Source organism: Eretmochelys imbricata, chromosome 4, assembly GCF_965152235.1.
Source record: "Eretmochelys imbricata isolate rEreImb1 chromosome 4, rEreImb1.hap1, whole genome shotgun sequence".
In the NCBI taxonomy this organism is placed as follows: domain Eukaryota; kingdom Metazoa; phylum Chordata; order Testudines; family Cheloniidae; genus Eretmochelys; species Eretmochelys imbricata.
Genome location: NC_135575.1, coordinates 58155222 through 58443579, shown reverse-complemented (window position 1 = coordinate 58443579; position 288358 = coordinate 58155222). Strand labels below are relative to the sequence as shown.

Genomic DNA, 288358 nt, shown 5'->3' with positions numbered 1-288358 from the left:
TCCTAGGCTCTGCTGCATACTTCCTTTGTGGTGTTGGGCAAGTTAGTTTACTTCTCTGTACTTCATTTTCACCACCTAGAAAGTGGACATGAGACATATTAAGGTGTCCTGTTCTTCAGAATTCAATAATTCACAGTAAAATCACTGCTCTGCACTAGAGGTAATCAGAATTTTTTTTCCAATGGGAATTTTTGGTGAAAAATCAAAAGTTGAAAACTTTTGATGAAAACAAACAAACAAATTAACAAAAAAAGTGTCTGTATTTTTTTTTTTTTTTTTGGCCAAAAACTTCCAGTTTAGCACAGAACATTTTGATTTAGAAATTTTGCCATGATGTCTCATGGGCATTGTAGTTTGGATGCTTCTTACCTCCATTCGCCTCCCAGGGCCAGGCTGACTAGCGGGGCTACATCTCCCATGATGCACCATGGTCTCCCATCTTGCCTAGTCACCATGCTGCATTGTGGGAGTACAGGGTCATGGTGTATCACAGAAGATGTAGTCCAGCTAGGGAATACAGTCCACTGAAATAGAGGTTTTTCAGGTATTCTCTTTTTTAATGAAAATTCAAAATTTCCCAGTTATTTTGCAGACATATTTGCAAAAATCTTCATTGTGTTGAAAGCCTAGTTTACTATTAAAAAAAACCTTAAGACCAGCTTTTTTTTAACCAGCTGTATTTTACACCTCTTGGTGTTCAGCTGGAAGCTTGAGTGTCCAGCAATTCTCAGGACAAGACCTTGTTTCCCTAAGGGCCTGTTACTGATCCCATTAAAGCTAATGGAAGGTTTGCCATTGACTTCAATGGGAGGAGTCTCAGTCCTAATATTTGTAAAGTTATTTGAGATACTTGGATGAAAAGCACTATAGTAGGGCAATATATTAATTAATTAATATTTATTATTGTATTTTATTCACAAAATTACTGATCTGGAAGTCATTACAATTTATTTTGTTGATCTGGCTGTCGCACATGCACACTAAGATACCAGTCCTGCAAAAGATGCACGCTGAAGGACCTATCATTGCAGGATTGGGACCTATACGCACGAATCTGATCTCAAATAAATAGGTTCATGATCCTTTAAAATGAATCTTCACCGTATGCTGTCTTGTTCCTTTACTGGTGCACACATATAAACATCTGTTTTAAAGTGTTTCCCCACGATATATGGTGATAGGCACCTGCATATTTGAAATTTTAAGCTAATCATAAAAATACTCATATTTCCTTTGTATTCCCTTACTGGTTTTCAACATTCTACCTTTGGATACAAAAGCCAAATCAAAGCAAATCACTGCATGCAATGAGTGTGTGCAGATCTCCTCATATGTTCTACTCATTCTTTTTATGAATGAAATATTAAGGTTTGAAGAATGTTAAAGTAATGAAATCAAAGCAGGAAATAACTAAGTCATGCAAACATTCCATAACAGAAAAAGCTGAAGGTTATTGTTAGTATACAGGCCTGTTTGTCAGCCTGAGACGGAAGTTTGGGTTTAATTTTTGATACTTTTACATCCTTACTAATATGTGTGAACAAAGACACAGTGTGTTGCATTTCCCACAACCAGATGGGGCTTTTAAACAATGAGAAAAGATAAGGAATAGAGCTAACGTGTTTCTGTGTATAGTGGGAATGTAATATACGAGTGTACACTTAAAGACTGCCTGACTCCTATCTCACGGCAAGGTCAAGCAACCAGTCAGGAGGGGAATGGGGGGGAGGGTATAAAAAATACTAAAAGCCAAAGAAAAGCCTGGCCTTGGCCAGTACATAACCTCACTCCTTACCCATCCCATGGGAGCTACCAAGCTCCCAGACTCAAGACCCTCCAAAATAGAACATGACCATAAGTTGTAAGGATTATGACCAGGGTGTGCACTGCAGATATATTTGGGCCTGCTAAAAAGGAGGAGGTGGGAACAGGAACACTGGGAAAAAGGTTCTGTGGCATCACAGCTATGGATATGCTTGCTTGAAACTAACCCCAATAAACATCGCATTGCCTGCACTTCAGACTTCCGGCCTTCCGCTTTCTATCTATGTGATAAGAACCAGCAGAGGGGTGAAAGGAAAGCCCCTAAGAGTCATTATACCTTATTACAATTATATTATGTGTTTATAACATTGTTTTGTAAAGCAAACACCTGATGCAGACAAATTTGTATCTTGAAGTCAATCACATAAAAGTGTCAATGGGAGTTTTGCCTATAGGCTCAGGCATGATGAAATGGTTTGTAGGGAGCTAGGGTGGCTCCCCTCCGAACTAGAGGGTAAAGAGCCACCCTCTGAGCCTGAGTGGGCGGGGTCAGGCCAAGCTTCCCCCAATCCCCGGAAGGGGAAGGGTGGGACAGGAAGTACAAAGGGCGGGGTCCTCTGCCCACTGAGGAGAGTACCAGGGAGGGAGACAGACACAGGCTTCTCCCTCGCGATCCTGCTGCTGACCCAGGCGAAGCCCTGGGCAAGGAGGAGCCTGACCGGGGGGAAGGCCTGTGGCAACCAGGGCTGCTAGCTGCTGAATACCCAGAGGACCTGGAGGGGCCTGACTGCAGCCCGGGCCAGCATGAGTCCGATACCGAGGGGGAGCGGGACTGGCCCGCAGCGGAATACCCGGAGGAACCGGAGCTGCCCGCAGCAGATTACCCGGAGGAGATGGAGGATCCGGAGCGACCCGCCTGAGAGAGACCGGGTAGGAAGTAGCCCAGGGGCCCAACTGCACCATGGGGTGGGTGTGTTTGGTCAGCGGGTGCGGATTGCCCCGCTGACCCAGCGGCGGGACCTTCGCCTCCCGCCACTGTCAGGGCCCTGGGCTGGAACGCAGTGGAGTTGGGTGGGCCTACGTTCCCTTACCCCGGCACTCCCCTGCGTGAGGGGCGCGCTACTGACTGCGGCCGGCATACCTTCCCGCTAATTCCCCAACGCCCGGGAGGTGGGGCCGAGGCCTGCCACGGAGACCATTGCTCTCCATCGCCCCAGGGGCTCGGAGGACCGACCGACGCCTGTCACATGGTTCAATGATTAAAATAGAAAAAATTCTGAAAAAATTCAGTCCAGACAACAAATCAGAAAACCAGAAACACAAAGAAAACAAAGAAGAAATAATAAAAGGGAGACCAAAGATTAACTGATGGTTCTGAGTTTGTTAGCCAGCTGACACACAGCAAACTCATTCTGAACAAAAAAGATTTGCATGGAGGCCCTGATTCAGAAAAGCACTTAAACACATTTAATTTTACATGCTGTGCTGAACAAAGATAGACTCAAGCATATGCTTCTTGAATCAGGACCAAAGGGATTTGTCATTGCAGGTATGTCTAGACTAGGTTATGCTTTTAATTTGAGTTAGTTTGAGGTACACCATTTCAGACATTACTTAGCTCCAAAATCTTTTTTAAATGTTAACACTTTAAATTAATTTAATCTGGTAGGGGTTGATCCTATAGACTGCCTTGATATAGCTAACTTGAATAAATAAAACCCTTTTCCCCCAGTCTAGGCTTGAAAGAGCTACCAAATGTGCACTTATTGAACATGTTAGTGCAAACTGGTGGTGCTGAGGTAACATTTTCAAATGTGCCTAAGTGCCATTGACTTTCAAAAGGACTTAGTTTTCTAAATCACTTAAGCATCTTTGAAAATATTACCCATGAGTCTATAGGGCCTTCTCCAGGACAAGATGCTTTAAAAATTAAGTTAGCTAACAGCTTTGAATTCAGCATCTGACCTTGACCAGCTAACATGTTTTAAAGGCGTTAAAACCTGTCTGTATTAAGTGTTAACACATTTTTAACAAGTCTTAATTAAAACACATTCGCTAACACATTTTTTTAAAAAATAATTTTTTTCCTAGTCTAGACAAGATCCATCTGAGTTAATCCCGCTCATGGTACTAGAAATGGCTAGTTGCCTTAGCACTGTTGTGAGGGGAAGTGAGGTTTTGCATCTTCCTGGAAATAACAGGAGGTTCAATCCATGGAATCTGTACATTCCCAATGATCTACCTGGATCCCATAGATTCCCTGGCTCATAGCTGCTCATGCAATCTTCTCTCAGGTAGATTTCAGAGTGAAGGAGAATATACCTAAATTAATGCTGACCCATCACTGTTAATTTGGGCAGGAATCCTGTTTCTAACACAGATACATATTATTAAGGGATTGGACTATAATGAAGACTGAAAGCATGATAAATTCTATTTTCTAGAAGAAAGCCATTTTTGAATTATAGGGGTGATAAAACATCTGGAACCAAGGGTGAGTATACTCTCTATCTGGATCTTGAAGGACACTGGGCCTAGGGCCAGCTGCAAATGGTCATACTCAAAAAACCTTCCTTTCCCTCACACTTGTTTCCAAGACTCAGAGACCAGGCACATAAGGGTTAAGCATCTGGGAGGTTAAGTCAGCTGGAGCTCATCAGCAAACCGGGCCCAGCTGCTTTATGTACTAAAAGGCAAGAGAAAATGGTGGGGGGAGAGGAAGAAGGTTATTCTGTGTACATGTGAAGCAGGTTGTGGTCTAATGTTATGAGGTTTCTGTTTATTTCAGGATTGTGTTAATATATTGAAAAGAGATAATTTTATTTTGTGTAATATTGGAGAGGAAAGGGAAAGAGGTCTGGCTGCCCTGTATCTTTGGATGTGTAACAAAATATGGATAAGATATTTTTTCTGTAGAACTTGGTGCTTAGTATTCATGTGGTCAATTTCTAGCAGAGATGGGCTATCTACATATGGTTTTCCTCTTCACTATGTTGAAAGTAAGGCTGTGTTAGCATATCCATTATAAACCCATCTTTTCAAAGGTTTATGACATAACCATAAAAATTCACTCTGGGCTGATGTGTGCCATACAGTGCCTTAGTTAGGGAGCACATTTTCAAAAGCAGCTTTGATTTTTAAAACTGAGCTACATGACAAAGAATTAATCCATAATGCGACCTAATAAAAATGGATGATATTTTGAGGATTGCAGATTAACTCCCACACCTATACAATATCTTTTTAGTTAACACTAGATAGAGATTTTTAGTGTGCATGGGCAATGTGAATGACATGATAGATGGTAATAGTATTTCAGGAAACATTAGGGTCTATTATGTCAACTTTAATCTAATCAAAATTACTTCATATGTACAAAAAAAATCCAAGCTAGGTAACGGGTGTGGAGATGTTAATTCAAATAAAGATGCGTGGCCACTTTCTGCTCTTAAGCCATTTTAAAGCTGGAGCAACTCATTTGAAGTGCACTGGCTCAATAGAGAATCTGACCCAGACATTTAAATGTTCTTGTTAAACAAAAAAGACAGCTGGGACTGTGTTGGTGTTCTTCTTCCCTTTGAAAGTTTAGATAAGTGGTTTTCTAACCCTATGGTGGTATCCATTATAAAGATTTTTGAATATTATATGTTTTGAAAACACAGCACACAAATGTATCCAATATTTGATATTGGCAGGGCAATATTACAGGTTCTCAATCAAGTTTAATTAAGTATATCAGTAACATTCTCTTTTGAACACTTTGAAGTCACTCTGGGGGGAAATAACCTTCCAAATATATAAGAACAATTTAATTTTTATTAAAAAGTGAGGAAAATTCAGACCCAAAATTACATGTAATATTAAGTGTATGTCAAAAACCAAGCAAAAGCCAGTAAATTGGAAACTGTGGGCTTGACACAGAACTTTAAGAGCAGTTACACAATGAGAGTTTTGCCTGACTGACGAAGGCAGAACTTGTTTTGAAGTGTGGCAGTCCCTGGGTGTAAATTAATAATAATAATAATAATAATTAATTTTGTTTTGTAGATCATAACAAAAAGTAAACAACCCCCACATTATGAAAAAATAGAATGTGTTTGTGATATGTAGATATATATACACACACAAGTATGCACTTTAAAAAAGTCATCCTGCCTTCTTTTCTCCCTTGTATATGACTATACATTCATATATCAATTCTTCTCTAATATGTTAAACTCATATACATATGTATCAATACTTGAATAATATATTAGTGTGTGTTCAGGTATCAATATTTCAATAATATTTTGGCAGCTACAGTCAAAAATAAATGTGGAGTTCAACATTAGTTCATTCAAACCCAAGTACACCTTACAGTAAAAATTTAATATAAGGGAGCTACAAATGAATGAAAATTTGATTTTAAATATTGTGTTCTCATTACCAGCTCTTCTGAAATCAAAGCAGAATTTGTTCTTGCTGGACCCAATGAGAAGATGAGTCTTGTAAGTAAAGGCAAGCAATGGGGACAATATTTTATTTTGGATAAAACTCCACAAAACTTCTAAACCTTTCATTTTTTTTTCTTTTATTCTTCGCCTGACCAGCATTTGGATCTCTCTGGGTGTATGCCTTCAAAGACACACTAATACAAGTTAAACAGTCAGATGATCTAGCTCAGGCAACAGAGCATCAGACTTTTAATCTCAGGGCTGTGAGACCCATGCTGAGCAAATTGCCTGTCATTTTTGCTGCAGCTGATTCTCTGACTGCCTCCCCTACCCCAAGTGGAGGGGAGGGCTCTCGGCCAGGAGGCAAGCCAGAGTAGCCGGGGTCAGAGCTGTACAACAGCTATGTAAACAGCATGAGGAGGGGAGGGGCATTTATGTGAAAGCACATGAGTACCTGGAAAAGGGCTGCTCAGCTACCTCAGGTCTGCCGCCTTCTTATTGGCTGGAGGTGGGGGAATGGACTAGCCATATTCTCGTGGCTCCAGCCTCACAATATATTTAAATTACCCCCAAGCTTTTCAAAAACCTCTTGCACCTGCTAGCTACCCCACACTCCCTTCCCATAGTTGTAGGGTCAATATTGTGTATGTGGGGGGTGGGATTGAATGCTATGGACCTGAACAATTGTCTCTTTCAGGATCAGGAAGGAATATTTCCTGTTGGACCAAACTGACAAGAAATCTGGTGGACTTTTTCACCTTCCTCGCCACATCGTGGCAGGCACAGTTAAGTTATAACGAGTAAGACTTTAAAAATGTAATATTGGGAAAGGTCTGACTATTCAACTTGTGGTCAATGTCCAGTGTGGATAAGGCTGAAAGCCAGAAACCAGCTCCCAGGTAGGGTTGCCAAGTGTCTGGTTTTTGACTGGAACAGCCGGTTGAAAAAGGACCCTGGCGGCTCTGGTCAGCACCTCTGACCGGGCTGTTAAAAGTCCATTTGGCATGGGGTTGCCAGGTTCCTTACCCAGCTCCTCACAGCTCTCTGGAAGCAGCGACATGTCTCTCCAGCTCCTAGATGTAGGGGTGGCCACAGGGGCTTTGCATGCTGCCCCCTGCCCTGAGCGCTGGCTCTGCAGTTCCCATTGGCCAGAAACTGTGGCCAATGGGAGCTTTGGGGGTGGCACCTGATACGGAGACAGCACACAGTCTCCATGGCTGACCCTATGCCTAGGAGCCGGAGGGACATGTCTGCCGCTTCCCAGGAGTCCTCTGAGGTAAGCGCCACCCAGAATCTGCACCCCTTATCCCCTCCTGCACCCCTGCCCCAGCCCTGAGCCCCCTCCTGCACCCCTGCCCCAGCCCAGAGCCCCCTCCTACAGCCCGAACCCCTCATCCTCAGCCCCATTCCAGACTTTGCAACACCAGCCAGAGCCCTCACCCCCCTGCACTGCAAACCCCTTGGTCCAGCCTGGAACCCCCTCCTGCTCCTCAAACCCCTCATCCCTGGCCCCACTCCAGACCCCACACCCCCAGCCAGAACCCTCACCCCTCCTGCACCCCAAACCGCTGCTCCAGCCCAGAGCCCCCTCCCACACTTTGAATCCCTCGGCCCCACCCCACAGCCTGGAGCCCCTGCCGCCACACCAAATCCCTCATCCCCAGCCCCACCCTAGATTCTGCATCCCCAGATGGAGCCTTCACCCCCTCTTTCACCCCAACCCCCTGCCCCAGCCCAGAGGCCCCTCCTGCACTCTGAACCCCTCATTTCAGGCCCTATCCTAGAGCCTGCACCTCCAGCCAGAGCCCTCACCCTCTCCTGCACCCCAACCCACTTCCCCAGCCCAGTGAAAATAAGTGAGTGAGGGTGGAGGAGAGTGAGTGGGGTGGGGGGTGGAGTGAGTGAAGGCAGGGACTTGGAAGGGGCAGGGGCTTCAGGGAAGGGGCAGGATCTCAGGGAAGGGGTGGGGCAGGGACCAGGCAAGGGTGTTTGGTTTTCTGCGATAAGAAAGTTGGCAACCCTATTTCCAGAATAGAAGAGACCCAGGATTTTGCTGGTGGCCCTTCTGCCTATGGAAAAAATGGGGATGGATCACTTGATGATTACTTGTTCTGTTCATTCCCTCTGAAGCACCTGGCATTGGCCACTGTCAGAAGACAGGATACTGGGCTAGATGGACCATTGGTTTTATCCAGTATGGATGTTCTTATGTTCCTCACAGACTGAGGTCCCTCTTTGGGAACCTCTTGTACACACACAAATTCCACCCCACCCTCCACTCCCAATTTTTCTTAAATAAAGTCACTTTCATTCCATAATAGAATACAGCGGGGAGTTATGCTAGCATAACTATAGCAGACAAATTATTCCTCTTAGCTATGCTGGTTAATTTCCCTGGGTAGACCACACTTCACTGTTACACCTTGTCTCAGTTTAGGCCTTATGCATGTGGGTAACAAAATGGGACTACTCATGTGCATATAGTTACTTACACTTTAAAGGGCTTGCAGCTGGTTTGGTGCAGTGGACTCTTGTGTCTGTGTGGAGCCCTGCGACGTCAGTGAAGCTGTATGTGGGTAGAGGGGGTTGCACAAATTACAGAAATAGGTGCATTCAGAGGAGGGGCTGTGTCTTACTATGTGTTTGTATAGTGCTGAGCACAACTGGGTCCTGATTCTGACTAGGGCCTCAAGGTACAGCTGTAATACAAAGAAGACTTCATTACATTTTTTTTCTATTTTTAAAAAAGGAAACTTTCTCTTTTAAGAATCTTATTTTACACACACCTGATTAGTCAATGCTACTAGTCACTGCAGGTTAGTTTAGTGTACACACCTACCCTTTTCAGGGGTCTATAGTTCAGTGACTGTAAAACTGCTTTAGGGAGTGGGGAGGTAAGAGTGGGAAGACGTACAAGTAGAGGTGCTGAGCCTTTGAAGAGGTGTATACATAATTAGCAACGTTTTGTATGGTTTCTTTCATCAAAATATCCCAGCAGGCTTGGAAATTTGTCAAAACATGAAAATGCACAAAGACTTCTAGTTTTACATTTACTCTAACTCTGTCTAAGGTAACTATGTTTAAACTTGAAAATGTGCAGTATTTTAGAAGCTATTTTAGGTAACAGTTCTGCATGGCCAAGCTCTCTTTGCTTCTGGCATGTTTTCTTTAGAACCTAACATTTCTTCAAGATTCTTTAGACTCTTGTAGCATTAGAACCTTGTGTATTTTGCAATCCTGCAAGATGACTCTAACCCAGATGAGAACATGAAACAGCTCTTTCTAAAATAAGACACAGTCTGCAGTGAGTGAATTCTAGGCTATTTAACTTTAGAAGAGAGAGAAATTAGCTGAGAAAATAAGAAACATGTTGAGTGTTAGACCTGCTGAAATGTGAGTGCTATGCGCACAAACAGACAAGTACTTTTATGCCACTGTAAATGGAGATGGGTCTTTCTGCAATGTCTGTAGCTGAGAGGCTCAGATAAAGCATTTCTTCTGTAACCTTCAGATGTAAGTGAGGGAGAGTTCATTTTTATCTATAAATTAATTGCTTTAGTCCTCGAAGGAAATGTAATATACCTTAATGTGATCAAAACAACTTCAGCATCTTCTATACCAAGCAGATAGTTGATGAAATGCATATATTTAGCCCAGTCCACTTTCCTATTAATAATAATAATAATTAAATAATAATAAAATTAATAATGGTTTTGGAGGGTAAACATGTCAATATGGTCAAAATTTTCATATTGTGACTTACAGACTTGATCATATTCTGCCTTTTGGTTTACCATATGTCTCCAGTTCTTTGTGTTGCTTATAGAAAAATGTGATGTAAAAATGGTGGTTTGTTTCTGACATACTGATGTTCTCCCACCCCTAAATATTCACAGTCAGCTCTGTGGAAATGCCTAACTTTAATTCTTACTCTGCAGTCCTTTATTCATTCCTTATTCAGGTAAAATTTCTGTGGATGTCAATGAGAGCTTTTCCTGAGTAAGAATCTGTTCCTGATCCCACTTAAAACAGTGGCAGTCAATTGACTTGGGGCAGAATTGGGTCCCAAGCAGTGAGTACAGAATGCTGAATAAAGCATAGTGAAGGGCATATCCAGTGACCATGGTCAGAGCCACATAATCTCACTTGGTCTCTTCTTTCTTATCTGTAAAATGTTGATAATGATGCTAACTCTCCTTTGTATGGTGCTTTGAGATCTTCTAATGAAACATGCTAGGTATTACAGATTTTTTTAAAGTGGCATGGCTGATGAACTCAGGCAAACTTTTCAAGTTCTCACCTTTAAAAACAAAACTAAGCAAACAATGCATATGCAAGGCATGATTGTATCAGCTCGCTGCATTTTCAAACAATGCAGTTTTTACAGCCAATAAAATTCTAACCATGTTCAATAATATGAAATATAAGTTCAAAGTTTTAGAACTGCTTGAAGTGCAAACTTAATAATGAAAAGAGATTCTTTTATTGCAATTTAGAAAACCATATAAGATGCAGCATCAGTTATTTTTCCTCCCTTGTATTTTTTTCTCTATTCTTCTCTTACTACTTCTAGATGTAAAATTTTTCATGTTCGCTTTTGTTACCTTCCCTCTAGGTCTCTAAGAATATGTCTACACTGCAAAAAAAGATGTGTTCTTAATAGGGCTATCAAGCGATTAAAAAAACTAATCGTGTGATTAATCATTCTGTTAAACAATAAGAGAATACCATTTATTTAAATAAAATCTGGATGTTTTCTACATTTTCAAATATATTGCTTTCGATTACAACACAGAAAACAGTGTAAAGTGCTCACTTTATATTTTTATTACAAATATTTGCACTGTAAAAAACAAAAGAAATAGTATTTTTCAATTCACCTAATAAAGCAATTGCATTACAGTACTTGTATCATGAAAGTTGAACTTACAAATGTATAATTAAGTACAAAAAAACTGCATTAAAAATAAAACAGAGTAAAACAAATATTTAGCACATTGCCACGTAAATATCTTGCAATGCCGGCTACAAAAGTGATGTGCAAAAGCCTGTTCTCACTTTCAGGTGACATTGTAAATAAGAAGCAGGCAGCATTATATCCTGCAAATGTAAACAAACTTGTTTGTCTTAGTGATTGGCTGAACAAAAAGTAGGACTGAGTGGACTTGTAGGCTCTAAAGTTTTACATTGTTTTGTGTTTGAGTGCAGTTATGTAACAAAAAAACTACATTTGTAATTTACTTTCACGATAAAGAGATTGCACTACAGTACTTGTATGAGGTGAATTGAAAAATACTACTTCTTTTGTGTTTTACAGCGCAAATATTTGTAATAAAAATAATAAAGTGAGCACTGTACACTTTGTATTCTGTTGTAATTGAAATCAATATATTTGAAAATGTAGAAAAACATGCAAAAATACTTAATTTCAATTGGTATTCTATTGTTTAACAGTGCGATTAATTGCAATTAATGTATTTAATTGCAATGAATTTTTTTAGTTAATTGCATGTTAACTGTGATTAATGGACAGCCCTAGTTCTTAACTCTAGTTAAAATAGCAGTGGAGACACACAGCAACTATGCTTCTAACTTGGGTAAGCAGCCCCAGGCTCCTCAATAGGTTTTACTCAAGCTGCCAACCAAAGATTTTCTCTGGAATGTGCTGCTATCTGAAAATCTGAGTGAAATTCTGACCCCACTGAAGATAATGGGAATTTGCTGTTGATTTCAATAGGGCCAGGATTTCACCTGTAAACTTTCACTACTTACACTTTCTATAAGGCCTTCAAGTCTACAATAAGAGATGAACTAACTTCACCATACCTCCTTCAGTGTTGATGCTGATCATGATCTTCTTTTGCAATCTTCATATGGATAAAAGGCTAATATAACAAACCATTTAATTGCTGATCATGGGCTAAATTAATCTGTGAACCAGCATGCATTTGATTCTCTATATATACCTTAGCAGGTACATGATATGATGATGATCTAATCATTTTTTTTCTCCATCTGATTCTATTATGTGACTAAAAACCAGCTCTTATGCTTATCCTGGGAATAATAATGCACCTTCCCTGGTCTCTTCATTCATTGGAAAGATCACTGCAAAATAATAAGCCTGCAAGTATTTTGAATAGATAAATATTTTATCAGTAACAAATGAGGCTGCTCCATTGTATGTAGTTGATTCAGGATGTAGTTGCACAGTTACTTATTTATTTGATTTCAGGTGAGCATGTTATGCCCATCAAGCATTCTTTACATATGTTGTCCATAAACTTGTAGATTGACTTTAAATTGGCAGTTCTGATTTTTAAAGTCCTAAATAGTGGTGGTACTACATTTATATTGACAGTTATCTGTGCATCAGTTACCCCTGTTGGCCAAATTTTCCCCGGTGCGAGCCCACTGACTTCCATGGGGGTATGCCAGGGATGAATTTGATTTGTTGTGTCTGACGTTTGCAGGCAATTACCACCTGGAACTCACTAATCCCCCAAAACAGTCTTATTTCATCCTTCTTGACTTCTTAAAATCTTTTTTCTTTTTCTTTTTTCAAAGGTGATTTTAGAATAGCCACTGTTGGGCCCCCTCAATTATCTGTAGGTGTTTGCATTTTAAGAAAGTAGAATATAATTGATTTCATTTTGTATATGTTCTTGGTATCTCATCCAGTGCTCTGGCAGGGGGAGTGATATAAAAATAAAATTGTTCTATGTTGTAACCCAGGGAATTCCCAATAGGATTTAAAGCTAAGTAGACCCCCTTCTTCCCACCTCCACGAGTAGAAAAATTGCTGTTTCCCCCTAGATTTAAGGAGCTAGACTGGTGATCTGTAAGGATGTCATATAGGCTACCTCTGCATTGCACACCACTTGCAGCGGCATGTAGTGTATGTGTAGCTACATGCTGCAGTGAAAAGCCTGTTGTGTCTGTATTGTGGTGTAGCTACACGTGTCAGTGAAAGGCTCTGGCAGGGGTGTGGTAGCGGGGAGCCCTTTCCTGCTGCCGGAGTCTTTTCCTGCAGTGGGGAAAGGCTCCAGTAGCTCCTTACGGCAGGGAAAGGCTCTGGCAGCTCCCTGCTGCAGGGAAAGATTCCAGCAGTGGGGAGGCAGTGGGACATTATACTGCTAGAAATAGTAGTGTAGACATAGAAGGCACAGCTTGGGCATGTTTAGAGAGCTGTTTAGGGTACATACCCGCAGAGTTCAGGCATGTCTTTTCTCTATTAGCCTAAGCAGTGCCTCACCATCTACACTGGTATTTATACTCATGCTGGGGCTGTGGTGTAGTGTATGTATTCTACATGCTGCCGAAAGGAGTGTGCAGTAAAGATGTACCTGTAGAGACAAGACACTTAGTAAAAACTAACAATGGCTCTGAGCATCCTAGTGACTCACAGGTAGAGTGAACCATTAGCTGTGTGAGCTGCTTCTTCCTTATGGACTGATCCAAATTCTAAGGAAGTCATTGAAAGGATTTACGTTGACTTCAGTGGGGTTTGGATCAGGCCCTTGGAGAAGTCTGAAATCCGGGTCCACCAGAACCCAGACCAATGAAATGGATCCTAATGGAGGTGATGACAAGACCCTGCCAAAAATGTCATTCGCACCTCTTCCCCAGTCCAAAAAATACATGCCGAGTAGAATCAGTTATGAGTGCAATAGTCCCATGCTTGTCCTGGCATCCAGGAAACCCTGAATTAATCCAGAATCATTCACCTGTGTGTGGGCTTGAAGTTACCCAGGACAATAAGCCTCTGTGATTCTATCACCAAAATTGCCAGGAATTCATTAAATGGTGTGACGTTGCACTCCATGTTTTATGGAAATACTTTTATAAGTTTCAGAGTAGCAGCTGTGTTAGTCTGTATCTGCAAAAAGAAAAGGAGTACTTGTGGCACCTTAGAGACTAACAAATTTATTTGAGCATAAGCTTTCGTGAGCTACAGCTCACTTAGTTCATGAAAGATATCATTACAAAGATTTTAATCTACTGAGTGTGTTCATCCTATTTGTATGAATATATCATTCTTCTAACTGAAGCTAGAAATATAAAGTATTACTCTGAAGTCCTATTGTAACTATGCAAATTATGGGCCACTAATGGTGGCTTGAAATCTTGATTGTGCCCATTAACTAGAACAATTGGTTGTGAATAGCTCTGTTTCCTTGTAAGCTTTCCTGTGTATGTGGGTGCCAGCCAGTGGGTAATGAAGTCTCAGAGGACATGTGAACATGCCACATGATACTGGAAGCCATCTTAAATCTGGTCTTTTTCCATTAAGAAGGAAGGGTGGGAACTTAGAGAGAGACTAAGGATTCCCGCCCTGGGCCAAAGATATAAAAGGGGATGGAACAGAACAAAGAGGGCAACCAGTCATGAGAAATCCCTGAGTTACCACTTGAGCTGGAACTAACAAGAACTGTACCAGGGGAAAGGATTGGGCCCAAACTAGAAAGGAGTCTAGTCTGTGAAAGAAGCTTATTGGAACGTCTCTGAGGGTGAGATTTACCTGTAAACAATTTCTTAATGTATTAGGCATAGAGTTGCATGTTTTGTTTTATTTTGCTTGGTAACATACATTGTTCTGTCTATTATTACTTGAAACCACTTAAATCCTACTTTTTATACTTATTAAAATCACTTTTGTTTATTAGTAAACCCAGAATAAGTGATTAATACCTCAGGGAGCAAACAGTTGTGCTTATCTCTCTGTCAGTGTTATAGAGGGCGGACAATTTGAGTTTACCCTGTATAAGCTTTATACAGAGTAAAACAGATTTATTTGGGGTTTGGATCCCATTGGGAACTGGAGATAGGTGACTTGCTGAGCAGTTTTTGGTTTAAAGTCTGCAGATTTGGGGGCATGGACCAGACCTGGGTCTGTGTTGCAGCAGGCTAGCGTGTCTGGCTCAACAAGGCAGGGTTCTGGAGTCCCAAGCTGGCAGAGAAAATGGGCTCAGAGGTAATTCCAGCATGTCAGGTGACAGTCCCAAGGGGGGGGAGGGGTGTCTCTGTGACCAAACCCATCACAAACAGGTTAGAAAATTAGAGCTGCAGTTAGGTGACCTGTCCCCCTCATGTATATGTAACAGATTCATACTGTGTGGTGACATCCAGTTTGTGCTCCACTATTACCTTTCTCACAATATTAATGCTTTCTTAGCAACCATGTCCAATTTCATACTTTTGCCTCCACTAAAATGGCAGTTATTAGCCTGAAAATAAATTACCAGCCAAATTAATGTCAGCCACTGCTCCTCCACAAAAAAGGGTTTTTATTTCCCCCCTTTTCATCTGTAGCTGAAAGGATAGGGGCAGATTCTTTTCTTACACTGATGTAAATCAGGAGAAAATCTATAGAAATCAGTGGAGTTACACGAGGGTATGTGAGAACAAAATCAGGCCCAGATTGTATTTTGCTTACTGTACCGCTCTTACAGTATCTGTTTAGAATGAATGACAAACAGGCTCTGTGATGCCCCAACTTTTTAGGCCCTCTTACTTGACATCCATCTTTACTCCAATTGTCTTATTTTTCCTTTGGTGTATAGCTGGTAATGCATGTTTTCCATCTGACAACTTAACAGCAAGGGGAAAAGTGTGGCACTATGCTATTACTGTATCTATCTTTTAATATTCCAGGATGTGAAGTGAGCCTTTTAAGTGCCAGGCTTGTGGGTGGTCATCATTATTCTGTCAAGATAGTTCTTTATTGCTATTTTCCATAAACATATTTAATACAGCAACCTCAACTCAAGTTGTTTTCCTAAGCAGTACATCTTGTCTCTTGGAAAGAGACCTCTTGAAAACAAGCTGTTTTTACTATGTTTAAATGTGAGCAGTTTCTTCAGCAGGAATTTTGTGTAACAAGCATGAACAACAAAAAATTAGCTCTCTCGCTAATATATAATGTGTATATATAAACAAAGATTCTGTCTAAAAAAGGAGCATATTTGACTCGTTTGAGGTAGACTACACAACAGCATACCAAGGGGACATTATATTTTCCAAGATACCAGGAAAGCGAAAATATATTATTGAAGATAATGAAAGCAAATTTACAGCTCTGTTCTGTGTGTGAATTAAAAGTTCCTATTGCACATAATGCATAGTTGCAAGAAAATATAACAATGAAAAAACCATATAACAGATCATTAACATAATTCTAGATATAGCTAGTCCTTTCAAACCTAAGCAAATCTTGCTGCACACTTTACCACAACAATAGTCTGCCCAATCTAATATAGCCAAATTGGTTCACATTTCATTCTCTCATACTAAGATATGAAATGGAAATCCCCCAAAACCCACTGGGATTTCAAAACTGATTTGAAGTTTTATGTTTCACCTTAAAAGAAAAATTAGTGTCCACCGGTAGACTCGGGCTTCCAAATTATAAGGTGATTTGGGAAACTTAGAACAACGTTCTGCCATGAATGAAAAAGTAAATGGCTATCTTAAGCCACCAATGCAATTAAAAATCCTTAAAAAAAAATATGTACTGATTAGTTGTTGTTTTAATTGCTTTATAATAAGGCTTAATCATTTTGTTATGTATAGAGTTCTTCAGAATTTGGGTACCTTCACAGGAAATGAGTTTTTTAATAATCAAAATATCTTTAGGTAGTGGGAATTTTATATTAAAATACATATTTTAAGTGTGGGTTGTACTTTCCTGAACAATATCAGGGTGAAATCTTGGCCTTATTGCAGGCAATGGCCAGGATTTTACACTTGCTCCGATGAATATTATGAAAATATTTTTAAAATAGGTAGACTTGAGATTCCATTTTAATGTGCATGTGGCCCTCTGCTCTGAATTTTCTTCCTGTTTTGTATTTTTCATATTTAGCCCTCTTACTGGAACTAAAGATATTGGAGATGCTCATGTACATAGAATTTTGCAGGAACTAACTCTTTTTAAGGACCCAGTCCTGCAAACACGCATTCATGTGACCAGTTCCATTGCCTTCCATTGATTTCAATATGAGTACTCAAGTGAATGAGGAGTACTGTTTGCATGAAAAGAAATTTACAGAGTTGAGCCCTAATGAATAGGACTGTATGCAAGGCTAAGGAATGGGATTATGCTATAAAAAGCCTGACTCTGCAGACTTTTTTGTGAAGTATTTATTACTCATCTGAATATGCTCATGTGCCTTTAATAGCAGCAAGGGCTACTCACTTGAATAAGGTCTACAGCAGGAGTGGGCAAACTTTTTGGCCCTAGGGCCACATTGGTTACAGAAATTGTATGGAGGGCTAGGTAGGGAAGGCTGGGGGAGTCTATGCCTCCCCAAACAGTGGGGCATGGCCTGGCCCCCCACCCCCATTCCAGCCCCCCAGAACTCCTGCATCCTATCCAAACACCCCTGCTCTCTGCCCCTGACCATCCTCCCGGGACACCCGTCCCCTATCTAATCTCCCATTCCCCACCCCAACTGTCCCCCAGGGTGCCCCCACCCCTTATCCAACCCTCCCTGCTTTCCCTGCCCCACATTACCTATGGGGTGGAGGAAAGGGGGGATCAGTCTTTTCCCTATGCGTTTTTCCTGCTCGTTTGGCTGCTCTCCCTGGCAGTCAGGCAGGGCTTGCTCCCTGTCTGGGCTTGGCTGCTGGGGCAGGGGCCAAACATGCTGGAGGGGGCCCTGGTTTGCTCTGCCCCTGTTCCGGGTGGCAGGGCCCAGAGTCCTTGGCCACGCCCCTGCAGCCCCCCCTGTTCCTCACCTCCCTTCCCCTCCCCCAGAACTCCCCCTGACTGCGCCACCCTGGAGCACCAGGTCTGGCCACACTATAGCCGTGCCACCCAGCCAGAGCTGTAGCCACGCTACCCAGGTGCTGGGGGAACTGTGACTGTGAGGGAGGGAGGGGAGCAGAAGGCAGGGAGCCAGGGGCTAGCCTCCACCCCGCTCACCAAGCTGCTGGGGAGTTGGGCTGGCTCCTCTGCAAGCCTGTCCTGACCCCACTCCCTGGCAGGAGCTCAGGGGCCAGAGGGAAGGGTCCTGTGGGTCAGATGTGGTCTACAGGCTCAGGGTCAACATGTATGATTTCAAGGTGTATTTATCTCTGCAATATTAAATTGTTGCTTTTGACATACTGAAATGCCAGATGCTGATATGTTAAAAAAAAAAAAAGTCCATGGAAAGAGTATCACTCCTTTCCGATCAAAATAAATTCTCTCAGACTCTTTATATGTTAATAACAAAGCAGTCTACAATTTTTCCATCCAGAGATTTGTGGGGGCGGGGGTATGGAAGGGGGGAATTTTTTTTAAAGAAAACCTCCTTTTTTCAAAAGTAGAAAAATGTGAAAAACTGACTCTTTGAAAATTTCCACAAAATATTTTCCCCATTTTTACTGAAATCATCCATTTTTTCATTTATCAAAAATTGTGGTTTTGGGAAACAAAAGAATTTAAATAGCTGTTAACATTTTCATACAAGTTTTGATTATTTTTTTCTGGTTTAAGAAGAAAGTCTGTTTCAAACTATGAAAAACAATTTTGAAACTTCAAATTTGTTTTTATTTTTAGCTAGTTCTAGCTAATGCATCCCTTAAATAATTCTGTTGATGGTTCAGAAAAAATTTATGACAAGAACATCACAACACTTACTATATATTAGCTTTATTAAAATTGCTGGGTAATGAATTGGTTCCTGCTATTACAAGGAAAAAGAGAAATCTAAATTACAAATATCAAATTTCATTTGACAGCATGTTTTTCAGTTTGACCTCTTAATCTTGGTGAAAGCCTCCTGGGGCACCCCTGTCCTCAGGAGGGGCAGAGTCTACTTTCTCCTAAATTACTCAGTGTCCCGTTTTAGGGCCAATAGGCTTGGATTCATTCAGCAACTTGTGATGACTGGTCGTCTTAATTTCTCCACGTATTTGTTGTATGAATAGACAAACAGCCTCTAGGACATTAACATTTTGTAAGGACTAACTAATTGTAAGAAGAAATAAATATTCTGGGAAAGGATAGGGTTGAATTTGAAAAAGGAGTAAGAGCAGGAATCAGAGACAAAAGGAAAAGTCAGGGGAAACAAAAGTAACAAAAAAACAAACAAAACCAAACCTAATAAACCCCACAGCAATATTTAAATATTCCTTTCCTCAAATAATGATTAAAAGCTCACAAACTGAGCACAAAAGTAGAAAGGTGGAACCTAAAGTCTCCCCCACAGATCTCAGCTAGTCTGTAGATTAGAGCTCAGTAGGCAGAGGTGGTCTCTTGCTGGGAGGCTGAGAGGTCACACTTCAGGATGGAGCAAGGATGTCTCAAACTCTGGCTATCCCCAGGCTTCTGACATAGGTGTCATGAGTAGGGAGCCCTCTTTCATGTTGTGGGTCTGGGATCTCCTTTTCTCCTTTCCTCTAAGGAGAGCTGAGGGGCCTCATTTTACTGTATTGCTGGAAGCTGATGCCTTGCAGCTGGCTCCCTTCCCTCAAACAAGTGCACCTGTCGGGGCACTCCCAGCTGTGGGCAGACTATTATGACTGTAGATTTGGTTGCCCTGAAATGTCAGTCAGCCTACTGGTGCAGGCCAATGCCTACTTTTGTTTGGCTTGGCCCCCCACAGGTTGCATAGGTCTTAGGCTTCTGGGTTAGGCAGACCTTTCCCCATCTCCTTTCTGATAGGCTCCAGTTGAGATTGCCAGACAAATATTTTAATTTGTAATTCCCCAACCACCATCACCAGCTACTGTTGCTTCTGGGCTGGTGCTCATTGGAACTTTTTCTCATAAGCCCCCAAATTATAGGGGGGTTACATGTGCATACGTTGATTTCAATTATAAATTTAAGAAGAAAAAATGGTGACAATTACCCATCTTTTCACTCTTTACATTCCTCCTTTAACTGGGCATGTGTCTGGCATAACATTCTTATTTATTTATTTGAGCATAAGCTTTCGTGAGCTACAGCTCACTTCATCGGATGCATACTGTGGAAAGTTTAGAAGATCTTATTATATACACACAAAGCATGAAAAAATACCTCCTCCCACCCCACTCCTGCTGGTAATAGCTTATCTAAAGTGACCACTCTCCTTACATTGTGTATGATAATCAAGGTGGGCCATTTCCAGCACAAATCCAGGGTTTAACAAGAACGTCTGAGGGGTGGGGGTAGGAAAAAACAAGGGGAAATAGGCTACCTTGCATAATGACTAAGCCACTCCCAGTTTCTATTCAAGCCTAAGTTAATTGTATCCAATTTGCAAATGAATTCCAATTCAGCAGTTTCTCGCTGGAGTCTGGATTTGAAGTTTTTTTGTTGTAAAATAGTGACTTTCATGTCTGTAATCGCGTGACCAGAGAGATTGAAGTGTTCTCCGACTGGTTTATGAATGTTATAATTCTTGACATCTGATTTGTGTCCATTTACTCTTTTACGTAGAGACTGTCCAGTTTGACCAATGTACATGGCAGAGGGGCATTGCTGGCACATGATGGCATATATCACATTGGTGGATGTGCAGGTGAACGAGCCTCTGATAGTGTGGCTGATGTTATTGGCCCTGTGATGGTGTCCCCTGAATAGATATGTGGGCACAGTTGGCAACAGGCTTTGTTGCAAGGATAGGTTCCTGGGTTAGTGGTTCTGTTGTGTGGTATGTGGTTGCTGGTGAGTATTTGCTTCAGGTTGGGGGGCTGTCTGTAGGCAAGGACTGGCCTGTCTCCCAAGATTTGTGAGAGTGTTGGGTCATCCTTCAGGATAGGTTGTAGATCCTTAATAATGCATTGGAGGGGTTTTAGTTGGGGCTGAAGGTGACGGCTAGTGGCGTTCTGTTATTTTCTTTGTTAGGCCTGTCCTGTAGTAGGTTACCAACTTGATTATCATACACATTGTAAGGAGAGTGATCACTTTACCAGCTATTACCAGCAGGAGAGTGGGGTGGGAGGAGGTATTTTTTCATGCTTTGTGTGTATATAATAAGATCTTCTAAACTTTCCACAGTATGCATCCGATGAAGTGAGCTGTAGCTCACGAAAGCTTATGCTCAAATAAATTGGTTAGTCTCTAAGGTGCCACAAGTACTCCTTTTCTTTTTGTGAATACAGACTAACATGGCTGTTACTCTGAAACCTATTCTTATTTATGTGACCTTTTTCCGGCTTGGAAACATCAGTAAGCAGTTGTCTAATATTCCATTGATATCTTGCATACAGTGCTATGAACAGTGCTTCTGTGGGCATAACAAGGATGTTGGTTGAATTTTATTTGCACCTGTGAATTTATTGAGTGGTATAGAAATAATTGTCTGCCTGAATGAGAAGGCCTGATTCTCCTCTAGCTTATATACTAGCTTTATATCGTTGTAGCTTCATTGATTTCAGTGGATTTGCAACAGTATAAGTGAGAGGAAAATCAGGCTCAGGAAGTCTATAACTTGTGATAAGGACATTAGTAATTGTTCTTGAGTTTCTTAGTGAATGTTGGCTCCTCTTATATTTCTTACTGCTATTTCTATTTTCTTTCAAAGACAGTTTAAGAGAAATAAAAATTGCATTAACACCAGAGGAGGTTATTGCATTATATGTTTTATTTACAATCAGATCCAGATTCTGGTCTGTTACATCAGTGTAGAACAGGAATAACATGACTGAAATCAGTGGAGTTAGTCCTGACTTACACCAATTAAAATTAGATTAGAATCTGCTCCATTGCAAAGTAGCAGATGTGATTTATAGGGGTCACAGGGCTATAATTCCATCTTCAGGGAATTCTGGTGGTATCAGAAAAGGAGATAAGCCTGAATAGTTTGTGTAAATATCCAAACTATGAAAAACTGTACAGCCTTATAACTCAAAATCTATTTTGCATATAATGCAAAGATCCAGTAATAAAAATCTATTAGAGGAAAATAAACCAAGAGAGAGAAAAGTGACTGAAATCCAAGTGCTGTTGCTATTAAAAAAATTATTGTAATTCAGATCTGTGATGTTGCTCAGAAAAATACAACAATTGTTTTTTCCAACTATGTTGGTTTGAAATCTGATTCAAGCAAGTATCCATGTGTTTCTTTCAATGGAACTGCAAATCATCTATTTGTTGCAGCAACTATTTAACTAGTCACCAGCACAATCAATTAAATTAATCCCATGAAATAAAACTTGAAATAAAGATATCTGAAATCATTTTTATTCATGGTTAGAGACCATGCAGATTTTTTGACAAGCCTAAAAATCTTATGGGTGATGTTGAAAACTTCAATGTACAAGTGCTAATTCAATTTGAGGGGAAAAAAAATTGACTTGATAGAATGGTTTCTGTAGAGATATTACTAGAATAGCAAACCCCCAAGTAATACAAAGGCAACCAGAGTATTGTATGCTCATTACCTGAATTTTCAAATGCTTAACAACTGTGAGCAGTATGAATATGCAAAGCTTGCAGACTCTCTGACCAACATCTCCCAGTCTCTCTTACTTCTGGAATGCAAAAGTCAGTGGCCCAAATTTTGCCTTCCAGGTTGTGCAGGCAACTCTCACTGCGTTAATGGAAGTTAAGTGCACGTGTAAGGGCAAAGACCCCAATTCAGCAAAGCACTTAAGGATGTAATAAGTCCTCCATTGACTTCAACGGAACATAAAGTTGAATGTGTGCTTAAGTGCACTGTTGAATTAAGTCCAGAATTTGGCGAACTGTGTATGCAGCTCAATTCAAAGGTGCCCCTGAAGGGGAGACAAGATGAGGGGAGGGGACTGCATAGACAGTATGATCTTCAGAAATGAGTTCTATAGACTACAAAAATGTTTCCTCTCATCTCTAAACACCTCCTTTTAGTGAACAGGGACAGAGGTAGAATAACCCCCCAAAGGAAAAACCCCGGGGTGGGAGCCTGGGTGAAAAATCCTCAGAGATTCCTCTCATGCTATGATCTGAAGAAGAGGAATTCTCTTTCCACATCCAGAAGTTCGCTTGATAGCCGCACAGATTTCAGGGATGCACTTCAGCATCAGATCCTAAGGCTCCAATTTTAATGTTAACTTGGCTGCTTTGCACTTCCTGGGCCAGATCCTTCAAACTCTTGCTCGCATAAATACTCCTAGTATACCTGAATGTTTTGTGTATTACATTTTATGATGAACAGTAATATAGTAAACTATATAGATACAAAATACTACATATGTGTACCATGACTGAATTAGCATTGCTGCAGAATCTTAACTTTTTGCATTTCCAGACGTGAGACTTCAACTGAGCCAAAAATTTGTGATAAAAAGATATTTGTGAAAGATTTAAAACCCTTGTCCTTTGAAGTGAGGGCTCAAAGTTTTGAGTCCAATCCTCTAATCCTGAGGAGGAAATAACAGAAATTACAAGAGTCTCTGTTCTAATATATCTAAGACAAAAACATGTCATGGCTAACAATAGTTGTTTGTATTAGCATAACACCTACAAGCCCTGGTCATGGACCAGGACCCCATTGTGCAAGGCACTGTACAAACACAGAACAAAGAGACCATTCCTACCCCATTATAGGTCATAAATGAGCAACCAATTTTTCCCTTTTGCAGTGCTAAATTAATAGGACGGCAGCAAATCAGTTTATATTGTGCTGCTGTATCTTTGCAGTAGGGAATTATTTTAAATGAAAACTTGAAATGTGCTTGGTATTTTAGAATGCAGCCTAACTTATTTATTATTTGATTTTCTGCTGCCCTAGACTTATTTTGGGAGATTTTCCTGTGAGACGTTTACAGTCTTTCTCTTGCAAATTGTCCCAGCTGGAGATGGAGAGCAGCAGGCTCTGTGGGTGCTTGAGTCCCCTGGAAGAATGTGTAGTAATGTGACAAACTTAGCAGGGCTTCCAACAGACATCCAGTGAGTACTGAGTTATAACAGAAACATTTCTGTAATCTTAGGGTGTGGTTATATTTGGAAAAGAGACTGTAAAAATAGGGTTCCCTATTTGTCTGTCAATGACTCCAGATCAAATTTTCTCCATTTACAAGTTACTTAACCCAAGATGTGAAAATCTATCTGGGTTCTTTTCCTTCTTATGCATCATCGCCAGTAAACTTGCCCAAACTGAGGTGTATACTTCAATTGCACCTATACATTACTGCATTTTAGTTAGGTCAGGGTATTGGTTGTGATAAAAGACCAAAATCTCTTTCAAATTCCGAAGTGAGTTTGTAGACTAGCAACTTTGATGTGGAATCACTGAAACATACGTATCCCAAAATGCATTTTTTTTAACTGTTGCCATTTTGTTGTTGCCATGTTGGTCCTAGAATATGAGAGAGATGAGGTAATATCTTCTATTGGACCAACTTCTGCTGGCAGTAGGGAAAAGCTTTTGAGCTTCACAAAGCTCTTCTTCAGATCTAGGGAAGGTAAGACACTCTGGTTACCTTCCCCAGCCCTGACAAAGAGCTCTGTGAAACTCAAAAGCTAGTCACTTCCACCAACAGAAGTTGGTCCAATAAAAGATATTACCTCACCTACCTTGTCTCTCTCATTTTTCACTTTTCAGGGTACAACTACACTTTAACTGTAATGTAAGGTAGAGTATATATGTCATGTAGCTTCCTGTCTGAGAATGGACAGGTAACTTTATTCTGGCAAGCATTTGTTCAGTTTCAACACTCTGCTGCTTTCTTGAATTATAGGCATTTTCCAATAATCAATCAAAAATGTTTGTTTGCTGTCATTGTTAAAGATGATCAGAAATTAAAAGATTTGTAAATATAAATTAAACATATAGTGTGGCCTAGAGCAATGAGATGCAACTTGTGCACAACGATATTACTCTTGACTCAATAAATAAGTAGCTTTCATTTTTGCATAAAAAGGCAAAAATGAATGGAATGCTATTTTGGAATGCTGAACAGAAAATAAAAAATGCAGGCCAGTGTTCAGGAACATTTTACTTACTGTTTTAATAAACTTTTGTTTATGCCTGGAGGTGCCATTAAATTACCAGCCAGACATTAATATACAGTACACAAGGGATCTTGTATATAAGCAGTGATTATTGCAGTGTGACTCACATGAAGCTTATTATATACAGATAGCTGCTGGACAGAAGAAAAGTAAATTTGTATTTATGGTGTATTACCTGTCTGTGGATAAACAGTTGTGATACATGTGCAATAACACACCACTTGTGGACTGTTTTCCCCCCCCAAAAAAAAACAGAAAGAGGGAGGAACACCCTACACCCCCATGTTCAACTTTATAAAATGATTGTGTGGTATCCAATGCAAAGTTTGTCATGTTGGGTATCTTTGGAAGGCTCATGATGCACAGAGCACGGTTGTTATAGTGACGTTACAGTAATGTTATAGGTTATAATTTCATGTATAAAGTTATAAGGCTGATAATGTATCCTCATGGCTTAAAGCAAGCCCAAACAAAAACTCTACAGAAGCAGAGGGGCAGTTCACACCTCATCAGGGCATTGATGGGACAAACCCAGCCCAGCCTCACAGGAACAATAGATGCTGGCCTAAGCAGCAGCAAAAGAATGTTAGACTCTCAAGTGAGTCACCCCCTGTAAAGGAGCAGACTCACCCCTGCAGTGTTTCCTGCTGGTCATTGGGAATTAGCTCTTTTCCAGCCTGGAGCACCCTCTGCTGGCCGGTGATCCACCCAGCTCTGGCCCCCGTGTCCCTTACAAACCCTGGTGCCCATTTCTCTGGGGTTCTGCCCCCTGGCAGTACCCCTACACTCTGTCTCTGGGTCTCCCCTTCCTGGGGAACCCCCAACCCACTATCCCCACCTTGCCTCAGTCTGGGCTACTGCCAGTCATCACCAAGTCCCCCCTCCCTGGGGCAGACTGCAGTGTAAAGGCCACTCATCATAGGCAAGGGAGTTCAGACCTGTTGCCTTCCTCTGCCTCCCAGTACCTCTATGGGCCTTGGACCAGGCCCTACAGCCTGGGGAGTTGCCAGCCTGGAGCACCCCTACTCAGCCTGCTCCTTTCCTAGCACTGCACCACCCTCAGTACCCTGTCTGTCTGGCAGGCAGGCAGGCCCTACTCTCTCCCAGCCTGGTGAGAGACTCCTTGGGCCTCTGGCTCACAGCCTTTTTATATAGGCCAGCTGGGGCCTGGCTCAGCTGCAGCTGCATCCTCAATCAGCCATCCCCAGCCACAGCCCTCTCCAGGGCTGCTTTTAACCCCTTCTATTTTAGGAGCGGGGTAGCCACCCCACTACACCCCCCTTCCTTGGTCAGTTTGGGACTGCAATGAGGTAATGTTCACCTGACTTTGAAGGGGGGTGCAAAGCCAAGAGGGAAGAAAGGACATATCAAAGGGAGAGACATATGCCATGCTCTTCCTCTCTCTTCCACCTACATCTACAAACACCATACCAAGCGACTGAAGCATGATCAAAGAGGAGAGCCTGGCTGAAAAGCAAACAGCCAGACTGTGGTGAGAAGCATCAGAGTTTGTAAGGGCACTGAATGTGTTAAGATCAGCTTAGAATATGTTTTGCTTTTATTTCATTTGACCAAATTTGACTTATGTTTTGACTTATAATCACTTAAAATCTATCTTTATAGTTAATAAATTTGTTTGTTTATTCTACCTGAAGCAGTGCATTTGGTTTGAAGTACAGCAGAGGCTCCCCTTGCTAATTGGTGTTGTGAGACTCTAAATGTATAATTTCTTTAATTATTTGTTAGGTATTTTCTCTCCTCCAAAAGTAGTGAATGCTTACACAATTATTTCAGGTGAGAATCGCAAAAGCACCTATGGGAGTTGGGCCCTTTAATCCAGTAGGCATTTCTGAAAAGCCTGCCTCTTATTCCTTGCAAAGGTTTTAGAATTACTAAAAGTGCTGATTAATTTTAATTGTAGAGGGTATATTTTACAATAGAAATTATTCTTTCCTTCTTAGGCTATATTGGCTCTCATTGACCTTCTTATGAAAAGGTAATGGATAAAAACTGCGAATAATACTAATAACCATAATTTTTAAATATCGGGGTAGCCTGTAAAATTGTGTTCTTTAATGTTGAATATCCATCCAAAAATGCAATAGTTTATTCTATGCACAAGAACTGATTGGGGTTTCTTCATATTACCTTAACTGAGAAAAGTGGATTTTTAACGAAATCCATGTTTTGAATAAACCACAACTAGGAATCTATTTAATCTATTTGAACAGTTGGTAGTAGTTGAACTAGGTTGAAGGAAAAAATGAGCCATAGAAGATCTTAATAGAAGAATCTTGTTTCCTGGGTATCTGGATAACTACCTCATGGAGGGCTACTCAGACATATTGTTCTCTCTAGCAGTATGTGAAAAGATAAGCAGCAGAGTCTAGATAAATTGTAACTGGAATGATGTTTCAGCCAATCCTGCAAACTTCTACAAGAACTGTATCACTGATTTCAGTGGTACTACTCACATGAGTAAGGGCTACTTCCAAGAAAGGATTCAGGCCCAAGAGGCTAATAGGATATGTATGGCATGTATAGAAGAACAATATTTCTTCTTCAAGTGGTGTCCCTGTGGATGCTCCACTGTAGGTATCAGTGCGTCCCTGCGCCGGAGATCAGAGATTTTTCGCAGCAGTACTTGGTCAGGGGAAGGGCGCTTACAGGAGCTGTCTCATGCAGCCATTGGCGCCTCCTGTAGCTCGCGCACCCCCAACTGTTCCCTCCGTTCCTTCTCAACCATCCTCGGCTGCAGACGGAGCTCCGCGGCAGTGCTTGCCTTGATACTTTCTGGGGGAAAAATAGGAACTTCTTATTAGTTTATACTTAGTTACATAGTTTCATTAGTATTAGTCTATACATAGTTACATAGTTTTGTTAGTTCCTCTTAGAGGTTTTTCTTCAACAAACAAAAAAATGTTTTTTCTTTACTTAGTTCTCCGTTTAGGAATAGTTCTACAGTTTACCACTACAATTAACTCCCACCCTCATCTATCTTGGGGACGGGGGAGAGGCTTAACTGAAGTCATGCTGGACTCAACAGGATTTAAAAAGTGTGACTCCTGCCGTGAACCGATGCCAGTCTCTGATGGCTACGCATCCTGCATCCGCTGTCTGGGAGAAACTCATATCTCCCAGAAATGCATACATTGCAGCAACTTGAAGTCAAGAGGAAGATGTGATAGGGATCTCCATTTGAAAATGCTTCTGATGGAGAAATCCCTCCAACCTCTGCAAGAGACGTCCTCCAGAGTGAGCACTTATGAGGCACCGAGCTCCTCTGGCACTGTCTCTCAGGGGACCTCTGCCGAGCCTCAACGCGCAGCACCAGAGTTGAGACGTCAAGTCTCCTCCGTGGCACCGATTACCCTGGTGCGGCATGCGGCACAGGCAGCCGCACCGCAATCAATGCTGCCGCCCCCAGCACCAACCCCAGTCTTAATGCCAGCTAACAAGCCAAATCCAGCACTGGTCAGTGCTCCAACAGTTGACCGCAACCCCAAGGCGGGACCAGCACAACTCCTACATCATGCTGACAGCGGTTTCTTCTGCATTGCACTCACCACTGCTCAGCACCGAACATCCCTGAGCTACATAGCACGGTACCATCCTTCATCTCCTGCACCAATCTCCATGCATAGTGGCGAAGAAGGAGACATGAAGAACAACTGCTTCTCCTCCCAGCATTCATGGCCATCACAGATGAGACCTACATGGAGTGCTATGAAGCCTAAGACTCATCCCTCTGAGCATTCACAGCCCTGGTATGCACAACACTGGCCTTACCATTACCACCTTACCCTATGCAATGGCCACAATGTGGTCCTTGGCTCACATACCAGAGCCCCTATTCTGGACCCCCTTCCCCAGCCAGAAGAGGTTTCAGAGTACGCCCATCCTTACCACTCAGAGAAACCTCTGATCCCCCTGAGACAGAGATAGAAGAGGAAGAGATACTATCACAGGCAGAGCTGGATGATTCACCACCTGCCCCAGAAATTGCCTTACATGAGGTGCAGGAGAAACAACATAAGTTGTTAAAAATCTTACAGCTGGCATCATAGGCCAAGATCGCCCTCCCCGTGGATGAGGCTATAATGGAGCCTGCAGAGGCCATATGGCAAATACCAGCATCAGCACCACCCACCAACAAACAGGCTGACAGGAAATACTTTGTTCCAGCCAAAGGCATGAAATTTTTGTTTTCACACCCTCAAGCCTGTTCTCTGGTAGTGGAGGCTGCCAATCAGTGCAGTAAACAGCCTCATTTCCACTCCTCAAGAACACAAGAGATTGGACCTCTTTGGGCGTAAAGTTTACTCATCAGCCACCCTTCTGCTCAGAGTTGCCAACTATTCTGCTCTACTAGCAAACTACGACTACTCTAACTATAATAAAATACAAGAGCTTGTGGAAGACCTCCCCGAGCACAAACGTCCTCAATTCAATGCCATTATTAATGAGAGTCAGTTAGTAGTCCGCACAGCGCTGCAAGCCTCAATGGATGTAGCAGACACAGCTGCCTGAAAAACCACAACAGCTGTGGTTATGAGAAGAACATCATGGTTGCAGGCTTCAGGAATTCCGAAAACTACAAGCTAAAAGTGGAGGACCTTCCCTTCAATAGGGGAAAACTATTTCCGTCTCAAACAGGCGATCTTCTCCCTAGTATGAAGAACTCCTGAGTGAAGCTGTGTACACTAGGCATACACCCACCGCCTGACAAATGCCCACGCTTTACACCATACCAGAGTTCACGAGACACCTCATTTAACCATCAACAACCATGATACTTCGCTCAGAACAGACCCAAACAACGGGCTCAGAGACAACAAGCTCCACAGAACCAGGCCTCGTCCAACTGTCCATCTACATCTAAGCCACAATTTTTGAAGTATAGGTCGAGGGTATGCACAACCTCCCCACACCTCTAGCGCCAACAGTCACCCCATCCCACAACATTGGTCACCGCCTACACCCATTTTACCGTGCCTGAGCTGTGATAACCACAGATCAATGGGTTTGGAGATTATACAATCTGGCTACATCATCCCTTTCACAACCATCCCCCTCACCATCCCCCCCCTTCCCCGTCCCTCCTCAGGGACCCCTCTCATGAGCACCTTCTGCAACAGGAAGCAGATCACCTTCTACTACTGGGTGCTGTAGAACCAGTACCACACCAACACCGAGGGAACAGTTTTTATTCCAAATATTTTCCGACAGAGAAGAAAGGAGGGGGATGGAGACCAATCTTAGATCTCCAAAAACTCAACAGGTTCGTACACAACCACAGGTTCAAAATGGTCACCCTGGCCACAGTAATCCCAGCGCTAGACAGGGGAGACTGTCCTTGCAGCCTTCAACCTCCAAGAGGCATACTTCCGTATTACAATATATCCTGCCCACAGATGGTTCCTGTGGTTCACAGTGGGACCCAACCACTACCAATACAGGGTCCTTCCCTTCAGACTATCCACTGCTCCCCGCGTATTCTCAAAAACACTCAAGGGTGCCAATCGACAAACGGCAGACATGCTGAAGACCACAACAGACCTGTTTCACCAGCTAGGTCTACAGATAAATGAAAAGAAATCCACCCTGGAACCAACCCAGCAATTGGAGTTTATCAGAGCCAACCTAGATTCCATACAAGCCAAGGCAATATCACCAAACCACTGATTCACTACATTCACCAATCTTATTTCCACGGTGACCATCAGCCCACAAACTTCAGTGAGGACATGCCTTCAGATTCTGGGACATATGGCAGCTACAACTTTCATAGTAAAGTGTGCCAAACTCCGTATGTGCTGTCTGCAGCATTGGTTGAGCATGGTCTATGCACCCAGGAAGCATTCTCTCAACAGACATGTGACACTATCACCAAGGGTTATCCTCTCCCTACAATGGTGGACACAACCAGGGAATGTATGCTCCGGGATTCCCTTTCAACAAGACCCCCGCATCAGTGACTATTACAATTGATGCCTCCCTGATAGTTTGGGGCGCCCACTTGGGTCACCACAATGTACAAGGCAAATGGTCTGCAACGGAAACCCAACTATATATCAATCTCCTGGAACTCTGCTTGGTACACAATGCATGCCCCCACTTCCTCCCACTCATACAACAAACCTCAATCTCTATTCTCACCAACAATGTGGCATGCATGTTTTACATCAATCACCAAGGGGGAACCAGGTCTCACTTGCTAGGCATAGAAGCCATGAACTTATGGAACTTGTGCATCCGCAACAATATAAACATCACAGCGTCATACCTACCGGGATGCCAAAACACTCCAGCTGACAACCTTAGCAGGCACTTCTCACAGGAACACGAGTGGGGAAATCCACGACCGTGTTCTCAGCACGATATTCCAAAAATGGGGTCATCCAATGATCGACCTCTTCACCTCAGTGACAAACTACAAATGTCCACTCTTTTGCTCCAGAGCAGGCCTGGCGCCGGGATCATTAGGGGAGCCTTCGTCATCCCATGGAACGGGTCACTTATGCACACCTTCCCGCTGATCCCACGGGTCATCCGCAAGATACAACTCGACAGAGCATACATCATTCTCATTGTCCCCACATGGCCCAGACAGACTTGGTTTCCATACCTGTCACGACTAGCAGTCTGTGCCCCACAACCACGGTCTTTACGGATGGACCTCCTGTCCCAGAACAAGGGCCTGATGCTCCATCCAGACCCAGCAAAGCTCCATCTCAAAGCATGGCTCCTGTGTGGTTCCAACATGGAGAACTGAACTGCTCGGAGAAAGTAAAACTGGTATTACTAAATAGCCGTTGCCTCACCACTAGAAATACTTACTACCACAAGTGGAGAAGATTCTCCCTTTGGTGTCAGCAAAAACAGTTGGACACAACCAAGGCACCTCTATCTGTGATCCTAGACTACCTACTAGAACTGAAGGAAACAGGGTTAGCCATAAGTTCTATTAAAGTACACCTGGCTGCCATCTCAGCCCTTCATGAACAGATAGAAGGGACTTCAATATTCTCTCACCTGGTTACATGGCGCTTTCTCTCAGGTATACAGAACATGGACCCAGAAGTAGTCAACCTCTGCCACTATGGGATCTCAATCTTGTGCTCAAATGTCTCACAAGACCACCCTTTGAACCTCTAGCAACCTGCTCTCTTACATATGTCAATGAAGGTCGTATTCCTGGTGGCAACCATGTCTGCACGACGTGTCAGCGAAACAGGAGCATTGACAGCTGAACCGCTGTACACTGTATTTACCAAAGACAAAATCATGTTACGTCCTTACCCAAAATTGTTGCCCAGAGTGGCTACACATTTTCATATTAACCAAACCATACACTTACCTGCCGTCTATCCCAAGCCACATAAGGATGCTCGAGAAGCAATGTTACACATGCTAGATGTCAGATGAGCTGCAGCCTTCTACTTGAACAGAACTAAACCATTTCACAAGTCACCAAGACTATTCGTCTCTACAGCAGAGCGCTCCAAGGGCTCTACAGTATCAACCCAGAGACTCTCCAAATGGGTCTCTTCCTGTATTCAAACTTGCTATCATCTACATAACAAAGAACCCCCCCGTGGGCATCAGATCCCACTCAACACGAGCCATGGTGACATCGATTGCATTCTTGAAAAATGTCCCCTTAATAGATATTTGTAGAGCTGCAATCTGGACATCAGAATACACTTTTGTAAAGCATTATGCTATCATCCAAGACCTTGTCTCAGACTCTATCATTGGTCTCACAGTACTCTTATCTCACACTTATACATAACTCCGAACCTCTGCCACCCCATTGGGGTACTGCTCTACAAGCACCTAGAGTGGAGCACCCGCAGGGACACCACTTGAAGAAGAAGTTACTCACCTTGTGCAGTAACGATGGTTCTTTGAGATGTACGTCCCTGTGGGTGCTCCACTACCCACTCTCCTCCCCTCTACTTCGGAGTTCACAAAGCCAAGCTCTGCAATAGAGAAGGAACGGAGGGAACGGTCGGGGGTGCGCGCGCGCTACAGGAGGCACCAATGGCCGCACAAGACAGCGCCTGTAAGCGCCCTTCCCCTGACCAAGTACTGCTGCGAAAAATCTCCGATCTCTGGCGCAGGAACGCATCGATACCTAGAGTGGAGCACCCACAGGGGGGCACATCTCGAAGAACCATCGTTACTGCACAAGGTGAGTAAATTCTTTTTCCTAGTATGTTTTTAAATGTTGACATGTTTCAACTAGAATAAGGATTAAAATGTTTCTTTCGTACTACAGTAATGCCTAGGGGACCAAACTCATGGTTGTAGGTTCTGTACAAATTCATAATAAGATAGTCTTTGCCCTGAACAGCTTCCAATCTAAGTATGAGATGAGAGATAACAGATAGATACAACAAACAGATGTAGGAAGCATACTGAGGAGACAACTATAAACGGTGTGATAAGCAGCAGTCTCAGCACACCAACTTGTCTAACTATTGTCAAGTTTTTGTAGGCCTTATGACAGAGGTTGGTTTTAAGTAGTGATGTGAAGTAGGACAATGAGGTGGCTTAGTGGATTTTTGAATTGTGCTCCTTCCAGGCATAAGAGATGGTATGGGAGAGGCACTTGTTGGAAAATTTGACAAATGGACTATCAAGGCTGACATCAAAGGTGGAGTGAAGACAAGGGTTGATAGCATATAAGGAAAGATCAGTAGGGTACGGATAGATTATACAGGGCCTTAAAAGTGAACTTGAGTAGTTTGTGTTTGATGCATTAAAGTCCAGCTGAGGGATGCAAAGAGGGGTTGACATGCTTGAACCACAAACCAGGAAAATTATCTTTGCAGCACTGCTTTGGGATGGAGGAGGTTGCGGCAGACAGTATGTGAGATGATGAGGGATTTAGTTGTGTGGATGGAGAGGAAAGGCCAGGTCTTAGAGCTATGTAGGAAAATGTGACAAGATTTAGACCTGAGCTGGATATGTGGGTCTAGACAGAGGGCCAAGTCAAAGATGATGCCCAGGTTATGGGTCTGACAAGCAGTGAGGATATCTTATTCACAGTGACAGGCAGATTGTGAGGAGGATTTAGGAGGAGAGAATAAGAGTTCTCTTGCTGGCCTGTTCAGGTGGTCTAACTTGCTGGGGTATCACAGTATAGGCAGGGAACTAACATAAAAATGGCCATACTAGGTCAGACCAATGGTCCATCTAGCCCAGTATCCTGTCTCTGACAGTGGCCAATGTCAGGTTCTTCAGAGGGAATGAACAGAACAGACAGTCAGTCATCAAATGATCCATCCCCATCATCCAGCTTTAGCTTCTGGCAGTTGGAGGTTTAGTGGCGCCCAGAGCAGGCGGTTACATCTCTGACATCTTGGCTTATAGTCATTGATGGAACTATCTTCCATGAACTTAGCCAATTCTTTTTTGAACCCAGTTATACTTTTGGCCTACAAACATCCCATGGCAATAAGTTCCACAGATTGACTAAGCGTTGTATGAAGTATTTCCTTATGGTTGTTTTAAACCTGCTGCCTATTAATTTCAACAAGTGACCCCTAGTTCTTGTATTATGTAAAGGGATAAATAATATTTCTCTATCCACTTTCTCCACACCATTATGATTTTATTGACCTCTATCAGATCCGCCCCCCCTTAGTCGTCACTTTTCTAATCTCCTCTCATATGGAAGCTGTTCTATACCCCTGTTTGTTTTGTTTCCCTTCCAATATATCTTTTTATAGATGGGGTGACCAGAACTGCATACAGTATTCAAGGTGTAGAAGAACCACTGATTTATATTATGTCATTCTGATATTTTCTGTTTTATTATTTATCCCTTTCCTAATGGTTCCTAACATTCTTTTAGCTTCTTTGACTGCCATTGCACATTGAGAAGATGTTTTCAGAGAACTATACATGATGACTCCAAGATCTTTCTTGCACGATAACAGCTAATTTAGATCCTATCATACTGTGTGTATAGTTGAGATTATTTTTTCCAATGTGCTTTACTTTGCACTTATCAACACTGAATATCATTTGGCATTTTGTCAGCTAGTCACCAAGTTTTGTGAGATCCCATTATACCTCTTCACAGTCTACTTTGGACTTAATTATCTTGAGTAATTTTGTAACTGTGCAGTCTGGAAAAACTCTGGTCAGGAGGTAGAGAAACACAGGTCTCTGCCGAAAAGAGGTGACAGCGGGGGAGCCAGCAGCCTACAAGTGGGTGCCCTTGCTGGACCACAGAAAGGATTTACAGGTGCAGTTGCCCTGAACTGTGACAGTCAACGGAGATTGTACCGTGGCAGCAAGTTCTTCAGATTACTTTCCTCTGCTCACCAGAATCACCTCTGTCTTGCTTGGGTTCAGCTACAGCCAGCTGTTCATCATCCATGAGCTGATCTCATTCAAACACTGGGCCATCCTTGCAGTAGTGCTGTGGTAGTATTTGATGAAGGCTAGGTAGAGCTGTGTATCATATTGCTAGCACTTGAGTCCATGTCACTTGACCAGTTTACCTAATGGCTGCATGCAGATATTGAAAAGGACGGGAGAGAGCTTGTGGAATTCCACAGGAGGAGGTTGAGTGTTAGAGGTGGAGTTTCCCATCACTATTCATTGAGTGTCCTCCAGGAAGACTCAAACTATTTTAGCACGTTACTCTGGACTCCTGCCATCTCTCTCAAGCAAGATAGCAGTGTCTCATGGTCAATAGTGTCAAATACCGCATGAAGGTCCAGGAGGATTGAGACTGAATGTCCACTCCCTCCTATCCATTGATAGGAGACCATCCTGGAGTGGTTTCAGTTCTGTGTCCCCACCCTGAAACAGGATTGTGCCAAGACTAGAATGTTAGCTTCAGTTAGATGAGCTTGTAGTTGGTCTTTGGCTAGCTTTTCTATGAGCTTGCTCTGGAAGGGAAGATTTGACACTGGGCAGTAGTTGACAAGAAAAATGTATCCATAGTAGGTTTCTTCAGTATTAGTCAGACTGCTGTGTGTTTTGAAGGAAGAAAGGAAAATTCCTTGTCTGAATAATTCACTATTCTCTTTCTCTTTGAAGGATGACTCAGGGTGAGGGAAGTGGGAGAAGGGTGGCGTTGTACAAAAGCATACTTGCAAAACAGGGTATTCTAAGTCTCTAAGTCAGGAAATGAAAAGAAAAGAAGATGAAAATTTTGTGGAGGGCAATAACTTTGTTAGAGAGAGAACGGGCATTCCTGAAGGAGCAGGGAAATAGAGGGTGGAGGGTAGGACAGTAGGGATAGGACTGGTGGGGCAGAAAGGATGACGGGGAGGACGTGGGGTGGAGCAAAATCGTGGGATAAGAGGAAGTCCATGATTGGGGTACAAGTCACCAGATGCAAGCAAAACATATCCAAGGAAGAATAGAGGTGCAATGTGGATTTGTGAAACAGCCTTCTACAGGACCTCCACGTACCATAGAGGCTCCTGAGCAGGATTTATGCCTTGTTTACATTTAGCATGTTGGGATTTATATTTCCTCTGGAGTAATAATTACATCCAAATCTTTCATCAGACACTGTTAACTGCCATGTTTTGGATTTGATTAATATAACAAGAAGTTGCTATTATTTCTTTGTTTATGATGTACAGAGACAGCCTTTTGAGTTGTATTTTTGTTTTTGTTTTGTTTTGAACTCATGTCATCATTCATTAGCAGTACACAATCAGGTCCTTTGTTTTAGTTCAGCTTTATTCCTATGTCCTCATGTGATATTGCTAGGCACAAAGAGTGCTGACTTTTTTTTTTGTCTTTATTCTTCATCATTTAATGCCACAGATTGTGTGATGAGGAGTTGTCAACATCATCATTTACAGGTATAATAACTGTACAGATGTATTTCAGAGTAACAGCCGTGTTAGTCTGTATTCGCAAAAAGAAAAGGAGTACTTGTGGCACCTTAGAGACTAACCAATTTATTTGAGCATGAGCTTTCGTGAGCTACATTACAGGTAGAATAAATGCACTGCAGTTGATTTGTCATTTAATAGCCTTTAAATGATCTCACCCTTCCTGGCTGCATTTTTCCTCATTATTTACTATGCTTCCCAATAGCTTATCATCCATTCCTAACTACTCTTTTCTTGGTCTTTAATTTTCTGAGACAGCTTTCCTCTTAATAGTGAAATTCTAGGGGGAAAAGATTCCACAAACACTAGCAAATAGGTCCCATAACTAGATATGCTCACTTACCTTTCTAGGACATGGACTGTTCTATCTTTGTTTGCACAGCACCTGGTACAAAGAAACCCTGAATGTGATCAGGGCCCCTGGATTCTACTCTAATATAGAAATAGCATTTTGGATAAATTAAAAGAAAAATTAGTTGATTCCATCCATGCAGTGAGGCATATTCTTATACTGATGGGTGGGAATGCACACAGAACTCTCAGATCTGGCTCACAGGATGTGGTATTTGTATATGTTCACATGGGGCCAAAACTTAGAATTATAGAATTGGAAGGGACCTCGAGAGGTCATCTAGTGCAGTCCCTTGCATTCAAGGCAGGACTAAGTATTATCTAGACCATCCCTGACAGGTGTTTGTCTAACCTGCTCTTAAAAATCCCCAATGATGTAGATTCTACAACCTCCCTAGGCAATTTATTCCAGTGCTTAACCACTCTGACAGTTAGGAAGTTTTTCCTAATGTCCAACCTAAACCGTCCTTGCTGCAAATCAAGCCCATTGCTTCTTGTCCTATCCTCAGAGGTTAAGAAGAACAATTTTTCTCCCTCTTCCTTGTAACAACCTTTTATGTACTTGAAAACTGTTATCATGTCCCCTCTAAGTCTTCTCTTCTCCAGACTAAACAAACCCATTTTTTTCCAATCTTCTGTCATAGGTCATGTTTGCTAGACCTTCAATCATTTTTGTTGCTCTTCTCTGGACTTTCTCCAGTTTGTCCCCATCTTTCCTGAAATGTGGTGCCTAGAGGTGGACACAATATTTTAGTTGAGGCCATATCAGCAGAGAGTAGAGTAGAAGAATTACTTCTTGTGTCTTGCTTAAAACACTTCTGCTAATATACCCCAGAATGATGTTTGCTTTTTCTGCAATAGTGTTACACTGTTGACTCATATATAGCTTGTGATCCACTATGATCACCAGATCCCTTTCTGCAGTACTCCTTCCTAGGAAGTCCATTTCCCATTTTGTATGTGTGCAATTGATTGTTCCTTCCTAAGTGGAGTAATTTTGCATTTGTCTTTACTGAATTTCATCCTATTTACTTCAGACCATTTTTCCAGGTTGTCCACATCATTTTGAATTTTAATCCTATCCTCCAAAGCACTTGCAACCCCCCTCCCAGCTTGATCCATTGAAGCCAGAAGAAGTTTTGCCATATAGGGCAAGGATTTGTCCTTTGATCTTCATGCCAAGTTTTCTAAAGCAGATGCATGGGTAGTCCAGGAAAAATGTGTGTGCCAATCAGGTAAACGTACTCTTGCCTACCTACCTACCTGCACACAAAATAACCTGATTTGTGCACACAAATCAGGGGTTTTGCAGGCACAAACTTCCTATGAAACCTTGTCTCTTAATGCGTTTCTTCTCCATCTTGTTGTCAGTTCTGTAATTGTTTATGCTGTTGTACAGAAGTCACAGTGGGAGAAGACTGAATGGCCAGAGCACAATCAGAAAAGATGATGCCATGGTGCGGGGTCAGGAACAGTCAGTAAGTCAACACCACAAGCCAAGCACAGACTGATCGGGGTTCCAGCAAGGCCAAAGACTTCCCTTCTGGGCCTTTCCTTTCCTTCAAGGAGGCCTGGGGAATCTCTCCCGTTCACCTGAACTTTCAAACAGATTGGTATATTCAAATCAGAGGGAGTAACCAGTCCCAGATGGCTGAGTGGATTAAAAGTTTGTAGCCTGAGGTTCCCTTTCCCTCAGGGATGCTCTGATACTGTTACTCTCTGGCAGCTAGGCTGTAGATCTCTGGCTCCTGGTATCCAGTTCCTTCCAGGCTTAAAAGAAAAATCCTTCCTCTATCACAGAAGCCCTCTCTCTGAAGCCTGCTTCTTCTCTTTTATTTTCAGTTTCTCTTTTGAGTATTCCCACTAAACTTTTAGCAGGCATTGCACAGCTGAACTATCTGCAGGCCTGATTGTTAGCCCCTTTCTGCCTTAACCTATTAGAGAATTTGTACACCCTGTTGTGGTTGGTTAGTTACTTTCAAACTATAATTCAAAGCTTGAACACACCTACAACCTGGCCTACCCTGGCTAAAATGGCCATGTGCAGAAATCCCTATGCATTGAAATTACAGTACACTGTATGTGAGTAGACCAGGTTTTCTTATGTTGATAACTGTTAAAATATTAGTGTGTGTGTGACTTTAATACACTGTGTATATAAAAAGGTTCTCTGTAAGCTGGAGAGGGAATGTGTATATAAAAGAAAGTAGCATTACATTACCTCTGAAAAGTTGTTTAGCAGACTGAACCCAGCTTTGTGGTTTATTGTGGAAATCATCCAACGAGCTATTTTACATGTTCACGTTTCTTTGCTTGATAAAAAGTAATTTATTTGTTCTCTTTTTTTTGTATTCAAACAGCAGTTAAGGAAGCCTGTACCTTATTTCAATCATAAATAATTCTGCTGATTGCTTTTACATGTTTTAAAAAAAATCCAAACTTCAGAATACATCGATAGTTCTGGAGTCTGAGGTCCTAGAAATGTAAACAACAATTACAGCACAGGCACTGGTAATGTAACCTTCCCTATATTGCTCTTTTAATGTGCTGTCTTGGAAGGGAGCAACTGGTTGGGGCCAAAGAGTCTTATGGTAATGGGTTAACTCCATTTTATTCACTGTAAGAAAGAATGTACCCTGCTAACTGGACCAGCAAAACAACACTGTGTTTTGTTGCCTTTAACTTCTCTCTCTAAAACACTAGATTACTGCATGAAAGTTTTCACTGGCTAAACATTTTGAGGTCCAAGTCAGTAGTATCATCCCAGGCTGTGACCTTTTCTTTAGCTAAATAGGATTTGTCCAGGGGTCAGAGAACTACTAAGGAAAACGCAGGTGGTGTAAGAAGTGGTGACAATTATAAAGTGGTACTTTTCCCACTAAGTCAGTACTGAATACCTTCCATAGGATCTACTGTGTCTCTGGATACAGTTTCCGAGGCAGGCAAAACAGGGGTCCTGACCACTTTTACTCTTTAAGGGACACCTTGTCCCTGGCTCTAACACAGGTGTGGGAAGGGCACACAAGGAGCCTTCCCTTGCTTGTACTCTCCAAGCAAAGGAAAGGTGCCTCAGCCCTTTTATACTCTGTTTTTGCATCCCTAGAGAGCAAAATACCTCAAAGAGGAAAAGTTGGGCATGGGGTTGTGGTCCTGCCACTCCATACAAGTCTGTAGAGTGGCTAGCTGCATATAAAGAAACACGCTGTGCTATCCAGAGGGCATAAGATGCCCTGGAGATGAATGACACATAAATACTTCCAAAGAATGGGTGTGTATTCTCTATGCTTCCGGGAGCTAGAGAAAGATTTGCTCCCTGAGGCACAATCCCTCTGGAACACCCGCTGGGGCATGGTGGCTCCATACATTGTCACAATCCGGCTATGAAGATCAGATGACCTTTTTTGCATGAACAGAGCTATTAGCCACAATGTTCAGCCCGAATACCAGTTTGAGCAATCACATTTTGTCTGAGTAAATTCTATCTGTAGGTTCGATGGCTCTGCTATTCTTAATCTCCTGCCAAATTGTAGTAATGTTGTTGTTTGCTGTTAAATGGCTGCTGAACTTCATAGTTGGCTACATTTCCACCAGTGGGTGAAGTGATTTCTGTGTATATATAATTGTGTGTATTTGTGGATCATAATTTCTAAAGCATTTTAGGATCAAAAAGACTGAGGAATACTCAATAACATTTGCATGGCAAAAGGGCAGCATAAATGACTGTGTGCTGCATGCTGTCCTGAGTTTGTAATATTCCCATTCATCAAGCAGGGTGCGTTAGTGGTTTTATCTCTATCCATTTTGCTACCTAGCCCACATATGGTTATTTATTAACCTTAACCAGGAAACTATTTTGCCATTGATAAATCATAGCTTTTATTTATGGGAATTATATGGATGTAATGGGGTGCCCTCACCTATCGTAAGCACCCCCTTCTGGTCAGGTGTGGGCCTGCTGTTTCTTAGTTCCTGGAACAGGATGGCTCCCACCTCTTGCAAGCCCCCTATCCCCTTGGCCGATGGCTTCTTCAGCGGATCTTCAGTGACTCAGCCCTCCAGTTGAGTCTCACATGCTGCCTGTATGTGGAACAGAACAAACCCCTTCTGGGGTATACCATCTTTACTTTCAGACTAGGCTTCCTCCCTGGAGACACTGCCCTCTATATCAGTCCAACAAGGCCCATTGTGGTACCCTCCATTGCTGTGTTCTTTTTGGCAGCCTCCCCCTGGGTTCAGTCTTTAATCAGACCAATAAGACCCATCACAGTATCCTTGCTTGGCCTTGCTAGGTTCTGTGCTCATTCCTTGCTTAGTCCCTTCAGCCAGCCAGGAGCTCTTTCTTGGGGCTTGTCTACACTGGCAAGTTTTGTCGATGAAACTAATGTTGACACGAAAACATCAACAAAAGCAATGTCGCCAAAGTAAGTCTACATTTGCTCCCTCTGTCGACAGATCCTGTCCACCGTTGTCAACAGCATGAGCAATGCACTGTGGGTATGTATCCCACGGTGCCTGGCAACACCGTCTGTTGCTAAGTGTTGTAGAAAGGTGGAAACGGAGCGCAGCACATCCTGGGATGTGCAAAATGTCCTGTCATGCACCGCTTTGTGTCCCAGCCCTCCAATGGTTTCTGGCTTCCTTTCACACAATTCTGTCTTTCCTTTCGTGCTGTTTTTCCAACTGTCGGTCTTTGTAGTGTGCGCCAGCATCTGCAGTGAGAGAGGATGGATCCCACACTTCTCTCCTATGTGCTGTTGACTGTCATGAGGACATCGTGCATGGCAGCAGAGTTACTCGCAAAGTTACCGACAGAGGATGAATCGCAGGCACCCGAGTGTGATATAGACAGCAGCAATGTATCAGTGCTTTTGACATTCACAGAGCAGCTGCATGCAGTAGACCGTCACTTTTGGGCTAGGGAAACAAACACTGATTGGTGGGATCACATTGTCATGCAGGTGTGGGATGACAACCAGTGGGTACGGAACTTTAGGATGGATAAAGCAACCTTCATGGAGCTATGTGATGAGCTGGCCCCCACCTGCGGCACAAGGACACCAGAATGAGAGCTGCCCTTTTGATAGAGAATTGTGTTGCAATCACTATGTGGAAGCTGGCGAATCCAGGCTGCTACCGGTCAGTTGCAAATCAATTTGGAGTGGGGAAGTCCACTGTTAGGGCTGTATTTCTCCAACTGTGCAGGGCAATAAATCGCATCTTGCTGCAGAGGACTGTGACTCTGGGAAATGTGCATAAAATAGTGGATGGCTTTGCAGAGATGAGTTTCCCTCACTGTGGCGGGGCAAATGATGGCACACACATTCCAATTTTAGTGCCAGACCACCTTGCCTCAGAATACATCAGTAGGAAAGGATATTACTCCATGGTGTTGCAGGCGCTTGTGGATCACCAGGGGCATTTAACAGACATCAGTACAGGCTGGTCTGGAAAGGTGCATGACGCATGCATCTTCAGGAATAGTGGCCTGTACAGAAAGCTGCAGGTGGGGACTTTCTTTCCAGACCAGAAGATCACAGTGGGGGATGTGGAAATGCCCACAGTAATCCTGGGAGACCGAGCTTACCCCTTACAGCCCTGGCTCATGAAACCTTACACAGAGCACCTGGACATCAGCAAGGAGCGTTTTAACAGGCTGAGCAGGTGCCGCATGGTAGTTGAATGTGCCTTTGGCTGTTTGAAAGCTTGCTGGAGGTGTCTCAATGGCAGGCTAGACCTTACCAAGGATAATATTCCCATGGTCATAGCCACATGCTGCACTTTGCATAATCTGTGTGAATCTAAGGGTGAAATGTTTGCTCAGGTGTGGAGCACTGAGGCAGAGCACTTGGCTGCACCGTTTGAACAGCCGGATGCTCGGGCTGTCAGAGGAGCCCAGAGGGCTCCTATTAAGATCAGAGAGGCTTTGAGGAGCCACTTTGACAATGAGGGGCACTAACGCATCTGCTTTGGAGTTGCTTCCCTGGTGCATCCATGTACAATTTTGGGGCCCAAGATCCATGCAACAAAATGCTTTAGAAGCCTGTTCCCACGAGTGAATTGATTGCTATACGCTTTTTGTAGAACACAGAATAAAAACGCTGTACCATTAAATACCTTAGCCTTTATTTATTGTTAAAAAGGGTAAAACCTCACAACTGTGTGTAGCTCCAGCTATCATTGTTCAAGCTGTGAGAGGGGGTGGAGTGATGGGGAAACTCAAGAGTGCTGTGAAGTGAAAAGGGATGTGTGGGCATAGAGAGGGGTGGGATTGGCAAGGAATTGTACATATGCATGTGCTGCCATGGAGGTCGACCACAGAACTGCTCAGTCTGCAGCTGTATCAAAGACTTGAGCATTTCTGTCTGATCCTCCATAACTTTTATCATTCTCTCTTTCACTTGCCTAGCAAATGCTGCATTGGCTTCCCAGTACTCTTTGTGTTCCCTGGTCTGTCTCTCATCAGGCTGAAGCACCTCCCTGAGCATGTCTTCATTGCTGCATCTCTGCTTCTGCCTTATCTGCTGAAGCCGGTTGGCAGGGGTGCCTGGTGTGTTCCTTAAGGTCTTGGCGGCTGTGGACAATGCACAGAAGAGGGATTGTTACATTCCAGCAAACAATTGAAACATTTCGGTAACAAGGGCCTTTTGCAACTAGTAGCAATCAGTTTCTCACTGACTCCAGGCAGGCACACAGCTCCGTGAGCACCCCAATCATGGTGAGTGTCGGGAGTGGGGGGAAGGCAGTTGTGCGTACGGACAAAACTGTCACTGCTTGCAGGGCAGCTGTGCAGAAAACTCATTCTAAAATTATCACACGCTTTTTCACAGGTGGCTAACCTGCTTGCTGACATCTCACTGCTGCGGGTGAGCAAGGAAACCAGGACACCACTACTGCATGCTTGCAGCTTTCACCCTGGTCTATATGCAGCTCAGCTATGTGCTGCTTTGGTCCCAGCTCCAGGGATTGCTAAATGGCATTGTACAGTTTCCTACAATGGGGGAACTAACAAGGCGGCAATCCCTTGGAATCTACTGCAGAGGATTAACAAGTACCTCTTGGAAACTTTCCAGAGCCTCTCTCTGGAGGATTCCCTGCAGGTCTCTATGTCCATCCACACCCTGCTTGGCCATGCAGATTAGTACAGGGCAATGTCCAGCTCACATAAAACACTACCTGCCTCCCACTTTTCGATTCCCTACACAAGCCACAGCAACTTACGCGGTGTCTCATCTGCTTTCTGCCCCATAGAGCACTTCTGGAGTGGAGAAAAGTTTCTGGCTGCCTGGCCCACCGGATGACCCCGTTAGGAGCTCCACATCCTCTTCCAGCTCCACAATTTCAGCCTTCGGGTTACCCCCCTGGCTATCGGTGGTGGAGGTGCGGTCACCACCGAGGATAGCATTCAGCTCCTTAGCAGCAGCAGGTCTTAGCTGCACCACCAGAGCGATGGTTTGCCTCCCGCACCTTATGGTACGCCTGCCTCACCTCCTTTATCTTTGCTGTGCACTGCTGCGTGTCCCGATCATAGCCCTTTTCACACAAGCCTCAAGAAATTTGCCCATATGTGTCCCGATTCCTATGGGTCAATCGCAGCTGTGACTGAACAGACTCTTCTCCCCATATACTGATCAGATCCAACAGCTCAGCGGTGGTCCTAGCGGGAGCGTGTTTGGTGCAATAGCTAGCCATGTTTACCTGGGAAGCTCACATGGGAAACCAGCAAGCAGGAAATGAGATTTAAAATTCCCCGGCTTGCAAGGGGGAGGGGCGGGTTGGCTGCAGGGCAGCGGAGTTCAAACTGTTGACCAGAGGCAGCATGGCAATTGTGGGACACTTTCTGGAGGCCAAAAAAATAAAAAAAAAAAGTGTCTACACTGGCTGTTCGTTGGCAATAAAGGGAGGGGAAAAGACAAAAGTCTCTCGTAGGGATGAAAGTGTTTTGTCGCCAAAGGTGGGCTTTTTTTGGACAAAAGTCCCATTTCAGTGTGTACGCTATCGCTGTTTTGTCGCAAAAACTTGCCTTTTGGCAACAAAATTTGCCAGTGTAGACTAGCCTTTAGCTTCCCCTCAATCATCGTCAGCCCAATCTGGGCTCAGCCTTCCCACACTGAGCTATCCATGGTCCTGTTCTTCCAGCCAGCCAGGAATCCAGGCCTCTCTCTTCCAACTCCAGGCAGCAACTGACTGCTCTGTCTCTGTTGCTTCTTTTTTATAAGGCCCTCCTTGCCCTTGATTGGCCACTCCAGCATCACCTCCAATTGGCTGCTTCCCCTGAAGCCACTCTAGGCTGCCTGGAGGACTTCTCTGCTCTTTCCTGGGGATGGGTGAGGCAGGGCTGCAAGGCCTCCAGATCTAGTCCATCCTGTCACAATGGATCAACAGGATAATAAGACATTGGTTTTTAGTCTTCATTCAAGCTTTGCTCTTTGTGTTGGCTTTCAAATACACAATTAATTTCTTTACATGTGCCAGGATTGATCTCATTACAAACTAAATGGAAATATCTGATGACTATTATTCATCTCATACTACAGAGTCCCAGTACAATCTTATAATAGTTATATGCATATATTTAAGGATCGTACTTCAGAAATATTGCCTGTGGAGTCAATCAGATTGGATGAGTGGCATACGGTATGTGGATGGGTTTTAATGACCACTGTTGGTTTTAGTTATGACTTAGCTAAGTAACTATTTACTAAATATGAATACATGTTAAATTTTTTCCAATTACTTCTTAAAAGTAGCCCAGTTTCAATATCTTCATAGTTAGGCCCTAACCCTACGGAGGGATCCATGTGAGTAGTCCCTTACACCCATATGATGAGGACCTTAATTTGTGAATGGGGCAGGTGTCAATAAGAACTACTGTTCTGATATTTCACAGCAAGAAATCCTGTTTGATTCTGCAGTTTTCAATTCAGGGAAGGAAGTTTAGTTTGAATGCACGAAAAAGGTGGGAAACTTTCAAAACTGTAATGTAAGTTATATGGAAAATAAGTTTTTTCAGTTGGTTAAACCATAGAAATTAACCATAATTTGTCATTGTACTTCCCTTTAATAGTCAGCTATGTATAAAAAATACAGCTCTAAAAATGAACTGACTCACCAGACAGCATTTACTTCTGGGAAAAGGCCAACCTACAAATATTTAACCATATCACAAACTATCTTTATATTCTGTAGTTTAAGATGTATCCTGCTTATTTGTTAAATGTCTAATTGTACGTAGTAAGATGGTCATTCCTATTACAGATTTAAAAAAGTGGTTGTATACTTGTGAAGAAAATACCAGTACTGAAACAAACATAATAAGATACAGAACCATGAAATCTAATGTCCTCTCTACAGTCCCTATTCAGGACAGCACTTGAGCATGTGTCATCCTATTGACAGTCAGTGACATCCTATTGACATCAAGGGAACTTAAATACACACTTAAGTGCTGTTCTAATTTGGAACCATTGTGCATAATTCCTACTACCATTGGAGTAATGAACTAGTAACTCTTGCAACTGGTCTAAGACATTTTATAAGACCCAGTAGTAACAAGCAGGAGAGACCTTACAAATATATAAAGCAGTGTAAGCACCTATACAATATAGATAAAGTAATGAACTCCATTTCCTTAAGTAAAACCAGTTAACTAATGTTAACACTATAGCAATCTCTTTCAACTGTTGAGAAAATCTGAGATTATGCCATTAAGTGACTGCGAGAAATATAAATGTGTTGTAAACTGTCTCCTATATATTTCCACTTTCTCTCCGCAACTTCTCTATAATTAACACCTCTCTTTATCTTGTTCTTCTTGACTATCTTTGTTCTTTTCAAGTTAAATAATTTAATACCTTCTCTTCCTCTCGTTTAAGCTCTTTATCTTGTGATCCGCGTTCCTTTATACTGAAATCTCTGCTGTCTAAATGCATAATCAGATGACATCCATAACTGTAGAATTTAAAAATCCCAGCACATTCACTAAAAACATCTAACTGTAGTTATTAGACATCAAGGTATGTCATGCACGTGAGAGGATGAATACACAAAAGAAAGAGAAATTTTAAGAGGCTGAATGTGCTGCAGAGGGAGCCAACTTCTACTTATTACTTAAGAATTACCTATATTGGATGTTCACATTAAGGGCTTGTCTACACTAGTGAGCTTACAGCGGCACAGCTGTACTGTTGCAGCTGTGTCACTGTAAGATCACTCGTGTAGCCACTCTATGACAACAGGAGAGAGCTCTCCCATCGACAAAACAAAATCACCTCCATAAGCAGCGGTAGCTATTTCAGCGGGAGAAGCTCTCCCATCAACATAGCGCTGTCCACACTGGTGCTTCTGTCCGTATAATTTATGTAACTCAGGAGAGAGGGGTTCACACCCCGGAGCGACATAGGCTTTATACCAACAAAAATGATAGTTTAGACAAGCCCTAAATTCAGAGTGGTGCATTCTATTACTCTCTATCTTTTAAAATATGAAAAATGGTTACTGTTGACAAAATCCTGTTCACCGTACACAAATAGTCCTGTTGACATCAGTAGAGCTACTTGTGTGAGTCAAGCAGCCAGGATTTGGTTCCACATAGCTATACATCTCATGATGCTATTGAATCTTGCAGAAGGAGGTGCAAAGGGCATAAAGAGGCAGAAAAAGCATCTGGAAGTCTCTGAGCGGTATCACACATTCTTTTCTGGAAAAAAACGGAACAAGTTTGAAGGTTAGTAATGTGAAAACTGAGAGACACTATACAGTTTTCAACTAGTGTGCTGTGTCTAAGCCATAACCAGATTTATCCTATAATATTTCCAGAGTATAATGGATAATACACCTGCAGATGCACCAGCTGATGCTGAGATCTGGTCAGATCCCATTAGCTGATTAGGATACTCAAGGGAGCTGCATGGGAAAATCCTGAGGAAAGCCTAGTTATTGCAGGAAGTGGGTGTGGGTGATTCAGTATCTGCCACTCTGCCCTGAGTTAACACTGAACAATTTCTATAGGACATGATAATGTTCACACTGAACAATGCTATAGGGCATGATAATGTTAGAGGTGCTGTCTTGCAGTACAGAGCAAATCACAGTCATGGTCTTTGAATGATACCTTCTTAGAGTTTTCCTCCTCCCTAGCCCCATTCTGTGGGTGAAATTGATCTGGCCCTATAATATCAAAGGTCAGTGACTAAAATATGCTATATTTTACTTAGAAGACCCACATGCCAAGAGACATAGTAATATCTGGGAAACAGATTTTAGATTAGAAAACAAACACTGAAAAATAATTAGGGATAAGTTATGGATTCAATCTATGAAAACATCTCTGCATAAGCCCTCTGAACATGCAGTGTAAAATACTGCATAGATCCTAACATCCAAAGTCTATAATAAAATGAGCAGCAGATACAGGTCTATGCTGGCAATGAAATTCAGCAATTGGCAAGTTCTAACACATGATTAGAGTATCCCAAAGTTCAGATCTTCTAGAAACAAGTTGTTAAACAAAGCAACCTGATAGTCTCTTGTAAAAATGAGTGTTTATTGTGTTATTTGGCATAGACAAAAAGTTGACCCTTTTGGTGACTGGTGCCAGACTTGTTATTGCACCCCACAGACTAGCCTCTCTTTCCAATCTCAGCAACTGGTACCATAAAGAATGATATTCTGGATGTGGAAAAATTTACTTGCATGGAAGATGATAAAAATGATGGCTACCTGGCTAATTAGCATCCTTCTCATAACTATATTCTGAATCTGATACCCACTCGGCTATTGCAGCTAGCTTATTCTTCCCTTTACCTTATTGATCTTCTCTGATATTGCTGTGTATTTTACTCCTAGCAGTTATTCAGTGGGTATTTTCTTGTTGCCAATACTCTGTCAGTGATTTGTTATCCTATTTCTGTTTTTTTGCTGTCATTCTCAATTTTTTTTAAAAAAGTAACAAAGCCAGAAGACATGGATGAAACATTAATTTCCTTTGTTTTTAAAAAATCATAAAGTTGCCCATTCTACAATGGGTAGGCCAGTCCCAATTTCAACTGGCCGATGCCTTCACCTTGAAGACTAATGTGCAGGGTATTAGTAAGTTCAGGATTGAATTCAGGAACAGAAAACCTTTTTGCTATAGAGATTTGTTATTGTTCCAGAGGACCAATCAAAAACAGGGACATATCATGCAAACTGTCTTTAGAGACAGTTTCAAAATATATTCTACAGAAAGGCATGTGCTAGTGTTGTATTACTAAAAAGAAAAGGAGTACTTGTGGCACCTTAGAGACTAACAAATTTATTTGAGCATAAGCTTTCGTGAGCTACAGCTCACTTCATCGGATGCATTCAGTGGATTGAATGCATCCGATGAAGTGAGCTGTAGCTCACGAAAGCTAATGCTCAAATAAATTCGTTAGTCTCTAAGGTGCCGCAAGTACTCCTTTTCTTTTTGCGAATACAGACTAACACAGCTGCTACTCTGAAACCTGTTGTATTACTATGTACTTTGGGGCTGATGCTGCAAATAGTCCCACAGATTCTAATGTGGGTTTCATTATTGCATATTTGTAAGATCAGGCCCAATGTAACAAAGGTAAACTATAAACTGTAGAAGTCTGAGTAACTTAACATCACTTGTAGATAAACTGATGTATATTATTTCACACCTCTACACTTTCAATGCAGTCATGGGGGATTTAGCCATGCAACTCAGAGTCAAAAGCATTGAGAAAACTGAAACTCTTGCAAGACTTTGGAATTGTAAGGGACAGCATCCAGTTTCTTTACTTTTACAACAGTCTGCATAGCATGCACAGAAGAGATTTTGGCTAAGCCATAACAATGGGTAAACTGAGTTTTAGCATACATAGACAAAGTGTCCACAAGTGACCTGCTTTCATCAGTGATGTGAATGACGTAAGACTGGAGTAACATAGTGGCAAATCAGGCCCTCTAAGCATGTTATGAAAATTATCAATGGAATTGAAGGCCAACACTGAATAACTGGCTCTCTTTTTTAGCATGTGCTAACAACTATACATGTACATCACAAGCACAAATATTGTGGATGCATTGGCTGGATTTTGCATGTGCCAGTTACATCAACAAGACAAATCTGCCTGCACATACAGTTGTAAATGCACAAGTGAAGGCTAGGTGGAGGCAACCTACAGGCTGTTTTAAAAAATTACAAGGAAGCTTAGTGGCTAGACATAAAATGACTAGTTGAAACAATAGTAAAGAATAAAATTGTCAGACACATAGAAGAACATAAATTGTTGCGCAAAAGTCAACATGGTTTCTGTAAATGGAGATCATGTTTTACTAATCTATTAGAAAAAAGAGAGTACTTGTGGCACTCTTGAGACTAACAAGTTTATTTGCAAATAAGCTTTCGAAAGCTTATGCTCAAATAAATTTGTTAGTCTCTAAGATGCCACAAGTACTCCTTTTTTCTTTTTGCGGATACAGACTAACAGGGTTGTTACTCTGTAATCTATTAGAATTCTTTGAGGGGGTCAACAAACATGTGGACAAGGGGGATCCAGTGGACATAGTGTACTTAGATTTCCAGAAAGCCTTTGACAAGGTCCCTCACCAAAGGCTCTTACGTAAATTAAGTTGTCATGGATAAGTGGGAAGTTCCTTTCATGGATTGAGAACAAGTTAAAAGACAGGGAACAAAGGGTAGGAATTAATGGTAAATTTTCAGAATGGAGAGGGGTAACTAGTGGTGTTCCCCAAGGGTCAGTCCTAGGACCAGTCCTATTCGATTTAATCATAAATGATCTGGAGAAAGGGGTAAACAGTGAGGTGGCAAAATTTGCAGATGATACTAAACTGCTCAAGATAGTTAAGACCAAAGCAGACTGTGAAGAACTTCAAAAAGATCTCACAAAACTAAGTGATTGGGCAACAAAATTGCAAAGGAAATTTAATGTGGATAAATGTAAAATAATGCACATTGGAAAAAAATAACCCCCAATATACATACAATATGATGGGGGGCTAATTTAGCTACAACTATTCAGGAGAAAGATCTTGGAGTCATTGTGGATAGTTCTCTGAAGACATCCATGCAGTGTGCAGCAGCAGTCAAAAAAGCAAACGGGATGTTACGAATAATTTAAAAAGGGATAGAGAATAAGACGGAGAATATCTTATTGCTCTTATATAAATCCATGGTACTCCCACATCTTGAATACTGTGTCCAGATGTGGTCCCCTCATCTCAAAAAAGATATACTGCCATTAGAAGAGGTTCAGAAAAGGGCAACTAAAATGATTAGGGGTTTGGAATGGGTCCCATATGAGGAGAGATTAAAGAGGCTAGGCCTTTTCAGCTTGGAAAAGAGGAGAATGGGGGGGGGATATGATAGAGGTATAAAAATCATGAGTGGTGTGGAGAAAGTGAATAAGGAAAAGTTATTTACTTGTTCCCATAATATAAGAACTAGGGGCCACCAAATGAAATTAAAGGGTAGCAGGTTTAAAACAAATAAAAGGAAGTTCTTCACTCAGCACACAGTCAACCTATGGAACTCCTTGCCTGAGGAGGTTGTGAAGGCTAGGACTATAACAGGGTTTAAAAGAGAACTGGATAAATTCATGGAGGTTAAGTCCATTAATGGCTATGAGCCAGGATGGGTAAGGAATGGTGTCCCTAGCATCTGTTTGTCAGAGGGTGGAGATGGATGGCAGGAGAGAGATCACTAAATCATTATCATAGAATCATAGAATATCAGGGTTGGAAGGGACCTCAGGAGGTCATCTAGTCCAACCCTCTGCTCAAAGCAGGACCAATTCCCAATTAACTCATCCCAGCCAGGGCTTTGTCAAGCCTGACCTTAAAAACTTCTAAGGAAGGAGATTCTACCTCCTCCCTAGGTAACGCATTCCAGTGTTTCACCACCCTCCTAGTGAAAAAGATTTTCTTAATATCCAACCGAAACCTCCCCCACTGCAACTTGAGACCATTACTCCTTGTCCTGTCCTCTTCTACCACTGAGAATAGTCTAGAACCATCCTCTCTGGAACCACCTCTCAGGTAGTTGAAAGCAGCTATCAAATCCCCCCTCATTCTTCTCTTCTGCAGACTAAACAATCCCAGTTCCCTCAGCCTCTCCTCATAACTCATGTGTTCCATACCCCTAATCATTTTTGTTGCCCTTCGCTGGACTCTCTCCAATTTATCCACATCCTTCTTGTAGTGTGGGGCCCAAAACTGGACACAGTACTCCAGATGAGGCCTCACCAATGTCGAATAGAGGGGGACGATCACGTCCCTTGATCTGCTCGCTATGCCCCTACTTATACATCCCAAAATGCCTTTGGCCTTCTTGGCAACAAGGGCACACTGCTGACTCATATCTAGCTTCTCGTCCACTGTCATCCCTAGGTCCTTTTCCGCAGAACTGCTGCCTAGCCATTCGGTCCCTAGTCTGTAGCGGTGCATTGGGTTCTTCCGTCCTAAGTGCAGGACCCTGCACTTATCCTTATTGAACCTCATCCGATTTCTTTTGGCCCAATCCTCCAATTTGTCTAGGTCCCTCTGTATCCTATCCCTGCCTCCAGCGTATCTACCACTCCTCCCAGTTTAGTATCATTCGCAGATTTGCTGAGAGTGCAATCCACACCATCCTCCAGATCATTTATGAAGATATTGAACAAAACCAGCCCCAGGACCGACCCCTGGGGCACTCCACTTGACACCGGCTGCCAACTAGACTTGGAGCCATTGATCACTACCCGTTGAGCCCGACAATCTAGCCAACTTTCAATCCACCTTATAGTGCATTCATCCAACCCATACTTCCTTAACTTGCTGACAAGAATACTGTGGGAGACCGTGTCAAAAGCTTTGCTAAAGTCAAGAAACAATACATCCACTGCTTTCCCTTCATCCACAGAACCAGTAATCTCATCACAGAAGGCGATTAAATTAGTCAGGCATGACCTTCCCTTGGTATATCCATGCTGACTGTTCCTGATCACTGTCCTCTCATGTAAGTGCTTCAGGATTGATTCCTTGAGGACCTGCTCCATGATTTTTTCTGGGGACTGAGGTGAGGCTGACTGGCCTGTAGTTCCCAGGATCCTCCTTCTTCCCTTTTTTAAAGATTGGCACTACATTAGCCTTTTTCCAGTCATCTGGGACTTCCCCCGTTCGCCACGAGTTTTCAAAGACAATGGCCAATGGCTCTGCAATCAGAGCCACCAATTCCTTTAGCACTCTCGGATGCAATGTGTCCGGCCCCATGGACTTGTGCACGTCCAGCTTTTCTAAATAGTCCCTAACCACCTCTTTCTCCACAGAGGGCTGGCCATCTACTCCCCATGCTGTGATGCCCAGTGCAGCAGTCTGAGAGCTGACCTTGTTAGTGAAGACAGAGGCAAAAAAAGCATTGAGTACATTAGCTTTTTCCACATCCTCTGTCACTAGGTTGCCTCCCTCATTCAGTAAGGGGCCCACACTTTCCTTGGCTTTCTTCTTGTTGCCAACATACCTGAAGAAACCTTTCTTGTTACTCTTGACATCTCTTGCTAGCCGCAGCTCCAGGTGCGATTTGGCCCTCCTGATTTCATTCCTACATGCCCGAGCAATATTTTTATACTCTTCCCTGGTCATATGTCCAACCTTCCACTTCTTGTAAGCTTCTTTTTTATGTTTAAGATCCGCTAGGATTTCACCATTAAGCCAAGCTGGTCGCCTGCCAGGAAGAACAAGGATGGTCTCATTCCCTAGAGAAATGGATTCTATCCCTGCCTCTGCTACAGAATCCCTTTGTGATTCTGGTCAAATCCCTGTAGCCCAACTTTTCACAAGTAGTCACTAATTGTGTATTCCTTGTTTTGTGAGTGTCTGACTTGAGACTTGGGGTCTGATGTGCAGAAGTGCTGATCACTCACAATTGAAGTCATTGGGAGCTGTGCTTTGAACATATAAAATGCAATACAATTCTAAGATCCTAGGTGTGTCAAATAAGGCACCCAAAATTCAGGTACTTTTGACCTTAATCATTCTTTGCCTCAGTACCCCATCTGTAAAATGGAGATAACACCCTTTGTGTGACAGGGGTATTCTGAAAATAAATACATTAATATGTGTAAAACACTCATATATTATAGTGATGAGTGCCATATGAAAGCCCATCAGGAAATTAATAATCCTGTCTTCAGAGCAAATAGTATAGTGTACAGACAATAGGGCATTGTGTCACACATCGAACACTGAGAATCATGGGTGGCAAGTCCTATGGGCCCGTGGTGCCTGGGCACCAGGAATATTCCTGGCCCAGGGCCCAGTTCCAGCAATGGCTGAGGCCGGGTCTCTCCCTTGGCACCATTATTCTGTGAACTGCCAAAAAAGTATTGATCATGTAATTAAAGACTATCATAATGCATATACACAATGGGTGGGGGAGCAAATTAAGGGTGGACAGGAAGCCTTAATTCTGGCATTCCTTAACTTTTGAATGGTTGGCTTTGCAACCTTCATGATGTGTTTTAGTGTATTTTTGTCTTTGTGTTAACATTGAAGTAAATAATATAAGTGTTTATCTTTTGCTTAGTAACAATGGTAGCTCATTTAATGAGCCCTGATAAACTTGGACATGCCTTTCAGCCCTACTGGCGCAGAGTAAGGTCCCAATTTCCCCAGCTGTAGAATAGGGCTGGTAATGTTTGTAAAATGCTTTGTGATCCATGGATGAACTGTCCATATAAATGAATGCTAGGTAAAAACCCATTTCAAATATATTTCAGTAGGTGCAGTCCCGTAACTGTTGTAACCACCCATTGATATTGTGAAAACAGCTGCAGGACCATTTCAACTATTGCTGAGAGCAGTTTAAATATTAAGGCATACCACAAGACAAGATCTATATATAAAATACAAGGACATTGACCAGAGGATGGTTCTAGTCAAATCAGGACTTGTGAAGTCTGACAGAAAACACATAGATCAACATGACTGTTTGCATTATAAAATCAGCTGCAGTGATCTATTTTTCAAAAGACAACCAACCCTTACACACATGTATGGTAGCGGATTTTGCAAGATTTGCACTTATGTATCTGAGATTGGAATTAGGTCCATAATGTGCTTTGATCAGCTATAGTAAAATACACAAACATTTTTAACTGTGCAAATTTCTCCTTATGGGGTGGGAGAAGATGCAGCCCTACATACTCTGAAAATTCAGCTATGGCATGTGCACTTAAACATACAGTAAATTGTTCAGGATACCTGGCGATACACACTTACATAGGTGAGATCAGAACTGAGCTGTGAGCTACAAACAGTAAACATTTATTTACTGGAAAGCAACAAAAAAGCATATGGTCCAACTGTTCTTTGAAGCCTGAATACACCCATGAAGAATGTGCAGCATAAATTTAACACTTAACAATCAGATATCAGGAACAATTATGTGCTTAAAACACCACTGAACAAGGGGCACTATGAAAGTACTGGTGTTAGCAGTTAACAATGATAAAACGTTTCATACTTTATCATTTCCTTGTAAACGTGATTTAGAGGAAGGGGGTCATGGCCAGTCTGAGACTGGACTAATGAATCCATCAAGGAAGCTGATACAAGAGAGGAATAGAAAATTGAAAGTGCAAGTTGAGCACCAGAATCAGATTTTTATGATACTCTGTTTTAATGGAGATTTATTTAGTATTGAAATAAGCCCGCTGACTTTCAGCTAAAGACTAGAAGAGAATCATATATATTTTTCTAAGTCTGAAAGCAAGCTAGTCATTCATATGATAAATCACAAAAGATTAAGTTGGCTTTAGTTTATAGTAAGTGTTCCTTTTCCTGGAGGCAGGGCAGATGAGTTAGAATGAGTTCAGACTGAGAGGGAATCTGCTTTTTGTGGTGATGCAGTGGTAATGATAAGTGGATAAACTTGAAGGCAATGATGATGAATCTGCCATATGTGGTTTTATCACATCATTTAAATGACCAAAAGTAATTCTTTTTTGCTCTCTGTAATTTGACTACATGGAAACATAGGATTATTAATGAAAGAGAATCAGATTTCACCTTGGAGAACTTCATCATTAAGGGAAAAATATGGTTATTTGGTAAGGATCTATAGTGCTTGGTGCTCTACAAGACACAAAAGAAAACACAGTCCCAAAGAGTTTACAATTGAAAGCCCTAATCCAGCAAGAAATGTATGGACTCCAGTTCCCGCAATCCACTTTTCGTGAGCTGGAGTCTTACACCTGTGTGGATCAGATTGCAGGATCATGGCCAATATAGACAACTTTGAAGCCATTAAGCCTCCATCTATTTAGATCAATTAGAGCACTTGAATTCTCAGAAAAATACTTTGTAGGATCTGTGGTAATCTGTATACAAACAAAATTTTTTTTATGCTAGTGTGTAGGAGCATATCTCAACCCAGGCACACACAGCCTACTCCAAACTACACACCAGTAACACCCAGTAATAATCTGAATAGAGAAACTAGTCTCCCTCGTTCAGTTTCTGACATTTTTCGTTTTATTGTGAACAACCTTCCTTCCAAATAAAGCATATTCTACATGTCTTACACGCCTCATGTTTCACAAACTGTCCTAGTGATGAATTAATCTAAACGATATTACACAAGTCAGAACCATGATTATAGACTTAAGAACAAAATACGATATCTATATTTGTTTAAAGAAAAGGAGTACTTGTGGCACCTTAGAGACTAAAAAATTTATTTGAGCGCATCTGATGAAGTGAGCTGTAGCTCACGAAAGCTTATGCTCAAATAAATTTGTTAGTCTCGAAGGTGCCACAAGTACTCCTTTTCTTTTTGCGGATACAGACTAACAGGGCTGCTACTCTGAAACCTATATTTGTTTAGTAATTAGACTGCCAGAGGTATTTTTCTATGCTGTTCCTATTGTCATATAAACAATAACTTCAACTGTCAATGTTATAAATTGAAGGGGGTCAGTTCAATGGAGTTCAGAAGCAAACTGGGGGGATCCATTCTACAAGTTGGCCCAGTAAGTGAGCTTATCAGTTGTTGATCAGAAGAAGCAATCGGTTAAACCACTTCTGGAAGGCCACTAATTGTGGTCTCCTGGGTGAAGAAAAACTTGCTGTGCTGGTAGAGCCTGGAGGTGACAAACACTGAACTTTTGCTTGAATTTTGGCCGGTGTAGCCCTCTGGGCAACTAGTGGCTACAAACTAAGGGATGGGTCCATGCTCTCCTTGCTTGGTAGTTAAAAGAATCCTGAAAGGCCAGTGGATGGAGGCCTACTTTTAACGGTAATTCACTCTTACATTTTATCAGACAATTTCCAGAACCTGAAACTTCCTTCTTTGCCAACAATTGTTTCCTGCCAGATTGTGCAGCACACGCACCGGTTGCTGATTACAGCCTAGTCTCCCCTGCTGCATACGGGAGTTTTCCACACCCCCTGCCACGAACAAAGAAGCGAGTCATTCGAGCAACCAGCCTCCCATTGCAAAGGCGCCCATCGGTTTGCAAAGGTAGCTGGGGAGGAAGGCGCACGTGTTGCTCCGACTCTCCCTCGCGCCGTGGCCGTCCCTGCCCCAGGCGCCCCTTTACTGCGGGCCCAGCTGCGATTGAGGAGGAGGAGCGCGCGCTCCCCCAGCCCGGCCCCGCGGAAAGCCTCCAACCCCAAGAACTGAACAGCCGAGTCACCCCTCCCCCCGGCTCGCGCGTCAAACGCCGGGCGTCACGGACCCATTGTAATGTATCAAAAAAGCGCGCAGCCCCATAATCGCATAAGCCTCCCGCACGGGCGCCAGCCCCGCCGCCCACGGAACCTGGAGGGGGCTCCCCGGGCGGCAGGAGCAGCTCCCTGGCGCTGCCCCACGGTCCTCGCGCGCTGGCCGGGCTGCAGCCGCCGGCGCCCGCCTGAGCTAGCGGAACTGCCCGCGCCGAGGGTAGCCGCGGAACTCCGCGCCGCGGAGGCAGCGGGCGCTGCAGCCCGACCCCCCTCTGATCTCGCGCGGCGCCCGGCCGGCCGGCGTTCCCTCGCCCGGGGGGAGCTCGGGGCTGCGGCGGGAGCCGGTGCGAGTCTATTAGCAGGCGCGTGGTAATGATGGCGGCGCTCAGTGAGACTTTCCCTGTCGCTGGATACTACTCCCGGCTCCTGCCCGCCGCCGCGGCAGCCCCGCTCCGAGCCCGCCCTTTGCAGCAGCGCCGCCGGGCAGGGGCCAAAGGCGCGCGTGGGGCGGCCGGCGCGGCGCGGCGCGTGGGGGCGCCGCGCAGCATGGGGCTGCTGGAGCGGACGCGGAAAGAATGGTTCATTCTGGGGATCGTGCTGGTGATCGCCGTGGCGAAGCTGGAGCCCGCCGTTGGGGTGAAAGGGGGTAAGTCCGATCCCGGGCCGCGCCGGCTGCCGCCAGGGGCTCGCCAAGCCAGCGAGAGAGAGATGGGGGGCGGTGGGGGCATTGAACAGGTGCCGGCCGTGCCCTACGCGGCGCCCCTCGCCGAGCCCCCTCTCGGCTCGTTCGCAGGCAGGCAAGCGAGGGGCTGAACCCGAGCGGGTGGGGGCAGCGTCCCCTGCCGTAGATCACAAGTTTTGGGGGGAACCAGACCAACGCCGGGGTTACTTTCAGGGCACAGCATCCTGTCGCCCCAGGAATGGAGCGTTACTCCGCCAAGCGTGGCCGTTGCTTCCAGTAACTGGGCAAAATCCCCTCCCCCCACCCCCGTGGGGCGTTGGGCTGCGCAAGTTATGGGCCGCGGAGCCCCCTGCACAGGGCTCCCTTGCGGCTCCAGGGCCCACGCTGACACGTTGCACTGAGACCCGGGCGCGACTTCCGTGTGCCGGGACTGAATGGCGGTACAGTGCTAGCTACCAGCACAACCTTGCTCAGTCGGGAAGGGTGGATTTTTCTGCAGCTGTCCAACTTGAAGAGGAGGGTGGTTTTTTTGAGTGAGGTTTGTAAGTGTCTCATTGAAATATACACCAAAAGAATCCCTGATCACAAGAGAGAGGAGACACTTTAAAATGACCTAAAATGAGTCCAAAATTAAGGAACCTCCTTCCAAATGAGTGACACTAATACTGGACAAATAACATTTAATCACACTCAAGTTTTAAGCGATGGCAAATCGTATTATATAAGGGATGTGTTTCAAATGTGGGGAATTCAGTCTTGCTAGTCCCAATTTTTTTCCTGACTTTTTTTAAAGTTGTGTATAGTGTAAGGTGTTTTGTATGTAATACACAGACTGTTTTTGTATCTCCTGGAGTCAGGCCTATGTAAATCCAGGATTTCTCTGTAAATAGCTTGTCTCCAGCAATGCAGAAGTTGGGTGGATTCAGTGTAGAATCAAGCTCTCTATGAACTTTGAGATCATTGATTTGTGTAGAGGATTCAGTTTCTCCGTGACCGTCAATAATGTATATCTTTCATATGCGAGAGGAGACAGGATCTCCTCTTTTGGAGTAGAGCGTAAAGGCCTGCCTGCTTGCTACTGCAATTTTAGTCATGTCAGATTAGTACTACTAAAAGTATGAAATAAAAAGGAAAGAGATAATTTTAAAATAAGATACACTAGTTGAGTTTAGATAGTAGCGTGGTCAGAACTCCATTAGTAATGTTTAAAAATGGAGGCTGGGTTTTTGTTTTCAGCATTCCCACATGAGGCATGGTTCCTACCCCAAAAGGGTATTTGTCATTTTTATAAGAGTGAAAAATGTTAATTCCTTTGAAAGAGTGTACAAACATAGGGTTTTGATTCAGTGGGGTTCCTTGGAGGTGCCGGGGTCTGCCCATGCAGATCTAACTGCTGGATTGGGACCTTAGTGTGTTTAGAAATCATATACAGCTGGAGGTGTACTACACGGCCCCAGGGAGCCCTGTTTAGGGGTGCAGCTTGCTTTCCACTGTGCAGCCAGCCAACCTGTCAACCTGCTGGCTGGTACATGTTGCAATTCTGACCGGCCCATATGTGTGCAGCCCAGAGGTGGGAGAAGGCTCCTTATTTGCCACTTACCACTTAATATTTCCGCATTAAGGCAAGGCAGAATCTGCCTCAGGGTAACCAACAGGTATTGTATACATAGGCATACTTTTCATTGCATCATGCCTTTCATTGCTATCTCTCTCCGTTAATTAGTCTTGTTTGTTTTTGTTGTAAAATAAGAATGACATTCACTTAAATAGCAAAACTTAGTCTTTTAAACAGACTTTAAATTTAATGATCAAAGTACTCCAAATATTTCTCTACATTCTGAAATATTTAATTACTTTGGTATATTATAACTTTTTATAGTGTTATTTCTTTAAGTGGTTCACTTTGTTTCTGTGGTTTTGTTTTTTTTAGGACCACTGAAGCCAGAAATTACCATAACATATATTGCTGTTTCAGCTATATTCTTTAACAGTGGACTCTCATTAAAAACTGAGGTACTGTAAATAAGTTCTCTTTGGTTCTTTCTTATTTTATTTTAGAAGTTTGGGCTGATCTTGAACAGGCCTGAATGTAGTTAGGCACATCAAATTACTGACTCTTTTGTTGGTAGATAACTAATGGAACCATGTGAAAGTTACATGTGTACATAACTAGTTTGTGTGTTTTTAAAAAAATTACACAGCGCCGGAAGGAGAGAGGAGCAGGACATACTGAGTGAAATTCACTCACCTGTGGAGGGTCTGCACAAGACACTTTATTGTTGCAGAAATCCCACAGTCAATCTCTAGTGAGATTGAGAGGATGTAAATGGAGCCTCCATGCCTCTATGAACTACAGAGAAGGCTTAGCATCATCCGCAAATGAGGCTGACTGAGCAAGTAGCTACAGGATCCATGCTTATGATGATCCAGTGGCTTCAAACTGCTGCAGAGGTGGACGCCTAAGGGGTAGCAGTTGCTACAGCAGTTTATTGCCTGGAATAATGGTCCCAGAAGAGTTTCTCTGCAGCTCCATGGCTTGGGAACAGTTTACTAGAAGATTCTCATATATTCAGTTGTGCTTGGTGGAATGCTGAACTTCAAAGGAATATTGCTGCATTTGTGCTTTGACTCTGCTGCCACACTCAGTAGTGCTTCAGGGGTGCCTGAGCCTGTTTCAATTCTTATTCCCATTTTACTTTAAAAAAAGAAAAATTGGTGGGGGGGAAAGTCTCAAGTAGCTTAAGAAATGTTGCCTAGTTGCCTGCAAAACTTTGGTGACTGGGTGAAGGGATGCAGCAGTTTTCTGTCAAATTTGTCTGCCAGCGCATCTCAGGTGACCTTACTTGAAAGAGAACCATTGCACTTCTCTGCCTGTGCAGCCTCTCTGTTCCTTTTCACTTTGTTGGCTGATTTGATCTGTTACTTAAGAGGATAGCTTAAATAGTTCCTAATTCACCTGCTTAAGTAAGTAATTTAGCTAGCTGCAAAGCAATGATGAAATCAGTAATTTGGCTGATACTTTGTACCAGGGTTTGACAAATCTACTTACCTGCTCACCTTTGTTAAGTGGGAAGTTTCTCTTGGCTATTGAGCCAAACTATATTATTGAATTCTGCAGAACTTTAAGCTTTCATATTTTGTTTTAAGTTTCTAAGCTTATGGTTGTGAAGATAACCCTCCAAATGGGAACCAACTCTGAATTAATGCCATCCTGAGTCTATAGTCAGATTGTTCCAGCGCCACTGTTGATTCTCATGGTTTTGCTGGGTTATGGCAGCAGTGAAATTAATCTCTCTGGTTGGTTTCATTGCTGCTATTTCAGAAGCCTGTGGTTATCAGTGAAACTGTCAAGAATCATGTCAGTTTCATCCTTTCACATGGAAAACCAATTAATACTAACAGAAGCTAGCTCTGGAGTTATTCATGGGGAAGAGGACCCAAAAACAGTGGCTGGGAAGTGGTGGTGTAGTTGAGTTCTCTTCTCTCAGCAGGCAGGAATTCCTGAAGTGCAGGGAAGAAATGGAAAGGTCCTTTTTCCTTTCAGTAATTTCAAGTCTTGATGCTTCAAATTAATAAAACAGCTGCTAACTAGAAGCTGATGAGAGATGTAGCCCCACACCTTGTCCAGGGACAGTACTGTGGTAGACATGCCAGCAAGTAATTTAACTGGGAATTGGTCCTGCTTCGAGCAGGGGGTTGGACTAGATGACCTTCAGGTGTCCCTTCCAACCCTGATATTCTATGATTCTATGATTCTAAGTGAGGGTGGCAGAAGGGCTTGGCTTTTGTATCTGGCTGGTGAGGCACCTCTCCCCACGCAAATCATTTTTTGTATCTACCTTTGTCTAGTAGGTTTAGTGCTTGGCAAGTTAAGTGCCTAATAAACTTTTCAAGCCCAGCTTTGGACTTACATGGCATCTTTTCATCCAAGGACCTCAAAGCAATTTATAAACATGAATAAGGCCATATGTACACTACAAAATTATGTTGACCTAAGTTATGATGGCATACAGCCGCCATGGTAATTAAATCACTTTTGCGGGTCCACACTATACTCGTTTGTGTCATCAGTGAGCGTCCTCATTAGGAGACCTTGTACAGATTGTACTGTTAGTGTGGAGCATTGTGGGACAGCTTCTGAAAGCCAGTGACGGGTGATGTAAACAATGCAGTGTCTACATTGATGCTACGTTGACCTAGCTACGTCAACCATAACTCAATGCTGCTCTCAGAGGTGGCGTTATTAAGCTGGCACAGTGGGGCAGTTATGTCGGTGGGAGCGAAATTTTAATGTAGACTCTTAGGTCTTACTCAGGTCGATGCAAGGCAACTTACATCAGCCTAATTATCTTCCCATATTTTAATGTTACAGTATTTTGAGTTGCAGTGCAAGTTATTTTCTCTTTTGGTTTTTATCAGTTCTTGAGTGTGTGTGTACGTGTATTGGGATCACTTTGTTTTTACATTTGTTAATTTTAATGGAGCATGCATTCAGTATATTCTGTAAAATCATAAGAAACTGTACAAATTTTATGTCATTAATAGATAAAATGTTCACACTTCCAGATTTTTATTTTCATTTATAAACTAAGATATGCTTGCTTTTTTTTTTTTTTTAATATTATCCTTCATGGTTCAGTGTTATCAGGAAAACAGAACTCATGCTCAACAATGCTATTGTAGATGTGGATTCAGAAGTTCTTTACAAAGCAGTGGGCAGCTTAGTGGTATAGCTCTGTTTATGCACATACAAAAAACATCTTGGTTGTATTTTCAAAAACATGAATTACCGTAAGTAGAGAGAATTTTATATTTGTAGTAATAACTCTGTAGTCATGATACATGAGCAGAATATTTGCCCATACCATCACGCCCATTCAGCTTTCAGTTTATTGGCTGGTTTGGTCTTTGAAAGAGCTCTATTAACTAAGTCCCCACAGACCTAGAATTTGAAATCATATTCCTGAATATCTGGTTAGTGGCTACAGTTGTACAGTGGGGAATCTGACGAGTCATTGAAAAAGGTTTTACTGTGTGTATGTACTGACACACAAAAGGCCATATTGTGCTCACTGTCTTGATTAGAGGAAGGAGTGGAACTGCGCTCCCCTGTGGGAGCTTGGGTGGCACAGAAATGCCCTGAATGTCCTGATATGTTGGGGAGATAGTGTAGCTTTCTCTGTTGGCTTGTGCAGGGAGGGGTGGGGCTATGGTTTGGCAGCTTCCCCTGCCCCTTTGAGGTGTCCTGAGAGAGTAGTCTCTGCATTTTCTCAAGTGCACCAACTGAAATTCTGACAGGCCTTTTTGTGAGATGCACAACAGGGTAAAGGCTCCTTATTCACTCCTTTCCTTTGTATCCATGATATGGACTGTGACAATATGATTCAAAATGTATCCTTTGTAAGGGTCTCCTCTTAAAGGTGACCAGCAAAGACATTGAAAAACCAATAATTTTGGGGAATATATTTCTTGTAATGCAAATCTCTTCCTCCACTCCCATCTTTTCAAGTCTACAAAGGCCTAGCCTATAAGTGTGGCACCACTACATGCACTTCTACAGCAATTTTCATTAAACCTATCTTGGGTTCCTTATAGGGCATTTCCCAAAAGGTAGAAGATGATACTACTGAAAACTGTGTAATACTGTACAGTTCTAAAATCCAGCAATGGGTGGCAATTTCACACTCACCCAGACTGATTATGGGGTGAGTGTGACATTGCCACCCATACACTGTACAAGGGGTCTTGGACTGGCCGAGTGAATGATCTGTGGTGGGACACAACTTTTCGGACCTGGCAAGAAATAAGACGGAATGTACAAATGGCCAGATAATTCTCTTATTCTAATTATTTGGGATTTTAGCATATGTAATAGTTTTTTTTTTTTTTTAAAAACCATTGCTTTTAAAATAGCTATACTTTAATCACCTTCTGTATTCTTTCACCTCATCTGGTCTTTAAAAAAATTCTTTCCTTTGCTGGTGATGAACCCTCTATTCATCTTTGTTCTCCTTGTTGAAGAAAAGATGACCACGTACTGTGATGAGACTACCTGTAGTGCAGTAGTTGATATGCAATGCTGGTTAAGAAGATGCTATTCTAATGCTTCTTCACAGATTGTATTGCATTGTGATCAGTCTCACATGGATAAAGAGGCCCTTTTTCTTACTGACGATTTTCCATTCTTTAAAAATATTTTCACTTCTTAGAGGTCTTATGTGTTGAAACAAAAAATTAATATATTGTTTCTTTTGTGATAATATTGTCAGTGTATATTATAAATCCCTGTTTTCAGGGCTACGTGACTTCCTGAGAACACCTTGCAAATAAAAAAAAGGGGCAGATTTTTAGATCAAATGTTTTGTGGGTTTTTGTTTTTGTTTTTTTTTAATCAAGTTTGAGGGAAACACTTTTGGTTTGTTAAGAGAAGGCAAAAATACCTGACAAGGTTCCGATGCTGAATCCCTTATATTTCTAAAACTTTTATTTTCTTCAGTGGTGGATAAAGATGCAGTATTTGACCTTCGTGTGGGTCTCAAAGCTTGTTTGTTTGTTTTTTATTTATAAATTGCCTTTTTCTTAAAGGTGACTAAATTTTAAAATTAAAAATTTCAACAGGCCCTTACTCTTTAAGCTGCTTGAAAAAGAATCCACTGCCAGCTGATACAAATTTACGTTTTAAAAAGTGACTACTATGTATGTGCAATGAACTAGACTTTCTACATTTTTTAAAATGTAGAATCTGACATATCTAACCTAATTAAAGATAGCTGGAGAAACCTAACAAATTAGCTTTCTCATAAGAGTTACATTAGATATCAGTTAAGTAAAGTGACTGAAAAGTACTCCAGTGTTTTTCTGAGGGAGACAGCTAAATAGGTTAGGGTGATCCATTTCCATTCAGATTTATTACATTCAGAAAGAGTTGATCTGACAACAAGAATTTTTCTTTTGTTTGAAAGGAAATGTATATACAAAACTACTAAGAGAATTGTTGCACAACAAGAGTACCAATGCGAAGAGACACATAGTTAAGAGGGAAATATGTAATAATCTTCAATCACCCTTGTGAAGTGCTTTGAGGTTCTCTGATGAAAGATGCTGTGTAACAACAAAGTCTTATTTATTTTTCCTGCACCCAGCTGAATTTTGCTCCTCACTTCTCTGAATTTTCTTGCTTTTGTTAGTTTGTCATAGCCTCAGCGTTCTTTCTGTGTAGTTCTTCCAAACCTTAATATTACTTGGTACGAATTTGCCGTCGATGGTTCTGGTGTATGTCAGTTTTTAAGCATTTCTGGGATGCTGAACAAATAAAAACTGACGCTGAATTAATTTGCTGTGTGAGTTTTAACTTTTCACTAGAGAAAACATACCTGTGAGTCTTTCTGCAGTGTAAAGGCCCTTTTCTGTTGGCATGCAAGAGACTTACACTCTTGTTGGCTCTATTTAGACTAGAGAAACTTTTAAAACTGTCTCCATATTGATTACATTAGTTCATCTCCCTTGTGGTATTCATAGAATCATAGAATATCAGGGTTGGAAGGGACCTCAGGAGGTCATCTAGTCCAACCCGCTGCTCAAAGCAGGACCAATCCCCAATTTCTGCCTCAGATCCCTAAATGGCCCCCTCAAGGATTGAACTCACAACCCTGGGTTTAGCAGGCCAATGCTCAAACCAGTATTAACAGTGGGAGCCTTAGTGTTGACGGGCTGTCAGCTGACACAGTTCTTGGAAGGGTGACAGAGCCAGAGATTTTTCTGCACTAACCTACCATAATGGGAGCTGAGCTGGTGTTAGCAACAGTGAGAAATATTTTGACAAAAGACCCTTTAGTAGGCAGAGTCTTGGTGTTAATGGTTTTGAAGGGGAGAATAGACTTCTAAAAGACTTAGAATGCGTGCATTTTTGTCTTAATGTAAAGGTGACCCTATTTCAAACAGCCCAAATGTGAACTTACCTTTGCTGTTATGACTGCAGCTTCCTCTCTTCTTGTTTTGCAGGAGCTGACAAGTGCTTTGATGCATGTGAAACTACACCTTTTTGTCCAGATCTTTACACTTGTGTTCTTCCCAACAGCAATATGGCTTTTTCTTCAAGTGTTATCAGTCACACCTATAAATGAATGGCTTTTAAAAGGGTATGTTTAAACATATTAGAGTGAAATATATTATGGCTACTTATTAAGGGCTGCTGTACCAGTAATATGTGTTTAACAGTTATATAGTGAAGAGATTTCACTGTGTAGTTTCATGCTTTGACACTTGCTATTGAAGAAGTACACATAAGATTATCCTTTCAGAATTATGGTCTCATGTTTAGAAAGACTTGTCAGCTAATTTCATTTGTAGGGAGCTTGCAACAGATCAGCTTTCTCTTTGACATGCAGTCTGTCGAAACTGCTATGCTTGATTTCAAGACGTATGGAAAAAAGTGATTGCTGAAGAGAGGCTTAAATCTATGAATACTTTTAAAAAAGCACAATATGTGGCGTATGTGTTACAAGTATTGTGTGTATTTAGCATCACACTGTACACATCCAGATGATTGTTCAATATTGGTTCTTCCGCCAAGTTGTGGAAAAAAAATTAGAGTTTTTATGTTGGAACAAATCTCTTATTCTTTGAAATGATGAATTAAGTAGTGGCTGTTTATCATGAGAATAAAAGGCATTGTCTTAAATGAATTTTTAATCTTCAAACAAATGTTTGTAGCTACAAAGTGACACCATAAATGATATGATAATAAACAGTACAAAAAATCCTAAAATAGAGAAGCATCAAAATCAGACTTATATAGCAAGAATCACCAGGCGTTGCTGTGTAAATAAAATATAAAAATAAACTATTGTGTTAGAAATATCCCAGTTGTAAATAGAGAGCAGTGCTGTTCCATCCACTGGAAAGAAACCCCATTGTTCCAATAGTGTGGTGTTGCTTCAGAACAATCCTCCGTGTAAGTATCTTAGTTGTAAAGCTGCACATGTGTGTATGTCCTTAAAATAGAGCTGTTTTTGCTGTTTGTTTCAGTATTTCTCCAGACTGTTCTGTTTTTCTAAGTATAAAGTGGTGCACACATTACAAGTGACGTTGAATTTGAGACAACAAAAACATCATTTAGGAAATGTTAGCGCTGTTCCTCATAATGGTGTCAATAGATCAGTTGGAGTAGAAGCATGCCAGTGTATCAGAATTAATTTAGACTTGGTGAAGCATAAAAACAGTTACAGTGAATATGAGTGCAAAGGTTTTGCACCAGCGAGACCGGAGACAGGCTTTCTTATCGTCATAGCCTGTCAAAATTCAGTCCTAACACAGAACAGTCTCATTTGCTAGACTGCCAAGTGCAAGGAGTTTTGATTCCTCTCTTCCCACTCTCTGCATTACCATCCCCATTCCCCTCTTCCTTTTGATGACATTTTTCATGCCGATCTAGTCCTTAAGGGATGCATTCTTATCTTAATACACAGGGGTATATACATGCAACTTCCTAAACGCTGTTTTTCTCTCAAATTTGCATTTACGGCCATTTTTACACAGGGATCTAATGAGCAAATATGCTTTTTGTGATGCTTATCAATGCTTTTAGAGAGCCACCATCAACTTGCCAGACTGTTTATATATATATATATATATATATATATATATATATATATATATATATATATATATATTGCCTCTTAAAAATAAATAAATAAAAATTTAGAGCTGATCCCGCAAAAACACCAAATGCTTTTAACTCCAACTGGCATTATTAGGCGTTGAGGGCACTCACCACCTCAAAGGAGGTACTCCAAACCTGGCATGACTGGATCCATATAACGCTCCTTTCCATCATCTGCCGTTTCCTTCTCTAACAATGGTAACTGTGACTGAATTGATCATCCTTTATCCATTCCTTCTCATTTATATTTTTTCTCATGTTTCTAAGCATTCACTAACAGCAAATCTATTCTGTAATGTAGTTTCTTTCTGTGCTGGCTTATAAAGTGATATTAACACCAAAGGTGTATTGATACTACATCTCTGAGTGTGAGCTAACACTTTAAAATTCATAGTAGTTAATGTCTAGAGATGGCCTTGAACCAGAACAGTGGGTCAGAAACACAAATACTGGAAAGTTTAAGTTGGGCCCATTATCAGTTAAGAGCCTTAGCTGGTTTTGTTGCCCTTACCAGCCTCAAGTCCTAATGGGCGGAGTCTGAACTCTTGTTGCATATCTTGTAAAACCAGAGGCACTACTTTTGTAAGCTTAGCGACTGAATAGAAGATGCCCTGCAAGATTAGGGTATTGTGATCTTACTGATGTAATGCCTGCAACATTGCATATGTAATATAAAACTTATTTAAGCCATAGTAGCTACCATTGTCCTGGTACGTGAACTCAAGATCCCTTACTTTCAAAAGACACACTGTCAAGTATTTAGGCCTAAAACTTAACCTCCTAAATTTATAGTAATCTGCTGTGGCATGTTCTTATAGTAAATATATAATTAAAATAATCAATGATTAATTTTTGTACATTTTACTATTTTTGTGGGATGTACTTAAAACAAACAAAAAGCTTACCTGCTGTTTTTCTCTTGTGCTCACTCTGCAGTAGCATTCACAATATACTATACACATTACTAAAGCATCATTGATGCACAAACGAGGACGTGAGCAACACAGCTATTTTAGTTTCTGCGTCCCTAAAAATTAGGGGGAAAAGCAATTGATGTTTGACTAATAGATGTAGAAAAAACCAGTAAGGAAGAAAATGTTTATCTTCAGTCTTCTGAGAGTTTTAAGAGAGAGTGAAAATACATATGAAGATGAAACACTTGACAACTTCTCTAAACATACAATAAATAAAAATTTTAGTGGTGTTTTTAAAATATGTTTTAACTAAAAGTAGAAGAGGACAATGTGAATCTAAAATAATGAACCTACATCTTCTCCCTCTGCCACCTTCTTAATGGTCCATGTTTTTAGAACATGGTATCTTCTATAGAAAAATAAATGCATACGTCTTATGTTGCATATTTTCCATTATAGATGTGGTGTTTCAAAGCACTTTACACACATAAATAAATCAAGACTCAATTTTGTGAATTGTAAGCGTTATAATCTCCATGGTACAGATGGGGAAACAGAGTCACTAAGAGGTTAACTGATTTATTCAGGATCACAGAGCAGGGATGATCACAGTGCCATGGATGATAACAGAACACGTAAAAGTCTTGCTTCCTAGTGCTGTGCTCTAACCACTAGACAGTTGAGCTTGTGATAAATAATCATTTTTGTTCAGCTTTGATGGTTGTTTAGTGCTAGTGTCTTGCAGTGAATATTGCATTTCCTTTTTTGTGTTTAGTTTGCAGACAGTAGGCTGTATGCCGCCTCCTGTGTCTTCTGCAGTGATTTTAACCAAAGCTGTTGGTGGAAATGAGGTGAGTTTTTATTTTATTCACAATTGATTTTATTTGTTGTTGATTTATACAAAGAACTTTTGTGTAATCAAAGTCATGTGCTAAAATGTACAGCCTGGTGAAATAGAGCTTTTCATATTATTACAGTTTATGAAGACTCTCAAACTTAAAGCATGGATATGAAAAAAGGCAAATTTAAATTTATCATGTAAACTGGGGTTCTCAAAGTGGGGGGGGTTGGGACCCCTCGGGGGTTCATGAGGTTATTACATGGGGGGTTGCGAGCTATCAGCCTTCACCCCAAACCCCGCTTTGCATCCAGCATTTAAAATGATGTTAAATATATAAAAAAGTGGTTTTAATTTATAAGGGGGGCACACTCAGAGGTTTGCTATTTGAAAGGCGTCACCAGTACAGAAGTTTGAGAACCACTGGTGTAACATCCTGACAAACTCCTGTGGCTATTGAGCCCGCTGTTGCTACAAAGTAATATAATCACATCCATCTCTATTATGGTTTATTTCTCCTTCCCCGACCAGTTTGTGTATTTATTCACCTGTTGTATATTGTCTGAATCTTAGATAGTGAGCTCCCTGGGGCAGGGACAGTCTCTATGGTGGTTGTTTGTACAGTGCTTAGTATTATGAGGCCCTAAGCCCTCTTTAGGATCCTGAGGCAATACAAATAATTATTACACACAAAAAGCTACATTTAAAAGACCCTTCAAGGGTTGTAAAGTCAAGTGCTCAGAAAGTTAGGAAATGCCAGAATAAGCAACAGACAACTTTAATTAAATCCCCTTGTGCGTATGCAGTATGATGCAGTCTTTAATTACATGCTCATGTACTGTTTTTTTGCCCAGGATCCCTACCTTATTTAGTGCTCATGATGGACAATGCTCACTGAATGGATAGCTGTTCATTACTTTTTTCTCTCCTCATTTACTGCACGCTATTCAAACCCTGCTCTGAAGTCAGAATTATTAATTTCCTCTTTGGCTTTTCTGTTGTACTTATTGCTATAGTATCTGAGTACTTCAAAAATATTCACGTTTGTTTTCATTGCACACCAGTGAGATTTGGAGGGGGAGGGTATTATCCCCATTTCACAGATGGGGGAATTGAGGCCCAGATGTTTACAGGAGTCTAAGTCTCATTTTTCAAATGGATTTAGGCACTTATGAGTCTAAATACCACAGATAGTGTATGGGTTTAGACTCCTAAGTGCCTAAGTCCCTTTTGAAGATGAGACATAGGCTCTTAAATCAGTTAGGCATTGTGCTGCTGACTAAAGCAATGCCTGAATAGCTTTAAAAATCAGGACAAGAGAGATTAAGGGTAGGTCTACACGACCCACTGGATTGGTGGGTAGCGATCGATATATTGGGGTCGATCACGATAAATCGATCCCCGAGTGCTCTCCCATCGACTCCAGAACTCCAGCGCTGTGAGAGGCACAAGCGGAGTCAACAGCAGAGTGGCGGCAGTCGACTCATCGCTGTGAAGATGCCACGGTAAGTCGATCTAGGTATGTCGACTTCAGCTATGCTGTTCTCATAGCTGAAGTTGCGTACCTTACATCGACTCTCCCCCTAGTGTAGACCAGGGCTAAGATCAAAAGTATCAACTGAGAAGCTCTAGAACTAATTTTTAGGTGTCCAGGACCTGGTTTTTCTTAGCAAACTTAATTCTGGCATTTTCTAACTTTTGAGTACTTTGCAACTTTAATAATGTTCTTTTAATGTAGGGGTTTTTAAAGTGTAATTTCCTAGGTTTTTTGTTTTTGTTTTAAAGCAAGCTGGTGAAACAGAAGGTCAGTCGTGAACCATCGTATTGACACCCCCATGGGTTATCAGCAAGGCTGGAACTTTTAAATCCTCTGCCACTTGAGCTCACTGAGCAACTTATAGCGGTAGTACGTTGTCATCCTTTGTGTGGACCAGGTTAGAGGGGGATGAGACATATGCTTTGCCAGTGGGTTGCGCGCACATTTTCTGATGTCAGGATTGGTGAAGCTTGGGTGTCTTGGTTCCACACTAGGTTCTGGAGGGGAGTGTGGTCTAGTGGTCACATTTCTGCCTCTGTTCCCCCGAGCCGGACCCTTTCTGCCCTGTCCCCTCCAGACAGTCCCTATCTCAATCATCTCTGCCTGCCCCCCTTACCTTCTTGTCTCTTTGCCTAGCCAGTCCTAGTCTCCACCCCCATCTCGGATTTCACATCTTAATACCGATTTCCCTCACTAGCTCATTGTCCCAATCTATTCCCTCACCTTCCTCCCTACCATGTCTGGCTCTTGTCCCTTCTGCATTCAAGTCAGGGTGCATTCTCCTCCAGACTCCCTGGGGACCAGAAACGGGAGCATTGAAAGCACAGAAGAGACAATCTCTCTGACAAATTTCTGACAAATTCTACAGAGAATGTGCAATTATTTGTGGTTTACAGCATGGCCAGATTCTGGCTCTTTTGCTGCATGGGAACAGCAAAAGGCAAATGACTGACGCCAGGGCAATGCTTCCTGCCAAATTTCAGTCCTTTGCCCCAAAGCACGGAGGTTCTAGAGCTTCTCAGCTGAATGGTTATGAGAATTTTTTAATGTAGGAAAAACAATGTATTTTTCTCTGTCACTGAAATCACCTCTGATCTGTGAAGTTGTATTCAATACCTGAAGCAAAATTCAGCTTGCATGGTGGTAGTGATTGTTGACTGTTATCCCTTCTAGTCTACTGTTGTCTCATCAAGCACTGATTCATCTTCTTACATGATCCTTCTTACTGAGTTAGAGACTTGTTAGGGCTTCAGTAGATTTTATAAGGGTAAAGAATGGAGAGGGTGGTGGATAGTTGCAATATGTTAGTAAGAAACATGAAGTGGTGAGTAGAGATGCCTAGTTTGAAATAGCAGGCATTATTGAGTCTGTCTGGATTCAAGTACTGAGAGGAAAAAGAACCGTGAGTCTTTAAAGGAAGCATTAGACAGTGTGGCCTAAGACAGAGCACTTGACTGGGACACAGGAGACCTGGGTTCTATTTCCAGCAGGCCTGTGGCAGAGATGGGTAACTTTGAGCAACTCACTTCACTGTTCAGTGCCTCAGTTTCTCCATCTTTAAAAATGCGGGTAAAGGTGCTTATCTTCTTTGTGAAGCACTTTGAGCTCTTCTAATGGAAAAACACCATATAAGAAACTCATTAGATAAATGCTATTTTTTTATTATTATTAGGTCTAGATAAGAGCAAGTAAGTATTTGTTAAAATGCTTGGGGAGATAGCTAACACCATTAAGCTAGAAGCCACTGGGATAACTGGAGATTTTGAAGCATAATAATTGGGAAAACTTGGTCATGAAATTATGAAGATAAAGGGAGGATTTTTTAAAAAAAAATTTATAAGGATCTATTTTTATATCCGCATATGTACTAGAGGGGACATACTTTTGTTGAATAAGGAGGGTACGGTAAGTGAATTTAATCTTAAGGGTAGTTTGAGTAACTAATTGAGCTTTGTTCATTGATTCTAAATTTCAGCTGTACTGTGATTTTTGGTGCAAAACCAGGTAAATTTAAAAATCCAGTGTCAGTAAAATGAGGAATTTAATTAGGAGCATAAATTGGCATTTATAAAATTATAATATCTACCAATATTTATGTATTTATTTCTGTTTTGGTCTAAAGAAACTCTAGACCAAAGAATGACCACCAAAGTGCTGGGTGCCCTTAATGCACATTTAAGAACACAATGATTCAGAAGTTACAGAACATAAAACCATCAAAAGCAGTAACACTTCTCCATCTTCCCTCACTTCACACATCATTTGGTCACTAAACACATGACCCGTACAGCATGAAACCTCTAGTGCACTCCACTACCTCTGCCATCCACAATGCCTGCTCAAACAGATTGGCTTTGCAAGAGCACCTGGAAAACCAACAAATTGGGGCTATTTCAGAGTTTGAGGGTCAGAGCACTTCAGAAGAAACTAGCTTTTATGGGAAGCCTGCTGCCAGTAGTCTCCTGCCTTTTATAGTGAGGGGGGAATCAAGATTGAGGGCCTCTGCTGGTTGCAACTGTGGCATTATGATATGGGGGAGGTATTCTCTCAAGTAGATGGCCTCAAACTCTTTAGGGTTTTGTAGGTCAAAATCAACATCTTAGACTCCACTCTGATATGTGGATGAATGGCAACTTGTTTAAGGTATTTGGGAGCAAAAGTAGAGCTCATAAAAATTTTAGGGAGGAATAAACTTTACAGTTTTTTAAGAGAGAAATAAGGGAAATGCAAAGGGGTATGCAAAAGAGAAAAATGGAGTTCAAGTGTCTGGGATGTGAAGATCAATAATAAAATATATTTAAAATACTGTATTGGAGTTCAGAGGGTGGCAAAAGGGGGAATCCAGTGAGGCCATTAAGAAGCTGGGAGAGCAAAATGGTTCTTGAGGGTTTCAAGAAGAGACAGCAGCTGTTCCTTTTCTGCAGATATTAGATGTAAGGGTAGTCATGAATGGCAGTTTTTTTTTCTCTTCCTGCTGCAGGAGATGCTGCACCTGTTGCTGATTAGAAAGAATAGCCTTCTCTGTAGGTCCCCCAGTTCATATCTGTTGGGGCAGTTGGGAGGGTCGACAGTGTCAACTCATCCTCATATGTACCTCTGTTCATCTCCCTTTGAAAGAGGCCACACAAATCTTGAGAGTGGGCCATCCTCTCAACTCTCTCTCTGCTCTTGTTCCCTCCTTCCATTTAGCTTTCTCACTAATTTCCCTTTCTTCTTCTATCATTTCCCTCTGTGCACTGATATGTTCATCAATGCTACAAACAAAATTCTAAAACAGCTGCTGCTTATGTCACAAATCATTTAGTTTATTTGGAAAACTAATTTCAGGTCCATGTGTAAATGCGTTGTGTGTAGGAAAACTCTGCTCCCATGAATGCTGGCAGAAAGTAAATACAAAAGGGGCTATTGTGAAAATGACGCATCAAGATCTAATATTTATTTGAGATGTTTGCCACACTATTTGTGTGGCTATACCGTTAATAATTTTTGGGAAATCTCTTGGTACAGGGGAAATACTAGAGAAGGATGGTCATGGAATGAAAACACAGAATTGAAAGAGAGATCTGTTTTCAAATTCCAGCTCTGCCAGCATGCCAGACTCTCATCATGGCCTTGGGAATACCACTAAGGGCCAGACTATTAAAGGTATTTAGATGCCTAAAGATGCAGAATAGGTGCCTGATGAGATTTTCAAAAGCACCTAGGGGCTTATCTCCCATTGATTTTTTTGTTTAAAGAGTAAGGCACTTTTGTAAATCATACAAGATGATTATCTGCACCTAAATACCTTTAAAACTCTGCCCTAAATCTCTCTCTGTTTCTGTAAAATGGGGATTATAATTTTACCAACATTACAGGGAGTTGCGAATTCATAAAAGAGCTTTGAGATCTTCAGATGGAAGATTCTATGGAAGTGCAAAATATTATTAAAAGGTGTTTGGCAGAGAGCAAGTATAGTCCTTTCTTTGAAAAAAGAGGCTGAAAATTAGATTTGTAAGCCTATCATATTTTTTTGGAAAAAACAATTTGAGATGACTTTTATGGGCAGCATAATGACACATTTTGAAAAGTTTAATTTACTACACAAGAGTCAGGATAGTATTGTGCAGATAAATCACATCAGACAATTTGTGTTATGGAAGACTGACCCTTTACTACTTCACAAGAGGAAATTGTAGAAGTGATTTTTTTTGTTTTGTTTTTTATTTTGACAGTAAATTAAAAAAACTGTAGTCTAAATAACTCCTTAATTTTAGTAAAATTGACTTCTATTTTTGTATGTTCCTCCTGGCTTTGTATATACTGGATTTGGTGCTTCCAAAATAAGATGCTGCTATATATTCAAGGCAGAGGACTTGTAAATACAAAAGACTGAAATACAATGAAAAAGCTAATAAATGTATTCCAGGACCAAGATAATTGGGGAAAATACTAAAACTGATTTTTAAATTTTGTTTATTTAAGGATGTGTAAAAGATAAAAACCAAATTGTAAAATGAAAGGTATACAAATAGTTATTTTCTCTTTGATTTCTTTCCTGAAAGGCTATGTACAAATAAATAAACGAATAGTTTTAACTGATATTTTAAAATGAACTGCATGAAAGTTGTCACACTGGCAAATAAATACTGGAAAATTCCAATGATTTTTTTTATTAAAAACAAACAAAAAAGGTGAACCCTAACAACATGGTAAAGTCAGAAGAAAGATATTGATTTTTCTAAAAATATCAGAAAGCTTCTTTGAACTGTGTGTATATGTACATTAACCTTTTAAAAACAAAATACTATGACTTTAAAGGAATGTGCAAGCCTTAATGTTTTGTGTTTCTTACTTTGTACCACTGTGTGGGGTATTATTTGACACTGGATGGTAACGCACAAATATTATGAAAGAAGATCACTTAAGACCTGTACAGGAAATATGCATATTGCAATGTTTGGCTTCCTTCTCTAATATAACCTTTTTGTGATGGAATGTTAAATCTTCTCAAGTGATCTTTCCGAAGATGTTATGAAATGTAACTGTAACCTGGAAGCTATAGTATGTGTTAAAGGATATTTTTCAGATTTTGGCATATGTGTGGAGGGTGTGGGGTCGGGAAGAGTGCAGGACTAGTCCTGAAGGGCTGCATTTGTGAAAAGCTTTAGTTAAGCTGCACTGTACACGTACACATGCAGAGAAATAACTATGAGCATGCACTTCAGGTATACATAGGGAACTGCCTATTGTTACTGAGAAGTGGTCCATCTCCTGTATTCTGGTATTATTTTCTATACATCCTAATATGGTGTTTACATTTTTCACCACTGCTTTGCTTTGAGCAAATAGCTTTTATTTTACTGTCAGATGAGGCTCAGTTGTTTGTACCCATCAGTGCATATGAGTAGTCCGAATTGTGACTTACAAATCTGGACTTAATGTGCCACAGTATCCGTTAAGAACCTCTAAAGTTCCTCACAGTCTTCTCAAGTCTTGACTAACCTAAAACATATTGATATCTGCAATTTTTTCTCCCACACTGTTTATATGTATTTAACAGCAGTAGTTCTAGTACAGATCCATAGGATGCCTCCTGTTAACCTTGTGAAAAGTTGAAAATTGACCACTTAGTCATACTCTTTGTTTTTGCGAAGAGGACGACTTGTGATACCTTAGAGACTAACAAATTTATTTGAGCATAAAGCTATGGTGAGCTACAGCTCCACTGCATCACTTCATCGGATGCATGCAGTGGAAAATACAGTGGGGAGATTTATATACACGGAGAACACGAAACAATGGGTGTTACAATACACACTGTAATGAGAGATCAGGTAAGGTGAGCTATTACCAGCAGGAGAGCTGTGGGGGGGAATCTTTTGTAGTGATGATCAAGGTGGCCATTTCCAGCAGTTGACAAGAACGTGTGAGGAACAGTGTGGGAGGGGAATAAACACAGGGAAATAGTTTTACTTTGTGTAATGACACATTCACTCCCAGTCTTTATTCAAGCCTAAGTTAATTGTATCCAGTTTGCAAATTAATTCCAATTCAGCAGTCTCTCGTTGGAGTCTGTTTTTGAATTTTTTTGTTGAAGAATTGCCACTTTTAGGTCTGTAATCGAGTGACCAAAGAGATTGAAGTGTTCTCCAACTGGTTTTTAAATGTTATAATTCTTGATGTCTGATTTGTGTCCATTTATTCTTTTACGTAGAGACTGTCCAGTTTGACCAATGTACATGGCAGAGGGGCATTGCTGGCACATGATGGCATATATGACGTTGGTAGATGTGCAGGTGAACGAGCCTCTGATAGTGTGGCTGATCTGATTAGGCCCTATGATGGTGTCCCCTGAATAGATATGCGGACACACTTGGCAACGGGCTTTATTGCAAGGATAGGTTCCTGGGTTAGCGTTTTTGTTGTGTGGTGTGTAGTTGCTGGTGAGTATTTGCTTCCGGTTGGGGAGCTGTCTGTAAGCAAGGACGGGCCTGTCTCCCAAGATCTGTGAGAGTGTTGGGTCGTCCTTCAGGATAGGTTGTAGATCCTTGATGATGCGTTGGAGAGGTTTTAGTTGGGGGCTGAAGGTGACGGCTAGTGGCGTTCTGCTATTTTCTTTGTTGAGCCTGTTCTGTAGTAGGTAACTTCTGGGTACTCTTCTGGCTCTGTCAATCTGTTTCTTCGCTTCAGCAGGTGGGTATTGTAGTTGTAAGAACGCTTGATAGAGATTTTGTAGGTGTTTGTCTCTGTCTGAGGGGTTGGAGCAAATGCGATTGTATTGTAAAGCTTGGCTGTAGATAATGGATCATGTGGTGTGGTCTGGATGAAAGCTGGAGTCATGTAGGTAGGCATAGCGGTCAGTAGGTTTCCTGTATAGGGTGGTGGTCATGTGACCATCGTTTATTAGCACCATAGTGTGTAGGAAGTAGATCTCTTGTGTGGACTGGTCCAGGCTGAGGTTGATGGTGGGATGGTATATGCCATCATGTGGCAGCAATGCCCCTCTGCCATGTACATTGGCCAAACTGGACAGTCTCTACGTAAAAGAATAAATGGACACAAATCAGACGTCAAGAATTAAAACATTCAAAAACCAGTCGGAGAACACTTCAAACTCTTTGGTCACTCAGTTACAGACCTAAAAGTGGCAATTCTTCAACAAAAAAACTTCAAAAACAGACTCCAACGAGAGACTGCTGAATTGGAATTAATTTGCAAACTGAATACAATTAAGTTAGACTTGAATAAAGACTGGGAGTGGATGTGTCATTACACAAAGTAAAACTATTTCCCTGTGTTTATTCCCCTTTTCCCCCGCCTCCCCCCCACTGTTCCTCACATGTTCTTGTCAACTGCTGGAAATGGCCCATCTTGATCATCACTACAAAAGGTTCCCCCCCTGCTCTCCTGCTGGTAGTAGCTCACCTAAGCTGATCACTCTCTTTACAGTGTGCATGGTAACACCCACTGTTTCATGTTCTCTGTGTATATAAATCTCCCCACTGTATTTTCCACTGCATGCATCTGATGAAGTGCGCTGTAGCTCACGAAAACTTATGTTCAAATAAATTTGTTAGTCTCTAAGGTGCCACAAGTACTCCTTTTCTTTTTGCGGATATAGAAACATGGCTGCTACTCTGAAACCTGTCTTTGTTTTTGGTCTCTTAGCCAGTTTCTGATTAATGGCAGAACCTTAACTCCAACCCTGTTTCCTTAATATCCTCTTATTTACCAGGTACTGATGTAATATGCAACTGGGGAATTGTGCATGCAAATAGATATTTACACACACATTCTAGTTAACATATGTAGCTACCCATTTTGCATTCATATATATGTATGTTTAGCTTAAACTCTGATTATTGAACTTTTATTAGTCGATTTGTGGGAGCAAATAAATGAGGAAATAATTTAGAGGCCCAGTCCTGCAAAGGCATAATTCTGAGTTCAATACATTACATGTATGATTTTTCAAAAGCATTTAACATTGCTCTTAAGCCAGGGGGAGCAGAGTTAAGCCAACAAAGAATACTTTTAATAGTCCCCACCTTTATTGTCTTACGCCAAAGTTTTGTGCATCCCAAACTGTATTGAATTCAATGGGAATTGTAAGTGACTTTCACCATTTTGATTTATTAACTGTAGGCATTAGTGTTGGGGGAACTTTTATCTAAGCTTTCTTCCTATTTACTCTTTGCCTGTATGCCCCCAGAATGCCCTGGTTGTCTGCTGAAAGAAGCCCCTCTTTTCACCTTGTAAAGTCTGCTGGAGAGTACTTGTCTCACAAAAGATAGGGCTGGAGAAGTTGCTTTATCCCTTTCTCGGCTACAGATCTAAGGCGTATTAGAGCAGGGATTTTCTCTGTACCCTTTGTAACATACACAGGAACCATCCCTCTATTCCAATGCATCTTGAGAAATATCTTAGAAAGTGCATTTGGGCTGAGGAAGGACATAGTTGAGCTCCCCTCCTGTGCTGCTCTCTGAGGACTCTTTTTCAGCTCATTTATTTCATTTCTCGTGTGGTGGCGCATTGAGGCTGAGGCCCCATTGTGTTCGCACTGTACAAAAGTATAACCGAGTCCTTGCCCCAAGAACTTACAATCTAAATTTTAGACTGCAGACAGCCGGTGGATGCAGCAAATAGATGACTGGAGCAGAAGGAGACAATGAGATAATAATTACTTAGGCCTGGTCTACACTAGAGTGCGGGGGATCGATCTAAGTTACGCAACTTCAGCTACGTGTATAACGTAGCTGAAGTCGACGTACACAGACCTATTGAATGTGGTGTCTTCACTGCAGTGAGTCGACTGCTCCTGCTCCCCCGTCGACTCTGCCTGTGCCTCTCATGGCGGTGGGGTACGGGAGAGTGCTCGGGGGTCGATTTATCGCATCTAGACTAAACACGATAAATCGACCCCCACTGGATCTATCGCTGCCCGTTGATCCAGCGGGTAGTATAGACATACCCTTAGAGTGAGACGATACTGTTGCCAGAGGCAGGAGGGTAAAGGATAGCAATTCTGTGTTGCTCCAGGAGCTGGAGAGGTCCCCAATTTAGACAACCCAGAGTTACACCTGCTTCCCTGGACTGCCCTTTGGGCTGCAGTACTGCCTGGAATCTTCACAGTGCTTTGTGCATTTGCTCTGCCCTGACATGCTCCCTACACCAGGGCTTGCGAGCGAGCCTTCAGAAGGCAACCTCACAGTTGTGTCTGCAGTACCTGCACCAGTGGAATCTGGCCTCATCTGACCATGGGCTTTCAGGGGCCCTTTTATGCTGCTCTGGCCCTTTTCACCTGGTGTAAAGAGGTTAGAATGGGTGGGGATCTCATCTCCACATTTGACAAAACATGCCCTGATTGAATCCAAAGACATTTGCAAAACCTTTGCCGTGGCCCATGTGCAATTTATGCACATTTATGAGTACACAGAAGTTAGCCACACATTTATATGTGGCTTGAGCTTCCTTAGCAGCATGGTTTGTTGGCATAGTAAGGAAGGGTGTGCAAAATGTATTGCCCAGGCACAGCAAAAGACTTTTAGAAGGCTCATTACTTGGTCAAATAAGAGCCACTTTTCATTAGACACTGAAAGACGTTTTCCATTGAGGGCTATTACCTTGCTAAATTTCAAGTTCGTATCCCCAATGGTTGAGAAGAGAGGTTGCAGAAGTTTTGTTATATAAACAGGGAAAGTGTTTTTCTTCACTTTCCTTTACTCAAAAATGACAGAACCATTTTTGTATAAGCTTTCAATCACAACTGGAAATTTTCATTCTAAAGGTGAAAGTTTCAGAAAGTCATAAAGCTCAGATTTTTAAAGGTAATTAGGCAATGCTGTATTCAGTGTTCCAACGCCGATCTGATTTAGGTGCCTAAATCATGTGAAATTTAGGTGCCTAAATCAGTTAGGAATTGCAATGCTGAGTCGCTGCAATGCCTAATTAAGTATTTTAAAAGTCTGGGCCTAAGTGACTGAAAACAGGGGTTCACAATAGAAATGGCTGATGTCACAGTTACTGGGCTGCATCCTTGTCCCTTTTTGAGGTCTCTGAGTGCTCCCCCACAGCAGTCAGGCTTTGGCCTGTTACCTCTCCTGCAGTGGGATTCTGTGGTTCTCCCACTCTCAGATCAGGGCCTAGGCTACCATCCCCTGGGTACCAAGTGTGACTAATTCAGCAGGTCCAATTGGGGTTGGAGCCTGCAAGCATTTCTCTTTGGAAACCTGTGTAGCTTACATTAGTAAGGATACAGACACAGCTTTTTCAAAACAAAGCCCAAGAGAAGTAGATTTAAAATAAAGAGGCCTGTATTCCCTTAGATTATTTTAGCCTCTCTATCCATAGCTCAGGTGGGTCTGGCTTGTTCCCCATCTCTGAGTTGGAAAAAATAGCCTACATGGCTTGCAACTTAGTCCCTCTGTCTTTTTCTGTCTCTCTCAGTGTATGTCTACACTCTGAGTTAATGGTATAAATTCCAGCTCGAGGAGATACACATGCACTAGTTCTGATGAAGCTTGTTCACTAAAAATAGAGTAGCCATGATAGTGTGAGCAGTGGGAGGGGATTAGCCACCCCAAGTACGTTCCTAGCATCTCAGGAGAGATTGTGTTTGGGTTGGCTAGGCCCTCCCACCACTCATGCTGCGGCGGCTACCTTCTATTTTGAGCACACCAGCTTGATCAGAACTAGCCTGGGTATGCCCCCTTGAGCTGGGAATTATGCCCCCGTTTCAAAGTGTAGATATACCCATAGTCTATCAGTCTTTTTACAGACTCCTTCTGGCCGGCCAGCCTCTCTGACCAGCTCTTCCCTCCCTTTCTATCAGGATTATGTTTAGCCGACCAATGTCTTTGGAACTCCCCGTGTTGCCAGTGTTGGGGCTGAGGAGTTCCTCATATGGCTATAAACCTGGCTATTGTTTGAGGGAATGTTCCTTGTCTAGGCCATTGTTTTACCTTTCCTACATTCCTTAAGCCCCCTGTGATTTAACTCTGTGCTTTCAGGTAGGTGTTCAATAATAAACAAATAATAAATAAAGTCCCTGGCCATTACCATCAAGCAGCCTCCAGCTCCAGATTACAATTGGATCTGTGCGCATGGTACATTGAGCTCGTGGCAACTGTCAAATACATGGGCAGCGCCATGCAGTGCCAGAGGATGCTCAAAAGATGTGGACGCTCCTATAACAGCAGCTGCTGCTGTGCTTCAGGCCCCTCTCTGTCACAAAGCTGAAGATCTCTAGACCCCTGGTTATACCAGCTCTGTTTTATGAAAGTGAAACAAGTGCACTGAAGAACACTGGACTGACATTTTGGATTCTTGTAATCTTCGTCAGTTGCTCCATTTTAAGCGGCAGGACAAGAGCAGAAATGGGGCTATCCTAAGCTGAACCCAGCAACTGCTTCCATCTGCACTGGTTGGCTTTCTTGGAATGGACATATTATTAGGACAGAAGACCAATGAATTACGATGTATGCATACCAAAGAATGTCTCTACAATGGCCATTGATGACATGGTCATCAAAACCTTCGGTGACACAATAAGTTGAACTTAATATCCAAGTAGACCTTGTTATATGGATGGAGCTTGATCTGCAAGGAGGCTATGGCCCTTTGGGATTTGCCATGATGAAAATGATTCAGGCAGGTAACAATGTCACACTGAACAGGGAAACTGAGTCACATCATATTAATTAAATATATTCCACAGTTATTCACACCTCATGCAATTTTAATTCTTGCCGTTGCTTACATTCTAACAAAATTTTATAGAATAGGTGGTGTTTATGAACAGTATTCATTTGGTTGGGAAGTACCGTTATTTTTTCACATTGGCATATTGAATCCTACTGCCAGACAGCTGTAGTTTCCACTATGCCTTTTACCGTAATAGCATAACAATAGGCAGGTATGAACAGAAGGGGAGCCCTTCCTGTCCTGTCTGCTTCTACTGCAGAGGGCATTGGATTTGCAAGAAGGCATTATCTCTGGTAGTTTTATTAAAGATTATTATTAAAGATTCTAAAAATCAAGAGATTTTTCCTGATTTGGCCTCCTAAATTGATGGGTTGATTTTTTTCAGTGCTCAGCACCTCGCAGCAATGAATGACTAGAGTTGGTGCCTCAATGTTTTTTAAATTAGCCCTCTTTTAGGAGCCTAACTCTTTCAAAAGTAGGAGCCTAAAAACTTGACCTCCACATTAGAACTCCTGGTAAACTCTGCATGGGTTTGCCAAAGTAATGGCCTGTAGCCTTTACCAATTCATCATGCTTAAGACTGCCGTAGCAGAGTACTCAGCTAGGCAGTGGAGATTTTTTTTTCAGGTGTTTGGTGCTGTATAGCATGTTTTCTGCTATGCAGAACCAAACACTGAACCTCCCTACCACCATTTGCTTCCATAATTGACATCGGTTAACATGGATGGATGGGAAATATGTATGAGTGGCAATAGCAGAGTGTTATTCATTGTGCTCAACTACATGCATGCAGCTCCAATAGAAGCTGTTGGTATTTGGAAATGCATATCTGAGGGAAGAACTTAGTTCAGAATGCTTTGTACAAAAATTCAATATTTGAATAAGAACTACAGTGAGCAAACAAGCCAACAGCTGATTGCATCGGCAAGAGAGAAAGAGGCAGCCACAAGAGCCTCAATTTCTAGTAATTATGTAGCCTACAAACTAAAATATACCCCAACCCTTGAAATACGTTTGAGTTAATGAATCCAGAACTATGGTTTGTTTTCAGAGTTTAATTTGGCAGTTTACATGTGTTACTTATATACAATTTTGAATCCTACAAAAATGTGTGGACTTGGGTTTTTTAAAATCATTTATATCTGCAGCAGATATTCTTTATTAAGTTTTTAATGTATAAAAGTTGTGTGGGGTCTACACATAAATAGATCTTGTTCATGATACTGTTATATTTTATAAATGTTTAATTTAGTTTGCTTGTTATTCAAAGCATAATGAAAAATCAGCATTGTAGAAATGTTATCTTCTCCGTTCCAGCTATGAATCCGAATCCTTTTCAAAGGATATCTCTGAGTCCCATAGGCCAAAGTAAATTATTACATGTGGTGAACTCTAAGTTATCGAGCAAGGTCATGGCAGTGAGAATATTTCAGAAAGGTTTTATCTTTGCTTGGAAAGCAAATGAAACCTCTCATCATCAACTTTAAAGTTATAGTTGTAAGAGAATTTTCACTAGGGGTGAAAGATCAAGTTCATGGGAGACATAATTCATTCTAAAAAGTTCTTCCTCAGACATAACACTGGGAGATGAAACATTCACAGAGATTTTCATGTTGTTGGTGAGGTATTTGCATTCACTAATATTGAAGATCAGAATCATTGTAACTTTTCACAATCTATTCTGGTTTTAGTCCAAGTTTTCCTAAGTGAGGAAGACATTCATTCTGTGATGATTTAAGAACTTAATTTTTTAAAATATTAGTTATTTTACAGCTATCATAATTTTTATAGTGTGCACCTTTTAGAGTGTTTAATCAGTAATACCTGTTCTTCTATTATTAATTTGTTAAATAGTAGCACTTACGGAGCCTAGATGATTAGAGCTCTATTGTGCTAATGAACGGACGCATACACAGTGAGACTATCCCTGCACTGAAGTGCTTATTATCTATAATAATGAGAAAAACAAAAGGTTGGAAGGGAATCAGGTACAGAGAGGTAAAGGGAATTGTTCAGGGTCACAAAGCAGGTCAGTGGCAGAGCAGAGGGAATAGAACTCAGATCTCCTGATTCCCATTCTAGACTTCTGTCCACTAGACCACTATTTATTTGCCCCGTTATCTAATAGACTTGTATATGATTTTAATCGATCAATGATACACCTGTCACAGATCATGGCAACCTGCACCTGTATTACCACTCTGTGGTCCAGCAAGGGCACCTGCTCCAGGCTCCTCTGCCATCATCTCTTTTGGGTGGAGACCTGAATCTTTCTCCCTCCTGATTGGGGTATTTCGGCTGCACAATTCTCTGACTATGCTGTAATATCCCCAGCAAAAAACAGACTGCCTAAGCATGCCTGTTTTGCTTCTCTCCTCAGAGGCAGAAAGCAGTGTAGTTGTTCATAGTTACACTACCACGCAGCTTTTCCTAAGCAAGCACATTTATTCTGAGGGTAAAAACATTACAGCGAAACATACAAAAGAATCTACACACATGCAAATAAACTTCCCGGAGATCATCCCCTAACTCCAAGAAGGGCTCTGCTTGGTGAACAGTCCTTCAGACCCCACCCAGGGTTTGTCTGTCACATGTTCATAATAGCTTTAATTCAGAACAAGGATGCAGACTGAGCCAAGTCCTTCTAACTCTTCCCAGGAAGGATTGGGGCCCCCTCTTGGACCAAAGGTCCTGTCCTTTTGCTGGATCAGAAAGAAGGCCCTGAGTCAACTCAGGCTGTTTATCCTACAATCCTTTCTTTGCCTGTTGGTCCCTGAAGACTTCAGTTTGAAGGAGTTTACGTGAGCCTGTCTCTAAGTGACAGGTTTCAGAGTAACAGCCGTGTTAGTCTGTATTCGCAAAAATTGGTTAGTCTCTAAGGTGCCACAAGGACTCCTTTTCTTTTTGTCTCTAAGTGGTGGTAGCTCTCTGCAGGTGTTACAATCTGAGTGAATTTGCGTAACCATCCCCCACTGTTCTTAGTTCCTGGAGCACTGTGGTCTTCCCTCCCGCATAGAATTACATACAGTCCCTGCCTGGCCTGGAATGATACATAAGATTATTTCAGTAAGGTTTGTCCAGAATGTTGCAGGAAATTGCCATGCCTGTCACAGCACCCACTCCAGTAATGTCTGAGTGCAGTAGAAATCTGCTCAGTAGTTTGTGCCCTCTTCAACAACCATTTCCAGGGGATGGTGTTTTGGTACCTGCTGGCCTATGACAGCTGTCCTTTGTTAGGAGGGCTGCTAGTGGCCAATCCCTTTCCTTTTAAAAGGTGGGCAATGGGATTGGGCAATGATGTGCCACTTGTAATAGCATAACAATAGGCAGGTATGAGCAGCAGGGGAGCCCTTCCTGTCCTGTCTGCTTCTACTGCAGAGGGCATTGGATTTGCAAGAAGGCATTATCTCCGGTAGTTTTATTTATATCCGCTTGTTTACACACTATTCAAATTCTAGGCCAAATTGACTCTACTTTTAAATCCTTCACATGATATTAAAACAAGAATATTTGCTTTAGGGTGCGCTTCTTTTATGTACTATAGATACAAATCTTAAGTACTTGTCTATTTAACCGGTATATTTAAATTTCTTTTAAAATATAAGTTAATTTAAAAGGAAGCATGTTGATAATGGGAATTGTGGAAAGTTCTGTCTGTCTTGGAAAGTAAGTATGTGCTGTCAGGATCTTCCTACTTTGAGAAAAATATTTTGTTTCTTGTGCAAGTTGTTTCCTTGTACATGTTTGTTTTTGAAATTATGTAATTTTATTACCAAAAAAACTATTTTCAGAGGAAGTTACAGTTGGATTGTTAAACATCCAAAATTGAATAAATGATAAACTTAAGTTCAAATATAGAACTGTAGTTCTGTTTTTATGGATACATTGATACTGTTTTAAATTACACAATCATATGTTGTTTGCAAAATATTACATATTTTTTTCTTAGAGCTATATGTGCAGTCTCTAAAAAAATAAATTAAAAAAAATCGTGGTTGCATTTACTTATAGTTTCATTGCCCCAATGGTGTAATATGTATTTATTGAGCTAGACTTTTTTTTATATGTTCTCTAAGGTATCTATTTTAATAATTAAGTAACAGCCATATATTATACAATTTATTTTCAGCCAGCAACACAGCTTGCGTAAGGTGCAAGTCTGGGAGGAATTGCTCGGTGTTATCCTATTTACAAACTTTTGTGGCCTACAAATACTATCATATTCCTATGTGTACTTCTTATATAGATTATTTTCATGTGACCTGATAGTCATCTCATGATGTTTTTACATAAGTGTAGCTCTTCTTGAATGTAAAAAGTTTTATTCCTGATTTTTACAAGTGCAATTAGAGCAGGACAGTGGGCTCTGTTTGTCTGGAATACACACAGAATAGCATGCAATACTACAGTATGCTTAAGGCCCTTCGTTTTCAAATTTTATTGATGTTTACCAAAATATTTTCAGGTTTTATGGAAGCTGTTATTGCATTGTTGATTTTTCACCCGAATTTTGGACTAGTCAAGTACATGAAAATACTAATTATGTTAAGATAATCCAATATATTATATTACATAGATATATTAGAAAATTACTCTAAATGTAAATGTGAGGCTGATTTAAATTAAGACCATGTTGTGGAAGATACATACACACATATGTGTTTATATGTGTACTTAATGGTAATGTACAGTTCATGAAATAAATTACAGCATTAATCTGCCTTTACTTTCAGCATTCTTACATTTTTGCTATTTGTTGCTTTTTTGATCCTCTTTTTCCCCAATATTAACCTCAATATTTACCCAGAAAACTGTAAAGTTAATATTTGCACAGATTTTCACCCATTTAATTTTTGTAATAAATGCAGTTAAATTGCTGGAAAATTTAAAACAAAATACAAATCAAAAATGAAGGGCCTTGAGGATGCTATACACGAATCCCTAATGAAAAGAAAGTCATTCTCCACTACTATTGCTTCATAAACTCTACCATTGTGATCCCATAACTGACAAGTACATAACCCACTACTCCTGGCTTTTCAAACCCTCCTGACAAGTCTCCAGACCGTTCCCAGATGTAGAAATTCTCTTGGCCTACAAATAATGGCAAAGTGCCTGACGAGCACTTGCATTTCTCTGTTTTTTAAATTTGGTTCTTTTCCATATTTTAAAAATCTAGGCATTACTTTCAAAACCCTACATTAATGAAATTTTATAGTTAATATTTTACATGCACAAAAGAATGAGAAATTTGGAGTAACACTTTCCACAATACCTATGATTCAACCACATTGCATGAAAGTCCAAAATACTACATGTGTCTGGGGAAGCTGAGTCACAGTTGAATGAATTAAATATTCATGGTAAATAGGCCCAATGGCCTGTGATGGGGTAAGATCCAAGTTACCTGGGAAAGAATTTTCTGTAGTATCTGGCTGATGAATCTTGCCCATATGCTCAGGGTTTAGCTGATCGCCATATTTGGGGTCGGGAAGGAATTTTCCTCCAGGGCAGATTGGAAGAGGCCCTGGAGGTTTTTCGCCTTCCTCTGTAGCATGGGGCACGGGTCACTTGCTGGAGGATTCTCTGCTCCTTGAGGTCTTTAAACTAAAATTTGAGGACTTCAATAGCACAGATATAGGTGTGAGGTTTTTTTTGTAGGAGTGGTGGGTGAAATTCTGTGGCCTGCGTTGTGCAGGAGGTCAGACTAGATGATCATAATGGTCCCTTCTGACCTAAATATCTATGAATCTATGAATCTATGAATGGTAACCAAACTTTGTTTTCTGGCTGCAGTGTGTGAAAATTCTATTGCATTAACAGGATAGAGGGCTTTAAATATATAAATATATAATATATTTTGTTCTTGTTGTTCATATACTTCACTGCACTCCATTAAATAAGCATGTTACCTTGTTTGTAAAGACCATCCTGAATTTAATTGCCTTCCATGTATGTACTAATTATGCTCTTCCACATTTGTCAGCCAGTTTTAGCATATTACCTTGTAATCGTTCTTCCAGGTTACAATATGCAACATGATTTAAAATCTGTAGGGAAGGATTCTGTCTCCCTGCATCCTAAACTGCTTACTCTCAGCAGTATCCTCTGCCTCCGTTACTTAAAACAAAGCTTTATCTATTTAAGTAGCTCACGGCATGTACTAACCTAACATACAGTATCTCTGAGGAAGGCAGCTTCCTTATTAGATTGTGTTGCTGGGTGGTTATTTTATTTTTTTAGAATCTTTCATGTTTTTAATCCATCTTTTTGGAAATTAGTGCTGTTATACAGTATAAGCCAAATTAAGCAACTTGTTAGAGTTCCCCTATGTTTCAAACTTCTGTCTCTTTTTGAATCTTGTGGGAGAAGAAAAATGTCATTGTGTTGGGCTCTATCCTCCTATATTGTATACTGTAATCTGAAGTTGTTAAAGTTTTCTTCAAATATAAGAAGCAATTGTTGTATTGGGTTTTCCCAGATACTAGCTGCTATGGGCAAGAGAATGAACATTTATGTTAGGTAGAGGTACCTGAGAGCTCAGGGCCTGATTCTCTTCTCATTTGCACTAACATAAAACAGAAGTAATTCTGTTGAAGTCAAAGCAGTTACACTGGGGTAAAGAAAATCAGGCCTATGGTGTTTGCAGAGCCTGATTTAATCAACACTAATTGTCCTTGGCTAGTCTCCTTATGCAAAGTGTCCTGTTGACACAAAATGGTTAAATGTTTTTTTAGCACAGCATTGTATTCTCATCCATTAATTGCTGACATGTTTACAAAGAAATTTAGTTTATAATTAAACAAAATTCAGGGACTCGCAGTCTCACTGCACTGTTTAAAATGGCAAATAAAGTCAAGATTTCACTGTGGCCCATTGCAATAGATTTTATAGAAGAGAGAGCCTTATCTGTGGTTTAAGTGATACTTGTATCTTTGTTGACTCATTCTTAGAACATTATTACCATTTATCTCAAAACTTTTCCTGTTGTATGTTGTTCTTCAGGAGACATAAATTAATCTATCCCAATAATTATTCAGTTCCAAGGGAGTATACAGTAAAAACTTTTATAGGTTGAACAATTGCCTGACTTTGAGATGAGAAATTTGTTGCAAAACTGTCGTATTTGTTAACTTATGTAGCTCTGCAACATGGAAAAATGTATGGAGTTACCCTGAGTATCCCTTCCTAAGTCCCAAGCCCTGATGAAGGTAGACGTCCACAATTTTGTTGCATTGGGGTGGAGGAAGGGTGCTCTTGTAGCTCCCAGGATCCTCGGTGAATTTCACCCGAAGTGATTTACAGCTGTTTTCTGCTAGTTCTGTTCATACATCTTGGATGTGAATGAAAAAAATAACATGCACATACAGAGTCTGCAATGAATCATGCGGCAATTTCTAGTTCATTGTCAGGGATCATTGTCAACTCATTTCTAGTTCAATGTCAAGGATAACAAATTGTCTGAAAAATTGTACATAAAATACATGTACCATTTGTTTAAATCGGAGACAGAATCTAGAGTGTCTAGTATTGGGAGCTGGGTTAAAGGTTCCCCACTTCTGCCACTTAAAATATGTATTTTAATTAGGGCTGTTGATTGATCGCTGTTAACTCACTCGATTAACTCAAAAAAATTAATCACAATTAATCACAGTTTTAATTGCACTGTTGAACAGTAGAATACTAATTTAAATTTATTAAATATTTTAGATGTTTTTCTACATTTTCAAATATATTGATTTCAATTACAACACAATACAAAGTGTACAGTGCTTACTTTCTTATTTTTTATTACAAATATTTGCACTGTAAAAATGATAAACAATAGACAAAGTATTTTTCAATTCACCTAATACAATACTGTTGTGCAATCTCTTTATTGTGAAAGTACAGTTTACAAATGTAGATTTTGTTGTTACATAACTGCTCTCAAAAACAAAACAATGTAAAACTTTAGAGCCTACAAGTCCACTCAGTCCTACTTCTTGTTCAGCCAATCGCTAAGACAAACAAGTTTGTTTACGTTGACAGGAGATAATGCTGCCTGCTTGTTCACAATGTCACCTGAAAGTGAGAACAGATGGTTCTCATGGAACTTTTGTAGCCAGCATCCCAAGATATTTACATGCCAGATGCACTAAAGATTCATACGTCCCTTGATGCTTCAACCACCATTCCAGATGATGGGTTCTGCTCTGTAGAAATAATCAAATGGGGTATTGCAGGTTGACATCATGGAAAACCTTTCAATAGAAGAAAAATTTTTTGAACAAATGTGTATTAAGGCCATAAAAAGAATGCTGATGTTTGTGAGGTTACTTAGCTGTCTGGGCTAATCCATACTTACCCAAACAACATGCACATTTGGATATAAAGCAAGCAGAACTTACTTTAATCATATTAATTAAAAATATACATAACAGTTTTGTGCTCCATCAGATGTTCACTGTTTCCATTGCCAGGGGGCCCTATGGAGCTCAGAAGTAGTGGATAGGATTACTACAGAATGAGTGATCTGTAGTGTAAATTTCTTCTCTGTAATCTGATTTGCTGACTCTCCGCTGCTTTCATCACACTCTAAACATGGCTAAAAAGACCTTCTTGTGCCTAAACAACACCTATATGGAGCAGTCTTGCTGTTGAGTTCCTGCCTTCTGTATCATTCTAGAAGCTTTCATGAGGGTATAAGCAGCAACATCCTCCGTTCTGATTCACTGAGCTTATAAAAAATTCTTAGCTGTTAAATCAGAATGTATAGTATTTAAAGCCATCTCTTGGAGTCTTTTACAGACTAGTAAAGAAAAGCCATGTCTTAGAAAAGTGTGGAAGTTCAGATGACAATAGCAGAGAAACAGTAGGCACTAGCATCTTCAGAACGAAGATTAAAGACCCACTGGTGATTCAGGAAATAATTATTTTATTTTATTTCTCCAGTGGAGGTATTTGCATGCAAAGAAAATTTTTGTTCCTTTTAGGAGCACCTGTACTCACTGTAAAAAGAAAAGGAGTACTTGTGGCACCTTAGAGACTAACAAATTTATTTGAGCATAAGCATTCTCCACTAGAAGTCAGTCTAGTAGTGATGTCGTAGTTATTTGCAGTGTGGATGATTATTATGTCACAAACAGAAAAATGACTTCTAGTGGGGAGTAACCAGTATGAGGAAATCAGTTCCTAAGGAGTAAACACCCTGTTTTTATACAAATAACAATAACATTTAAAAAAGGGGGGAGATATATTCAGTCTTCGTAAACAATTTAGTCTCTAAGGTGCCACAAGTACTCCTTTTCTTTTTGCGAATACAGACTAACAGGGCTGCTACTCTGAATACTATGATTGTTATCTCAATTACACCACCTGTAAGGCCCACGATGTTTAAAGGAGTTGGGGAGAAAAACCAAACAAAACAATCACATACCAACACTAGCTTAAAGGAAATCTCTTTTTGCCTTTTATCCTGTTTCAAAACATTCACCTTGATTTTTTTCCCTGCCCCCAGCAATAAATAAATAAAAAAGGAGTACACTAAAGAATGTCTGCTAGCTAAAACATTATCTCTAATTGTACCCATAATGCTTCCTAGTTCCAGCTGTATTATTTAACTTTGTTTCTTTTTATTTATTATTTAAGGATGCAGTTGCTCTCTGGAAATCTCTGGAAATCTTTGAACAAATTCCTTAAACCATATACCCATAACAGATTTGACTCTTAGCTACAAAAAGGTTAACATAGGTGTCTTAGAAACAATATAGACAGAAATAGTTTGATAATCCTGAGTTAAATCTTAGTGTGGACCTCATCTTCAGAGAGAAATCATCTCTGATATTTCCCCTTTTATGGCTAATCAGACTGCTTTCTCTTCCAGTATCATCAGATAAATTCCCTGAGTCAATCACAGTAATTAAATAGAAAAATAATATTAGGAAATCATTTTAATGCATTTTCAGTTGTCTTTTAATGTAATTTAACAGCTGGAAACAAGAAGAATGCAAAGCAACATGTGCCTCACTAACTCCGTGAGGATCACCAACAAGTGCTCTGCAACCCGTCAGTGGTGTAAATTGTTTATGAAGACTGAATATATCTTGTTGGGTATCTCCCCCCTTTTTTAAATGTTATTGTTATTTGTATAAAAACAGGGTGTTTACTCCTTAGGAACTGATTTGCTCATACTGGTTACTCCCCACTAGAAGTCATTTTTCTGTTTGTGACATAATAATCATCCACACTGCAAATAACTACGACATCACTACTAGGCTGACTTCTAGTGGAGAATGCTTATGCTCAAATAAATTTGTTAGTCTCTAAGGTGCCACAAGTACTCCTTTTGATCATAGTATTGTATGACAAACGGATATTTATTGCCTTCAGAATTTTTTTTTTTTTTTTTTGAAAATTTTCTCTTCCAAGTCTGGGCCCCTTGGTTTGTTCTTTTTCCAAATCTGGGCATTGAGAATCTCCTTTCTAAGTCTGTGTCCTTCTCAATGAAGGACCAGGGCTCAGGGAAGGGTTGTGGGGGTGGGGGGAAGAAGCCCTGTGCATTTTGCTGGTGCACCAGACTGTTAGTTATTCTCAGTGAAAAATCTGCTAGGAGTGGGGTGCAAGCTGGCTGCAACAGCACTTGCACTGAAGAGCCACATCCAACAATACCCACCAGTTGGGCAAGGTAAGTCCAGGAGGGATGGGATCATGTAGCTGGAATACCTGCTGATTCCGCACTTCTCCCAGGCAGCTTCTACTTGTGGGATGTCTGTGTAGCCCATCCCGAAAATAAAACTGCCTTCTAGTCATGGAAAACATCTCTTGGGATGGGGATGACCTGGTCGCACCTTGGGGCATGTGCCTGTGCCAAACCATCTGCCCCTGAAGACAGAATGCATTGTAAATTGCATATCTGATATTATGGTGATGAATCTGGCACTATCAGAGCAATAAAACAAAGGGGTACTTTAATGATAACATTGCTGATTTGACTGGCAGCAAAAACCCCTGAAAGCCAACCAATAAAAAGGAAGAAGTGTGAGGTAGGAAGTTGGAATTATATATCTCAGAATTATTCAATCATGCTGTGTGTTTCAGTTGATCATTCAATAAAACCTTGATTAAATTACTTGTCCTTTCTAATTTTTTCTTGTACTCTTTTCACTGTTATCATTCCATGGATTCTTAAAGGTGATTGATAGTCCTTAAAGATCTAATATGCATTCCCTTTCGTTATTGTAAAGTGAAACTGCACAACAGAGCAACCCCCAAACCCCTGTAGAAATCAGAAGACAATTTTGATACTCTAGTCCACTCAAAGAATCTGGTGATAATGTAATGATTTTTCCCTTGCCAGGACCCTCCTTGCCCGGTGTCATTTCTTGAGCTCTCGTGGGATGAGATTAGTCTAAAACAACAAAGTAGCCAGATGTCTGGTTCTGAGAGAGTCCCAGAGGCCAGGGTATGGTAGGCAACAGTAATTGCTTAGGGCTGAAGATCAAAGATACCTGAGAATTACTGATGGGTACATACTATGTGTCTTTCCCATTATTAACAGTATGAGAAAATTTGTATCCCTAATCAGCCCTTTTGTTGGTTATATTTAAGTGCGAGTTTAGTTCTGTCTGATAAAAATATTTTGTGTGTGTGTTTTTAGGAGAATTAACAAGAGTAGAAGTTTACATTACATATGTTGGCAAAATTATGCAGTCTAACATTTTGACTACAACCACTTCTCTGTATACAAAATATGATTGTATTTTAGTTTAAAAACATTAGAAGTTAGTGTTCAAAAATTACGATGCCATACGTGGGCCAGTGTTGGTAGATTTTTTTCTTTTTATCCAGAATTGTCACTGAGAATGGTTAACTTGTCTCAGTAAAAATTTTAGATCATTGCTTCATAGTCTAAAATGAATTCAGATCAAATCCCAGAGGCAGAATATCTGCACATCACTGCTTTTTTCCCACATAGATATTCCTAATGAAATGCTAATTAACATTTTTAGTGATCAACACCTGTTTGTGTTATATAAATTTGAGTCTGTGTTATTTTAGGGTAAGTGCTAGCTCTAAATTCTTGCAGTGCTTTTAGAGTGGGATAGCTCCTGGGGAGAGACAGAAATCTGACTGTAACCCTTTGTGTGTTACCATCCAGATGAAAATATCGAGATGGAGGACAGAACATTCATTTTTTTAATTTTATTCAGTGAAAATGTTAGCAGTCATGCAGAATTTAAAGCCTCAACACCATTTCTTAGCTTTCAAGTAATAAACTCTTGTTATCAACAGTGGTACAAGTAGAAATTTCTTGCTGGTACTTCACTCATGGGAGGGACATGGGGGAAGGGAAGAGGGGAGGCACATGGCCTTCCCACAAGACCCTCCATGTGACTCTTCCCTAGCCCAGGGCCCCCACGCTCTCCCCATCCCCTCAAATACCCCCTTTATGTATGTGTGTATGTATATATATATATATATGCAAACATCAACATGTTTAACTACTCACTTCCCTCCCTGTTCCCTAGTATGTAACATTCAGTCTATTTATATGGAATATGGGAGTTGGGTGAGGAGCCATTTCAGCATATGTATGACTTATTAAAAGACACATTTTAAGTAGAACTGTATCCTAAAGTGCTTTATGGTATTGTACCAAACATTGCATTTCAATGGGGGATTCAACTTCCTTTATAGGAACAGACTCCTGAAACTTTTACCAGTCCACAAAAGTGGTCCATAGTCATGCAGATAGTCCCATTGTCTTCAATGGGACTGATCAAATGATTAAGGGTTTAGAGGATTAGGTTCCAATTGTGTAGATTGTTCTGGACGAAACTGACAATGTCTGAGCTGTCAGATCAGAAGGAGCTTCATTCGAATAAAGGTGGGCAGATGTGTGATAAGATCCATTCTAAGCTCCGTTGCTAAGATGAGGAACATATTTTCAGCAAAGTTCTTGACAGATTCCTGAGCAGCTGATTTAAGGCATTATAATCTTCACTTATAGTTCTCTCACTCACAAAGCTGGAAAATGAGGCATTTGTTGTTTGTTTTGCTGCTCCAGTTTCAGTTAACCAAATGTGTGTTCGACTAATTTGACTGCAAAAAAGAATTCTATGTACACTGGTGACAACACCTGATTCCTGTAAGGCTGCAGAACTGGGCTGACGTCAGCCAAACATCATCTGGTCAGTGCAAGCAGAGGCATTCCTCTAATGATTTGGACTTGATGTGATGCACTATGAATGTCCCGGATAATTCAGACCAATGGGGAGAAACAGAATTGAAAACACTATTTAAACAGGTTTCAGAGTAGCAGCCGAGTTAGTCTGTATTCGCAAAAGGAAAAGGAGTACTTGTGGCACCTTAGAGACTAACCAGTTTATTTGAGCATAAGCTTTTGTAAGCTACAGCTCACTCTGGAGGACTCCTGACCAATATAATAGCACAATACATGCGCTTTTATTTAAGTTTGTTAGCATATGTATTGTGCTGTTAAAGCCATATAAAGAATGAATGCCCTCCCTAGCTGCGTTTTGCCTCCTTTAAGGAGCAGAGCGCAGCCCCTACCCCCCTCCAGACGTGGAAGGAGGGTCTAGCCCCAAGTCTTTCCGGTACCCCGTAAAAATCTCTTGCCAGTGCTGTGTACTAGAGGGTACCACCCTACTTGCGCTCCTAGTTATCAAGGACAAGATTACATGCCTTGTTTTCTGTGGTTTAGCTGCTACAATTTCACTGTCTTTAGGACAAAGTAATGTTAATGTGCTGTAAACAGTGGGACTGGGGGCAGGGGAGTTTCTGGTCACACTGAAAATGTGTTTGCAATGTATTGCCTATATTACATGTTTAACAATTCTATGGGACATTTTTAAGTGAGCAGGCATTTTAATTCTGAAGAAAAGATCCCTGGTTTAATTTAAGGGACAGAACTGATTTATCTGTTTTAAACTTGACCGTCTCTCTCATTCTCTCTAATACATTGTTCAAGAAAGAAGCCAAATAGTCTGAGTCCACTAGAAGAGTATCTTGTGTTTATGTTTAACTCTGCACATGTGTGCCCGAGGGACTACATCCAACAGCATAAACACAAGCTGCTGTTCTGGTGTTGATTGCATCAGTTTGGCTGCTTTGCCTCTTCTTCCACTCCCTTTCCACCACTCAGATCAAGACACATAGAAGAAAACAGGCAAAAATGGAAGTTTGAACAAAAAGCTTGGTGACATTGCTGGGCCACATAAAAACTTGCTTTGCCTTTTGGTTCTTTGGGTTGTTCACTTCTCAACTGAAGAAATCCTTTTCATTGAATATTTTGATCACTGCTCCTTTATGATGTGGTATGATGAAATTATTGCTCAGTAATTTTCACTTTTTGTTTAAACTTTTGTCTTTTGGTTTTGAGTCTTCCTTCTCCCTTCTATCCTGCACCTACAGTGTTTGTAGCAATCTGTAGCTGTTTATGGTCCTGGGAAAGATCAGTACAGACAAATCTGGGGAGGCCCTGTAGGTCATTAGATTGGGGCTTATGTCTGCAAGGGCAGAGTGACGTTTCCACTTGCTCCAAACTCCTTTGCCATGCATTCAGCAAGGGATTGAATCTCACAGGCACTGAAAATAGCAAAGAAAAATAATACATCTATAAGTGGTGTGTGTGGGGAGCATTATTAGATGGAGGTTTCCTTTTAGAAGAAGGAGGACCTCCAATATGTCAGCTCAAATCATAAGAAGGGGAGATATTTGATTGCTTGGGCTATTCATTTTATTTTGTCCATAGAGGTTGCACATGGCATGAAGCAGTTAGTAATCAAAAAATGGCAGGGGAGTATGGGCAGTAAACATCATGCTAATATTTTGGTGCTCCTTTGTCCATCTGTAGTTTGTTGTCTTACAGACTTGACTGAACCAATCCCATGTTTGATTGTTGCACCTACCTACCGTGGGTGAAGAGGTGACAGGGAATATGTGGATGTGGAACACTAAGGTGCAAAGCTCTCCCCGCACTATTCTGCAAACTAGAAAATCTGCCAGTCTCTGACAAATATGTGTCATTGTGCTCTGGAGCGGAATTTTGGAATGGGCTGGTTCTTAAACCAGTACTTGATCATTCTTGAGCTCTGAAACTGATGGAGTTGGTGACATCGGCTGTGACTGGAGAAGATAAAGATAGGAGTCTCGGAGCCCTGTTCATTTAGGGTTGCCTAGTGGAGAATTCTTTTTTTTAACTGATGGGAAGGTAGAGTCTCAAGAGGTTTGGTCATTTTATTAGTCTGGTGAATACATTTAAAAGTTCTTGATAAAAACTAAGGAAAATTTGGGCTGTGTATTCTGAGGCATCACATTGCAGGATAGTCCAGTACGAGTGCATGCTGGATATTATGTTCAGTTGTGGGAACTCAAGTAACAGGAGAGAATTAAAATTTTTTGGAAATCTTGCAGAAGAGTAACAGAAATTAGGGGGCTAAAGAGACTAATTTCCCTCATAAAATCAAACACATATAAAAGGTCTAGATATTCATATCTTGGTTAAGTGATGCTTGAAGGGTAGAAGAGGGATATAACATTTGATGGTTATAAAAATGAAAGAGGCAATTTAGTTACCACAAAAAGAGGTTTTAACAAGGGGTAATGGAATGAAAATATGAAAGGGAAAATTTAACCTTCCTGATGAGCTTTGGGAGCTTGTGGAAGAATCCCCAAAGGGAAGTAATGGAAACTCCATCACTTGACGGAGGCTGGACAAAACATTAATAAATACATAGTAGGGAATAAGTTGCACTGATACAGAGAGGAACTAAGTGATGTAATCTCAACATTATATGATAAAATACATAAGGATAATATTATGCACATGGGGACTATGTGAAGATTTGAGAAAGGAGACTCTTGCTAGTGGGATTCCAGTAGGTTTTGGAAGGGGAAAATTATGGGCCCATTCAATTTGATTGAGTTAAAAGTATAAATTGTGATCTAAATTAAAATGGCCAAAGTAGACCAACCGACTGCATATTCCCAATACATTAGGTGATTATGAGATCTCAAGAAATTAAATTTTGACAGCATAAGTGGCATCTGTCATTTGTATTCATTGTTGCCACATTACAGCCTTGGCTCTTTCAGTAATATAGGGAACATTCACTGGTTAAAAATCATCTTGTCTACCTGAGCATCACCTTCATATGCCTCTAAAACCCCAGCTTCCCTTCTGTGTTGGGTGAAAGACATTTCTGTTCTAATCTTGGTTTTGGGGATATTTATGGAATATCTCCTGTTGACTTAATTGGAGATGGGATTTGACCTTAAAGGATAAAACCAACAGAAAATACATACTACTACTCAGAAGCCAAGGAAATAGTTCAAACACATATGAAAGTAGTAAACATATAATATAGAGCATGTCCCTGGTATGGGCCCCTGCAGATCTGTATGTAGGGGACTACTCTTTCTAGACTATAACAGTTCAGTTCTGCTGCAAGAATAAGGAATAGAAGATGTAGCATTTTGACTGAAGTAATAAGGTTCTACGGGTGATACAAATTTAATGTAAATTCTGCTAAACCTATGCATATAGTAATGTGGATTTTTATTCAACTGTGCCTCTTTCTAAATATCATTTTCTTTTTTGTTGCAATGTGTTTCTTGTGTAACTTATGATGATTTTTATTTGTGGACTTTTTTGCCTTTTTTAGTAGAGAACTATTCCCTTGGAAAGTGATGCTCATTCCCAGGGAGGTTTTTTCCAAATCTGTCAGACTTCTACACTCATCCATTCCTTTTCCTAATTTTCTTTCTATATTTGCTGCTACTTAGTGTTGTTTGTATTTACAGATAACGAAGAAGCAAATCTCTATTTAGCTTTCCAACAAATTGTGCAGCAGAGTCATAATGCTGTCCTTCCCCTTACCACTAGGATAGGGCAATGTAAGGACCCCATTTGGCTGAAGTACACTCTTTAGAGCATCTCTGCAGCCTGGGGAGGATTCCTCAGCAACCTTCACTTTGTTTCTGCAACATATGGCCTGGCTTTGTGGGGTTGGTGCTGGACCCTGGGTTTGTGCCTTCATGCGTCTTGTCAAATGAGGAGATTATAGAACCCTCTGTATGAGCATAAAGCATGATTTTTGTTAGACCTGCAATATAGGTCTCCCTGTGAGATGGGGAGCAAGCAGATATCGGACACAGTGTTGGTATATAATACTCTAAATGCTCTTTATTGATTGCAAAACAAACCTTACTCATTCCACGTTTACACCCCAAACATACTATGCCAGAGTCCAAAGGTCAGAATGGTCCCGATGGCCAGTTGAGATTCCTTCTGATATAAAATCATAAGAAACGGGGAGCTGGCAAAAATCACATCTATATCCACACGGGGCTCTGGATCAATAAATGACTCCGATTTGCAGAAATCATGGGCAACCATTTATAGTCCATTCCTCCGCGTCATCAGTTCTTTGTCTTTGTTTATTAGGCCTTCTACGCACACAATTCCAAAGAGACAATCCTGTGTTGGCTGCCGTGATCCAAGGCATGCCATTTCCTCCAGTTCTTATACTTTATATCAGTCCAGCTGGTGTTGTTTCCTTTTCTGCTTATTCTCCTTATTTTTCCTGGAACATAACAAGATTGTTTTTGGACAAATAGTTCTTAACCTTAAGTTCTTGCTTCTGTTGCCAACTTGCAATACACATTTCATGTCAAGCATGCGTCATTCATACCAGGCCTCAATGACCTATAACATATATGGATATATGAATCACAATATATGTATATATGTATATTCCAACAGTTTCAGGTGTGTACAAATATTTGTATCTGAGATCACTATTTTTGTATGTGCTTTTACATCAGTGTATAATACAGAGATGGAGAGGATTTGGGGAAAGGGGGGTATTTTTAGGATTTTCTGAGATTTGTAAGGACAACGAACTTGCTTAGATTTTTATTGGAAGAATTATTTTTCATATCGTTTGTATTAAAGATTCACAGAATTCATTATAAAGGGTAATACTAGGGTTGCCAACCTGGAGTCCTGGAGTCTCCAGGAATTAAAGATTGTCAAGTGATGAAACCTCTAGGAATACATCCAACCAAAATTGGCAACCCTAGCTAATACTAGTGTGGGGTTGAGGCTATTGAAAAGAGGATTCTTACCTGTGTTAATTCCAGATATTTATTATTTTTGCAGTCCCATAGGATTTCGTGGTGCTTTACAAACATATGAGGAAAGGACCTGAGTTTCTAAGAAACTTTCATCTAAAATATATAGATTCAATGCAAGGAGCTATTGCCAACTGAAGCACAGCTTCCCAATTTTGATGGCTACTTTTTTTTTTTTTTTTTTTTAGTGGATTGGTGGAATTGTGAAAATGAATTACTATTGTATAGATGTCGTCATTTTTATGGGAGTTAGTTTTAGTTACTATCATTTAGTGTAATAGAAGATTATTGGTAACTATAGATTATACAAGGGTTTTTTAAAATGTTGTAAAGGCAGTCTTTAATATATTTATTCTTTGGGATGTTATTGCTATATGAAGACTTTCTAAAAATTTTCTGTTGTATTAAGGATGAAAACCAATGAAATGTAAAAAAATAAAAGTAAAATCTAAAAATTACTTCAGAAAGCTTCTCTTGAAAATACTTGACTAGTGAAGACTGGTGTATCTTTATAGAACTGGTACGTAGCATTTATTTAAATAGCATGTTTTTTCACAGTCCCCAGAACGTTATTTTATTAGAATGAAATTAAGTGTCTGTTAGACACCTTTGGCACTGTCCCTTTGTTAAGGGGAAATAAGGGAAATGATTTAAGAAGGAAGACTATAATGTTTAATTGATTGAATTGAATTAGAATCCAAAATGTCTTTCTCGTTCTTTATAAGATCACATTGTGTAATATGTAATAAATAATACCTTTAAATGGCATTCACACTTTTCCTGTCCCTATTTGATATGTGCTGTAGCTTGTAAAAAGGAGTGTGCACACAGTAAATCAAAGGTATTTGTAATACAACAGTGTTTAAATACACCGCATAATGCATTTGAAGACCTGCTTAACTTATGGAGCTCAGAAAGGGGGGCATTTTAATTTGATCTGTTTGACGTTTGTCTATTTAAAGGCACGTTCTGGTAATTACTTTGTAGATATAGGAGGAGCAAATTTGTAGATTAAGATAAAGAGGACTAGTACAGTCTTAAGCAAAACCTTCAGTAAATCTTTTGTTGATCTTTTGTCTGAAATAGTTGTTCACAGAAATTCCTAACATGTATACATGCGCACATACACATGAAACATGAGATAGAGCCATATCTTGTCCGGCAGTAGCCATGCCATATATCTGAGGGCAGAGTTTGGACCATAGAAATAAAAGAGCTATGCTGCCGAAAGCCATCAGCTGTAGCAAATGTAAAAACTATTGAGCCAGTTTTATTTGCTGAAAAGAAATAATGATGGCCTATATATATATATATAGCTTCTGCACCACCCTCACCCCCACTGGCCCCCGTATCCTTTCGTTCATTGGGAAATCACAGGAAATGTGGGGCTGAAAGTAATGTCTGCAAAGCTGTTTTGTGTTTGAAATTTTGTTTCAAGGTCTTATTCCTGCTGGCTATAGTAATATGTTCTTTAGACAGACTTTCAAAAGTTAAAAGGCAATAAGTCAGTCCCCTGGAAACGATGCAGAAATGTATATTCAAATCATAAATAAGGAAATGTATCAGGTACATTAAATAGACATAGAAAAATGGATTTCTGCCTTTTGTAGTAAGGTAATTGGGCACCACAGCTTGGCAGGAGTTGGTGCTATTGAATTGGCTGTAACTGCCACAGGTTGATAGGCAGGTGATCAGGCAGCTTCCACTAGGGTCTGCACAGGAGGCCTACCTAATATGCTGTCTGCCCTAAGGGCCTATGGGAACACAGTTGGATTATTATGTTAATGCATGAGCCTGCTGCCCTCTTCCTATCCCAGCTGGGTTCCCTGTTGTTAGGAACTGCTTTGCACTGACAGTGGAGTAATATGCTTCATGATTGAAAGGGCAAAGGGGCTTGGAAGAAAAAAGAACAGGCCCTCACAGATATGTAAATGAAGAAAGCAAGTCTGTAGGAGGGTTTTCATATAGGTGTAGATAGAAAGTTTATTAGAAAAAGTGTAATATAAATCTGCTAATTAAATTGTTGTTTATAAACCCTTTTTTCAGATTCATTTCTTTGAGCATCACCCTTTCTAATGCTGATGTACACTGAATTTGAAGTGCTTACCAAAGCAGGCACTTACGTTGATTTATTTTGAATCAAGGTGCTATAATACACTGGTACCAGAGCATAATGCTGACAGTAGTGTATTTTCAGGACTTTGATTACTGTTTCGTACTCTGCCACTGTATTGCTACACTGTAGCGTACAGCAATGATATGATTTTTTTATATATTGTAGGAAAGTACATCAGTCTGATTTTGTTGATACTTCAATAAGAGTAAGATACAGATAAATTTATTATGGCATAGGAAGCAAATTGAATTTTATTTTGACTCTGTGGTGACTATGCAGTGATATTTTCTTTGAATCTTTCTTGCATTTGGAATTTCCTAAATGGTGACTCAGTCCTGGAACAAGTGTGTGACTCTTTGGTATGGCGGAAAACTGCCTGTTTTTAGTTTCATTGGATATATTGTGCAAATTCTTGTTAGGAAGAAGATATTATTGATAATAATAATTGATTCCCCTTATTGATAAATAGCAAACCTCCATTCAAAATTCCAGCCACATGTAATTTCATAAATGGTTCTCGCTCTTCTAGTACACCCTAAAAATAAAGTAGCAGAGTACTCAAAAATGATTAACTTGAAAAAGCCCCACTTTTTACCATGTTATCACTTTTTATGAAATACATACAGCTAAAATGCCTACTATACATTTGTCTGATACATGACTTGCATATTCTGTATCTTTATCTTGCATTTCTGTATTACAGTGCATGTTTTAGTCATATTTTAATTAAAATAGTTTAAAATAGCAATTAGACTGTGTTTAGCTAACTTTTTGAAATAATGTTCTGCAAGCAGCATACTATGGGAATTTTGTTGCTGTTGAGTATTCATTTGCCAAAATGTAACCTGCTCTCCAGTTATATCATGGATGGTTGTCATGGATGGTTATAAACAGTCATATATGTCATGGATGGTTATAAACAGTCATATATGTCATGGATGGTTATAAACTGTTCAGGAAGGACAGGCAGGGCAGAAAAGGTGGGGGTGTAGCACTGTATGTAAGGGAGCAGTATGACTGCTCAGAGCTCCAGTACGAAACTGTAGAAAAACCTGAGTGTCTCTGGATTAAGTTTAGAAGTGTGTGCAACAAGAGTGATGTAGTGGTGGGAGTCTGCTATAGACCACCGGACCAAGGGGATGAGGTAGATGAGGCTTTCTTCCGGCAGCTCACGGAAGCTACTAGATCGCATGCCCTGATTCTCATGGGTGACTTTAATTTTCCTGATATCTGCTGGGAGAGCAATACAGCGGTGCATAGACAATCCAGGAAGGTTTTGGAAAGCGTAGGGGACAATTTCCTGGCGCAAGTGCTAGAGGAGCCAACTAGGGGGGGCGCTTTTCTTGACCTGCTGCTCACAAACCGAGTAGAATTAGTGGGGGAAGCAAAAGTGGATGGGAATCTGGGAGGCAGTGACCATGAGTTGGTTGAGTTCAGGATCCTGACGCAGGGAAGAAAGGTAAGCAGCAGGATACGGACCCTGGACTTCAGGAAAGCAGACTTCGACTCCCTCAGGGAACGGATGGCCAGGATCCCCTGGGGGACTAACTTGAAGGGGAAAGGAGTCCAGGAGAGCTGGCTGTATTTCAAGGAATCCCTGTTGAGGTTACAGGGACAAACCATCCCAATGAGTCGAAAGAATAGTAAATATGGCAGGCGACCAGCTTGGCTTAACGGTGAAATCCTAGCAGATCTTAAACATAAAAAAGAAGCTTACAAGAAGTGGAAGGTTGGACATATGACCAGGGAAGAGTATAAAAATATTGCTCGGGCATGTAGGAATGAAATCAGGAGGGCCAAATCGCACCTGGAGCTGCAGCTAGCAAGAGATGTCAAGAGTAACAAGAAGGGTTTTTTCAGGTATGTTGGCAACAAGAAGAAAGCCAAGGAAAGTGTGTGCCCCTTACTGAATGAGGGAGGCAACCTAGTGACAGAGGATGTGGAAAAAGCTAATGTACTCAATGCTTTTTTTGCCTCTGTTTTCACTAACAAGGTCAGCTCCCAGACTGCTGCGCTGGGCATCACAAAATGGGGAAGAGATGGCCAGCCCTCTGTGGAGATAGAGGTGGTTAGGGACTATTTAGAAAAGCTGGACGTGCACAAGTCCATGGGGCCGGACGAGTTGCATCCGAGAGTGCTGAAGGAATTGGCGGCTGTGATTGCAGAGCCATTGGCCATTATCTTTGAAAACTCGTGGCGAACAGGGGAAGTCCCGGATGACTGGAAAAAGGCTAATGTAGTGCCAATCTTTAAAAAAGGGAAGAAGGAGGATCCTGGGAACTACAGGCCAGTCAGCCTCACCTCAGTCCCTGGAAAAATCATGGAGCAGGTCCTCAAAGAATCAATCCTGAAGCACTTGCATGAGAGGAAAGTGATCAGGAACAGCCAGCATGGATTCACCAAGGGAAGGTCATGCCTGACTAATCTAATCGCCTTTTATGATGAGATTACTGGTTCTGTGGATGAAGGGAAAGCAGTGGATGTATTGTTTCCTGACTTTAGCAAAGCTTTTGACACGGTGTCCCACAGTATTCTTGTCAGCAAGTTAAGGAAGTATGGGCTGGATGAATGCACTATAAGGTGGGTAGAAAGCTGGCTAGATTGTCAGGCTCAACGGGTAGTGATCAATGGCTCCATGTCTAGTTGGCAGCCGGTATCAAGTGGAGTGCCCCAGGGGTCGGTCCTGGGGCCGGTTTTGTTCAATATCTTCATAAATGATCTGGAGGATGGTGTGGATTGCACTCTCAGCAAATTTGCGGATGATACTAAACTGGGAGGAGTGGTAGATATGCTGGAAGGGAGGGATAGGATACAGAAGGACCTAGACAAATTGGAGGATTGGGCCAAAAGAAATCGGATGAGGTTCAATAAGGATAAGTGCAGGGTCCTGCACTTAGGATGGAAAAATCCAATGCACTGCTACAGACTAGGGACCGAATGGCTAGGCAGCAGTTCTGCGGAAAAGGACCTAGGGGTGACAGTGGACGAGAAGCTAGATATGAGTCAGCAGTGTGCCCTTGTTGCCAAGAAGGCCAATGGCATTTTGGGATGTATAAGTAGGGGCATAGCGAGCAGATCGAGGGACGTGATTGTCCCCCTCTATTCGACATTGGTGAGGCCTCATCTGGAGTACTGTGTCCAGTTTTGGGCCCCACACTACAAGAAGGATGTGGATAAATTGGAGAGAGTCCAGCGAAGGGCAACAAAAATGGTTAGGGGTCTAGAACACATGACTTATGAGGAGAGGCTGAGGGAGCTGGGATTGTTTAGCTTGCAGAAGAGAAGAATGAGGGGGGATTTGATAGCTGCTTTCAACTACCTGAAAGGGGGTTCCAAAGAGGATGGCTCTAGACTGTTCTCAATGGTAGCAGATGACAGAACGAGGAGTAATGGTCTCAAGTTGCAGTGGGGGAGGTTTAGATTGGATATTAGGAAAAACTTTTTCACTAAGAGGGTGGTGAAACGCTGGAATGCGTTACCTAGGGAGGTGGTAGAATCTCCTTCCTTAGAGGTTTTTAAGGTCAGGCTTGACAAAGCCCTGGCTGGGATGATTTAACTGGGAATTGGTCCTGCTTCGAGCAGGGGGTTGGACTAGATGACCTTCAGGGGTCCCTTCCAACCCTGATATTCTATGATTCTATATTTCCCTATGCCAGGGTGACATACATGGCAATTCCTTATTATTAAAAGGAAGGTACTTCCTTCTTAGAATAAGGACTTATAGGTACACAGAAAGGCCATTGGTTGTTGCAACTTTGGAGTGCTTGACTTTGCAACCTTAAATGTTCTTTTAATGTAGGTTTTTATAGGTCTGTATTTTTATATGTATTTTATGCATGTGTGCATACACACACATACATACAAAAATCCTACATTTTAAAGAATGTTAAGGTTGCAAAGTCAAGCACTCCAGAGTTAGGAAATTCCAGATTTAAGGTCGCATGGGCAATTGTTGTTTTTACCCCATTTATAAGGTTACTAAGTGTCCAGTTTTCAACCGGAACACCTTTTTGAAAAGGGACCCTGGCAGCTCCAGTCAGCAGTGCTGACCAGGCTGTTAAAAGTCCGGTTGGCAGCACAGTGGGGCTGGCAGGCTCCCTGCCCGACTCCTGGGAAGCAGCTGGCATGTCCAGCTCCAAGGCAAAGGGGCAGCGAAGGGGACTCTGCCTCTGCCTGCAGTTGCCGCCCAGAGCGTTGGCTCCACAGCTCCCATTGGCCAGGAAATGTGGCCAATAGGAGCTGTGAGTGCAGTGCCTGTGGGTGGGAGCAGCGTGCAGAGCCACCTTGCCACCCTTCACCTAGGAGCCAGAGGGACATGTCATCACTTCCTGGGAGCTGCCTGAGGTCAGTGCTGCCTGGAGTCCACACTCCTAACCCCCTCCCTCACCCAAACCCCCTCCCAGAGCCAACACCCCACACTCTGAACCCCTGGCCCTAGCCCGGAGCCCCCTCCTGCACCTCAAATCCCGCACCCCAATCACCTGCCCCAGTCCACAGCACCCTCCTGCGCTTGGAGCCCCCTCCCACACCCCAAACCTGTCATCCCCAGCCCCAAACTAGTGCCTGCATCCTCAGTTGGAGCCCTCACCCTCTCCTGCACCCCAACCTCCTGCCCCAGCCTGGTGAAAATGAGCAAGGGTGGGTGAGAGCAAGCGATGGAGGGAGGGGTGGAGTGAGTGGGGGCAGGATCTCGGCGAAGGGGCAGGGCAAGGGTATTCGGTTTTCTGCTATTAGAAAGTTGGCAACCCTATGTGCCTATATACTATGATTACATGATCACGTGCTTTTTTTACAATTCCCTTGACTCATTCACAGGGTGGCCAGTGCTTGCTAAATGGGTAGTTACTCGGTAGATCTTTTTATCCTCATCATTCAGTGTGTAGCCCCTGCCTTATTTACTACAAAATATTTAAACACTGCACTGAATACAGAATTATAAATTTTCTCTAAGTTTTGTAATGGAACTCTTTACCGGAGTATCTGATCCTCACAAACAATGAATTTATTTATCTTCAGAACTCTCCGGTGAGATAGAAAGGAAATAGTATGCCCACTTTATAAATGGTGAAAATGAGGAACAGAAATTATGGCCAAAGTTTGCTGAAGTGCTTGCTAATTTTGGGAGTGTTTTCAGTGGTTGGGTGTTTAAGACACTTTGGTCTGTGTAAACTCTTGGTCTGCGTAGAACTGGTTAAGGATTTTCCCATTGAAATTTTTTATGCATCCACAGGAAAATTTGGATTTTGCAGACATTTTTCACTTTTCTGTCAAGAAGATCTGAAAAAAAATGTTTCATTTCAAGTGCGGCTGACCCAATTCAAAACTTTTCAGTTCGTTGAAGGGAATGAAATGTTTTATTTCAGGTCAGCTTGACATAAACCTGCATCTACCTCAGCTGCCACTGTAATTTGGGTGCCTTATACCCTCATTCTTGTTTATGTGCTGGCTGCCTGCAGCTGGACTTCTGGTTGAACTGCCCAAGTATGTCATTAGCGGTTCCATGACTATGGTGCATCATGGGACATGTAGACCGACAGGGGAGCCTGGCCCATAGACAAGAATGGGGGAATGAGGTACTCAAACTACAATTCCCATCAGGCACCATAGCAGCTTAAAGTGAACGCAGTTCAGTATCAAAACAAAATTAAACTTATCAATTTGGTTCAATAGAGTGAAATAGGGTGTTTTAATATTTCCAAAACCAAATGATTTTTTTTTTTTAAATTTCTGTTCCCTGACAAATTTCAGTATTTTGACATTTTGCCTCCAAATTGGGGCTAAAACAAATGTTGAAATAATGACAGGTTTCAGAGTAGCAGCCGTGTTAGTCTGTATTCGCAAAAAGAAAAGGAGTACTTGTGGCACCTCAGAGACTAACTTTACTCTCTAAGGTGCCACAAGTACTCCTTTTCTTTTTGTTGAAATAATGAAAATCCCCATGGGATGAAAACACCTATTTTCAGCTAGCTCTACTGTAGATGGAATCTAAAGAAGCTGTGTGAGCTGGGGGCATGTTCTGTGCAGATGGAATGTTTGTGGTTTTTAATGGCAAGCCTCTTGCAAGCTTTACTGAGCAAATCCACACCGAGGCTTCCTTGGGACAGATCCCATGCCAACTCATCAGAAAGGAGCAAATTCCCATTCCCCACAAAAGGATGTGAATGAAACTCTGTATGCTAGGAGTTTATGCTCTTCTCCACATCTTTTTTATTGGCATAGTTGCTTTTAGAATATTATATGCTATTAGAGATCTAAATGCGCTGGATTTAAGAAAGCAAGATCTTTAAGGTTTGCTGGGTAAACTTTTTTCTTATTTAATAAGGCATGTTTTTAATTGTAAAGGAAAAAATTATAATTCATGATAGTACTGTTACTGCTGACCAGGGAGACTGTGAGTTCAAGTCCACAACCAAGATTTGGCTGATACTGAATGGTGACACTTGCAGCTCAATGTAGAGTAGCCACTGCTTTTTAGATTAGTGGATAAAATAGAGGACTCTGTTGTTTGTTTGGGACAGCTGTATAACTAGAAGTTAAAGACCCTTTGGCATTTATTAAGAAGAGTGAAGGTCATGGCAGTGTTTTAGCCCAGCCTTTTCTTTCTTTATAGGACAGGTTCCAGTGCCCCAGATTGTGAGAGAGCTACTACTGAGAGCAAATGGTTATTCCAGTGGCCGACAGTCATTGTGCTCCTACTGCCTAACTGCTTACTTTGTAAAATGCTTTGAGATACTTTGAGTAGCAAAGGTGTTATATAAAAACATAATCTAACACTTCATGAATAGCTTTCTGTCTGTCAAATGTAATCTAAATATATAGTACTATGTTAACACAGTGATACCAGAGCATCTTTTAACTTGTAAAATTATATACATACAGATTTCTCCCCCCCCCCCCCCACCCCTCCCGGTGGAGGTATTGGTGCTTTTTACATGTAATTTTTGTCATGATACTACAGAGTGCAGAGCTTTGGCTGGACTCATAAACTGTGAGGGGGCCACCTGTACAACTCAGTACTGTTTTAGAGCTTTCACAAGGCCACTTGAAAAAGGGCAGTTGTGCCAAATTAGTGTTGGCTCTGTGATATGAACAGACGTCTGCTATACCTGGGACTAGATAGAAACCTCCTAATATATTTCAGTTGTGACCTCTGACAAATTCTGACATTCCCTAGAGGTCAGGGCTCATGGATCTGTTCAGTGGCTCATTTGACCTTCTTTTTATTTTATAAAACAGGTAATTAAGCAAAAACTACAAACTTTGGCCTTCTGTACACTACTGATTTTCATCAAATCTCTCACCAGTGCACTGCCAGCAGTGCAATGCTGCTGTAAATCACAGACTCGGCAAACTAACCACAATATCATCTAGTCCTGTTCTGAGCAAGCTTTGGGGAGCTAGTAGTTAAAATGCCTGGCATGCTCTATACTGCACTCCCAGTGGTGGACCTGCACTGTAGTATGACAAAAAGAAAAGGAGTACTTGTGGCGCCTTAGAGACTAACCAATTTATCTAAGCATAAGCTTTCGTGAGCTACAGCTCACTTCATCGGATGCATTCAGTGGGTTTTTCCGATGAAGTGAGCTGTAGCTCACAAAAGCTCATGCTCAAATAAATTGGTTAGTCTCTAAGGTGCCACAAGTACTCCTTTTCTTTTTGCGAATACAGACTAACATGGCTGCTACTCTGAAACCTGTAGTATGACAGTGGGATATTAGTAGATAAATACTGGTATAAGCACAACTTTTGAGTTAATGCAAAAGGGCACCTTTTAGAAAATGGCCTTGTTCTTTCACTTCAGCAGAAAAGTAATACTCTTTGGAGTTGTTTAACTAGACCTCTAATCATGTTTTGGATGATGTCTTCAGGAGGATCTGGGGACAAGACCTTTAAGTGTTTTTATCACAGCTTAAGATCTCAGAAAATTTGAACTTAAATAAAAGTATGGTTGGGAGGTTGTTATTGCTCTGTATCCTTCTGAGAATACCTTCTGAGGTAATTTTTTAAAAAGAGAAAGTCACAAATATAAAATGTTTGACCAGAATAAAGCCTCCGGTTGTCAGAGTAACTTATACACCATTATTCAGCTGGGCCTTTTTATTAAATCATCATTTAGCCGTCCATTTGTTTTGGTGCTACAGTTATTGCCTGGCCTACTCAGCTAATAAGTCTTCAGTCACTAACAAAAATGAATCCCATAAGATTTGCAGATAGTTCTCATGCCTGGGTGTTTGGTGGCTGGTTTTATTCTTTCTATAATGACCATTTAATGATGTTACACAGGATTGGTTCACTCTGCTGCTAATTTTGCAGATTCTGGGGCCCCAACCCGATATTGAAATGTTCCTGTGGGGTGGATAGGAGAGGGGGTTCAGCTGTTTCCTGATGGCTGGGAATAGTGTGGAAATAATTTCAATCCTTTGGTGAAAAATACATATACCAGTTCTGGATACACATACACCAGTTCTGGATTTATTATTTCTTGGCTGCCAAACCTTTCCAAATCTGGCATGGCAGCGTTGTTTGAAATAGGTTGTAGAGGAGAAGGCCATATGCTGAATCTTGGATCTTGCAGACAGGGGCCCAGTCAAACAGCTTTGCAGGAAGAAGCAGGTTTCACTGAAAAAGTCCTGCTGTTCCAGGCATAAATTCAATGTGTACATACGCAAGAAAAGTCTGTAAATACAATGTTAAGATTAAAGTTAATGCTCCTGGTAATTTAAATGTGTGGAAACAAGGAAATGGAAGAAGTTATGACTTTCATAATATTTCTGATTACTCGTTAAATACATACAGTGTGTTCAATACAAGAGAAGCAACATAGCTATGAGATTGTCCACCTTTCATCATTTCTTGTTCTTTGTGTGTGCTAACAGTGCACAATGTTTTTAATTTTTGCATTTAATTTGTGTGACATTATTAAAGAAGGGAGGAAGAAAGAGAAACTGATTGTGCTGAGTAATGTTAGTATTTAAATGACCAATTAAGATTTTTGGGGCCCTGCCTCGCTGTGGTGAGTGGGCTGGGAATGTACATACAGGCATTGATAATTTCATAACAAATCCATATGTGTATACCACTAGTTCTTATGCTACTGTCCATTGAAGGACGGAGCAGGAGGCAGTAAGTTAGAGCCTTTTCAGCTTCAGCAGAACTCTGGACTTCAGCAACTTGAGCTCCCAGTCTTCCTGCACCTCTTACTTGAGTATCAAACACATGACTGGGCTGTTCTTCTAAAGGTTTGTGTGAAGGAAAGTCTCAACTGATGGTCCAGCTGATTTGCAGGGATGTCGAGGCCACATAAAAGGATAGGCATCACGTAGCTGCAGGTTGGTTAAGTTCCTGAACTTAACAGCTTCACAAATGCTGCTGTCCCTTGTCCACCAGCCTCTCTTCTGCTTCCACAGCCAACTCCACAGCTCTGTACAGTGTCTCCTCTCTGTGCAGGGCTTGTGAGCACCACATGGCCTCCTGTGTATTTTTAAGCTCTTCGGGCACTCATACACGAATTAGTAGCTCCACAAAGGCATTTGCTATGGATAGAGCTACACCCCTGCAGAGTCTAAGGACACGGGAGAAGCTGCACGACAATGAGAAGAAGGATTTGTGAAAGAGGGAATGTGGGTAAGTAGGGCAACATCTTCTGTGAAGCTCTTGAACTTAAGAAGACAAATCCCGTATCATTTTCACCAAGGGAGCAGACATTCCAATGTGTAGCAGAGGGTTTTCTCCACCCCACGTCCCTGGTCAGTTACAGTGACGTAGTGGCACTGTTCAGGGAGATTTTTACTTTACTAATAAATAAATAAAGAATAAAGGCAAGACCTCTCTAGTATCTGTAGGAAAATGACCCTACTATAGAAGGCCACAATGCTACTAGACCCATATTCATGGAGTTCCTACATCCAGGCACCTGTCTAACATTGAGACCACATCAAATATAAATGATCCTTCATTGAAAAATGAGTGGAAATTGGGAGAGCACTGTATACATCATCACAAGATTGTAAGGTGTACTTAATTGAATGTTTATTGTTCACTTATTTTCTGATTTCACTATCTGGGAAAAACCTTACCAGTTTGCACACCTTTCTGGACTGATTTCAGTCTCCATTTCCAATCACCACTGAAATCTGAAGTCCCACAAAGATACTTCAGATCCAGCTGGAAACACTCAAGCAGCTCACAAGTAGAAAACTGTAGCCATTTGCTGACTAAAGAAGAGGAAGGTACCTCTTTCAATATTGCCAAAGATGTTGGTGAAGTTGAAGGAGACTTTGAAAGAAGCAGCAGGAAAACTAAACAAATGTCTTCATGCCAGTTTTTAACAGAATATTTTATTGCTACGAGTATCATTGTTACCAAGGGCAGTGATTATTACATGGAACTATCAGTGTGGGAATCTGGACTGGTGGAAAGAATGGTTTCTACACAAAGACCTTGGACCCAACTATGTGGTTAGCAATAATATATAATTCGGTAAAACCCTCTGTTTTAGCACAAAGCCTGTGGCTGGAATAGCACAGACTTATATGTAGTTGATGACAGTCTCTTCCAATGCAGAACAAATCTTCAGCATTCAGAGCTTCATGTTCTGTGATTAATGACAAGATGTTTCAGAGGACAGCATACTCTGGGTGGCATTCCCATCTTGCAGTGCAAATAAACATGATATAATTGTTACATTTGTATTTTATACTGCATTTTTTAGTATTTTCATAAAACGGATAGTTTTTGAACATTTTTGTGATCAAGAAACTCTGTCACAGAATTCAGTGCATGTCTGCTACAGAAATCCAGGGTTGCATGGTCCTGGGTCTAAATATGTAAAGTAATAACTCCTGTGACATTTTTAGTTGGTGAGAGGAGGAGGCTACAGTATGTGTGTGTTTAGGGAAAAACCTTGTAATACCATTCTTTTACCAAAAGTGGGCAGTAATATAATATTTTTGTCAGTTTTGAAACAATACGTCTCTTTCCCTAATTTTTTGGGGCTTCATATAAGATTAGTCTTCATCAAAGCTTGCCTTATTGTGACTAAGTACTTTTGCAAGAATTACTAGTAAGAAATTATACACCTGGGGCCAAATGCTGCCTTAAGGTCCATATGTACGGCTCCCATTAAATTGAATGTGAATTGTATCTGCATCTTCAAGGCAGAATCTGGCCTCTGTTCATTTTAAAAAAAAAATGATCTTGAAATGTGAAAAAGCATTTGCTTTGCCTTTGAGGGGTACTTGTTCATCTGGAGGATTTGTTGAGCAGTTAGCACCATCCTTTTTTTTTATTTTTGCCATTTTGTAACAGGGTTTTTATATGCATTTTAACAATAATTTAAGAGTCCCTGTATGCATAGAAAGGAATCTGAATATATGTGCCTTTTTTAAAGCAGCATCAAAACTGGGTTATTCCATCAGTGCAATAGAATGACGGGGAGCTGTAGTTGGAACAATATGTAAAAATACAGCTTGTAAAAGATTTCCTTTATTAACTGTCATCATCCACAGAATATATGTTCAAATAAACGTTGTGTAATAACTAAATTTGAGATTAATAGGCCCCTTAAGAAACAGCGAAGTCATTCAGGATAGTCAGTGAAAAATAGGCTGTAAGACTGTAACATGCACATATTGTCCTGCTTACATGCTCTCTCTGGTGTCATTCCCATTTATCAATGTCAGCAGGCTCTGTTCTCATTAAAACACTCTTGCACAAAAGCAACTTAATTTTTTTAAGAGGAGAGGACACCTGATTCAATTTAGCACCTACAACCTGGAACTCAAACATACATTTTTTTCTGTCTAAATTCGGATGAATAGTTATGAACAGCAACAAATAGATTAAACATATCAAGTATATTTATATTCTTTTTGCAGTAAGAGACCTGTGGCTAACAGCTTTCTACAACATTGTATCATTTTATTGGTGGAAACAGTGTTGAGTTAAGCTATGGTAACCATAAAGATCATAGATTCAAGATATTTTTATTTTTAAACAAGGGGTAAGTTAAAGGGATATTGCCAGCCCATTCAAACCAGTCTTGATGCCCTGTTTATCATCTTCCACTGCCATGTCCTTGTCTTTTTTGCATGTTGCTCCATATGTGTAGATAAAATTCCCTTCCTGAGCTGGGCTCCCAACCCTCTATGCTCACTTCACTTAAATCTCTCCTTAAAAGTCTCTTCTACTGCAAAGCCTGTAAGAAATGGGTCAACAACATCCACTGTATTAATACAGAAGTAAAGTTTGCACCACCATACAATGTGCTCCAGCCCCTGCTGAGTAACCACATAATATTACTGCTGGAACCCTTCCCTTTACCAACTGTTCTGTTACCTCCTTCATTGTGTCATGTCTTCAATTAGGGAGCTGGGACCGTATTTTGCTCTTTGTACTGTAAGGCCCATAGTGCCCACTTGTAATTGTTAGGGCTGAATCCCAATTGATTATGGGCCACTTGGGCCTTTGAATTTCATTATTCTGCATCTGCAGAATTTGCTGTGGAATGTACCTCTTGCTGCAGAATTGTGCTCTAAAAATCAAAGTTCTTACCTAAAAAAAATTCCTCCTAGCCCTTTTAATGGCAAAGCAGCTTTTTAAAAACCCAACAGAGTATAAATCTATGCAGTGTTGTTTTCCATTAATCTACAAGGATAAAGCAATAGCACTAATAAAGCTGTGAACACCCATCTCCTATGGGATATGAATTCTGAAACCTAAGGATGGCAATTTAATGTCAACATGTTAAACTATTTCATTCCTGATCTTTGTGATCACAACTAAGAAGCATTTGAAGCAGAGAGTGAATACGTTGTACCTCTATGATGTGTCTAATAAACTAAGCTTTATTTGCACCATCCATCTAAGTATTCTAAAAAAATTTTCAGACAATGAATTAATTTTGACAACACACTTGTGAGGGTATTTCTCTCTTACAGAAGGAGAAATTGAGGCACAAAATGGTTAATTTCATAGGGTCATGCAGGAAGTGTTTGGCAGAGCCAAGAATAAAAATAGCTCTTCAGACTGCTGCTAGGCCATGCTTCTTTATTTCCTGAATACTTCCATTCATTAGAAGTAGTTGTTTCAGACAAATTTTATTTGAATTTGCAGTCAGTTGATATTCCATAAAGATTTCCTTATTTTAAACAAACACAAATGCTTTATTTAGTATATAGTTTCAGCATTTTTTGTGTTACTATGTCACTAGGTGGTCAGTAGATGGTTTGTAAACTATCAAGCTACTGGGTTTTAGTATATAACTAAATTTATAAACGTCTAAAACAATAGATTGAATTATACTTATTTACTTAATTTTTGTATCACACTGAGCTAAGACATTTTCATTCTGTATCTGATTCTGCAAACTCTCATTCACATGGGTAGTCCTTACTCAGGTATGTAGTTGCAGAGTTTGCAGGGTTGTACCCATTAATTTCTGCTTTACATTTTTTCCACCAGAACTGTAATGTATAGTTTAAACACAAAATTGAAAATAGCAAATCTTTATGCTTTTTTAAAAAATTATTTATCAATGTGGGGGTTGCTGCAGAATTGATCTTAATAGAATGAGTCCCTGTTGAAATACTTTGTTGCACACCCACTCTACTATCCTTGAATAGGAAAAACATGTCATCACCATTTTGATCACTGAAGAAATGATCATGTCAGTTTGTAAATACTTTGTATCGGTCAGGACCTTGTAGGTGCAGTCTATTACATGTTTATGTAATAAATTCCTGGTCAAAGTGGTTACCATAGACAAGTGTATATTAACTTACATCCAGGAATGCTGCACTTGCCCAGCATCCATTGCAAGTCAATGGGAGTAGAATGCTTATGCCCTTAGGTGAATTTGAAAAGATCACCCTTAATCAAGTCAGTATCAAAACCTTTCCAATGTAGGGAGATACTGCCAAAATTTTAGCAAGGGACTTCCTCAAAAATTTTCCTTCCCTTGGTGATACAGCCTTTAAAACAAAACAGAACAAACATGGATTTCATACTCTTCTCCTCTGATGCCAAATCCTTCAGTCCTTCCTCTCACTACCATATTTTCTCCTCCCTATCTCTTCACGGAGACTCCTCAGGGGGCTTGCCAGCCTGGCAGGTGTTCCACTTGCCATTGCAGGTGCTATTATGAGGGTATACTGCTGGAAGAAATGGTTGCAGGCCCGTCATGCTGTGGCCATTGTCTGTGCGGTGGCTGGTTGGATGGGGAGCAAATCTCCTTCTGTGATTTGTTGGGAAGTCAGTTGTGGAGTGGTTCCTTTTTGGTTCTTGGGGTGGGTGTCTTTTCCCCTGCTGGTATGAGTAGTCAGTTCAGGGGGCTTGGTCAGGATGGGAAGCAGGTTTTCCTTGAGTGGCAATGGAGGTTTTGGGATGGAAATAATGCTCCAAGATTCCCTCCTAGAACCAGTTCTTCAAGCTCTGGGACAAGCAGGGCACGTGCTTGAGGACATAAAAGGGCAGCAGGACTCTCACTCAATACAGCAATAAGTTGTCCCCAGCTCCTGTCATCTCATGCGTTGTGGGAGTGCCCAACAGGAGCGTTCAGGGATTCCTAGTGGGTGAAGCCAGAGGGGTGTTTCTCCTGCACCACCTACTGTTGCATAGCAGGCTCACCTGCAAGGTAGCAGTTGCCCAGGTGAGTAGAGGCTGGCTCAGTTCTAGCCACAGAGCATCCTGCAATGGAGTGGGCGTTAGCATTTTGGGCTGAGCAGTTTTTTGGTCCATGATCCCACCATTGAGGGCTGGGCCAGCCTGTGGATTCCAGGGAGAGTTCATAAAATAATTTTTTGAAATATACACATTTTATGTGAAGTGAGATGGTTACATTTTAGTGTATATGGTGGGAAGTGTGTGTGGGGGGAGACCTTTATTTTTCTCCTCAGCCTTCTGGTGCAGAAGCAGAGCCCAGCGGTTTCTTCCTTTCATATCTAGCCATCAGTTTGTTTTGAAGGCTATTTTTTGCAAAAAAAGGGGTTAGAAGTTTGCTTTTTGTTTTTTTGTTTTTTTTGGTTTTTTTTTTTTAGAAAAAGAGAAAGAAAAGAAAATTAGTGAAAGCTGAGATTTTCCTTCATAGGTTCAGAGGCTGAACGTATTAAAAGAGGGCTCCATGGTCAACTACATACAGTCAGAGAGAGGCATGATTCTAAGAAATGCTGAAAGGATTTGATAAAGTGTAGTTCTTAATATAGTGATGGGAATTAGAGGGGTTATAAGCAAAAGATATCTACAGTATGTAATCAGTGGTTATGATGTGTGTATGCGCACATGTATTCATTGTACATGTCGTCTATATCTCTTCATATGAAAATATCAATCTCAAAGTTTCAAAACTCAAAGGTTAAAAAGCATGATTTAATTCATACTTCTTGAAGAGTTAGTAGCAAGCAGTGCTCATTCTTGCTTTCACTATGATGTCTGGCAGGAAAAGCCATTTGGACTTATGCCTCCTTTTTATGTTCAAAAGAGGAATGCTGATGAGGAAGAGGTGTTAAAATATGGTGCCATAGTTTACAACTGTCAACTATAATGTTTTATTTAGCTGTATCTATTCAGATGCTCCCTCCGCAATATGCAGTGCCATATGCCATTGTCCCTGTTAGTAAGCAAGTAAGCAAAGGTTTCCCAGTCTGCACTTGTTTTTGTGTTTGGGCCACCAAGGAGCTACGGTCCAGTGCCATCTTTTATTGATAGGGCCAGCAGAGGAGGAATCTAATGAAATTATCAAAGCTTTGAATTAATTATGAACTTGAATAAGAAAGCTGAGCTCTCTAGAGCCAGAGATCTCATTACCCATTCATTCTCATTGCATCCTCTTATGGAGCAGAAGGCAGGTTCAGCAACAGCTTTTAGCCTGGATTTGGACTTTATTCAAACTTGCTAAAGTCGCTAGCGTCCACTTGTTATGGCTGAAAAAGTCCGTGTTGATTAATTTGACTCTGCTCTAGAATCTTCATGTAATGGTAGGTTCTCACTCTCTCCTTCCCTTATAACTTGTCTCATGGCTTTTCATCATTGGACTGAGTTTCTTTCCATTCCTGGTAATTGTGGAAGCTATTCATAATTTAAGTTTTAACTTCATGGAATTTAGTGATTTAAGGTTCAGAGCTAAAACTGCCATTTTATGTTTCCTGGATATTTAGGTAAGCAAAAAGGCTTCTACAGACATTACCAGTTGTTTAAAAAGACTGTTAAATTGTAGGTAATGCTTGGACATTTTGGCCTAAGAGTTAACTGTATTACTCTGTTTTTAACTACATTATTTCTATTTGCAATTTATTGGTCATTTTGTAGAAACTTCTGAGCCTGTTAATAAGTGATTGTTCATAACTTCTTAGGTTACTTGCCCAATTAAGATACTGTGCTGAAACATTAGTAAGAGGGCTATTAAAAATAACTGTCTGTTTTAGTCCAACACAAATTAGAACTCTCTTTCTCTCCTGGGCCCCTTAACAGTTTTGGGTTTCTTTTTAAATGACTTGGTCAATCATGTAAAATTCTTGTCAGTGATTTAGAGTAAACTCAGTGAGACTGAGATTCTGTCTCGTACTTTTGGTATCCATTATAAGTTTGTAAGATATAAAATACAGCGGCAGTCTTGCTTTATGCAACCCATTATTTATGAGTGTATAAGCTGGAATTCATCTGTCCTCATAAGCTACAGGACACTGGAAATTTTTATAAGCAATGGCTAACTTTGCTTAATCAGGTGTGTGTGTATCTGGAGGTTATGAAGGCTTGCTGGGAGGGGAAATAGCATTCTGTTCTTCACTAGGGCTATTTTTACTGTGAGTAATATTTTCTTTTTCTCTCTCTCTCTCTCTCTCTCTCTCTCTAGGCAGCTGCTATATTTAACTCAGCCTTTGGAAGTTTTTTGGTAAGTAATGCAATGGTTACACCTACTGCTATAACGTTGTTGTTTTTTATCTTATGGTTGGTGCTGGCTAGTCATTGAGTTAGGCTGGTAAATAACTGAATAATTTTAGTATTTCTTTCACCCCTTCTTTAATTAAGTAGAAATACTGCTATTTCTTTTCATTGAATCAGAATCTCAAGAAAATTAGTGAATGAATAATCTTTGATCAATGTAAATAAATGTTTAAAGTACATCTTAATTTTCGCTTACCTATTATTGGGCAGATGTTTCAGAGATGGGTGTCAATACATTGATTTTTCTAAGGAAGTTTATTAGATAATCATTATTTTCTATCAAGGGGCCATGGACTTTGAAAAGAAAACATGACCTGGCTAATCGAAAGGAGATGGTAATTTACTCAGTGACATGTCATTAGTTTAGCATATTTTACTGTCAGCGAAGCCACTCTTTTCTGTGTCCCTGAGGATCAGTCTGAAGTGGCTAGAAACAAGGAAACGAACAAGCTGTTGCTTTAAAAAAGTCAAAGTGATATTTGTGGGCATATTAGTCTGTAAAATTTCAGCAAACTAACTGAAAAGAAGGCCAAACAAATTTGTTTTTCTAATAAATAAATGTATTTATGAAGAAAGAAAAAATATTTTGTATTGATGTATTGTTTAGAGACATATTGGATTATTTTATTACAATATGATATAAACTGATGAGACTGATTATTTGAGTGGTATAGTTAATCATGGATTTTACTTTACTTAGGTTTTTTCCTAAAATATGTAAATGCTTAAAAGTGGATGTTTTCAGTTCCAGTCTTGCTTACCCAAATAGAGAATTAATCTGATGTGTGATTTGAATGAAAGGCAAAACTATTAATGTAAAATATGTAGGTGAAATTGGAACTACAGACATGAAATTGTTCATTAAGCATGTAAAAAGATTTTTAGAATAGTGTATGTGTGTAAATATATAAACCATATGTATATAAAAACACACTGCAAAGAGTGTGATAGTAATACTGAGATTTGCAATTGTGTACCATGTTTCTATAGTTCGATGTGTTTTAAAGTTACACAATATGTACGTATTGTGTATTTTTATATGTAGTGTATACGTGTACACAAGTAAAATCTAAAAATGTCAACATGGAAATGTTTCTTCCCTTTTATGGGTTAGTGGGGCTCTAGTAATGTTGCTCTTAAAAAAAAATCATCTCTGCACCAGGTTTTGGAATCTTTTTGTCAAATTACCTTTTAAATCAGGGGTGGCCAACTTGAGCCTGAGAAGGAGCCAGAATTTACCAATATACATTGCCATAGAGCCACAGTAATACATCAGCAGTCCCCCATCAGCAGCCCTGCCAATCAGCGTTTCCCCCGCTTCCTCCGCACACCTCCCGATCAGCTGTTTCATGGCATGCAGGAGGCTCTTTGTGGGGGAGAGGGCGGGAAGGGGCAGAGTGGGGGCAGGGCAGTGGCAGAGCCAGGGGTTGAGGAGTTAGCACCCTGCGGCACATTGGAAAGTTGGTGCCTGTAGGTCCAGCCCAAAAGTCGGTGCCTATACAAGGAGCCGCATATTAACTTCTGAAGAGCCGCATTTGGCTCCAGAGCCACAGGTTGGCCACCCCTGTTTTAAATAGTCACACTTTTCTTTCTTTGGTCTAATAAGAGAAAATGGTCAGAAAGGCCTAAATTCTCTGCAGTTCCCATCCTCACTTCAGTGAGAACTTTGAGTTCACAGAGAGCCCAGTTCAGGGCTCATTTAAGCCATTTGTAGCCTATTGACATCATTCAGAGTTTGATTGAACCCTATGTGTCACCCATAATATAATGTGTTATCAGACTAATTTAACATTTTAAAAGAATATTATTTAGAATTTCTAGACTCAAATTTGAAATACGTTTTAAACAAATCTTGGTTAAAGAAGCTAGACCAAATTCTGACCTCATATAAATTCGTATTACCTCATTGATACAAATGTATTAGTTTTGAATTTAGTTCTAGGAATTTCTAATATTGTTTTTGAATTTCCCTAAATGTGTGATTACCTAAATTTCACACTTGTGTGCAATACTGGAGAGATGTGGTGAACATTCTGCTTTTATAAATCCATAGAAGAGGAAATCAGATTATTAAAAAAAATTGTTGTAAAATTAACTAAAGACAAACTATGGTACCAAACAATTTTTAAAATAAAATGTATTGTAAAAATAGCCCCTCAAAAGTAAATTAAATCAGAGGTTATTAATGAGCCATTTGAAATTTTATTTCATTATACCGTAACTGTTTGAAAATGTGATTCTGTGGGGGAGTATGTGCATGATATATAGTCACATATAAGCCGTGTATATAATATAACTGCATTGGTTGTGATCTTGTAAACACTTATGAACATATTTCATTTTAAGTAGGTGAGTAGTCCCATTAAAGTGAGGATTTTTGCAGAAGTGGGGCCATGTGTAGCTGGATTCCAATCTCACACCATTTTATACTGGTGTATATCTATTCCCTTCAGGGGAGTTGCTCCTGATTTATTCCCGTGTGAGATCAGAATCTGGTCCATAATATGTATGCTTTCTACTAACTTTTAGGATGAGATTTTTCAAAAATCCATAATTAGGCATGTAAATAAGTAATCTAATTATAAAAAGTCAATGGAAGCTACTGAATGGTCATCAACTTTGAAAATCAAATGACTTGGTGCCTAAGTATGGACTTTGGGCACCTAGAATTATGCTTCTGTTTTGAAAATCTTGACCTCAAAATGCCTCTAAAGTGCAAATATGAAACTGATATATAAACAGATATCTAAAGCTATGCATCAGACAGTGTGTTTGCTATATATGTATACCGCTGAAGTGAGCTGTAGCTCACGAGAACTTATGCTCAAATAAATTGGTTAGTCTCTAAGGTGCCACAAGTACTCCTTTTCTTTCTATATACAGTGATTTATTTACAGACCTACAATACTATAAGGCATATTGGTATAATGTTTGTTAAAGGTGAAGCTGGGAGATCTGGAAGAGCTGAATTAAGGGAAGAATTTGGCTCACTGTGGCTCTAATCCTGCAGTTTGTAGCACATAGGCAGATTGCTGCGTCCACATATAGCTCTGGCAAAGTGAGTGGGACTCTGTGTGGCGGAGCAGTGTGCCCGCATGCTCTGCACCTTGTGGACTCAGGGCCTATGCACATTAGGCTAAATATAGGCTGCTTATGGAAGAATCCAAATTTTGAAAGATTAATGGTAATATTCTTGGGTATGCTATTTGGACTACTAACTCCTCTAAGAGGATTGTGCATGGACTTTGGGAAGTTTTTCTCCTAAATAAACTGTTTGTGGTGAAAAGTATTGATTTGTAGGAAAGTTCTCAACTTAATGACGTTAGAATGATATTAAAATGTGATCTGACTCGGGGGGAGGGGTGTGTGTGTGTGTGACAGAGGGCATGGAGTGAGTAGGTTAGCCTGCACCCTGACCAGGAGAAGCTGATTGGGGGTAATGGACTCAATTGGGCCATCCGCACAGGGCTGATAGGAGGCACAGGAGGGGAAGTGCAAGAGAGGAACAGGGCTAGCTGGGGCTAGTCACAGAGAAGGCTCAGAGTAGGGAGACCTCTGTTCCCCATAGGTCCTGCTGAGAGGACCTAAACCTTGGCAAGCACTGTAAATAGGGGGAAGCAAGATGGACTATGGTGATATTGGTGAAATAAAGCTTCACTGAGAGTACACCTGGAGGACTCTGCAGTTTCTGCAGGGAAGAAGATGGGGGTGGAGCAGGGTCCCTGTTACAGGGGGAATTAACTAGTGTCTGGTATTCATATAATAGAATTTGAAAGGCTATTTTGGTGGGTTATCGTGTTCTTAGGTCATGTAGGTTGTGATACTTTTGGGGAGGAAAGTTTAAAAAACCGTGCCCCAAACCAACTTCCTTCATCCCTCCCATCTCCCCACACAAAAAAATTCCTGTAGATTTACATGCAGCCGGATGTGCAAAATGATACTGTACATATTCATAGCTAGTTTAATAATGTCCCAGGTCTAATTAAAACAGTGTTTTAAAGAACTAATTGTTACAGAAAACTGTTTTTTATGTAGCTAGACTGGTAATAACTAATGATAGATGAATTCAATTTACATAAATTTCAGACCATGAGAATATTTTAGAATCATGCCACAGAGGATTGCTTTAAGTTAGGAAGTTAATATCGTTATCTCCTCCTCTCATTTTAACAGTTTGGTTTGCAATAATTGTGGAGCATAATAAGTGATTCAAGTTCCCCCCCTTGATGGGGTTTTAATAAAATCTGATATCCAACCACTCTGTATTACTAAAATGCAATCAGAGTGGTTGCTACTATAGAGCATGCAAATGTACTGCAATAGCAGTGCCATTGAGTTCAACAGCATTGCTGGCTACTGCTCCAACATCTAAAAGGAAAAGGCACTTTTTTACTAAAGAAGTTGGTGATTTACAGTAGAAATAGTATAGAAGTTCAAACATCTTTCTATCTAGGTTCTTATACTGAGCCCGTCCCCATGGTAACTAAGCACCTCTGTTTCATTTCTGATGATTGTCATGTTAGAAAAGAATGAATAGTTTTTAAATGCTAAAACCAGACCACCATATGTGGTGATCTGCTTTTCTAGTATTTTAAAACTTAACTGAATTATTCTAGGTTAACCTAAAGAATTCAGTTTAAATCTGGATGAAATAAATAATATGTGTAGATTTGTCTGACTGGATTTGTTCACCTAGTCATTTATTTGCAGTTTTGCCTACTGGAATATTCCAATAAATGGCAAGGCTGTATACCCAATCTGATAACTCTGGCTGAGAGTTGTTAGAAGAGTGACTGAGCAAATTTGTGTGAACATAATTAATCTCTCTGGGTTAGCTTTTGCACCAGTACATGAAGAAGCTTGGTAGATTTGGAACTTGTAATGTGACTGCTAATAACTGACTTGGGAATTAATACCATGGGGAATTGTATTCTATTTTATGTTCCTGCAGTATTCTACCCTCCTGCCATACAGGTGATTTATTCAGATTTGTTTATCTGGGAAGCATCATCAGAGGACAGTCACCTTCCTTCTTGGCTTTAAAATTGTTTCCAGAAACTGGGCCAGCTAGATCCTTGTGCACATGCAATTTCCTTGACTTCATTGAAGATGCACTTGTTCAGATGAGAACTGAATTTGGTTTTCTTTTGTTTTTCCAGTCACAGTGTAATGCCATATGTGTGAGGAAGGGAGAGACTGGTTTCATACAATTCTCTGCATTGCTAGGCTAGAAACCAGGTTGGTTAGTCACTTCCTTCTTCCTCTTCAACTCCCTTCCTCTTGAACCAGTGGGCTGGAAATCTGTAGAGGGTAGTATTGTTCAGCACTTGAAGTGAGGGACTGCCTTGCGTCACTCAATGGAGATCCTTTCCAGTCAATTTGGAATTAATTATGATAGGCTTCAAAGGACCAGTCATCTATTTTCTTGGATCAAAGAATTGTGGCTAAATCCTGAGGTCTGTGGCGGTAGGAGACATAAAATTAGGAATATACGGGAAACTGGAACCTTCAGATCCCTGAGTAAACGAGCAAAATGGCAGCCTAAAAATGAAACTCTTAGTTGAAACTCCTATGACTCTGTCTTGAACTAGCCTTTACTGGACTATTTCTATATTGCAGTTTATGGGAAAATGAGGGTATGTGTCCTGGATGAAGTGTGTCTAGGTGAGGAATAGCCCCTACGTGGTGCTCCGTCAGTTGAAAAATCTCCCTCACATAGATCAAGCATACATTATGCTTATCTTTGTAGAACCTTTATGGGTACAAGGCCCAGGACTTAACCTTTTTTGTTTAAGATGACAGAATTTGTTCTTATTGCTTGAAAACTCCATAATACCCATGTCATTTTATTTTTAGGGCAGCAACTTAGCTGGTCAAATCAAGGCCACTATTTTTTATAATTATGTTTTAAATTTAGATTTTAATTAGAACTGTATGTAAAAGTTTAGCTTCTCACAAACAGAAGAAGCTTTGTTAGTTAATAAAAATGTATGGAATTCTTATCTACTCAGTTTTAGCAGGCATAATGCTTTACACACCCTGACAGGACTTGTGCAGCAAATAAATGCATTAGTCATAGTGTCCATTTTTCTTGCAAATTTGTGACATAGATTTAATTATGGGAATGACCAGCAACTTACAAATCAAATTTTGGTAGGCTGAACCAACTTTTTTTTATTTTAATAATGATGGATTTTTTTTTTTAGCAATGATTTCATTACTATTTAAAGAAATCCAGCAGTGTGGAACTAACCAATTGACTGAATTAGTTTACTTTATTATGTTTGAGCAGATGGTGGGTGTATTTTCTTTTCTTTTAATTTGTTTTTTACATTTTAAAATGTCCGGAAAACTGAAAAATACTTGTATGTATACTTTTTTCCCCTTATTGTAACTTCATGCAGTGTAAAAAGGGGAACAAAAGTCTTCTGGGACTTGCTTTTCTGCTAGCTGCTTGCAAGAAGAACTTGCCAGGAAGCCTGTTCACTACAGGTGCTGAATTCTAGATTAAAACTTGTTAATTTCAAAGTATAGCTGCTGCAGCTGCTTTATGGTGTGCCACTGCATTCTCAGAAGTCGGCTATTTTTTCTCTGTGAAGCAGCACAACGGTGCCACTGGACTGTGTTCTGAATTTGATTCCTGCAGCTCACAGAACCCTCAGGAAGCTCTTCCTGTTAATCAGCCACTTGGGAAGCCTTCTCAACCTCAGAAGGTGGGATTTTTTTTTTTCATTAGGGAGAGGAGGCCAGGTCTCTGCAGTAGAGAATCCTTTCACCACATATTATATACAAGGTACACAAGGCTTAGATGCCACGGAAGTTAAATGTGCTTGGGAGCCATTTACAGTTGTCTCACTGTAACTTTTCTATGTCCTAGGAATAGTGTTCAATCCTCCTTTATAATGATTGCTTTTGTTTGATTTTTGCTGGCTTGAGCTAGAAGCACGATGTAATGTGGACATCATCCAGTACTTTGAAATTCTCAGATTAAAAGTATTGTATATGTGCAGAGTATTAGTACTATTTTATTATGTATTTTTACTTGCAACTAACCCTGCACTTGCATTAGTGGAAGAAGGTAAAATGGGCATCAGTTATAAAACAGACATAAAAATGAAAACTGGATGCTCACATTGCTGCAATAGGCTGTGAATGGTGCTAATTCAGGTACCCCAGGGAGATGGGAGAAGGAGGAGGAACAGCCATCACAGACTGAGGAAAAGTGGGTGGGCATCTCTGATTCCAGTTCTAGTTGCATGTTGGGGTGTTGTACTGTGCCCAACACTCTCACTGAATAATAATGACGTATTTAGAGCTGTACAATTGTACTGCTGATCTTCCAAAAGAAAAACTAATTGAGAAAAGAGTGGTTCTGGCAACTACTGTTTTATAAGTCCAATTTCTATTCCCTGTATTCTTTTTGTAAGTATAGCAAATAGCAAGAGGAATATCACTAGATAAATGAAACCATTAACAATAAATCACAGAACTGGAAGGGACCTCGAGAGGTCATCTAGTCCAGTCCTCTGCACTCAAGGCAGGACTAAGTATTATCAAGACCATCCCTGACAGGTGTTCGTCCAACTTGCTCTTAAAAATCCCCAATACGGAGATTCATAAATAACCTTGATTTATTAAAAAACAAATCAACAAACCACTAACGACATCTGTGTCTGAATTTTTTTTTTTTTTTAATTTTTTTTTACAGCTTGACAGAATTAGTGGATCAAGAGAATATGGGTGATGTATATTTGGGTTTTAATCAAGCATTGATAAGGTATCTTATTAAACCTTACACTCAAAATTACTTCCATTTGGCTTGGATAGGAACATGTCACATGCAGTAAAAACAGGCTGCAGGGCCATAATCGCGTTTTGGGGAAGTTTTTGGCAGCCTATTTCAGGGAGTAATGTTAGGTCTAGTTGTATTCAATGTCTCTAATGATTCAGAATAGGGAGTAAAACTGCATATTAATTAAATTTGCAGATGATGCTAAATTGGGAGGAGTTGCAAACAGCAGTGAGGCCTGAGAAATAATATAAAGAGGCCAACAGGGGGTTAGATACAAGGACCAAAACCAGCCAAGTGAGATTTAATTTGGAAAAATAGTCTGATATATTTTTGGAGAAAAAATAAACTAAAACATATTGTGAGGGAGAAACCTGCAAAGCCAGTAATGCTGAAAGAGATTTAGCAGGCATAATGGCAGACAGCAAATTAGATGTGGATTTATAATATGACACAGCCAAAACACAAACAATCATTTTTTTTGCTGGATATGTAGAAGCATCATATTCCATATCAGAATGGAAATAGTTCCTGTCTGTAGAGCTCTGGTGCAATAACAGCTGAAATACTGTGTTAATTTTTTAGCACCTTATTACTGGAAAGATATTGACAAATAGCTCAAAGAAAAGCAATGAAAATGGTTGGGAGGGGCTGGAAGGATCAGTCTGAGGACAGATGAAAGGTGCTATTTTTGTGTACTTGGCTTAATGATGAGTATGTGGGAGACAAAATGGCCTGCAAATATTTGAGTGGAACGACGATGGGGAGGATTTATATAGGCTGGTTCACAGGGTTCCCTTTTAACTAGAAGTAAGGAAATGGAATTAAGAAAAGGGATATTTAGACTGAATATCAGGAAAAGCTTCTGGGTATTTAGTTGCATTAGACTGTGCCATAGAATAGTTTCCCATGGGAAACTGTGGAAGACTCCACACATAGGACTTTTAAAACAAGATGGAACAAAATAATAGAGAAGGACTGCAGAGACAAGCCAGTATTGTCATGGAGATGAACTACATGTCCAAAAAGGTCTTTTCTGTCTCTGATTCTGATCATCTCTGTCAATGCAATCAAGGACAGAGTAACTTCCAGGGACAATTTGTGAATCAGGCACTCTGTGGCCAAGAAGAGGATTGCTCTCTAGGCAACAATGGCTGATATAAGACGATCTTCCAAAGAAATAAAAACCTCTCCACACCTCTTAATTTTCTGTCGCTTGTAATAATGCTATCATTCTGCCTGTCATTCCAGTCACTTGACCTTCAGATCATCTGGCTCTTTTTCTTCTCTTGCTTCCCACATCCAGCTTGCACTCAGATGCTGCCATTCTAAAACATTTCCAGGATCTGTCTATTTCTTTCTATTCTTACAGCTAAAATTACTATTCAGTCCCTCATGTTTTCCCACTTGACTATTGTAACTTCCTCTTTCTGGTTTCCCTGCCACCCATGTCTCCCCTTCCAGTCTGTGCAAAAACTTATTTTTAAAATATTTTAGAGATTCCTGCCTATTGATCTGACCACATCACAAATTTTGTCACCCTTCCACTGAATCAAGTTCAGGTTTCTTGTGTCTTCTGTCAAGGCCCTGCAGGACTCGGCCCCTCCCTGTTTTACCTTTTTTTGCCTCTTGTCACGTCACTCCGGCCCCACTGTCACCACTCTTCCAGCCTGGACTGCCTGGCATCCATATCATTCTACAAGTGTCTGTGTTTTTTTCCACTATGCCCTTCCTGAGCTGGTTCAGAAGGTTACCTCTCTCTCTCTCTGCATTTGAGTCCTTCTTGAAGACCCACTTTTCCCATACTACTTACAAAAAACTAATTGGATAATTGTGAGTACAAAGAGAGTTTACATTTCATTTGTCATCTGAATCTTCTTACTGTCTAACATTTTATAATAAGGCTATTTAAAAGCTTTTCTTTTAAATGTTACTTTTATGGATTTTGCCTATTTTGAATCTACTTGGAAGGTTGTTGCAGAATTTTCCACAGTCAAATGTTTATAAATAAAGTAGTTCCTAGACTAGTTGTATTGTGTTTTTAGTTCTCCTCTTAACTTTTTGTACTTGTCAATGACTTCATCTCTCCATTTTGTATGGCTTGAGTGGCCAGTTCCTCTGAAACAGGTTGGTTAATGGTGGTGGGGACAAGCCCATGGGGTGACCCTCTTCATGTTGTCTTTGCAGTGGAAAGCTACTCAATCATCATTTTTTAAGCCTTTCAAGATATTTCCACTTGTGTTGCCCCGTTTCTCCCATACAGTAATTAAGTGTGTTAATGGTAGTCAGGATTCTGTCCCTATATCTTTTGGTCAGTAACCCCTTCTAGTGCTTGTTCTTGGTGTGATACAATGGCCGGATGTACCAGGCATTCTCTGCCCCTTGCTGGAGATCCCGGTGCCCTGGCCACCCCACCCAAGGAAGCCCCTTCCCTAAAAAGAAGGGCAGCAACTTTTGGACCTCTGCAGTTGCCGATTAAGACCTTCCCGGGACAGCTGCTGATGGAACCAGTGACTTGCTCCTCCCGTGGCCAGAAGGGCAGGGATCATGTGGCAGTCAATCAGGGATCAGCAGGCCAAATTAAAAGGACTGGCAGCTTCTACCAAATGGCACTTCCTGCATGAAGTCAGAGTGACAGGAAGGATTTTCCGTCTATCATAACCCAAGAAGCTTTGCATTTAGGTCACTGGGAGAGTTTCTCATTTACCCTGTGTAAGTGTAAGGCGCAAGTGGGTCCACCTGAGTTACACACTTGTTGGACTATTGAAGATTAGCGAAAAACCTTTTAGGTCAGTCATGCTGGTGATAGGGACATTTGGGACATTTGCCCCAGCATTTGTTTCTTGACATAGGGAAATTGATGTTTTCCCCTCCTGCTTGCTAAGCTTCGCGATATCTAGTTCTCAGCGAAACCAGTAGTAGAGAATATCTGCAATACTATTGCTTGAGTTAACAAAACTAGCAGAAAAGTAGATGTTACAGGAGAAATTTCAGAGGCGCACCTCTGTTATAAATTAGAGCAATATCTGGCCAGATGGTCTGGGTTTACTCTTCCAATCCAGTGGCCATCCATAAATTGCAAAATAAAAACAAGTGATAGTTCAGCAAATAGAATTGAACATTTGCAGTATCTAAGGGCTTGGCTACTCTTGCAGATGAAGAGCACTGGAATTTAAACCAGCCTTCAGAGACCGCAGCAGGGAAAACATTGCTGTGTGTTTACACGGTCATAGAATATCAGGGTTGGAAAGGACCTCAGGAGGTCATCTAGTCCAACCCCCTGCTCAAAGTAGGACCAATCCCCAACTAAGTCATCCCAGCCAGGGCTTTGTCAAGCATGACCTTAAAAACTTCTAAGGAAGGAGATTCCACCACCTCCCTAGGTAACGCATTCCAGTGTTTCACCACCCTCCTAGTGAAAAAGTTTTTCCTAATATACAACCGAAACCTCCCCCACTGCAACTTGAGACCATTACTCCTCGTTCTGACATCTGTACCACTGAGAACAGTCTAGATCCATCCTCTTTGGAACCCCCTTTCAGTGGAAAGCCGCTATCAAATCCCCCCTCATTCTTCTCTTCCGCAGACTAAACAATCCCAGTTCCCTCAGCCTCTCCTCATAAGTCATGTGTTCCAGTCCCCTAATCATTTTTGTTGCCCTCCCCTGGACGCTTTCCAATTTTTCCACATCCTTCTTGTAGTGTGGGGCCCAAAACTGGATACAGTACTCCAGATGAGGCCTCACCAATGTTGAATAGAGGGGAACGATCACGTCCCTCAATCTGCTGGCAATGCCCCTACTTATACATCCCAAAATGCCTTTGGCCTTCTTGGCAACAAGGGCACACTGTTGACTCATATCCAGCTTCTTGTCCACTGTAGCTCCTAGGTCTTTTTCTGCAGAACTGCTGCCTAGCCATTTGGTCCCTAGTTTGTAGCGGTGCATGGGATTCTTCCGTCCTAAGTGCAGTACTCTGCACTTGTCATTGTTGAACCTCATCAGATTTCTTTTGGCCCAATCCTCCAATTTGTCTAGGTCCCGCTGTATCCTATCCCTACCCTCCAGCATATCTACCTCTCCTCCCAGTTTAGTGTCATCTGCAAACTCGCTGAGGGTGCAATCCACACCATCCTCCAGATCATTAATGAAGATACTGAACAAAACCGGCCCGAAGACCGATCCTTGGGGCACTCCACTTGATACCGGCTGCCAACTAGACATGGAGCCATTGATCACCACCTGTTGAGCCCGACAATCTAGCCAGCTTTCTATCCACACTGGCGTGGCCACATTAGCAGCTCTTGCAATGCCACAAAAAGCAGTGCATTGTGGTAGCTATCCCAGTGTGCAAGTGGCTGCAAGGTGCTTTTCAAATGGGGGTGGGGGTAGAGTGTGTTGTTTCACAGGGAGTGTTGTGTGTGTATGTGGGGGGAGAGACCGTGTGTTTTGGGGGGCAGAGAGCATGTCAGCATGCTGTCTTTTAAGTTCAGACAGCAGCAGACCCCTCCCCCCCCCCCCACTTCTCTCTCTCTCACACACTCACAGCAGCAGCATTCCACACTAATGGTTGCTTTGTCCCGGAGCAGATACGCATGCTGGCTGTCAGAAACTGAGCTTTGAAAGGGGATATCTGCATGCCTGCAGCTGAGTTCAAAACAATGACAAGAGCGGCCAATTGACTTCAGGGGATTATGGGACATTTCCAGAGGCCAATCACAGCGCAGTAATGCAACATGTCATCCACACTGACACCCGGTCATTTCAGCCGGGGCGCAGCAAGCTTCTCGTGGAGGTGGATTACCAGGAACGCTACAGCTGCAGAGTCCAGGCGCTCTATGTGCCTTGCCAGTGTGGACACCTCAGGAGTTAGGGCTCCCGGGGCTGATTTAAAAATGCGCTCTAACTTGCAAGTGTAGCCAAACCCTTAAAATTCCTTCTGATCACACTCCAAATGATATAAGGAGAAGTGAAAAGTATGGTGGGGAAACAATAACTAAACCTCATCTAGAAGGTAGAATGTTCTAGGATTAACACTCTGTGTTTTTGACCAAAATAAAGATCTGCTATGAAAAGAAAGTGTTAAAGTGAGATGCTTTGGAAAACTTGATTACAGACTTTAATGAACAATGAAGGCATGAGGTTATGTACTGATGGTAGCTATTGTCTTGAGAACATCTGGAGGGGGAGACATAGATGTGTTTAATATTATTATATTGCCAAGCAATTTACTGGATTAACATGTAAATCACATTAGTACCTACATACAGATTTGGTTTAAAATCAATTTGTGATATAAAGATTACTTTTGTCATGACTTGTAAAACCCATCAGCTTGAACCTATTTGCATTTGTCAAAATTTTCCCTTTTTACTGTGAAAGTACAACATTTTAATCAAGGGAACAATTTTTATTTAATTTCTTCAGATTTAATTTCAGGGTATTTTTGGTTTGTTTAAAGCTTGTTATTGGCCAAGTTTTGGGGAAACAATTTCACGAAGAAGGAATCTGCATATAGTTCAAAACAATTTGATACATCAAGTGCTCACTAAAGATCAGCTGTGGGTGTTTCTAATAATTATTCAGGAAAATATATGGACACTTTGTTTCAAACAGGATGATCATTTAATCTCACAAAATTTGATCAGGCTCATTATTAAATAAGAAAATATGTTATTAGGCAGAATTTAAAATACATATGTAGGAACTAAAAAGAGGAGGGGATTTTACTAAGGCTTCAGTGTATAAAGGTCCATCACCAAGAAAAGTCCAATGATGATTCTGCCTTTAGGAGTATCTTGGTTACAGATCTAATTAGAAAGATGTCGTTTTACTTTACTTCCAAAAGTGCCTCAAGTGAAGGCTTGAATGTGTCTCTATTGTGGTGTACAGAGGCAGGGCTGATAGAGGATGGGGCAGGAGGTAGAGGATTGGGAACTACATGTGTTCTTAAAGCTAATCATTGCTTTGGGCTAGTGTACACTGGCAATGCTAAAGAAACCACCACGTACGAGGGGTGTAGCTCCTAGCGCTGGTGCACTGTCTACACTGGCGCTTTACAGCACTGAAACTTGCTGTGCTCAGCGGGGGTGCTCAGGGGGGTGTTTTTTCATATCCCCGAGTGAGGAAGTTCCAGCACTGTAAATTGCCAATGTAGACAAGCCCTTTGTTGCGTGCATGCAGATGGATGTAGGAAAAAAGATTTTCATTTTATTGGGTATTTGCACTATGTGGCTGTTTAGATGGAAGGACAAGAAAGGAGACAGAAAGGTCTGGGATAATTTGTTCTTTGTTCTGTCCTTTCTGGAACCTTCTTTAGTGCTGTAAGTAGAGGTGCATTCCATTAAGGATGTGTGTATATGTATAAAAGTTATGTTGCAGCTAAGGCTGGTCAAAAAAGGATGAGTGTTTTCTGCAAAAAAAAAAAAAAAAAAAATTGAGAGAAGCAATTTTTTAACATTAATTAATTGAGTATTTTTGTTTGTTTTCATTCAAAAATGTAAATTTTCATTTAGATTCTGTATAAAAAATGTTTAGATTCAAACCAAAATTAAAACAAATCTGTATTTTAGTTTTCTCCTCTTTCTTCTCCTTTCCTTCCCCTTCTGGAAAAGGCGGCGGGGGGGACACAGAGAAACCCCCAACCTCACACGTTTCTATTGGAACAGAAAATATTTAAATATTTGTAGTTTTGGTTTTTGAACTACTGGGTTTAGCATTAGTGTTGTAAGGAACTGTTTCACCTCAGGGTTTTTTTGTGTTTGTTGAAAGACAGACTTGTATTTTGAGGAGTTGACTGTGCACTAATCCATAATGTAGGTTGTAGATTTGCTCGCCCATATTTTACATCTGCCACAGATGTTGGGTTCAACAGATAATGGTGGATAAATTCAGAAATTAGAGGTTTATATAAAATGTGTACATGTGTCATGGCCTGGCAGGCCTTTACAAACAATGTTGCTGTTGTAAATGATACAGTATCAGGTGCTATGCTTAAATTTCCATAATTTTAAGTTGACTCTTTAGGGGGAAAAGCCAGGTATACATTAAGCCTTTTTGATTTTGCTCCAGAACTGTTAAAAGCCAGGCCTGTGTTGTCTAAATCCAGATCACTTTGTTATTTCTTTGGTTCATTCTTATCTGGTCTGCTAGTGCCTGTTCAAAAATCAGAGGTCCCTAAGGATAGAGAGAAAAAGGACACCACTGTTCTATAAACAGGCTAGTTCCAAACCTTTCACCTTGCTGTCAAGGTGACAAATGTTTGCCTTTATGGAAACACTGAAGGTTAAATCATAAGCTTCCCCAAAGTCCTTAACCAAACTGGCAGTTGAGAGAGTTGTCAGAGAACTGGCCCTTCTTTTGGAAATTCATATTACATATTATTACTGACCTTTTAAAAAGTCAGTCTTAGGAAAGCGTGATGAGCCACACAAGGAAAAGGCAATGATAGCTTTAGTGTACAAATGTTTACTAATTTTTTTGAAAGGCAGGTATATGTATTGTTGCTGAGATGCTCCATTCATTATTTTTTTCCCTAAAGTTTTTTCACTGTGCCCAAACCACCTATAACTTTCAACCGCCATGACACACATTTGGTAGAATGTTGTTGTGAGGGAGAAGAGTGAATGTCTTGATTAACGACTTTGAGATTATTTGGGCCCTTTCAACACTGTTGTGGGGAGGGCCTGGAGCAGATATTTAAGTTGAAATTTATAAATTCATAAGAATATACTCATAAGGTATGTCGGCACTGCAACTAAACTCTCGTGGCTGGCCTGGGTCAAGCTGACTTGGGTTTGCAGGGCTCGGGCTGTGGGGCTGTAAAATTGCTGTGTAGATGTTCAGGCACAGGCTAGAGCTCTGGGAATCTGAGAGGGATGAAAGTCACAGAACCCAGCCTGTGCTTAAACATCTACACAGCAATTTTTAGCCCCGCAGCCCAAGCCCAGTTCAGCAGATCCCAGCCAGCCTTTGCCATTCTGAGGGTCAGTGTAGATATGCCATTAGAGGTCTGTATGTTCAGCAATTTAGAGGCTTCCCCCAAAAAGTTTTCACATTTTTTATGATGAAATGACAACACCATTTCAACTCCCTTATTCCACCTCCTACACCCTTTCCTCTTCTTCCCTCCAAAATCCCCTCTCCTAATGTATTACTTTGGGGAATGGTTCATTTGTCTCCTGCACATATGCAGCATATGTTTACTGTTCTGAAAGCCTTTCTAAAAATATGCTCTATCTCCACCACAAGATAAGGGCTTGATTCAGGAACTACTGAGTGAAGATCTATGCCCTGTGTTTTGCAGAAAGTCAGACTGGAAGATCATCATCATCCCTTCTGGCCTTAAAATCTATGAATCTAAGAAAAAATGGATATTTCATACAAAACTGGACCACACAGAAATTACAATTCCTGAGCTCTGATAGGCTCAATAAATTTATGACAAATATTTTATTACATTCTCCCATCCTTCCAATAAAGATCATAAATGTATCTATGAATAACAATAAAGAGATGAAAGAAAATATATCAAAGCCTAAAGAAAGCATTTCTGTGCTTAAGTTACGATAATGTATTTAGAAATTGTGCTTGATAGAATTTGCTCTTTCTTCACAAAGTATCGTCTTTTTCAGGAGACTGGGGGACCGACACAGTAAATGTGTTTGTTTGTGAAGCCACTAACTTTAGGCTTCAGCCTACAAGATCAGTGGGCATTAGTTTAGGTCCTGAGCCAGCAAATCACTTAACCATGTGAGTAGTCCCATTGAAGTCAGTGGGACTGTTTATTTACTTAAAGTTAAGCATGTGCTTACATATTTTGCTGGATGGGGTCTTAGTCTGTTGTATCAATAGATTTTGAATATAAAATGTATCTGAAAAGGTTTCATATAATCAGAGTTGTGTTCTTGCTTTCTTTAATCTGCAATAATCCCAACAATAAATGTATTCTGTCGTTCAAAGCAAGTCTATATTCAAACCTTTTGTTACAGTTAAGAGAATCAATGCACCTTTGCAAAGATGCAGTTTTTCCCTGTTTTGTATATCACTGATTGTTTGCTCTGTCTCTTCTTTCTTAATTTTTCTACAGTTTGAGTTTCACGGAGAATGTCTTACAACTCATCTATTTAGGAGAACAACATGCTCCAGGAGCCTGTGATTTCATTTAGAATTTCCAGTACGCTTGTTTTTTCCCTTTCGTTGTCATTTTTCTCTAGCACCAAAAAAATGCTAAACCCAAAGTCAAGTATGAACGTGGTTCCTGCTCTTTAGAATGTACAATCTAGACGCAACGTGGCTGTCATGCCGTCTGGAGTGGCTCTCAACTGTGAGTGCCTACCTATGGCCAGATTGTCCGGGCACACACCCCAAACTGCTGGTGTGTTCTATAATTAGAGTTCACCAAGCCAGTAACAAATGTGAACTCCTGGATCACCATACCAGTCTTACCATGGTGTCACAGACAGTTCCCTTAGACTCTCCAGTCTATCTTGCCACTCAGACAAGCTGGACTTTGTGATAAAAGGTCACTTAAACCAAAAATTGCACCACATCAGGATGCGCCCAGTCCCAAGAGGCCAGTCACTTATCCCAGATCAATTGATACTCTAGATCTTATATCAAAGACAATGCTGGTAGCCAATTCTATAGTAAACTAACTAAAGGTTTATTCACTAAGAAAAGGAAGTGCGAGTTTAAGCAGGTAAAATAAAGGTACAGGTGAGTCATAGTTTGTAATTCCAAATGGTGGCAGTGATGTAATAAACTGCCAATTTCCCAAAAGTCTTTTCAGGGTACCCAGATTGTCTCTGGGAATCTTGGCTTTGCATCTGGTACCCTTCCCTGTAAGAGTCCAAACAGTTCAGAGATGGAAGCTCTTTCCTTGAATCCATCCACGGAAAACAAGCTGACAGTGTCACTACCTATGTGGGCTTTTCCTTTGATGACAGAGACCAGGGAATGCATTTTGATTCTTTGACCTCTGATCATCCCACAATGATCTCTTCCTTTAAAATTAACACTTTTCTGTTTAAAGTTCTTCATTTGCATTCCACAAGGCTTCTTTCTCCTTTGATGGGTTAGTTGTTACAGGGGTATATATAATATAAATGTTTGCTATTACATTATAATAGAATAGAGATAAGTGAAAATAATGAAAGTAACATCCCATTAGTTTTTGTGAAGTTTAAACACCAAATTCACTGTGATACATTTAATACTCATTTTGATCTATACTAATACACAAGTGAATTGTGGGGCTCTAGCATGGTCTCACCTGTTCTGCCAGCATCACAATGGGCATAAACCAACAAGTGGGGAGAGAGAGAGAGGAGGTACAAGGGTGTAACAGTAACTGTTTCTCAGTAAAACTTTTGAAGATCTTGATGCATTAACTTTTCTTCCCTGTTTCTTTTTTCCTCTCCCATACCCCTCTCGTTCTCCACACAAGCATTCTAGTAGGTTAGATGACAGAAGTGAGTTTGTAGAGAGATTTGAATGGGGTGAGGGTAGGAGGCTTGGTGAAAAAGGCTTGGGGCGGGTGTTCCATGCTTAGTGGCAGCATGGAATAAGGCTCAGAGGCAGGAGTTATGGAAAGGAACAAAGGGGGCACATCATCTTCTTAGTCTTTAAATTAGCTGTAGCAGATACCATGTTTTCACTGAAGTATTTTTGGAATTTTTTATACCCAAGCAAAACCTATTCGATAAAAGCTTGTTTATGATGATACCCACCTCATAACCTTAAAAAATACCTATTTAGGTTGTCTGTTCCTTTTTGCAATAGCAATAAGTAATTCCAGGGCATGTACTAATGAGCCATTGGTGCACTTATTGGTTGGTTAAAGTCATTCTGTCTTTGGCCTCCTGCATCCCAATGCACCTGAGGCACGCACTAATGGCCCATTAATGCACACCCTGTTGTGTCTTATTGCTTAATTGCATTGTCGTTTATTTGCAACATTTTTGCTACTGTATGTAAAATTAATGTTAACTTTTTGAAGGGAAAATATGTTACATAGAATTAGATAACATTAATAAAGAGAGATCCAGAGTTAAAAAACAACACACAAACTTTTATTAAAATGGAATTTCAAGCATATGAAAATGTCTTTCAAGAAATGATCAAAAATTGTGTGAATAGTTTCATATCCTTTTATAAGCAAAATGATTATCTGACATAATATAATTTTTTGTTAGATGCACAGTATAAAGATGAAGATTTTACAGATAACATTGAACTTCACAGCTGACTGAAGCAGGTGTTAGAAATGCAGATGAACTGTATTGACTAAAAACTACTGGTCTGCTTACAGAGCTCTTCATATGCGAAGTTTCTGATAGTTAAATTATTAATTTTATTGTGTGAGATAGTTCAGCAGTTAGGGGAAAGGTGCCTTTTGCGTTTAAACTGTTTCCCCCCTGTTCCTTTATCAGCATTTGACAATAAGCAAGCAGAATTTACTTCATTTTGTTAGTTTAATTCCACCAAATGAATAGATATCACAGCTATATATATATATGTATATTACAGATGTATACACTGTGTATATGCTTATGCAAAATTGGCATGTTATATAAATGTACAGCATGACTATACATTGTGTGTATAAAATCTATATAGACAAAGGTGTCTAAATATTAGTTGACTTGCTGTACAAATCAACAAAACTGAGAAATTTAGTTAATGAGGATATTTGATCCTTCATTAAAATTTTTGTGAAAGAGACACAAGTTGGTGAGCTAGATTTAGTGTCCTGGATTGTGTCATTTTTCATCAACTATCATGGTATTTCCTAGGTATATTTATTTTCCCCCATTTTTAAAGGAAAGCCATTTTTGTTTGAAGTAGAGCTGGGTGAATAATTGATTTTTCAGTTTGCTGTCCGCTCCAAAAAATAGACAAAAATTTTGGTTTGACCCAAACAAACATGAAAATTCCAAAACAATTAGATGAACACAAAGACGACAAAAACATTTTGTTCGACCAAAAATGAACTTTTATTTTTGGGCCATTTTTAACAAAAAAGGAAATCAAGGGCCAGAGGATGAATGGGTGGTGCTACCTTCCTTAAAAGCTTTAGCCCAGTGATTAGGTTACTCACCTGGGATGTGGGGGAGACAGGTTCAGTTTCCCTTCTGCCTATGTCTACACTATGAAATTAGGTCGAATTTATAGAAGTCGATATTTTAGGAAGCGATTTTATACAGTCGATTGTGTGTGTCCCCACTAAGCGCATTAAGTCGGTGGAGTGCATCCACAGTACTGTGGCTAGCATCAACTTTTGGAGCATTGCACTGTGAGTAGCTATCGCACAGTTCCCGCAGTCTCCGCTGCCCATTGGAATTCTGGGTTAAGCTCCCAATGCCTGATGGGGGCAAAAACATTGTCGTGGGTGGTTTTGGGTACATGTCGTCAGTTGCCCCTCCCTCCATGAAAGTAACAGCAGACAATCGTTTCATGCCTTTTTTCTGTGTGGACGCCATACTGCTTTCAGCAGACGGTGAAGTGGGACTGCTAACCGTCGTCATCGAACCACTGCTTCTTCTGCAACTCTGTTCTCCTGTTCTTGTCTCGATAGTGAATTTCTCCATGTTGGCTGTCATGTGCTCCTGCCTCCGCTGCAACTCTGCTCTCCTGCTCTCATGAATCCACCTCGCAGGTCGCCAGCCACCGCTTCTGCTGCAACTCTACTTTCGTGCTCTCCTACAGATGCCATACCACAGCAAGTGTGCAGCCCGCTCAGCTCACCAACACCATCACTGTTGTGTCCTGGTGCTGCTGGCAGCAGACGGTGCAGTAGGCCTGCTAACTATAGTCATCTACCGCTTCTGCTGCAACTCTGCTCTTCTGCAGACACCATACCATGGCAAGCATTGAGCCCGCTCAGATCATCACGGCAATTATGAGCATTGTAAACACCTCACGCATTATCCTGCAGTATGTGCAGAACCAGAACCTGCAAAAGCAGGCGAGGAGGCAACGGCAGCATGGTGACAAGAGTGATGAGGTCATGGACACAGACTTCTCTCAAAGTACGGACCCCAGCAATTTGGCCATCCTGGTGGCAATGGGGCAGGCTTATGGAGTGGAACACTGATTCTGGGCCTGGAAAACAAGCACAGACTGGTGGGACCGCATAGTGTTGCAGGTCTGGGATGATTCCCAGTGGCTGCGAAACTTTCGCGTGCGTAAGGGCACTTTCATGGAACTTTGTGACTTGCTTTCCCCTGCCCTGAAGCGTAAGAATACCAAGATGAGAGCAGCCCTCACAGTTCACAAGCAAGTGGCAATAGCCCTGTGGAAGCTTGCAACGCCAGACAGCTACCGGTCAGTCGGGAATCAATTTGGAGTGGGCAAATCTACCGTGGGGGCTGTTGTGATGCAAGTAGCCAGCGCAATCACTGAGCTGCTGCCATCAAGGGTAGTGACTCTGGGAAACGTGCAGGTCATAGCGGATGGCTTTGCTGCAATGGGATTCCCTAACTGTGGTGGGGCGATAGATGGAACGCATATCCCTATCTTGGGACTGGACCACCTTGGCAGGCAGTACATAAACCGAAAGGGGTACTTTTCAATGGTGCTGCAAACACCGGTGGATCACAAGGGACATTTCATCAACATCAACATGGGATGGCTGGGAAGGGTACATGATGCTTGCATCTTCAGGAACTCTGGTCTGTTTAAATGGCTGCAGGAAGGGACTTATTTTCCAGACCAGAAAATAACCATTGGGGATGTTGAAATGCCTATAATTATCCTTGGGGACCCAGCCTACCCCTTAATGCCATGGCTCACAAAGCCATACACAGGCAGCCTGGACAGTAATCAGGAGCTGTTCAACTATAGGCTGAGCAAGTGCAGAATGGTGGTAGAATGTGCATTTGGACATTTAAAAGCGCGCTGGTGCAGTTTACTGACTCGGTTAGACCTCAGCAAAACCAATATTCCCATTGTTATTACTGCTTGCTGTGTGCTCCACAATCTCTGTTAGAGTAAGGGGGAGACGTTTATGGCGGGGTGGGAGGATGAGGCAAATCGCCTGGCCGCTGATTACACGCAGCCAGACACCAGGGCAGTTAGAAGAGCACAGCAGGGTGCGCTGTGCATCAGAGAAGCTTTGACTGGCCAGGCTACGGTGTGAGAGTTCTGTTTGTTTCTCCTTAATGAAAACCTGCCCCCTTGGTTCACTCTACTTCCCTGTAAGGCAACCACCCTCCCCCCTTCGATCATCTCTTGCAGAGGCAATAAAGTCCTTGTTGTTTCAAATTCGTGCATTCTTTATTAATTCGTCACACAAATAGGGGGATAACTCCCAAGGTAGCCCAGGAAGGGTGGGGGAAGAGGGAAGCACTGGGTGGGGTGGGGGGAGGAGGGAAGGACAAGGCCACACTGCACTTCAAAACTTATTGAATGCCAGCCTTCTGTTGCTTGGGCAGCCCTCTGGGGTGGATTGGTTGGGTGCCCAGACCCCCTCCCCCGCGTTCTTGGGCATCTGGGTGAGGAGGCTATGGAGCTTGGGGAGGAGGGCGGGCGGTTACACAGTGGTTGCAGCAGCAGTCTGTGCTCATGTTGCCTTTTCTGCAGCTCAACCATACACCGAAGCATATCAGTTTGATTCTCCAGTAGCCTCAGCATTGTCTCCTGCCGCCTCTCATCACGCTGCCACCACCTCTCCTCTTGCTCCCGCCACCTCTCCTCACGTTCATTTTCTGCTTTCCTGGACGCTGCAATTTTCTGCCTCCATCATTCTGCTGAGCTCTTTCAGTGCGGGAGGACTGCATCAGCTCAGAGAACATTTCATCGTGAGTGCGTTTTTTTTTCGCCATCTTATCTGCGTTAGCCTCTGGGACGGAGATGATGGAGGAGCGTTGAAACATTTGCAGCTGCGGGAGGAAAAAGGGGGAGAGTAGTATTTTAAAAGACACATTTTAGAGAACAATGGGTAGACTCTTTCACGGTGAATGGTTTCAAACAGCAGCGCCCTCCTTTCCCATTTCAGGCACCCATTGGTTTGGCCATTTAAAAGGAGGGGTTGCAGTTTTTGGGTTAACATGCAGCACAAACCCAACTACCCCCCACCCCCCAATTCTGTGGGATGATCGTTTCACCCCGCCTCCCACCGCGTGACTAATATCAGGGAAGATCCCTGCCAGCCAAACGAGAACAGCTCAGTGTCAATGGCCCCCCCGCCCCATCCCCCAGCTGCATGGCTAAAAGCAGGGATGATTTCTTTTCAGCCACAGGCAAACAGCTCAGCAGGAACGGCCACCTCTGAATGTTCCCTTAATAAAATTCCCCTATTTCATCCTCAGGGGAGTGATATAATTCATGGTAGACTCTCCTGAGGATAACACAATGGATGTTGTGTATCCATTATATCACTCTCCTGAGGATAACAACAATGGATGTTGTTTGAATGCCGGCAAACACCATGACCATACACTGCCGTGCTTTGTTATGCAGTGATTCCAGACTACGTGCTACTGGCCTGGCGTGGTAAAGTGTCCTACCATAGAGGACGGAATAAGGCTGCCCTCCCCAGAAGCCTTTTGCAAAGGCTTTGGGAGTACATCTAGGAGAGCTTCATTGAGATGTCCATAGAGGATTTCCATTCCATCCCCAGACACGTTAACAGACTTTTCCAGTAGCTGTACTGGCCGCGAATGCATCCCAAGTCTTCAGGGAAAATTAATCATTAAACATGCTTGCTTTTAAACCATGTATTATATTTACAAAGGTACACTCACCAGAGGTGCCTTCTCCGCCTTCAAGGTCCAGGAGCCTGCCTTGGGAGAGTTGGGAGGGTATTGGATCCAGAGTGATAAACACTTCCTGGCTGTTGGGGAAAACCGTTTCATCCTCCACCTCATCATCATCTTCCTCATCCCCAAAATCCTCATCCCTGTTGCGTGAGATTCCCCCCTTGCAGGAGTCCACGTACAGGGGTGGGGTAGTGGTAGGGCCACCTAGAATTGCATGCAGCTCATCACAGAAGCGACATGTCTGGGGGTCTGACCCAGAACGGCCGTTTGTCTGTTTGGTTTTTTGGTAGCCTTGCCTGAGGTCCTTAATTTTCACGCGGCACTGCTGCAGGTCCCTGTTATAGCCTCTGTCCATCATGCCCTTGGAGATTTTTTCAAATATTTTGGCATTTTGTCTTTTGGAATGGAGTTTTGATAGCACGGATTCACCTCCCCATACAGTGATGAGATCCAGTACCTCCCGTTTGGTCCATTCTGGAGCTATTTTGCGATTCTGGGACTGCATGGTCACCTCTGCTGATGAGCTCCGCATGGTCACGCCACGCTGGCCAAACAGGAAATGAAATTCAAAAGTTCCCGGTGCTTTTCCTGTGTACCTGGCTAGTGCATCTGAGTCGAAAGGGATAACTCAGTGGTTTGAGCATTGGCCTGCTAAACCAGGGTTGTGAGTTCAATCGTTGAGGGGGCCATTTAGGAATCTGGGCCAAAAATTGGGGATTGACCCTGCTTTGAGCAGGGGGTTGGACTAGATGACCTCCTAAGGTCCCTTCCGACCCTGATATTCTATGATTCTATGAAAGTGCTGTCCAGAGCGGTCACAATGGAGCACTCTGGGATAGCTCCCGGAGGCCAATACCGTCGAATTGCGTCCACACTTTACCCCAAATTCGACCCAGCAATGTCGATTTCAGCACTAATCCCCTCGTCGGGGAGGAGTACAGAAATCTATTTTAAGAGCCCTTTAAGTCGACAAAAATGGCTTCGTTGTGTGGACGGGTGCAGGGTTAAATCGATCTAACGCTGCTAAATTCGACCTAAACTCATAGTGTAGACCAGGGCTAAGCAGGGATTTGAACTTTGTTCTTCTATGTTGCAGGAGCATGTCCTAACCAGTGGGCTCTGGGATATTCTGCTGTGGCCCCTTCTCAGTCTGTACTATGTCAGCGGTTCCACTGTGTATAAATAATTAAATAGTCATTGGAGAAGGAATATGAACTTGTGCCTCCCACCTCTTTGGTCAGTGCCCTGACTACTAGGCTATGGAGTCATTTGCCTGCTCTCTTTCTCTGGTCCAGTGACTATTTTTTAAGTATTTTTATCCAAAATGGAACAGCTTCAACAAGGCAGACTGAGAAAGACCCACTCCAGACTATCTTATAGCCCAGATAAGGGTAGTCAATAGGCAGACAGTGGGCCAAATCCAGACCGCCAGATGCTTTTGAACAGACCCTGAAATCTTTTAGTTTACTTATTATCATCATTATTGGGGGGTGGGGGGTGGTGTTATTTTTTCTGGAGTTTAGACCTTGACTAGACCTTGACCAAGAAATTTGGACCTTGACAAAAAAGAATTGACTATCGGTGGGAGAGGTTTGGGCACTCTTCTGCAATGGGTGAAACCTAAGTACAGATCCTGCACTCTAATTGTGCTTTTTTGAAAATGTAACAAGTGGGCAATGGAGGCTGACATCATGGGCTAATCAAAGGCAGGGGCTGACCTTCTCATATGGATTGAGAGATGAACCAGGTGGGGCATTGACCAGAACAGATTACAAGAATGACCTGAACTGGCTGAGTATTACCGGATAGTTCCCTGATGTGTTACTTAATAAAGTTGCAGCCTAATTTAAACCACGTTCCTGATGTCTTGCCTTCCTTCCTGCAGTGTGCAAGATGATTGTCTTGGCAGGAATTGAACTCTGACTGAGAAGTGGTCTTTCAGGTAGTTCAGAAACAGCCCAGTTAAGATCAGGACTTTGAATTTGGTGAGAAGCCGTAGCAGTGTCAAGGGAAATGGGAGTGTGATTTCAGGAATTAGTGCTGCTGAGCTGATGTGCTGCTGAACTCTGAACCAGACGGAGGTTTTTGTGCATTAATCAAACCTTTCCTTTGTGTCATAATCTTTCCGGATCCTCCGTTTCTTGGGACAGCCAGAGGTGGGCAAAAGCATTTTTGTTGGCAGCAGCTATCTGAGTATCCAGTAAATAATGAGGAGGCCTCCAAGCTCCATGCTCTTTAGAAGCTCTCAATATGAGTTGGTATGGTGTGCCTTGAAATATTTTCTTTTCCCCCTGAAAAATACTTTCTGACATGGATGAAGTTTTAATTAGCTTTATTTTATTCAGACAGTGATTTTACTTAGACTCATGGGCAGCTTTAGGATGGTGCCATCTGTACTGGAAGTAAAGGAGATATAGAGCTAGTGTGTTCTGCATACTGTTGGCATTAGTTTCTGCTGTCTGACTTTCTTTCCCAATGGCTATACACAGCTACTATATAACCAAGTTCGGGGATGAAGTCTTGCAGATCTTGATAGGTGAGTGCCCTAAATGCAGAGGTGCAGCTGCCTGTAGTGACCCTTGGAGATCAGTCAAAAAGGAAGGATCTCCGCCTGCTCAGCACGCTTCTGTGGACCCTGTCTAGCTCACTGTGACATATCAGCTATGTTTCATGATTAATTGTTTTGAAAACAGCTGAGAGAGTGAGAAGGACAAGTATGGATACTTTCCTGTTCTGTGGCAAAAAGGAGTTTGTCTGCTAGTACAACAGGCACAGTCTCTGTGCCATAACCAGGTCTAAAATTGTGTTGGGAGGCGTGAAAGATGTTGACAGAGGTCAGCTGAATTTGGAAACTGTTCCTTGTTGGCTTTTCAGTTACCTTGCTCAGGAGTGGGAGATACTATGTAACATGATAGTTGAAGTCAACTGCATGCAACAGTGTATTCTTTGTGCACTGGCCACGCTATTACATGTTTTTTAAATTCATGGAAGATAGGTCCATCAATGGCTATTAGCCAGGATGGGAAGGGACGGTGTCCTTAGCTTCTGTTTGCCAGAAGCTGGGAATGAGTGACAGGGGATGGATCACTTGATGATTACCTGTTCATTCCCTCTGGGGCAGCTGGCATTGGACACTGTCGGAAGACCGGATACTGGGCTAGAAGGACCTTTGATCTGACCCAGTATTTCCGTTCTTATGTTCTTACGTTATTGGTGCACTACATTCTTCAAAGGATACACTAATTTTTTACTAGCAGAAGGTCCAGAGGACTATGGCTACCATTTTTTTTAGCTATGGAAGCCAAAGGGTTAAAGTCTAGGCCATTCCCTTGAAAATTCTGTGCATCCATGTATCCTATGTGCACTCCTGGATGCACATGTATATGGAGATCTGAGCCCATTAGCAGAATTCTGGCTTATTTTACCCATCATGCAAAAATAAAACCGACATCATATAACACAGCCTTTCAAACGGATTTTGATTTAACTAAATTTGATTTTAAGTCTCTGCTGCCACACGTGCTAATTCTTTCAAAAACACATTAGTACGTAACTTATTATTACAAATGATAGCAGCAGCAATACTAAATTATATTCAGAATGTTTTATATAAAATGCATTTATCTTTTATTTTACCACTTTATGCAGTAAACATACTGTACTTAAATACTATATCATATGTTCTTCTGTTACTGCACTGAAGGAGGTCTGGCATTAGTGTGTGTGTTAGGTCTGAAACTGGTCACTTCTTTGTCAGTTTTTTTTCCTTGACATGTTAAGATATTGAGAATCCCTCATTTTTCACATTTAAAAGGAGCAAATTAATTTTTGGGGGGGAAATTATGTGTTAGTCTGACTAAAGAATCCAAAGTAACATGAAGAATACGTGTTGGGATTCACTTTTGTTGGTTATTGTCACAGTCGAAGGTCTGACTGACATTTGCCTAAGCTGTAGCAAGCAAAGGAGGAGGAGGTCTGTTTGTGTCACAAGGACGTGAAAGTGCTGGTGCAGAAAATTATTAACCCAGGCAAGTTATTATATGACTAGAGGCCATTGCAGGTGTCTTTGCTAAAGAAAGACACTATGTATAAAAACGCAGAACAGCTCTTTGCAGAACAGAAATCTGATGCCAAGGTTAGATGTGCACAGGGTTGCCAACTTTCTAATCGAACAAAACCGAACACCCTTGTCCTGGCCCGCCCCTGCCTTGCCCCTTCTCCGAGGCCCTGCTCACTCCAACCCCCTCTCACCCTCACTCACTTTCACCAGGCTGGGGCAGGGGGTTGGAGTGTGGGAGGGGGGTGAGTGGTGTGAGCTCTGGGGTTCAGGGTGTGGGGAGGGAGGCTACAGGCTGGGGCAGGGGACAGGGCTATGGGACGGGGAGAGGGCCAGGGATAAGGGGTTTGGAGTGTAAGAAGGGGCCCTGGGCTCAGGCCGAGGGGTTCGCAGTGCGGGAGGGGGATCAGGGCTGGTGTAGGGGATTGGGGTATGGGAGGGGTGCAGACTCTGGCTGGGGATTCAGGCTCTGGTGTGGGGCCAGGGATGAGGGGTTTGGGGTGTGGGAGGGGGTTCTGACTTAGGGCAGGGGGTTGGGTGCAGGAGGGGGTTCGGGGTGTGGGCTTTGGCTGGGTGGTGCTTACCTCAGGCAGTGCCTGGAAGCGGCTACATGTCTGGTTTGTAGGCAGAGGAGCTAGGGGGCTCTGCAGCTTCCTTTGGCTGCAGTTCATGGCCAATGGGAACTGCGGAACCGGCGCTTAGGGTGGAGGCTGCGCGTGGAGCCCCTTGGCCAGTGCCTAGGAACCGGACATGTAGCCACTTCCAGGAGCTGCAGAGACGTTCCAGCCTCTTGCAGGAGCCGTGAGGAGCCAGGCAGGCAGGGAGCCTGCCTTAGCCGCGCTACATTGCTGACCAGACTTTTAGCAGCCTGGTCAGTGGTGCCGACCAGAGCCACCAGGGTCCCTTTTTGGCCAGGTTTTCTAGTCGACAGCGGGATGCCTAGCAACCCCATCGTGCACACAATTCAAAGTATTTCTTAATAAGAATAATAACTAAGTTCACTTGGGTGGAATTTTCAAAATGTCATAACTACAGAGGAGAGTACCAGAGTACACCACATGAGTCAAAGTGAACAAGCACAATGCTGTTGTGTGATACTGCTAATCCATCATAAAAAAATGAATTTAGAGAATAATGTACAGATTCTTGACATTGTATCTGGATGTGAAACTTATGAAGCACCTTACACAAAACAGCACTTTGTTGTATTTTGTGTCATTTTGTTGTCAGAGAGCCTTAAATATTTATTACTGTTAGCCCCATAAGGGTTACTGATTTTCCCAGAATGCCTTCTCTCCTCCCTTTGATCCCTTTTAAACTCTCCAAGTTCTCTTTCACCAATCTGCTCTTCTTTTCTCAGCCTGATCTTTAGCTTTGTATGAAAGACACCACTCTTCTGCAATGCCCACTTTGCTTCACCTGCTACTACAGAGTGGCTTTTAGAGACAGGCACTACAGAGCTTTTGGGATTCAAAACAGGACCCTCAATATCATAGTTTCTCTCCATAATAAAAGAAAGCAGTGTCCTTAGCCAGTGGGATGCTATGACCCAGTCTGGTACCCACAGGAGCTCAAGGGAAAGAAGGCAAGACAGCTGGACACAATTATCAGAAGAACCATATATAAATCAATCTGTCTGATTGAGGGTGGCTGCTGCTGCTTGAGGGAGATTGTCTCCCCTTCTTGAAGGAGTGTTCAGTGTCATGTGCATTTTGTTCTCCTTTTTTTGTTGTGAATTGTTGTTTACAATGAGCTGCCCACAGCGGTGAAGTACTTCTGGATAAACTGTATTTTGTGATGGCGCTCCTAAAATTGAATAGGCAAGCTTCATTCCCAAGGGAAGATGTATTCCCCTCATGCACTGTGACCTGTAATTTATCAGAAGAACTGGGCTTTGCCACACCGTGCCTAGGGCAGCAGCCTAGTTTCTGTGGTAATGCATGCAGCAGTAAAAGAGGGAGGCGTTATTAGCAACACCCTGCTGTTCCCATCTCCTTCCTCTTTTTCTTCTGGTCTCATCTCACAAGTGTCCCTTCTCTGGGAGGCAATGGTGCACTGACTAGATCAATCTGACCTGCACCCCTACACTCTGCTTCTGGTACACCACAAGGAACAGGTATCCAAATATCATCCATTCCATTATTTTGCTTGAGGACAGTGAACATGCAGCTGGCAAAACAATGATTTAACATTTTAAAACATTAAAAATGTCCAGTTTCATATGTGTCAACTTCATTTTTTTTTCATAGGAAGAGTAAATACATCCCAAACACCCATTCACTCTCACTGTTGTCCCTTCATTTCCATTCACAGGCTAGCAGTATTTCTCCCATATTTTTATTAACAGGTGCTTAGAGACCTGCATTTTTGTTCCTGTAGAGTAACAGTCACTGAATCTTTCCCAGTACTATTGAATTGAGTTTCTTCCAGTAGCTGGCAAGTTATATGAAGCCATATGTAATTTTTGGCAAGGTTGCTTGATACATTTATAAGATGTTTAATATGTTTAATTCAATGGTCAATAAGATAACGGTGCAAATTTCACTCTACTCTGAAGATGTATGTTGCAATGTTGTATCCAGGTTGGTCTCAGGATATGAGAGATATTGGACTCATTTTTGTTGGTGAACAAGAAGAGCTTTCGAACTCCACAGAGCTCTTCTTCAGATCTGAGAAAGGTAATCAGAGTGTCATAGCTAAATACAAGGTGGAACAGATTGTTAAGCATAAAGAGCTAACACATTGCAAGAAACGATTCAGACTGAAGTGGGCAATTAATACCTCTCCAGTCATAGGACAAAGGAGAGTTAGTGGGTTACAGGTTGCTAATAATAATAAATTAAAATTAAAATAATTAATAAAACCAGTGTCTCTACTGAGTCCATGATTTTTGGTGTCTATCAGAGTTATGAATTTAAGCTCCCAAGCTTGTCTTTTGAAGGTGTTATGCAGGTTTCCTTTGAGCACAAGGACTGAGAACTCAGATACAGAGTGATCATTTTTTGATGTTTGCCCATGGGTGATAGGATTATTTTATTATTTTTCTGTGTGAGTTCATTTGAGAATGTAGTATTTGTCTGATTTCACCCACATAGTTGTTTGGGGACATTTGATGCACTGGATGAGGTACACCACATGTTGTGATAAGCATGAGAGAGAAATTTCCACCACAACTTCAACAATCACCACCCACCCCTCAAATTCACTTTAGAACACTTCCACGCTTGCATCAACTTCTGCAACACCATGATCCGTTTCAACACTGCAACCCTACGGACAGTTATATACGAAACTCATGGATCACCACATCCACAGATCCAGCTACCTCCCCAGACACACCAAGAAATCAACCTAATATGCTCTGAGGAGAAAGTCCAAGATACATATCTTAACACTCTTAAAATCACCTTCACCAAACAAGGACACTCCACCAGAGAAAAGAAAAGGAGTACTTGTGGCACCTTAGAGACTAACAAATTTATTTGAGCATAAGCTTTCATGAGCTACAGCTCACTTCATCGGATGCATGCAGTCGAAAATACAGTGGGGAGATTTTATATACACAGAGAACATGAAACAATGGGTGTTACCATACACACTGTAAAGGAGTGATCAGGTAAGCTATTACCAGCAGGAGAGAAAAAAAACCTTTTGTAGTGATAATCAAGGTGGGCCATTTCCAGCAGCGACAAGAACGTGTGAGGAACAGTGGTGATGGGGGGGAGGAATAAACATGGGGAAATAGTTTTACTTTGTGTAATGACACATCCACTCCCAGTCTTTATTCAAGCCTAATTTAATGGTGTCCAATTTGCAAATTAATTCCAATTCAGCAGTCTCTCGTTGGAGTCTGTTTCTGAAGGTTTTTTGTTGAAGAATTGCCACTTTTAAGTCTGTAATCAAGTGACCAGAGAGATTGAAGTGTTCTCCGACTGGATTTTGAATGTTATAATTCACACGATCCATTGTCCACAGCCAAGCTCTACAATACAACCACATTTGCTCCAACCCCGCAGACAGAGACAAACACCTACAAGATCTCTATCAAGCGTTCTTACAACTACAATACCCATCTGCTGAAGTGAAGAAACAGATTGACAGAGCCAGAAGAGTACCTAGAAGTTACCTACTACAGGACAGGCCCAACAAAGAAAATAACAGAACGCCACTAGCCATCACCTTCAGCCCCCAACTAAAACCTCTCCAATGCATCATCAAAGATCTACAACCTATCCTGAAGGATGACCCATCACTCTCACAGATCTTGGGAGACAGGCCCATCCTTGCTTACAGACAGCTCAACACCTTCAAAATAGGAGCCTGGGAACTTGAATGCATAACTGTTAGGCACCAGAAATCATGGTTTCAATAGAGACACTGGTTTTATGTCTCATTACAGCAATCTGTAACACACTAACTCTCCTTTTTCCTATGACTGTGGAGGTATTAATTGGCCACTTCATTTTGAATGGTGTCTTGCAACATATGTTAGCTCTTTATCCCTGACAATCTGTTCCACTTCATATTTAGTTATGATTACCTTTCCCAGAACCTGAAGAAGAGATCTGTGGCGCTTGGAAGCTTGTCTCTTTCACCTACAGAAATTGGTCCAGTGAAAGATGTTACCTCACTCACCTTGTCTCTTTAATATGTGTATAGCATTTCTGATGAATTTTAAATGTGGTCATTTGATTCTGAGAAACAAACTGCATCCATTTTTAATTCTCGTTTGCAGAGCAAAACTACACTTGTCACAGCAAAAGAGCACAAATAACTCATTTTAAGGTTTTATAATTTGGAAATTATACCCAGCAAGGAATTGCCATCTGAATTAATTTATAAGCTGCGTGTGTTTGGCTAATATCATTGTCTGTATTCTAGTAGATAGATTTTGTATAAAAGACAAAGTATGAACTGGACTTAATAACAGCACTCAGAGAGCTGACAAAATAATAAAACTTCAATGCATTTAATAAATCCTCTAATTGATTAGTTTAATTACACAATTAATAGAAGCACAATTGTGCATTGTGCTTTTTTTCTTTTTGGCCAATCTGGAGTTTGGGCTTACCAGGCAAAACCTGCTGCTATTCTTTGGCCCTTGTGTATCACTTCCTCAGCTTCCAGAGGTATGGTCAGCTGTCTTAATATCACTGACCTGCATATATAAGAAATCATAATACATAAGCAGGCCCCCACTCTTCCTACCCCCACAAAGACTGCTAATGGCTCTATCCCTCCATCTTACTTATAAAGATCTGGCAGAATGGGAGCAACCAGTCTGAGGGTGCAGGTGAAAACCAATCCCTCAGAACACCTGTATATAGAGGTCTGGTTTATTTATTGCATATCAGATGCTTGGAGTTCATAACAATAGTTATTTAATGACAAGATAATCTGTGCTTTTTGTCTGCTCCGTTTTAGATCTCTAAATTTAAAATTATGGTAAACTGAAACATCAACAGCACAATTATGTTTCTAACTCCACTTGACTTAAGATACATTTAGCACAAGATTTTCACATAATGTATGTAAAATTGATGCAGTTTATGTTATTGTTTGCTGCTGAAATTATTTTCAGGTCCCTTGAAACCTTCCATAACAACTCTCAACTGACTATTATACCTACTTGTGAGAGCAGAACAGGTCCCTGTTTAGCATAACCAGGAAACTGCTATGGCTTTGGCATTTAAAGCATGAGATCTGTTTAAAATTGTTTTTCAAGCGCTCTGAGTTAGTGTAGTTTGAGTATACTTTTGCTAGATGCAATAATACAGTATGTTTAATATTAAATATGAACATAATATTTCAGTTTATTAACCACAGAGTTGATACTGCTTCAAAGATGAACTTCCTATGTTGATTCTGTTGTAAATATCCCTCTTGATAAAAAATAATTGTGCTTTTTTATGGCATTTATATGATAAATCTCTTGAACTGAACTCAAAGGCACTCTGTTTCTTGGCTATTCATAAATAATTTTGTTAAACATATGGAGATTATCCTGAATGTTTTTATATGGATTGTTTTAAATCCTGGTTTAGAAAAAACTATTCAGCATTAAAAACTATTCAGCGTTAAAGATAAGGTGCTGAACCTATATTGTGAAGTCAGACTAAAATTCTCTTTCTGATCACTTATTATTTATCCAATTACTGAATTTCTAAAACTGAGATTTAGTTTTAGGGAATTAAAAATTGTTAAGGAACTTTACTGGAGTAGTAAAGAGCTAAAGTGCATGGCGTGGTGCCTTAGTTTTGTGGGGAAGTCCTTTTGCCTCCCAGAAACTATGATTTATACCCATCCATGCATACTTGGAATATTGATTTTGGAATATGGTTATGTTATAAAAAGTATGGCCAGAGCCTTTTTTGGAATGATTGTAAAATTTGCATTGTGAGTGTTAGACAAACTTCTCAAAAGAGGGCACACGTAGTGTGCCCACCAAAGACCATGTTATGTGCAAAAATGCATTTATGCTCAGTGATTCATTAATTGCACACCTAACTGCCTGTTTTATATGCAGAATTATTAGCTTTGCCCTTGCGAGAAAGTATTGTACCACATTGTATAGCCAAGACTGCCGTCAGCCAACTCGTTTGCGCACATTCCAGTTGTACTTTATGATGTGAAGATAAAAATCAAAATCATGTTAATGAGAGTGATTTAGAGAGGAGAACATGAAGAGAAAGAGAAACCTATTTAGTAAGATTTAAATGACAATATATTTAGAACCTGGGATTTGTATTGGATGTTGAGAGGTTTTATTGTGTAAACTTAAGGAAAGAAAAGAAAACTGAAATCCTTAAGAAAGAATCCATGTTTTTTCCTGCCTCGTGATGAATGTAGCAATTGTGTGTGTATACTGGAATAGATCATATTGAACATCCCCTAAGCTCTGTTTGCAGACAAGTCTCCACCATGACAAAAATCCCACAAGATTTTGAATTATTAATGCCTTGGAATCTGCAGGGTTCAGCAGATATGTTCAGTGTTCTTGATGACAAACTTTATCCCTTTTATTTGTAAGACATAATGAAATAGAGAGTCCCTCAAATAACTGCAGTTAGTGTTTAGGCTAATTTTGTAGGGGCCAGTGGGCTTTTGACTTGATGTGTGTAAATGCAGTTTTTCTGTCTGACAGCAGATTGCATGGTAGATAGAGGGAGACTGATTTGGCACTAATTTATGAACCCCTCCAGCATTCTCTGTGTGCTGCACCCTGTGAGGGCAAGATGCTCTAATTACACTTACTCTGTGTAATGAGAGCTTTTAATGACAATTACTGATTGTAGTTAGGGATGATGAGGGACCTTTTTCTCAGCTTAAGATGATGTATTGACATTCACAAGAGAAGACTTCATTTGCACTTTATACAATATCTCCCCTCCCCCCACATCCTTGATAACTGACCACCTATTTGATGAAACTGCTAAGCTATAGTATATGTGGAATGCTTGTCTCTAACACATAAGTTAACTGGACATAATTTTGAAATCATTTTTATTTCTTAAATCTAGTCTGCTGATAGAGCTTGTTTTCTTTCATTGCAATTTAATTTTTATATTTAGTGATGTCATATAGACCGCATTTGTCTTATGTAACAAGACCAAAACTACTCTTCAAATTGTTTGCCTCTGCCTCTGTAAAGTACAATCAGGTACAGAAACCTAACGCTATTTCCCTCCCAATGTGTTGGTGTCAATGGTAGCACTTCTATCTTGAAAATTTCATAAAGAATTGCACATTTCAAATATGTGTAGATTTGCTAACTTGAACTGATCATTGGAATTAAGATCTGTAGTGGAAAACTATTGTTTCTCCTCCCAATCCCCACTCTAGTCTCCCCAGTAAGGACTGTAACCACTTCTGTCTGACTATTATTCTAAGAGTTTCAGCAGACTTTGGAATCGATTTGAGGAGGAAACACTACTATAAATAAAATTTAAATACCAGATTTTATTCAATGATATGTAATTCTTTATTTAGGTGACAAGAAGAATCTTGTGTGGACACTTTTGTCTAGTGGTGTTAGTAGTTGGTGCTTAAGTCTGTCAGGAGTTGCTAGGAAGGCCCTTCAGTAAGTTTATTCCTTTCTCTGTCGAACCTGGATGGTGGTAATGAGTGTTTACTTTTCATCTGACGCACAGGTGCTGGGTAGTGCTGGTGGCCTACGATATATGGGATGTCAGATTAGATGATCTAGTGGTCCCTTCAGGCCTTAAACTTTATGACTCTTGCATGTAAGGTTCCATCTTCTCTTCAAGCCATACATGTAGCAATTTGAGAGAAAGTGAATGGTTATGGTCCACAGTGGTCAATAGGAGGATGATATTTGTGTCCACCTTTTCTTGTCAAAACTAGATAATATTACTCAGTGACTTGAGAGTCCAAGCATGACGAGGTAACATGGGAGAAAGTATGAAGGTGCTTCTTTGAAAATTTAACAAGTAGGCAATGGATGCTAGCATTGTGGGCTGATCAGAGATGATAAGAAATGGATGAGAGTTTTAACTGTGGGTGGATGGATAGGAAAGGCCATGTCTGAGGGATGTTGTGCACAAAGAATCTGCAAATCTTAAACATAGCCTGGATGTGATGTCCTAGAGAGAGGACTGAGTCAAAGATGACACCTAGGTTAGAGCCCTGAGTGACAGGCAGGATGGTGGTGGTGTCCACAGTGATTAAGGAAGGAGGTAGTGGAATGAGCTTGAAAGGGAAGATTAAAAGCTCTGTTTTAGCCATTTTGAACTTGAGCTGATGGCTAGACATCCATGAGAAGATGTCGGAGAGACAGGCTGAGATTTTAATTTGAACAGGAGATAGGTCTAGAGTAGACAAGCGGTTCTGTGAATTGTCTGCCTAGAGATGGTAGTTTAATTGGTGTTTGTGGATGAGAACTCACAATAAGGTGTAGAGGAAGAAGAGCTGATATCCTGATATCTGCTGGGAGAGCAATACAGCAGTGCATAGACAATCCAGGAAGTTTTTGGAAAGCGTAGGGGACAATTTCCTGGCGCAAGTGCTAGAGGAGCCAACTGGGGGGGCGTTTTTCTTGACCTGCTGCTCACAAACGGGGTAGAATTAGTGTGGGAAGCAAAAGTGGATGGGAATCTGGGAGGCAGTGACCATGAGTTGGTTGAGATCAGGATCCTCACGCAGGGAAGAAAGGTAAGCAGCAGGATACGGACCCTGGACTTCAGGAAAGCAGACTTCGACTCCCTCAGGGAACGGATGGCCAGGATCCCCTGGGGGACTAACATGAAGGGGAAAGGAGTCCAGGAGAGCTGGCTGTATTTCAAGGAATCCCTGTTGAGGTTACAGGGACAAACCATCCCAATGAGTCGAAAGAATAGTAAATATGGCAGGCGACCAGCTTGGCTTAATGGTGAAATCCTAGCGGATCTTAAACATAAAAAAGAAGCTTACAAGAAGTGGAAGGTTGGACATATGACCAGGGAAGAGTATAAAAATATTGCTCGGGCATGTAGGAATGATATCAGGAGGGCCAAATAGCACCTGGAGCTGCAGCTAGCAAGAGATGTCAAGAGTAACAAGAAGGGTTTCTTCAGGTATGTTGGCAACAAGAAGAAAGCCAAGGAAAGTGTGTGCCCCTTACTGAATAAGGGAGGCAACCTAGTGACAGAGGATGTGGAAAAAGCTAATGTACTCAATGCTTTTTTTGCCTCTGTCTTCACTAACAAGGTCAGCTCCCAGACTGCTGCTGCGCTGGGCATCACAAAATGGGGAAGAGATGGCCAGCCCTCTGCGGAGATAGAGGTGGTTAGGGACTATTTAGAAAAGCTGGACGTGCACAAGTCCATGGGGCCAGACGAGTTGCATCCGAGAGTGCTGAAGGAATTGGCGGCTGTGATTGCAGAGCCATTGGCCATTATCTTTGAAAACTCGTGGCGAACGGGGGAAGTCCCAGATGACTGGAAAAAGGCTAATGTAGTGCCAATCTTTAAAAAAGGGAAGGAGGAGGATCCTGGGAACCACAGGCCAGTCAGCCTCACCTCAGTCACTGGAAAAATCATGGAGCAGGTCCTCAAAGAATCAATCCTGAAGCACTTGCATGAGAGGAAAGTGATCAGGAACAGCCAGCATGTATTCACCAAGGGAAGGTCATGCCTGACTAATCTAATCGCCGTTTATGATGAGATTACTGGTTCTGTGGATGAAGGGAAAGCAGTGGATGTATTGTTTCTTGACTTTAGCAAAGCTTTTGACACGGTCTCCCACAGTATTCTTGTCAGCAAGTTAAAGAAGTATGGGCTGGATGAATGCACTATAAGGTGGGTAGAAAGCTGGCTAGATTGTCGGGCTCAACGGGTAGTGATCAATGGCTCCATGTCTAGTTGGCAGCCGGTGTCAAGTGGAGTGCCCCAGGGGTCGGTCCTGGGGCCGGTTTTGTTCAATATCTTCATAAATGATCTGGAGGATGGTGTAGATTGCACTCTCAGCAAATTTACGGATGATACTAAACTGGGAGTAGTGGTAGATACGCTGGAGGGGAGGGATAGGATACAGAGGGACCTAGACAAATTGGAGGATTGGGCCAAAAGAAATCTGATGAGGTTCAATAAGGATAAGTGCAGGGTCCTGCACTTAGGACGGAAGAATCCAATGCACCGCTACAGACTAGGGGCCGAATGGCTAGGCAGCAGTTCTGCGGAAAAGGACCTAGGGATGACAGTGGATGAGAAACTGGATATGAGTCAGCAGTGTGCCCTTGTTGCCAAGAAGGCCAATGGCATTTTGGGATGTATAAGTAGAGGCATAGCGAGCAGATCGAGGGACGTGATCGTTCCCCTCTATTCGACATTGGTGAGGCCTCATCTGGAGTACTGTGTCCAGTTTTGGGCCCCACACTACAAGAAGGATGTGGATAAATTGGAGAGAGTCCAGCGAAGGGCAACAAAAATGATTAGGGGTCTAGAACACATGACTTATGAGGAGAGGCTGAGGGAACTGGGATTGTTTAGTCTGCAGAAGAGAAGAATGAGGGGGGATTTGATAGCTGCTTTCAACTACCTGAAAGGGGGTTCCAAAAAGGATGGCTCTAGACTGTTCTCAATGGTAGCAGATGACAGAACGAGGAGTAATGGTCTCAAGTTGCAGTGGGGGAGGTTTAGATTGGATATTAGGAAAAACTTTTTCACTATGAGGGTGGTGAAACACTGGAATGCGTTACCTAGGGAGGTGGTAGAATCTCCTTCCTTAGAGGTTTTTAAGGTCAGGCTTGACAAAGCCCTGGCTGGAATGATTTAACTGGGAATTGGTCCTGCTTCGAGCAGGGGGTTGGACTAGATGACCTTCTGGGGTCCCTTCCAACCCTGATATTCTATGATTCTGTGATTCTAAGAAAAGGAAACTAGAGTGTTGAGGAGCCCCCATGGGAAGCTGAAGAAGGAGTTGAGAAGGATCCTCTAAAGGACAAAATGAAGGAGTAATTAGAAAAGCAGGAGGAAGACCAAAAGAGGACAGTTACAGAAGGCAGTGGAGGACAAAAATTCAAGAAGAAAAGCATGGTCAACTGTGTTGAAGCCTGCTGACAGATCAAGGAAGATGAGGATGGAGAATCAGTTCAGAGATTTGGCTAAAAAAGAGCTCATTAGAGACTTCAGCAAGAGTGTCCACCTCTAGTTCCACAGAGGAGCAGCACTAACTACGTCTAGAGGGACCCCTGACCAATCTTTGTTTGGAATGAATGGAGGCTCAGGACGTCACTAGAGGTACAGTCTCATCACTCCCCACAAAAGGGGGAAATTCAAACAGCTACTTAAAGCTTCTTATAACACAAATTGAAAAATAGATTTAAGTGGAAATGAATGAATGGGGTTAAAATAATATCCTGCAAATTTTACTACATATATTAATATGAATTATATGCAATACAATGGCAAAGTATACGTTGTTTCACACTCTAGTATCTGATCCACTAGTAAGAGAACAACCTACTACTACTGCCAATTCCTTTAGCTCAACCAATCTGTACTGTGGATATGAAGGTTCAACCCCCACTGATGATCCCACTGCCAGTGTGCTATGCATATTTGATTAGTAATAAGCCCTAAATAGGCACATGCTTTAGATATGCAACTGAGAAAGCCATATCGAGTGCTAGATCACTGTGCCTTAAACCTACTCTGTAAAGGTCTGCTTACCTACTGAAGTTATTCTGGTGATGGAATAGATGAACATATACCGGCACTCATTATTAGCTTCTTCAGGCTACTTTTAAAGGGAGACTGTCAGATCGAAATCTAGTATATTTACAGAAATGAGTTTATTAGTTTCAGGTTGTTTTACCATTGTCTTGTATTCCACTTCTTGCCTTCTCTTCAGCCCCCCTCTCCCCAAGATTGTTTTATCTACATAGTATCTGATTGTAACCCAGATTATACATCTTCTGGGGAAAGGGACTGTCTGTTTAATAAAAGTGTGTACAGTGCCTCACATTAGAGCCTTTAGTCTCATGGAATCCCTGCAGTATTACTATAATACAAATAATAAAAATAAGTTTCTGTGCCTGCCCGTGTCCCCTGCCAATTTATACCTGTACAATCGTATTCTCTGATTTAAAAAAACAACAACATTTTTTTATCCACTCTGTTGCTGTGTGAAAGGCCCACACAAACAAACTAGGAAACTGACTAAATGACGATACCCAAGTGGGCTGTCAAATACACAGAATAAACAAACCAAAAAAAGGAGCAAAAATTCTTCAGTCTCTTTCAATCACAGTAATCAAAAGAGTTGCTTGTGACAGTAAATTAAAAAAAAGTCAAATTTTTATATGATTTGTGTAAGTTGGCTATATCTCTTTTAAAGCAAGTTTACTGGTAGTTTGATGCAGACAGCAGTATCTGTTTTCCAGTATGATGTTAATTAATATGAGGATGTGCCATTATTTCTTTTAACTTATTTTGACAATATTCCTACTCTAACTTTTAATTGTACAGGTAGGATTTGAGATGAGAGTGCTAGCTAAGATGATGGATAAGAAAAGCACTTTTTAAAAACTGAAAATATTCTATCTTCTTTCATTCTTTTAATTACTTTTTGGTGGTCTGTGGCCCTCCATATGCAATTCAGACAACAGTTCAAATAGAAAAGTCTCTTCTTTATTATGCCATTTCATAGAGGAAAGACTCTAAGATTTTGCTAGGGCATGATCATCAATTTGTATTCACTGGATGTGAGATATTGCATAAAAATATCAAACAGTTCTAATGTATTTTGTTCAAGAGGTTGAAAGAAGTACTGCTATAATTGTACATTATTGGCATAACACCAACCGTTAGATACTGGAAAACTCTTCTCACATTTTCCCAAGAAAGTTTTTATAGTATATGATCATGTAAATTCTGCCTTTGGATGTGATCAGTGACTTCCATTGATTTTAGTGGAGACACACATGTATATCTGACAGCAGAATTTGGTCATTACGTTACATAGGTATCAGATTATAGATTTTTAAAAACGCTGATTAATCTCTTTCTTTCTGAGGCTGAAGCATCTTGCTATGGAAACACAAATAATACTTACCAATACGTGCACCGTACATACATCGGTGACACAGTCTAGTTATGTAGTTAAAGAGAGAAACAGCTGCAGTAACAGTATCTGCTGCAGCAGTTTGGTGTGTGGCTCTATCTGTCTTGCTGATGACTTAATACTGATAAATTTAAAACAAAATCTTCTGGTTGGAAAGTGACCAGTATTAAGGAAAGTATGCTGTGGCCCCCTCAGCCCAAATCACCCAAGATAATGATGTGTCTGTTGGAAAAATGAAACTGTGACATACCTCGTCTGTATATTTGGGAAGCTCACTGTGGTGGGCTTACCTTATCTTGGGGGAGTGGGGATTTCATCCAGGTGTTACACCTGATCAGATGGTATTTTGTGGAAATGTTGACGTAACTTCACTTGGCTAAGGTGATGAACTCATACATCTCTGAGATAAACTTTGAATCAGGGGCTTGAAAGAGAGCAGGTTTGAGAACTGTGCATATCTTCCTTTGAGACCGAAAGGGGAGAAATGGTGTTTCAGGCTGGTCTGACGAAATCGTTGGCAAGTAACTCTTAATTTCTAGATATGGAAGATATTGAAATAGTCTCTAATCCCCATAAAATAATGATTGACCTTCATTCTGTTAGCAGCCTGACCCATCTAACTCTGGAAGTGTCCCCGAGCTTCCTGGCTCCAAATTTAACATTTCAAAGGTCATTTAGATTTTCTCTGTCTTAGCCAGCCTCAAAAGTCAAGGTGATTGAATTCTGATTTGCATGTCCATTATTCTTGGCTATTAGTGTTCAACAGGGCCGGCTCTAGGCACCAGCAAAACAAGCAGGTGCTTGGGGCTGCACATTTCTAGGGGTGGCATTCTGGCGCTGGCCATGCCACCCCTAGAAATGTGCCCCAGCTCGCCTCGCCTCCGGCTGCTCCCCTGATCCTGCCTCTTCCCCCTCCCTCCCAGGCTTGCCGCTTTGCAAGCAAGCCTGGGAGGGAGGGAGGAGAAGCCGAGCGGCGGCGTGCTCGGGGGAGGCAGCGGTGGTGGAGTGGAGGTGAGCTGGGGCGGGGAGCGGTTCCTCTACCCCTCCCCCATTACTTCCTGCGCTCCCCCCCACCCTCGCTCACCTCCGCTCTGCCTGCTCCCCTGAACGTGCTGCCTCTCCCTCGCCTGAGAGGGAGTGGGGAGAAGCAGAGCAGTGGCGTGTTCAGGGGAGCAGGCGGAGCGGCGGTGAGCTAGGGCAGGGGTTGTGGGTGGGGGGTGCTGCAGGAAGCAATGTGGGGGGGAATGCGGCACGCCCAGGGGTGAAGGTGGGGCCTGGGATTTGGGGAAGGGGTTTGGAAGGAGCAGAGTTGGGGGGGCATGAAAAAAGAGCGGGGCGGCCAAAAATTTTTTTGCTTGGGGCGGCAAAAATCCTAGAGCCAGCCCTGGTGTTGAATCATGTGTTCATTCTGTATACATTTTATATGGTGGCCCTTCAAAGAGGCAGAATAGATTTTCTTAAGTAAACTCCCTCTTACCACTTTTCTCTTGCAGTGAAATAAAACTTACTGATGTATATCGAATTTGGTCACTTTGTTTCATGTTTCTTTTTGTTTTATTATTTTTCACCAGTTCAGAGGCTGGCCCCTTCTTCCTTTATTACTGTTTTATCACTCCTTAGAAATGAGCAATGTCTTATGAGTTATAATCACAGTTGCCTCATTTCTGTAAGATATTTTTAAAAATATGATAATAAGGAACCTCCCCTCAACTCCATAGTTACAAAGTAGCTGATTTAGGGGTAGATATTCAAAGGCATAGGTGTCCAACTCCCATTCAGTGAAAGCTGGGTGCCTAACTGCCCTTTGTGCCTTTTGAAAATCTCTGACTTCATTATTTCAGCAGTATCTCTTGATTTGCAAATAGTTTTTGTGTGCCCCTCACAATTTCCATCAGCCAAAGAATGGCTACATATTAAAATAAATGCACAAGATGCATGCACATGCTGACGAAAATTTGTGTGCGCCATTTGACAGTTTATCCCATAAGGTTAAAACCTGTTTGTTTGGTTTACTTTTTTAATGTAGCAGTCGATATAAGAGAAACACAGATGTAACAAAGAATAACTAAACAGCGTCTTTGAATCATACTTCACAACAAATATCAAAGGGAAACACTATGCCACCTGTTAACATTGCATGAAAGGTTGTGTGCATCATTGTTTACTAAATTATGTTGCTCTATGAAAACAGAATGTTAAGCAGTTAAGATATGAAATTGTTACAGTAACTGGATCTTAATTTAATGATGTTAGTCCATGATGTGTCTTAGCGTTAGTACAAAAGAGCTGCCCAGGTGCTCTGTGCTGACGAAGCATCATTAGAAGCCTTCCTTGTGCAATGCAAACACATTTGCTTTTATCACAGAGCCATCAGCCATTATAGGTTTCTTTCATCCAACAATAGCAAGAAAATAAGAAATAATTGAGGGCAATGATATTAAAAATCATTGTCGATCTTTTTACTGTGCTGTCAATATTACTTTATGTAGCTAGGTTTTGAAGAACTTTTTTTTTTCTTTCAAAGCTTGAAGCTGTTTTAGAGGGGAGAAGGAAAAAATAAGTTTTGTGTAAACGGAGGGAGAATTTACAAAGTGTTTCTATGAATATTTTTTAGTTCAAATGAAAACATTTTCATAAACAAATACACTTTCCCCTTCTATGTTTTTTGTTTGTCAACCCAAATTTTTGTATCATGATGTTAGTCTGTGAGAACTTAAAGGTGAAATTGTCCTAGAAATGGCTTATAAACATAAGTGAAAGTGACTGGTCTGTTTTCCTCTTCCAACCTGAGAGAAATGCAGCAAATAAACCAAAATTACAAGTAATTAAGCTAAAGTAGACTTAAAACATTCTGGATTTTAATAATATAAAATGTTTAGTGGTAGCACAAGTAAATGGATGTGGTTTTTAAGTGACTTGGTTTTCAGTAGGTAACCTTTTCACATACAGAACTTTAGACACACTAGAAGAGACCTTTTCTTGCCTTCATAATGTACTATCAGGCACAGTAAATCTTTTTTTTCCTGTAAGTTGTTCTGCCTTTTATGATTTATTCAAGCATTGCATTGCTTATGACCTAATACTACATGTAGGAACGATGCGTCATAGTTATTAAGCATTTTTGACTGGCTTTATATTAAGTATTAACAAACTTGCATGTACGTCTAAGATTATTGTGGCCAAATCCTCATAGATGTACATAGAAAAGCCACGTCCATGCAAATAGAGGGAACCTTACATTGCACTACAATGCCAACACCATAATGTGGCTGCAGTTGGATCCAGTTGGGCAGATTCCTGGCATGTACAAGCCTAGTAACGGAGAACCAGAAAGACCTCTGGGCTTCTACACGCACATGTCATTGTACTTGACCTGGACCTTTGGAGCCCCAGAGGGAGTGCATTTCTTGAAGTCCTTTCAGAGCTAGAAACTTTGCTGTTCCTTGCTGAGTCCCTTTCAGATGTCCTACTAAACGCCAACTAGTACAAGCAGAGGTGCTCATCTTTATTCAGCTCTTCTCTCCACCAGAAGTAGGCAGAAACAGAGTTCTGGGATTCACTATTAATTCCAACTACAAACTGAAATAAGTTGTGGATAGTGTGCAGGTCACCGTATATGAAAGTAACCTCTGGATATAACAGGTCCCCCATCATCTTTCCTATGCACTCCTCTGCACGAGTGAAGGACAGATTGATGTGCCCATCTGCAGTTTTCGCCACCTGTATGAAATGGAGTGTGCAAACAAAACCCACAGTTTAAAAGATATGCCTCCTTTAATCTTAACTTCATCCCTTTGTGTGAAGTCCACGTGGACAAACCTTGACTGAGAATTTAGGCCTAGAACTGTAGCAGCTTCAGACGTAAAACGACCAGATGAGACATTGATAACCTGTGTAAGCACTAGCTTAATAAATAGGCAGCCAAATGACCCAAAAGGTGCTTCTGGTGCCACTGTTTCTGTGTAGAACCTTACTCCATGATTATTTTGTGGCAGGGGGAGCAGAGAGCAAAGTATGAATAAAGAAGTAATTAAGAGAATGCAGTTCCCCCCTTCAAAATTAAATAAATTAATTTAAAATGTGAAGAAGGTGCAGAAAGAAGAATTTTCCTGCAAATGTTTATTATTCAAACCCTAGACAGAGGGTGAAAAGCAAAAAGTCGAAGTGCTGCTGTTTATTTTGTGTGCCTGCAAAGGCTACAATTGTTTCCCTTTTGTTCAATACAGTTTTAACAGAGCGAAACAGCAAGATGAATCCTGATTTGACCTTAAGTGCCTTGCCATTCAGCTCAGTGGTTTCCCTGTAGGAATAAAAGCTGACACTGCCTTGCCTGAATTTCCTTCAATCAATATCAGTGTGGCACCATACAAATTATACAGATAGGCAGACAGATATGAAATAAAAACATATCTGTTGATACAGATGGATAAATAGACAGGTTTCTATCTAAGAACTTTAAAGTTAGTCTCCAGAAGTAGAACATGACCAGATGGGATTTAAGAATAAACTCATTAGCAATATAATTTCGGACCTACAGACAATGATTTCAACCATTTTTAGGGGTTTTGAATTATTTGTGGTGTGTAAATCTGGTAAGTAAATGGCTGTTTTTGTGCACTAAAAATATATTGCTTTGACTTTTAGAACAAATCTCTGGAGATTATGCATTGTGTGACTGTAAATCTACAGTGGCAAAATTGTGTTAATTTGTCTGACTAGAAATATTAACCATATTATATCAAATAACTGCCAGAAACAATTTTCTGCCATTCCCTGTGACTTCATTTTAATTGATTTTTTTAAAACTTTTTTCAAGCTTCTAAGATTTTGTTTACTCTGACACAAAATTTATTAAATGTGAAAAAAAGGAAATTGTTTTGTAAATTGTTTTCGAGAGTGGGTTTTTTCTTCTCTAAATTGGTTGGCAGTTTAACATTTTTCCATCTACCTTTTTGTGATGCATCCCCTGCTCCGCCTCACATGTTTTCTTCTAGATGTGGTAATCAGCTACTCATACTGCTTGTTTTTAGCATTTTCAGATGCACCCTCAGGGCACAGTTGCATACACAATTAAACAGAGTGTTTGTGTGCTTAGCAGTATCGCTTAATCTCTTTTACAGATGTTGGTGAATTTGAAAATGAAAATGTACAAGAGTGATCACTGAAATAAGCCTAACGGGTAGTTTCTATGAGCAACAGTAAAAATAAACCATACATGGTAGTTCAGTAGAAGAACCTTCACATATCCTATAGTGTTTTCAATTACAAAGCTCCAACTTGTGTTCAGGCCTTACTCTAACCGCACGGACTTCATTGGAAGTTCTGTTCAGTCAAGTTTTTCTTTTCTCCCAGATACAAAATACACAAATTTAGTACAGTAGATTCTTACAGAAATAATACTATAAAGGTTCATGAAGGAATGGTGCATTTTCATTTAAAAACTACATGGATATTTTCCATTACAAAACTGACTCCTGTTCCTGCATACTACCAAGTCTACTGCTTACTGCTGTAAAGAAGTCTAATTGGTTTAAGTGGAAATCCAGGTAGTTGTTGTTTGCAGGATAAAGACCATACTAATTACTGTATATACTGAATAGGTGTTTGCAGCATTGTTTGTAGCCATGATGGTCCAGGGGATATTAGAAGGACAAGGTGGGTGAGGTAATATCTTTTATTGGAGATGTTGATGAAAGAGACAAGCTTTTGAGCTTACGCAGAGCTCTTCTTTGGGTCTGGGAAAGGTACTTAGAGTGTTACAGCTAAATACAAGGAACAGATTGTTTAGCATAAGGAGTTAACATGTTGTAAAAGACCATTAAAGGTCAAGTGGGCAGGTAACATCTCTGCAGTTGTAGTACAAAGGAGAGTTAGTGGGTTACAGATTGTTGTAATAAGCCATAAATCCAGTGTCTTTATTGAGTCCATGATTCTTAACCCTGGTCTACCCTGGGGATGGTGGGGGTTGACCTAAGATACGCAACTTCAGCTACTTAGGTCGACTTACCTGGCCGTGAGAACAGCGGTGAGTCGACCGCTGCCACTCCCCCTTTGACTCCGCTTCCACCTCCCATAAGCTGGCGTTCCAGAGTCAACCGGGAGCGCGTTTGGGGATCGATTTACCATGTCTAGACGGGACGCGATAAATCGATCCTCGATAGGTCGATCACTACCTGCCGATCCGGCGGATAGTGAAGACCTGCCCTTAGTGTCTAACGTTATGACTTTAAGCTCCCAGACTTGTCTTTTGAAGGTGTTGTGCAAGTTTCCTTTGAGGACAAGGTCTGAGAACTCAGATATGGAGTGATCGTTTTGTGAAAAGTGTGTGCCCATGAGTGATATGATGCTTTTGTTTACTATATTTCTGTCTCAGTTCATTCAAGAAAGTAGAGATTGTCTCGATTCACCTACATAGTTGTTACTGAGGCATTTGATGCACTGTTGAGGTACAGCGTATGTTTTGATATTCATGTGTAGGACCCATGGATTTTGAAAGGTATGTTGTGGGGGATATTGGATCATTGTAGCTGTGGAGTTATGTCTTCAGGCTTTGCATCTGTTGTTAAGGGAGGGACTGGTGCTGCTTTGAGTTGGTAGGTGCTGGTCTGAGAGTTACCATAGCTATTGATAACGTGGGGAGCCTGCTTCTGATGATGAGGTTGCCAAGATTAGGGGGTTGTTTGAAAGCCAAAAGAGGGAGTTCAGGAAAGATTTTGCCACAGCTTCAACAACCATCACCCATCCATTAGACTCTCTCTGAAACACTCCCACACCAGCATCAACTTTCTGGATACCATGATCAGCTTCAGCAATGGAACCCTGCAGACCATTATATACAAAAAAATCCATAAACCTCACACTTACCTTTGCAGATCCAGTAACCACCCCAAACACACCAAGAAATCTATTATCTACAGACAGGCACTCAGATACCAGAGACTGTAGAAAGTCTGGGATACACACTTTAACACACTTAAAACCATCTACGCCAAATAAGGACAGTCCACCAGAGAAGTGGATCGCATCCCAAATACTCTGAAAGAACCTGCTTCAGAACAGAAAAAAAAAAGCCTTCTGACTGCACGTCCATATTATCACGTATCTCCCCACACTGGAACCCCATGAGGTATCATCAAACAATTTCAAAGCATAGTTGATGGGGACCATATCCTGAAAGAAATGTTTCCCACCCCAAACACACTTAGAAATCTGTTATCTACAGCTGAGCACTCAGATATCACAGATTAGAATATGCTCAGAGGAGAAAGTCCAGGATATACACCTGTACACACTCATAAGAACTGCTATATTGGGTCAGACCAAAGGTCCATCTAGCCCAGTATCCTGTCTTCTGTCAGTGGCCAATTCCAGGTGCACCAGAGGGAATGAACAGAACAGGTAATGCTCAAGTGATCCATCCCCTGTTGCCCATTCCCAGCTTCTGGCAAACCAAGGCTAGGGACACCATTCCTGTCCATCCTGGCTAATAGCCATTGATGGACCTATCCTCCATCAATTTATCTAGTTCTTTTTTGAACCCTGTTATAGTCTTGGCCTTCACAGCATCCTCTGGCAAGGAGTTCCACAGGTTGACTTTGCGTTGTGTGAAAAAATATGTCCTTCTGTTTGTTTTACACCTGTTGCCCATTAATTTTGTTTGGTGACCACTAGTTCTTATGTTATGAGTAGGGCACTACAAAATTCATGGCCATGAAAAACGCATCATGGACTATGAAATCTTGTCTCCCCCTGGTGAAATCTGGCCTTTTGTGTGTTTTTACCCTATTTTATACAGATTTCAAGAGAGAGGCCAGAGTTTCTCAAATTAGGGGTCCTGACCCAAAAAAGAGTTGCAGGGGGGTCACAAGGTTATTTTAGGGGGGGGTTGCAGTATTGCTACCCTTACTTCTGCACTGACTTCAGAGCTGAGTGGCTGGAGAGCGGCAGCTGTAGGCCGGGCACCCAGCTCTGAAGGCAGCGCCCTGTCAGCAGCAGCGCAGAAGTAAGGGTAGCAGTACTGCAACACGCACCCTCCCACAATAACCTTGTGACCCTCCCACAACTCCTTTTTGGGTCAGGATCCCATCAATTAAAACACCGTGAAATTTCATATTTAAATAGCTGAAATCATGAGACTCTGCAATTGACCAAAATGGACCGTGAATTTGGTAGGGCCCTAGTTATGAGGAGTAAATAACACTTCCTTATTTATTTTCTCCACACCAGTCGTGATTTTATAGACCTCTATCATATCCCCCCTTAGGCGTCTCTTTTCCAAGGTGAAAAGTCCCAGTCTTATTAATCTCTCCTCATATGGCAGCTGTTCCATACTGTTCCATACCCCTAATAATTTTTGTTGCCCTTTGCTGAACCTTTTCCAATCCAAATATGTATTTTTTGAGATGGAGTGACCACATCTGCACGCAGTATTCAAGATGTGGGCATACCATGGATTTATAGAGAGGCAATATGATATTTTCGGTCTTATCTGTCCCTATCTTAATGATTCCCAACATAGTTTGCCTTTTGACTGCCGCTGCACATTGAGTGGATGTTTTCAGAGAACTATCCACAATGACTCCAAGATCTTTTTCTTGAGTGGTAACAGCTAATTTGGACACAATCATTTTATATGTATGGTTGGGACTATGTTTTCCGATGTGCATTACTTTGCATTTATCAACATTAAATTTCATCTGCCATTTTATTGCCCGGTCACCCAACTTTATGAGGTTCTTTTGTAGCTCTTTGCAGTCTGCTTGGGACTTAACTATCTTGAGTAGTTTTGTATCATCTGCAAATTTTGCCACCTCGCTGTTTACCCCTTTTTCAAGATCATTTATGAATATGTTGAATAGGAAAGGGCCCAGTATGGACCCCTGAGGGACACCACTATTTACCCCTCTCCATTCTGAAATCTGACTATTTATTTCTACCCTTTGTTTCCTGTGTTTTAACCAGTTGCCAAGAGGACCATCCCTCTTATCCCATGACAGCTTACTTTGTTTAAGAGTCTTTGGTGAGTCTTCTCCAAGGCTTTCTGAAAATCTAATTACACTATGTCCACTGGATCCCCCTGCTTGTTGACCCCCTCAAAGAATTCTAGTAGATTGGTGAGGCATGATTTCCCTTTACAAAAACCATGTTGACTTTCCCCCAACAAATTATGTTCATCTATGTATCTGACAATTTTGTTCTTTATTATATTTTCAGCCAGTTTGCCCAATACTGAAATCGGACTTACAGGCCTATAAATGCCGGGATCAACTCTGGAGTCCTTTTTAAAAATTGGCATCACATTAGCTATCCTCAGTCATTTAGTATAGAAGCTGATTTAAATTATAGGTTACAAACTACAGCTACTCAAACTCAAAACCATCTTCACCAAACAAGGACTCTCTGAGAGTAGTAGATTGGATCATGGAATGGGCCACCCAAGTACCCTGAGACAACTTGCTTCCATAAAGAAATAAAACAATCCTCTGATTGCACTCCCCTAGTTGTCACTTACCACCCCACACGCGAATCCATATGGGGAAAATCATCAAACGACTGCCACCAATACCTGATGGGGACCTCATCCTGAAAGAAATCTTCCCTAAGCGCCCCCTCTTCTAGTAGAGAAGAGACTTGAATATAGATCTATGTGATGATGCATACAAACCCCACATTGGACAACAAGGGGTTAAGGAGCTGCTCTGGGTTCAGCCAGCCCTGCTCCACCACACCTACAAGACATGGACAGGCTGGAGGAGGTGTTCAAAGGGAAGCAGAACAGCTCATTTGTGGGCAGACCAGGGAAGGGAACAGATTTTCAGCTCTCCGCTCCAGGGGAAAAGGCCAAGGGAAGGGAGGAGCTTCCCCAACAATAATTGCCTGAAGGTCCCTCCTGAATGGCCTGTTTCTGCTCCTGCTACACCTGAGAAGGAGGCATCCTGCTCTCCCTCAGGCTACCCCAGAAGGGGAGGGACTTTGTCACAGCTGGCTAAGTCACAGGAAGAGGCAAGTCACCACTGAGGTGGAGCAGCCAGTGGCAACAGACCCCAGTGTGCAGAGAGAGCTGTACCACCAGTGAGCCGACCCCTTCACAACTGGTGGAGAATGAAGGTATCCTTACCACCCCTAGAGACGGGGGAGGACTGACTGTCCCAGGCGGTCAAACACCCTAGACCTAGAGACATGGGTTGGTAGGTCAAACAACATGGACCTAGAGCATCTTCTTAAATGGATGACTGATCACCACCAGCAGCAGCAACAACTCTTGCAGCAAATTGCTGCCCAGCAGCAATAGTTGGTCTGGGATTTCAGGGGCCAACAACAGGACCAGCAGCAAAGACTGGTCCAACAGGACATGGCTTTGATGCAGCCCCGGGTTTCCCACGGGCTTCCTCTGGCCCTCAGGATGGCTCAAAGGACTTCCTGAGAACATTTGAATGAGTTGTGATGGCAGCTCAGTGGCCACCTGACTAGTGGGCCATCCTGCTGGTGCCTTACCTGATGGGATAAGCTCAGGCTGCAGATCAGGGATGGATGCTGCCCAAGACTATGTACAGGTGAAAGCAGCCATACTTGACTACCTTAACATCATGGAGGAGACCTTTCAACAGAGGTTCCATGGGGAGTAATACCCTGGGAAACTCAGCCCTGAGGGGTCATCCAGAAAGTAAGAGACCTATGCTGGAGGCAGCTATAGCCGGAGACTCGGACTAGAGGAAAAGTGGCCAAGCTCATTGTGGTGGAGCACTTCACGCACATACTTCTGGCTGGGGGTAGGGATTGGGTGCTCAAACACTGGATGGAGTCCTTATCCAACATGGTCTGGCTGATGGAGAATTATTTAGTGGCAGAGATGGCTCTGGTTGCCTAACGGAAGCAACTGCCTCAGGCTAAGGGGGCCCCTCTATTCAAGGGAGAGTCCACCCAAGGGCGTCCGTGATTGGGGAGAGTGGTCTCAGAAGCTCCAGCTCTAAGGGGCCCCAGCAAGCCATTGAGCCCTGGTCTGTGCCCCAGTGGGGAAAAAGCATCTCAGGCTCCAGCCTGGACAAAGACCCTTGGGACCCCTGTGGGCTCCTCTGCTGAAAAGCCAGGAAGTGGGAGCAGACAAGTCACATAGAGAAGGGCTACTTCGGATATCATTCTCAGAGTCAGCAGCCACTCGGCCAGCAGTGGGGGCTTACTTTTCATGTGGGCGCCCAGTCACTGGTACCATAAGCGCCCCTACATTGAATGTGGTTATGGAAAGGTGTGGATGGCAGAAAGCCAGGCCCATAAGCAAAGTCCTGCTAAAGTAACGGTCCCTGTGCAGAAAAATTGAACTGAGGCAACAGGCCTGGTGGATTCAGGGTGTGAGCAGACCCTAGTCCAGGACAAGTTGGTCCCAAACTCTGAGGCTCCAGGGAGACTGTCTTCCTGTAGTATATCCATGGAGGTGCTCAACCCTATTCTAGTGCACATGTTCAGCTGACTGTAAGGGAAACCATGAAGTTCCATGTAGTGGGGCTGGCCTTGACACTAGCCTACCCCATTATCTTGGATTGGGCTTGAGTGTATTCCTCTGTGGTACTTAAGGGGTTTAAACCAACTCCTGAGACCCCAGAGGGAGTATCAGAGGGACCCTGGGAGACAGGAGCCCAAAACCTGCGACATTGGCAGGTGTAGGTGAGGCGCTGAATCCTGGAGAGGGTGGGAGCTGGCCAAAGGGAAGCTCCTCCAGAAGGAGTTCATAACAATGAATCAATATTGGCCCTACCAAGGGAGAGGGACATTCTAACCGGAGACAGATTTCACAGCGGACCATACAGAGGTTGAAACCTTGAGCCGGGCTTAAGACCAACTGCCAGTGGTTAACTGTGAAGTGATAGTTCCACAGAGAGGAGAGCCTGGTTTGAACTCCAGGAAGAACTACCACCAGCTGGAGACAGACTAGCTGATGGGGGAAAGTTCAGTTGCAACTCCTCATTCCAAGGCCTCATGGGTGCGAAGTCAAGCAATTAGCTCATGCTATCCCCTTTGCGGCTTACCTCAGTCATGAGAAGATCCTCGCCAGGATTTTGGATCACTTTTTTGCCCAGAATTCACCAAGAAATTAAAGACTTTTGCAGCTCCTGCCCCAAATGCCAACTTGTAGGACCTAAAAGGGGGACAAATCCACTCTGGTCCCCCTTCCTGTAGTCGACATCCCCTTTTAAAGGATTGGGATGGACCTCATCAGACCCTTGGAAAAATGTGCAGCTGGGTATAAATACATATTAGCTATAGTTTAATTATGCTACCCACTATGCTGAGGCAATCCCATTGCACAACAGCAATGCAAAGACTATTACTGCAGAACTGCTAAGTCTTTGCCAGAATAGGGGTACCTAAGGAGATCCTCATGGATCAAAGCACCAACTTTACATGTTGGCTGCTGAAACAAGTATGTAATCTTCAAAAATAAACATTTTACATACATCTGTCTGTCATTCACAAATGGATGGTTTGGTTGAATGATTCAACCAGACCCTAAAAAAAAATGTTCATTGCTGAGGACCTTCGTCACTGGGATCAGCTTATCCCTCCCCTGTTGTTTGCTATTCGAGAAGTCCCCCAATCATCTACAGGGTTCTCCCCATTTGAACTCCCATATAGGAATTAACTCTGGGGGATTCTTGATCTGGTCTATGAGAGGGACAGGCTCCTAGGGTGAAGAATCTTATATAATATGTACTGAAATTCCAGGAATGGCTTGAAACCCTTTCTTTGCCAAAGAAAACCACCTCAGTCGTCAATGGATCCAGGATCGCAACTATAACAAAGGGGTGCGTATGTGCATATGTAAGCCGGGTGATCAGGTTCTACTTTTGCTCCCAAGTACAGAGTCCAAGTTACTTGTTAATTGGCAAGGACCATATGAAGTAGTATGCGAAGTTTGGCCAGTTAATTATGAAATCAGATAGCCCAACAAGAGGAAACTCACTCAGGTTTACCATGTTAATCTTCTGAAGCCCTGGAAGGAATGAGGGACTTTATTTTATTGCTCTTTAACCCCCTGAGCCAGAACTGGGGCCCTAAGTGCCCACGTCACTGGAGCCACACCCTATACAGATGGGTGGACACCTCTGCCCAGAACAGAGGGTCCAGGAGAAAAGCCTAGTAAAAGCCTTCTCGACAGAGTTGGTCTCCTGACCAGAGCAGATTCATCTTGTGCACCATCATATCCAAATGGAATCTGGGCAACTTGTCGAGGAGAATCTATGGTCACGTCCCCCCGCAAAATGTGGGAGGCTGTGAGGCAAGAGGTCCAGGCGATGCTGGAGCTAGGGGTCATTGAAGAATCCTGCAGCGAATGGCAAAGCCTGGTCATATTGGTCCCAAAGCTGGATAGCACATCTGGTTTTGCATAGACTTCAAAAAGGTCAATGCTGTTTCCAAATTTGATGCTACCCCATGCTCTGAGTAGAGAAACTATTAGACCAGCTGGATGAGGCCTGATATATAGCCATGTTAGACCTAATGAAGGGCTATTGGCAGATTGCACTCACACCAGAATCACAGGAGAAAACTGCCTTTGCCACACCCTTTGGCCTGTATGAATTTAGAACTATGGCTTTGGCTTCCACAGTGCCCCACCAATGTTCCAGTGGCTCATCAATCAGGTTCTTCAACCACATGGCTCATATGCAGCAGCCTGTTTACATGATGTGGTCACCTACAGCTGAGATTGGGAGGAACATTTAGCACAAGTAACTAAAGGACTTCAGTCTCTATGAGGGCCTGGACTAACTGCAAACCCAGTAAAGTGCAAGATTGGGAAAGAAGAGACCACCTACATGGGATATACTTTGGAGAAAGGCCAGGTCTGACCCCTCATGTCCAGGCCCTCAAAGCATGCCAATGCCAGCCACGAAGAAGCAAGTTGGAAGGTTTTTGAGGCTCACAGGCTACTACCACTAATTTGTGCCAGGGTTTTTGATGATAGCAGAAAAAAAAAATCTAATTAAGGACAGTAGCCCCGCTTGCGTAGGGAGCCTGTCCAGCTCAGTTCCAGCTTCTCAAAAGATTTCATTTTACAAACCAATGCCTCAGAATTGGGACTGGGTGCAGTATGGTCCCAGGAAACAAATAGAGAGGAACACTTGGTACTCTATTTAAGCTGCAACTGTTCCCTCGGGAGCAGTCATATTCCACCATAGAAATGGATGGACTTACCGTGGAATTTCTCCAATAATACCTCTTGGGAAATCCGTTCAGGCTTATGTACTGGTACTTGTCCTTTCAGCTGTACGCTTTCCCAATTCAGTATAGAGAGGAAAAAGTTCACCAAAATGCAGATTTTTTTTCCCAGGAAGAGACAGTCTACTGCTGAAGCAGAGCAACCAGCGGGAACAGACTCCAGTGGAGAGAGAAATCTGCCATGCCACACCCGGCCAGGAGCAGGCACCCAGGTGAGCTGAACCTTTCACAGTCTCCCACTGCCCAGGTGAGTGTTCTGATCACAGAGTTGCTTGGGGGTGGGGTTTCCATCTGTTCCCCTTGCCCCAGTTTTGATCAAGATTTCTCTCTTGCACCTGAGAATCCTTTCCTAATGAAAATATTGTTGAAACTGATACACTCCCCTGAAGAGTTTCAGTTTTGACAAATAGGCATTTTGTGACAAAAAAAATTTTTGTAAGGAAGTTTTAAATATTAACTGTTTCTAAATATTAACTGGACATTAAAGCTTATATGTAGATCTGCAAATTGTTGATTTGTCTTATGAACTCTATAGATCTTTTCATTGTTGGCCAGCAGACAGTCAAGCAAGTTTGATAACCGTTGGGTCCTTTAACCTCTAAAGCTCCAATGCTGTGCTTGATTTGAGGATGAAACTTTTAGCTTCCATTTAAAATGTATAAAATAATGAGTCTTAGGCTATGTCTACACTACCACTTATGTTGATATAACTTATGTCACTTAGGGGTGTGAATAAACTGCCATAGTGACTATTGTTCTTCGGGGGTGGATTTATTATGTTGATGGGAGAGCTCTCTTCTGTTGTCTTAGATTGGCTCCAATAATAACCATAGCCTGAGTTCATGAATGTAATTGTAATGTTTAAATGTACATTATTCATGGGAGGAGCACTCTGTAAACATCCACAGAGCCCCTATGGGTAAAATTTTCAAAAGTCCTTAGGCCAGATTTTCAAAGGTATTTAAGCTCATAATAGGAGTTAGGCACTGAACCTGTTTAGCTGCTTTTGAAAATGCCACTTGGAGCTTATCTGCATCTTTAGGCACCTAAATACCTTTGAAAAATTCTCCCTAAGTGACTTAGGTGCCATTGACTTTCCATAGGACTTAGGCACCTTTGAAAATTTTACCTTACATCATCTTCCTACCGATCTCTCCTTAGTACTCACCTGTGTCAATATATGTACCAAATACTTGATAATGACTAAGCAGCAAGGCACTCATCCTACTTACGCATGGGCTTAGCTTTATGCAATGTGAGTAGTCCTACTGAACTCAAAAGTTTAGTGAAGTATGTGTGTAAGTCTTTGTAGGATCAAGGCTTTAATGTGTAGAGACTACTTATTAAACTAATAATAGTCTCACTGTTTCCTGCCATTATCCTCATCTGTTTTTTTTGTCTCTGGTCACATTGGGGCAGGAACTATCTTTTCATTATGTATAGACAGTGCTTAGTACATTGGAGCCCTAGGTTCTACCACCATTCAAATTAATAACTTGCCTCGTAAATATATTAAATTGTATTAATAGTTATGCAGGAAAAAGAACTAATTAGTTGGTATCATTTTTTTTTTAAATCTGGGCATTATTCCAGACTTCCTGCATCCTGCATTTCTAGCACAGTTGTGCTTCTGGGTTTCTGTTCAAAATTATTTCCTCTTTTTTTCATTATGACTGGGATAAATATTAGCCAGGGTAACCATAATAAATATATTTTAATAATGATAAAACTCTCTGATAGAATTTGTCACTGATTGTCAGAACTCTTGAGAAGAGTAACAAACCCAGTAAATAAAGTAATGTGTAACATTATCATTGACGGAACATTTTTTACCATTAAGTCTTCAAACTCTTATTCAGCTGTCAACCCATGGGCACTTTCTGGAGCCAAATTCTCTCATGCTGTGCACTGCCTGCAGCTCGCCTGAAGCTCAACTTTGACTAAAAGTGTTGATTTCACTTCTTTTAGCCTTGTTCTCATTTAGCATTAAAACCTGCTTAAAGTCTGCCTTTTATTCTGTAAAGTACACATGCATGTGTCATCCCTCTCACACTTCTGTTGTGAAGTTAAGGCGCTCAAAAGATATGCTAGTAATCTTAATAAATAATTGATTAGAAAGGAGTCTGGCAGTGTTAATTGTGAGGTGCAGCTGAGTGAATGTCAAAACAAAAGCTCTTCTGAATGTTTCCGAATACCTTGTAAAGTCTTTAGCACTGAGCAACAGGGTCAGTGCACTGAAGTGGAATTTAAAGGAGGTTCTTGAATGTAATGGATTTTGACTTGCTTTTGTCATGTGCCTCAATGCATCATTGATTGAGCACTCATTTATTAAATCAGCTGTATTTTTTGCTGTTTGTCAGACCATAGACGTTTATTGGAGCAGGTTTTTTTAAGCACAGGTTACTTGTCTTAATAACTCAGATATAATTAGTTGAATTTAAAAAAAAGATGATTGATTTTCATGTATAAAGACAGATGTGAAGAAGCTCATAAAGAAACATTTTGGGAGTATTTTATTGTTATCATATACTGGGGGGGAAGAACAGGGTTACTGATCATTCAAGTCTTTAAAAGTACTGGAATACTGATAATTCAAGTGTTTAAAAGATACCTTTAAATTGAGCTCTAAACAAATGCTTAAAAATTGTTTCATTTGGAAGGGTCTAAATGTGTGCATTGAAGGAGTAGCTCATAGTAACCAGTGTTCAGTGAGTTCCTTAGAAATGAGCATATAGGAAATCTGAGTGCTAAAGAAACAAGTATGGTACACTGTAGATTTCTCAGGTGCTGTTCTCTGATTAGTGGAAAGGCTAATCACCTGCAGTATGCTGGAATTGCATTGGTGCTATGTATATCTGATTAGAGCATTGACAGCAGGGCAGAAGAAAGCAGACCTTGACAATGTGCCAAAATATCCCTTTAGGTAAGCAGATGTTATTACCCTTGGAAGGAAAAGTCAGTTCTCCAGAATGGTTATTGCTGATTGTGATAAGTACTCTACAGATGGGCTATCAACTTCTGAGAAATGTACATATGCAGTATTTAATATGGCAATTACTTGTCAAATCTGGAAATGTTCATCTTAATGCTCTATACTTGTTGGATAAATGGCTAAGTCAGCTGTTTGCAAATCATCATCACAGCTCCTGATCTGAGGAAACAGATTGAAGACAAGCTCAAATTTGATTTTTCAATATTGCTATTGGTAATGAGAATTGGGGGAGTTTCCTGATCTGAACAATAAACGAGTTCCTTACAGGCATGGAGAGGGGAAAAAATCATGACAAAAAAAGTGAGGTGTTTTGATGTCTTGGTGGATATTGCACAAAATAACGTCCATGTGTGGAGGACCATTGGAATTTGGACCAGTGGAGCATTCTTTCTTTTATCAGCAAAATCCTGGATAATGGCTTTTTAGAGGAGACTGATTGATTTTGAGGAGTGAGGAAAGAAGAGGAATGCTGAAAGAAATAAGCTGGAGGACGATGGGGAGGAAAGGGAAGAAACTAACATGTTGAGACAGGAATTTTAAAAATGTCAGCGGTAATGTTTTGTTTGCACCATAAATCACTAGATATGAATAGGCAAAATTAAAAAAATGTGAGTGGACTAATCTTTAGTTCAGATCCTTATTACTAAAGCCACGTATCTATTAAGGACCTTTCTGCAAAGTGCTGAGTGCTTTCAATTCCCCTTTGTCTGTAGGAGTTGAAGATGCTCAGTACCAACCAGTGTTGGGCCCATTAAGGGCAAGAATTCTTAAATTACTGAAGACGTGAAACTGAATTAAATGGTAGGCCATTCTCTTCTGTTGAAGTTAATTAAAATACTGAAGTTAAATCTTAACTATGATTGTGAAGGTGTGTGTGTATGTATATATACTTTTACTAATACCTTTTTGACAAATACATTCTGTTTTATCACCCATAAACTGCAGTGACACCTGCTGTAGTTGTGAAATCCACACTGGACACCTTGCTCTTAAACCCACTTGACAAGTAACTCATGATTTAAGCAGCTGGTTTTGCTTTTTAGGCTGTCAGGCACAAGGGGACAGTTTTTTTTCTTCTCTTTCTGGCTCCAGGCTCTTCCAAAAGATAGTAGTCTGAATTTGAAACCAAACAGACTAAAGCTTCAGTCCACGTGTTTACAGAGATTTTCCATGTACATTTTCTTGGTTTGAGTTCTTTTAAACTACAGCTATGAGAGAGAATAAAATAGTGCTTTACCTAGTAAAGAACAAAAATGTTCACTCAAGCAATTTTTTTCTCCCTGAAGTCAAACAACCAAAGCTTTTTATTACTGATTGCCTGAATTGTCTGTCTGATTTTTAGATAAAACAGTAAAGCAGATTTAATATTAAAATTAAAACAGGTTTAAATATAATACTTCAAAAATACCCCATAATTTTTGCAGAGTTAAATTTCGTGGAATGATCAAGTAGGCTTCTAAAGATTATAAAACTCTCTGGGAGCTCATTCCACAGCATGCAACTTTGAAGGGGGACAGTTTTTTAATACTTCATGTAAAACAGTTAATAAAAATAAATTATGGTTGTCTTAAAATGCACACCAATTCACATCAGGGAAAAAAACCAGAAGAAACTGGAAACACTAAACTGTTCCTTTTTATCCACATACTGGTTTTCCTAATCTTCATATATAAGTAGGCTTATGATATATATCATGTCTGATCCACTTTGTTTTACTATAGAAAACAGCTTTAATTATGACATTGCATCTAAATAGGGTCTTTCATTTTAAGATCCTTGTGTTTAAAGAGTGCCTTTCATCCAAAGGGGATCCCAAAGCACTTTATAAAGTTTATATATTGTATAATAGTATTTTATATAGGTAGTATAGCAGTTAACTAGATTTCAAAAAAGTGATTTCAAAAAGTGTAATTATATGTCTGTATGTATTTATAACAGCAATCACTTTTCTCATCACTGTCATCATGCAGCCATCTCTAGGGGAAATCATGACAACGGTTAAATAGTGTGCAGCAAAGTTTCAGAACTATTTAGAACACAAAGTGAAGAATAATACTGTGTCCCATTGAAATTACACCTTGAATAGTAAGAGGCAGGATATAGTTACCTACAGGAAACTAGAATTTGACCATATTGCTTGGATAGAAACCTCTGTCCTGGTAAAAAGTCCCATGGCACTTTTCACATGCAAGTAGCCAAGACCTGTTTTACATCTGATCTGACAGAGAGCGCCAGCAGCAGCATAGTGGTCCCTAACACTGTGTTAGGACCATTAGTGCCACATACAGGGGGATTAAACCTGCCAGCTGTTGGATAAATATTAGTTATTAACAGCTAGTACTGAGTAAGACTGTTACATAATATTGGTAATTTTCAAAGTGGAAACAACCAGTAGGTGAAAGGTGATACTTGATTGTAATTAGGTCACACAACCTGATTTATTTAATGTCAAATTAGTGCATTTGAAAGCTAGCCTACAAATAATTGTATATTATTTTGGAGTGTGCACAAACTTGTTACCATCTCTGAAAAATGTAGCCTCTGGGTAGATAAAAGGATGTGATTCATTCAGTGGATCCTGCAGCATTTACAGTCTGCTGTGTACCGGATCAAGTGGTTTATGAATAGTGAGGAACACAACAGTAGATGCAAGTAAATGCTCCTTTTGGTTAGAAAATCCTAGGAATCCTCACTAAAATTCAGCCTTGCCTTGAGTGCCTTAGGACATGCATCATACATCCAGCTAAGGGGAATTCATATAGTGCTAAGAATGTGTGTGCTGCATGTCATTTGCTTCATTAATTATACTCACTCTCAATTAAGCTTGCAGGCAGAGCTTAATTGATTTGTATGCAGAGGGCTGTGGCTTTCGAAATGTAAGCACACAAATGATATCTCCAGGTAAGAGTTTCCAGAGCAGTATTGTCAGCAATTCAGCCTTACAGTGGTTCCCCAAGTATGGGGCTGGGGGCTGCAGGAAGGACTAAGAAGACATGTAGGCTAGAGCACGTATCACCTCAAGGAACAGGACAGAGGACTACTGCCCTGAAAAAGGGAGGATAGAGTTCCCAGAGCACAGATCATTCCACTGCTTCCTTATTTTTGTGGGGTTTTTTAAAGAAAGGAAGCACCTCCTACAGTTCAAGACACCATCTTGACATTGGGAAGTTCTTATTAAAAAAGCTTTCTTGTGGGAGCTGTGGGGAAGTATTTTCTTTTTATATGCATCCACCCAGACATGCAGTCTCTCTGCTCTGCCTAAGCAGTCTCTCCTAGATCTAGGACTTCTTTTTCTTTTCAGGTTTCAGAGTAGCAGCCGTGTTAGTCTGTATCCACAAAAAGAAAAGGAGTACTTGTGGCACCTTAGAGACTAAATTTGTTAGTCTCTAAGGTGCCACAAGTACTCCTTTTTGTTTTCAGTAACAAGTTTCCCCTCTGGAAATGTTCTCTTATGTTATTGAATCAAAGATCCAGGTTTCAGGGCAAACCACTTAAGCATAAGAACAGCATTCGTATCAGGTAGAGGAAATATCAGCTCCTCCTAATGGCAAGTTTGAGCAGCACAGTCAGGAAAGAAAATTGAAATTCAAAGCCAACCTCCTTGTAAGAGTTATTCAGAGCTCAGTTCCCAGTGAGGGGAACGTGATGCATTTCTGGCTAAATCTCTGTGCTTTGACTGACTTGAACAAACTACAACACACTGTGTGTTTATACACCCTAACAGAATAGCCTAAATGACACATGGCTGAGGGACCACCTTTCTCCTTCTTTGATACCTCCATGCACCCTTTCAGTGGAAGTATTTGAGCTAACAGCCGCCAGGTTTAAAAGAGAAGGAGTGGGTGGCAGGGCATTGTAAATGAGTGTTTCGCTTCTGGAGCACACTTTTTTGGTATGACAGAGCGCCTGTTTGTTGGCTTTCAGTGTGTGCTGTAAGGTTCATCTGTTTTCTTGGTGAGATGGAGTGAGGGATATCAGACACTGCAGTGAGGGACAGGCTATTATATATAATGGGTTGACTGGATGGATGATCTATGTTTTGAGAACATATACTTGAACAGATAAGCAAGTGAAATATGTAGATTCATATTATGATAATTGAGAGATTTGCATTGATATTTGGTGGGAAATAGACACACACACACACAAAAAATGCACATCTTTGAGGTAGATATCCAGCATCTTGTTCTTTCTTACCTGCTTTAATAAATATATGACATTATTGACAAAGAAATGAGATTTATTTTTTTAGTGCCTGTTCCTCACCAGATATGAATGAAAAACTCTCCTTTGTGGTAATATGAATTACTTGTGCACATTGAGCAGGCAGTACAGCCTTTTGCATCTCTGTGTTGTTGCTGTCTGTTACATGGATGTTTAAAATTTGCTGTGCCTGTATTTGGACAGTATACTAGATGGGTGGGCTAATTAGTCAAGAAAACACCTAGCAGAGAGGAAAGAAGCAGTTTATATGTTTGTAGGATTAGTGAAATAAATAGCAATCAGTCTGTTGTTTGAGTCTAGTCCCTGTTTGCAAAAATACGTTTGGAGTTAGACTTGAGAAATGGCTATTTGTCCGCTGTAAAATAATTTGAAAACTTTAGACAGGATGAGGATATTTGTTCACTAATAAAATGATCCTGATCTACAACTTGAGAAAAGACCTAATTAATTTAAATAAAATCATATTTTGGGAAGGAGGGTGCTTGCTTTAATATGCATGCCATAGTCTCTAATTCATGCTTTTTTATGTTAGTTGTTTTAATGTATGATATAAGGAAACTAAGTTTTCTTCCCTTTCTCTTACCCAAAATCATTAGCAACACTTGTCTGCTTGATTCGAAACAGAATTTAGCTGAATAATATATCTTAAATTAACCAGGAATACAAAAGGCAACACACGATGGCATTAGGCCAGCACGGTGATTAGGCTACTGAAAATGTACTTAGCTGCTGCATGAGAATTTTACCCAGTTGTTCCTAAACCAAATGTTTTCATTCCATGTTTTCACCTAGAAAGCACAGCATGGCAGCATAATTTGAAGTGAAATATATTGTACTTCATGCACAGTTACATGACTTTAAAGTAGGTGTTTCTATACTTTCATTCCATTCAAAAATAGACTACTTTCAAGCTCTTTGAAACCAGAGCTATTTTGTAGCTTCTTAAACCTCGTTTAGCATCTCTCAGGAAATAGAGACTGTTTACCCACCTAGTACAGTAACTCAGGGACTTCTACGGTTAACATTATGAAAACATAGTGTGAGACATCTTCTGGAATTTACTCAGATGCAGAAAGCAACAAAGGTTTGGCTTTGCATTGGGATTTCAATAAATTTAGTTTGTGTGCCTGCTGTAGAAATTTTGTTATCCACCGCTCACCCTCCCAGGGGGATAGACTGGTAGTGTACCAGCTGGTGTGTTCTGTTTGTAAAATATGAGATAATCACTCTCATAATGCTACAGTCACAGCATCTATGGAAATGTGTTTAGGAAAATTGGAAAGAAATACAAGAGATAAAATGGCCAAATCTATTTTTAAACAGTGGCTTGCAACTCACAGTTAATAACACTGTTGCTTTTCATTGCTTTATGTATTTTCACACACAGTAAGGTTCTACTTTAGAAAAGATTTTATTTTAAAGACTGAGTTTGTTAGATTTTCTGGGGAAAGAAATTTGTATTTATTTTCTCCATGTAAGAGATTGCATATAAACCGTGATGCACTTGTGTACCGCTCTTTATATTTTCATTGTCTTAAAACTACACTGATCTTTCCCCCTCAAAATGAACACTATTATTGTTAGATTCCCAGGCCTATTCCACAGTTAGTAGAGTATTGGTTGCAATACCGGCAAAGAAGTTTTGTTTGTGAGGAAAGTTCCTAGTTCTTAAAGGGTTAATCATATTTTCCCTTTCCAAATTTCCCCTTTGTTTTTTTTTCTGTCTTGTGTTTGCTAAAGAAGATACAGTCAAATGGCAAACCTGTGTTTTTGTTCCTTTTCAGAAATCCCTGACAAGCCCATGACACAGGCTACTGCTGTAGCTGTACATTTCTATTCATTATTGATGACTTGGGGCCTGGCAGGCAGCACGGAGCACAAGCAATATGGATTACCATACTGAGGGGTTGTTTTTTTGACACGGGGCGAGGGGTTTCCAAATCTGTGAATTGTCCAGTTATGAAAGGAAATCATAACTCCTTCTCATAGGAGATTCTGGGAAACAAACAAGTGAGTTTTGACATACGTTTTGTTACGCAGTTTAGAGCATTTAGTGGAGCAGAAGATGATGATGTGGGTGAGATCAAAAAGGACCGAGCACTCACAAACTAATTAGCATTGGCTTAACTTTCTAGCAAACTTTGGGCATGATCCTGAAAGGTGCTGAGTGCCATCAACTCCAATGGGTTCAGCTTGCAGTGAGCCCCTCCTTAATGGTATTCTACTTTGAGCTATTCATTGGTGCTAGTCTGGTTTCAGAGAGTTTTTCCTGAGAAAACTGACACAAATGGTCTAGTCTGTAACCATACAATTATAAATTCTCTGTTTCAGTGATTTATCCAATGGCATGTATACATTGGGCTCCAGTTTGTGAATGTGAGAGTAATTATGTCTGTGCTCTAGTGCTTTATCATAGATGATATTTCTGGATAATAAATAATCGAGTGAAATTTGCAATGCTAAGATAGTGTCCTGTCTCAGTGACTGGTGAATGAAGGTTTTCAGTTCTTCTAGTAACATGATACTTTTCCATCCATAATCTGAATAAAGCTTATTTTCTGCCACACACACAGGGTTGTGGAGTGTTTCATTCTTAGCATAATTAAGATTCTTGACTTTAGGAAAACAGGATTTTTTGTGTCTGAATATAATATATCTTGATAATAGGATGAACAGAATTAACTGTGCTTTGGTTAATATATTGATGACATTTTCTGAATGGATTAATACTAGAACTGTTTTTCATTCATAAAGAGCAGGTTTCACAAAGAAATAAACAAAAAGAAAAGGAGTACTTGTGGCACCTTAGAGACTAACCAATTTATTTGAGCATGAGCTTTCGTGAGCTACAGCTCACTTATAAACAGATTCAGTTATGGGATTATGCTTATTGCTTCCTTTGTGGTTGAATGATTTTTCACAAACCTTTTCTCTGAGATGTGGGTGTAAGAGGGGTAATTGTTTTGAGGTTTTTTGTTTTTTATTTTACAAACATACCCACACTAATTATCACACCAGTGAAAGTTAAATTACTGTACAACTTTAATTTGCTAAAATCTTTTTCATTGGTACCCGGTTGATAACCTTCATTATAGTTAAGCACAGCTAATAAGCAAAGGTTTCATATGTGTGAATTATAATTTAAATGGTTATGGAGATTGAATTACAGTGATAATTAGATTAAGAATGCTGTTTACTATCATTTGGGAGGGAAAGATGAGAGCATTCTGGAAGAAGGTTAAATTTCCTTTAGCAGAAAAGGAATCTCTGCCAACATTTTTTTTCAGAGTATCTTTTTCATTCCTGTGTTGCTTTTGTTACCTCTTGGAAGTGACTTAACCCTGTTTTATATAAATTTCAAAATATCGAATCAACAATCAAGCTAATTTAACAGCACAAAACTTCTCTTAGGAGGATCTGGTTGTTCTAGAAGGTCCCACAGCACCACCTAGTGTACCATCGTTTCATGTTAACATTATTTTGTCATTAAGGTGCCAAGAATCGCATTTTGGTTTTAACGTATTGCTGATATTAATTTAAAATAGGGTTTATTCGGTGATACAGGACATTTCCAAGTAAAGCAGAGTTTTAGATTGTTCGTAATTTTCTTCTGCACTAAAGAGGATTTTTTTTTAAAAAAATGGAGTAAAAGCTTTTCTTCTAAAATATATAAAAATGTAACTATTCATCTCAGTTTTCTACATGGTAAAGCAATGGTGAAAATAGATCTAAAGCTTCCTAGGTAGCACTGTACATGTAGTTTACGGCAATATCTTTTGAAATGTATTTTGTTTATTGTTGTTATACATTATTTAAATACTTGTACACAATACACAGAAACAGACAGTACTTGAATTTACAGTCAAAGACCCCTAATCCTGCAAGCTGCTTTGCATGGGTGGACCCCTGCACCTGTTCAGTGCCCCAATGGAATAACTGAGAGGTTTCTTTCTTTCTCATCCGTAATGAATATCTATGTACTGTACTCCAGAGATTGGTGGTACATAAATACAGTTTCTAAACTAGCCATATATAATTATAATAATCTCATTCCGTATGGGCACTGCACAAGAAAATGTGTTTGAATAAGAACAGGGTTTGTTGAGAGCTGGCAGTGAGGACTGATTGGGTACGGGGGGAACAGGAAAAATAGTCACAGAGAAGGAAGCAGGAGGAGGAAACGAAACTGGTGTTGAAGCTGGTACCGTTGGCAGAGCACAGGAAAGGGTATGATAGGAGACCACCAGAGATGTAGGCCTGGCAGAGTTGTATAGTGCATTGAAGGTGAAGACAACAAATTTAAAGTTGAATGTGGTGTTCAAGGGAGAACCAGTGAAGGGATGCATGCAGGTTTGTATATACGGTGTGGCCCCAGTCCTGGTCCATCTGTTTTTGTGAAGGATGCTCGAATTTATGCTGGCTGCCCGTGGAACCAAGGGGCCACTGTGGCAACAAGTGATAGCCAAAGTGCAGGGGAAACGTAACCAGGACCTCTTTCCTGTGGCAACACCCCATAGACTGGCTGTAGGAACTGTTATGCTGGCTGTACTTTGCTGGAAAATCTACCTATAATGAATATGCTGGCTTTAAGAAGCTTTGAACTAGCAGAACTGTGTAAAATGGCTCCATCGCAGCATAGGATTGGTGCCTCTATCAATCACTCTCTTGATACTCATGCTGCCTGAAGCATAACATTTTATCCTCTTCTTTTTTAAACTGGAATTCTCAAACTCAATGTTATGTTATCTGGTAATATTAGATCTTGAATTTCAGACCTACATTGTTTTATTATAACAATCTAACTCTGAAATTCAGTCTCGAATATTAACTGATGATGTCCATTTCATGCTTAGAAACTGCCCCTTCTTACTCAGATTTGGGGCATTTCATTTTGTGTGTTTCATTCTGACTGTGGGAGAACACTATTGAAATATAAGCTTCAGAAATATACAGAAATTGATACTCCATCTTTATTTTTCAACTTCAGGCTTCTTACTGGTGTGTGTTTTAAACTATTACTGTACAAGTAAGGTTTCAGAGTAGCAGCCGTGTTAGTCTGTATTCGCAAAAAGAAAAGGAGTATTTGTGGTACCTTAAAGACTAACAAATTTATTTGAGCAAAAGCTTTCGTGAGCTACAGCTCACTTCATCGGATGCATCCAATGAAGTGAGCTGTAGCTCACAAAAGCTTATGCTCAAATAAATTTGTTAGTCTCTAGGTGCCACAAGTACTCCTTTTCTTTTTGTACAAGTAAGGAAGAGGATTTTGAGAGTGTAGCTGATGCCCTCTGCTGGGAAACTGGGCACATTGTGTTTTAAATTTCTAATATACTCAGTTTATATTCTCACATTGCAGGTCTATCATACTAAAACCTTTCTCTTCAAATTCATTTTAGGAAAACTGTATCTTTTTTCTGGCTTTACTGGTGGAAACCAAACCCTTGATCAGTGTAAACTTTGACTACTGACAGTATTTTTTTCTTTCTCATATTATGCTTTCAAGGGCATCTTGTTGATGCTGGCAGCACTTCTGGGCCAAATCTTTACTTCTCTCACGCAACCCTGGTGGCTGCAGTTGGGCTTCATGTATGTAATTGGTGGGAGAAATAATTCCTAGTGTCTAAAACTAGTTACTGTCATTAAATGATAGAAGCACTACCAGTGTCTGCCATCTAATGCTAGTAGTGCTTTTAGCATCTAATGTGAATAGTTATGTTAATGATCCTCTTCCCTCCCCAGAGGAGAGCACAATGTGCTGTCCTGGAGGATGAAAATTGTGCAACATCTGATTGGGATTGCATGCCCAGGGCATAATCCCACAGCCTGAAATTAAACCTGGCAGATTACGTCCCCTCTAATAAAGTGATGGCTGTCTCAGGATTGCATCTCTAATTTTACATTTCAGTCATTAAAATCCAAACATCGGTCTCTTTGGAAAGTTGCCGTTTCCTATGTCATACTTGCTATTTATAATTGATTTAGGAAAATGTATAGTTACGTTATCTGTAGATTTGTTTTTAATTTGTTGTCCTGATAATATGTAGTATGTGTTTATCGCTGTAGTCTTTGCAGAAAACTACATGCATATTAATTTTTTAAAAGGGCATAACATTCAATTCACACATGTATTCATGGTCTGATATATTAATTGTGGACGAGTTGGATCAACTTAGTGCCCTAAAAGTTGTCAGTTCATAAAGCTTTTATTTCTCCCTTTGTTCATAATAATCTTTTGGAATAAAACAATATGATATGCAAATAAGTTAAATGTTTTACCCTTAACTCCCAAAACAAAACTGATTGTTTTTAAAATCAACAAACACATTCCTTTTAAATAGCTGATGAAAAAATGATGTGTGGAAGGGGAATGTTAAAAGCTTTTAGTATGTAACTCGGGAAAATATTGAAAATAATAAACTTGGAAAACAAAGAAGGAAAATAAAGGTGATTATGCATCAAATGCAGAGATGTACAGGGAGGAAAAAGCATGGGCTCTTTGAAGTTACAAAGGGGGAGCAATGACTGATGCAATGGAGACATCAGAAAGAGCTATTCTGATTTTAATCTATGAAATAATACAGCAGAAAAAATTAGCATGTTGATTGAAAGGGGGAAACATTTAAATGTTAATGTAGAAGTTGGTGACCTGGTTCAGTATACCAAAATCCCGTCCCTGTTGTAATATTTAAATTATGGTTTGGAACAATGGACAGAATATTTGTATCTATGCTGCACAAATTTTAAACAGTGTTAGAGTTGTGTTTGATCCGCAGAAGAAGGGTAGTCTCAAACATACTTCTGATGCTACCGTTCCACATATAAGTGTATTAAACGGTTTTTACAAATGATTTCACTAACATGTTTGAAACCATTTTCAAAAGTGATTTAACACTCAAAAATTAGAAAATGCCAGATTTACAGTGGCCTACACAATCTTAACTCACTCCCCTTGTGGTGCTTTACAGTGGCAATGCATGTCACTGGTGCTTCATGTTCTGCACTAGCTGCATATTGGTTTCCATATGGAATTTAAGTGGTGATCACACCATCTTTTTTCCCTATCCCATAGCATTGCAGTGTGATCAGTGGAGGAGCTCAAGTGAATACCCCTTGTTTTAAGACAGGAGCAGGTGGTAGATTGTTCTTCATGAAGAAGTTCCCGCCCTGGCCTGCCGACCTTCAGGACACCCAGTGAGGTGTATTTATTTGCTCTGGCTTCTGTGGAGGATGAGGTTTGATAGGGGTTAGATCTGTGTGTGAGGGAGGAATTCAGTGTTTCATGTGTGTGAGGGGGCTCTTTTGTTTTTGAGGCTAAGGCTGCTGTGCTATTATTAATTTTTGCGGAAGGTGTTAGTGTGTGTCATGAATGCCTTGGATATTGTCCTTTTTAAAAACTGTAGAAAACCAAATAAATAAATACAAGGGCCTGTTCTTTGTTTTCTTTTGGTGGCAAGGTGTAATAAATTGCCTTAAACAGTGCCAGATTGCACCTAGAGTTTCTATCAATATTCTGTGGATTGAGGAATTCATTGCTGGCTTTCCCATATTGCCTTGACCAACAAATGTTTTCCTTAACCCAGACCTGTAAGCATATTGTAGAAGGGTGAGGATGGAGTAATTCAGTTTCCAAGCTCTTTCAGTTGGTCTCTGCTGAGATTGCCAACAAAGTTGGTTCCCACATGGAGCTGTTTTCATTAACCTACTCTATACTAATAGAAATACTGACCATTCAACAGTACTGTACATTGAATAAAATGACGCTGTGGTCGAGACAAGACATTTACATTTTTAATCCTGTTATACCCCATCCCAACAAAGCACTTAAGCAGGTGCTTAACTTTAAGCATGAGTAGACCCACTGAAGTCAGTGGGGCTACACCCATACTTGAGTGCTTTCCTGGATCAGAGCTTTGATTACCAATAACTTTTTGTTCTTTCCAGTGCTGTTTCTGAAGACAAATTAAAGACTATGCTCATTGATTGATAGTTCCCACATACAGGTGTTGCTGAGTGGCTGTAATGATGGTGAAAAACTAAAATTTGTGGGCTAAGAGGTATAAAGAAAGTCTGCCTGACTCATTGCCTCACTACAATAATGCAATACACCTCTTCCACCAGGTGCCTCTCTTCAGCCTGGCCTGTCTTATACATCCATTAACATCACCTGTTTCCTAATGATTAGCCATCATGGCTGTAAAATTCTTTACGCTTTTTGCTATCCAGTTTTGTAGCTGATTACATGTATTGAGGGTACATGTTTTGTCAGAGAAGAAAACCTCTTCCAGTAACCAAGATGGGGTAGTGCTATACTGTAGGAAACAAAATTGGAAAACCAATGTGATCTCTTTTTGAACATTTTCTTTGCAATGGAAATATGGTAAAATGCATCTCTCTGTACCTGTTTTCTGTTTTTAAAAAAATTAAAATATAAATAGCACTCTTAACTGTGACATATTTTGTGATCCTTACTGTAAAGAGAAGTGCATTTACAAGTTTCTAATGTGACTGATTCTATGCAGAATCGTACTTTATATCAGTGTTTCAGGTCAGGTTGTGATTTCCTCCCTCCAGCCTTCCCACTAAAATCATTGAAATATATTCAGTCAGTCTTTCACATCAGAGGTGTAAATGGATTTCTTGAAAGTTTTTCTGCAGATAGCAAATGGCAGTCACTTTACAACTTAGATTCCATTATGGGCTGCACAGAGAGAGCTTAACATTCCACCCTAATTTTGAGGATGCTAAAACTGTGTAATGACCTTGCATCCACAAGGGCAGATGCTCAGCTTCTGCTGGAAGTGCTAATCTACAACCTGTTTATCTCCATACACTATGTGCTTGACAGCACTTGCTCAGAAAGTGAGGTAGGAAAAAGAGTAGTCAAATTTAGGCTTTTCTTCCTGGTAGTGTTTGTGTGCAATGGACTAGAAAGGAGAGATTTCCCTTTTTAGTTTCTTTTGTGGCATTCAGTAACAGTTGCTGCAGCAATGTAAGATTATAGTTCACATCCTGTACTTAGAGTACTTCTATCTCTGATTCAGCCTAGTAGCATTTCAGTAGAGTAACATATAAATTGGATAGTCCTGAATAGCTATCATTTTCCTATTGTTCTTTGAATTGCTTATTCTAGAATGAACCAATGTTTTGGTTTTATCTCCTAAACCTTTGTATATTGGTACACATTAGTTTTGCATTCTGTGATATCCATGGATTCTGAAATATCATACTGTTGGGTTATGAATACTTTTAAGGAGAGCTGCTTAATGAAAAGAGATATGGCTTGAAGTTTTAATTTAAATCTTTGCGTGTGCTGGAACTGATACTATTTATCTAAGTAAAATGTTAACATCAAATAACTATTTTCTTCTTAAATATGGGCCAGTCATCCCCTAAGATAATTGTGGGTGGCTCCTCTGAACTTCCTTGTGTATTGATTGTATAAAACTGAGGGCAGAATTTGACCGTATAAATAATGATTGTGTAGAGACCACATGTACCTCATTTCTGAGTTTATTAAGATCACCAGGGCTGGTCATAAAACTTATCCTAAGAATTGCTAGAATTACATTTTGGGAGCCAGTTTTTTTAACAAAGCAGTCAGGAATCTGACCTGTACAGGGATATTTCAACTCCACGTCCACCTTTACGTTATTATAAAATTTTTCTTTATATTGGGCCTGTTTAGAATTAGCAGCAGCAGCAGTAGTAGTGTGGTAGCACCCAAAGGAACTAATCACTATCAGGACCGCATTATACTAGGTGTTGTGCAAACCCATAGGAAGACACAGGCCCTATCCTGAAGAACATAGTTGAGTAAGTGAAAAGGAAGGGACCACCGCAACCCAGACTCACCAGAAGGACAGTAATTTAACCTCTCTTTACATTCTTCCTAAATGAGATTTCTCTTGGCAAAAGGGAATCCCCAAGTGGTATAAACCCAGCAGACCTGGCTCTGTAATACCCTTTTCTGGACCCAAGCACAGGGGGCTTCTCGGGGGTGGGAGGTGATGTGCCCAAAGCTTATACATGGTCCTGAGCCAGGCGCCTCCACGCATTGTGAGGAGTTAGTCAAATTTGCAGGCTGTTGCAGGAGCAGGGATGTGGCCCCTCCACCTCCCTGCTGTCTTTGGGATGATGTACAACCCCAGGCACATGGACAGAGCAGTCATTGCACTGCTCCATCGCAAGCCTTCTGTATGTCACACAGGCTGCCCAGGATGAGGGATGTCATGGAACCCCCTCACCATGCAGTCATACAAGCCACCTTTCTGCTCCCCAAATTTTAGGGCTGGCCAGGCCCTAATTCAGCACCTTAGAGTAACCTTGTTACACCAGTGGACTGTTCTACCGGGAGAATCGTTTTGGGTACATCACCTCCACCCCTGACAATCCCCCTGTGCTTGGGTCTAGAAGTGGGCATCATAGAGCCAGCTATGCTAGCTTTATACCATCTGGGGATTCCTTTATGCCAGGGGAAGTTTCAGGTACTTGGCAGTGCGAAGTATTTCTTATACACAGGAGGGGAAGAGGGGGATCTAGCCCCACATATTCAACAGTGTCTAATAAAACTCTAAGAGTGTGTTATGTGGCACATTATACTGGAATGACTGCATTACATTCTCTCTATAAAGTTGTTCTCGATAGACCATCATTTCAGGTGTTGTAACAACTACTTTGCATAATAACTGCTCAGCTCTTATTACATCCCACAACCCCCGCCTGCTGCTTCCTGCACCCAAATTTTGCCGTCCTTGAACACCCATGTGTCTACTTTTCCAACAAACATTGCTGCATTTTCTTCCATGCTGCTCCTCACACAGGGAACGCCACCCCTGGAGTAATCCTTAAAGCCATTGCTTGCTGTCCTTCCAGGATCCACGTCTGCTGGGACACACACAACAAGTCAGCTGACAAATGATGGCTAGATTGAGAAGCCATCAAAGACAGGATATATCATTTATTTATTTCAAGAAATACTTTAAAATAATGTGTAACTTTCAAGTTGGTGCAGCTAGCCTGTTACCTTCTGTTCTTATTCCTCTTTTCCTTGTCCTTTGTCCCCTCCTGTTTCTCACTTGTTGCATCTTGTTTTAAAGAAGGCACTTCAGAGCAAGAACCATGTCTTCCTGTTTGTTCATAAGTGTCTGGTTCAATAGTTTCTCCTGCTTGGGGCCTGTTGATGCTGCTATAATACAAATACATCAGATAAAGAGAGAGTTTTATATTGGATTTTAACAGCTTTGAAGAGCCAGAGTAAAGCTGTATTATGACCAAAAAAAATTACCAAAAAGGGAGCACTGCTTTTAACTTGTGTTTTTCACTTGATTGAAACCAAGAATATGTGGGAAAATTATCATTCTAGATTTGTATAAGTGGGTTGGCATCTTGCCCTTGGAAAATATATTGAGTTTCTGAGTGGGTCTCATTAATGGAATAATGGTATCTGATAAATACTAGGAAGAAAAATAATCTTTGTTTACAAAAGAAGTTCGAAGTGGGACTTGTGAATGAATATGCATTAAATGACAAACTGCTTTTATTAAATCTTGAGAAAATATTGAAGTATGATGGAGGGGTTAGGGAGACATACCACTTGCAGCTATGAAAGTGAAGCATGCCATGTTAACTCCCAACCCAAACAATTCATTTTAAGATTTTCTTTCATGAAACTTAAAATCTTGTATTTTGTCCAGTCATGAGCCTTAAACCTGTTCCCTGTCAGTGAAGAAAACAAATCTTTTGCCTTCTCTGCCTGGGGGATGTGGAGAGCTGAGGTGGTCCTGTGTGACTAAATTAGATGAAAGACTTGCCTTTCTCCATTGAGACATGGAGTCTAATCAAGTGAAATGAGTTTTGAGATCTCAGCTCATTTCCTAGGGGATATTAGTTTACATTATAAAATCAGGACACCTAATTCATCACAGCTGATGGAGCTTTTGCTCAAGAGAGGACCATGAATTAGGCAGTGTGGGACTGAACCACCTGTCTCCCCGACGGGAGGGGCATCTTAACCAAGTGAGAGTACAACATATTGGTGGGGAAATCTTCACAAGATACTAGTCTGAACTTCTATATTGTGTATAGTTTGAGAAAGGAAGTCTTCAGTCTAAAAAGAAGAAAGCTGGGTCTAAGGAATATTATTTAAACTTCTAGCTACAGTAAGTAGAAATTATTCCTATACAGATGCTAAAGAATCTGTACAGTAAAGAATGAAGCTAAACGTTTCCTTTCGTTATCATTTAGCCTTACTTTAATTTAACAAAATCTATGTATTTCCATGCATCAGGGTTTAAGATGACAGAGAAGATTCTGCTTTCCTGGCTAATAAAACATTCTTTTATTTCTTCCAGGGTATCATTATAACTCCACTTCTACTGCTGCTTTTTGTGAGTATTTTGATATTAAGACTCCAATCCCTTTTTTTAAAGTAACTTACCACTTATTAAAAAATATACTGTAAACCAGAAGTTTCATTGATTTTTACATTGTTTTGATACTCAAAAGGAGTTGTGGTCAGTATTTGGGACAGACTTCTTCCAAACTGGTAATAAATAAAAATGTGTCACAGCAAACACAGTGCCCACTGCTTCCTTTTATAAGGGGGTGTGAGCCTGCTCATCTGACAGTATCACAAAAGCATATGCTATCAGACAAGCTGAGCCAAACACACATGTTTGCAATGACAAAATGCTTACCCCAGTAGGAGAGCTATCTTATAGCATGTGCTGGGGTAGCATGGGATCATAATGAGCCAAAATGGGCCTCACGTCTGACTGTTTGGCCAGGTAAATGCAGTCTTACATTTGGGCAACTAAAACCTATGGGTATTTTTGTGTTAGAGGTGTGTGAGAGATTGGAAAGGGGATGACAAATTACTGAAGCCATTGGGTGCCACTAACAAGAACCTTGTTGACTCTTGTTTGTTCAAGTCTTACTCAGTCGTTGGTCATCCGTCAGGGTCTTGGTTACTTACAGTTCATGGAAGCAGACAGAGATCTGGTTGCAAGTGATGTTTATTCGTCATTACACAGTGAGTGACCCTGTAACAGGCTGGCAGTGTTTCCCTGAAATATCTAATATCATTTAGCAGGTGTTGATCCTGCTGGCAACAGGATACATGGGTTTCATGGAACCACTAAGGTATGTTGCTCTCTGGGGAGAGGAGATATAGGGTATGGGCTGAGAAGTCCTGAGGAGCGGCCAAGCCTGTCACGAAGGTTTAAGTTGAACTTTGTTGTCTTACTGTTAATTTCTGTATTATGACAATCAAACCCCCGGAAAGGGTTGTAAGTATGGACTCACGGTGTGTAAACTGTGTTTTAGTGTAGGTTATGAAAGACACCTGTTCACAGACAGAGCTAATATGACTTCCTTATAAGGAAGAGGGAAGGAACTGCTTCCGGATGGTCTGCTACTACTGTCCTCACTGTCTGCCCCTCTTCTGCTCTCCCTGATAGACGGTAATTCTTCCAGAGGGGTGGAGTTACAAGACCAAAATCCCATTTTAAAAAGACAAAACTTTTGGTTTTATTACCTTGAACATGAGCATCTTTTTCACTTTCTAAGTGACGTCTTGAACCCTTGTACCCCAACTGAGATAGGATGTTTTTGAAACGGAGCCTGGGGGAAGGCGCATTTTTCGTAAAACCTGAAATGTATTTAATTTTTCAATCGTACAACTTTTGAAACAAGATAAAGTCTTGATTTATGTCAGTGACATCTCTTTATGGTCAAATAAAAGATTAGGTAACAAAATACTCCAGCCAGCTAGTAGTCAGCTGTAACGTTTTTCATCTTGTATCTCATCTTCTATTTCATCTTGTAGCAAGTTGTAAAAGTCTCTAATGTTCAAGAAGAAATAGTAGCCAGAGAATAGGCATGTGTGCTTCCAATCAGTGCTGAAGTTACTAGCGTAACACTGTGCCACTTAACTCTTTATTATTCACCGAAAGAAAAAGATGTTGTCACTTCTTAACAAAGCTCTAAACAAAATGTGTGGACTAAAATCTGCAAAAGCTGCAGATGCTTTCATTATCACAGTGTTCGAAACTTGAGCCATGATTCTGTGGGATTTATTGATGTATAAAAGTCTAGTGTGTGACAAGGGATGATTTGTCCTTTGATACTCTATTCATGTTGGATGGAATTTTCAAAAACACTCAGCACCAAGGTAAAACTCTCGTTGGAGTTAAGCCAACACTGGTTGTATTTATGTTGATTTCAATGGACACTGAATGGTTTTCAAAAGCACTTCAGTGGGCTTTGGATCAGGCCTATGATGCTCGCTAGTGTTAATAAAGCAATGGCCATGCTCCAACAGAGTAATAATACTATCATTAGAATACTATATTATAGTAATAATATTTATAAGACTACCATAAGCTCTTAAGGCAAGGCCTGTATGTGTAAACAGTGCCTAACGCTTTCTGAGTGCTACCAGAATACCCTTAAATTATTATTTATTAACTTGTTCTTTTGTTTTCTTTAGATAGCTTGGCCCTAGATGGTCACAGTTTAAATTTTTCCCTCTGTGTGCCCCATGTTAATTTCTGACAGTATATAATGTTTTGAACTGCTTCCTTTGTTTGTAAATGTCTGTTAATGTAAACATGAGTTGTTTTAACAAAGTTGTTAAAGACATGTTGAAGTAGACAAATGGAAGAAGAGTGAAAGCTTGTTATAAATTATATATTTCCTGCAAATAATTTATTTCCCTAAATGAATGGTGTTAAATATAAGATTCAGTCACATTTCTGAAGAGAATACTTCTGCTACCAAACTTATTATATAAAGCTTATTTAGCAAAATGGTCTGAGATTTGAAGACTGATTTTATGAAACCTCATATATTGTACCCTCAGTTAGCAGACTTTATCTTTGTAGGTACCCTTTGTTAGATTTTAAAGGATAGCAACCGTCCTAAGCATCACTGATTATCACTGTAATAGGAAGCTATAGAACCTTGGCTTCCAGCTGCATTAAACCCCGGTATTGTTGTCCTCATTATAACTGTTATTTTTAACACTTATGATGTTGGATTCCCAAGGATCGTGTTATAAAGGGGCAGTGTACCATAAACAGTACACATTTGCATTCATATATGTGATGAGCAGAAAAGGGTTTAAACATAAAGCACTCTGAGACCCATTGGTTGCAAGTTAACATGGGAATATGCCATTCTCCTTTCTTTGCAACATTTTGCAAGGTTTTATTAGAGGGATATGGGATCCTATATACTAGAGCACACACGACAAGTTCCTACTCTCCTTGTGTCAGGTTAGATATTTAAGTGAAACCAGTAGTGGCAGTACAGTAATCAAGATTTTTAAACTGAAGAGCCAGTTTTTTAAGCTGTTTTAAAAAAAAATTCAGAAAAATAGTAAGCTAAGAATTCACATAGACAAGAAGAAATCTCCTTTTGGGGAATTTCTCTACTAATGATGAATAATTGTCACAATGTAGAATTTAGAGAGTTGGTAGTTTAATTCCCCAGGCTTTGTCCCATCATGTGGGTATGGAGCAGTACCTTATGTTTACAATTATCTTATTACTTTGTTCTCTGTTTTCAACTAATGTCTGTACTTTTCCCAGTAACAGTAATGATACTACATTTATAATAATCCGTATTCATCTAAATGGATTGCACAGTGCCTTACAATGCCTTTGCTGACTGGTTATAGAAGCTGTATCCTTTGCTGTGAATACTGAAATAACTGCCACCTCCTCTCAGGTGAAACAGAGCAAATGTTAATAGCACACAATAACGATGAAGAACAGTTTATGTTAGGAAGTGATGAACAATATCTAGTGAAACAACAGAGAGAATTTAGGTAAGCAGAATGTAATTACTTGAATCCCAAATGTGGCACCCCTACTTAAGTTGATTAGCATTGTATTTCTTGAACAGGTTTTTTTTGTCTTGCAGAGTACAATTCTACTTAACATGAGTAAGGGTGCAGGAATCAAGCCCTCAACTTACAATTTGGCTGGAACACTAAGGCTAACACCTATACTCTTGTGAACATTTATTATTTGAATTCTAAAAATATGCTGCCATTGCCAAAGCTTCTGGGCACATTTACGTTAATAAAAGACAGTTAAACAAATTGTAACATCATGCTGTGAAGGTAATAGTGCTGTGATCTCTTTAATAACCTCAAGTTGTCAGCACCATTGTTTTTATGTCTCATCTGAAAGAGAGAAGCACAGCACTCTGGAACACTTTTAACTACATCATCACTCCTGTGTCTCCTTAAAATATAACATCATTAAGACAGTATGTGTACTGTATGTTTGTATTTGTGTCTATATCTTTTTTAAGGGCTGGACTGTGCCTTGTAAGCACTGCCCCAGGTGGGGGAAGAGCTGAATGCCTCAGGAAAACAGTCTCTTGGAGCTCCCCTGGGAGCAGGGAGAGCATAGCTGTTGTGCCACAAGTGCCAGGTTCTATATGAAAATGGCTCTGCCCCTCCTCTCATCCCTCTTGGGATGGCTAGCACCACTATTCTCTCTGGTCCTGCCCTTGGACGAGTACATGGACTTGCAGTTATGCTCAGCTGAGGAGGTTGGAAGCTCCTTATATTGCTCCTGCTCTTATGCCCCTATTCAGGGGTAGAACAATATAGCTCTGAGATTTTACTTTGCTACAGTAGTGCTGACATAATAAAACATAGCTGATTAATCACAGTGTATTTGGTACCACAGTATAACAAATCATTTGAATGTTTATGAAAACAAAATTTTACTTTGTTTACTTTTTGCACTTTTTTATGATATTACATTACAACTCTGCCGTGGTCTTGAAATTATTACCACTATTGTGTATGAACGGATGCTAGGTACTCTCTTTAATTTATGGAAGTATGGTTGGTTGGATAACAAAGTAACAAATACAAAGATGTCTGAATCTATATATCTTTACTGAAGTCACCAAAGAAACGTTGGGCTAAGTGTGTATTTTACATTCTTGTGTACGTCAGTCTTCAAAGCTTGCCTGCAAAACCACTTAAACCTGGAATGTTAAAAAGCCCTTGCAACACTCATGTACGTTTGTGAAAATATACTTAGCAAAACTCCATGTAAGTGTCATGTACTACTTCTGTATTTGCCATACTATCAAAGGTGATTACCATGATACAGGTGTTGAAGTAGAAGCTTTTCTACTTCCTAATCAGCTTGCTCCTTCTACTTGATTTATTCAGTGATTTTTTCCTATGTTCTGTATATCAGTCATTTTGATGGTGTGCTTGTGAACAGTGATACTACAAATATTAGAATATAGTATTAGTGAAAGAATCTCGGCTCAGTCAAGGGGAGAAAACTTCAGTTTAAATATCTTGGAGGAAAGGACTACTGAAAAGGAACATGAGTAAAACTACATGTTGCCATAAATATTAAAGTTTTATTATCTTTTAACATTTGCTTTATGTTAACAGTCTTTAAATGAAACTACTGTTCCTCAAAATGCTGGATTTCTCAGATTTTCAGGAAAAACAACCTGGATTTCTTTGCACTGTACTTTGTTTCCTTATTTCCCTAGTAAAATAGCTTCCCTTTTTCAGTATCATAGAACATACACACATTCATTTTTTGTGAGTTCTTGACAAGTGAAGGCTGATTGCCGGTCAACTGAAGAATGAATTGTTAAATGATATACTAATAGCTGAGAAGACACAGAAATTGTTAAGGAAGTTGTGGCTAATGTATGTCACTGGTGTGTGACAACAGGTTGATTGTGGGAGTGAGGAAGACGATACAGTGCATTAACTGTTTACAGGTCAGTTATTTCATCTGAATGATTTAAAGTGCACCATCTTCTTACTACCTTGTCTATAATATCTATTTTGTATACAGATTAATTTCCTTCTTAATCTCTGAGGAATGAAATGATCAGTGGAAATCTTTCCATTGACTTCAGTGAGCTTTGCATCAAACTCTATGTGCCTTTGTGTCAGACTAACTTTTGACTGCCTTACATTATACTTCCTTTTTAGTGACCAAACAACAATACAAATCCTCCCATCCCCTACCACATATATAGATAATTGCACATCTGCAAAGGTAGAGGAATCTAATATCTGTACAATTTCTGTGGAGGACTTTCTATTCCACTTGTCTCTACTTTTGTAATTGTATACCAGATATCACTTTAAAACACATGGAGAGTCTTTTAAAGATGTCTTCTGCCTATTAAACTAAAATGGTTTTTATGGCTGATAGAATACATTTACCTCTAAATAGAAAACTCACAAAATATTGCAGGAGTCTGCAAATTGCACCACAAACTCAAAAAGCCAATGACCCTTCCAGTCTGTCATCTCTTCTTTTTACCACTTTCCCCACCCTAATTATCTTTGGTGAGGCTTGCACAGATTCTCGGGGTGCACAGCAAGGGAGAAGGCTCAAGCTGGCTAACAGTGTACTTAGTAGAGTCTGAGGACACAGCCTGGAAAAACATGTTAAGTACAAGAAAATGCTGTAGAGCAGAGAGCCCAGAGTTCCTCTGAAGTGGACTCAATACGGGCAGCAAATGTGGCACTGGATTGTAATTTGGTACGACTGGCAGGAGGTGTTTCTTCTGAGTCTGTGGCAGTTCTGGGTGTAGCCTCTTCCTTGGGGAGGACACCCCAGCTGTGATATCTGCCTTGGCAGCCAGAAAAAAGAAGATTGACCACCTGTCATGTGGAGTTAGGATAGGATTGGAAGGGCGGAGTGTTCTCATTTTCATGCGAGGAGGATTCCTTTATACAACAAAAAGTTAATTATATCCTATCACTTCAGGCTCAGTCCGTGTCTCTCCTGTGAACTCTGCTATAAACAAACCCACTGAATAATTTGGCAGGTGTTGTTAAAATTGGCAGTCTCTGGAGCTGAGAGGTCTAGGGCTGGAGTAGCAGGAGCATTGCAGGTCAAGTTTAAGTACTGCACAGTGACAGGATTGTGTGGAGAAACTCGCCTGGAACTTGCTCCCAGTATGGCCTTACCCTGCAAACCCTTATTCATGTGTTCATTCCTTACTCCTGTGAGTTATCCCATTTAAGTCAATGGGACTATTTAAGTGAATAGGGACTACTCAAACTGGTCCCCTTATCTGATTCTAGTTAGTGCTTCTTAAGCCTGTGCTGTTAATGAGCACCATATTCAGACATAGATATCCAGAAGAACACAGGCTATACAGTACATATAAACAAGGTATCCATTAAATAAAAATCACATGCCTGTGCAAAGAATTATTGTTTTAAAATGAAATATACTGGCAAATCAATTTTTCAATATTTTGAAAGACAGACTTGTGATGAGATGTGATTAAATGCTAAACTTGATCTCCACAATTTATATAACAAGTTAAATGGAAAATAAGTGATAAGAAAATCCAGTCACATTTTTACAGCTATTAATACCTGATTGGTATTATTTTATTCCCAAAGTTGTTTAAGAAATGTTCCTTCTATTTGGCTTTCTCAAACAAACAAAAAAGGCAGCTCATTCTTAGGTGTTGGGGTTATGATGTTAAGGAGAGTAGCCAGTCGTCTACCATTAACTTAAGATTTGGAGAAGTTTGAATAGCTCCTTACTTCACGTTTTTTTCCCCAATCTAGCTCATTTTAGCTCTCTGCTAATAGATGAGACCATAAGTCCCAAAGTACAGTAAAATCTGGAAACAGCAAGTGCGGGTGATCAAGAAGGAACGTGTTCTTGTGAGATTTTCAGTCTAATTTTGCATACTACGTATGTCCAGATAGTTTTGATAAGGCTTAGTTAAGCATCATCTCAGAATCTGAATCATCTGAGATTCACTTATCAGTGGCCAGATTGTGTCATTGATCAGGGGCTGAAAAGTGTACTTATTTTGCATGAATGAAAATTCCTCCTTCCTCCTGTCTTCTGTATCCTCTGGGCATAGATTCAGGGCCAGCTCTTTAATGGAGCTGTGATAGTTTACACCAGCTGAGGATCTGGCCTGTTGTCTTTAAGCTTATAGACCTTTTTTTCTGGGACTTGACAATGATAAAATGCCACCAGTGACATCATTGTAGAGTGGGTAAGGGAAACAAGAAACCAGGAATCTGTCTTTGAGGAAGGAATAACGGCAGTACCCTGAGTGGGGGAGAGAAGGCTGGCACTGTAACTAACTATGTATGAGTAAAAGGCACTAGGATACAAGACAGGGCCAGGTGCATGCACTCGTCAAAAACAGGGGGTGTCAAAGTGGTTATTCACATTTGTCATGAAAGAGCTGAACTTTTAAAGCTCTGATTTGGAAGATCATTGCTTTGTATAAAATAATTTGTTCCTCATAGGTATATTTGTTTGTGATATGGCTCCCTTTTCGTCTCCCATCCCTCACCCACTATAATTCAATTTCCTTTTCTTAAAAAACTTGACATCTGTGCTGATGAGTCCACAACTGCTTTTAATCTGAAGCCTTGAGATTCCTTTCAAATGCAGATTCTGTGCTTGGAAATGCTACATTTGAAATAATAGTTTGAAAAGATGGCAAGAATATTGGTGTCTAAATGGCTGTCTTTTTCAGCAATATTTTCTATTGTCAGACATCTTTTGATTCTTGACTTGGAATGTGATTATACACTACGTCTAATTGACATAAAACGTTGAAACATTCAGATAAGTCAGTGAATCCTTCACACAAATACAGTGTTGTTACTGTAAAAGTATTGTAGCCTCAGGAAGCAAAGTGAAGGGTTCTGGAATCCTGACCACCCATTTTGATTTACTTCTCTGTGGTTGCTTTTAAAGTTTTAAAATCTTCATTTTCACTTGAAAAAGCTTATTTGAACATACCGTCGTTAATGCTTTTAACTCTCCAGCCCAAAAGTAGTGTCAAAATAGGGTTTGAAAACTTATTAACCTTTTAATGCTTCAAAAGTTGTTACAGGGATCATTAGAAGAGCAAATCCACCCTGGAGGCTGTGTATTGTGTGATGAGATTTTGGTTAATCTGCAATGGAATTTCTGCAAGGAACCAGGGCTCTACCTCTCTGTTCACATTTGCTTAAAATTGGAGGTTGAGAGGTTCATGTGCAAAAAGGATGAAATTTCTCCTTCGGAAAATGTCCAGGCAAGATTCTCCGTGATACTGCAGTCCCATGTGAGGTCACAGATGGAGCAGCAGCGCATGAGCTCATGCATACCCAGTATGTGCCACAGCAGGGGCTGCTGTGCCACGTCCAAATAGGCTGGTGTAGAAGGAAACACTGGGGAGTTACACAGAGTTATTCCGGAGTAGCTATTCCTGGTTAAGTCCATGTGTGGATGTTTTCATTCCAAAATAAGAATGCCTTATTCCGAATTGGCTAATCCACTGTGGAAGTGGATTAAACCAATACGGAATAAGACACTCTTATTCATGAATAAGAGCATCTACACATGGAGTTATTCAGGCATAGTTAATCCACTTTAAATTCATACCCTACCTTATTCTAGATTAATTTTCGTATGTAGATAAATATTGGCAGAATTGGGGCTTTAGATTATAGACTCTTCTGGCAGAGACTGTCCTTAATTTTGTAACTTGTGGAACATCACGTATATTAATTGGGCTTAACAGTTACACACGTGTGTGTAAGTAGGTGTGTACACATAAGTAAAATTATACATCAGGACATCAGTCGATATAAGTAAATATTGCAGATCTTTTGCCGAGCTCAAAACAGATGTGAAGGAAAGGTTCAATATTAACAATGTATTTTTATTTTTATTTTGTAGCTTGGATCATCCTCCTCTGTGCCTTTTACATCTATATTCTCACAGCTGTTTATGACTGTTGTCGTTCCTCTTATTATTGGACAGGTAAGTCTTTTAAATATACTTTTTTTTTTAAAAGAATAAGATAAAGAGGGCTGTCTTAAAGATAAACTGTCAACACAGTATGCTGCCACATAGGACACAGCCTCAGGATGGTGGAGTCTAAGATCATAGAGAAGATACTACAGTGCTCCCTGGAGCCACGTTGATCTTTGTTGAGATTGAGCATCTGACCCTCACTGCCGCAGACATACACTATTGCATAGAAGAAGAGAGGAGAGAAGAGAGTTTGTGAATATAAAATGGGGGAAGATAGCAGTCCAGACTGAGAAACTTGCAGCCCAATGCAAAATGAGCTTTGAGAACACTCTGTAGTTCTTTTGTCATATGCCCTTTACCTGGATGATGGAAAAAATTCTTCCTGTGTAATGGCTACTGCTAATTATGTTAATTAAAAAATCCTGTGTTAAAAGAACTTGAAGGTGGTAAAGTCAGGCCATCAAAAGTTAGAAAATGCCAGAATTAAGGCTGCCCGCACCTTCTGAATGCACATTATAATACAATCTTTAATTATGTGATCACATACTATTTTTTTCCCACAGAACCTCTGCCTCATTCTGAGCACAGGATGGATGGCTCGGTGAATGAGCAGCTGTTCAATATTTCATTTTAGCCTCATCATTCAGTGTGTGGCCCCTGCCTTATTTATAGCATGCAATTTAACCTTGCACTGAACGCAGAATTAATTTCCTCCTGAGCTTTTGTATTACACTTGTCACTGTAGTATCTGAGCGCTTCACAAACATTAATGAATCTTTAAAAAGTCCTGTGCAATAGGGACGTTTTATCTCCATTTTACAGATTGTGAACTGAGGCACACAGATTTTTGAGTACCCAAATTGAGATACCTACAGGCTGATTTTTCAGAATACTTACCATTTTATAGCACTTTATGCATTCAAAGCACAATTCCCATTGACTTCAGTTGCAGTTCTGAACACTCAGTCCTTTTGCAAATCTGGCCAACGGTGCCTCATGCTGGACACCCAGAAAACAACACGCAACAACTGCCTACCTGTGAAAAGTTCGATACAAGTAACTTGCCCAGCATCTCATGGGAATCTGTGGCAGAAGCAGAGAGAATCCAGTTCTCCAGGGTGGTATTCAACTGCCTTAAACATGAGACTATCTTTTCTTTTCCTGCAATCCCCTGCCTCTTTCACGATAAACTTTCCAACTTCAGCAATACACATGGACAGGGGTCCGACAGAAAACAGCCTTATATGCCACACAATTCTGATTCATTTCCTGAACACTGTGCATCCTGTGCACTGGCATCTTCTAACTTTTGAGGGCTTGGTCTTTGCAACCTTAACTTCCTTTTAATGGATATTTAATGTAATTTCCTATTTTTTCAAAAAGGCAAACTGAAAAAAAAGAAAAAAGAAAGAAAAGAAAAGAAAATTCCATCATGTGGGACCATATTGCTGACCCCCCACATGGGTCATCATCAGGGTTCAGACCCTTAGATCCTCAACACAGAGTTCTTCCACTTGAGCTAACTAATTATCTAGTGGCAATAGTAGGCAGTTATCTTCTATGTCAGGGAGTTCTCAACCTTTTGCTTCCTGAAGCCCACCCACATGCTATAAAAACTCCATGGCCCACCTGTGCAACAATTGTTTTTCTTCATATAAAAGCCAGGGCCAGCATTAAGGGGTAGCAAGCAGAGCAGTTGCCTGGGGCACCACGCAACAGTGGGCACCGCAAAGCTGAGTTACTCAGGATGGGGGGATGAGAGAGACACTTTGCCACGGGAATGCACAGCTATTTTCTAGAGATCACAGGGACGTTGAGACTCAGGAATCCTGGGATCAGTTTCAGGTTTGAGAGGGGAACGTGCTGTAGTGATTATAGACCCTTCTGCCCCTAAGCTTCTCAGCTTCAGTCCCTGTCTTTATTTTGGCTCCTGTTCCATCACCACCACCCTCTACACCACATCCCTTTGCATTTGAATAAGGCTGCTTCCTCTTTCTTGTTCATGTTTGTCAAGGTTCCTTCCCCACTCTGAACTCTAGGGTACAGATGTGGGGACCTGCATGAAAACCTCCTAAGCTTACTTTTACCAGTTTAGGTTAAAACTTCCCCAAGGTACAAACTATTTTACCCTTTGCCCTTGGACTTCCACTGCCACCACCAAACGTTTATCTGGGTTTATTGAGAAAACGTTGTTTGGAAACGTTGTTTCCCCCCAAAATCCTCCCAACCCTTGCACCCCACTTCCTGGGGAAGGTTTGGTAAAAATCCTCACCAATTTGCATAGGTGACTACAGACCCAAACCCTTGGATCTTAGAACAATGAAAAAAGCATTCAGTTCTTGAAAAGAAACATTTTAATAGAAGAAACAGTAAAAAGAATCACCTCTGTAAAATCTGGATGGTAAATACCTTACAGGGTAATTAGATTCAAAATATAGAGAATCCCTCTAGGCAAAACCTTAAGTTACAAAAAGACATACAGACAGGAATATTCATTCTATTCAGCACAACTTAATTTCTCAGCCATTTAAAGAAATCATAATCAAACGCATATCTAGCTAGATTACTTACTAAGTTCTAAGACTCCATTCCTGTTCTGTCCCCAGCAAAAGCATCACACAGACAGACCCAGACCCTTTGTTTTTCTCCCTCCTCCCAGCTTTTGAAAGTATCTTGTCTTCTCATTGGTCATTTTGGTCAGGTGCCAGTGAGGTTATCCTAGCTTCTTAACCCTTTACAGGTGAAAGGGTTTTTCCTCTGGCCAGGAGGGATTTTAAAGGTGTTTACCCTTCCCTTTATATTTATGACAATGTTCTAGTTGGGAGAGGGGAGGTCACTGAAAGCACGAGAGATGGTCTCCCTACCTCTCACTTCTGGTGCACAGCGCCACAGCATGTTTTAGCAGCTGCGAGGAGCAACTAAGGGGAAAATGCTGTTCAGCTTTTACAGCCCAGGGATGGAGCATGCTCAGTTGCTGTGTGGGTGGTGCATGTGTAATCCAGTCAGCATGCAGGAACTGTGTGTGAAAGGAGCATGCCGATGGAATCTTTGGAGAATAACACTTACAGCCTCCAACAAACCTCTGCTGAGCAGATGCAAGGTGTGATTTTTTTCATAGACTTATAACTTGGTCATATTTGAGCAGACTTTCATTGAGACAGCACTAGGCACACCCCCAGACACCGGGGCATCCCTCCTGCCAAGTTTCAAGGTCCTACTCTAAAGTATGGAGGCACGACTAAAACGTCTCTGTGAAACAGTGGTATGTATGTATAAATAAATAAAATAATTAACAGGGTCAAAATAACACAGTTTTCCCTAATTTCAGTCTCAGAAATGGCTTGACCATTTTGATTAAAGTTTTCCAAAAAATTCAGCCTGAGGCAGACATGTGGCCTGTATCAACCCAAACAGTTAAAGTTTGGCAATAATAAAAGCAAATGAAAACAGGGCCTTATAATGGAAAGGGTTGTGCAACCTTAACTGTAAGGGCTTGTCTACATGGCCAGTTACTGCCCAAGAAGCAGTAACACAGTAACATCCCATGTGGACGCTGCTATAGCAAAACACAAGTCCCAGAGTACGGCTTCATGTGTTACTGCTCGAAAGTGTAGTATGCCAGGTCATACTACAGGGCTTCAAGTGTACTGTAGCAGTGTCCACGTGGGTCATTGCTGCGTGGCAAGCTGGTGTACTATAGATTCACACCCTGGCTTTCTGCACAGTAACTTGCCATGTAAACACCTATAATATTAAATCATTTTACTGAATTTTAAGGCTAGCATATAGTACACCTTAAAAGGTTCTTGGAAAGTATTCTTGTTTGATAGAAGAAGTTAAGACCCAGGAGGACTTCTATGGTAACGATAGCCACCGGACTCGAATACTGATCCCCTGCCATGTGACACAGGTATAACTTTTTGTAACTCTGACCATATCACATACTGAGGAAAGGAAGTAGGCCCCAATTCAGGGAAGTATATGAGCACATACTTTAACTTCAAGCATGAGAATCAAACCATTGAAGTCTATTAGACTGCTTTTGAGTCAAGGAGATGCATAAATGCTTTTTTGAATTGGGGCCATAAAGAGAAACCTCTTACCAGCATTTCTGTGTCACACCTTTATTGCATGTTGGAACTAAACTAAATCTTTGGTAAAAATGGAGCAAGCAAAATTTCATGTATCCTTCAGTCCTGCAGGGACCCAGGCAGAAAATTGAAAGAGGGGATTGCAATATTCCAGTGTGCTTGGAAGCAAGTGATATTTCAGCAAAACTAAATAGAGTGAAATCCTCCACAGCGCTACATGTAGCAGGCCCAGAGACATTTTGGTAGGAGTCCTTAGAGGATTGCAAAAAATTTCAAAAATACTTTGATCCGTGCACAAATATTACTCAGGAAAGATGCATTGTATTACAAGAAACCAACTGCCAGGTGAGATGACATACCCCAATATCAATTAATCAAGGTTTTGTCAGACCAAAGAAGGGAGCAAGTTCCATAGATGAAGGCTTTCCATTGGGAATGCCTTATCTTTAGCCCTAAAATGTTCAGACTGAGGACTGTTAGCAGCTTTAGTAACTGATGTTAACTGAGAGAGTGCGTAGGGAGAGAGGCAGTCTTAGGTAGCCAGGACCAAAAAACATATTTAGTAAGATTTTATAGCTCAATTCCAACACCTTCAATTGCACACAGAAATCAATAGGAAATCAGTGGTAAGTGGAGTGCGTCAGAAATTTTCCAATGGAGCATTCTTCCATTGGAAAATGCTGATTCATCAACATTGAAATGTTGTGTGAGTGTGTGACTATTTCACCAGGTTCGTTTGCAATGGAACTGCTTGCCAGGCCGGTTTCTGCTGGAAACCAGCCTAAACCTGTCAGCTTTCCTGCTGGGCTTTGAAACTCCTTCCCCCTCAGCAGCCCAGAGTATGTCTACACAGCTCGTAGAAGAAAGTTCCCAGACTGAGCTGAGAGACTCAGGTTAGCAGGGCTCATGCCAGCACTATAAAAATAGCAGTGTAGACAGCACCTTGAAGTTGCAGCTTAGGCTTCTCCTTAGGCTTCAGCGCCTGAGTCCTAGCCTGAGCTGCAATTTTAGTAAAGCTTTTGATACTGTCTCACATGACCGTCTCATAAACAAACTAGGGAAATGCAACCTGGATGGAGCTATTATAAGGTGGGTGCAAAACTGGTTGGAAAAACGTTCCCAAAGAGTAGTTATCAGTGGTTCCCAGTCATGCTGGAAAGGCATAACGAGTGGGGTCCCGCTGGAATCAGTTCTGGGTCTGGTTCTGTTCAATATCTTCATCGATGATTTAGATAATGGCATAGAGAGTACACTTATAAAGTTTGCGGATGATACCAACCTGGGAGGGGTTGCAAGTGCTTTGAAGGATAGGATTAAAATTCAAAATGATCCAGACAAACTGGAGAAATGGTCTGAAGTAAACAGGATAAAATTCAATAAGGACAAATGCAAAGTACTCCACTTAGGAAGGAACAATCAGTTGCACACATACAAAACGGGAAATGACTGCCTTAGGAAGGAGTACTGCGGAAAGGGATCTGGGGGTCATAGTGGACCTTAAGCTAGATATGAGTCAAGAGTTGACACTGTTGCAAAAAAAAACAAACATCATTTTGGGATGTATTAGCAGGAGTGTTGTAAGTGAAACACGAGAAGTAATTCTTCTGCTCTACTCCATGCTGATTAGCCTCATCTGGAGTATTGTGTCCAGTTCTGGGCACCACATTTCAGGAAAAATGTAGACAAATTGGAGAAAGTCCAGAGAAGGGCGACAAAAATGATTAAAGGTCTAGAAAATATGACCTATGAGGAAAGACTGAAAAAATTGGGTTTGTTTAGTCTGGAAAAGAGAAGACTGAGAGGGGACATAACAGTTTTCAAGTACATAAAAGGTTTTTACAAGGAGGAGGGAGAAAAATTATTGTTCTTAACCTCTAAGGTTAGGACAAGAAGCAATGGGCTTAAATTGCAGGAAGGGAGGTTTAGGTTGAACATTAGGAAAAACTTCCTAACTGTCAGGGTGGTTAAGTACTGGAATAAATTGTCTAGGGAGGTTGTGGAATCTCCATCACTGGGGACTTTTAAGAGCAGGTTAGACAATGTCAGGGATGGTCTAGATCAGTGCTATTCAAAGTGGTGGTCCATGGACTGGTGCCGGTCCGCGAGCCATCAGCTGCCGGTCTGTGCGCACATTGGGGAAAAAAATTGCCAGTCCCCCACATCAGATAGCTTGAGAAGCACTGGTTTAGATAATATAGTCCTGCCTTAAGTGCAGGGGACTGGGCTAGATGACCTTTCGAGGTCCCTTCCAGTTCTATGATTCAAGGCACTGTCCACACAGCTATTTTTAAAGCACTAGCATGAGCTTCACTAAACCAAATCTGTCAGCCTTGGCTGGAAGGCTTGCTGCTGTAGACATGCTCCCAGGGCTTCAGGTGGTCTGCCCCTGAATTGGTGCTTACAGGATCCCTGAGTTGCCTGACTCCTTGCCTGGCAGGGAAGCATTGGAAATGTTTTGAAAAGGTCAAAATGAAATGTCATGTTGACTTTTTGTAAATAACATTTTGGAATTCCTGTAGGGTAGGAGATTTTGACATTTCATTTTTCGTTCTGTTTAGAAACTTTTTTTTTTTTAATTTTGGAATTTCCTGTGGAACAGGAATTCTAGTTTCTGGCCAGCTCTAATACTAACTAATCAAGCACCCTTATAATGCATTAACTGTACTATAACTTTCAAGTGTGTTTTCAAATGAAAAATTACTGTAATCCAGTCTGGAGGTCAAAGGAATGCATAACTGTGGGCAGTGAAGGCAGTGAAAAATAGTCTGACTAAAACAGATGACTATTTGGTGCACTGTGCAGTCTTAAGTGCACAAATTGGAAGCCTTTTGAAAGTGTGGGCCACAGTGTACATGGGTTAACAAACAAGAGGCTCACTCAATAGCTACTTGTTTTAAATAATAGTAATTGAGGCTGGATTTTCAAAATCTATTAAAGTTGTATTATGTTCCTGATGTTAAGCAAATAGCATACAGGTTTGGCAAGCCTCATATTAAGGTGTGAAGTACTGATAACTGGAAAACTGGGCCATGCTAGTTATATTTTGGCAATATTTTAATGAAATCGTCCATGAGAGATTGGATCTTCCAATGGAGTTCACATTGGTCACATGGGAACTATGACAAACATGGTCAGTAGTTCACAGCTCTCTATCATATGTGTGTGTGTCATAATTAATTGGCAATATTAGTCTAACATGGTTTATTTTATTGGTCTTGAAGATCAATAATTTATAACAACCTGAGATTTGTGCCCCCTATTGCGTGCTCAGATAGGGGATTAGAGAACACCTGCTATATGAGATCTGTTATATTGTTAGAGATAATATTTATTTATATATATGTTATAGTGTCTTGAGGTTCTTATATATTCTGGTCAATATAGCATAGTGTTATACTGCATTTGATCTCATTATTGAAGGTTGCTATTCATGAGCTACATTGACGTGTTAGGGTAATTTTTGCCTTCATTACAGTAGGCGGTAAATACTTTTACACAGCCAAGTAGAGTTTAGATCAATCCCTAAGCAGTTTAATCTTGTCTTTCAGACTGGGGAGTTTGGCCAAAGATCATTGTTTCTTTGTTCCTTTTTTTTCCTTCCAAAAGTGACAGAAAACAGAAACAACTGCTGCTGCTGCAATATTTCCTTTCCACATTCTGCAGATCTTCTCCTTTCTTTACACCTAAGTGCTTATGACAGACTTTTATTTTATGTTTTTATATTAGAGTGATTTATGATTAAATGTTAATGAAATAGAATTTTCACTGTGCTTTCATTATATTCTACTAGTTTGAACATTTTTCAAAACAGCACACCAAAACCCACTGTTTTCTATGAATAAATAATAAAAAGTATGTCTGTACATTATCATTCATGCATTCTCCAGTTGCCCCAAATTGGTGATTTGTCTGCCGGCATAAAATGGGCACTTCATATTAAACAGATCTTAACTAAAGCTAAAATTCATGTTATGATTCCAGCAGTTCTTTTCCCCAAATCTATCGAATGAGGTTAGTTGTGTAAGTGCTGTAATATTTCATGGAATCTAGTCAACCGAAAAGATCTGTGATATTCTACAAGTGGAGGATTTTGGATCTGTCTTCTGCATCCTTTTTCAGACTATTCAACAGGAGCTTTGCCAACATTTAGAACTTGTATTTATAAACAAAATTTTAAAAGGATGCTGTATTGATACATGAGCTGCCAAAGGAACCAGAAAATAGAAATCTTAGCAGTAAAATTTTTCCTATGAATACTTTTAAAGAACAATCTATAGTGTTAAGGAAGTGGTATACTGGAATTAGTGAAGAGAGGTACAAAACATATGGGTTGAAAAACATAAATTAAATTAAATGTAATCTAATTTGAATGTGGTTTAAAACTAAAAATAAACCAAAGGTTAGAGAAACTTTCATCTAAAGGAACACTTTATCAAACAGATTATATTTGTAATTAAATCCACATGGAAGTGGCCTTACTTTTTATAATCAAACTTCAGGTGAGTTGCAGGAATAAGGAGTGATGTTCTAGGAAATCAACACTACTGAAAAGCAGTTGCAGAAAATTAAGATGACAGATTAACAGGATTCCAACCATGATTCATTTTCTTATGACACTTACCTTTAATAAGTAACAGAACAAATTCGCCACAGAAATGCAAACAAAGTAACAACAAATATACACTTAACCATAAAGTGTCATAGGAGTATTTGTATATGTTGTTGTTCAATGTGTTGTTTTCTAATTTTATGAAAATAGCAGTTTTAAATTACTCAATGTTAGTAGGTAATTTTTAAAGTGTGTTCCATAGGGCCCATCTAGATGGAAAATAGAATCTTGGTTTACTTTGAGAGAGTTTCTGAGTGAGAGCTAATGCATGAAAGTAAATTGATTCACACACTTTAAATCACTTTTATATTATCCAGAAAGATGAAGATAAAAAAAGAAAAAAGCCAGAGCCTGGTAAACATTTTCTCCTCAAATTAAAAGAAGGAAGCAGTTAGTATTTCTCTTCATCCATTTTTAGGACAGGACATTCAATCAGAATTTGAGCTCTCTAATAAAGGACAAGTGACTCAACTGACATTTTTAAAAATTTCACAGGCTGCAAGAATATGAGTGAATTGGTATACAGTCCTGAGGGTGGGCAAGGCTGTGACCCTCATTGTAATATACAGGAATTAACACAAAAACCTGCTATAAAGACAAAGATTCTGACCCTATAAAGAGAACTGCTCCGGGTCCCATTGAAATGAATGGAACTCTGCACTGAAGTAAGGGCCCATCTATGTGGATTCAAGTTGCAAACAAAAATACTAAAATAATGGGGAAAGGCTCTAGACCCCATTTTGTGTGTGCTGTGCTGCATATATACTCTCATTTCCATCTGCTCCCCTTTTTGGTCCCTACACTCCTTACAAATCCAGTTTATTATCTTCTCCCTCTCTGAACTTGGTTCCTTCATTCATGTAATCCCCAGTATTTGTTTCTCTTCCCGGCCTTGTTGCCCTCACCTTGTAAGGGAAGGTGTGGTGAGATTATTGGACTGTTATGCAGTATTTTCTTTTAATGCTTCACTTTGAAGAGAGAGCTTTTGAAGGCAAAGAACACACAAAGTGTAATATAAAGCTATGGTGCTGTTTGTTTATTATGTTTATTAAATAATGGCTCTACTAAGACAAAACGGAGAATTAGGAATCCTAAATTTAAAAGAGAGAGAAAGTGAGTGAGAGGAAAAATCAGTTACTGGATTTGGGGCTAACAATGATCCAATATTGTTTGGTAAGGCACAAGGGAATAAAGACTCATACTCTCAGCTGAGGGGTTAAAGTCGAGGCATTTTAGAAGGTTTAAAGGAGGATATAAGGTTAAAACTATCTTCTTTAAAAGATTAAATCAATCCCAGAACAGTGGGTATAAATAGAAGGCACATTCTGCTTTGTGTGATGATGTAACTTCCAAAACATTTGTTATATGACTATACAGCCGTTTTCGCAGTTTTTCAGTTTATTAGGGTTTAAACATCTTAAAGTTATAGATATATGTACTTTTTAATGACACCTATTGTACAAATTTTTCCTATTATATTACAAATGTCAAGGAAGGCTCCATTTCTATATAGTGTGAAAAAATACTAGATATAATTAACTTCAATTAATAACAAACAGTAATGGGCCACATAAATCATTCCTGAATAAGACAGTTATTCATGTATTAACTTGTATGTCCTCCACGTGGTGGGGGGAGAGACAGGGGGAGGGAGTCTAGCTGCATTTCACTAACAGATCTCACTAAATACATGGTATAACTGTAAGTAAGTGCGAATCAGAATAAAAAAATGTAAACTCCACGTATGTGATGGATTTGTTCTGCCATTTCAAAGTATTAATTTGTAATAGGCATGCAGTGTTTACATGGGGCATTGCACTGAGTGCTGTTCCTGCTGGCCAATATTACGGAGCAGCACCTGAACATATGTCCTGACTCTCAGAAGTAGGTTACCTCTTAACCCATTAGGATATAAGGGATGAGGGGTAACTGTCTAAAGAGAGGATCTGGGGTGTGGGCTGAACAGTCTAGAAGGAGAAATCCTAGGAGTTGTCAAGCCTGAGGAAAGATTTCTATTGAAATGTGTTATTGTTAATTTCTGTGTTGTTAAAACTGAACCCTAGAAAGTTCTCGTGTGTGGAGCTGTGTTTTAGAGTAAATTGGGAAAGACACCAGCTCACAGAACTTTTAGTGGCTTTAAGTCACTAACAAGAGGTAGTATGAGGGCTAAAGCCATACAGCTTGTTTTGTTATCTTCTAATTTTTCAGTAGATTCTTCATCAACATTCACATTGTGCTTTTTAATCTTTTTAAGTGGGAAGTTTGCATATTTAATATCCCCAAAGCCACTAGGGGTAGGGGGCGTGTGTGTCCTGCTCTTTGGGTTTGGAGTTAAATCTTCACAGCCCCTCACATCTAATATGGTTACTGGCATGTGATCCAATCCTATTCGCATAAGTGGTTCCACAGTTTTACTGGCAGGAGTAAGGGTTGCAGGATCAAGACCAGCATCTCCTCACTGCCATGTCTTGTAGGGATCCTATGATACTTGGCAGTGTGGAGTGTGTTTTCTTTAAGGTTTGGGAAGTTACTTGGCCAATCATTTTCTTGTGAAAAGGAAGGGATGTGAGAACTCTCTGCCTGCAAGAAAACTGAGTGATTTTATGTTCCACAATGGGACTTGGTTTTCAAACATCCCTGCCCTTTTTTCCTTTAGCAAGATGCTGCCTTTAAGATTTTCAGTTGTGAGGAATTTTCCTTTAATATGGAGAAGTGGGATTTACCTCTACAAAGCTCTGTCCTTTCAACTTCTTTCCATCAATATGCTTGTCTAGGTCACTTATTTTTGGATGTCATTGTTTCACATCTCCATTCCAGGCTGTAAGTTCTGTCTGCTCAGACACTTTGTTGACTTCATTGTCCTGCCTCTGAAACCATCAGTGAGGTGCAGGTGGCCAATGATGTTGGTGTCTGAATCTGCTGATCTTAGTGTAGGCCAAGGCTTGAAGAAATCTCTGTGTTGTCTTTGTTATTAGACATTTTCTTTCTCAGTATTTTAACCTAGGTTCCAGCTTACTTTCAGAATTTTTTATTTGGCAGCTAGCTTGTGAAAAGGACCTGTGCTGCTGCATTGATTTTGATCTTGAATACCTCTAAAATGTTCTGTATTATTAAGTCAATAATGGTGATGTTTATTAATGGTATTGCAATAGGGAAGTAACATAATACTTTTAGCACCTTACCATTGCAAAGCTCCATGATCTTGCATCATTATTTCTAAAAGAATGTGGTAACACATACTGTAGGGAGATCTCATGAGAAATCAGGTAATACAGTATGATTGCTGAAAAATTAACACAAGTCATGGCCGTATGATTCTTTAAAGTTTTTCAAGCCATATAAAATAAAGCAAAAAAATAAAAGCAGTTCACCAGGAAGTGCTCAGATAGATATGTTGTCTCTAATGACGCTCAGTCCAATTTGACAAAATTTTAAAGTTTAAGTTACTTTCACTTTTAAAATTGTCTCTAAAACAAAATCTTGCAAAACAATTTCAGATTCAATTTCCTGAAAGTGGAAAAGTTACACTAAGCACTGTAGGTTTGTTCATTTTCATGTGTTAATTCTGGTATTCTAAAAGCATGCAAATTGCATTTGTCTTTAGATTTATAAAAACTAGATATTCAGAGTTTGAATTATTTAAACTCCCACAACACATGCACTTTTGCTTTTCAAGCATGAGTTATAATTTAATTAAAAACTTCTGGTGCATCGCTAGCTATTTAAATATTAAAATGTTCCATGGATCACTTTCGATTATCTACCGTCATGAAATTCCTGAAGATGTCAGATTTTTAAGATTCCCAAAGTTGCACTTGGAATTGTCTGTTGATGCAAAGGGGACTGTGATAATTACATCCATCCATTAGTATCAGCAGAGGAGATAAACTTTGGGGAGGCTTAATGGGCATGTCTCAGTGACAGCTAGCAAAGAACATTTGGCATGATTAAGGATGGATTTGAATGTACTTGAAAATATACTCTCATTATGGATGCCCAGTGGAAGTTGCACTACAAATGTTAAATTCCCCAGAAGAAGAGTTGTGTGGCAGAGAAGCTTTGAAATCCACTGTGGCCGTCATCCGAATTATTCTTTTCTCTTTATGTCTTTCCGCTGTCAGATTCATTTTGTGATGCCCAACTTGCTCCTTGCATCTTTGAAAAGAGGCAACCTGTTGATTTCTGTGTTACAGATTGTCCGAAGACACATCAAGGATTGGCTTGAGAGGAAGAAACCTCCATTTGGTGCTATCAGCAGCTGTGTGCTCCTGATGATCATCTATACAACGTTCTGTGACACTTTCTCCAATCCAAATATTGACCTTGATAAATTTAGCTTGATTATAATAGTGTTCATAAGTAAGTTCGGTCTTAAACTATCCCTTTTATCACTTATTTGTCTCCCGTGTGCAATGAACAGTGTATACTGGAAAGAAAAAAGAAGGAAATACATTTAACTGCCATGAGGCTAGATTTTGTATTTTTAATACATTTTGCAAGCAAGATAGATTAGAAAAATTCCTAGAGGCTGCATATTTTTAGGATGTTAAGTAAGCAACAGCAGTAATAAAAGTATGAACCCTGCTATTATCTACACTTGGGATTGCTCAAAGTAGCATTTCCTTTCTAAAGTAATAAGTTTTCAAATATCAGTGTCCATCCTGTTGAAGTTGTAGCTATTAAAGGGAAGTTCATGTTTTGATTTGGCACTCCTCACTGAAAGTGTAGATTCCAGTTGGAGCTATTATTGACAGAAAATTATGTTAATAGCTTATAAAAAGCTGGTTTTTACTTTCCTTACTATATTATAAATCTTGAAAATATTGGGATTTTTTACATGATAATTTTTTTGTGGTTGAAGTAATTTGTTAGAAAGTACTTTTTTGGTGCTCTTTATTTTATTCATCAGATTTAAGTAATATATTTGAGAACAGTGTCCTGGTATCCATCAGTTAAAAATACATTACACAATCATTAAGAACCAAAACAGCAGGATCCCTATCACCTCCCCACATATTATTTAATTATTAATTTTAAATAGTTCATGCAGACTAAGGTCTGTCCTGTCTTTCTTTAGCAGAGGCTCCCTGGGAGTAGAAATTTGCCCTGAGAGCACGAAGTACTCACTGTCCCACTCCACCAGGGGAGCTGTAGGCAGCTAGTGTAACCCTAAAAGTGGGCAGCACTGCTTGGGAAAGGCATGTGGCCCAGACTCCAAAGGGGTTCACTGACTCAAGATTCCTATGTGACAGGGCTCCTCCGGAGCCTGAATGCATCTTAAAAGCTGCTCTCCCCTGTCAGAACTCCCAGTATCACCTGCCTTTCCAATAGGCATAATCTGCTCCCCCCTCCCCCCCCACAGATACAGCAGCCCATATTAGTGTAGGGGGGTGTAACTTGGATCTCCCAATACCAGCACTGTAGATCAAATCCTGTTTAGTCTAAAACCATTGAATTTCAGGAAAGCACTTGAGTCGCCTTTTAGTATATAGGTGTCATAGAATATCAGGGTTGGAAGGGACCTCAGGAGGTCATCTAGTCCAACCCCCTGCTCAAAGCAGGACCAATCCCCAATTTTTGCCCCAGATCCCTAAATGGCCCCCTCAAGGATTGAGCTCACAACCGTGGGTTTAGCAGGCCAATGCTCAAACCACTAAGCTATCCCTCCTCCCTTGGTACAGTGTCCTTGATACAGTGAGTGAAATCCTGGCCCCATTGAAGTCAATAGAAGTTTTGCCATTTTCTACATTTCATCTTGCATCCTTGGTTGCAAAAGTGTATATGCTCTTCAGATAGTCTGTCGCCTTACATACAAAAAGGAAATAATATTTTTCACTTGTTCCAAGTAAATAGAAAAAAATCACACCTATAAGAGAATTAACAATTACATATCTTGTCTTTGTGTTTTAAAACACTCAATTCATAAAAAGCCCATCACTTAATTGAATAATGTTTGAATTTAGTAAAAACAGCTGAGTTTGCTGTGGGATTTTTAGATAAATTCTTGTCTAATTTGTGTAGATTTTATAGCTCTCATAGCACTACTTTTGTAAGGCTGGGTTTTGCACCCCCTGTCCCACAGTGTTCACCCAGCTGTGGCTGTTTTCCAGTGGTGGATAATCTGTGGAGCACTTTCAGATGAAAAACACTATATACATGTAAAATATTACTTGCAATATTCATTGCCAATTCAACATGATAAAATGCTTCTGTAATTGATAGTAAACTGCAGAACTGACATTGTAAAATGAGAATAAATAAAAAGAGTGTACTTCTAGTGAGCTTTTTCAAAATTGCTAAGAAGGAAATATAAAACCAAAAAGAATTCAGATGAAGGGTATGCATGCTAAGAGGAATATTCTCCGCTGATGATGTGTGTGTAACTTCCATGCACAAATCTGTGCAAATAGAGGGGAAGAAACGTAAATTCTCTGTTAAAATGTAAAGAAAGTAAAAGAGAAACTTTGATTAAAAGACACTCCTGTTACTCAAACAGCATAACAACTGGTGTGAAAAACAGGCAAAGCTGCTTTGCAAACTATGCTTTTTGGGACTGTTCATGCAGTCCAGTTGCTTCCATTGCTTTTCTTGTCATTTACAGTAGTGTTTTGAAAGATTGAAAGTTTGCCACATTCAGGATAAAAAACTTCCTGTACAACATTGTGGTTCTTGTAATTGTGAAAATCATCCAACTTCATTTATTTTTTTTGCCTATTCTATATTTAGTCAGTTCCAATGTGCATAACTAAAATTCCTTAGCAAAAACATTAATGTACACCTTGATACTTCTAGATCTATAATTTGCTACAGATAAAGCATGTCTTTATTTCTAAAATATTTAGAAAGTTGAAAAATGAGGAAAGTCTGTACTACTTCATTGGAGTCATTGGCTATGTGCCGTGTTATTTCAGTGGCAAATTTGGTCTGAGATTTTTAAGAGGAAAGTATATTTATCATTCTCCAGATTATTGTTTAAAGGTAACTTGTATGTTAATATTCTAGCTTCAGTGAAGTATATATAACATAGCATTGATAGCAACATTGGTGTTTATTTGTATGTAGCTATTACAGAAAGGATGCATTTTCTGTGCATGGTAAATTAATGCATTTATGCCAAACAAAAATGATTTACAATTCCGTAACAATTGGTTGATTCCTGTGAGGTAAAATACCAAATGAAATGTGAGGCAAAAATTTTAGTGTGCCCATCTCAGGAAATTCTCATAATAAATGGAAAATTTCATTGATAGTTAAGAGATTCTTTCAGTCTTGGTTTAATGTGTCAGTATTGCCCCGTACCAACAGTATTGCCCAGTTATAAATTGGGGCCAAACTGTTGCCTTATCTTACCTTGTACTATGGGACACATTAGCTTCATGGTCATCACATACCCAGGCTTTGCAAGAGAGGGGGTTCTGCACCAGATTTCTAGCAAATGTAAAAGTGCGCCCTCCTCCTTCTAAAAGATCTCTGGAAATCCTAGTCTTATGCCACACTTGCCCTATTCTCCCCACAGGGGGTTGCTGCGGTCCCACATTGAGGTGGATCCATTCAATCAGCCTGTGTGACCACACACATCATTCAGTTTCTTCAAATGTCACACAGCCAGCCTGATTCCCACACGTGCTGAGATGTCTGGGAAGGCCGCTTGTCAGTTGCCTTTCCATAATTCCCCATTTCTTATATAGCATTTGGGTGGGATGTGGTCTCAGATTCCATGCTTGGGGACTGGGCTGCCATGTAGACATTAAGTAAGGTAGCTGAGAGGATGGTCCCCCTCAGGACTGTCAAATATGTCCACACCTGTAAAGTTCTGTTATGCTCAACAACTGCTGAGGGCTTCAGGCTGTGTGCACTGTTTGGTTCAGGAATTGGCTTTTTTCCAGTAGGAATGCAAACATATATATAGGTATCTCCTAACCCCTGTTAACAATTATGGAAAGTACAAGCATTTCATCAAGAGGGCAATATACACCAGAGTGTGGGCATGTTTGTGTCTGCAGTATTCACACTTACATGTGATTTTGCAATTTGTTAAGCAGAGATATATCTGGCACCTAAAGTATGTCAGAATGTTGCACTATGTCATCACTCCTGTGAAGCAGTACTCTGTAAATGGATGCATGGCATTCACCAGTCAGCTTCTCTGTCAATGAGACATCATGTCAGGAACTACCTTATTCAGAGGCAGTGCTTCTGCAAGTGCTGCCATAACCATAGTAATCGCATTTGCTACAGAAATGCTTCCTCAGACATGGTGATGTCTACTGCTCCTTCAGAAATAATTGTCCTTTCCGCAAGTCTTTATATGCCCACGCACTTGGCTGGATCAAATTTCTTTGAGTATTTTGGTCCATCCTTAAGCATCAGATGTGTATCTTTTCATACTTTATGCAGGTGTAAAAGGTATGTACACAGCATACAGTACAGTGGTTTAGGTGAAATTTATTTTTACCATGTAAACTTAAATTTAACTTGTTTCTCTTTCAGTATTTTTTGTTCAGCTGAGCTTCATGCTTTTAACTTTCCTCTTTTCTACAAGGTAAGTGGATTAGAATGTTTTGAACAAACGTACAATATAAAGTGTGTATATTTATTTATGCATACATTTAGGGGCATGTTCCCAAAACAGGGGTGACTTCATTCTAGTGATGCTTTTGCTGCATCTCCCCCATTAGCATTGCAGAGGCAACACAGCTAAGAGAGCAGGAGCTGGATTCTATTCCTTCTTGTGCATTTTCTACTGAATTGTTAATCAAGTTCCAATTAATTACTCCAGTGGTTCTCAAACTATTGTACTGGTGACCCCTTTCACATAGCAAGCCTCTGACTGTGACTCCTCTCCCCTTATAAATTAAAAACACTTGTTTATATATTTAACACCATTATAAATGCTGGAAGCAAAGAGGGGTTTGGGATGGAGACTGACAGCTTGTGACCCCCCCCCATGTAATAACCTCACGACCTCCTGATGAGTCCTGACCCCCCAGTTGGAGAACCCCTGAATTACTTCTATTGAAGGCAATGGATTTGCCCAGGTGTCACAGATGCGAGTTAGAGCAGACACAGTCCTGCTCTAAGGCACCATTCTGCTGATTGGGGATTGCTAGAGTGCAGCATACTCTGGCTATGCCCCCTGCCTAAAACATTCCCTATCTAGGGGGGATGGTGCACGTGGCATAGAGCCAGCTCTGCTAGTTTTATGCCACCAGAGTATTACCCTGTGAGAGGAAAATCCTGAATGATCCTTTAGGACATCTTTAAGTGCCTTTTGTAATGTTGGCCCTTTCCTGGACCAAGGATCTGACCCAGTTGTAGAACCCCACAATGCCATTTTTACAGGACCTTGAGTAGGATGCTACTTAAACTGTATAATAAATACATATCTGGAGTTTCAGGAAAAGCTATTTCCCATCTGGATTGAACATATGACCTCTACTGGGCAATCGTATGCCTCTGTTGGTCACTTTTCTGACCTTCCTGCCTTAATTTTATCCTATAAACCTCAAGCCCAGCTTCTCTCTCAATAGATAGAATGTATCCTATATCTCTTTACTGTCTGTTGGTCAGTTTTTACAAAGGGGGGTTGGCTGCTAATGTGATACAGAATGTATGTAGAAGTAACCTTGGGTGGATTTAGGTTGTGGGAATTTATCCATTAGAGAGTTTGCCACAACTGAGAGAAAAAAATATTTTTAAATAAATAAAACAAAAACCCACCACACACACATTGCTGTGCATCTGTGGGTAGAATTATTTCTGTCTAGCTGATCAAAGTGTTATGAACATGTGTGTGGATACTTAAAGTTGTATATTTGATCAATGATGTTTTAAGCAGATTTGTGCTAAAAGAGATTATTAAAATGTTTTTTTTTCTAGGAATAACTCTGGTTTCACACCAGCAGACACCGTGGCTATCATTTTTTGTTCCACACACAAATCCCTCACCCTGGGTAAGTCATTATGAGAGGTCAAGTTTAGCTTTTCAGTGCAATCACAGTAATTCACTTTGTTGGAAAAAGTTGTTTTTTGTTAAATCAAAGTAGTAGTAGTTTCAGTGTGACAAGCATGCGAACATTGGTATATTAAGGATATTGGTATATTAATGATAACATTTTTGCACGGGGTAAATAAATGTTTATTAAAAAGGAGACAGCACAGTTTTCTCAACTGGGAGTTCAGTAGTTGTACTGCAGTGCCATTAATCTGTTCTTATTTTAGAGGGAGCTACTTCATTTTCTACTTGTGATGTTCCAATACCCTAATCCAATATTGATAAAGTTTGAGGTTCATTACTCATAATGTTCTGAGTTATTCCTACACTGTCACCCCAGAAAGATGATATTGCTCAAAACTGCTTAGCATTTGCCGTGCTTAGCATATTCCAAAATAGATCACTAAGGACAGTTCTGTTTTCTGTGTAGTTTAGCAGCTTAATTGTATTTATCTGAAGTCTGCAACATCTTTGGACTGTGTGTATAATTTATTACAATTCATTAGTCAAAAACATTATTGAAGTATTTGTCATTTAAAATTACTTAGTGATAACAAGCATGGTCTGATCGAAACATACAAAATATAATTAAAATAGTTATGTTTAGAGTGTCATGAAAGTGCTCCATTCCTATTCCTGTTCTCTTCTGCCGATCAGTCAGTGGCACTATTGGTGGCTGTATGTTTTCTTATTTCTTTCCAAAACTGGAAAATGTTTGTTTGATAAAGTACAGCATATATAATTGAGTATTAACCTTTTCAAGCCTGTAACTATCAAAGATAAAACTTTAGTTATTAAATGGAGTTGGATATATTAGAAGGAATGGTAATGACGATCTTTACCATTGACTAGCATTTCTACAGTTACATTTTAATATACAGAAAGTATTTATTTTGATTTCTTTTAAACTGCCTGGATACTTTGAATTCATTTTTAATAAAATCAGTTTGCATTGCTTTGAGTACAATTTCAGACAATCTGTAGTACATATGACTTCTCTTTCATATAAGTATAGCACAGTACAACATGTGTGATTAGACCAAGTTACCTGCAGACCTAGGGTACAAGTGTGACCTGACAGAACAAAGGGCATTGATTTCAACTAGCTAAGAATGTGCAATTATTTTATCATTTTTTTCTTGAGACTGTGATTTTGTGTGTAGACTGCACACACTTATATAATTGTTGTGCAAATAAAATCACTACAGTGGGTGCTTAAACATGAGAAACCTCCAGGGGATTGCTTTCACCCAGAAAAAATCACGGATCTGTGTTCTCATGCTATAAACCCTCCAATATAGCCCTGCCTGAATCACACATGGCATACACTGAAGTCAGTGCTCCTTCTCTCCAGCCTTTTCCCCACTAGCTTGTGACTCAATCCCTGTTCATTATATTTTTATTTTCTCCCTGAAGCTACCTGGTTCCTAGCTCCTAGCAGCTGCTGAATAAAAAGTAACTGCTCTCCCTGAGACATCTAAATTAGTCAGGTTTTGCTTGCACTTTGTAGTGCGCTGTGCACGTGCAACAGATGTGGGAAAACAGCAGCCAGCTAAAAGTTCAGGACTCTTTGGAACCTGTTTTCTCCAGGACTCATAATTCCTCTCTACTAATATATGTAGCTAGTATAGGCAAAGAGGTGTGCAAGTGGAAGGTGGTGGGGGTGGTTGGCCAGAATATTGCAGCCCCTCCTCTTGAGTGTAAACTTTGCCACAGTTATGTTAGCCTTTGTCAGCTTTGGGGTAGATTGCTTCACTGGGGTTACCCTTGAAGAACACTCAGAAGTTCCAGCTGGTATTTCTTGCTGCAGTTTACCTCCCCAGTGGGCAGATAACTGGGAGCACACTCGTTACTGTTTAAAGCTCTGAATAGTCTAGCACTCAGCTGTCTGAGAGATTGCATCTGACTCTGTTACATCTCTGCTGTTAAGATCAGTTGCATTGCTCTTGTTGATGGTTCCTGGAGTTTTGTTGTAAGAGACCACAACCAAGGCATTCTGAATGGAGCGCTCCCATTTGTGGAAAGTGGTTCTTTTGGCAGTTCACCAGAGCCCACAGTTAGCAAGTCTGAGGGCAGTGTATGTAAGCATGCCTATTGTCCATCGGTTGCCAATTACTGTTTATCCATTGCCTCTGACAGAGTATGCATTTTTGTTTCTGTTAATTATTGCTCTGGTTTCTAGATCCCACAGCAAAGGGAACGTCAAAAAAAAAAAAAGGCATAGCTATGTAAATAAATAAATGGATGGAGCTTATCAGAAAGATCTGGATTAACAAAGCTTTAGTATTATGAAAATTGCCCCCAAAGCTAGTGGCATAAATAAGAATCTTTAACCTATGCAATTAACATTTATTGTAAAGTTATCCCAAGTTCCTCTCCTGGTGTATGGCTGCGTTACAGGGGTAGTTTGTGTGTGTATAACAATAAACTGTTCCTGAATGACCGTTCAGTGTACTAGATCCTTGTTTGTTTACATCAGAAACCCAAGCTGGCTCCCAATGAAATCAATGAGAGTTTTGCTTTTGACTTTAGTGGGAGCATAACAGGCAGAAGATGCCCATGCTATGTTGTTGTTCCATCACATTTTACAGGGAATATTTACTGTAAAGCATCAAAAAAAACTGCACTAATGTTAGTACTTCTGTCTCCAACATCATAGTATCTGAGAGAACCACTGCAGTTCAGGGTCTTGTTTTAAGCCCATTTTGGGCAGTTGTTTTCATTTACCTTCAGGACATGGCCATTAAGCAACTGGTAACATATAAATGATCTCCTACGACAGTAGCTTTATTTTGGGGCTTGAAATTCGTTTTTCTCATCTTGACATGTGAAGTTCCAATAGGTGTTTCTTGTCCATTCCCTGGGGATTTTAGAATGGAACCAACAGAAGAGGAGGAAGAGAGGACAGCTTTAAAGCTTTAGAAGTGGTAATAGGAGAAGCACCAGAAGACTTTTATAAGATATTTCTCCCGCACCATGTTAAGAAATCAACTAATTCTCATGCAATGCATGCTCAACTGCCATTTCCACTGCTGAATTCATGAAAAATTGCTCGCTCTACACTGAGACAAGTGCTGTCCCCATAAGTCGGGGTTTATTTTATATACTGAACAGCTGACGCACCTATTTTTCCTCAAAGATCAGGTGCAGGCATAAGGATGAATTACACTGACTAGGTTCCTTATATTTTTCATTCGGTATCATAAACTGATTAATATTTCTTAATATAAATGGTCCTTTCAATGATTTCTAAAGAGTATACATCATGTTGGCACGCAAAACCATATTTATTTCTATTTCATTTAACTAGTGAATTAGGGATATAAACTTACAAATAGTGAAGATAAATGTGGTATCCTCACATATTCCCCCACACTTTGTTCTTTCTCTCCTTCTCCCCATATATACACAGTACATGTGAGTACGCACACATGCAGACATTTGATTCATGGCTTTTATTAGTGCATTTGCCAATGATTGATTAGTACTTAGTATTAGTACTTCTTCTATTGATTGATTGCAGATGAAGTGACTATTTGACCTTTAATTATGAGCCTTGCTATTGAAAATGACATTGAGCTATGGCTTCACATAATCCATCTGGAAAGCCTGACATGATGCCATTCCCTGGAGTTCGTTCAGCAAGAAAGAGGAGGCCTGAAGGAAGTGCAGAGCGATCAGTATGGTTCATCTAAAACAATACTGCAGGCTTGGTTGCCTGAACTTGTATATAGTCTCTGGCTAGCGTAGGAGATTATTGTATCTTTTATACTAGCTACAGGTCACCACTTAAAAAATAAAAATGCAGACTCACCAGTAATTCAGTTTTTAATTTAAACCTTCATAATAGTTCAATAACTACAACCTATACATATTTTATCCAGCAGAAAATAAATAGCTGCTACCTACTCTGTAACATCAGCATACCAGATATGATTGACAAAGGATTGTTAAAAAGCCCCTTATGGAATTAGGATTTTGTTTTCAGTGCAGCGTACATTTTCTCATTTAGATGGCAATAAGGCAATGGCTTTTTAGAGTCTTAAATAAACCCAATTAAATTTTTCAGTTTATATAAATACTCTGACGAAGAAGCTGTAAATTTATTTATTTTGGTCAGTTTTACTTGAAAATGTTTGTGGTTTAAATTCATTTGAAGGATTTTTCTGTTTTGGTTTTCTTTTTTAATAAAAATGGATACACTGTTTTATTGCTTCAGTGCAGAGTGGACAATCTATGTTCAGACAATTTAAAAACAAGGTAGCATGCTTCTGCATTTGCCTGTTTTATGACTATGAGAATCTAGCTGCTTTAAATATAAAAAGGCCAAAAGATTGGATTCAGATTACAGACTGCGATAAAATAAGGCTTCTTTTAATTACTGCATAAGAGAAAAGAAACACAGTGAAACCAGAAATATTGCCAAGTTTCAGCCCAGAGTTAATTTGTATAGTCAACCATTGCAGACTCAGTAAATATGGAGCTGAACCTGCAGGAATAATGAGCACTTCTTGCATGGTGCTGAATGCTTTCTGTTCCCAATGACTTCAAGTTTGTGCTCTGTAGCCCTGATTCAGCAAGTAATAAGGCATGTGCCTAATTTTAAGCATGTGAGTGATTCCACTGACTTCTCCTATAGAGTTCCCAAAGGGTAATGCTGTGCAATTACTGATGTTCTCCAAAGGCCTTCATTTGTGAGGTTATGGAGGATCCATCTTGTAACCTCTTTTGTTCGATATTTATATGAAGACTAAGAGGCAACATTTTAGGCTGCATAATTATCCACTTGCTGCTGATATTTAGTTTTATATGGCCTTTTCATCTAACTTGATTGAGAAAGGGATCTAGGTGAAAGTGACCTGCCTGCATAAGAGAGAGATGATTCTTGTTGGTAGGGGATGGCATTTGAAAGAACAGATGGCTGGAGGCTATATCTGGACCAAGGTGTACTCCCAACTTCTACCAAAATTGTTAAAATCATAGGGGTCCTGTTGAATCCATTTTTGCTTTTGAATTCCTAGAAAGATACAAAGTCTCACAAGGGTTATTACTGTAGCCCACTCATTCCCAGCTCTAGCCTCCTTACTGTGCCTGCATAAGAAATCTCCTGGCCTTCTAATGGGTATGTTAAGAGCAAACTACTATGAAGAGCTGGGACCAAGGATAAAGTACCTACTGTTAGTGTGGGTTCTTCAAGTTCAAATCTATGTTCCTGAGGTCAGTTTTAAAGTTTGTTTTTTGAAGTTCTTTTGTGTCTTCCCCCCTTGCCACCAGCAGGGCGGTTGGGAGGACTTTCTCCCTTCCCAGTAAGTGGCACTTATTTCAGAAGATTAGGCCTGGAGGGGCTAATGGTGCATGAGTTAGAAAGGAGAGCCTGGCACAAGAGGACAGTTCTAGGACCCCAGTTCACATACAGAAGTTCCCAGTACCTGTAAACAGTTCTGTTATTGTCATTTAAAGTAATTGAAATTACTCCCAAGCTACATTGCTGTAGCTGAAAGCAGAACCAAGAAGCCAAAGAAAGTTACTCCCTTTTTGGTGCTCCTTTCATAGACTGTCCTCCCTTTCCATGGCTGGCTGACCAACCAGCCCTTTTGTCTTCTCCTAAAAACTTTAAACTATTTCCAAGGAAGGAAAGACCTATCTAGTCTAATGAGAAGCCGTGTAGGCCTCCGTGCATGGCTGGTCAGTTCTGTAGGACTGGCTACGTACTTGCTTCGCTCTCCCACCCTTGCTCATTTGGGTCCCTACCAAACATGTTCTTGAGGTACAATATTATTTATCAAGTCATCGTTATGACCTAACAAGTCGCCACCTTCCTTTCTCGCTAGACTCCGAGGAGAGGCAGAACTTGATGGTCGGGACTTGCCAATGTTTTAAAGACATCACTCCACTGGAGGGACAGACAAAAACCAAATCCATTTTCAAGGCTTCTGGGATGGAGATAGTTTAAATGTTTTCCTTCTACATAAGCCTCTGCACCCTCCCTCCCCCACTCCCCAAACAGAGCTGGCAGTTTGCAGGCATGTACAGCGTTCCTACTCACCCAGAAGGAGTAATCCCCAAGGGATTTTTTTTTTAAAAACAGGAAAAAGGTTTTATTCAGCATGGTAACAAACACAGTTGTGTAACTGAGCTGAGATACATGCTTCCAAATCCCAAACGACGGATGGCCAGAGTCCAGTGACATGGCAGGCAGTTTTAGCCACAACACCGTACGTGAGGCTTTTTGCTGGCATGTGGTGAATCCGCACATCCATTATCACACCCATCAGCTGTGCCTATTTATTTAGCTGTTCAAACCCCCTTACACACTCACCCCCCAGTCCAGCTGAAGTTGTGGACTTAGCAACTTTTTCCTTTAGCCAAATGCCCATCACCAGGGCTTTGCGGCAGGCACTTTGCCATCGTATGCTGACCTAGACCTGCCAGTGACTCTGGCCCCATGTTCATGTATAGTTGTATATTTTAAAGTATTATTATTGGGATGAAGTGAAGCACCGTCTAGCTTGCCAGGTTAGTGTCTGGGAGTTTCAGATTGACCCACAACGTGAACATTTACCATATATTTCAGTGTGATCATTAGAATCAATAGGCAAGTAAACATATGGGGGGTCCAGGCACAGATCAGAGCAGACTCAGCCCTGCTCTCATGTGCCAGCTAGTGACAGCCTCTGGGAGTAGCAATGCTCTGCCAACAGCTAGTCTCCCATCATGTCCACATGCTGGCTAGCTAAGTCAGCTTTATGACCTCTTTGCACCACCAGAGAAGCACAAAGGGGTTACAGTGAGGGCATATATTCAGGAAGATAATCTGCTAGTAGATCTACCTCAAAGAAAGAAATGTCAGAGTTTAAATGAGTCTTAGTGGCACTTGGACAGAGCACATGTTTTTCTGTTGTTGTGTTTGGCATGAGATTCATGATATCCTATGCCTCCTCTGTTTCTGTTTACTGAATTTTCATCTCTCTTATGATTCTAAAAGGGTAACCTTATAGGAAATTAGGGGATCTCACTTCTTATGTGCCCTGAAACACATGCTTTTTGATTAGCCTTTGAATGTGGGCAAGAAATCCAGCACTGGGGCTTGTTTCCTAGTGCTTCCTATTCATCTGTACACTCTGCCAGTAGTAGTTTTTTTATTAATATTTAGAAAGTTTGCCTCCAGCAGTACTAAAATGTGCATCAGAGAACAACAGTTGTTTACTGTGTTTGAACTGAAGAATCTCACCCAGGAGATCTCATTCACTTGAAGTTTACATCTCTCAATCTCTACTTGCAAAAAGAGATCGATGAATAACAATTGTCATTTCAGAGGTGCACCTCTCCAATTATTTATTTGGTTGTGTGTCTTGCCAGATGAACTCTTAATTAGATCAGACACTAAAAACCAGATTGCAGGTTTTTAATGACAGCAAGCTCATACCGCTTTATAATAATAAAAAAAAGATGCTACAAACACCCAGCTGTAAAATGATAATGACCCAAGAGCCCTCCCATCCCTCTCTCTCCACCAAAAACAGTTACAGTTAATGTATCTACTTTAAGGAACTACGTTATACTCAGCAGATAGCTGGCAGGTTACCCTTGGGGAGATCCGAATTTGGACATGACTCAAGATCACTTTATCCCAAGCTGGCAGAGGCTACAAATGTCACCTATGGTAAAGAGTATTGAAGATGTTGTTGAGTCTCCGTGGGAGTATCACATCTACATGTGCTGCTCTCAATGCACCGTCTGGCAGCCAGTCTCAGCTGCTGGCTTCAGACACTCCTGAAACTATGGGTGCAAGGATTTAAAAAAAAAAAAAACACTTGGAAAAAGTAGTGGCCCTGTTAGAAGGGGAGTTGCTGGGAGGTTGGAAGTGGATAGCACTGCAAGTTGCACAACTCCCAGCACCATCCTAATTGTCAGTGGTTTAGTGTGGAAAATAGACATAGGACAGTATTTCTCTCTCCTGTGGATAGAGGACTGTTGGCTCCAAAGTCCCTGCCCAAGTGATGGGGAAAGTAAATCTTATTATCCTTTGGTCTACAAAAAAAAAAAAAAAAAGCTGAAAAGTTGTGGCCAGTGTTTTCAGATTCTGATATCTGGCATTTCCATGGCCTAAAAACATAGTAAAAGGAGGGAGGGAGAGGAGATGTTTAGTTTATGCATCCGTGTTTTTGCTTGCCTTGATGCATAAGGAGGGAATCACTGTGGGTTTCATTTCTTGCACGCACTCAAATACAATAGGAATAATGTATATAAGTATTTCCATAATGTCTATTTTAATACATTAAATGAAATTCACTTCGCCAAAACTTTGATGCCTCCACAGGCATCTGCTGTGCTGGAGAGAATAATTGTGTTCAAGGGAACAGCAAATTAATAAAACTTTCAATCTGTAGGATATTGTCTGTCTCTCTTTGCATCCTTCCATTTATCACCATAATATCTGAGGCACTGACATGGCTCTGTTACATAAAAGTATACTAGAAATATAGAGAAAAAAGGGTGTTTCTGCAATCACTGAGTACACATATCTCAATGGCTTTCATGTTAGTAATGAAGTACAAGACGAACCTCTGAGTGCACTGAATGTATTGTCTGTGTGAACTATGACTTGATATACAGGCAGTAAAAAGTCTCTGAAGTAGACCAAGATCAGCTACACCATAGCCATGCATGTGCCTAGGTCTCATTGTAGAGGTAAGCTAGTGTTTAAAATAAGATTTATGGTGGTTTGATTCATTTTTGAATGACCTGTTAATTAATTACTACTACAATATTGTCAGATGGGTTAAGGTGTTCCTGAGTCTAAGGCAGTCTTCAGTTGTCGGTGTTTAATGTTTCATTGTTAGCATTTGGTGAGATTGCTCAGGTCATTCATTAAACATCACTTTCAATCTGAAAACACCCGTTGAAAAACCATAAATAGATCAAACAGCACATTCTCTCTTTCCCCCTTTTACATTTTTATTTACTTAAATCTTTGATATTTGAAGATATACTGTTTCTTGGTAGCTACATTTTACATTGCAGAATCTAATTTCTGTGGTAATATGAACAAGGTGAACCAGTGACCTGAACAACTAAAAACTAAAATTAGTAAAAGCATGCCTGGGGCACTAGCTTTTCTCCATCTTTTCCTTTAGTGTTAGTGACAAAAGAAATATCTGTCTCATTCTTCATTAATCTTCCTCCTCTTCCTTCGCCTTTATATGTATCACAGACCCATTGAATCTCTTGCAGCCAGTATGAATCTCACATAGACAGGACTGAATTTCAAAAAGTGATTCTCCTGCATCCCCCGGGTAACTTTGGGGCCAATGTAATATGTTAACAGGTACTCAGTGATTCATCTGTATCCCAGTAGTGCTGTGCTCCCAAAGGAAGCAACAGGCACCCAGTCTCATGCTAGCCGTGTGAGCGCTATTTTGAATGCTCTAGTGTCATTGGCCTAGATTCACAAAGGTTCTTAGGCACCAAAGCAAAGGTTCTTAGTTTTAGGCTCCATTGCTATTCACAAAACTGCTGCTGAATCCTGTGGGTGCCTAAACACACTCAGCACCTAAGTTTTTGCAGTAAAAAGTTCTCTCTGCTCCTGTGTTTCTGCCTCTGGACATGTGTACGACTGCCTCAACTCTGGGCACGTATCTCCCTCCTAAATCCCAGAGCAATTCACAAACCGAGGAGGACAACGATTCACCTGCATAACTCATGTGGGGCCTGATCTGGCTCTGTGCATGCCTGCCAGGCCAGGCCCCTCAAGCAGATTCACACAAGACAGCAAGGGTGATGGGAGAGAGAGGACTTCACTCACAACTTTTAGCCCAGTGGTTAGGGTACTCCCCTGGGATGTGGAAGACCCCCAGTTCAAATTCCCCCTCCAACTGATTAGGAGAAGGGATTTCAACAGGAAAGCCACCTACTAGGTTGGCTTTTGTGAATCTCTCCCCATTTAGGCACTAACTCAGGTTTCGTGAGTCAGTGTGGTGTTCCTGTGATTTTCCAGGCACACAAAATGTAGGTGCCGCAACGCTCAGTGTCATGACTCCTGAGTATCTTTGTGAATCTAGGCCATTGTCCTTTCTTCAATGCACAGCATGAAAGTAAAGTGTTCTGTTCATTTGGATAAATGCAGGCCAGCCAAAACTTCCAGCTGAAGGACTGTCTCCCATTTGGGACTCTCCCATTTGGGACTCTCTCTCTCCCAGAGACAAGGGACCGAATGGCTAGGCAGCAGTTCTGCGGAAAAGGATCTAGGGGTGACAGTGGACGAGAAGCTGGATATGAGCCAGCAGTGTGCCCTTGTTGCCAAGAAGGCCAATGGCATTTTGGGAAGTATAAGTAGGGGCATAGCAAGCAGATCGAGGGACGTGATCGTCCCCCTCTATTCGACATTGGTGAGGCCTCATCTGGAGTACTGTGTCCAGTTTTGGGCCCCACACTACAAGAAGGATGTGGATAAATTGGAGAAGTCCAGCGAAGGGCAACAAAAATGATTAGGGGTCTGGAACACATGACTTATGAGGAGAGACTGAGGGAACTGGGATTGTTTAGTCTGCAGAAGAGAAGAATGAGGGGGGATTTGACAGCTGCTTTCAACTACCTGAGAGGTAGTTCCAGAGAGGATGGTTCTAGATTATTCTCAGTGGTGGAAGAGGACAGGACAAGGAGTAATGGTCTCAAGTTGCAGTGGGGGAGGTTTAGATTGGATATTAGGAAAAACTTTTTCACTAGGAGGGTGGTGAAACACTGGAATGCGTTACCTGGAGAGGTGATAGAATCTCCTTCCTTAGAGGTTTTTAAGGTCAGGCTTGACAAAGCCCTGGCTGGGATGATTTAATTGGGTATGGGTCCTGCTTTTGAGCAGGGGGTTGGACTAGATGACCTCCTGAGGTCCCTTCCAACCCTGATATTCTATGATTCTATGTTGCCCCACCAAGCTCCTTTAATCTCTCACCATTTCGTTGTGCAACTTCCTCTTTCGACATTTTTTTCTTCTGCTGCTGCCTCAGTTTGTCCCTCTTCCTCCCACATTGAAACTGAATTGAGATCTGAATTGAGTTCCTCACCTCTTAAAATACTTTAAGTGAGGGTTTCTTTCAGCATAATTTAGATGCTATCAAGAAGGCAGTGGCAAAATAACGTCAGCTGCTTCTGAACTCTTCCCAGTCAGACTTGAGACTTAGATATGGCACCAAAAAAGTGCTAATTGCACAGATGAAGGATCTTCTTATGCCCTTAGGCAGAGGAAAAATATCCACCGTAATACTTTTAGGATGGTCGGCCACCTTTGATACATTCAACCATAAAGTGCTGTTCGCAAGGCTACAAATGTGGATGTTGTTGATGGAACATAAGAACGACCATACTGGATCAGACCAAAGGGCCACCTAGCCCAGTATCCTGTCTTCCAACAATGGCCAATGCCAGGTGCCCCAGAGGGAATGAACAGAACAGGTAATCATCAAGTGATCCATCCCCTGCCACCCATTTCCAGCTTCTAGCAAGCAGAGGCTAGGGACACCATCCCTGCCCATCCTGGCTAATAGCCATTGATGGACCTATCCTCCATGAATGTATCTAGTTCTTTTTTGAACCCTGTTATAGTCTTAGCCTTCACAACATCCTCTGGCAAAGAGTTCCACGGGTTGACTGTGTGTTTTGTGAAGAAGTACTTCCTTTTGTTTGTTTTAAACCTGCTGCCTATTAATTTCATTTGGTGACCCCTAGTTCTTGTGTTATGAGGAGTAAATAACACTTCCTTATTTACTTTCTTTCACACCTGTCATGATTTTATAGACTTCTAGCATATCCCCCCCCACCAGTGATCTCTTTTCCAAGACGAAAAGTCCCAATCTTATTAATCTCTCTTCATATAGCAGACGCTCCGTACCCCTAATCATTTTTGTTGCCATTTTCTGAATCTTTTCCAATTCCAGTATATCTTTTTTGAGATTGGGCGACCACATCTGCACACAGTATTCAAGATGTGGGCATATCATGGATTTATATAGAGACAATATGATATTTTCTGTCTTATTATTAAGGCTACATTTTAGTCATGGGTATTTTTAGTACAAGTCATGGACAGGTCACAGGCAGTGAACAAAAATTCAGGGCCCGTGACCTGGCCTTGACTTTTACGATATACCCCTAATTAAAACTTGGGCAGCAGGCCGTGGGTGCTCTGTCGGAGGTGGTCAGGTGTGCCATGGGTGCTAGGGGAGGTGGCCTGGTACCCTCCTGGTGCTGGCAGGGGAGGGTTGGTGGGGCTGGCAGGGGCTCCCTACCCAGATCCGCATGTCCCTGCAGCTCCTAGGCACCAGAGGGGCCGAGGGCTCCGCGCACAGCTCCCATTGGCCGGGAACCACAGTCAATGGGATTTGCAGGGGCGGGGCCTTCTGTAGCTCTTTGCAGTTCTTACATCATGCACAAGTGGGCAGAGAGTTGAATATAGTTTTCAATGGTCAGCAAATAAAGCATGATTCACGTCCGGTCTAGGCATTATGTTGGATAGGACTCTCACATATCACGATCATCTTACAAAGACAATGAGTAAGGTCAAAACACACAACAGCCTACTCGGAAAACTGGCCAGAATGACATGGGCACCAACACCCAAACGTTATGCACTTCAGCTTTGGCACTCTGTTACTCAGTAGCAGAGTACTGCACTCCAGTATGGGCTGGCTCATCTCACACAAGGATAACCAATGTACAACTTATAACCACCATGTGTATTATTTCAGGCACACTTAAATCTACTCCTCTACCATGGTTACCAGTTCTCTGCAATATTGCTCCACCCAGTGTTCGCAGAGATGAAAGAGTAGCAAAGCTTGTGACAAAATTGCATGATATACCACATCTACCATTAATTAAAGACTTTGTTAATCCTCCACAGGGTCATCTGCCCTCACAGCACCCGTTGTGGATAAGTTTAAGTGTGAGAGATTTATGGTAGAGGATGCGTGGCGAGCTTCATGGTCTGCAGAGAAAGTGACAAATAATTATCTTGTCTCTGACTCAATGTCAACCCGTGTTTGATTTACCACAAAGGCAATGGAGCCTTCTCAACCGATTTCGTACCAGACGTGGAATTTGTGCTGCAGCAGTATTTCAGTGACATTTCAGAGATAGTCCACTATGTCAGTGCGGGCAGCCACAAACCATGACACACATTCTTGAGGAATGCAAAATGACTCAACTTCCTGGAGGTCTTCATGCCCTGAACATTGCTGATAAGAACAGTGTGGCTTGGCTTGAACGCATTGCATATGCCAAATAATAAATAAATCAAAGTGGTGTGCAGTTTCAGGATTTTAAAAAACCGTGGCCAAAAATACCTTCTTCCATCTACAGCTAACCAGAAGTTAGTGTTCCTTCCTCTAGGACACAGACCTAGCCATAGTAATATATCCTGTGTCACCTCAAAGCTAAACTATTGCAGTGTGTTCTGTCTAGGATAACCATGAAAGCTCCATCTGGTACAGCACGCAACATCTCCCCTGAATGAGACAGACTGATCACAGTACATCACCAGTACTCTGTGCTCAACAACAGCTCCCCATCCAAGTTCTTGTCTGCTTTAACAGCTTTGTTCTCAACTTCTAAATCCTAAATAGGTTAGAACCTACTCATAACCATGACTACCTTTCTGCACCCCTCTGAGAATGCTGCCATAGCAGGGAAGATGTGGCTGGCAAAACCACTAGGAGAATTCTCAGAGGCTGCTTGGCAGTGTGTTCTTAGTGGTAGGGTCTTATGAAACTCCCTGCTACTGGCAATCAAACTGAGCTAGTGTCTTGCCTGTCTTGGACAGATCCCAATGCAAGACGCACCTCTCTGAACAGGTATTTCCTCAATCAAGAAGGCTGCTAAATGTCCTGGCATCCCTCCTTTTGTAATCAACTTCCAAAGTGATCCTGCAGAAAGACCATATAACTTAGAAAAGCTACTATTATTCATAACTCATGTGACAAAGCTCCAAGCCTGTACTGGTGGGTCTCACACTTCCAGGCAGATTCAGTGGCCTCAGAAGGTCACTAAGGCCCTCAATATGACCTCCCTTTCTCAGTATAGTGGCAAAGGTTACAGCTTATTGAGCTACTTTCATCACAGGCCAGTATGGGAGGTGGGAAGGTGGAATACCCGTAGTCTCTGTTGCTCCTTAGAGCTCAGTAGGTGCAGTTTGGCCTCCTGCCTGGACCAAAGTCTGCTTCCCCTCTCAAGAGGATCTCTGTAAAGCATGGGGGGAAAGGGGGAACCCAGACCCACCCTCTACTTCGGGTTCCAGCCCAGGGATCCTAATGGTAGCAGCTGTTAGCGGTTTTCCCTTCACCATTGACGCTGCTTTGATTCCCTGGGCCAACTTCCCCGTGGTCCCCTTTTCCTAGCTTCACCCTTACCTCAGGATTCAGTGATGCTTCCTCTCCCCCAGCTCCTTTCACCTGGGCTTCCCCTGAGGGAACTGGGAAGGAGAGCTTTTAAGCAGTATGAATGAGACCTTGATTTGTTCCAGCTGTGTCCGTTAGCCTAACAGCCTTAATTGGTTAATTGGCGTCAAGTGTCCTGATTAGCCTGGAGTAGCCTTTGTTTGGCTATCCAGGGAACAGGGACCTGCTCATTCTGAAGCTTCTACTTCTCTCTTATATCCTTCTGGTCTGAGTCTGTGACACTCAGTAATGTCTTATTTCTTGTATATGACTCTTAGATACCGTGGTAATTGATTCACTAGAAATGTATAGACAAATAGAATAGAATATTACAAATCTATAGACCAAGGACAGTATTTTAATTCTTGTAATTGCTTTTGTGATGTTTGCTTTTTCCTCTGATCTTCTGAATGGCGTGTGTGTCCCTACTTTCAGTGGTATTCTCTTTCTGTGGTTCCAACTATATTTCTCCAAGTAAAAATACTGCAGTTTCTCATATGTGCAATGCACAAGTGGTTTGGAATGTGATTCAGTAATATAAGTGATAAAGTTTTAGGATAAATGGTTTAGTATATGGACATTTAAGGGGAAAACACCGAACAATAAAGAAAAGTATATCAGCTAGCAATAATTCGGGTTTGGGAGTGAAGGATAATAGCCTGTATTTTGGTAGCAATAAAGTGTTATATTAAGTTCTCTCAAATCACAGTAGTACTATAGAAAACAGCAAGTGATGAAACGCTGCTATGAGGAAACTTCCAAATTCAGGGAGCATAAAATAAACATATTAAAATAGAAAAACTGAGCTACAGTACTTATTGTTTTATCCTTTCCATCATGGGTATAGGATAAAAGAAAACTCTTACTTGCTTGTTAGAAGAAGAAAGCTCTTACTTGAAGTTTCTTACTTGGCAGATGTCAGTTGAAAGCTCTGCTATGGAATATGCTGCAATGTCAAACTCTGTTGGGTAATTTTAGACAAATGTGTCATGTGTGACATGGAAATATGGCATGCTGTACATTAGTGATTTCCCAAGTGTTTGGATCAGGTAGTAATGTGCTGAGAAAGTGCTCTTTATCTATCCACCCTGTGTACTTGTATAGCAGTGGGGAAATGCTTTTGGTAGAAATTACTTTAGTCAGAAAAAGAATCCATTTACAATATGTGCCTTCTAACATCTTTCAGACAATGCATTGTATTAAAGAGGCACTTTTTGATTAATGTTTTATAAACATTTTTCAGCATGACAGCTTAAAGTCCCTGTAAAATTGTAAATGCGTGCACAGTGCTCACTTCCATAAAGTCAAATGCCATCTCATAAAGTCTGGTTGGATCCTGTCAACCATGGTGACACAGAATCAGTACCTTGGAGCATTAAAATTAATTTGCTTCATTTATATGACTGCAATGATAGCTAGATGAAAAGAGCCCTAAATTTAAATTTGCTTTAAAAATACCTTCAAATCTTATAGGACTTTTTTATTATTTTACAGTTAACTAAATGTAATGAAGTGCCGCATGATATTTTCATAGGGCCTTGTATAAAGGAGACTAGAACATGTGAAAGTAACAACGGGGTTGTGGGGAGAGAGAGAGGAAGTGAAAGATGTGCACTGGGTGCAAGGATGGGGGAGGGGAAAACGGATTTCAGTTGAGTTAGTTACTTGGGAACCGGTAGCCTTAGATCAGGGATGTCCAAAGTACAATGTTGGGGCCAAATCAGCATAGGTGAGGGGAGAAAAAAGAGCTTTTCTGGCACACACACTCAGTACCCTTGTGTTGTAGATACCCCACCGTTATTGTTGGCCATTTTGATAGCCATGGAGGTTGGACAAGCAGATTTTCTCCTACTTGCATATCTGCTCCACATACGTAACAGGCTACCTTCTCCACCCTTTGAATCACCACCAACCAGGGTGGACACAAGCCCCACCATATTATTTATTAGGTCCCTTCCACCAATTCACCAGTACAGCCTTGTGTAGCCACACACAACTGAAAGTAAACTTCCCCCTTAACACACACTCTGGAGAGTGAGAAGGGAAGATCACCCCATCCTGAGATCCCGTATCCCCTGGTCTCTGCCTGCCACTTTCTTGTGCTTCCTTCTTGTCCTTTTAATTGTTCCCAGCTGATTGGTTGATTGCTTTCATTAGCTGGTCAGCTTCCTGTCTAATTGAGCCCCCATCCGTCCTATTAATTCCATTCCAGGAGGGAAATAGCTAGTACCTTTAGCGACCAGAGCACTGGGTCAGCTCTAGGCCCCTAACACTGTATCACAAAATGCTTTAATGTTAGTAGTAAAAGAGTGGTGAAAGACATGGGAAAAGAGCAGAAACATCAGGAATAAATGGAAATCCAGCCTGGCCCTCCTCTCATAACATCTGTTTACACTGGTGTAACTCCATTGCCTTCAATGGAATTACACCTGATTCTCACTGCTGTAAATGAGAGGAGAATTGGGATCCTCGTGCAGCAGAAGAAGATGGGTTAAAAGGGCAAGAACTGAGAAAAAGAAGAAAAGAGAATATGCAGGAACAGAAAGGTTAGGTGAGGGAGAACATAAAGGACCAGAAGAGGAAGAAAAAAGAGCCCATCGGAGTACAGGAACCGAAGACTGAGAGGGAACACAGGAACAATGAGAGCAGACAGGAGAAGGAGAAGAAAGGAACAAGCCCGAGGGAGCAAGAAGCAGGGAAAATCCAGCTGGAAAGATGCTTATTTTTTCCCCAGAAGTGAGGACATTTTTTGGACGGTCCTTGGTTGGTGTTCCTCCTTACTGCTTTTCATCTCCTGATCCTGTGAGGTGCTGTGTTCTCATCTAACTAGGCCCCATGGCTCCTTCTTTTCTTGGAGGTGAATGTGTGTGTACCTGACCACGTGTCTGTCAGAATATTTGACCACCTCTGCTTTACATCGTGGAGATCATACAGTGAAGCCATAGCAGAGTCGAAAATCCCAGCAAAAAATCCCCTCCCTCTGATTGCAGTGTAAATCAGGACTAACGCCAGTGAAGTCAATCAGATTACACTAGTGTGAGGAAAAATCTGGCCCAATGACTCTTAAGAAAAAACAAAACAACAAAACCCACCACCCAAGCATACAGCAATATATGTCAGGGTACATATAACCACTTTTAAACCATCAGGTAGAACTGCACATATGCTAACAAAAATCCAAGAAAAATGAGTTCAGAAACGCTTAAAGTATTTTGAGAAAACCTGTGAGGTGTCTAACTGACCTTATTTTATTTTAATGTATGTGCTCTGATGCTGTGCAAACTTATACTGAATTAGTTTAATCTTGCTGTAGCTATCTTACTACATTAGAGTCAGTAGTAGTATGCTATAAGTGATGAGCAAAACAGGAGCGGACAGACCAAAATAAAGATAACCAGATCCTTTTTGCTTAGCACCTTCATTCCTTGCTATCCATCTGAAAGATTTAAATTCATCCCCTTCACTTTACTATTTTTGTTATGGCAGCACCTGCTCATGTCACTACTGTTTCAGTCAGTATTTCTGTTATAGCTTCAGTTAACAGCAGTTCACAACCTCACCATTAAAATACATTGCAGGCTGAAACTTCGCATACATCCTCAGCCCAGGAATCAAGATGGGGGCTCTCTTTGTTTGCTTGTTTATTTTAAAAAGTTTTGCTCTTTGTTATAGGAGAGCAAAACAAAATAATGTAACAGGTTTCCAATTTGAGTCTTTCTTCTTTTTTACCTTAAAAATTATGTATTTTTTTCCTAATTAAGGGTTTGCAAGATTTTCTTACGTGGTATACAATAACATCTCTGGATACTTTTATTTTATAAATGGCTACGTTTTACATAGAACTACAGCTACAGTCCTATAGACTCTTAGTGGGATAGAAGGCATTTTAAGTATTGTTTGGCACATTACACACAAACATTTCTATTTATCTTTTTTTTTTTTTTTAATTTAGGGAGTAATTTTTAGCCAATGAAAAGCCAAACTTCCAACACTTTGTTTTCACCATTACTAACATGAGTTTCTGAGCATCCAGTCTGTGTTACTCCCCAATTCCATATTTAGTACAAACACATAAAAGATGGCAAAGGCTGGGTTTGCAGTAAGTGGGAGCTGCATAAAAAATGAACAGGATTTTTTCTTAATTAATGCATACCTGAAAATTTACTCCATCCCCAGTCAGCTTTTCCTGTTAAATTATGAAACTTTACTCTAATTGCACATTAATGGCTCACAAAGAGCTACTGTTTTGACATGTATCTAAACAATCCATGAATTAAGGATCACTTAGTACCCAACAATCTAATTATATTGTCACACTAGTTACAATACTTCGTAGTTATGGATGACAGTCTTCATTTTACTTCCCAGTTTTTACTGACTCATAGCTTTTCCCCCAAAAAATCAACTTTTAGGCTAACATTTCTCATGTTTATTCTCAACCCAGGACTTTGAAGAACATGTCCGTCACTTTGGATCTGGGACAGAACTGGGAGTCAGGGTTCTAGTTCTGCTTCTGCCGTTAGTTTCCTGTGTGACCTTAGGCTAGCCATTAAAGTTCTCTGTCTTAATTTCTCCATATGTAAATATGGAGAATGGGGCTTATTCACCTTTGTAAAGTGCATTCAGATCTCTGGATGAAACTGTGCTACCTAAATGCTAAGTACAGTATTATTATCATCATCATCAAGTTGAATGTAGTGCATTCAGCAAGTAAGTCATTTTTCAGATTGCTTTCTTGTATTTAGAGGACCATACCTTTTTTTTTATGCTTCAAGTTCTGAAGTTTGGGATGGCAAATTGTTATGCAATAAAACTGTTTCCAGTGTGCAAAAACAGCATGGTGGGCATGTGTAGCAAAGTATACTCCTTTGCAATGCAAGTATCCATCATATGACTCTATCCAAATATAGAGTATTCACTAGCCTCAGAAAGTCCTTGAAAGATCTTTCATCCCTGCACTGTGTGGCGAGCTCCCTTTCCACTGCAGATTACCATGAATCCTCCAGGCCTTTCAGAAGTCCAGCAGGACTCGCATCCTTTTAATTGAGATATGGCACAACAAAACCAACTTTAAATGTCTCCCTCTTTTAGGTTGATGACAGACCTATAATGTTGTTTGAAGGTGTTTGTTTAATAATATTGGACCCAGTCCTGCAGACCCTTATTATGTTAGTGGTTTTTCACTGGGTATACTCACATGAGTAAAGACTGCTAGTTATGAGTATGGTCTTGAACGACTGGAACCAGTATTAGTGGTTTTGTGTAAAGAAACTGACAATCTGGATTAAAAGGAGCTCCTGAGGCGTGCTGTGGAGGCACCATGAATAAGGATGAGTTCGGGCAGCATCTTTGGATAGAGCATCACGCATGGATCAGGATTAGCTGGAGCTGTGAATGTGGGGCAAGTAGGTTTTATGCTGCCTAACTAGGGAGGGAGACAGTACTTGGTCCGGGAGGCCAGTAAGAGGAAGAGTTCGCGAATGAAGGGGGATGTTAGTGTTTTTTAGAAGCAGTAATTTTGGTGGATCCAAGCCATCAGCTGGTGGGAGTGAAGAAGTGTCTCACCAGCTCAGTAGTGTTGCTCTGGCCAATTAAGAAGCCACATAGATGGACTCAGAAAGAAGAGTCCAGCCCACCTTGTCTGGAAGGATGAAGGCCAAAGTGTGAGTCCCCTGGAGTGACATTTAAATCAGGAATAAAATAGGATGAATTCTCAAGGCTCCCCTAGGGAATAGCTGGTACTTTCATGTGTAATCCTCTCTATGGTCCAAACAAGGCACTGATCTGTTACATGTTCTGTCTGCACCCTTGTTTGGTGGAGCATAGTAATAATTTTCTGTGTCTTAAAAGAAACATTTTGAACAATGATGTGTTTGAAGAAAACACTTGGATAACTTCATTCTATATCATCTTTACACAAAATAATGTATTCTTTTAAATGGTAAGTAACCATGAAGTGCTTCTGAAAGGTGATAGGCTGAGGTCTTAAAGATATCCTATATCTTTCTGTATCGGCATGGGAGAGCACAGACAGCATCAGTCCAAGTTTCCCCACACTGCCCTGTCAATGAACCGCAACCATGGCCAGACCCACTAACGGGGGAGCATGTGGTTGACCTTCTAGTGACATGTTCATGCCTTCATTTCTCTTTTTAGGCTACCATTAGTAGTGTTAATTCTGCAGATGATTTGTGTGATGTGGCCACTTGTCCACTGGAGACGGAATTCACATCAGCAGCTCATTACACAAGTCATTGAATAGCCATCAGATGGTGTGATCTCTTACATTCTCTGCTAGACCTCTGTGGAGCTTTGCAGGTTTGGCTCATGGCAGTTTGTCCAAACTTCTTGATTTTGGTTCATTTAGACTCCCACCATCCAGATGAGAGTGAAGAGAAGAGGGGTTTAAGAAACCAGCTCCTAAGCGACCAGAGGAGCTAGCAGACAGGGGACTTTTGCGAGGGAGTGTAAGGTGTGCATGTGTGAGAGGCACCTAACAAACATTCTCTAAACTTAGACCGATAACACTACCCACCCCAATGAAGAATAAAAACAAAAAAATCCTGCAAGAGTAAGAGTAAAAGAACGCCGGCAGAAGTTCAGCAGCAGAGTGGGGGCGGGGGAGGATATCCAGTTTATTGCACTGAATGCTGCATGCACGATTGTGGCATATGTGTGCATTCAGTGCAGGTAGCTCCTGGCCTTCAGAGACCAACTATGGGCTCTGGAGACTAGAGTGGCTAAACTGGAGGAGCAAAGGGAGACAGAGGGGTTCACAGAGGTGACTTTCAGGGACATGGCAGAGCAGTCCCATCCCCACTCTGACAACCGCTGGGCTGTTGAGAAGGTTGAACATCTCAGAAGGAGAACATCAAGCTGGGATGGAGGAAAACAATCTCATCGTTGGGACCCTCCTTCCAGATGGTGTCACGGTGTCCTCACATTGAGGAGATCCCTCCAGAGGAGGGGACCCCAGTTATTGGGAAGAGACAGGTAATAGTCATGGAGGCTTTGGTTATTAGGAACGTAGATAGATGGGTTTGTGATGTCCAGGAGAACAATGTGGTGAATTGCCTGCCGGGTGTGATGGTTGCAGACCTCTTAAGACATCTAAACATACTTGTGTGCAGTGCTGAGGAGGAGCCGCTTGTCATGGCCAAGACCATAACAGGGTTCAAAAAAGAACTAGGTACATTCATGGAGGATAGGTGCATCAATGGCTATTAGCCAGGATGGGCAGGGATGGTGTCCCTAGCCTCTGGTTGCCAGAAGCTGGGAATGAGTGAGGGGATGGATCACTTTATGATTACCTGTTCTGTTCATTTCCTCTGGGGCATCAGGCACTGGCTACTCTCAGAAGACATGGACCTTTAGTCTGACTCAGTAGGGCTATTCTTATGTTCAGATGGTTCATGTTTCCTCCAAACTCAGCTGAGATTTGCCAGCCTCTACAAACCCAAGCTTGGGTTTATGATAAAAATTTCACCTATGCGGGTTTTGTAATGAAAGTTTCGCAGATCTCATCCCTGCCATCCTTTCCCTAGAGTTGAATCAGTGACCTAAAGGTGAAGAGTTTTGTGTTTTATTTCCAGCCCTATATGGAAAAACATTCCATAAAAAGAGATCCTCTCAGATTATATAAACTTATTTTACAGAACAAGTATTTAAAAAGATACCTTGTTTTAGTATATAATGGCTGAGTCAGACAGAGACATACAAATTCATTATCTATCAAGATTCTCCTTGGGAAAGTGTAATAGAAATAGCACTGCTGAGCTCAAACTAAGTCTCCTAGGAAAGATGTCCTACATTTGGGACTTTACTTCCACTCCTCCCAACCGCCAGCCTCCTCTGTACTCTAACCATTTCCTAGTTCTCCACTAACTACTTCAGCTGATTGGTTCTGCCCCTTTAATTCATTAGGACTTTTGTCTTCCTCCCTTTCTTCAGAAACTCATTGCTAGAGTGGGAAGTGATACTATCTCGCTAACAAATGAATATTCCCTTTGACAGGCACTTGGCTCCATCTGAGCCATAAGCATCAGTCAGAGCAGGGAAGGCTGATGATTGAACACTTCTCTATGAAAAGGGAGTGGATCAGGAGTTTGTAGGTTCACAGTGCTCCCACACAGCTGGTAGGACTTGAGGAAGATTATGAATGGGAGCAAATGGGCAGGTTCATAGGGAACAAGTGAGAAAAATGAGGATAGAGCAAAGGAGAGAAAAAAAAATAAAAAAAATCCAAGACTCCCTCCTGCACCTGTACAATCACTCTCCATCAAGGCAAATCTGCATCAAGCCTCTGGCTGGAGCTTGGCATCGCTCCACTTAATTAGGGAACTTCTGTTTCAAGCCTTTCTGGTATTCTAAAGCTTTGCCAGAGGAGGAAAGGGTCCTCTGCAGTGGAGTTGTTGTGTAATAACCTTTTTTTTTTGCCTTTCACAAGATTCTTCTGTGTCTTCATTCTTGCAGAAATGTTCTTTTCTCTAGTTGAAATCTTAGTAAAATGTAAAAGGTTTTGCTGTGATCCTTGAAATGAAAAGCAAAGTTGGAGTCTTAAGTCTGCTGTCTTTGTGTCCACAGGGATTCCAATGCTGAAGATAGTATTTTCCGGCTATGAGCACCTGTCGTTAATTTCCGTCCCCTTACTTATCTATCACCCAGCTCAGATTCTTCTTGGCAGTGTGTTGGTACCAACAATAAAATCTTGGATGGTTTCTAGACAGAAGGTAAGAAATTGCACCCACAGACATATTTATAATGCAGAGTACTTCTTTTTAAATGTAAGAAAAAATAACTGTAAGTAAATGTAACTCTGAAACCCTTCATTGTTCTTGTAGATCCTGGGCTAGGGGTTTCCTTTGTTCCTTTCTTGTTTTATGGTGTTGATATTCAAAATAAGACTGAATGAAAACCCAGGATTCAAACATCCCAGATTTTTGAGAAGTTCAGATCCAGATCAGACCTCTGCAGCTGGCTCCTTGCTCATTAGCAAGCCAGGCACCTGACTCAGAAAACCCCCAATAAGAAGGCCCTTCATAGATCTGAATTTAACAGCATGAGCCAATCTCTATCAAATAAAGCTAGCTTTGGAATTTCTCTTCTGGTGAGATTTCATATATCTATCATTTTGAGATCTTGTGTATATGCTGGGTTTTGTTGTTGTTTTTAAACAAGAGCCCTGTATGCAATGAATTAAAATCATTCAGGATTAAAGCTTTCATTGTTTTCTAACATTATGTTGTGCTTTATACTTTATGAAAAATATACAGATTACTAGGTGGATGACTGGTATTTCATGTCAAGTTTTAAAAACAAAAATATAGCATTGGCTGGTTCATAGGGCTGCAACATGATACAGAGAGGTTTTTCATCTCCAAGTCACTGGGTCAAATTCAGTTTATTATAGCAGTGATTGGTGCTATTACCATTTGACAGCTGTTCAGTGGTCCATGTGAAATAGGTTTAGTGGTGTCTGTCCAGTTCTTAAGATAGAAATAACAACACCAGAGAAACAAATCCTTGTGATGGACACTAATTGGCACCTCTGGTTAGCAGAGATGACAAGGATTGAATGGATATGGAGACTGGGAAACTCTCACCCATACAGGGAGTCCTTGTAGGTGAAAGTTGAGGTACATTACAGCACAGTGTGGGAAAGCTTACACTGCCACTGCCTAAGTCTCCTCAGTAGGCAGAGAAGAAAGCTGACTGAAATTTTCAGAATTTCAAATTTTCAACAAAAATGTTGGGGTTGTTGAGTCAGCAGCCAAAGAGGCCATCAGCCTCCACTGCTGTCAGTCCAACGCCCGTGTCAAACTCTGAGGCTAGGATTTTCAAACTAGTGATTTGGGGTGCCTCGGTTTTTGGTTTCCTAACTTGAGACACCTCAAACGGTGCCAATTTCCAGAGAGTGGATCCTCAGCACTGTCTAAAAGTCAGGCCACTTTAAGGTATCTCAGGTTGGGAACCCCAAATCACTAGTCACTTTTGAAAATCATGGCCTAAAACTCAGATTGAAAATTTCATCCCCTAAAAAAGCCCTTTCAGGCAGACTTTATCAATAAAAGTACAGTAGTCCTGATCTTCAGCTGTGCTTGGGTCTAACTTTGTGCTAGTCCTGAAAAAAGCCCAGTTAAACTGGCATCTCCGGCCAGAGTATGATCACCCACACTGCTAGGGCATTACAGCTTTAGTATCACCTCTCTCTTCCCTGAGGCCAGGATAGGGAGTATGGCTGGAGCTAATCTGCACATCTGTGATCTCCACTTGTAGTAAAGGCCTCTTGAGGCTGTTGTCAGTTGCAAGTTACAGTAGCCTTCAGGCAGGGTACAAGACTGGGGGAGAGCAAAAGTGATATGGAACCACCATTGCACCTCCTTTGGAGGTGCACCAAGCACTAGTTTCTTATTCATTAAGTACCAGACAAGTCATCTACTCAGACTATAATGCTGCAATAAAGATATTTTGAGAAACTGTCATTCTGCTGCACCAATATATTTCACTTGGTCTCCTGAGTTATTCACATGAATATTATTTTAATTACTCTATTTTTTTAAAATCAATGAAGATTTTGGTACAGATGCAATAATTACGATAGAACTGAATGTTGTGACTGGATAATGGTCTCCCGCTTTGAAAATAAACATGTCATCATCACCTTGATGTTTATTTTCTATAAACACCTTGGCTTCACTTTGGCATTTCTCTTGCAGTGGGAGACGGTTATCCAGTCACAGTTCTCAGTTCCACTGACATTCTTGCTTAATTATGATAGTACATGTGATCTGCTTGTATGAAATTGAATTTAAATATTTAGAGGTTCATCTGCAGTAGGATATTTCTAGCTTGTAAATATGGCAGCAAAATCTGCCAAACTACAAAGTAAAAGAAATTGTTACCCAAACAAAATGTGAAATTGTCTCTCTCTCCTGAACCCCTTGGTATATAATATCCAAGAGTACAGTTTCTAATGGCTAAATTTTGGCAGTTGTTAAATGCTGATAGTTGTTGGGAGACATGGCATTACATATGCCCAATTTATTTTTAAGGAATTTTTTTATGTTGGTTTTAAATAACATTTGCCAAGGAGCTTTTACAGGCTTGAAAAATGTATAAAACTAAAGGACAGATATTTGCAAAGACCCACCAAATTACATCTCTCAAAATATAATTCTCTTATTTAATCAACCCACCGCAAAATAATAGTCTCCATCCTCATACCAACTTACATCTGTTAAAGTACCCCTTCAGGATAAGCCCAGGAAAAAGCATGACTGTTCTCTGATAAGGGTCAGCAAATCCCATCTCTCTAGGACCTATAGGAGTTGTGAGTTAACTTCCAGAGTTCAGAACTTCTCTTAGAAAATGTCCTTCCTCCCTCCCCCTTTATAAAACAATGGGCTATTAGGACTAGCACCATCCCGGATAGAAATTTCAGACTTATACCACAGGAAAGAGCTTGCCTCTCAAGTAATCAGGTCATGTAAAGCTTTTTTTCAACACTTTATATTTCATCTAGAAGCTGATTGGAAGCTTGTATAGATCACAGAGCACTGGTGTAATGTGCCATAGGACACACTACTTAATAAATAGACAACCACATTAAGTGCCATGTAGGGTGCATTGCAGCAATTTTATCTCCCCAGGACAGAGGCATGGCTAAATAAATAGGGTCTACACTCAAGAGAAGAAGCCATGCTTCTCCGACAAATGCAGCTGAAAGAAAGCGTTCTTCACAGCTACTATGTGAGCATCCAGGAGCAGTTACAGTCTAATCCAGCACCAACACTGCAAGTTGGAGGACAAACCGCTACGTGTACTCCCTAAAACAAGAGGTCTTCTCCCCACCAACCTACAAGCACTATCTCCGCTTTGTATGAGTTGAGCCTCAGCTAGACAAGGACTAATTTGCTCGACTTCACTCGTTGGGTCATGCACCAAGATAATGTAGAGCTGGGTGTTGTCAGCATATTGGCGGCATCTAGTCTTGTATAAGTATTTAATGGGGTGGTTGACAAGCTGTAGAAACTGATACAGACATTAAATATATTTAAAACTACTGTGTGAGAGGCCTCAGGACTGGTAACTTATTTGCTTATTGTTACCATCTGGGACTTCTCGGAAAGGAAACAGTGATATTTGATCACCAGTCAATGCAACTGGTACAATTTCTGTACTATAATCAGTCCTGAAACCTAATGATCAGAAGTCAAGGGAATGCGAGGACTCCAGATATTATCTGAATAGCCTCTTCTTAACCTTCTCAACAATCTGTCCCCAAAAAGGGAATTTAAAACAGGTCAATAATTGGATTATCTGCCTCACAAGATGATTTCTTGAGCAGAGCCTACCAGTTGCTCTATTATGGATAGCTGAATCTCAGCCCACCAGCAGAGATGCTTTGACAGTCTCCTCCAACAGTTCCAGTGCTCTCCTGCTGGGCTTTGCCACTCAGGAAGGACACAGGTACTAGTCAAAAGTTGTAACACTAAACTCCCCAGCACCTCAGTGAGTGACAGTGACTGAAATGCAAGTAGAGGGGAGTTTGCATTTGCCCCCTCCAGCTGCTACTCTGCCTCCACAGAGGCGCACAGCTCAGTTTAGAGTCAAGTGATTTTATTTTCCAGGTAAGATGAAAATCCTTCACAGCACAAAAAACTTGACTCTGTAACTGAGTGGAAACGACTTAGAACCTTTCAGTTATAAACTGTAATAAAGCTGGATAATATGGCTTCTCAGAGCCACCTGGAAATATACTGAACCCTTTGCACCCAGTAAAATAAAAGCTTGCCTTGTATTTGGTTATAGTCTTTAGCAACGCAATAAATGACTGTTTTGTTTCATGTTTGCAGGCGCTGAAATTAACAAGACAGCCCAAAGCACCTGTGAAGGTATAACAATGGAAGCAGTCCGTGTCACAGTGAATGTATATATGTACTATACTGTACACACACAGACAATTGAGAAGACTGGTATTTGTGAATGTTGCTTTAGCGCATATTTTATTTTTCTATATATATTAAATAAGAGATACCTGTTTAAGTGCCTTAAAAATGCATTTTTGGCAAAAGCATTGATTCCAGAAGCCACTTTGTTAGTTACTGCAAGAGGTTGTACAGTATTTTGTAGTCATTTAGTTTTTATTTTTCTAACAGAACGAATTATCATAATAATTAAAAGCTGTGTTCCCTTCATCACCTCTCATTTGAAGCTAGGATGCACCACCTGTAAGTTAGTGTTTTAAACTAGCTAAAATGACCAGGGGCTATGCTGGCTAACTTTAGAGAAGTGCTTTCTGAAGTTCTGTTCAAGATTAACTTGAATTTCTATGCGATTCTCTTCTCCTCCCTAGTCATATGACTGTGACATGCCTTTTTCTTCTGAGTTTGTGTACACTCAGCATGGGGCCATCCATTGGGTTGGAGCTGAGAAGCATAAATTATTTGCATTTCTTGACACAGTTGTCTAGACATTCCTTCAAAGTTAATGGTTTCTCAAGAAATTTCTTTCAGTTCTGTATTATGATATTGTGGCATTGTATGTCTTAAGTGCATCATAAGCTTCTTCAAAGAAATGGTCTGGTGCTTGGGTTATGAGTGAAATATTTGTGTTTTGCAACTAAGAGGTTTTTTTTTTTATTATTTATCCAAGGTGAACACATTTTTTTTTCTTTTTTTCTGTTCTTTCTCCCAAATGCAACACAGAGATTTGCAGTGATAGGATTTAGTTGCTATTTTTAAAATAGAATCTTTACCATAGTAAAAGCAAAATTAAGTTATATATTGCCATGTTAATAAACCTCATGAGGACAAGAAAGTTGACAGTTTTTTTCTCTAATTGAGAAGGTTGTAAGGCAAATTAAGAAGGATGCTTCTAACAACAAAAACATTATCATGGTTAATTTTACAATCAATTGCAAATATTTTCTTTAAAAATATAGAATTTTTTTTTTAATAAACAGAGAAAAGGGACCAAGGATACATGGAGAACAGGTATATAGTTGAACACACAACAAGCACCTTATTCAGAATGTCAGGCAATTAGAATGGGTGCATTAACATGAATTTTAAGAGGTACCTCTCTGCTGGAATTGTGGTGGTGACTGTCCATTAAAAAATAAAAGAGAAAAAAAGAAAGATAAAAGTACAGAGTTCAGAGGTATCCTGTATGTCGCTATTCCCCTTGCACTCAATTGCATTGCAAGCAGTAACTGCAAACACAAAGGGGAAGATCCTCAGTTTCTCTGCCATAGCTCCATTGAGCTATGAAGATTTATACCAGCTGTCGATCTGTCTTAAGATGCTTGGGATGCATGTCCCCATGTGTTTGTCAAATTATTTTTCGCTGTATCTCTCCTGTTATTCCTGTTATTTTTCGCTGTATCTCTCCTGTTGGTTTAACATAAGAGGATTCCATTTGGTGCCAAGCAGAGATGCCTTGTGTTAGCAGAGGTCTGTAGTAGGCTGCTCCATTGCCACTGAGATTAAAATATCAGACATTATTACTGGCTGTCAGTGATGTGTTTTGAAATCATCAATCCCTGATCATAAAACATGCAAGCAACAAAGATTCTGCAAGGTGCTGACGCCCTCAGTTTCCATTAACTAGAGTTGAACCAATGAAACTAAACACGAATGAGAGTTGAGGGTGCTCAGCGCCTTCCAAGATTGGGCCTGTATTATCTAAGCTTCTTTTCAGCTGCAAATAATGCACAGAGCAGTGGCCAGTGAGCTCAAAGACGTTTTTGATAAGTGTGTCTTTAGAGGTGTGCTCAAACCCAGTTATGAAAGTAGATCAAACATAAGTTTTTAGCTCCAAATCATAAGCTTCACTTTATCAAATGTTTAACATAAAGTGGCTCCATATGCATCAAAATTCCTTTACCTAATGCTTAAGAACACTGAGAGCAGCCAAGGGTTAGCTAAAGGGCACAGTTCCATTATAGCTTTTTTGTTTTGTTTCCATGAATCTGTCTCTGAACCCTCAAAGTATAAAAAGGCCTGATCCAGCTCCAGTTGAGATCAGTGAATTTTTCTGTTGGCTTTAACAGGCATTGAATCAAGCCCAAAGACAGCATGAGTTTGTGGTTGACTGTTATAAATTATTAAAAGAATTCTAGCACACACAATTGCTTTTCCCCCCTTTATTGATTGTGTCCTCTCTAAACAGTCAATACACTGCTAATATTCCAACTGATCTACCTCTATGTACTGAATCTAACGCCTTCAATAAATGCAACAACTAGTTTAGATTCCGTTGAAAATGTCTGTCTTTGTTATAATTCTATTGTGTTAAAAATATTCTTAAGACTATTTTCCAGAGAATTTTGTTAGATCCTTTAGTGTAATTAGTGATGGTTTAGAGCAGCCTAAATGGTATATGTTAATTCCCGTTTTTACATAAATTAATGTTGGATGTATTATTCTGAACGAGAGATAAAGCAAATCTGAAATAAGTTTTTAAATCCATACTTAGTGGAACTTAATTATTCATATCCAAAATATTCTGTTATGTTTAAAGATGGTTTAGCTGTTCATTTTATGCCTTCAGTTATGCTTACATGCCTTTATAAAAGGAACACATGGGACTTAGTTTTGTTAATGTGAAATTAGGGGAAAGACAAACTTCCTTATCATCTGGGTCTGTGTTTGGGGTGGGGGGGAGGGGTTGTAAGTTGAGGTTTCATTCTTTTGTCAGTGAAGTTGTAGAATTTTCTGCATGTTCCTTTTTATAAAAAAAAAAAAAGTGTGAACAATTTTTAAAATATTTCACTAATTAAATTGAAAAAAAGTTCTTTGTCTAGAGACAGTCCTTTTCTTGTGGATATAAATAACTTCAAGACCTGTTTTTATGTAGCAGGAAAGGTGAGAATCAAGCAGAAGATATGGCAAGTTGTAATCAGATTTAAATAAATTAATTGAATATAGTGCTGTTTTATAAGTAGAGGATTAGAAAACATTCTGAATGTTTCTGGCCTTGGCTTCACATTTATTGGGAGAAATCCAGCAGTCTATATTCAGAATAAAACTCCTTTTAATATAAATGAGATTTTTGGACTATGTTTAGGACTTCAAGGATTCTGCTCACTCATTAATGCCTTACATTCTGTATATCTGAGGCTCCATATATTACTGTCAATGCAAAAAAAAAAAAAATCACACGTCGTATTGTCAACTCTGGCTATCAAGAGTTAACAGAACAGCTAATCATCTCTTATGTGTTGGAATAAACAAAGCTCCAAAGCTAAAAGGGTATAATGACCTAAGTAATATGTTCAAGTCAAATAATTTTCTAATTCTTTTGAAATCGTTATCCACTACTTTTTTGGGTTTTGTACTTCTTGTGTCAGTTGCTTAGTTTGTGCAGCACACAGGCTAAAAGAGCAACAGTCATAGGAGAGACTGATGACTTGTATCCATCCACAGAGGAGAAACAGAAGAATTCAGCAGTTTGGTTTCACAAAAATACATATAAAATTTGTATAAATTATTCTGGTGAACAGGGAAAGAGGAAACCTTTGTAGTATGCTCCCTAATCACAATTTTCACCTTCAGTTGTACATGTGCATGATTTTCTGCAGGAATGTCTTGATGCAGGAGTGAGATAGAAACCAGGATGAAAAATTGTGTGTAGTAAGCACACAAAAATTGTGTGTATATATACATACATACCTCTGTGTGTGTATGTATGCATACATCTCTAGAGAGAAACAAGTCTAAAATATATAATTGTTTGCAATTTCACATGTGGAAGAGTTGTTTCTTTTTTTGATGTTATTCTGGCATTAAAAAATGAAATACAGAAAACACTGAATTGCATTTCATATTGAATCATAATCTTCTACAGAATTCTGCATATCAGACTATCACAGTATCATACTTTTTAAAACTTGTGTCATGCAAACTATTTTGCAATTAAATAGATGTTGCAGCACTGGAGTGATGTATTTGGGGAATTACTACCTGATAAGAGGCTAAATCATAAATTCTCCATTTTGTTATCATTCAAATTCAGTTATATTACCATTATTATAACGTGCCACATGTAGCCATGGCCTCTTGCAAACACATTAAACAGACAAGATATTAAACTCTGCCCTTCAGTTACATTTGTGCATCTCCAATGAGCTGTCTGTCAAACTATGAAGTAATCTTGCAAGGAAAGCTACTTGAGAAGCACTTCTATTGTTCTAAAACTGCTCTGTATTATGTAGCATGCTAAGAGAGTAAATGAAGAGTAGTTTTATTTTAAGTGTGATGGTTTGTCCTCTCCAACCCATAACAAACCTGATCTCCACTGGCCCAGATTACAAGAGTTCTGAAGTCAATCCAGCCTCCTAGATTGTACAGATTGTACCTTCTTAGGAGACCATACTTAGGTGTCTCTTTACTTTCTCATCTTTGAACCGCATACCAAGAATAGTTGTCAAATGTAAATTCTTTTGGATCCTTTAGATCAAAATCTTTTTGGTTATATGTAGGCTTTGAAGGATTAGATGATTATGGGTAAATGTTGGTACATGTCAATTCCACTGTACACACACAAACCGACAAAAAAATATTTCCATTGATGATGATCAAAATATACAGATAGGAAAAGTAAGAAAAAATGCTGCTTGAGAATTTTATTAGAGTCTGATTTAAGGATATTTACTTCGTCTATTTTGACATGTGATGTTGACAATTTGTGTTTTAGCTGTTATAAAACTTTAACTTTTGGAGTCTGTGCCTACTGTCATTAAATAGTTGTCTGACCCTCCCTTAATTTTGCACAAGTGTGAAGACTTAAATTGATTTTTTTAAATGCTTAAAACCCGTAATTTTGTACAACTGTGGAAATGTAAATGGATAAAAAAATGCTATTACATAAACATTAATATTAGACACCGAAACTATTAAAAAACAATTTCTACCAAGCTCTACATGTACAACCCCTTGAAGCTACCACTTAACACAGAACAAACTACAGAACAATACAGTTTGCTTCTCAAATAATTATAAATATGTGCTAAAACATTTTTAGCCTTGATTTTAAATATTGAAAATTACTCAGTGGTGCCATGATTTACCACAAAAAGTAGTGATCTGCAAAACTGATGTGCATTGCATCTTCTAACTCACTCTGTCCAGAGCTCGTGGTAGGAGGCATCACTACGTACAGGCCTGCTTCGTGCTAGAAACTGGAGAACAAGCAGAGGTAAAAAAACAAGCCTGTTAAATGTTTTCTTTGCTTTAGTGGTTGAGAGTGAGCTCTTTAGTAGGAAGTGGGATTTAATTTGTGGCCAATGCAATGATCAAAGAAATGGGGGAAATGTGTTGCAAACACGTCATGTTGATGTGATCTCTTGGCAGCTAACATGCCTAAATTGCAGTCTCTGTGGAATATCCGTTTCAGAATCCATTAAATTGCAATATTCGAGTCTGGAAGTGACCAGGGCATGAGTCACCACTTAGTTTTCTCAGCAGTGGAGGCAAAGTTTTCAAAATATTTTGAGTTGGATTTTTATAACAATCTCTGTCAGCCATCCAACCTACAGAGTGACAATGAAATGAGCAACAGAGCCACTAGATGAAACCCCTCATCTAAAACCTGTTTTTTCTATTACAGATTTGGGCAGAAATTAACCTTGTTGTTTCAGATTTCCATTTTACTGACTGGTTACTGATTTTGACATGCACCCTGCTAAAATCTAGGAACTGTATTTCACTTATCGCTCTTATTTAATATGCTGAAACGAGGGACCCAGCTCACTTAAGGAAGTAAATGGACATGAGCGGTTAACAGCTGTGCGTGAAGCATAATCTAATTACACTGGAGCTATATGGCTACTAAAATAACCACAGACTAAACTCTTTTAGCTCTTAATGCATGGGATAAGCATGCCTTGCCAGATTTCACTGCCTGGTTTCTGCTGGCCAACCCAGGTGGTGGGCCACCTGGAGCAGTGCCCGGTACCAGAAACTGCTGTAATGGCTGCTCAAAGGGTCATGAGTTGGCTGCTGCAGTGCACAAAATGAGTTGGCTTGCCTGAGGAGGACTGGGGCCAATGCACCTGGAGAATGGCTTAATTCAGAACATTTCCAGAAGAGCCACTGCCAGTGGGGTTTCTCTGGAGCCTCCCCAGAGTTTAAAGCTGTCCTCCTCTAGAGGATGGTTGTTACTGCCACCTGCCAGATCCAGCTCTTGTTCACCCAGTAAATAAAAAGAAAAATGCCTCTTTGCTTGATGGGCTGTCCAGGCACCTCCACCAGTGGATGGCACCTTTAGAGAGGGATAAAATAATTGTGACAAAAGCCAAAGCTACTCAACATTCAAATGTTTGCCCATTATGAATGTGCCACTTGGAGCATTTGCAGGGAAAAAAAATAATTCATGGAAAAAAAAGGGTTTATACCAATACTTTGGTGTTCAATAGGCCCTTGTGCCAAGAAATGGGCCTGTTTTTAAGCAAAAAATTGGATCGTCCATAAAGAAAGATATTTCATTGATAAAATGCAAAAATATGGGGAGATTATGTGAAAATTAGCATTTTACAGGAAAAAACTATAGAAAGTACTAACTGAGAGATTCAAAATCACATGAAAAAAACAAAAATCTGAGACTGAAATTCCATTCATTGAAAATTTTATATTTTGTCGATTTCTAGTCAGCCTCACTCTCTAATTCCTCCTGAGCAGTCTGTTCCTATCTACTTTCTCTGTTGCATCCTAGCAGTTGTAGATGAGACAGACTTGTTCAGTTACCCAGTTAGAGCAAGATTGTTTGCAGTGCACTAATGCTTTGGCCAGCTTTGGTTTTGATTGTTCCAAATGATGGGCCTTTCCACCACTTCCCTGGGAGATTATTCCACGGATATTATTGTTAGGGAGCTTTTTTTCCCTGATGTGTTGCCTAATTTTTTTCTTCATATCCAATTTACTCCAAGTTAAACTACCTTGTGTCCTCATAACTAAAATCTCTGTCATTTTAGGGCTAGATTGTGACATTTGGCCATAACCCAGAGTAGGAGATACCCCAAGAGGAGTTTGGGGAAGGAGGTTGTGCCTCAGGGAGGAACTCAAGGAACTGACCCATTTCAACTCCCCTTTTCCCAGAAGTAACCCAGGATACTTCCGTGAGTCTGGAGCCATCTGTCACACTTCTGGGATTCCATTGCATCAACCTGCATGAGAAGTCACTAGGGAAGTGCCCTATAGGAACCAAAGTAGTAATACCTGGATTCCAAGCTCATCTCAGTGCTGGGGGTTGCTGGACGGGAAACCAAAAGTCAAGTGGTTATGTTGAAATTGGGAATTTAAAAAAAAAAAAAAAAAAAGTCAACCTCCAACTCTCATCTTGCCAGTAGCTAGACAAGTAGTTAGTGTATTGTGTCTGCTGGTTATTACATTAGTCAGTTATTTTGTGCTCTCCCTATTTGTTTGTTATCTCCACCTGTGTTCTTTCATCATTTACTTACACTGTGAGCTCTTCTGGAGGCAAAAGCTGTCTTTTCATTGATTGCATTGGACGCTGTACATACAAACAGCGGGGCCTTGATTCCTGATTGGGGCTTGTAGACACTACTGCAATACAAACAATGCATAATTACATCCACCAAAATGCCCCTGTTTAACCTGGGTATTCCTGGAAAATCAGGACCCTGGCCACCTCAGTATACAATCCAAACATTCTCTAGCGAAGAATTCCAATTGTCAGTACACTATGAATTGAAGGCCAGATTCTGCCACTCTTCCAGTTGTTTAGCAGTCATGTATGCTGCAAGGAATCCTATTGACTTCTTACTCAACACAAGTAAGGGGGACAGCATCTGGCCCAGAATAAGCCGGGGCCAGATCCCCTTTGATATCTCCTGCATCAAAGCCTTCATTTGATGTTTCTGAGGCTGACATAGGGTCGTGTAAAGAGCTTGATGAGTCACTAGACAGTGTCTGTTCACCAAGGTTTTCAGCAAACTGCATCTTGTTCTATTTCATGATATTGCATCGTTAGAGAAATTCCAAAGGGGCTTTAATTTTTTTAATAATTAAGAAAACTCTTTTTCAGTGAAATCTTTTAGAACACTATTTATCTGAAATATTTAACATAACTACTGAACGGTGCTTTGTGGTGGAGAGAGAGACATAATACATGACATGTACAGTATGTGGCTCCTCAGCCCCACTTCCCTCCCCTTCAAAACACACACACGCTATGTCCTTCAAGTACCTGGTTGAGAGTTGCCTGAGCCTCCTGTAGAGAATTGGTTATATCATCTCTGTTTAGAGCTATTGCCTCAATAAATAAAATATCTCCCAGAAGCACAATACTGTACTAAAATGTAAGTATGACACATTTTCAAGCAGATATGATAACTGTGCTGGATGCTGTTCATGGAGTGTTTAATGTGGGAAGGCGGTTTCTGTTCAGCTCAGCTGTAACTGCCTATGAATGTTAAACACTGCGATCTTTCCAAGTGGAAATCAGATCCCTCGTACATTCACATTAACACCCCTGCTGGCAACATGGGGATCATTACTTCTATTGTGTGCTTGTATTTTTGCCACCGTACTCTAGCAAACTCCCCTCTTCTTGGCCCCTCGGAGTGCAAGAGCATAGCTGAGTTGTGATGCATGAGATTTTGTGAAGCAGTAGAAAACAGAATAAAAATACTGTAGCCTGTGGGAGCCCTGTGTGTGTGTGGTGTTATAATATCATATGTTGGCCCTTCAGTCTGGAAAGGCACAGGTAGATATATACAGTAATATTACCACATATGATGTTCCACAAATCACCTCATTTAACAGATCTTATCAGGTCATTTTTTAAAAACAATTTCAAGTGTGGTGTTTACTCTGACAGATCCTAAGGTAGGAATTAAACAAAGGAAAATACCTGGAACTGAGTACTACATGTGAAAAACAGTTTTCCACATAAAAGGTGTAGTAAATCATTAACCTTTGTGTACTGTAATTTGATTTTTAAATAATATTTAAGAATTGTTAGTCCACCCTTTTGTTGTAAGAACAAACCCTGCTAATTTATCCAATCCCAACTGGTTACTTAGCTCTGGTTTATACATAAAATGATGTTCCAATGTAATGTATGTGGAAGATTGCAGAAACAAAGCTTTATACTTTTTAAAAATTAAGTGCCATTTTAACATAGGAAATTTCTGGCTATATTTGTTAATATTAACCAAATATTTGAGAAACAAAACTTGAAATATTAAGAAATTGTCTTTAGATCATTCAGGTTGTTGCGATTCAGAATCCAATGGCATTTCTTAACTCCTGGCTTCAGGGGTTTGCTAGCTACCAACTGTGTGGAATGGGTGAAATTGGGGAAGAACCATCTTACACCAAGATGGAAAAATGTTTAATGGGTAGTAAAAGATTTTAAACATTATGAGCATAAGTAAAGAAAAATGTTTGGTTTTTTTTTTAAAAAACTGAAGAGCCAAATTCTGACTTCAGTGGCACTGCTTGAGTAAAGTAATCCTCGTTATAAAAACAGAATCTGGCCCTTAGTTATAAAGGTGCTTTATTTCCATTTAAAAAAAAAATCCAAAGACTTTCCTGATAATCACTTTGTATAGTGCACTTGTTCTCAAATGAATTAGACATTTTTTTCACATAAATATGCTCTCCATGAGTGAAAGTCTTTTTTTTTCCCAGAGAAAATTTCCTAAGGCTTTTTTGTGTAAGTAGAACTCATGCTGATCCAATGGACATAATTGCTATGGTCTATTGGCTCAATGATCCACACACTAAAAAGCCCTAAAAGGCTTTGTCAAGATAAGCAGAGCTGTTGCAGGTTATCAACTATACCTAATGTCTGTTTTTTAAAAGTCCGTATTTATTAGTTCACGTGATAGCTATTTCATACAAATCGCCCAAAGGAAAATATAACCTCAGACAGCTACTTTTTTACTTTGAAGTGATGTCAAGAGTCAAATCTAGGCTGATGCTTCTTGTACCTTTTCTTTTTTCTCTTTTTTTTTTTTTTTAGTTATGTGAATTAAGATTCATCTGTCAGGCTGGATTTTTAGCAGTAACTCCTTGATTTGTTTCTTTAACTTCTTTTGTTTTCTGTTTTGCTTTGGTTTATTAAGGATTCTGGAGCCCTTGACCACACATGATGTCCATAAGGGCTAGTAAATTGTGTTTGAGGATATTAATAAACAGTTTTGTAATTATATTTCTGGCAAGCCCTGACCGTGGACCTGATTATTACCAAACTGGGTCCTCTGAAAGCTTGCCTAGAAGATTGAAATTCAGCCCTGTTCAGCCAGCCAGCATGAGATCTATGCACCACCTCTTCCCTCCAAAGAGAGCTCAGATGGGAGTCAAATGGTCCATAGACCTTGGGTGAAATCCACACTTGAACAAACTCAATGGAACATATTTCTGACTTTGGTGCGGCCAGGATTTCACCCCTGGCGCTGACCATCTGCACAGGGTTGAATTTCACCCTCTGATGACCACAATGGGCCTGACTGAGAGCCTATCAAAGTCAATGGGACCCTTTCCATTACTTTTAATTGGCTTTGGATCAAGCCCTATATGTATTTAAAATAAATGTATGCCCTTAATCCATTGTTAATTGAAGAAGTTCTTCTATCACTTTCCATTGTTTTTTTTAATTTATATCTTATTGTCTCTTAGGATGATTTCTCTTCAGAGAGAAAATAACGATAATTCCAGATGACTTTTTGCACTTTGTATACCAAGGACTTCTATGTATTCATACATACTTTGTTTTTCAGTATATCAAATGTATTGCAAGATTCAGTAATTTAAACTGAAAATCAAAGAAATATATTGCAAATCGAGTGTATTTAAAATCACCAGGGTAGTTGATTTAAATTCTCAGTGCTTTCCTCTTCCCCTATTAATACCATATTGAGATAAATACACTGGTTCCGGTCCTGAAATCATGTTTTTTTAATTGCACAGCCCTTGGGCTACAGCTTTGAGCTGCTTTGGCACTTTTCAAAGGAGTGAATCGATACCAGCCCATTATGTAAGTGCGTACAATCCTTAACAAAGAAGAAGAATAGCTAGAAGTGAGAATGTGCTAATAGTGGCTTTCACAGTTTTATCAAATGGTATCTTTCTTCTTCCCCTGTCCCTTTGCTCCAGAATTATAATGGCATATAATTTACAGAAAGACATGGAAATAACTCTGGGCTGAAGTTTGGATTTTACATAGCAGCTCTCATACTGGTATGTTGATATTGCCATAAAAAAGCTGACAGAAGGTAAGAAGAATGCTTTGCTCCTATATGTCCTTACACTGTAGCATTCTTTAACAATAATAAAACGTTTAAAATAGAAATTTTGTGCTGAAACTAAAGTGGTTTGGAAAAAAACCCAGAAAGATGCCACAGTTACGATAAATTTACCAATGCTACCCTCTAGTGGAAAACCAAAGCTTATGTTTTGGGGAGCTAGAAGCTGTAAGTCGGACAAACTAAGCTACAAGTTATATCTTATATAAACAAACTTAAGATATGTGGTCAAAGTAATTTCATGTTAATAATTGATATACCTGTAAGAGCTCCTACTAAATCCTGTTTTGTATCCTATTATTTTGGGAGTTCAGGTACAAAATAGTATAATATAGTATATAACATATAACAGTAATACGATTTTCACTGGTGTAAATGAAATGAAAATCTAGATTAACTCCATTTAAATCAGTGGAGTTTACTCTGGTTTGATACTGCTTTAACTAAGGGTATGTCTACACTATGAAATTAGGTCGAATTTATAGAAGTCGGTTTTGTAGAAAGCGTTTTTATACAGTCAATTGTGTGTGTCCCCACACAAATGCTCTAAGTGCATGTAGTCGGCAGAGTGTGTCCACAGTACCGAGGCAGCCATCGACTTCCGGAGCGTTGCACTGTGGGTAGCTATCCCACAGTTCCCGCAGTCTCCACCGCTCATTTGAATTCTGGGTAGACATTCCAGTGCCTGATAAGGCTAAAACATTGTCGCGGGTGGTTCTGGGTACATATCGTCAGGCCCCCCTTCCCTCCCTCCTTCCGTGAAAGCAAGGGCAGACAATCGTTTTGCGCCTTTTTTCTTGAGTTACCTGTGCAGATGCCATACCACGGCAAGCATGGAGCCCGCTCAGCTAACCGTCACCGTATGTCTCCTGGGTGCTGGCAGACGCGGTACTGCATTGCTACACAACAGCAGTTTATTGCCGTTTGGCAGCAGACAGTGCAGTATGACTGGTGGCTGTCGTCGACGTAGTCCTGGGTGCTCTTTTAAACAACCTCGGTGAGGTCAGGGGTGCCTGGGCAAACATGGGAGTGACTCAGCCAGGTTATTTCCCTTTTAAGTTTCGTCTCATGGTGATTGAGTCCTACCAGCAGTGCACTGTCTTTTAATCAGCAGCCAGCAGAAAATGATGGCCAGCAGTCACACTGCACCATCTTCTGCCGAGCACCCAGGAGATGACGATGGCTAGCGGTCGTACTGCACAGTCTGCTGCCAGCAAGATGTATAAAAAAGAAATAGACCAGATTTGTTTTGTATTCATTTTCTCCTCACTCCTTCCGTGAAATCAACAGCCTGCTAAACCCAGTTTTGAGTTCTATCCTTGAGGTTTTGAGTTCTGTCCTTGAGGGGGCCATTCAATTTCTCGCAAAGCCACCCCCTTTGTTGATCTTAATTCCCTGTAAGCCAACCCTGTAAGCCATGTCGTCAGTCGCTCCTCCCTCCATCAGGGCAATGGCAGACAATCGTTCTGTGCCTTTTTCCTGTGCAGACGCCATATCACAGCAAGCATGGACCCCGCTCAGATCACTTTGGCAATTAGGAGCACATTAAACACCACACGCATTATCCAGCAGTATATGCAGCACCAGAACCTGGCAAAGCGAAACCAGGCGAGTAGGCGACGTCAACGCGGTGACGAGAGTGATGAGGACATGGACACAGACTACTCTCAAAGCACGGGCCCTGGCAATGTGGGCATCATGGTGCTAATGGGGCAGGTTCATGCGGTGGAATGCCGATTCTGGGCCTGGGAAACAAGCACAGACTGGTGGGACCACATAGTATTGCAGGTCTGGGACGATTCCTAGTGGCTGCGAAACTTTTGCATGCGTAAGGGCACTTCCATGGAACTTTGTGACTTGCTTTCCCCTGCCCTGAGGCACAAGAATACCAAGATGAGAGCAGCCCTCACAGTTGAGAAGCGAGTGGCAATAGCCCAGTGGAAGCTTGCAATGCCAAACAGCTACCAGTCAGTCGGGAATCAATTTGGAGTGGGCAAATCTACTGTGGGGGCTGCTGTGATACAAGTAGCCAATGCAATCAAAGATCTGCTGATATCAAGGGTAGTGACCCTGGGAAATGTGCAGGTCATAGTGGATGGCTTTGCTGCAATGGGATTCCCTAACTGTGGTGGGGCCATAGATGGAACCCATATCCCTATCTTAGCACTGGAGCACCAAGCCGGCGAGTACATAAACCGCAAGGGGTACTTTTCAATAGTGCAGCAAGCACTGGTGGATCAAAAGGGACGTTTCACCAACATCAATGTGGGATGGCCGGGAAAGGTACATGACGCTCACATCTTCAGGAACTCTGGTCTGTTTCAAAAGCTGCAGGAAGGGACTTTATTCCCAGACCAGAAAATAACCGTTGGGGATGTTGAAATGCCTATAGTTATCCTTCGGGACCCAGCTTACCCCTTAATGCCATGGCTCATGAAGCCATACACAGGCAGCCTGGACAGTAGTCAGGAGCTGTTCAACTACAGGCTGAGTAAGTGCAGAATGGTGGTAGAATGTGCATTTGGACGTTTAAAAGCGCGCTGGCGCAGTTTACTGACTCAGTTAGACCTCAGTGAAACCAATATTCCCACTGTTATTACTGCTTGCTGTGCGCTCCACAATATTTGTGAGAGTAAAGGGGAGATGTTTATGGCGGGGTGGGAAGTTGAGGCAAATTGCCTGGCTGCTGGTTTCGCACAGCCAGACACCAGGGCGGTTAGAAGAGCACAGGAGGGTGCGGTGTGCATCAGAGAAGCTTTGAAAACAAGTTTCATGACTGGCCAGGCCACGGTGTGAAAGTTCTGCTTGTTTCTCTTTGATGAAACCCGCCACCCCTTGGTTCACTCTACTTCCCTGTAAGCTAACTACCCTCCCCTCCTCCCTTTGATCACCACTTGCAGAGGCAATAAAGTCATTGTTGCTTCACATTCATGCATTCTTTATTCATTCATCACACAAATAGGGGGATAACTACCAAGTAGCCCAGGAGGGGTGGTGGAGGAGAGAAGCACCAGGAGAGGTGGTGGAGGAGGGAAGGACAAGGCCACACAGCACTTTAAAAGTTTAAAACTTTAAAACTTATTGAATGCCAGCCTTCTGTTGCTTGGGCAATCCTCTGGGGTGGAGTGGCTGGGTGGCCGGAGGCTAGGGAACTTGGGTGTCTGGGTGAGGAGGCTAGGGAACTTGGGGAGGAGGGCGGTTGGTTACACAGGGGCTGTAGCGGCGGTCTGTGCTCCTGCTGCCTTTCCTGCAGCTCAACCATATGCTGGAGCATATTAGTTTGATCCTCCAGCAGCCTCAGCATTGAATCCTGCCTCCTCTCATCATGCTGCCACCACCTTTCAGCTTCAGCCCTCTCTTCAGACTTACTCTCTTCAGCCCGCCACCTCTCTTCCCGGTCATTTTGTGCTTTCCTGCACTCTGACATTGTCTGCCTCCACGCATTCGTCTGTGCTCTGTCAGTGTGGGAGGACAGCATGGGCTCAGAGAACATTTCATCGCAAGTGCATTTTTTTCGCCTTCTAATCTTCGCTAGCTTCTGGTAAGGAGAAGATCCTGTGATCCTTGAAACACATGCAGCTGGTGGAGAGAAAAAAAGGGACAGTGGTATTTAAAAAGACACATTTTCTAGAACAATGGCTACACTCTTTCACGGTAAACCTTGCTGTTAACATTACATACATAGCACATGTGCTTTCGTTCCAAGGTCGCATTTTGCTTCCCCCCAGCATGTGGCTAGCCCTTCCACCCTTCCCCCTCCCCGTGGCTAACAGCGGGGAACATTTCTGTTCAGCCACAGGCAAACAGCCCAGCAGGAACGGGCACCTCTGAATGTCCCCTTAAGAAAAGCACCCTATTTCAACCAGGTGACCATGAATGATATCACTCTCCTGAGGATAACACAGAGAGATAAAGAACGGATGTTGTTTGAATGCCAGCAAACATACACTGCAGTGCTTTGTTTTACAATGATTCTCGAGTACATGCTACGGCCTGGAGTGGTAAAGTGTCCTACCATGAAGGACGCAATAAGGCTGCCCTCCCCAGAAACCTTTTTCAAAGGCTTTGGGAGTACATCCAGGAGAGCCGCGAATGCCAGGGCAAATTAATCATTAAACATGCTTGCTTTTAAATCATGTATAGTATTTTAAAAGGTACACTCACCAGAGGTCCCTTCTCTGCCTGGCAAGTCCAGGAGGCAGCCTTGGGTGGATTCAGGGGGTACTGGCTCCAGGTCCAGGGTGAGAAAGAGTTCCTGGCTGTTGGGAAAACCGGTTTCTCTGCTTGCTTGCTGTGAGCTATCTACAACCTCAACATCATCATCTTTCTCGTCCCCAAAACCTGCTTCCGTGTTGCCTCCATCTCCATTGAAGAAGTCAAACAACACGGCTGGGATAGTGGTGGCCGAACCCCCTAAAATGGCATGCAGCTCATCAAAAAAGCAGCATGTTTTGGGCTCTGACCCGGAGCAGCCGTTTGCCTCTCTGGTTTTCTGGTAGGCTTGCCTCAGCTCCTTAAGTTTCACAGGGCACTGCTTCGGGTCCCTGTTATGGCCTCTGTCCTTCATGCCCTGGGAGATTTTGACAAAGGTTTTGGCATTTAAAAACTGGAACGTAGTTCTGATAGTACGGATTTCTCTCCCCATACAGCGATCAGATCCTGTACCTCCCATTCGGTCCATGCTGGAGCTCTTTTGCGATTCTGGAACTCCATCATGGTCACCTCTGCTGATGAGCTCTGCATGGTCACCTGCAGCTTGCCACGCTGGCCAAACAGGAAATTGAAATTCAAAAGTTCGCGGGCCTTTTCCTGTCTACCTGGCCAGTGCATCTGAGATGAGAGTGCTGTCCAGAGCAGTTACAATGGAGCACTCTGGGATAGCTCCCGGAGGCCAATACCATCTAATTGTGTCCACAGTACCCCAAATTCGACCCAGCAAGGTCGATTTCAGCTCTAATCCCCTTGTCGGGGGTGGAGTAAGGAAATCGATTTTAAGAGCCCTTTAAGTTGAAAAAAAGGGCTTCGTCATGTGGACGGGTGCAGGGTTAAATCGATTTAACACTGCTAAATTCGACCTCAACTCCTAGTGTAGACCAGGGCTGAGAGCAGATTCTGACCCAGTGACTTTCATCTCTGGGGACCTGGGTACAAAGACTAGCTGAGGTCCTGCCAGGGAATGAATGGTCTTGGCAGGTGCTACCTGCCTTCAACTCCCACTCCTTTCAACTGGAGATGCTCAGTGCCTTGAAAAGATGTGTCCTTGTGTTGCAAGTGAGAATTAGTTTGAGACTCTCAAATCATACTCCATAATGGATACTTGGACAGTATTATAAAATCACAGCATAATTTTATGCTTGACAGACACTCCCAGGACTGAAATAGCCAAGTGGTTACAGGCTAGCATTGAGATGCAGAAGCCACTCAAAGCAATCTGTCGCCCTAGGCAACACTTTAGGGTGCTGCTCCTCCCCCCTCCCCACCTCCACCACCACCACTTAAATTTGGCCCATGACAGAGGAGCAGCTGCCTAGCTTGCCTACAGCGAGAACAGCCCCTGCTGAGGTTTACCACGTGGCACAGCCTTGTGAGCAAACTTACATGTCTTTCTCAGTGCCATTAGTCTCTCACCTCCAGGTTGGGCATTACATTCACACCCAGATTAAATACATACAATGGAATTCTGTCAGAAGCTCGTTAGTTTGTCTTTGGTTTTAAGGATACTATATGTGTATTGTAAATACAACATAGCATATTTTGGCACTTCGCACATCGTCAGATCTGTCTCAGAGCACTTTCCGCCGCAGGATAGTCTGCCTCAGTTTCCCTGTTTGTCAAGTGGGGATTTAATTCTTATTTACTTTGGTAAAGCACTTTGAGAGGTAGTGGTGAAAAATGCCATCCAAGCTCTAAGTATTATTTATTAGGACAACTTTATTAAAGCCTCATATCTTTGCTAAGATTACCACGGAGTATTTCTGATAAACTACTCAAATGAGGCCAAATTGTTACAGTAGCTAACAAACTAGCACTTCAACTCTGAAGACAAGAGTTCAAATGTTGGCTAGTTAACATGACTTTAGTCGTGTAAATTATGTGTATCCTCCACATCACAAACCAGCTGCACAAGTGACAGTCTCAGTTCAGGAAAGGCAGAAGACTGGACCAGCCCAGCATGTTGCAGGTAAGAACTGAAGTGCAGTATGGTGTCAAGAATCTTTCAGAACGCTATCTGTACTATTCCTGGTGTCAGCCCCTCACTTTCAGCTGTATTAAATTTTATCCCACACCTACCACAGGGCATCTGATTACTCTCCCTTCACTAGTGAGGGGATATTTCACAAAACATTTGTGTTCTACTTGATCTCATAGATACAGGACACCCCCAAACCAAATAATCTGTGTATCTTTTTCTTTCTTTGTAATATACTTTTTAAAATGTAATTGATATATGTAGAGCTAGAACCTGTGTATCATCAACCGTTCTTTAGGGGAAATGTTATCCACATTTGCAGTTCAATGAGGTTCATCTAGAATTCCAACATACGTAACCTGTGGCAGGCTTGTTTCAAATGACAGAAGGGCTAAGAAGCCACCTTTTGGCCTGTATAGCAGATGTCCTAGGGAGATGACTGTCAAGCAGGCATTTATTATTATTTATTATGTGTATTATGGTAGTGCCTGGAAGCTCCAACTGAGAGCAGGGCCCTGCTGTGCTAGGGCTGTAGCTGGAGATAGGCGAATGTACATTATCATCAATGCTTTCAGTTTGTCACAGCAGATTGCACTAATATGTGTATGAAAATTATTTCTACCTCTTCCTTCAGATTAAATAACGGATAATTATATAGCATTGCAACTCCATATTTGTATATTTCAACTTGGAAAGAGATACACAAAAAATGTTGTTTGTTAAATCTTCGTAAAGATTTAGGAGTTGGTTCTTAGGTCTTTAGGTCTCTTTACACCACTCTGGACAGGTAAAGTGAGTGTAAATTACATTTACATCCACGTTTAGGCTGGTAAGCTTGGAGGAGGATGCTCACTCCAGATGGAACAAAACCTTCAGATCTCATCCAGAGTTTCTTTGGGATCTCTGGCCTACACGCCTTTGACCATATCTTATCTACAATTCATAGCTGCGCTGATCATAAGAGATGAATATGCTGCACTTTTCCCACAGGAGAGCTTCTCATATTTTTGTTGTTGTACATTTATCCCTTCCACACATATTTCTACAGAAAGGGTTGGGCTGTGGCTAAAGGAGAAGATCACAGATAATGGAGTGCAAATGATACTTGTCAGACAAGTTAAGTGTTGGGAACTACTGGTGACATTTCACTTGACTGGGTTAATTATTTTTCCACTTTAGGCTATGTGTTTGCATAATAAAGATCAGCAAGTCACATTTTTTACATATCCCTTTACATCAACAGCTTACCGTCCTTGGTACCTGGATGCCACTTCCTAACGTACATCAGTGTACATTGATATTCAGTGATTCTGATCTTTGACTTGCCTTTGAAATAGAAACACATTTCAGAACAACAAATTATGCTTTGACATTAGAAGATGCAATCTGTAATGGATATTACAAGCTGAAGATTAAGAGAGACCATCTGTGATATTTGACCTTAGCTTGATAAACTGGAGTCTCTCCTTCCTCCTACACATTATTTGATTGTAGAACATAACCTTGGAACATACTAATAATAATTACTCAGAGCTGATATATCCTTTATGTACCCACTCTGGTAAGAAAGGGAGATGTTCACTAGAGCAACTGTAAATCAGCAAAGCATACACAGAAATATACAATAGAGTGTACTTTGAGATAGAGTCCTTCATACACTATCTAGCAGCATGCTTTATAGAGAGAGTCAAACATAAGGAATGAGAAAAGAGCATTCTGGAAATGAGATCTGAAGAGGGGAAGTGATTCAGTGACTGAAAGGGAGGTGGGGGGAAAGTCCAGATAGGCAGGGAGTATTGTGAAACCCCAACTGAACAGAGCAGAGGTGGGCAAACTATGGCCCCCGGGACCATCCTGCCCAGCCCCTGAGTTCCCGGCAGGGGAGGCTAGCTCCTAGTCCCACCCCTGCTGTCCCCCCTCCCCTGCAGCCTCACCTCGCCACGCCACCAGCGCTCTGGCCCACTGCTCCTGTCGGGCAGCGTGGCGGCATGGCTGGCTCTGGGATGGTAAGGGGGCAGGGAGCAGGGGGGGTTGGATGAGGGGCAGTCAGGGGACAGGGAGCAGGGGATGGTTGGATGGGGCGGAGGTTCGGGGGGGAAGTCAGGGGAAGTTGGATGGGAGCAGTTAAGGGCGGGGCTATGGATAGGGGTCGTGGCAGTCAGGGGTTAGGAAGCGAGGGGAGTTGGATGGGTTGGGGATTCTGAGGGGGGCAGTCAGTGGAAGGGGGTGGATGGGGGCAGGGGGCAGGCTGTTTGCGGAGGCACAGCCTTCCCTACCTGGCCCTCCATACAGTTGCGCAACCCCGATGTGGCCCTCAAGCCAAAAAGTTTGCCCCGCCCTGGAATAGAGGGAACTAGCAAGATTAGAAGGTGCTTCTCTGCTGCTGTGTGACAAGACAAAACTTCACAGCATGGCACATCAGGGAGGGGGGTAAGGAATTGAAATGGGGCTGCACATAGGTCTTTACTCATTAACAGCCCAAATTTAATAACCTTCTGAACATGCTGCAAAAGCCATTTATCTGATAGGGCTCTGGGGGAAGGTTGAGGGTCTGGGGTTTTTTTTTGGGGGGGGGGGGGCTAAAGGGGCTGTTTTTGCTGCTTCAATTTATTGGCTGGTTGGGTTGCTTTAGTTGTATACAATTCGGTTTTGCTGTTGGGCAGTTAGTTGTGATTGTAGATCTAAAGAATTGTTAGGGCACCTGGAGCTCTTTGCATGGGCATTTTTAAATGTCTGTGTGTAAATAAAGGCAACTCCTCAGCACAACATCCAGACCAAGTAGCTGGATTGGGCACTAGGCAGATTGGCAGAGGAATAGGAGGAGAGGAAATCTCACCCCCAGGTTACTCAGCCCATATTTTCTTCTGGACTTGCATGGCATGAACACATTGAATGCTTTCGTCTTCAGTATGTGTCCTCTTTTGCATCTGAGGTCCCATAAGAATAACATGGCTGCTTCACCTCAGCTGGCCTGTGTTGTAATGAGTAGCCTGGAGAACTGAGTCAATCCCGGGCTGGCAGAGTCTTCCAGCCAGATCTCAGTGGATATTTCTACACAGAAAAAAAAAAAAACAACAACACAGCAGCGAGTCTGAGATCCTGGGCTCAGGCTCATGGGGTTCATCCTGCAGTGCTAAAAATAGCAATGTCAGCATTTGGCTTGGGCTGGAGCCCAGGCTCAGAGACCCTCTTCCCTCCTGGGGTTTCAGAGCCCAGGCTCCAGCCCAAGCCTCCACTGCTAGTTTGAACAGTGCAATACGAGCCCCATGAGGCTTTGTCAGTTGATCTGGACTCTGAGACTCTCTGCTGCAAGTCTGGGTTTTTTTGCCATGTAGACATACCCAGTGACAGAGGCAAAATCTGGGGGGGGGGGGGCTCATTCAAAATCAGTTTGTGAATAACCCTGCTTTTGTTGATGACTGCATTCATCAGCACGAACTTGTGAAGCCTTGTTGTACCAGCCACCAGAATTATGGTTGTAGCTGAGGTCAAGGGGACTGGCAGTACATTTTGACCATTGGGGGTGAAATCCTGGCTCCACTGAAGTCAATGGCAAAAATCCCATTGATGTCAGTGGGTCCAGGATTTCACCCTGGATTCTTTCCTGTAGGGTTGGTCTCCCAGATAGTCTCCCCAGGCGTGTTTTCACTGAAATGGTGAGGCTAGGATGCACTTGGGTCCTTGACCTCAGATGTTTTCTCCAATTCAACAACTTCCCAAAAAACAACATGACTGCACTATGTTCTTGGAGCCGGAGTCTTTACCCTGCACTACATTAGTAAAGCTGAGCCAACAGGGTAGCCAAGAGTTCTGTGGATGCTGGAGAGCCCCCCGGTGGAGCAGAGGTAGCATAGCATGAAGATCCAATGTCAAACAGTCAGGGGCAGAATTATCCAAAGTCTTGAAGGTGAGCTGCAGTTGAGGTTAGACCGTGACACTGGAAAAGAGTGAGCCAATGAAGGGATTCAAAAATAGTCAGATCACCATGCCAGGAAGGTGATCTGAGCAGCAGTGGTTTGTATGGGCAGGAGAAGGATGGCACGGGAGGTGTCAGGGAAGAGACATTTACAGTAAGCAGGTGAGGAGAAGAATGGGTGTATTTGTTCAGAGGTTAGCTTGAAAGAATTTTTTATTGCTAAAGCTTTGATTTTTTTTAAATGTAGACCAGATAAGGTCAGAGGATTGTTGCAAAAGCTTTGGACAACCAATACAGGCGGCACCGGAATCGTGTTTGTTGTCCTCTAGTTGTGCAGCCCAGCACTACAACTTGGAATGGATACTTATTAGAACTGAACTTCTGCTTTTTGTTGCTCTTCCACCAATGACACTCATGCAAACACCATCACTTTGCTGCATGATGCCAGCATAAAACAACATACAGACCACCTTCTGCCAACTTGTGGTTTAAGCATTGGGATCCTGTAGTAAAAATAAAGTCAAAGGCATACATTCCAGTTTTTTGCCACCCCCCATGTTAATATCAGCAGTTTGTTGAGAGAGGGGAAAATAAATTTTCACTTATTAAAATTCAAATCACATTTTGATTAAGAAGTTAATGTACTGATATTTGTAGATGACAGAAGAAAAGCACTGTATGTAGGTATTAAATATTAGAGATTCAATTATTAATAATCATACTAACACCCTTTTTCACAGGAATTATATTAAAAGAAACATTCAGAAGCACAAAAACAATGGGCTCCTCAGGGGCCTAGCAAAATGCGCATATTCACATTAGTCATTCCCAGTATCCGTTTAGATGAACTCTTGGTGTGCAAATCTCACCACCAACCATCGCAGTGGACAACCAGTGGGGAGGGTGACAATTGCTTCGTTTGCAAGCTCTGTGGGACAGGGACCATCTTTTTGGTCTGTGTTTGTAAAGTGCCTAACGCAGTGGGATCGTGGTCCATAACTAGGATTCCTAGGCACTACCAAAATGCAAGTATTACTACAATACTAATAAAAAATGGATTTGTGTGACTGTAACAAAGTAGGATTTGGCCCACGTCTCCACCAAATCTTTCCCAACTCTGGTGTCCTTCGCCTTCACCAATTAACCTGCTAAAAGGTGGGGGTGGGAGGGTTAAGCTTCCTAAGCTATATCTATCTGCTAATGTAAAACATAGACAGGCAGAGAAATGGTGAGAGAGGACATAAGCATTTGTAATTTATTCATAAACTGCTAAGCCGTCATAGGAAACTTTTTAAATAAAATGTGATAGTTGTTTAAATATTTACTAGCTTGTTGACCTATTTTCTCAGTTAATTAGGACTTTTTTGGATGCATTAACAATGATTTGAATACAGTCAGCTTTAGAAACTACAGTTCACCTATATTGGGTTATATAAAGTTGTAGGGTTTTTTTAAAGGGTGACATAGGACAGAACCTCCATTGGATATACCAGAAAAAGTGTTCTGCATGTGGGACAAATGAACTTTTCCCCCTAATAGATAATGTATAATCATCCTGCTCATGTAACACAATGAAGGTAAGAACATTCACTTCACAATGAGTGCTGTTTAATAACAGCTTTTACTGAGTTTTGCAACAAAAATATTTCACAATAAGTGTTTTACACCCAAGATTTGCTTATTCTGCAGCGAAAGGATGCAGGCATTGTCATTAGAATAATTTCCTTGTAATAATAAAGAACGATTCAGCCTATCAAGAAAAGGAGTACTTGTGGCACCTTAGAGACTAACAAATTTATTTGAGCATAAGCTTTCGTGAGCTACAGCTCACTTCATCGGATGCATCTTCTCTTTTTGCGAATACAGACTAACACTGCTGCTACTCTGAAATCAGCCTATCAAGTTTACCTTTATAAGTTTTTGTGTATTTGGATAGTTCCACAGAGCTAGACCTTTCTCCACCCACTGTGTCTCTAGTTCACTGTGCGTGTGAAGTTGGTTTCAGAAGAATTTGGCCACATATGGACTGCAACGTTTAACACCACTGATCATAGTATTGCAAAAATCAAACTCCTTCTGCATAGAGAAGCAGGATACGAATGTATAGGCAAACAAACTAAATCCATTATGCTCATCGCATTTCAAGAATAGGGATAGTTGGGAAACCACATGCTGGACCAATTTCTGGGCTGACTTACCCCCCCAGGCATCAATGTTGAAGACAGTGTGCAAAGCGAAATGAAACTGTACAAAGTGTAAGTCAGAGTATAATCAGTCTCATGGTCACTATCAAAGATAAGATGGTACAGTTAGTCTTGGGCTGATCCATTGAGTTCTAGGTGACACCCTGCCTGCGTCCTCATCTTTCAATAAAGAGGTGTGGCCCATACAGGTCCTGGCAGAGTCTGCTTAGGTTAAGATGGAGCATTGCATGCTGTGACATGGCCTCTTCACGGGCTGTTCCTTCATGTAAATGGGCTTCATTTAATGCAAATTAAACATGTCTCTGATAAGCTCCCAACATGGCCCTAACTAAGGGAACGGTTGGGCACCTCTACATTAGAAGCATAGGCAGGAGGGGACTCTTACTGGCAAAATTACGTAAGCATGCTCTAAAATTTGCATTCTTCCAGGGTATTGTTACTGCTTGCTTATTCAAAGCTTCATTATACAAATAATTTGCTGTTGCTCATGTAGCTGTTCTACCTACATCTTATTCTGAAAATGTTAAGAGCATAATGCTGTCCAAGTGCCCATTCTGTTAGCTGCCTGCACCTAACTGCACCTAACTGCCTGCACAATCTGAATCAGAGAAAAGTTTTGCTAAAGTTCAGAGTACAAAGATGGGGTTCCCTGGAAAGACCTGAGGAGGATACTCAATAGCAGCACTGAACTGAATTGAGGTGGGGGGGGGAAAGGGAAATGCTGGCTGTTAGCCTTAAACATGTCTCCTCATCAGGTGTAAATGGACAGGAAAGGTTTTCTTTCCATTTACACCTGCAAGGAGACATGTTTCTCCCCAAAAGCTAGTGTTTACTTCTGTGTGTTTCATTCCTTTAGATCTCTTCAATAATGCCAGCCAGCTGCTGCCTTCTTCAGATCAATTTTCTCAACTGACATGTCATCTCTTTGTATTTTTGAATAGGAACTTGAATTCAAGTGTCAAATATTTTACTGATTTGAGAAGTCTCTCTCACACAGTCAAAATATATGAAGTTTTAAGTGAGAACTGAGGTTAAGATCACCTTTGTCTGTTTTCTAGAAGAAGAAAATAAGACACCAGAAACTTTTGCCGAGAATAAATAAGAGACGACACCAAAGTGCAGTGGAATAATTTCTATTTTTGATTATACCTTAAGGCAACAAAGGAAATGTAATGGCTACAATAGCACAGTTAATGAGTAGCTATACAATATTTATTGTGTTAAGTGTAACACTTTAAACAATACGTCTACTTATATTTTCATAGCATCTGTAATTTAGAACATCTGATTTTCATAACATCTGTAACTGAGTTGCATGCATTTGTACTGTGATCAGAACATGCATCTACTTCCATCATTTTTCAGTTCGAGTATATTTACTGAGATGGTTTTATATATAGGAGCTACACTACAACAGCTTCCTGTATTCACATTAGACATTCTGATTAATTTTTACCATTTGCCCTACATATGACGCTACCTAATCTATAAAGCACTATGTGGGATTTTCAGGTATTTTTAGATGACTGTCTTTTTTCCACTGCCTGATGGGCTGATCCAGTTGTACTCGGCCTGCACCAGGACAAAACTGTTTTCCCGTATCTTCCTGAATTGCATCATCTCCCCACCTTCTCTCATTGTGATGACATCATTGTCTGGTTCACTAAAGGACACTTCTGTTCGCTTGTGACAATACTGGGCATGGATGCAGCGCAGCCCAGCAGCCAGGGCCATGCCGAGGGCAGCCGTACAGCCAAGGAGAATGCCAAGTTGGGCTGCTATGAATTGTGTCCCTCTTCTGGGGTGTTCTGCTCCTTTCCCAGGAACAGCAGCGTCAGGTATGGGTCTGGTCACCCATGGAAGTGTATTCCCAGCAACCTCCTCTTGGTTCTCCTCCTCCCCTCTGGAAACTGCTTGTTCTGACTGCAGCAAGAAGTTTGCTGAAGCCTTCTCTGTCACTGACCGCCTCTCTGTCATCTGCCTCGAAGCTGATGATAAACTGCTGGAGACATCCAAGTCAGCCTCCCTGTCTCTATGCTGTGACACTGTCCCTGGAACTGCAAGCAGGTAAGTGTACCAAAGCTGGGTGGAAAGTGAAGCTGTAGCATGCAACACAGGTTTTGTCATCTCCTGGTTGGAGTTCACAGCAATCTCCTTAAAAGCAAAAATGTGACAAAACATCTGATGAGAGTCTAAATAGCTTGTGGGATTTAACTGGCTCTTTCAGCTCCTTGCCACTAGTTCAAGGACAAGGACTCCTTGCCACCTAGTTTGGGAATAACCAAGGACAATAGCCAATGGTTGTTTATTGGTCTTTGTGAAACGAGTTGGTGCATTCAGCAGAGTTCCTAATGGACACAACTGACACCCTTGCTTGATATCTCATCAGAGAATGCCATGGATGGAATAGACACTCTCAGCTGGTCCCATTGCTCAGAGAGGAAGCAAGTTGGTAGGGCAGAGTAGGAAACTTACCCCATCAAGGTGCCAGTCTCTGTATAAAGGACTCCAATTTCTAGGGCTGGTACCTGGCACCTTTCACCAGGCCTACAGTCACTTAACTTATCTTGCTCAAAAATGTAAAATAGGCACCTGAGCGCACCGAATGATTACACTTCGCTAATGCCAGGATCATGCTGCCACATCAACAGAAAGATGCCTATTAACTTTCCTGGGCTTTGGATCAGGCCTTTGGGGCAGGGGAGTCACAGAAGAATTTAGTTTACCTCCCCCTTTGCTACTGTTTAAATAAAAGGAAAAGGCCCCATAGGATTTTAAAGTTCAATAACCCAGCCCTGGCCTAAAATTGCCTGCTTTCCCCTGCTGCACTGTCAGTTGGAAAACTACCACCTGTAAATAATGCTGAACCATCCCAAACAATGTGAATTAGTATTTTGTTAACACTCTTGTTTCTCAGTTTCTTCTTGTTTCAAAGCACCTTGTTTTAGCAGTCACAAAATGAGACCCCAGGCTAGACTTTAGCCTAGACTTCATTATAGATCTTAATCAAGACTGACTGCAGAGGCAATCTGAGGATTTTAGAGATGCCCCTGAAAGAAATGAATCTGAGACCTACACTGAACTCTTACCTTCACATTGCACAGTTGCTGCCTGATCCAGAACCAGTGGTGTCTATGGGTGACCAGTTTGAGTTTGGATCAGGCCCTTAGTAGCTGGTTTCTATGGAACTTGAGCAGTCCAGCAGGCTCTTTAGCACATCCATCAATTACACCAGAAAAGCTCTTGGCCTCTGATGTCATTAGTGGGTGTTTAAAAAGCTTGCTGGGTAGCCAGTCTGGCAGGAGTCCTGGTGAGCTGTGAGGCAAAGTAGGGGATAGACAGCAATAGCTCAGTTTGTGGGAGAGGTTACCACTGAAGAAGGTAAATATGACAGTAAAATGTAGACAGCAAACGAGAATTTCAGTGATTAAACTGCAGAATCGAGAGTCGCTAACTAGCAGTTTCAATACAGCACAGATACTTGGAACAGCTAGCCCAGTCCTTTCCCCCAAATGGAAAAAGGGCTATCTACCTGGAAAATACTATGGGATGCAGAGACTTCTTTACTACAGAGGAGTAGCCGTGTTAGCCTGGATCTGTAAAAGCGGCAAAGAGTCCTGTGGCACCTTATAGACTAACAGACGTATTGGAGCATAAGCTTTCTTGGGTGAATACCCACATCCAACGAAGTGGGTATTCACCCATGTAAGCGTATGCTCCAATACGTCTGTTAGTCCATAAGGTGCCACAGGTCTCTTTGCCACTTCTTCACTACAATTAACTAACCTGAAAACATGTCTTTTCCTGCAGATTCCTACCTCAATTATTTCACCCTTTGTTTCTCTCCTTCCATTTTGGATTCATTCTGTCCTTTTTTTCCTGATTTGTAAAATTCTCTTCTCCTTTGTTCTCGGTGTGTCTTTTCTTTCTTTCTCTCTCCTTTCCCTTCTTTCATTTTTTCTTGCCCATCCCCTTTGCCCAAATGATCCACATTATCTCACCTTTGACTCCACTGCACCTGTTCTCTTGTCCAATTTCTCACTGCTCTCTCCTCTATTTCCCTCTCTTCTCCTTTTTCTCTTCTGGATTCTCCTAAATACTTCTCATTTGTTCTCTCCCTTGATTCTCTGGGTTCCCATGTTTCGCTCTCCTTATGGCATCCTCTTACCTCCCAGACCCGGGACTTTATTGTCCCTTGTTGCTCCCCTTCTCTGTATTCTGCGTAGTGTTCTCCCTCTTACCACATAACCTCTCTATTCCCTTTGTCCCCCACTCGAATCCACTCTCCCTCTCCATCTCCTGCCCTAGTTCCCATCCAGGTCCCCAGTTCATCTCTCCTCCTCAACCTCAGGCTCCACCTGTTTATCTCCCGACAGTTCTTCTTTTCCCAGCATCTCCCAACAGCCTCTTTCCTTCCTAGTTAATCTCCAGTTTGTCCCCTTCCAAGTCATTGCTCCAGCCACCCAGCCCCAGTTGATCTCTCCAGGCCTTCCTTTTCCCAGTTCATACCTCTCCAAGTCTCTGTCAGTTCATCCCTTCAGCCCTCACTGCCACCACCTCAGTTCAGGCCCTGCCCTCACCTCACCCCCCATTCATGCAGGACCCCTCAGTTCATCCACCACCCATAACTTTCCTAGTTTATCCAAACCCCCAATTCAGACGCTGTCTCCAATTACACACACACACACACACACGTTCTCAGTGTATCGTCCCTAAATCCTACCATCTCTGAAACACGGGAGAGGAGGAAACATGCTGCTACTTGTATGGGATGGGACAAGCGCTGTACCTCGAATCAGCTCTTCTCCCTGCTGCTTGCTTTCTGCCTCCCCTAAAGCACAGAGACACCAGGGAGACAGCAGGAAGCAGCAGGCACAAAACAAAGCAAAAGCTGCGTCCGGCGGCACCACTGCAAACCCTGGCTGCCGAAGGAGGATGCTGCACCTGAAGTAACAAGCTGCAGTTGGAGGCCTCCTGCAGCAGTGCATTTCACAAATTGGCTAGGGTGACCCCAGCTGTCTGGTCAAAGCAGGAACAGGCCAGATACCCATAAACACAATGGGTTTGAATCCAGTCTCGCCCACAATGCTTTTACATTAGTGTAAATGCTTTGACTTCAATGGAGTCGATCCTGTTTTACATCAAAGTAAGCGATAAGAGAATCAGCCCCACTGCCTGGGTCTGTACACCTCATTCAGGCTAAAGAGGATTTCAGGATGTTGACTGCCCTCGAAGAGGCACAGCTCAGAATAACAGCTCATACAATCTCATCACTATGTCTGAACATATACTGAAAGGAGAGAGCGGAAATGACCTGAAATGTTTCTAGCTGGTGTACTTTGCTTTAAAACAAGATGTAGGGCATTTAGCTGCCTAAACAAAGCCAAGTTGTCCTTGTACATTCAGAAGCGCTACATGCCCATGCCAGAGTGCCTGTTTAAGCTTACTGTACTTCCTGATAAATTTATGTGAGCACTTTATGTATTACGATTTATTTTTGTTGTTTCAGAGTTCAAAGGAATAGTAAATTGCTGTACAGGTGCTATATGTTATGTGGGTCAATGAGCCAGACCGTGGGATATGTTCTGAAGTCAATGTTTACAGCGGGGGGAACTAGAAGTCTTTTAAAGAGTTTTAGGGTTTTGCAAATTGTTTAAAGCTCAGCAGGAAAACAAAGCAGTAAACTCATCCATTTCTGCAAGAAAAGATCACTGAGAGAAGTGGTGTGCAATGAAAACACAGGTAGTGCTCAGCGGCAATACAGATTAACATAGCTCCATCTCTTGGCCATGCTTGGATATGGGGCTTTGGGTCAGGCTTGTTTCATTAATTCATTCATATATAGAGAGATAGATAGTGTGATACAGGAGGGCCAGGGAGCAGTGGGAGAGGGGAAATATATAAGCCCTAGGCTAATTAAGGCGTGGTTCCCTGTAGACTAGGAAGGGTTGTTGCAGGTTAATCGGAGCACCTGTAGTCAATTAAGGCCCTGTCAGGAACCTAATAAAACCCCCTGCTTCAGGCAGTCAGGTTGTGTGAGGAAGGAGAGAGGACTGGAGCTTGGAGGTGTGTTGCTGAGACCTGAAAGACCAGAGAACTGAAGTAAGGGAGACTCCCTCCCCCAGCATCTAAGGACTGAGGGTAACCCTACCCAAGGGGGAAGAGGGTAAGAAACCCGCAGGGGTTGAGAGGGGCTGGGGCTCAGGCTCAGAATGTAGAGTAAACCCAGACCCCTCCCCCGCTTCCCTCCTTTACTACTTTCCCGGGCCACTAGCAGGGTCCTCACCACCCCAAGAGCTGCGGCAAGGGGTGATGTCTTAGCCCCCTGCCAAGAAAAGCACGGGGCCCACCATACCAACATCAGCCGTTTTGTCACAATAGATATAGAGAGATAGTGGCATCTCCCCCAAAAGAATACAACTGCCTGATTTCAGAGTAGCAGCTGTGTTAGTCTGTATCCGCAAAAAGAAAAGGAGTACTTGTGGCACCTTAGAGACTAACCAATTTATTTGAGCATAAGCTTTTGTGAGATACATTAATGTATCCGATGAAGTGAGCTGTAGCTCACAAAAGCTTATGCTCAAATAAATTGGTTAGTCTCTAAGGTGCCACAACTGCCTAAGACTCAGAACAGACCATATTAAGTCTTAGACACTGACAGCTTTAATATGTCAGCCTTTCAGGGCTAGAAACAGGATCACTGGAAAAAGGAGCTTTCCAGCTTCCCCATGGCAACCAATGCAGGGTTCTAAACCAAAAACATCTCAAATTGTTGCACTTTAAAATCATGTCATTGCTATGCAGTGAAAAGGTTTTTTAGATCATTTTACAGTTGAACTCCTAGTAATCAAGGCACATGGCTCTACTGGTAGTGAAAACATTCAAAACTCTAACAGTGTTAAAATAGCTTTAGTAACATGTGGCATATTCAGAACACATGTTGCTGTTAAGATGCAAAAGGTTTTATTGTCATCTGCTGCAAAAACTTCCACCTGCTTCCAATAATTTTCCATTTCAGCAGATGCAGGCCTGGTTTGATGTGAGTAATTGGACATGGGTGAGGCCTCATTTCTTGGGAGATGGGATTAGGGAGGTAAATGGATCAGCAGGCTGGAAACAGAACGTCTGTACTAAGCTAAAATAAGGGGAAACATCCAGGGAATCACTTAAATGGCCAAGATAAAAATGGATCAGATAAGCCTAGAATGTAAAATGAGGTTAAGAGTAAGTTGTCCATGGACAGCGTGTAGGTAGAGCATGCTGTACAGGGATTGGTTCCTACAAAAAGACAACGCCAATCCCAAATCATGTGATGCACTGTAAGTGTATATAAAGGAATAGGGTTGGATGTGTGGCATACCCTGTACCCAACCCCTACGCTTAAGCCTGGTCAACTCAAATGTAATTTGATTCTATGCTGATAAAGGAAGCTGAGTGATGAGACTAGAGCCAAACTTAGTTTTTAGGGAACTGAAGAGGTCTTAGGGGAACCCGAACAATAGAAAACACCCCACTCAGTTCTTACCTGTATATCTTCCTTACATGTCAAACACAACTGTGATGTGGAAGCACCTGAGATGCTTGGTGGTCTAAAATATTGGAAAAGGAAGGATAAGTTTAATATATTTGGTCTAGCTGTACAAATTGCAAAGAAAAAACAGAGTCTGTACTTCATTAAAAATGTTGCCCGCTAGAAAAGCCTCATGAGATACACATTTATTGTGATGAGAGGGGCCCATAGAGACAGCAGTCATGCAATCCGACCCAAGTACTGTACAGATAAGATAATGCAGAATGTTCAGTACCAAATTTATCTTCGTCCCCACCCCAATTATATAGACGCCTATTGGACCCAATCCTGCCCAAGTCCCATTGAATCCAAACTTTTGCAATCCACTAGTTCAGTTCTCCTTTTCCTTCTCCACAGTGATGGAAGGATAGCCCTGCTAGATTTGTAATTTCTTTGATTATTTTTAGAAAAATCTAAATATAAGTTGATTTTTTATTACATCTTGAGCCTTGTAAGTCTAAACACTCTTCAGTCTAGTCTATCCATGTAGGCATTTGTACTGTGCTTATCACTGTGGTGTCTGAATAACTTCTCCACAGTTCTATTTAAAGAGAGTCTGATTGCTGTATTAGCTTCAGTTTACATCACACCCAGCCCCAAAAGGGGCTGAGTAATTTTCAAAATCTCAATATGCAAATTCCTAATAGGAATGCACAGCTTGCCACATGGACACCACTTGCCCCATGGAGAAACAGGTGCTAATTTACTCCTTCCATAACTTTTGGAGAAGTAGTTGTATTCAGATTCAGTACATTACCCATCAGGTGTGCTGGGGCTGGAGGTATAATCTTGTAAAATGAAACTTCGCAAGATGTTCGCCATGTCCAGCCCTTGAAATTCAAGTGATGGCTCCAGGCTTTGATCACTGTAGATGCTGCTTCTGTTGGCTTGCCCTCCTCCATGTCTGCTGCTGACCCTCAAGGCTACTGAATCCACAGAGGTCTCAGAGTGTTGCTTTCCCTTATCAAGTTGCTCTGTGTCTTGTCCGCTTCCAAAAGCAGGCTCCAGTACTTTTGTCACTGCAATTCTAGTCAGTCTGGCAGGCATAAATTTTGCAGACTGAGTAAAGACAGTAATACTGTTGGGTGTAGTAGAACCTTAAGAAACACAGAAAAGTGAACAAGTATATTTTCTTTGTATTGTTTGTTTCAAACTTTGATTTGTAATGACATTGATTAATATATTATCTGCATTCATATACTAAAAAATAATAACTTTGATTTCTACAGCACAAAGCTAAAATAGAAATCTAGGCATCTCATGGAAACTGGAGAGTAAATCAATAAAGCCCTCCCCAAATTAAGTTCAGATAAAATAATTAAAGTCAAGGTGCCATGCTGAATACTTTCAGAAACAAGGCTCATTTTTAAAGTCTAGATCCATGGTTTACTCCATCTTGGAAGGAAGGTATTTTCACTCACCTGAGACAGCTGAAGCAATGATAAAATTGTTATCTGCTCTTCCTAGATGTTCATTCACTTTGAAAAAGCCCTGCTCAGTCCAAACTGAGAGAAACGACATCTGACCTGCCTTTTGTCCAATACACATAGTTGAGGTCATGCAAACAGTCACACTGACGATAAATATAGAACTTTCTCTTATTTAGACAATAACACCACACCCAAGCATCCAAAAACCATGAGTCAGGCCTCCAAAATCATGAGACTGGCTTGAAGTTTTGAGATTTAAAAAAAAAGTACATTTTGGGTTCTTTTTCTTTTCATTTGAATCTACAGAGTGCACTCAGGTCATGTTTTCATGCTGTTCTTTGCAACTGTGAAGGCTAGAAACTCTTTTGTTTTAAATGAAAGCTGAAATTCGCATGAACTCATGTCTCCAGGAGCTGGGGCTTTAAGTAAAACATCAACTGTAGCAAGACTCAAGATAAAATCATGGAAGTTGGCAACACGCTTTGCAACCGATGAAGTGAGCCGTAGCTCACGAAAGCTTATGCTCAAATAAATTTTAGTCTCTAAGATGCCACAAGTCCTCCTTTTCTTTTTGCAGATACGGACTAACACAGCTCCTACTCTGAAACCACTCTTTAAACTGTATATAGCCACCATCATTCAGACGAAAGCCCGGACCCTGAATGGTGATGAGTGCTGTCACTTCAATCAGCCCCCAGTAACTATGTAAGTGAACCCCTGAGGTTAATTTATGTCACTTGTGTTAGGTGGATGAAGGAATATACCATAAAAATATTCTACTGGAACTAAGTTGTCAGTAAAATAACACATACCTTTGCTTGCTGTAACAGTTACTTTTAGATCAGTAGGTTTTTGCAGTGGTGTTGGCATTATAATGCTGGATTTCTTGCTACTATCAGCAGGTGTTCTGTTCTGTATTTGGTGGGATACAATAGCAGACTCAATCCTTACCCAGTAAACAAAATATGACTGGACTACCGATAAACTGTCAAAAATAACATATGTTAGTCAAGAATTTAGTCACCCTGTACCATTAATAGAATATCATAATATTCTGCTAATCAGAAGGCCTTTAAAAAAAAACCCTAAAAACAAACAATGCAAAAAATATTAATAGATTATTAGCCCGTCACACTTTTTATATTAAAAACAAAACACACTAAAAACCATAGGGAAAATGTAGTGTAATTATAATTAGGGCTGGTGAAAAACTGAAAGAGAAAACTTTTACTAACTCTGCTTCCATGGGCAAGGAGGCAAGTGGGAGTTACTGATTAAAAAGTCTCATTAGTTAAATTGGATATGATGGGGATCAATAGGAAAATTGAAAGGTGGATAAGGAATTGGTTAAAGGGGAGACTACAATGGGTCCTACTGAAAGGTGAACTGTCAGGCTGGAGGGAGGTTACCAGTGGAGTTCCTCAAGGATTGGTTTTGGGACCAATCTTATTTAATCTTTTTATTACTGACCTCAGCACAAAAAGTGGGAGTGTGCTAATAAAGTTTGCGGATGATACAAAGCTGGGAGGTATTGCCAATTTAGAGAAGGACAGAGATATCCTACGGGAGGATCTGGATGACCTTGTAAACTGGACTAATAGTAATAGGATGAAATTTAATAGTGAGAAGTGTAAGGTCATGCATTTAGGGATTAATAACAGGAATTTTAGTTATAAACTAGGGACGCATCAATTAGAAGTAACGGAGGAGGAAAAGGACCTTGGAGTATTGGTTGATCACAGGATGACTATGAGCCGCCAATGTGATATGGCCGTGAAAAAAGCTAATGCGGTCTTGGGATGCATAAGGAGAGATATTTCCAGTAGGCATAAGGAGGTTTTAGTGCCGTTATACAAGGCACTGGTGAGACCTCACCTGGAATACTGTGTGCAGTTCTGGTCTCCCATGTTTAAGAAGGATGAATTCAAACTGGAACAGGTACAGAGAAGGACTACTAGGATGATCCGAGGAATCGAAAATTTGTCTTATGAAAGGAGACTCAAGGAGCTTGGCTTGTTTAGTCTAACCAAAAGAAGGTTGAGGGGAGATATGATTGCTCTCTATAAATATATCAGAGGGATAAATACCGGAGAGGGAGAGGAATTATTTAAGGTCAGTACCAATGTGGACACAAGAACAAATGGATATAAACTGGCCACCAGGAAATTTAGACTAGAAATTAGACAAAGGTTTCTAACCATCAGAGGAGTGAAGTTCTGGAATAGCCTTCCAAGAGAAGCAGTGGGGGCAAAAGATCTATCTGGCTTTAAGATTAAACTCGATAAGTTTATGGAGGAGATGGTATGATGAAATAACATGGTTTTGGTAATTAAATATTCATGGTAAATAGGCCCAATGGCCTGTGATGGGATATTAGATGGGGTGGGATCTGAGTTACCCAGGAAAGAATTTTCTGTAGTATCTGGCTGATGAATCTTGCCCATATGCTCAGGGTTTAGCTGATCGCCATATTTGGGGTCGGGAAGGAATTTTCCTCCAGGGCAGATTGGAAGAGGCCGTGGAGGTTTTTCGCCTTCCTCTGTAGCATGGGGCACGGGTCACTTGCTGGAGGATTCTCTGCTCCTTGAAGTCTTTAGACTACGATTTGAGGACTCCAATAGCACAGATATAGGTGTGAGGTTTTTTGCAGGAGTGGTGGGTGAAATTCTGTGGCCTGCTTTGTGCAGGAGGTCAGACTAGATGATCATAATAGTCCCTTCTGACTTAAATATCTATGAATCAGTTTTACTTTTATAGTAGTATTCTAGCAGGGCTGGCAGCACCACCTACAACTGAGACTGTTAGACATTTTCTATTGTAAGTCCCTCTATTCAGTTGTTTATAACTTTGCCACGCTTTAATCATTCAAGCTCATATTTTCCATGCTGCTTTTCTGCCAGAGGAGGACAGACAAGCTTGGGGATGGACAAGAAAGGTCTAAAACTACTAAAAACGCTCTCCTACAGACCCTGAAATTGAACCTAGGAGTCCTCAGTCTCTTGGGGTGTGGCTACACAGCAATTAAACACCTGTGGCAGCAACAGATCAGCTGCCATTTCCTAATTCTGGAGTATTTCACTTTGCAACTTTAGCGTTCTTTTAATGACTGTATTTTTGGATGCAATATGTATTAGTGTAACTCATAACTTATACTGCCTAAACTGAGCTATATTATCTTATCTTGGCTATCTAGTGTCCTCTCTGTTACTATCTGATGCAAGACAATAACTTGTTCTGTGAACAATTCTATCTATATTTAACTTTTTAAAGGAGGTAAATAAAAATCAGTGAAATCATATACAACGCTACTGATTTCCAAAGTATTTAGGCTGTCATTTTTTCATCTGCAGAATTGTTTAACAGTAGGAGAAAGCTATGTAAATACAAAGGAGCAGTAAATTGCCAGTGAAGACAATAAATCTATGACAATTTACAGCAGCTGAGAAATTACTCCAATATTTGGTGAATTTCAAGCAATATCTAACCCCTCTTCCCTGCCCCTCCCCGACTGAACATGGCAAACAAACTGTAAGGGCATTGGGACTCCTTTCCATAGATATGAACTAAGGTTAGGAACCATATATTCTTACAAGAACTTGATGTCTCCAATGGGCTGGGCAGGTGCCTTCCACACAAATGACAGATTTCTTTTCAGTGATTTGTCGGAATGGGTTACAGAATCACCATCTTCAAAACAAGTCAGCAGTTTGGAACCCGGAGGAATGAAAACAAAAGTGCCAGCAACTTGATCATTAGATACCCTGCGAGCTTGAAGTAAAAAGCCCATGAAATCACGAGTGCTCCTCACTGTCACTGCAAAACAAACCATGGTACAGAAAGAAATTTGTCCACGGCATCCACTTGCATTTCTGACATGAATCATTTTCAATGGAATTTTCATTGGAATTGATTAATTTAGGAGGAATCCGTATGGAACCAAGCTTGCCATTTTGCCTCTACATTTCTCTCTTAAGAACATAAGAATGGCCCTACTGGGTCAGACCAAAGGTCCATCCAGCTCAGTATCCTGTCTGCCGACGGTGGCCAATGCCAGGTGCCCCAGAGGGAGTGAACCTAACAGGTAATGATCAAGTGATCTCTCTCCTGCCATCCATCTCCACCCTCTGACAAACAGAGGCTAAGGACACCATTCCTTACCCATCCTGGCTAAAAGCATTCTGAAAATATCAGAACATTTTTTAATGTTGACTTTTTTTTTTTTTCCCATGAAAGTTACATGGAAATTTTGGCTGAGTCATTTTTTTAATTATGAACTAATCATCAGTTGATACTTGGAAAAATACAGCTATCTATACACTAGTAATATATACATCATATTGATTGATTTTGAAAAGAACTCTTGTATAAGAACTAAACTGTCCTGTTGAACAAAAGAGTGCGTGCTCCATTTCTGTTTAAGACCTAGTCTTTTGAATAGGAATGAGTAGGTAGGATGGATGATATGTTTACAGGCCAGGTTCCTCTTCATTGCCATTTAAAATACGTAGGGCCCGGTCCTACAAAGTTCTCTGTGTGAGAATTTCCCATTATATCTATGGGTCTGATTGACTTCAGTGGGGATTATCTCAGGCCCAGCATCTGTAATATGGGGACAATCTGAAGAAGACCCCATTGAAATGTACAATTTCATTCTCTGAATTTACCGAAGTGTAACTGATTGCAGAATATAATCCTTTCAGTCTTGATGAACAATGA

General features: G+C 40.9%; 2 protein-coding genes across 3 annotated transcripts in view; one reads left to right on the top strand and one right to left on the bottom strand.

Annotated features, from left to right (window-relative positions):
- Positions 1–58238: 58238 nt before the first annotated feature.
- On the top strand, positions 58239–255783 carry SLC10A7 (solute carrier family 10 member 7). Of its 2 annotated transcripts, XM_077815347.1 has the most exons (12): positions 58239–58683; positions 60650–60732; positions 66721–66857; positions 70070–70145; positions 120455–120493; positions 195489–195524; positions 204864–204947; positions 217835–218000; positions 222132–222183; positions 223521–223594; positions 246645–246790; positions 250916–255783. In XM_077815347.1, exons 1-12 carry the CDS (start codon positions 58410–58412, stop codon positions 250958–250960), a joined length of 1212 nt encoding a protein of 403 aa, XP_077671473.1. In that variant the 5' UTR covers positions 58239–58409; the 3' UTR covers positions 250961–255783. The 2 variants fall into 2 exon arrangements, with proteins under 2 accessions (XP_077671473.1, XP_077671474.1); XM_077815348.1 differs by lacking the exon at positions 195489–195524.
- Positions 255784–275759: 19976 nt separating this feature from the next.
- The window catches only part of REELD1 (reeler domain containing 1), a 13836-nt gene continuing 1237 nt past the window's right edge, over positions 275760–288358 (bottom strand). Inside the window, exons 2-6 of the mRNA XM_077814458.1 lie at positions 287233–287455; positions 284455–284627; positions 282970–283309; positions 282168–282231; positions 275760–276796 (exon numbers count right to left, since the gene is read on the bottom strand). Of these exons, the coding sequence (XP_077670584.1) occupies positions 276161–276796; positions 282168–282231; positions 282970–283309; positions 284455–284627; positions 287233–287455 (1436 nt within the window). The 3' untranslated portion in view covers positions 275760–276160. The remainder of the gene's footprint in view (positions 276797–282167; positions 282232–282969; positions 283310–284454; positions 284628–287232; positions 287456–288358) is intronic.

Coding starts and splice junctions, on each gene's coding strand:
- SLC10A7 (XM_077815347.1), top strand. CDS start 58,410: ATGATGGCGGCGCTCAGTGAGACTTTCCCTGTCGCTGGATACTACTCC. Junction 120,494..195,488: donor CAGCCTTTGGAAGTTTTTTG/GTAAGTAATGCA, acceptor TATTTCTTCCAG/GGTATCATTATAACTCCACT. Junction 204,948..217,834: donor TTCCTCTTATTATTGGACAG/GTAAGTCTTTTA, acceptor TCTGTGTTACAG/ATTGTCCGAAGACACATCAA.